This window comes from Camelus bactrianus, chromosome 2, assembly GCF_048773025.1.
Source record: "Camelus bactrianus isolate YW-2024 breed Bactrian camel chromosome 2, ASM4877302v1, whole genome shotgun sequence".
NCBI classification, from domain to species: Eukaryota; Metazoa; Chordata; class Mammalia; order Artiodactyla; family Camelidae; genus Camelus; species Camelus bactrianus.
This window is the reverse complement of record NC_133540.1, coordinates 52585470-52873827: the sequence shown is the minus strand read 5'-3', so window position 1 is coordinate 52873827 and position 288358 is coordinate 52585470. Positions and strand designations below refer to the sequence as shown.

General features: G+C 36.9%; 1 protein-coding gene across 3 annotated transcripts; it reads left to right on the top strand.

Annotated features, from left to right (window-relative positions):
• Positions 1–141508: 141508 nt before the first annotated feature.
• LOC105067137 (N-deacetylase and N-sulfotransferase 3) lies at positions 141509–275680 on the top strand. 3 transcript variants are annotated; one of them, XM_074341689.1, is made up of 13 exons: positions 141509–143196; positions 183244–183331; positions 191254–191408; positions 206884–207069; positions 212057–212185; positions 243300–243482; positions 245648–245744; positions 249947–250070; positions 253954–254128; positions 257872–258042; positions 259423–259532; positions 268383–268485; positions 272953–275680. In XM_074341689.1, the coding sequence occupies exons 1-13, from the start codon at positions 142174–142176 to the stop codon at positions 272977–272979; spliced, it is 2571 nt and encodes an 856-aa protein (XP_074197790.1). In that variant the 5' UTR covers positions 141509–142173; the 3' UTR covers positions 272980–275680. The 3 variants fall into 3 exon arrangements, with proteins under 3 accessions (XP_074197790.1, XP_074197797.1, XP_010950911.2); XM_010952609.3 differs by having other exon boundaries at positions 142174–143196; positions 272948–275680; XM_074341696.1 differs by lacking the exons at positions 257872–258042; positions 259423–259532; positions 268383–268485; positions 272953–275680 and having other exon boundaries at positions 249947–250026; positions 253954–254115.
• The last annotated feature ends 12678 nt before the right edge of the window (positions 275681–288358 follow it).

The following is a 288358-nucleotide window of genomic DNA, read 5'->3' as shown; positions in this document are numbered from 1 at the left end:
GAGTGATGAACACAGGAGCAGCAGGCAGGGCTGTCAGTCAATCATGATCTGAGTGGCACATTTCCACGACCATTCCAAAACACAGCACTTATTTTACAATGCATACTTTTTTAATATAATCATTCAAACCAATTCTGTTTGCAGGACTCAAACTGTCATGACACTTTGTCTCTCTCTCGTTTTCATGGTTGTGACTAATTTTCAACTCACTGTCGGAGAACATCAGGTGCAGCTGATATCAGAGATGAAAATGCAGATCAGTCACTGATATTTTCTTGCAAAAAACCCCTGCCATTTCTGAGCTCTCCATGCTTGGGCAGGTCTTTGCAGGAATCTAGATTCCCCTCCCCTCTTCCTTCTATTCCTTCCACTTCACTCTTTGACAGAAATAAAAGTAAAATAAAAGTATAGTAAGCCTATACCAAAAAAGAAAAAAAAAAGAGAGAGGAAAAGAAAAATAAAAAGGCAACCTCCTTTTTAATCTGTTTGCACCCTGCTTTAATTTTTCCGTCAAAGAAGAGAAATGGATTTTTACGCTGCTGATTCTGAGATGTCATATGAAGTGGTATATATCAGAATTTGGATTTAAATAGACCAGTTTGAATGCCAGCTCAGCTGCTTATGAATATCTGATATCGGCCAAATCCCTTATCTTTCTTCATCAGTAAGATGGGCCTAAAATATTACCTTACCAAAGTGTCAAGAAGAGAAGAAATAATTTATGTAAATGACCCTGGCACATTACCACATTATGAGTAATTGCTCAAAAAACTTCTTACTGTTAAAAGATTATGAATCTTTTCAGGAAATAATCTCAAAATTCTGGGAGATTACAAACAGTAACACTTTACAGACATTAAACCTCCCTGGAAATTTTTCTCCAAAACATAAAAAGATCTATCTGTATTCTGAGTCCATGCTAATTTTGTTGAGTTGTGAGCATTTATATCTTAAAAGAAAGAAAAAAAGAAAAAATTTAAGTACAAACTGGCATTCCTGTAATTCAGACTTAAGGTTTGCAAACAAGGCAGTGGAAAGTAACCATTCCTCTCATTCCCCACTTCAAAGGGGAAAAAAAATGTACAAATCTTGAGCAAATTGCATAAAAACTAGCAGCCAGGCCCGCTGGCTGGTAACAATGCTACTTTTCTGCAAGCGGTGGATCTCACCTTACATGGATCTCACCTTACATTGTTTAGGCTCACAAGGTGTAAACTCTGAAATTAGAATTACATTCTGATATGGTGATAGAACTTTTGAAAAATGACTCTCAATTTGGACATGATATTTGAAAGAGAAGGTGAAGGTCATAGCTTTAATGTTCACTTAGTATTTTTATCTCATCATGGGTGATAATAACCAGAGTACACCCAGACAACAGAGTAGAAAGAAACTGTGTTCCAATTTAGAGAGAATGATTATCACATGCTGGGTTCAACAGAACAATTAAAATAAGTTCCTCATCTTACATGAATTGCATTTAATACTGTATCAACTTAAGAATTGTAAAATAGCATAAATCCTAAATATAAAACAACTAACCCTACTTTATGCTTCTCAGCACCCAGATCACATATGAGTGTGAAATGTGTTCTGGGAAGATCAAATTTCCCATTTAGTTGTCTGAAGGACATTAACCCTCCATTATTTATTAGGTCTGTTGTAAAAGAAATTCCTGCATGGTCCCAAAAAAGAAAAAAAAAAATTGTCATGGTTCCCAGGGAGAAAAAATAAAAAGCAAGGATTATCCTTGAAAGCAAAGAAAAGAATAGATTTTTTGTCTTTTTTTTTTTTTTTTTAAACCAAGTTGTCAGAGGAGTTGCCATGGGCACCAGTAGGGGCCTAGGTTTAAATATCAGATTTCTCTTCAACTATTCTCTTTTTAGCATTTTTTTCTTTGTTATTCGGTTTTCTCTTCCATATTTTTTTTCAGGATTTAACTAAACATCATTTTTGTTCTATCATTCTTGAAGTACTCTTTTTATTCCCCCAAAAAACAAACAAAAAATTGCATTTAAGCAAGTAAATCATTGCTTTTTATATTCTTTCATTGTTTGATTGCACCTGTATTTGTATCATCTAGTAGAAGGGAAAGCATTTAAATCATAGAGGTATTCAAATACTATAGTGTTAATCATTATAAATAACGGAATTTAACCACCTTAATTATCATTATTCAGAATGCTACTGTGTAGCATATAGCAGATTATATTATCTACTTGATAGAGGCTGTGTGTTTGTGTATGTGTGTGTGTGAGAGAGAGAGAGGGAGGGAGGGAGAGAAATAAGGAAGTACCCATGAAGGGCAAATGAGAAAGATAAAAATCCTATTCTTAAGGGCAAGATTGATACGGGCTAGCAACAGTGAGTATTCGAAGCTACATACTTTACAACCAAGTTTAAGACTTTAAGCCCAAGTTTTTAAAAATGCTGAAAGAAAATCAAGTTGCCTGATCTGGCAGGGGCAAACAGAATTGACTACTTTCTGTATTTAAGAAAAATGGCTTTCAGTGTCTAGAAAGCAAAACCAAACTCAACCGTCTGTCCTGCGCTTTTACTCCGCCCTTGTCCTCCTCCTCCTCCTCTTCCGTTGGCAAGCCTCCTCCCCTTTGAAAAGTTGGGCATTCATGTTTTGCATACTTCTTGCTAGTGTTAAAATTGCAAATGAACATCACTGAACGCTGAAGCAGCTTCATGAATAGGAAGGCAGGCAAGTGGAGGGATTTGTATCTCTGTGGATGCGATTGTGTCAGGCGCTGTCTTGTGAGGCCCCAGCGTGAGCGCTCTCATTTGCATAAGTGAAAGCGCTCTTCCTATTGGAGGGAAAAGGAGAACCTACATTTCTTTCAGCTAAATGCTTGTGGGATAATCACTACAGAAAAATCCATGTATTATGTGAGTGGATTTGAATAACCCCTCAGGAGAGGGGCGGAACAGAATTACTGAGTAATCCATTTAACTTCCCTCCAGACCAGCAACATGGCCCTTTACTTCCTACTTGAAAAGTCGATGTCCTCAAATTAAAACACTTTCAGGTTTTATTGCTAGAGGACAAGTTAGACTAGTAAACGGTGGAAATCAGGTGGTTCTGCAACTTGCAGGAAAATGATATATACATCTGAGTAACTCCTTAATAAAACTAACAATGTATTTTTAACATATCACAGAGTAGTAGTTAAAATACCAGTCACAATAGTTATAAACTGCTATTGCTCCTTATATCAGAAAATAGTCTTTGTGAAATATCTAATAATAATGATGTTTTAATTCCTCCAGGCAGGTGGAGGAGCCATCCAAAGGACAAAAAGGAACTCAAAGAACAAGCGGAAGCCATTTTGAATTCTCTTCCTGTCAGGAATGGAAGTAGATAGGTTAGGGGGTCCCCAGTGAAAGAGAACCAGGCATGACTTTCTTGACATGAGAGAAGCCATTTTGGCCTAAGCCATTTGGTAATCTAAGCCTGGCCACAATGCTTGCCCTTGAACAGGCCTGTGTAATCAGTGATTTTAAGGGAATCAAGGAATGCCAAACAGAGAAAACAGTCAACCTATAGTGCAGTGATAAAGCAGAGTCTTAGTTTCTTCTCAAAGGATATACATAATAATATATCTTTGAGTTCTGCAGGAACTAATACACCCACCCAGGTGGAGGATGGAATGGTGATGTTGGCCCTCCAGACTTCAATCAACTAAAGTGTGGACTCTGTTGACCTTGGCCCCAATTCTATGCTGAATTCTCCTCTGCTTCAAGAATGTGCGTGTACCCTTAGCTTAAAACTTTCCCAATTTTGCTGTTCAGGGAGACACTGCTTTGGGAAAGATCCCAGGTGTTCTCCTTACTTGCTGCAAGTAATAATAAATCCTTCCTTCTCCCAGTCTTTGATTTAGTTGTGTCTTTTGGCTCGACTCCTACCAAGAGGAGAACCCAGTTTTCAAATAACAAAAGGATGACCAGAAAGATTGTTCACCATTTTTATCTTCAGTTTCCTAACTTGTTTCAGTAGGGGAGGAGCGGCCCCTTACACATAAATAATTCAAAATTTTAGTCAAGTATATATTGAAGGTTATGTTTTGAGCTCAACATTATAGGTAGAAGAGAAAAATAAGACAAAGGGAGAAACAAAGCAATTGTGAAAACTTGAAAGCTGGAAAATATAGAACTAAACGTACAACTCCGCTGTGTAGAGCATCAAAGCTGCAGGACTTCCCACAAGGGGAAATTTCTATTGTAAAATAAAATACATATTTCATGGCAAGATAAGAAAAATTTAAGCATAAAAAATTATTCTCTGTCCTTTGGCCCCTTCTCTCCCCTCACTGTGCTCTATGTGTCTGTGTTATGCATGGACCAAACCTCCCCCATCAGAAGGAATTCTTGCTCAACCACAAAAAGCAACATTCTCCCAGCATCAACAGGACAACTCCTTAGAAGATAACATTCCTTCTTGATCTTGTAAGGGGTCACATGACCCACCAGGATGATGCTTAGACCTGGATTATGTAAACTATCAATAAATATGTCATTTGATGTGCGGCCTTCTGTCTCAGAAAACTCGTAACTGTGCTTTGATTTCCAACTGGCAGAACAGTTGTCAGGGCTTTCTGAGATTGCTCTTCCTAGGTTATAATCCTCAAATTTGGCTTGAATAAAATTTTCCATTTCTTTCTCAGATCAACGGATTAGCTTTTTATCAACACTATCAAGGTTGAACTGGCTAAGTGGCTTCAAGGAAGCAATGAGTTGGTCCTAAAACTGTGTGTCCATGCAGCCACCACTAAGCCACACATGGCTATTTACATTTAAATTTACATGTAAGTAAAATTAAAGATAACTAAAAATAAAATTTAAATATAAGTTCCTCACTCACAACAAGTGCTTAATAGCTACATGTGACTGTGCAGACAGAGCTATAGAACATTTCCATCATCCCAGAAAGCTCCACAGCAGAGTCCTGAAGAGTGGGTCTGACTGGATGTAGTGAAAAGGCCTGGTTTGCAATTTCTTGCACCTGGACCATGAGTGAACACGGAAAAGTGGAAAGGAATACGACATTAAGGTCTTGGGCAAAGGAAAAGACTAGATTGACACGACTAGAAATTTCTGTATTGGAAAGCGGAGGGAAGAAATACAAGGAAGACCTTGCCTGAAGACCTTTGGAACTCAGGCAGATGTGGTGAAAGAGGAAGCAACCTGACAAAAGCTGTATTTAGGGAGGATTATTCTGACAGCGCTGAGATTGGATCAAAGGAGGAAGTGGCTGAAGATAAGGAGAGTTTTACCGGGGCTGCCAGAATAATCATCCTGTGCAAGGATGACAGTTTGTACCAGAGGAGGGAAGGTGGGATGAGAGGAAAAGAATGATTTTTTTTTAATTCTTAAGAAAAATCTTTTCTAGAAATTAGGACTAAGGAAAATAGAAAAAGGAGAGAGATAATAAATAAACACTTCAAATTTGTTCTTGAGTGTCTGGGAGAATTGCAAGCCTCTGAAACAGAGCAGTACCCTATGGGATCTTCCCTGGTACAAATACTCCGTGTCCTCCATTTCTTGTTAGTAGGACAGGCTTCATTCAGCTTTCTTGACCTTCTCTTAGTTTCAAAGGGCAGATTCAAAGAGTTGCTGCTAATCAGGGATGGGAGAGAGCACAGAGACAAGGGAGGAACAGTCAAGAAAGTGCAGCCTTGGGTGGGGGGATGGGTCCTGGTTCCTCCTCAAGGAATATACATCACAATACCTTGATTTCTCCTGCAGGAACTAAGGCTCCCACCCTGGTGGAGGATGGCAACTTCAGGCTGAGCACAAGACTCCTGGAACACCATCCTGTTACCTCATCACCAACTAATCAGAAGAAAGTCAAATATCCTGCAGCCTTCACCCCAAATTTTGCCTATAAAAACGTCTTCCTGAAAACCACCAGAGAGTCCAGGTTTTGTGAGCACAAGCCACTCATTCTCCTTGTTTGGCCCCACAATAAACCTTCTCCTGCTCCAAATTCTGACGTTGTGGTTTCAATTTGTTTGCCCTCACTGTGCAGCAGGTAGGCGAACTTTTGTTCACACTTCAAAACAGAAATAGTAGAGTAGAGAATAACCTTTGTTTTGTTGGAGGTTTACAGGGACACCATGACCTGGCCCACGGGGATGGCTGCAAGAACAAAGAATGCCTGTAGCAAGAAGATTGCAACAATCAACCATACCCCCTCCCTTGTTTTTTTGTATAAAAGGAGCCTGTATTCTGACTAGAGCAGGATGGTTAGTCTGCCATCCTCTCGGTCTGCCAGCTTTCTGAATAAAGTCACTATTCCTTGCGCCAATACTTCATCTCCCAATTTATTGGCCTGTCCTGCGGTGAGCAGAATGAGTTTGGACTCGGCAACAATAGGAATATGAGAGTGGTTCTCAGTCCTTCACTCCTTCTCTGTAGATCCTGTATACCCCCACAATTCACTTTCACACCCTCCAAAATGAGGATTTCACACTTTCCCTTCTCATGACAACCTTCCTCTGCCCCCACCTCCTTCACCATCAACTGATGGTCTTGTCTCACACTCTTCTGGGAAAATAGAAGCCATCATATGGGAACCCCTTCCTCCCAATTCATCCGGCTGCTCTCTGCCCCAGCCACACTCTCTTCCTCTCTCCTCTCAGCGGAGAAAATGACACTCCTCCTACCCAAGTCCAGCCTCTGCACTTGTGCTCTGAAGCACTCCTCCTGCTCCCTCACAAGCCTCACTCTGAAATTACCTCTACTTTCTGCTCTGCTACTGATTTCCTCCTCTGGCTTCTTTCCCACAGCACACAGACCACACACATACTGGTTGTCCACCCTCATTGTCCATCAGCCAAATGCTGGATGAGATTGACCTTGACCTTCAGCTTCAAGGTATAAGCAATTCAGGTAATGCAACTCCCCCTCACACAGGTATTGATTTGGGGAGTGGCAGGAATCCAGACCCCTGTCTGGATGAATCCATGAAACTTCTCTGGACATTACTGAGCCAGGAGGGAAGAGGGCAGGGCAAAGCCATTCAAGGAATGACACAACAATTAACACCAAAATGGTGGAAGAGCCAACTCCCAGTGGGCCTTGAGGCCCAAGATGGCGGGAGATTTGACTTCCAGTAGATCTTGAGCTTTGTTATACACTCGTGATATATACCAACAGGCTCCATGACAGCTTCAAGGATAACTACAAAAGGTCAAAGAGTGGGTGGTGGCCCAGGTCCTGGGAATCCCAGCCCCTTTCCCAGGGTAGTTGGAATGGTCTTCCCACTTGTTGGCATGTGAAGCAACTGAGTCCATAAAAACTGACAACACTGTGCCTCACAGCCCCCTCTGTAGCTCCCTCATCTTTGGAGACAGATAGCCCACACTCTGTCTATGGAATGTGTATCTCCTTTTACTTTAACCTGAGCACCTAACCCCCACACCTCATAGCCTTTCTCTTGTCTTCTGAAACAGCCTACCCTCTGTATAATATGTATATCTCTAAATAAATCTGTCTTTACTCAACTGTGGCTCACCCTTGAATTCCTTCCTGCATGAAGCAAAGGACTCACACTTGGTGGGGCACATCTCAGGGATTCAAACAAGACCTGGGACATAGCCCTCCTCTCGCCCCACATTCATTTTTTTCCTGTATCATTATGACAGATTTATGTTGGCCCAATCAGAATGAGTGTCAGGACTTGTGTTTCCTCTCGCTCTGGTCTGTATGCTATAAAGATGTGAAAGCCAGAATTACTGATATTATTTTGCTATTATAATAAAAGCTGAAATTGAGTATAAAGAAAACTGTAGAGAACTGTAGAACTGAGAGCTGCAGAAAAATACAGGTGCAATCTTTAATTCTGGACTTTTTCAGTTACATGAATCATTCCAATTTTTTTTAATTGCTTAAGCCAGTTTGAATTAGACTTTCTGCAACTTGCAACCAAAAGCAAGATAACTGAAATATAAAGTATCTCTTCTCCAAATGCATCCTTCCTTGACCCCATGCCCCCCTATAGCTACTATAACATTTCTCTGTTCCATGTCACAACAAAACTACTTAAAAGACTTATCTATATAGTTTCTCTGTTCCTTTATCATTTCCTGTTTGCTCCTCAAACTCATCTACTTGGGTTTCCCTTTAACATTCTGTTAGGCAGTTAGATAAGTTGGGACACCAGGCAGATAAGGTGGAGGAGAGGGAGGATGGTTTGGAAGATGGTGATATGCCCGCCTGCAGCATAAAGGGGCTTTACTTCCTCTAAATGAGTGCCAGTAAGAAACTGGTTAAAACCCGAAGACCATGACCCTGTGGTAATGAAAAAGACCGAACCGGACAGGACCGAGTGCTCATTGTAATTTAATTAGCATTGCAGTTTAGGCCCCGCTCAGGGGTTTTCCTGTGTGCATCATGGTTAAGGACATACGCAAGAGGGGCTGGGTATGACTAAGCACTCCGGGGCAAGAGCCGTCAATCAACCAAAAGACTACATCCAAGCGAGGGTGTAAGAGAAGGGGCAAAGAAAGATACTGCTGTCCACCTTTGGATCAGCCCGCTTCCAGTCCTGAGGGCGTACTTTCACCTTGCTAATAAGATCTTTAAAATCTTTTGCTACACAGTGCTTCTGCCTCCCATCTGAATTCTCTTTCAGGCAAGACAAGAACTGAGGTTGTTTTTCCCTCCCCTTTTGGGGTAATGATTCTAACTGAACTGTAGTTACCATCAGCACCAATTACTCCATATTAAATGCAAAGAGCAGTTCTTTTGATTCATTTTATTTGATTTCTCAACCTCATTCCACAATTCAACAAAATCGACAGTTCTATCACAAAGCTTTTTAGCTTTTTCCCTTGTCTTTGACAAAATTGTATTCTTCCTGATTTTCTCCAGGCTCATACTGCCAGAGTTCAGTTGCAAAAAGTAGAAATCACTTTAGCACAGAAAAGATAAAGGGATGTAATACAGAAAATCAGATGCTGTCCAAATGATAGAGAGGCTGGAGGAACAGGCACTCTCTAAGTCCTGAAATGACTCCCAGAATAATACTTCAGAGTTACCACAGTCAGAACTTTGGATAACCGGAAAGTCATCCTGGAATGCTTGTCTCTAGAATATATGCTTTAGTTGTAATCTATAAATATCACCACCATCCTCTCACTTTCCTTAGCCAAAACCCCAGGAATCAACCTCAAGTTGTCTCTTTTCCCTCATTCTCTGTATCCAATCAATTGACAAATCAGTCAAGCCTAACTCCCAAATAAATCCTGAACCTATCATTTTCTGTTATCTCTGCCACCAACATCCTTGTACAAACCTCTAAATTTTTCACATAGACTATGGGCAGAGCCTCTTAATTGGTCATCCTGAATCAGCTATTTTGCCCATTCTCCACATAACATCCAGAATGATCATTTTATAATCAAAACTAAACCATACAATTTTCTTGGTCAAAATTCTAGTGCACCTGAAATAAAATCCCAATTTCTCACATTCTGTATCAACTAGTTTCTGCTTACCTACCTAACCTTCTCATATTTTCCCCCTTTGTCCATGGTCCTCCACACACACTAGCCTCTTTGTGCTCTTGGAATACACCAACTTGATCCCATATTAGGGCACTCGCTTTCCCTCAGCTTGGAGGATACTTCTCTCAGCTATTCACAGGACCAGCTCCTGATCATTCAGCTTTCTGCAACTTCACAGAACAGTCTTCCTTGATTTCCAAATCTAACGTGGCCTCTCCCACTCACTCTCTATCCCATAACCCTGTTTATTGTCTTCATAGCAACGTAACTACTTGAAATCTTCCAGCTTATTGTCTATTCATTCCAAGAAAGCAATGATTGGTTTGGCATCCTCTCCACCATATGTCTAGTATCTAGTCTTGTGATATAGTCAGCACTCCATAAATGTCTGCTGTATGCCTGGTTGGATTCTTGGCAAACAGCCACAAACTAATAAGTGCTTAGAATCCCAGATGTACATTTATCTGGGATAGTGCTATCTGGTAGGTAGCATAGTATAGTCACAAAACTTTTCATTCTTCTGTAGGGATGGGATTCTGTTCTGGGAAAGGCATGGGGGAGAGCCAGAGCCCAGAAAAGGCAAATTAGGACAAGGGAAAAGTACTACTTAGCACAAAGATCTGAGGAGAAGTGAAGCAATATCCTTTCACATCTGAGAAAAATATTAGCAAGCATTATACTGATCTCCAAATTTCACTGAAGATAGAAGGTTGTTTCACTTGTAAACCAACTCCATAATATAACAGAGGCCTACACAGAATAAACCAGAGTCTTTCTAGTATTAAGTTACTGAAAGGTAGCCTTTATCTATACTGCAAAAGAGTGAAAGATAGCCTAAGTGATTCCTGAAAGACAGAATGCAAATTTGAAAAGATACAGTGTTTAGAAGCATAGGAAACCAAATGACTTTGCAAAGAGTTCTAGATGTGGGATGTGTTAGAAAGAAGATGAGATCCTGTCAGATTTTAAGAATCACCAGCACATTTGATAAGGAAGACTCAAGTCTCTTGGAAGGACTAATGCTTAGTCTGGATTGACGATGTTTCAGAAAGTCTCCAAATTTAAGTGGACTAGCTGGCAAGAAGAAGAGTCCTTCCAGAAACAGCGCCATGTTTAGGAAACGTTCATCTCTCCTGATGAGAGGAGACCTGGGCCTCTCTGGAACAATCGACCAACAATCGGTCCTGGATTGATTTGCATCAGAGAAAGTCCTAACTCAGAAGAGCAGGCAGACAATAAATAGAATGCTTTCATTCCTAGGGTCTAGTTTTAAACAAAATATTATTATTATTATTACTTAATATTTGTACGTGCTTTGTTATTTTCTACATAAATCTATGGTATTAACACACTTTTTTTTCAATCAGTAATATAACTTCTACCTAATTCCTTTTATTCATACCATAACATGTCTTTCATGATCCTTATGACTCTTGCAAATCTTGTATTTTTATTTACTGTTTTCAAAACTAAATAAAAAAATATAACTGAGACTTTTTTCCTCTCAGCAGTCAAGCTTCCCTACAAGGAGACTGATACTATTAAATGTTAATTACCTTTTGCTTTGCTTTTCTCTACCCTTACATATCTCTGTAGTTCCTTATTTTTCTTTTTTTAATTGAAATATATTTGACATGTCATATTGTGAATTTTTAAGGGGTACAACATGTTAATTTGATACACTTTTGTATCATAATGTAATTGCCATTGTAGTGATAATAAGCTCTATAGCTCTTTCTTTATCACATTTTATTTTGCTTTCAATTTTTTTCTGATTTAAAGTTGTTGTTTTTTTTTTTCTCCCAAGACTAAGTTCTGCTCTTCTTGGGCCCTAAATATCCTCCCATATTTTTGTGAACCTCTTCCTTTCAATTATCTCTTCCTTTTCTGGAATATCCCACCTCTAATTTACCCATGTTTTCAAAAGGTCCAGAGGATACATAAGGGAATTTCCAGATAAACTGCTCTCTAAGGACAGCAAAGCATTGCTTGAATAATCACAAATACTGCAGAATTTAGCTCAGGTTTCTATGGGTAACTGCTCTCATAATTGTCAAGATGTGAAGTGGCAACCTTCCACAAAGTACACAGCACCTCAAGTGAATGTAAAAACACTTCTCATCATTGCCAATATTTTTCTAGAATGTAAGCAGCACGTTTTCTTAATACAACAACAATCTTAACATTTTTCCTTCTCACCAGTGAGCCAACAGCCTTAACAGCTTCACTTTTAGCTACCCCAGGCTTCAATGTTTTTCTATTGCCACAAAAAAGAAAAGTTGATTTTACCCACACTAACTATACTAGTTTATCATTAACCCCCATAATATATGATTTTTGATCCCTTCACTGTAGTAAAAGTGTATACCTACACCAATGAATTAAAAATCAACACATGCGGAGACCTTTTCTTAGGCCTTAACTCAATTCAACTGGAGGCACTGATGTTACTCTATAAACTTTACTACATGAGTTTCATCATTCCACATTCCTAATTTCCCCTGTACCTCTTTGACTCTAACTTAAAAGCTGAAAACCCCCCAAAAAGAATGTTCTCTGAGCATTCATGCTCAGAGCTCACACATCCCCAGGTTAGATGAGTCCCACAGTTCTACTTAGATGCCTGAAATTCTTTCCAATCTCCAGATCCTTCGTTTCCATGCCTGCTGGCTGTCTTCCTCTTTCACCCCAAAACCAGATGCTCACTCCTCCTTAAGTATGTGATGCCCTTTAAAAGCAAAATCTTCACGGGAAGACAAGAGTTATCTCCAAGTATCTGGAGAACTGGTGTATAGAGGCAACACTAGACAGCATATGAAGTATCACAGAAGGGCACCTGTACCAGTGAAGAGAGTCTTGGGGAGAGGTAGGTTTTCAGGCACTTTCTTTCTAAAATTTGGATGAGTCTAAACATGGAAGGTTTCATGAGAAATTTTAGAGTAATTTATATTAAATGTTTAATAAGGATAAACTTATTGCTGCCAGTAAACTCACAAAATTTATAACTTATTGTACCAATAATTTGTTTCTAATAAACTTGCAATATTGTAGTGTCAATAAGAGTGATTAAATGGTCATGTCTTTAATTTATATGTCATCTATCAGATAAAATTATGCTTCAGGTGAATTCATATTAGCAGCCTCTTCCTTTATCTTGAGGAGGCAATGATTTCTTAAACAGCACATGAAACAGCATTCATCATAAAAGAATGATATATTGAACATCATTGAAGTTGAGGACTTCTTTTTAATAGAGAAGTTTTGTTCATCAAAAATACCATTAAGAGAATGAAAAGACAAGCCACACACTGAAAGAAGATATTTATAATACATAACTATGACAAGGGACACATGTCCTGATATACAGGTCAAAATGAAAAGGTAAGCTTTTCTGTTTCTAAGAAGGTACTTCTCATCTAATCCATAGGGCATATTCTTTAGATCTAAACAGAGAATTCAGGTGGCATTATCTCAGCTGCACTAGAACAGAATAACCATGAAGATCACATTACCAGTAGGAACGAAAAGGCATTATCTGGCCTTTAGATATGAGTTCTAGTGAAATATTACCTTGTCACACTTGGTACATGTATTTACTATTTTAGATGAAAAAGACACTTATCAAACAGAATAGCTCCTACATTTCTCCTGTTGCTGTAACATAGTAGAATTCCAGTGTACTTTATTCAAAACATTCACTATTAATTTTCTTGGTAACTGCAATTCAAACACAAGATGTTCAGATGGAATAGGGGTGAGAAGAATGATTAGTTTTGCCCGAATTGCTCTTTCTTTTGTCTCTTGGACTGTTACCTTTTATGATGGTTATTAACACTCTCTAACCCTGCCTTCTCAGTAAGTTTCTTTTTTAACAGTTTCATTTTTTAAACCTGTATAAGCTTTCATTTATACATTTTTAGTAATCATCTCCTGGCAGTATCAGACTGTTAGCTGAGCAGAAATCTACTGCTTGAACAGTTTCCCTAGCACCAAGGCTCCAAAATTGCTCTAACCAAAAACACTACTTTCTGGTACCACAAACTTCAAACATCAAAGTCCACTCATAATTACTACTTAAGATTCTATTCTGGGAAGCTTGTGATCTAATTCCTCTTTTAAAGACCAAAGCCCTCTAAACTCATAGAACAATAAATGATTTTCCCTATTTTTGCCAAGAACAAATAAATCAGTAAATTATGACTGTTTGCTACTGTCTGTAATAAATCCCAAGAAGTTAGCGACCATTATCTCCATTTGATGGATGAAGGCCCTAAGGCACAGTCTGGTTAAGCAATCTGCCCAGGTGGTAAGTGGTAGAGCCAGAATTTGAGCCTCCTCACCCCATTCTCTTCATTTTAATTTATTGTTCTGGTTTTAACTATGGAACTTTTCAGGTATCACCTCTTTCTGCCTAAGGTTTGAACCAATAGAAAATAAGATAAAATAGTAAAGACAAGCAGGAAATTGATTACTGTGAAACCCTTTACTGCTGTGTCCCGTGATGATGTGAATTTGGATAGATTATGATTGTTGTCTGACTCTCTCCCTTGCTCAAAACTTACTTTCAAATGGAAATGGCCTAAAGTTTGCCCTCCTCCTCAGAATGCGGTTAGCTGGGTGCTATTATCACTAATTCAAAGATAAGGAGACTCTCAAGTAACTGGGCCAAGATCACATTCCATATAAGAAGTAAAACAGGATTTGAGGATTTGGACATAGACATGATCGAATTCAAAGCCCATGTTCCTTCCAACTTGTGTACTATTTCTTTTGGTTCTCTGTATATGATAGATTGCTGCTCTTGTAAAACAATTATTAAGACTTTGGGAGGGAACATGCCATATATTTTATAATTTAATACTCAAATTATTAACAAATTCTAACTATACTTTTCTGTCATAATAAATTTTTACTTCTTTTCCACTCAAGTCAGCACACCCTGTTTAAAATCAAGTGGTCAATAAATAATTGGGAATTTCTCTGCAATAAATAAAATTTATCTTCCTCAAGTAATATGTGTAGAATTCTATGGTTATATTTATCAAATATTTCTTCATACATAGAATACAAACTTGTGGTTGCCAAGGGGGCAGAAGGTGGGAAGGGACAGACTGGGATTTCAAAATGTAGATTAGATAAACAAGATTATACTGTATAGCACAGGGAAATATATACAAGATCTGTGGTAGCTCACAGAGAAAAAAAAATGTGACAATCAATATATGTATGTTCATGTATAACTGAAAAATTGTGCTGCACACTGGAATTTGACACAACACTGTAAAATGACTATAACTCAATAAAAAAAAGTTAAAAAAATTTCCTCAAAAGTACTTCTATCGAACACATTTCCTTTTAACTTTGAAAAAGTCTTAATCACCAGAAGTTGATTATACACCTTTAAGATTAAACAGCTATATCAAGCGAGCAGAAGTTAAAGCAAAATGTGCCTAGATCTTCAGTCTAGAACTGAGGGAAGAAGCATTCAGATTCAACTTTGAATGAAAAGATTCATACACCTCCACAAAAGCCTCACATTTAATTTATTTCACTCTTGAAATAAACATTCTAATTTACTAATTTAGAGAGAATAACAAAGGAACTAACAAAATAAAATTAACAAGATAACTTCATCAGGATATTTCCTGATAATATGTGTTCTCAGTCTGAAGAACTTAACTTGTAAGATACTGGCAATTGTATTTTAAATTATATTTAAATAGTGACTTTTATAGTCACTATTCCTGATTTTTTTGTTTAATTGAAAGGAAGGATCATTAGTTTTTATTCTTGTTTATATAAACCTCATATTGAATGTTACATAACATTACAAAATTATAAAACTATTGTCATCAAATAATCACACACATGCCAAAGTTCTAGCTTAATTCTAGAATAAAAAGAACATAGTATAAACTTATTTTCTTCTCCTTGTATCATATTTCTTTCTCCCACCCCTCGCACTCCCCCTCAAAGCTGTCCCGCCACCTCTCACCTAAAGCATTTCTTTACATTTACATAGGTATACAGATACCCGGTCCTGAAAAGTTGTCTCTGATTCCATATTAGATCTGTTCCTTTGCCTTTAACCCTGTGCTCTGTCTCCTAGGCTGTCTTAATGGTTCTGCACCTTTTGTAAAAGAATGTTGCCTATAGCCTGAAGTATATAGGATAGCCCATTCTCAAGGTGCTAATCTTTAAGGATGTTAACACTTTTCCACTTACATAAAGATAACAAGTTGCAGAATAGAAAATAATGTTTGTTTTGTTGGACGTTTACAGGGACACCATGAACTGACCCACCTGGACAGCTGCAAGAATAAAGAATTCCAAGAATGAAGAATTCCTTCACCAAGAAGTTTGCAATAATCAAGCATATCTCCTCCCCCTTTTAGTATAAAAGGAGCCTGAATTCTGACTTGGGGAAGATGGTTCTCCAGGACATGAGTCTGCCATCTTCTCTGTCTGCCATCTCTCCAAATAAAGTCTTTATTCCTTGCCCCAATACCTCATCTCCAGATTTATTGGCCTGTCATACCGTGAAGAGAATGAGTTTGGCCTTGGTAACATTTCCAGCCAAGATTCAAAACTAAAGAGCAAGTCAAATTGGACTTAGTAGATTTTAAAAATTGAATTTTAGTAGTCGTCCAGGTTTTTTATTTTAATATAATCATTAAAAAGATAATTTCATCCCACTTCTCCTTAGAAACCATCCAAAAGAAAAAAGAAAAAAAAGAAACAGAAATGCACATTCCATCTGCAATGAAACTAGAAGATTTCTGCAAATCAGAACTATGCAATTTGATGAAAATGTTTTTAAATGCAGAAGTCAACTGGGATGTACAGGGTGACTCAAGGGAGAATGTTTCATACAAATGGCCAATCGGGCACATGAAAAAATGCTCAATATTGCTAATTATCAGAGAAATGCAAATCAAAACTACAATGAGGTATCACCTCACACCAGGCAGAATGGCCATCATTAAAAAGTCCACAAACAATAAATCCTAAAGAGGATGTGGAAAAAAGGGAACCCTCCTACACTGTTGGTGGGAATGTAAATTGGTGCAGCCACTATGGAGGACAGTATGAAGGTTCCTTAAAAAAACTAAAAATAGACCTACCATATGATCCAGCAGCAATCCCACTCCTCAGCATATATGAAGAGGAAACTCTAACTTGAAAAGTTATATGCACCCCAATGTTCTTAGCAGCACTATTTACAATAGTCAAGACATAGAAACAACCTAAATGTCCATCGATGATTGGTAAAGTAGCTGTGGTGTATTTATACTACTCAGCCTGGAGATTGTCATACTAAGTGAAGTAAGCCAGAAAGAGAAAGAAAAATATCATGTGATATCACTTATACGTGGAACCAAAAAAAAAAAAAAAATGACACAAATAAACTTAGTTATAAAAGAGAAAAAGACTCACAGGCATGGAAAACAAACTATAGTTACCAGAAAGGAAAGGAGGGTGTGGAGGGATAAATTGGGAGTTTGGGATTTTCAGATACTAACTACTGTATATAAAACAGATAAAACAATAAGGTCCTACTGTATAGCACAGGGAACTATATTCAGCATCTTGTAATAGCCTATAATGAAAAAGAACATGAAAAACACATGTATCTATGTATAATTGAATCACTATGCTGTACACCAGAAATTAACACAACATTGTAAACCAAGTATATTTCAATTAAAAAAATAGAGAGAGAGAATGTCTCAGATCACAACTCTCTAAATAAGAGGAGCACTTGATATGTAAGATCAACAATGTCTTGTTTGGAACAAGAACAGAGACACAGGGAGGTGGGGGAGATTTCCTAGATTTGTCATAAAATTTTGAGAAGCTGAGAAGATGGCACTGCACAGGGATCCACACAGCCAAGCCAGATCTGCAGAAAGCATCTGTCAGTTGGACAGGGGAGGAGCGTAAAGTGTCAGTATCAGTGAGCAGTGGAGAAATAAAACTGAAAAGAATTCACTTACAAACATAGCACACGATGGGAGAATTCCCACTGGAGGGAGTACACTCTTGGCCTCAACTCCACATGGACATTTTGCAAATAGCTGGTACATAAAGAATTTATCTCATTCAAAAAAGAGTATTAATTTTTTAAAAACTACAGTTGGTCTTATATGAAGATTAAAAGACTAGAGAAAAAAAAGAAACAGGGAGAAAATCCAAACAAAAATACATTACCTTCAAAATGTTATCATGTTACCAATGAAAATTGTGGCCCATGGCAGAGTCATAACTTCAGACAAATTTATGACATAATGGCCTCAGGAAGGTAAGGGGTATGCATCTCAGGGAAGATACAGGACAACAACAGGAGATGGAATTGTGACATGTCAGAGCTCAGGAAGATGAGAAGAATACACATAATAATAATATAGAAATGAGGACAAAATTAGAAACATCATGAAGAAAAATAGACAATTTGGAAAAACAGTAAAATCATAATGGCTCAGAACTTTTCATCAAATTTTTCTGTAAACATAAAACGGCTCTAAAAAATAGTCTATTCATTTTTTTTTAAAGTTATTTCTGAAGTATTCACCAAAAAGGAATAATGGAAGATTTGAAGGAAAAAAGTAAAATGAACTCTCATTAATGCAAAAAATAAAAACCAAAGCAAACTGAAAAATAGATGGATACCCTTTTTCATTTCTATTTTTTAACTACAGGTACTAGCCACAAATTTAGGGAAAGAACACATGAGACACAAAACTGGACAAGAGGAAATAAAAGTACCATTATTTGTTGATAATATGATTATTTGCTTGGAAAGGCCAATAAAATCAACTGAAGAACTTTTATAAATTTTAAGAGAAATTATTAAGTATGAGTAAGAAATTAATGTCCAGAAATCAATAGTCCTCATGGAGGCAAACAACTAATTAAGAAGTTAATGGAAGAAAATGTCAGTCATAATATGAACAAAATGAAAATCTCTAAAGTAAACTGAAGGATTATGTGAAATCTGAATAAAATAATAACTTAATAATATTACTGAGGGACACAGAAAATAGAAAACATGAAAGAATATACTGTGTTCTTAAATTGCCGCCCTTTATAACATAAGGATATCAATTATACGAATTAATCAAAATCTTAATATGACCCCTCAAAAATACCATTTAAAAAAAATTAAACCAGGTGGTTCTACAATACATATGCAAAATCAACAAGCAAGGATAATGTTAAAAATAAGGGAAGATAGGAGACCAGCTGTCCAGATAGTAAAATATTTTATTAAACTACGGTAATTAAGAATATGTGATATTTATGCATGACTGGAAAATAGGCCAATAGAACAGACATGACAAAATACAGAATTAGATCTAATACATACAGGAATGTATTCTGACAAAAATAACATTTTTAACGGGGAAAATGGATTATTTAACAAATAGTTTTCAGATAACTTAGCACACAAAAAATTAAGATATATTCCTAACTCATGTCTTACTCAACATAAATTTCAAACAAATCAAAGAATTAAACAAAAATACTCTAAAAGTACTAAAAAAATTAAGTAAATAAATTAATAATCTCGTTTTTCTGAGTGCACTGCAAAACTCAGAAACTGCAAAAAAAGATACATTTAACTGCACAAAAATTTAAATTTTCTGCATATAAAAAAATCATAAAAATCAAAAGACAAATAAAAAACAGGAAAAAATTACAACTTACATTACGCACTTACAAAAGACTAATATTCTTACAAGAATTCTACAAATCAATAAAATAATAACCCAATAGAAAAAGATGAACAAGGTAAATAATAAGGCAGTTCACAAGAAAAGAAACACAAATGGCTCTCAACTTACAAGAGAGCATTCAACTTACTTAATAAGAGAAACCAAAGTAAACTGTTGAGCCAATGAACCATATGTTTTTATCCAACATCCATCGTTTCATCTAACTATACTTTCATCTAGTAGCAATTTCACAATCTTAACCAAAATTATAAATTCTCAGACCTTTTATTTCAGCATCTGTACTAGAAATCTCTCCTACTGACTTGGGGACGTATGAGAAAAACGGGCACATAGAAGGATATTGATTGCAACATTGTTTGTATGAGCTAAGATTGACAAAGAATGCCAAGATCTACACTAAACCCCTATCCTGAAGGTTGACTGAATAATTGATGACATATTCCTAAAATTGATACTTTGCAGATATTAAAATATTGATTTATTAAATATTTTTAGTGTGAAAAAAATCTCTAAGATACTCTAAGTAAAAAAAAGGTATTAACAGGCACATTCCTACTGATTATATATTAATATAATCTTTCATATGTAAATTATGAGATATGGTTATATATTTGATACATGTATAATGACATATATGTCCATAAACATATATGCGCACATAATACATTTGAGTACACATAAAACAACTGGTATTACTGGTTGCCCTTGAAAGAAGTATTTTATACTGTTTGTATTACCTATGCCACAAATAATTAGAAGAATCTTTTAATTACACATATAAAGCTCTAATTACACAAATGTCATTGATAAAAGATCTCTCCCCTTTAACCTCCCTGTCTTGGGTTCCTGTACTCGTCTCTGTGCGTGAAGAGAGCAGAGCAATGGGAAGCTGGTGGGGATGATAAATTGTCTCTCCTCAGCAGGAAAAGATCAGATTCAGAAAATATAGAGCCATAAATTTGAAATATTTCCTGGTTAAGGGTCTGCCAATCTGTGTACATTAAAGAAAAAAATGAACGGTGTTCCAGACTCCAAGGTCAAGATAAGACACAGAAAAGGAAAAAGTGCTGTGAAATTTATGTCTGGTACAGACCCCTTTTTAATTCCTCTGGTTCTTTAGGCTGACACTCTGCAAACATCAGCAATAACTCCCAATCCAAACTGCCATCGTTCCTGAAGACAGAGAAGAAGGTGGGCCTTTCATTCCAGAACCTGCCGGTCCTGCAGGCCTCTCCATGGGAGTGGCTGTATCTCTAAGTATTCTCTTTACTACTATAGGCTCAAATTACAATTTATTTTAATAACAGTATTTAAATTAATATGAAGTGCTAGCTACTGCAATTCTTGTATTACTATGAATTGAGTCAAAAACAAGAAAAGTTTTATCTTTCACAAATGGTAATAATCATATCATTCATACTACCAGTCCTAAGGCAAGTCAAATGAAGATCTAAACACATACGTTTGCAAAATTCTAAGCACGTGGGTCCCCCTTCTATACAGGGAATGGAAGAAGGGTGACAGATAGTGTCTTCATGAGGTCACTAAATACATATATGGGAGTCATCTAAGTTTGGTTTTCCCCAAATGCAGAGCCTGAGACAAGGACCTCAGTGCAGGGAGCTGCTATGGGAGGGGCTCTCAGGAAGCAGAGGTGAGGACCCCTGAAAAGTGACACAGGGAAAGGAAGAAAGCCAATTAAAGGTGCACTGCTGAGCTGATTACCGTTTCCTTCCGGCAACTGAGATTCAGTCCCCAGCTGAAATCCTGTGAGGAATTGTGGAGACCACACCTCTGTCTTGTTCCTCTGGTGGTGGGGAGATTGAGACATGTATTTGCCAATAATAATCCTCTTTGGTTACGGTTGCCCAAGGGGCATGAACTCCCCGCACTTGCAGGCTGCTCTGCTGGGGGCTGAGCGGCACAAGCCTTCAGAAAGGCTGAGAGGCACAGGAAGGAGGTGGAAAGTCGTCAGCGTGACAGGAGCATCCCACCACAGCTGCCACCACAGTTACGGGGGATGAGGGGATGAGGTCACACCAAACAGTGTCTGCTCCAGGGGTAAAGGAGTGAAGCTGAAGACAAAGTTACAAGGAGGACTAACTGCTTGAACGCATCTTCATCACACCAAAGCCTAAAGGTTTCTAAAGTTTCTCCCACAAAGATGGTCTTAGAGTTACAGGCAGGGTTTTAGTGGCCAAGGTCCAGTGACTTTCTAAAACTAAGATAATAACCCCTCATATTTTGGGATCCATTTGAAAATTCATATATTTATTGAGGTTTCTGAGGGTCGCCAGATAAAATGTCCAAAGTAAAATAATTTGCTTTGGGAGTTTCCACTGAACAGAATGAAACCAAAAAGTAAAATTATTCCTATACCAAGTAGGTTAGTCTTATTCATCAAGTTCCTCCTGGTTAGTGTTCACCTTAATGAGGCAGAGATGGAGCCTAAGCCATGATTCCTACCCACTTTCCACAGTGGCGCTCTCCTTTCCAGCCAGTGAGGGGCAACAGTCCCCACTCCCCTTGCCTCTACTTAGGAACATGTGACTTGTGTCCCTGAATTCATTGTCCCGCAGGTTATTTCTCTCCAGAGTCCCCTGCAGGCATAGGGTACATGCATTCACCCGTTTTTTTCCGGGTGACAACTACGATATACAAGGTCAAACTGCTTTTTTATGTAGATTTCCAAACAGACCTCTGGATTTCAGCACCCTCTGCCATCTCCTTTTTCAGAGGTTCTCACTGTTTCCAATTCTTGAAACTTCCTGGCACTGCTTAGTGGGAAACAGCTATTTCTAAACTTTTCCCACAGCCAACTTCAGTTTCCATTTTTTTGCTTTTTGCTCAGCAAAGTTATTTACCACTTGTCCACCTGCTTTTAACATTCAAAACTTTGATTGCTGTTTCTCCTCTTCTGTTCTAGTTTTCTCTCATAGCTTTAAGCCCAGAATTCCTTTAGTGTCATTTTAGTGTGGTTTCAGGAGTGAGTGGACGCAAAAGTAAGCACTCTGCCATGTTTAACCCTTATGGTCCAAACATAAGTCTGTATCAACTATGTGCTGGGGATTTTCAAAATGAATATAGCCTGACCTTCCAGGTCTTCTCAATTAAAACAATATATCTGAAGAAACTACATTCCAGGTAAGATCATCGTCCAAAAACTCCCTTACCCTCCCAGTCAAGAGAGTAACAATGTTTGATAAATATTAGAAAATCTCTTGATGTTTTATACTATTCCTGAATATCTTCACGAAGAGAATTTTGAAATTATGTGATGTCACTAATTGTTTATGTTTTGCATTTGTAAAGTTACTGAAAGTAGAATATCCAAACATTGAGTGATTCCCTGAGATGTCTTTCCTGAAACCAGTCACCTCCCAAAGCTATATTTTAACAAATTGAAACAAAAATCATTCATCACCGAGACAGGGGGCCTGGGATGGAATTCTGGGCATCTGCAAGGAATCAAGTATCCAGAACGATCTTGCCTTCTCACAGAAAGAAAAGGTTGTTAGAGAGAATTGACAAACAGGTGTGGCAGCTTATATAGTATCTAATACACAGACACAAACCAAAAAATGAGGGCATGGGACAGAAACCAACACACGAAAATAAAGTGAGGAACTTGCCAGTGTCACTAGTTTGCTTGATTGTTATTCACATATAAATGTATAAATATACATAAAGATGCTAGAAAGCAGCAAGGGCTGCATGAATCAATTACATCACATTTACTGCCTGAACACTCTGTGCTGGCAGCACATCCAAACAGTTCCTCTTCTATTTGCTACTATTGATTTATGTGGCTTTGCAGCTATTTCCTTAAAAAAATTTTTTTAATATTTTTTAAAATGCCCAATAGGAATAGGATTATGAACAGATTCCTGTTGTTTGTGCTTTAGATTTTTTCCCCAGCCAGCCTTCTCTAAAGCAGCATAAACCCATAAACAAGGCTCAGTATGTATCTGCCAACACAATTTAAATACATATTCTACTTTGACAAAGAAAACCATATGCAGTTACAGTAAAACAATGAGGAAAATGATAATTTTTCAAGTATTTTTTAATAATAACACTCCCTAATTGTTGCCTTGTCCACCTCCGTAATGGCTCTCACTTTGGTCAGGTGGAAACAAAAACAAAATACAGATTATGGAGATCTGTCATTTCACTGGAAAAACACACTCAGTTCTTGGCTTTAACTATCTAAACATTTCAGTTAACGAGAGGGAGAGGAGGAAAAAGAAAGGATTCTGACAATGTAAGTGCTATTTTCTCTCAGATAAAAGGATGCTGCCACTGTCCAGCCCCCAGGGATAGTCTCTTCTTTAGTTTAAAGATGTCTTTGAAATCATTTAACTCAAGGGGTGGGAGACCATGGCCAAAAACAGGTACAGTAAGGGACAATTACCTGATCCTTTTTCCTTGAAACATTGTTCATTTGCCAGGTAACCAAATCAGTGAGAAACAGAACCGAGGAATTAGCCATAAAATTTGGGCCATGAAGAGGGTCAATTTTGCAACTTCCTATACCAGTTTGTTTTTTAACAATTAAAGGATTTGGTCATCTATACTTTCAAATCACTGAAAGTCATCCCTTACCCTTAGATTATTGTACCAGAAATTACTTTTTCAACAATTTAACTTTGTGAAAGGTAGATGAAATGTTTCACTAATGATCATTTCATTTTCAACTTTACAATAGGAAAAAAATCTGGTAGAGTCACAAGATACATTCTAAATGGGCTGGAAGAGGAAAATCTGAAGGTCAAGAATATGTAACCTCATCTCTCTGTGTCTGCCACCATTGATCTCTGAGCCAAGTTGTGAAAAACACGTGTAACCCCAAAGTTTTTAGAAAGGAGGTTTCTTTCCTATTGTTTTCATCCTCAATTCCATACTTAAAAGAATTGGATGACATGTACATGAATCAAATTTGTCTTCCTGTCTTCTTTCTCACCCCCTCCCTCTCTCCAAGTTCTAGTTCTCTGGCTACAAACCTTAATAGAGTTTCCTCATGATGTATTCTAATAAAAAGTATTTTTCTATCTGTTCAGATGGAATTTCTGTTTATTTGTTTTGTTTTCTTTTCTTCTTTTCCTTAATTACACCAAGGTATCCAGGACAGAGGTTGAGTGAGAAGATAGGATGCCAAGTTTTCTGTTGTCCCTTGACTAGGGGAGGAGAGTGATCAATTCGAAACACATTTCCAAGTATATATAAATGTTTTAACCTGAAACAAATAGATGCTAGATATTTCTCCAGCAAAGATGACTTTATTCGGGATCAGCAGGGAATTGCCATTTGGGGTCTGCAGCCCCGATGAGCCGTGTGCAAGTTTCCACACAGCAACTAAAGGAGAATACGTTCATAGAGGAAGAAAAAGTTGGGTGGGCTACAGTAAACAAAGAGTCCATGAATTTTCATTGGATGAGTCGTTGACAGGAAAAAAGAGGAATCTTTTTTTTTTCCTGTTGGGCTCTGCTATCACTGCAGGGCCTGAGAGTTTCCCTTTCTGCTCTCAACTCTATTTAATTGAAGTTTCTGTTTATTATTATTATTTTTGTTCACAAATGTAATCAAAAACATTGGGGAAAGCAAGCCTACGAGAGGCCACAGACCTCAAGGAGGAGACCAGCGTTTACATGTACGTTATCAACGTGTCAGTAGGGCAGTGTTGGTTGAGGAAGGTGGCGATGTGATAAACCAGAAGAAAGAGCACTGGCTCCCAGTAGTTCTAGCGGTATCAGTGTCCTGGGGTTTCATAAGTTGTCAAGTGTCCCAGAGTGGAGAACTAGAAGTGCTGTTGGGTTTGGAAGGCTTACCAAAACATATTAAAGATAAAATGTTCAGAATAATCCACACCTGACTCCCTGTACTCCCAAAAGGACAAAACTAACAAAAGCTCAAAATGTGCAAGCAAACACTCTTACCTTCCCACTTGGTACTGTGCAAAGATTAATAACCATTATTAATCTGTTGACACTGCCAACTTCTTGGAACTTTTCACTACAAATACATTGTAAAATGCATCTTCTACAGCTTTCACAATATCAATACACAAAAGTGCACCATCAATGTTAGAGGAAAAAAGAAAAGAACAAAAGAGGGAAGAAAGGAATGAAAAAGGGAAGGAGGGTATAAAAGTGGCAAGAAAAGCTGGAAAGGGAATAAAGGAAATGGGTAAGGAGGGAAAAAAAGGAGAAAGAGAGGAAGGAAAAAAAGAGTATTACTCTTTCCTAATACTTTGCAGCTGGATCAGTGTTACCTATTGCCTTTTTTCTCTTATAATGAGGAAATATGAGGTTTGCTAGAGAAAACACAAATATATAGATAATGGCCTCCATAAATTCATGTCTTCTAACACCACCTGGGCCCTCAGTGCTACCTATCCTTTTATTTGCCTGTGGTCAGTGCTACCTCCCATGTCCTCCCATATCTGTTTCTTACTTTGTTTTCTTTCCAGCCCACTTTTTACTCACAACGGAAACTTAGTAAGAAAATCAAAACCATAAAGTGAACTTTCAGTGCTCTGCCCTTCTACCTAGAAATCAATCTACATCCAAATCTGCGCCTGACTTAAAGGTCCAGAAGCAGAGGAGTTTCTCCTTCTAATCAAGTTCAAATCTTAAAAGTCTTTTCCATAAATAGTAAGCCTTAGTGATTTGAAAAAGCTGATTCAATTTTTTCCAACTGTCATTCATAAACCAGTAAATGGATATTGTAATACCTCATTCAGAACTAAGCTTTGAATTGGAGCTATGAGATCTCTAGTTTTGTCTGTTTACATGTTATAGATATGAGATGTCTCTACTTCTAAAAAATATTATCAAAATTAAATTTATAAAAGAGCTCTATTTAATTGACTTAGAAGTAAGCATTTATGAATTAAACATTTCTAAAGTAAAACCTGGCCAAAATGACTTTCAGGTTCACATGAACTGAAAAATATTCAATATTAAGTTAATATCTGGTATTAAGGTTAGTTTAAGTTTGTTGATCTAATTAATATAGACGTGCTTTCAGAGTCATCAACATTAAGCATAATACTTTCACTGTACATAGGTTTCATAGAAGTTAAAAAGATCTTATTGTATCTGTTGCAAATTTGTTAAAATAATAATTCAACTTTTCTTCATGCTCCCTTGGCTTTCTCTTACCATATTCTGGACCATCACTTCCTTTGCCCTGAGCTCTCTCATGTAACTTGATTCTCTCCCTTTCTATTGTATTCTCAAGGCCAAAAACATACTGATGTACTCCTTATCCCCAAAAGCATCATCTCTTCCAAGACTTTATGCCATCTTACTGTGTCTGGTTACTCTTCTTCCTTCCTTTACAAGTATCTTTTTTAAAAGTGGCTCTACTTTTTTTCCAACCCATTTCTCAACTCACTTCGGTATATTTCTCCCCTACAGCATTCCTGGATCTTTAGTGACTTTTCAATTTCCTCCATAATTTTGACTTTGTAGTCGTCACATACAATCACACTTTTTAAATTAGCATCTTACTAGGAGAAGTAGAAGCTGCATCTTGACACTGATGACGTTCTCCTTTTAGAAACTTCCCCTGCTCAATTTATTCCCACTATGCTGTATATTCCTGCTTCTTTTATTAATTTGATGCCTGTGCCATCTTCCCCTCCTTTGTGAGATTCCCCATCCTACGCCTGCCACCTCAGTGTCTGTGTCCCAGGAGTCTACCATCAGCCTGGTGCTCCACGTGGGTGATCTCCTCTTCTATTTATCTGCTAATGATTTTCCACATGTGTGTCACCAGTCTAGACCTTTTCCATCTCTTTGAAAATTTCATCAATATAAATCTCCAGAACCTTCAGATTCAACACATCCAAAACCACTCACCATCTTTATTAGTGTCCCCACAAGAAATTGCCAATATACTTGAAATACAATAACTTAAGGAGAGTTCATTATAAAGACATTGTTTACAAATGTGTTTGTACAAGGGGACCAAGAAAGGCAGACCAGTAACACAAAGCTTACCACCACAAGTCGAAAGAACTGAGAAGAGAGGTTAATGAAATAAAGCAATCTGAAAGGAGAAAACATGTATAATGATGAGAACATTGAAGTCTATTCATGTCCGTACAGGTCAGCCCTGCTGGAGAGAAAGAAGGACAGGGAGCAGATTTGGAGGAGGAAACAGAAGATATTCAGTACAACTCTTTCCTCCTTAACATCCACTCCAATCCTTTGCTGGTGAAAAACATTAACACAAGAAATTCACAAAGTCCTACCAGTTAATGTATAACTGCAGAGTGTTATTAACTTGGTTATAACTCCATGTGAATCCTAGAACATTAGATACAACTGATATTCTTCATATAAGGTAATGAGTAAAGAAAGCATAAAATAAATAATTAAGTAGCCAAACACATAGGTGTTACGGCCCACAATTCTATCACTTTCATGACAACAAACTTGGTAACACGAACTCTTTTTCCCAACACTTATCTGCGATTCCTCTTACTTTCACCAGCACTTTGGCTGCATGAGATTCTTTCCCTAGTAGGGTGACCCAAATCTTTACCTCTGCAGGATATGTGTCTTTGGTAATGTTATCTTTTATGGTTACCACTATTTCACAGTGACTGCAACTCTGGGGCAAAAGAATAATAAGAGACATTTCAGTGAATCCCGTGGATGCTAAAAATTGTCTTTCACCCACTGTTTAGCAATAAACCAATTTGCATCTAGTTATTAGGATTAATCACCCTGAAAGTTGGACTCCTATTGGCATAAGGAGTCTCAAATGTCCAGGAGGAAGCCTCATCTAATTTGTTGGAACCATGACTGTTTTTTCTAGTGGAAGAAGTTCTAGCTTGAGGAGTAGGATGTCCAAATCCAGAACTCAAGGTCATGGAAAAAGGAAGCAAAAATTCTAGCAGATTTTAAGTTATCATGGTGAGATATGGCTACTTGCACCTCTTTACTTTGTTTGACATACCTGTATACACTCTCTGTATATAATCTCTGTATATATGGAGGTGGCACCATGTACTAGCTGTTTGTTTAAGACATATACCACATGCTATACAACAGGTCCCCAACCTCTCAGAACACTTGCATCTCAGCTTCCTCCAGAACTGAATCTTAGCAGTTTATTGTTACTCTCCCATGCCAACTGTTTCTGTGTGACAGGAACACAGAAGCACTGGAGGAAGAAAAGACAAATCCATGTCAAGAAAATGTGGAGGGCTTGGGCATAGCTCAGTGGTAGAGTGCATGCTTAGCAAGTACAGTCCTGGGTTCAATCTCCAGTACCTCTATTACAAAAAAAAAAAAAAAAAAAAAAAAAAAAGCCACTAAATTTTTTTAAAAATTAAAAAAAAAAAAAAAAAGAAAATGTGTTTATTCCTGGAAGGACAAAACACCATACCCTACATGATGGGAAGTATTCAATGTAATCAACCTTCCAAAATGTAGCTGGCTGGTTCTGCCAGAAGGTATTGGCTTCTACTCTTGTCAGTCTGAGCACCCAGCAGTGGTAGTATTGATCAGATGATATTGCCTCCATTCCTGGTACTTTAGTTAATCTACCCCAATGACCACTGAGTAGAGACAGAGGGCAGCTAAGGCATGTTCTCCTGGAGGCTACCGGCGGGGTGAGCACCATTACTGACAGCAATAACCTGCTCATTAACACAGGTTGTACTGAGTTTTTTTCTCTTATTGGTTTTACTTATTCCTTCCTTTACCAGTGCTTCCTAGAATGACATCTCAGGTACTACTTTTATTCAAACCATCTTAGTCTCAGAGTCAGTTTCTCAATTTGCAAGTGATGTTAGGCAGCAATCTCTTAAAATGAGAATCTGGAATTAGATTTCTTACAGCCAGTTGACAACATGGACCCCACTGCTACACTCTGTGGCTTGTATCTTATGATGTGATAGATCCAATTGTGCTAGAGGTATCCACGTTAAGATGCTGTGTGGAGTTTCTAGCAGGCCCTGGTAAGGTGCTCATAGCTTAGAATCCTAGACCATGCCTTTTGCAGTAAAGAACTATGAGTTGTTTGAAAAGCAGATTCTGGCATGCTTCCGGGTCCTAGGGAAAATAAGTGTCTGACTACAGAACACTAAATGTGACAAGGGCTTCCTCTTTTGAGCTGATATTGTCAGACCCATCTAGTCATAAGACTGGGTGGACATAACAGCAGTCCATGACATAATGGAAATGGCAGATTCACCACTGCACACACTCAGGTCCACTGGCACTGTAAGTGACACAACATGTGGACCAGACTCCCGTGTAACCTAATCTTGCTGCACTTATGCCTTTCTCTCATCTCATAACTAGGACCTCATGGTGGGGTATGGGTTGGAGAGGAATCCCAAAGACTGGCTGATGGAGGAGGAAGAAACTCAGGCATACTTTACTGATTGGCTGACTTAGTGTGTTGGTGCCAGCTGAAATTAACTGCTGCCATGCTCCAGCTCCTCTCAATGGTGGCCCTAGAAAACAATGATCAGGGGAAATTCTTTCCTCAGTGGCCAAGCTTTCAGCAGCACACTTGGTCATCAACTGGATACCAAGGGAGAAGTAGTCAGAGGTAAGGATATACATGGACAATTTGGCAGTGACGCATGGTTTTTTGAGGTTTGTCAGGAGACAGGAAGAAACAAGTCTGGGAGATCGGAGACGAGGAAATCTACAGATGAGGCATGTACACATACTTATGTGAGTGGAGACAAAGTGTGTGCAGCTTTGAATCTCATAACAAAATTCACCAGAGGACATCTACCATGGAGTAAGAATGCATACTATGATTTGCCTCGGGGATGTCAGCCAGCCTCTGTCCTAATCTACCCCAGTGCTTTCACAAAGGGCCCACAAATGGGATAGATGTGATGGCAGGTGTGGAAGCTAACCATGGGCCCAACAATAAGGCTCCTTCTCAGCAAGGATTAGTAAGTGACTGTCGGTGCTAAAAGTCCAACCTATCAACTGTCAACAGAGGGTGATACGAAAACTCAGTATGGTTCTGTCACATATGGAGCCTAACCAGTCATTGGGAGGCAATGGATTATTTTGAGTTGCTTTTGCTCTGAAGGGGACAATTTGTCCTTACTGAGACTATGTGTGTTCTGAATGTAGATTTGCCTTTCTTTCTGCATTGGCTTAAATAATACCACTATTCAAAGCCTCATGGAGTGTCTGATTTATCAAACAGGATCCCATAGCATGTTGACTTGGATGAGGAGAACTACTTTATTATATAAGAGGTGTGGCAATGTGCACCTAACTCTGGAATCTACCAGTCCTACTAGGTACTGATTCACTTGGAAGTTTCCAGACTAATAAAACATTGCAATGAACTCTCAAAGTTGCATTTAAGGCATCAGTTTGGGGATGACGCCTTGTATATTTGGGAATTTTTCCTTAACATGAAGTATGTACTTTGAAGCAACTATTATATGGTGTAGTACTGCTGACAGCTGCAATATATGGGTCTGGAATCCAAAAGTTAGAAGTGACCTCCCTCAGCATCATTCTTGAGGTCCCACTTGGGAAAATTGGGCTTTCTAGGTGACCAAATGCTTCTACCTGCAGACACAGTGAGGACTTCACAAAATCTAAAGCTACAGATGCCCCTCTATTTTATATGGCTACAGATCATCGAACAGAAAAGGGAGTTACTACATTGTTAGGGGTAATTATCTATCTCTGATCATCGTAAGAAGGTAAGGTTGTTTCTACACAATGAGAGTAGGGAGGAAATTGTCATAACCAAGGGGACTCTTTGGGTCTTCATTAGTAATGTCCATACCTGATAGTAGGCAAGAATAGGCAATGGCAATTGCAGCCCTCACAGCCTGATGAGGGCACAGCAAACAAGGTTTAAATCCCTTACTGGTGAAGATCTTAACTACCCACTAGGCCAAAAAACTCCAGACCCACAGAATTGCTGCCTGAGGGTAGAGAGATCTAGAATGAGTAATAGAGGAGGGACAAAATAAACGTCAAATACGGTCCTTGAAACAACTACAGAAGGCGGGGCTAAGAACTGTGGTTTGTGTCACTGTCCTCTCTGTTTTGAGATTTAAAAAAAAGAAATTGTGATTTATTTGAAAAATCAATGAAAGAACAGAGAGAACTTAACATGAGCATGAGTAGCTTAAGCTATAAGGGGTGGACTATTGCAGACATTGTCAGTGCCATCATCCCTCAGCATTTCCACACATGCCAGTGGTCTCCTACTGCAAGCATATGCCACTTTCTGTCTGAAGGCTTTCTCTGGCTTCAGACGCGTGTGTGATTAGCACACTAGATGAAGTCTAGATGTGCCAGGCAGTTACACCTTTGAAATCCACACTCAATGAGTCATGAATGGACGTAGGTTGATGATCATTCCAGCTTCCTGGCTACTGGGCTGTGACAACTCTGAGGGGTATTTTTCATAGTTTCCCAGAGATCATTTGTAGCGTTAAGCCCTAGTTGCCTACAGAATAATCTGCCTATTAATGTCTATCCTTCTGTATCTGCTTCTGTATTAGTTTCCTATTGCCGCTGTAACAAATCGTAACCATAGTGGCTTAAGACAACACAAATGTATTATCTTACAGTTCTGGAGATGACAAGTCCAAAATGGGTTTCAGTGGGTCAAAACTCATGTTGGCAGAGTCACACACTCTCTGGAGGCTCTAAGGATAATCTGTTTCTTGCCTTTTTCACTTCTTAGTGGCCACTTCCTCTATTATCAAAGTGCTTCACTCTAATCTCTGCTTCTGTTGTCACAGAAGCCTACTCTTCTGTAGTCAAATCTCCCTCTGGTTCCTTCTTACAAGGACATTTGCAGCAACATTTAGGGCTCACCTGGATAATCTAGGATAATCTGTCCACATCAAAGAATCTTGCCTTAATCACATCTGTAAAGACATCTTTACCATATAAGGTAACATCCACAGGTTCCCTGGATTAGACTGTGGATATTGTGGGGATCACTATTCAGCCTGTGACCAAGTAGGACCCTATGCGGCCTTCCCGGGACAGATCCCTCCCCCATATCCTCTGCTGTGGCTCCTCTCTGAAGTACCTAGATAATAGTATCTGATGCACACTTCCTGAGTTGTTTTACAGATGCTAAAACCACCATCAAATGGAGGAAATTAACTACTTGATGATCATAAGCCCCCAGACCTACGGGCACCTAAGAATTGATAATGTTAACCGTCCTGTTACCTCAACACCAACAAATCAGAAAATTGCACGGGAGCTGATCACACCTTGAGACCACCGTCCATCACCTGGCCTTTAAAAATGCTTTGTTGAAATCCTTCAGGGAGTTCGGGGGCTTTAGAGCATGAGCCACCCTTTCTTCTTGTATTGGCACTTTTACAATAAACACTACACTTTCCTTCACCACAGCCCAGCGTCAGTAGATTGGCTTTACTGCACACATGGATCTGACCCAAGTTGGTTCAGTAACAAATCCATGACAGCTTCCGCTCTTTGTTTGATTCATTTCATTCACCATGTCCCTACCATGCTTCTTGGAATTAGCTCTCAAACAACTTGCACTTAAATGCTAATCCCAGAATTTGCATGTGATACTAGGATAGCTACAATTATCTATTGGTGATATCGTTTACAAAGTCTCTCTCCCTAGATTCTGGCAATAAAACATTTGCAAATATTCTTGTCTCTTTGTGTAAAATTTTCTGATAGTATTTTTTCAACTCCACATAAAAGTGTTGATATTTGAAGTACCAAATATGAATTCCTAAATCCTTTAACAAGGACTACAATGGCATACAGAGCCTGACCGCTGCCTTTCTCTTCAGAAACATTCTTTCCCAAACATTCTGGACTGATTTCAGTTCTAAATGCACCAAGCCTTTTCTTCCTGCTTTAGATTTTTTGTTCCTTTACCCCAAACTTAAACCCTTCCCATTCATTGCTTAGTTAAGCCCTACTGATCCTTCTGCTCTTATTGTAAATTGGACCCAGAACAGGCTTCTCTAAATTAAGTCTCCCAGTTTTAATAGCTCATAACATCTTACATTTTCCCTTTTTATCTCTTGTCACAGTTTGCAATTATTTATGTATCTGGTTAGTTCTTTGCATCTGCTACTGTGGTAGTCTCTAAGCTCACAAGTCGAGGATCATATCTGATAAGTTCTTAAACACAGTGCCTTTTGCCGTGTCTGGCAGATGGAAAGCCATGAATTCATCTTTGGCAAATAAATGAATAAAGGAGGAAGTGAATGAGTGGAACTTTAAAAGCCACCTTAGTCTTGTGATTAATTGTCTGGGACGCATATCTCATATAGAGGGAGTGAGCATGCTTTTTAGTTTATTTTATCTGTTTCTGTCAGGACTGTGGTACAGAATATCTTTTCAAATGCAATGCATTAAATATTTAAATTCCACAAATAAGCTTTTCTCCTCAGTTTTATTCTTCAGGCTATAAATATTTAGGGCTTTATTCAGTTTCATATTTTCTAGTATAAGCTAATTTCTCTTCTCAGCAAACAGATAAGCAGTGTTAGAATCTATGTAAATAGGTGACATTAGCATTTGTGGTTCCTAATCATAGCCAAGCAGTGGCATTCATTAAAGCCATTTGTCTTCCTTTTGCTTTCCCCAAATTTTTGTCCTTTCCTCTGTTTTCATTTCTCTATGCTAACTTTTCTTTGGACTGCTTTTCTTTTCTAGGCAGAGGCAAGGAAAAACTATCATCAATTTTTAAATTGCACAATGCAAATCAAGAAATTATTACTTCCTGATTTTTATGATTTTCTTCTATTTTCCTTTCTTCTTTAATTTAAGACAAGTTTGGCATCTCTGTGCTATCATAGTTTCCTCTCTCTCCTCACTATCTCCCCACAATGTTGAATTAATCTCTTTCTATGCCATTCCAAGGACTCAGTCATTACCAAAGATTTTTCAACTAAATCAGAAGCTCAATTTATTTACTGATATGGCTGTTTCATTCATTCATTTATTCATTCAACAATACTCACTGAATGCTTACTATAAGCCAAAACCTTTTTAGAGTGAATTCTGTGCTAGGGTTGACCACATGAGATGTATGTGTAAAATCTGGAAGGTAGAAGTGTACCAGCTGGCCCTAAGCTCTGAAGGCTGGCACACCAGGCACTGCTATGAGCTTGCACATGCTGTTGCTGATCTGCCCGTGCATCTGAAGGCATGGGCCACACCCAGGCACACAATTCCTCTAACTTGCACTGAATTTCTTCCTTTAGCTTCTCCAAGTCCTGAGCCAGCAAGAGGGCAACTCCCTGGCACAGGGCACCATCTTCTTTCAGTTTGTCCAAGTTGGAGGCAGGTTCCAGTTTGTTCTGGTGAATTCCAGTTGTCCCTGACTCATTGGATCTGGGCCACCTTCACTCTCTCAAGCTTTTTGTCCAGATTTTCTTCCAGACTATCAGCCCTCACTGATTTACAATGACCTTCAAACATACCAGATGCAGAGCCAACAGCCTTCCAAGGAACCTCTTCACCAGCAACCACAAAAAGACCTAACACCTATAGTAAACTCTTATTCCAAATCACTCATGGGGATGCTGGTTCCCTGGTCAAACCCTAAGTGATATATATGCTACTCAGAGCCATGGAGCTAGACAAGATTACCTGGAGATTATAGTATAACTGTAGAGAATAAGGGTTCTCAAGATTGGGTCCTGAGTCAGTCTCTCTGTAAAGGTCAGTTTTACAAGAAGAAAGAAGAAGTGAGATTGAAAAATAGGAGCCAATGTGGTAGAAAAAGAACCACAAAGGTTTTCAAGCGAGAGTGATCAGTTACACCAAATACTACCTATAGGTCACTAGTGAACTTGGCAAGAACAGTTTTCGTGGGGTAGTGGGAGCATCAGACTGATCAGATTACGTTCAGAAGGTAAAAGAAAATAGAGACGATAGACAACTCAGGGATTTTGTGGTAAGGACGCAAAGGAATGGACTGATAGCTGGAGGAAGAAGTGGTGGTGAAGAGAAGATATTCTAGATGAGAGAAATAGCCATGTCTGTCTATAAATGAGACCGATCCAGTACAGAGGGAAATAGTATCCATGCAGGCAAGAGGGAGGAGGAATGCTGGAAGGATGCTCTTAAGTATTCAGGAGGAACAAGAGCTGGTGCACAGTTTAAGGGGTTGATCTTAGACAGGAGCACTAACTGCTTATCTCAGTAATAGGAGGGAGGGCAGAGTCTTTTAGGTTCAGGGGCAGGAAGGTGGGGGGATGTATTGGTGAGAAACTGTGGAAGTTCTCTTCTGTTTACCACAATAGGAAGCTCATTTTTCCACTGGGAATCAGGACAGGGGAGAAACTGATAAAGGATTAGGAAGCCAAGAGAAGGTATGAAATGTTTGGCTGAGGGCAAGGAAAGAGGGGAAAACTAGGAAAACATGGATTGCCCAGGAGGCCCTAATGGTGGACTAAATATTAGAGCCCATGAATTTAAACCACGACTGGCCAGCATGACTGAGTGTTTTCTCCAAGCAACGTCAGTCGTGAAGATGTGATCATCATCAGTGGGGAATACGGTTTGAGCAGGATTAGGGGGTTGATAGGTCAGTAAGACAAAGGGAGAAGCTTTGAAGGTTATATATTTTTGACTAAATACAGAATCAGTAGCTTCTCCATGTCATCATTCTTGCTAATGTATCCTTTTGCTCTTAAGTATTTTATTAATTGTAGTGTATGTGCTTCTCTGTTTTCAACTAATAAGTATTTACTTACTACTACTAATAAAATCTAATATTTACTTTGTTGTAGGCACATTTCTAAGCACTTTGCCAGTATTTTTATCACTTAATCTTCATATCAATCCTATAAGAGAGGTAAAATTATAATCCACTCTATCCAGATGAAGGCACTGAGGCACAGAGAAATTAAATATCTTGCCGGGGATCAGATAGCAAGTAGCTGAGATATAAATCCAGTATAAGGTTCCAGAATCTGGGCTCCTAATCACTACATTGCAGATGTCTATGAATTAAATGGCCTGCCAGCAGTTTCATAGCATAAAAAAGTAGATAAATTTTAATTAACAATTTAGTTAGGAAAACATACAACCATGAAACAGAGTGAGAAAAACAGATTAATGTAATTCCATTAATACACAATGTTTCCTCATTGGAAATTCATATATAGGACAAAGAACTGTCAGAATAGGGGGAGAGTATAGCTCAAGTGGTAGAGTGCCAGCTTAGCATGTATGAAGTCCTGGGTTCAATCCCCAGTACCTCCATTAGATAAAGAAATAAATAAACCTAATTGCCTCCCCACCCACCAAAAAAACACAATTGTCAGAATGCCTGGAGAGGATGTGAAAGAGAAGAAAGCCCTAGCAGAGCAAAGTCTGGGAGACGGGCTTGAACCGAATGCACTGAGGAAGAGAGTAGGAGTGTGACGGGGATAAGGTGAGATTGAATTTGGATGGGAGCAGTAGAAATAAATTTGTGGGTGGAGCTGTTACAGAGGAAGCAAGGGACAGAAGGGGAGGGGGGGAATGCCTTAAGATGTATGCAGCAGGGCTGAAGATTGATTCATTGGTACAGGAAACTTTCCTGGTGAGTCTTACATCAAGAACAAACCACACTTGGTGCCATGAGGTATAGAGGAGGCCAGCAGCCACAGGCATGGAGGGGTGGGAGGGGTGGGAGGGGTGGGGAGAGCTGTAGCCACATTAAATTCATCTTTTCTCCTCCTATCCTCTGTGCCCACTTTCTTTTCCAGCAGCTAGTAAACGTTTAGTAAATGTTAAATTGAAAAATGAATACATATCCGTGGTATTTGGTGATTAACTGAATTAGGAAATAAAGAAAATAATTTTCACATTTTAGAAGTATTCATAAACAAAGAAGTTATCAAGGTTAAAGGCAAAATGAAAAAGTAGAGGGAAAGCAGTTTATAACGAGTAAACGTTTCCGGACACCGGGATAAGTATAAATATTTTGCCTCTCCAGCAGTTCACTCACATGTGTCAGAGAGGCTCACTCGTTGCCTGAGAGCAGTCACATCTAGCATCTGTACCTGGTAGAAAATTGGGCTTTCTGGTCACAAATTCACTGTGCAGCTCCAGAAAAATAATGAAGAGAGGTGTGTGTTTTTATTGCTATTTTTCCCTCATCCCTCGGTGGGAGGCCTGACAGTAATATGGTAACAACAGCAGCTGTGCTTATAAATATCTCCCTCCCACTGAAAGAGGCTTGTTGGACCACATGCAAACCTGATGTGTAATTATATATATTTACAAGACCTGCATAATAATAGCCGGATGGTAAACACTAAGGAGCTAAAATGAGGGAGGAAAAAACTGAGTAGTGAATTCCGAGACTTTAGAAAACACACTGCTGCTCAGTGTACCATGCACAGTCTTTATGAATAAACTTCATATGTGCAAATGAGGTAAGAAAAGTTAATTTGACAGCAAACAACATCGGTGAAAATTTTACCCTTTGGAAAACTGTGGCACTTTTAGATTTTTTTCCCCCAGTGTTCTCAACCTTTGGTGGGTGAAATTGTAAGGCTTGGGTTTTTTTCTCTTCTAAAAATAGAATTATAGTGATTCATGGCTACCAAGGTGTGTTGTGTCAGCTTGGTTAATCCGGAACCTGCTTTCCCAGAATTCCCTGCAGGGTTCTGCGTTAGAGGAATTTGTACAAAATTTGAAAAACAGCCATTCACCTCTGCAGGCACTATGCTTACTCAGAATGACAGAAAGGAGCACTGGTCCCACAGGTTCTAACTTATCCTCTGTCTCCCAAGTCCACATCCAGTTCTTTTCCCCACTGTCACACCTGCTGACCCACTCCCAGACTATGAGTAGTGGACTGAAGCAAAACATTCCCACTGACACTTTACTAAGATATATTTTTAAAGCATACACTCAAAAGCATACATTTTCAAACAGTTTAAGGAATTTTGACAAATGTATACATTCATGTATCCACCATCCCAAATGAGATACAGAATATTTGTTATCCTAGAAAATTCTCTTCTGTGTAATCAATCCCCCCCATCCTCACCTCCAGAAAACCACGGATCTGACTTTAATCACTACGACACAGTGTTGCCTATTCTAGAACTTTATATAAATGGTATCATCTGTTAAGCACTTTTTTGTGGCTCGTTTCTTTTGCTCAGTATGTTTTTGAGACTCATCCATGTTGTATCTATCAGTATTTCATTTCTTTATATTGCTTTCAGTAGTATTCCATCATATGAATGTGCCACAATTTGCTTATCTATTCATGTATTCATGTACATGTACACTGGTTTATTTCCAGTTTGGGGATTTACAAAAAAGCTATTCTAAATATTAGCCTCTGGATCTTTGTGTGATATATTTTCACATCCTTAAGAAAATACGGAAGAGTGGAACTACCAGGTCATATATAGTACATGGTCATTTAAACTTTACAAGAGACTGCCAAACTAGTTTCCAAATTGATTATACCATGTTATACTCCCACCAACAATGTATTAGAGTACCAGTTATTTCACATCCACTCCAACACATGGTATTAAGTCTTTTTAGTATTAGCCATTTCAGAGGGTATGAAATTATTTTTCATGTTGTCTTTAATTTGCATCTCCCTAATGACCAATGATATGTTCATATACTTATTAATCATTAGCATATCTTCTTTTGTGATGTGTCAATTCTAGACTTTTAATTTTGTAATCAAAACTATTGATTTGTATGAATTCTGTTTATATTTTGGATACAAGTCCTTGTTCAGATTTATGTACTGTAAATATTCTCTGTGGCTTACATTTTCATTTTCTTAATGGTATCTTTTGAAGGGCAGAAGTTTTAAATTTCAGTGAAGTCCAGTTTATCAATTTTTATTATTTTAAGGCTAGTATTTTTTATGTCCTGTCTAAAAAATCTTTGCCTAACCTCACATTGCAAGATTTCTCCCTATACTTTTTCTAGAAGTTTTACTTTTAATGATTTTTACATTTAGGCATATGATCAATTTTAAATAATATCTATATATGACATGAGTTAGGGTGAGATTTACTCTATTCTATAAGAATAACCAGCACCATTTGTTGAAAAGATTTTTTTACAAAAACAAAGTATGTTGTGATTTTGACTGGGGTAATGAGAGATCTACAGATACATTTTGGAGGAAAATGACATTTTAAAAATTGTAAGTCTTCTAATCTGTATATATGATATAGCTCTCCATTTATTTAGGTTTCCTCTAATTTCTCTCAGCAACGTTTTGTACTTTTTAATATAGAGGTCTGCAAATCTTTTGGTAAATTTATTTCTATAAGGCTCTTATGTTTTTTGATGCTGGATTTTGGAGGGAGGGATTCTAATAGGTTATTGTTCTTTTGTCTTTTAGACTCCCTAGGGTTGCAAATAAAGTCAGTTTTACTTCTTCCTTTCCAGTCTCTATGCTTTCACCCCTCTTTCTTGCTTTATTAGACTGGCTAGCATCTCCACTATAGTGCAGAATGCAAATGATGAGTGCAAACATCCTTGTCTTTTTTTGTGGTGTTAAGGGAAGAGCGCTCAATATTTCACCATTAAACATGATTTTTGCTCTAATATGTTTCGCAGATTTTCTCTATAAAATCAAACAAGATTCCTCCTATTTCTAGTTGTCTGGGGGCGATTATCAAGAAGTGGATGTTGAATTTTTCAAATTCTTCTTTTGCCTCTATTAATATGATCAAATGACTTTTTTCTCCTTTATTCTGTTAGTGTGGTTAATCGCATCAATCATTCTCAAATGTTGAACTAATCTTGCATCCCTGGGATAAACCCCACTTGAATGTACTGCCTCTTTTATATAATTCTATATTTGATTTGCTAACATATCATTAAGGATTTTGTGCCTGTGGTCATGAGAGATATTGATCTATAATTTTCTTTTTTGTAATGTTTTTGTTAGATTTTGGCATCAAGGTTACACTGGTCTCATAAAAGGAGTTGGATTGGTTTCCAACTCATCTGTTTTTGGGGTTTTTTTCTTTTTTATAATCGAAGTATAGCCAGTTTACAATGTTGTATCAATTTCTGGTGTACAGCACATTGCTTCAGTCATACATGAATATACATATATTCATTTTCATATTCTTTTTCACATAAGCTATACAAGATATTGAATGTAGTTCCCTATGCTATACAGTATAAACTTGTTTATCTATTTTATATATACCTGTCAGTATCTGCAAATCTTGAACTCCCAGCTTATTCCTCTCCACTCCCTTCCCCCCAAGTATCCATAAGTTTGTTTTCTATGTCTGAATCTGTTTCTGTTTTATATATAAGTTCATTTGTCTTTTTTTTTTTAGATTCCACATATGAGTGATATCATCTGTTTTTTAAGATATTGCACAAGATTGGAATTATTTCTTCCTTGAATGTTTTCTAGCATTCACCAGTAAAGCCATCCACATTTGATTTTTTTTTTTTATGAAGACTTTTCTTTTTAATTAAAGTTCAGTCAATTACAACGTGTCAATCTCTGGTGTACAACACAATGTCTCAGTCATGCATATACTGCATGAAGGCTTTTGATTGCAAATTAAGTTTCTTTAATCACTGTAAGACTCTTCAGATTTTATGTTTCTTCATAAGGTACTTTTGGTAAATTGTACTTTTTAAGGAATTTGTCTGTTTCATTTAAGCTTTCAACTGTATTGGCATAGAGTTATGAGAATTAACCCTTTATTTTCTTTTTAATGTTTATAGGATCTGTAGTGACATCCTCTTTTATTTGATATAAGTAATTTGTATATTCTTTTTTCTAAATCAATCTTGCTAGATCATCATTATTAATATTTTCAAAAAAAACGCCATGACTTTTAGCTTTGTTAATTTTCTGTTATTTGCCTATTTTATATTTCACTGATTCTTCTAATTTTTCTATTTCCTTATTATATTTATTTTGAGTTCAAGTTTCTCTTCTTTTTTAGTTTGTTAAAGTGAAAATTTTAAAATTTATTTTAAATGTTTCTTCTTTTCTAATATAGGTATTTAAAGACATAAATTTCACTCTAAGACGTATATTAGCTGAACATCACAAATTTTGATACGCTGTATTGTCATTTTCATTCAGTTCAACATATTTTCTCATTTCTCTTAGTATTTATTATTTGACCCATAAGTTACCAAGAAGCATGCTTTTTAATTTTCAAAAATTTGGGATTTTCTACATAACTTACTTTTTAATGCTTTAATTCAATTCTCTTGCAGTCCAAGAACAACTCTAAGAATTCAATGTTTTCAACTTTATTGAGACTTATTTTATGTCCCAACATATGTTATATCTTGTCGAGTGTTCAGTGTGTACTTGGAAAGAAATTAATTGAAAAGAATTATAATCCATAGTTATTGGATGTATTGTTATATAAATATTGATTTGGTGATAATGTTCTGTATATCTTTTATATTATTACTGTTTTTTCATTGAGATAATTGACATAAAATATCATATTAGTTTCAGGTGTACAACATAATGACAAGATATATACATACATACAGTGCTCATTGATGGTTTTGTATCTACCTGTTTTATGAAATACTGAAAGAAGGATGTTAAAAATCTAAAGCTGTGCTCGTGAAATTATCAATTTCTCCCATTAAACCTATCAATTTTTGCTTCAGGTATTTTCAAGTTCTGTTATTAGGTGCATACAGATTTATGATTATTATGTCTTCCTGATAAATTAATCCTTATGTTGAAGACTATCTTTTCTGAAACAAATATAGCTATATCAACCACTGTTTGTGTAATATATACTTTTTCATCCTTTTACTTTCAACTTTTCTGACTCTCTTTACAAAATGTGCCTTTCATGTAGTTAGTATTTAGTTGCGTCTTGTTTATCCAGTCTGACAATCATTGCCTTTCAATTGGCATGTTTAGATCAAATAAATATAATTATTGATACAGGTGCATTTAAATCTACCATCTTGCAACTTTTTTTCTATTTTTTCCAAATTGTTTTCCCTCTATTGCTTTTTTTCCTGACTACATTAGGTTAATGAAACACATTCACATCTGATTTTAGTACTTTAGCCATATGTATTTTTACTATTTAATGTTCTTTATGTGTAACTATATGCATGCTATATTAATCAAAGTCTCTTTGCATTATTCCTTTATCACTTTGCATTTCCTGCTTTACAAATACAAACCCCTTATGCAGTATAATTCCATATACTGTCACTTCTTATTCTTTGATATATTGTTAACATTATCTACTACTACATATATTATAAAACCCCCATACAATGTAATTATTTTTGCTCTAAGTTATCGGTTGCCTTTCCTGAAATGAAAAGAATAAATGCATTTTTTATATTTACTCACATATTACAATTTCTGGTGCTTCATTTCCATAGATCTGAACTGCCATCTCATGTCATTTCCCTTCAGCTGAATGAAAAACTAACTTCCCCTTACATTCCTTATAGTGCAAGTCTAATGGAATTGAATTCTCTCTGCTTTCATTTGTTTAAAAATGCCTTTATTTTACCTCAGTTTTGACAGATATTTTTGCTGGATAAAGAAATATGGATTGACAGAAATTTTTCAGAACTTTAAATAAATTTGTTCTATCATCTTCTCCTTCCATTGTTTCTGATGTGAAGTCAGATATCGTCTATGAAATTGTCCAAATGTATGTAATATTTTTCTCCTCTGGCTGCTCTCAAGATTTTCTCTTAATCTTTGGTTTTCTACAATTTTACCATGTTGTGCCTAGTCATATTTATTCCATTTAGGATCTATAAGTTAATTTTTTTCCCCATCAAATTTAGGAAAATTTATACTATTACTTCCTCAAATATTTCCTCACTTTTCTTTGGACTTTACCCATATGCTAGACTTTTGATAAGTTGCTGAGATCACTGAGGCTCTTTATTTTTCCTGAATCTTTTTTAGTCTGTGCTCTTCCAGTTGGATAATTTTTATTGATCTATCTTTAAGTTAACTTACCTTTCCTCTGGCATCTCTAATCTGAGAAAAGGCCAGAACGCTTTTATTAGTTCCTAAAAGAAACACTTATCTGATAGCTACAGGGCCAATATTTCTGAAAACCTGACCCAAAGTGTAAACCTATGGGTATCAGAACATCTATTTATGTACAATTGTAGCATACAATATTCCAAAGAGCAATCTGAGATGTGCTGACTCACACTCAGTAACTATTATGCTGTTCTGATTATTTCATGGGTGTAATTATTATCTCAATTGTTTAAAACTGTAAAATAAAATTATTAATATGTCCCTATTTGTAAAAATTCTCAAGTGTTTTCTTTGTCCATCTGTTATGCCTTTTTATGGCAGTTTGAAACTTGGATGACTAAATATGTGTTCGTTCAGAGTTCATAAGAAAATAACACAATTTCGAATTTTATAGGGTTGATTTTTCCCCTTATATCTTTGACTATTCTAAGATTCTAAGTGAAAGAGTGACAGGTAAAATTGGAGCCTTTTGTGGTCTACCCTAAAGGCTTTTTTGTATACTTTGGCAAAATTGAGAAAGCGAATGACTCTAATGACTAGGTTACACGTTCTTTTGCAAAACCTGTGATTTCCAGTTCTTTGTTTCAACAAAATGAAAGAGAACCTAGTCAAATCATCAGGTAGGAAAGTATTAAAAGTAGTTTATAGATCACTCGGTGATATTTGGTATTTAATTAGGAAGGACTGAAAAGAGTTGAATGACATTGCTAATACGAGGCTCCTTAAAATGCCATATTCTCCCTTACCATAATAAGGAATCCAAATATTTCATTTAAATTCACAGACATATTTTATGTCAGTGAAGTATGAAAGAATTACAAATAAAACACAGTAAAGTTATCCAGAAGTGAAATGGAAATACTATTTTAAAGAAAAAGAAAAAGGAATGACAACATTTCTGACTATTGAAGAGTTTGTTCATGTGATTTACAAATGGATGAAGATGGTGGAAAATCACAATGTTATTTAGATAACATTAGATACATTTAAAAGTTGAGGCTACAGATTTATTTTAATGCTAAAGTCACAATATACCTGTATGCCAGTTATCAATCTATGGCCTCTCAGCTCTGGGATTATCTGCTCTGGGATAATAGACCTATAGATCTTATAAGCGTCCTTCTTTTGCAACAAGCACATTAGGCTTTATCATTAGAGGGAGCAGGAGGAAGACTGCACAAGAAAGAGGCTCTTTCCAATCCCAGTGTGCTGCTATTTAGGGGGTTTTCTTGCACCTCCTTTAAAGTTGACATTATGTCATTATGTACAAAGACATTCAATGTCTCTCTGCTCCAATTGCATGCCCATCGTGTGACCATTTCATTGAGCCCCTTCTGACATGAACACTGCACCTGCCTGCTTTTGTGCTGCTCTGCCAGCAGGCCAGCTTCTGATGCCATGATTCCCTCTGCATCCACCTGCCAGCACTCAGGTCCTACCAAGCAAGATTTCTCCAGTGCTGGGTCTTGCAGGGTGCAGCTCTCTCTACTTCTGCCCCTTGCAGAGTACCTTGTGTCCAATGCCAAGTTCCTGCAGAACACTATTTTTCAAGCTCTGGGCACCTGCAAGGTGTGTAACTTTCATCAGCACCCAGTTTCCACAGAGAACAATTTTTCCAACTCCATGCAGCATGCAGTGGCCACCCATGAGTGGCTTCCGATGGCATCTCCTCCAATGATTTTATAGCAGGTCGTGAGACATAGCACAGCCCTGCAAATGACTTCCACAGAACTCTGACTCCAGCAAGTCTCACTGGTGCAGAGCCTCATTGATTTCTCCATCACTCAGTGAGCCCAGCCCTGCCCTCTCCAAGGAGGTCTGGTTCTCAGTCTAAAGAAGGGAGTGAGGTGAGGGGTAGTAGAAGGTTGCTGGATGACTCTATCTCAGCCCAGAGATAGGAGCTAATGTGCTTTATAACTGATATTCATTCACTTCTGATTTTTTCACTTCTTATTGGCCACTTCTCCATTATTCCAAATCCTGTTATAGTTAACTGTTCTTTTTTTGTTTGTTTCTAGAGTTAAATTATTATTCATATTAGGCATTTTTATTTTAAAAATTATGGCCTTTGCATTTCATTTCATATTTTTATTTTTCATGATTATTTAAATATAATCCTATTAAATGGACATGATTTATCAGTATATATTTTACCAGCAAATAGATAAATGCTCTACTTCCTGATCTTGGGTCTGTCAAATTCATCTTCATTTTGTGTTTGCAGTGGATGACAAGTCAACTGGTGATGGGAATGTTGGGTTATATTTATTTCTTTTTTATACATTGTAGAGGTGTCTCTGTTGTCATCTGTCACCTAAAATTGCTGAGAACTCTAACGTCATCTTACTTTTTGCATGTGACCTTCTGCTTCTTTTCCCTGGATGCTTGCAAGCTTTCTTCTTTAAACTTGAAAAATCAATGAGTTTATTTTATACATAGCAGTTTGTATCTTTTAATCCCATACCCCTATTTTGCCCCTCGCCACTCCCCTCTCCTTCTTGGTACCACTAGTTTGTTTTCTATATCTGAGGGTCTGTTTCTGTTTTGCTAATATTCCATTGTGTGTATATATATATGTGTGTATATATGCATGTATAATAGTGCTGCAAAGATATATGGTACAGCACAAGTAATTATAGCGATTATTTTGTAATAACTTTTAAAGGAGTACAATCTATAAGAATACTGAATCACTATACTGTACACCTGAAACTAATATAATATTATAAATCAACTATACTTCTGTTTTTTAAAAATTTTTTTAATTATTTGCTTAGCTACAAAATACCTGACCAGTACTCCTCAAAACTGTCAAAGTCATCTAAAATAAGGGAGGATTGAGAAACCAACACAGCCTAGAGGAGCTTTTATAAATGTGACAACGAAATAAAATATGGTACCCTGGATGGGATCTTGGAACAGAAAAAGGACAGCAGCTAAAACCTAAGAAAATATAAATAAAGTTTGGACTTTAGTTAATAACAGTATATCAGTGTCAGTTCATTAATTGTAACAAATGTACCATATAAGTATAGAATGGGAGAGGGCAGTTATATGGGAACTCAGTGTACTATACTCTCAATTTTTCTGTAAACTGAAAACTGTTCTTAAAAAAAGCGAATTTAAAAAAAAAATTTTTAAATCAATTAGTTTACCAGAAAATGTCTCTCTTCTTTTTATACTTAATATTTTTGAGTCACTGAAATACAGTGAGTGTTTTGAATCTGCCTATTCAGTTTATCTTTCATTATGGGAAATATTCTTTTTGTTTTTATTGTGACTAAGAACACTTAACATGAGCTCTACCTTCTCAACAGATTTTTAGGTGCACAGTACAGCATTATTATCTTAAGCACAGTGTTGTACAGTAGACCTTTAGAAAACACTCATCTTGCACAGCTGAACTTTTATACCAGCTGATTAGCAATTCCTATTTCTCCCTCCCTCCAACCCCTGGCAACCACCATTTTACTCTGTTTCTATGAATTTGACTATTTTAGATCTTATATAAGTGGAATCATGCAGTCATTGTCCTGTGACTAGCTTATTTCACTCAAAATAGTGTCGCCAAGATTCATATGCATTATTGTATATGACAGGATTTCCTTCTTTTAAAAGCTGAATAGTATTTCATTGTATGTGTATATCACATTTTTAACCCATTCATCTTTCAATTAATATTTAGGTTGTTTCTATATCTTGGCTATCATGAATAATGCTGCAGTCAACGTGGGAGTGCTAATATCTACTCAGGATTCTGATTTCAATTCTTTTAGATAAATTCCTAGATGTAGGTTTGCTGAGTCATGTGGCAGATCCATTTTTATTTTTTTGAGGATCTCCATACTGTTTTCCACAGCAGCTGCACCATTTTGCATTCCCACTAACAGTGCACAAGGGTTTCAATTTCTCTATATTCTCACCAGCACTTGCCTTTTGTTTTTGCTTTTCATCCCATTCACAATAACATCAAAAATAAGAAAACACTTAGGAATAAACTTAACTAACAAAATGAAAAACTTGTTCACTGAAAAGTACAAAACATTGATGAGATAAATTAAAGAATATAAAAATAACTGGAAAGATATCTCATGTTCATGGATTGGAAGAATTAATATTGTTAAAATGTCCATACTACCCAAAGCTATGGACAGATTGAATGCAAATCCTATCAAAATCCCAATGGCATTTTTTACAGAAATAGAAAAAACAATTCTAAAATTCAGGTGGAACCACAAAAGACTCTGAATCACCAGAACAATCTTGAAAAAGAAGAATCAAGCTGTAGGCATCACACTTCCTGAATTCTAAATATACGACAAAGTTATAGTAATCAAAATAGTATGGTACTGGCATAAACAGTCATATAGACCAATGGAAGAGAATAGAGAGCCCAGATATAAACCCACACATGTGTGATCAACAGGTCTTTGACAAGGGTGCCAAGACTATACAATGGGGAAATGACAGTGACTTCAACAAAGGGTGTTGGAAAAACTGGGTAGCCACATGCAAAAGAAAGACATTGGACTCTTATGCCATACACAAAAATCAATTCAAAATAGATTTAAACCTGAAAATATAAAACTCCTAGAAGAAAATATAGTAGACAGCTTTATGGGATTGGTATTGACAAGTATTTCATGGCTATGACCTCAAAAACAGGCAACAAAACCAAAAAAAAAAAAAAAAAAAAGACAAGTTGCATCATACCAAACTAAAAATCTTTTTGCACAGTAAAGGGAACAATCAATAGAGTGAAAGACAACCTATGGAATGGGAGAAAATATTTACAAATTAGCAAAATGTTTAAAATGATTAATCTATTGCTCCACTCTCTGATATAACAGACACTAGCCACATGTGACCATTGAATTTTAAATTTAGCTGCATTAAAATGAAATAAAATTTAAAATGCAATTCCCTAGTCACTCCAGCCACATCCCAAGTGTTCAGTAGCCATACATTCTATTGTACAGCACTGTATGCATACAGTAGACAAAGAGAGTGTTAGTCATGTATTAATCACTTCATATTTGTTAAATTGATTAAGACAGGTGCTCTTTCCTAGGAAAAAAGGATCAAACTTTGTTGTGTTTTGATATGTCTAAGTGTAGAAAGTTTATGATCGCTTATACAAACTTGGCTAACAGTTCACAAATTTTGAAAATTAGAATTTTTTTTTGGTTGTTCCTTTTGAAAAGTGTTAGTTTTTTGCATAAGATTTCACTGACTGGAGCTGAAGAAGGCACTAGTATACCTTATGAACAGAAAGTTTAGACTTCCATGGTAATTGTCTCTTTTGCTTTGCTGTTTCTTCCTCTAGTCACACTTGGAGCCACTGTTCTACAACCACACTCAGGGGTAGCTCTGAACGGCAGTGGAGGAAAACTTTGGGCCACCTGGGCAATCAAGAACTTGGAGAAAAAAATCAGAAAATTTGTGACAAGGATGTCTGGGGAAAGTTATGTGTATGGGTAGAATGATTTCAAAATGCAAACAGCATGTGACATGTGAACGCCACTGTAGGTACATCAATGCAGAGTAGGCTCTCAGTGACAGGGGCACAATACGACCCATCCTAAAGATGTCAGTTTTCTTCCTCAGCACTTCCTCTCCTTATTCAGTGGGCCTTCACGTGACTTGATCAAGTTATGAGGATGGAGGCCATACGTGAGTTCAGCTACATGATACCATCACTGCTGTCTGCCCACCCTGCAAATGGTAGAGGCCAGGCCAGTGCTGAGCCCCTGAAATGTCAATATCTCTGGCAGAACCAGCCAGTTACCATGTGTTAGGTTGACTGATTACACTGACCCTTCCCAGAGGATGCAGTGCTGCATCCTCACAGGAATACATACATTTTCTGGGCAAAGATTGTCTTCTCTGCCCATAGTACTTCTGCCAGGACCACTATTTGTGGATTTTCAGTAGCAGAAAAGCTGGATTTTATCCACCCCTATCCATGACAGGTTGAAGGCTTCTCCCAGGAGCACTTACTGCCTGGCACCCTGGCTTTCCCTGTTTGGGGAACCAAGATGACTTCTGCAAACAGAAAGTCCTCTGGATGAGAGTGGCAGCTGTTTGCAGTAAGAAGACACTAACATGCCCAGAAATGGTAAATGCCTAAGAGATAATGAGCAAGGCAGTACCAGTGTCTTTCAGACATTAAGACCATTTTCTAACACTTTAGTTTTGCGGTGATGTGGATTGTAAGAATTGTAAGAGTCTTCAGAAAGTTAAAGAAATGAAAAAAATTAGAACCATTGATGCTGTTGTAAAAGAGATGTAATCAAGTGATTTTAAAACCTGTAATTTTTAGAAACTGTTCTATATCTGGGGTAGCCTCAATATCAGCAAGCAAAACTGAAATAAAAGATCTGGATTTCAACTGAATAAAGGAAGTGCACTAAAGATTTATTATTTTATGGTCCTAACAGTTTATTTTGTATTTGATATTGGGTATCTTTATTTGGTTTGGTTTGGTAGTTTTTTCCTGGGTTTTTTTTTCCCTGTTTGGAAGGAATTAGGTATCTGGAGTCTGCCTTCACCTATAAAGTGGGGCTTTAGGAGACAAATTATTTGATCTCTAAGATCTCTTCCAGATGTTATAGTTTATATAAACAGAATAAAAAATAGATAGTATTAGAAATTATGAATAAACAGGACAAACAATTGTCACGTAATCAGAGATACTCAAGTTGTATCATATTGTGTGTGAAAACTCAAACTGGTTTAAAAGTATTCACAAAATAGTCAACAAAACATTGTAACATTAGAGCCTAAAAATATTTTCCCAAGGTTTTAAATTTTTTGGAAAACAATTTCAGAGGAAAAAGAATAACAAAAAGACTATTACTATTAATGAAGAAGGAATGACAATAAAGGAGAACCATAAATGTTTCTTCCTAGAAACAAATTCCACACATGTATCCATAATGGAACCTGAGACAAAGGAGAATGGTGAGTCCCTGATGATCTCTTTGATCCTAAATTCCAAAGTCGATATTGCCAGCATTCAGTATCTCTTTTTCAGCTAATACTTCAAGGAGCTGAATACATTCCGTTCTCGCTGAGAAGTCCCCTCCAAAGAAAGGCTGGGGTCCGAGTGACAGCGAACCTCCTGGTGTGGTGAAGAGCGCAGCCAGTGGACGTAGGAGGCGTGAAGTCTGGTTCTGGTTCTACATTTCATAATCTTCATCCTCCTGGGTCTCTTCTTCACTAATACAATGGACATAATACCACTTACCACATAGCACTCGTGTGACTGTCAAAAGAGACAGTGTGTGTGAAAGCACCTTGAGAGCTGCACTGTGACCTGTCATTTCAATCGTGCGTAAGCCCGTGGGTCAGGACTGTCCTGCTTAGTCCTAGAGACTACGTAGTCAGCAGGAGTAACATGGAAATCTGCAGAACTGACCCTTGTTTGGTTGATAATAATCTCTCCATTCCCAGCCTAAATTTTACAGCAAAATAATAGTTCCAGAAGAAAACTGATTTTTCAGTCTTCAGAGTCAAGAACTCAATAGATTTGTTGCAGTTTTCCCAGTGTCTTAGTGTGCTTATTAGTAGTGCCCCCTTTGTTATCAAAGGTGTCCTATTTAGCCTATAAATTACAGATCACTACAGAGTGCTAGTAAGTCCTAAATGTAAAGCATTGTCCCTGCAGCAGGTTCATACAGTCATTAGTCAGAAACTATGCAATGTTCTGGGTACGTGAGTTGCCACCAACCCTCTGTCTCTCCCAACTCCTTGCTGGAGTGATTGATGCAACTAATAAAATAACAAGCTAACCATTGGATTCATTTCTAGAAAAGTTTGAACACTATGATTAAGGTGTCTCACTGGACTAAAAGTCCAATTTATTCTCCTTCCATAGAAATAGGGTTTAGCTATTTCAAGGCTGTCTACTAGGGAATATACCTCCTCGCATTCTCTGTGCCACATGTTGCCATTGGCTGAGTTCTTACTGATGAATGTGTATAGGGTGATGTGTGGCACTTCCAGGCCTGGCTTAAAATCATGCACGTACCCTAAGCTTTTCCCTTTCCCACAGGTACAGTTCATGGTAACTTGCCTTTGGTCATTCGGATGACAATCACCTGAGGGGAGGAAGCATCTGCAGAGTAAAGCAGAGCTGACAGTTGCCCTCAGTCACTCATCACAGTTGTGTGAGAGAGAAATAAACTCGCTTTTTAGGCTGTTCTGGGTTTTGATCTTTTTGTTACAATACCCCCACTTCACCCTAACACAGACAGCTTTGAGCCTGGACATCTTTGGGAATTAAGGGCCGTGCTACGGCAGGAGAAGGAGTAGCCCAGATGACGGAGCATGGGAAGAGACTTGCCTGCTGAGCAGATGTGCAGAAAGACAACCTGGGGCCAGCTGGCTGGCCTGAGTACCTCCCTCACTGGCCCTGTCCATTTGCTGTGTCCTGCTTCTCCCTCACACTAGCGGCACAGTCAAGAGATAACAGTGTGGTGCCTAGGAGAGCCCCAGCTCACCTTTACTTGAAAACAGAGTTCATCCCAAAATAACTGAAAAGAAATATCTCAGATTGCCTGCTGGTCATTCACACACACTATCACCACCACCACCACCACCACCAACAACAACAACAACAACAACAATTCAGCTCCATCTTTCCCATCTTTCACTGCCTTTTGTCCCCTACTACCGAAGAGGCTGAACACACTGACTCGCATGGTTATTGAAGGGTCACATTACATCCTGACAAACAAGTAAATAAAAACCACAAACTGGCAGTTGGTATAGCTCAGTTGGTAGAGCATATGCTTAGCATGTATGAGATCCTGGGTTCAATCCCCAATACCTCCCTTTAAAAAAAAAAATTTTAAAGCCACTTAAGGAGACATAATAGATTGAAAAAGATGGAACAAACTGAACAACCAGAACAGATGATTCCTACAGATGCACGGAAGTCAAATAGGAAAAGATGCATCATAATTCAAAGGGGAAAACAAATGAAAAAAATAATGAATGAAATATTAAACCTGAAAGATAAAATAGGAGAGTTAATGTATAAATATTCAAGTACTAGGCATTTCAAAATAAAAGGAAAAAAGAATGAGGATGAGTTAGTTGTAATGAAAGTAATGATGGATGAAAGCTTCCTGCCTTTAAAGAATGATTCTTCAGCATAACTAATTTCTTAACACATATTGAGATATTTCTTGATGAGCCTTCTCACCTTCAAACTTAAATTAAAAATCTTTATAAAAACACTGGACCCTGATGTGGGCTGTTGAGAGTCGGGGAAGCTGTGGGGAATGATGTGGGTGTATGAGAACTCTATACTTTCCGCTCAGTTTTTCTCTGAACTGAAAAGAGCTATAAAAACAAATTTTATGCAAAAGATTACTTGCCAAGGAATGATAACTGTATAAATGCCAGACTTCTTATCTGTAATTCTGAAAATACTGAAATAATTTTAAAGCAAAGAAAAGGCATATTATTGAAGAATCCCACACTCATCAGTCAAGATATCATTCTTATAAAAGATTTTTTAAAAGACAGTTGACATTCAAAGCTTACTGAGTACACAACCCATGGACTTATCTAGGGAGCGTACTTGAGGAGGCACTACAATGGAATAAAAATGAATTCAAAAATAGGATCCCAAGCTGGGAGAATACAAAATATAAGGAAAGAGTGGTGAGCAATGACTCTTATATTCTTACTAAATTTACGCAGATGATAATATGAGTAGAAACTAATGCTTAAGTGAAAAGTGAGGATTTTAGAAATCAAAGATATTTTATAATTAAGATAAAATCTAATAATAGCTTGGAAATAAAAGTCTAGATTATCTGAGCAAAACCTAGGAGTTTGCAGAAATAAAGTGTTGCACATCTTGATAAGTGCATAAGAAAAGCAAAAAGTTGAATCTTATTGGTGGATGGGGAGTTAGTGGCAAGTAAAATGTCCTGGAAATTATAGTTACATGTATGAGAGTTAGAAATAGGAAAGTAACCACTAAGCAAAAGAAAGGGGGAAAATTACTTATAAATGCAAGGCAGGATGCAAAGCAGAATTTCTAAATGGATGAAGTTGAACAAAGTTGTGGAAGATGAAATATCACCTTGTCATTCTTTAAAAAAGGTAAAGAAATAAAAAATAGTAACATGAAAAAGTAAACTTAAGAATAAATATAAACTGGTACCTAAATAAACATAATGAAGGGTCACTTCAAACCAGTCCCCCAAGACCAAATAACCATGAATAGGCTGAGCACTGCTATCAAAATCCATGACCCTTAGACTGAGTTAGAACCAAAGTTCAAATCAGAGCACTGGATGATAAATAGGGGAAGGATCCCACAACAAACACACGGCACATACTTAACAAATCATGACCGGAAAAAAACAAACAGAAGGCTTACTGAAAAGAAAGGCTGTTTACAGAAAATACGTCTAAAACAAAGCATTTTTTCTTTAAGGTTAAAAATAAAGAGATGAATCAAGATACATCAAATAACTGCCAGCAAAAGGAAAGCAGGACTGTGGCATTGTCCATAGGATGTAAAACAGAATTCAGGTTCAAAGAACTAATGACATAAAGAAGGGTTTTAATAACAATCAAACATAAATCCCCCAAACTGATACAAAGATTTATGTACCAAACAACAAAGTACAAAATTCAGAAGACAAACATTTGATAAAATTGATAGATTTGTGAAACATCGCTGGAGTAATGAGCACAGAGGCAATGACTGTGGTTTTCTACCAGCCAAACTAAGAGACAGGATTTTGTTTTCCTTTGCATATGAGATCATGTTATTTCATCCAATTTAACTGTTAATTATTATACACAGAATATGGGCAAGACACTCAACTAGAAATGAATGAAGATCAGGGAGTAAAATATTAACATAAGTTTTAAAAACATTTCTTCTCTTTAACTTCCACCAAAAAAACCAAAAAAACAAACAAAAAAAACCTGCAAATTGAATTTGATGTACCATAATTATGATAGGAAAGAGTCTGGTAGCATATAAAGGTCTGAGTGAATAAAAGAAATGGTGAAGTATCTGAAAGCTGAGAGAATATCTAGTTATCGCCTAATAGTTTTTATTAACTATACAAATGATCTCAGACATTCTGCAACATATTAGAGTCTCCACCAACTAACAGGGAATTTCTGCATTCAGTACATTATCTCAAGCATCTATCACTGAAAAGCCGGTGACTAGACCTACAATCACACACTGACTAGTACACTGCACTAATGCAACGTGAGCCGTGCTCATGAATCAACGGAAAGAGAAGTTACCTCAGTGTGGGGGGTCACAGGTATGTATGAAGACTTATATGGATAACTAAATGATAATAACCTTGTTTAGTAGAGCACAATGAAAAAGCTACTTTATTCTTTCCCCTTTTACCCCTCCAATACTCAGTGGGCTCTAGTTCTTCCTATAAGCACTTTAGCCTTTACAGCACATCTTAGTCACAGGAGTAATCTCATCTCACTTCAATAATTAAAACTTTCAGTCCAATTTTATGTAGTATTATGTCTCTAAGTTTAATTCAATATAAACAAATCTCTTAACCCAGCTCAGATCTAGCTAAAGAGTGGGAAGGAAGTGTGGTGAAAAAATAAACAAACAAACAAAACTTCTAACAATGTAGTTGTGAGTAGGTGCCCAAGTTTTATTACAATCTTACTACAAGAAATAAGGCCCCCAGTAGGCTAATTCAAAGATTTACTCTTAATAGGGATCACTAGATGAATGACAGTTGAGTAGACAGGTGAATGATTTCCCAGAACAAGTCTTAATCCCATTAAATATTAGAAAATTATTGAAGCATTCCATCAAGAATACTAATTATTTATGAGAAGGAGACTATAAATTGTATGACACAAAAATCTGGTGTTCTAGACCAGTTTGGGGATAATATTGCACTCATGGACAGTAGCCTCTTCCCACCCCAACTTTCTGCTCCTCCTCTATAACTGAAAGAGAAAAATAGATTAAATGAAAAAGGTATAATTAGAGGGGAGGGTATAGCTCAAGTGGTAGAGCACACACTGAGCATGAACAAGGTCCTGGGTTCAATCCTCAGTACCTCTATTAACTTTTTTTTCATACAATTAAGTGTCTGGTCAAGCTGTGATCTAGCCTTGGTGTCCTCCAAGTTTGGTGGGTATTCACAGCTCACTTTCACTCCCACAGACCCCACAGATAGGTCCATATGACTGTCCTCCATCGGGAACTTCCATCTGCAAGTATCTTCACCAGAGCGACATTCCCCAAGCTAGCTGCTTTTGACTTCTCCACATCATCTGGACCTTCATTCAGAAGGTCTGTCCTCATTTAACTGGGTCACTTCACCCATCTAGATAGCTCTTTTGGAGAAATCTCTTTCACTTTACCCATCTAAAGAGCCCTTTGGGAGAAAGTCTCAGAAAAGATCCTGCTCAAGTTGCCCATATCAGATCCATGGCCAAGAAAGACTTTTGCCCCACCCGATGCTGGAAATGCTGTTGACTTCCAACTTAGCCCTGTCTTTCTGCTTTGCTGTCTCAGGCCAACCTAGACATAGCATTTCACATTAACCCTTAAATAATCTTAAATTCTGGGGACACCTGTTCATCTTTCTGAGTAGTTTTCTTGAAGCCTTCCTTCCCTGCAGGTGTAGTTAAAGAACCCTGCCAACACACTCCTCTCCTACAGTTAGGAGTGAGAGGTAGGTGTGGGATATGTCATACAGGCCAAAAATTCTTCCCAGTGGAATCTCCTGATACTCCCGAGTGCCTGCTCTTTTATAGGACCAAGGCAGAGGACTTCTAATATTGGCAGAATCTAATTTATAGAATCTTAACTCATCCTAGCTGGTTCCCTTTAGGTTATGTGAGTCCTTGTATGAGAATGCTATATCTGCTATATGTTTCTTGGGCTTTGATATCTCAGCTGAAACTGAGGGGGAAAAGAGTCCTGTTTTAACACTATAGAGTGAGAGTGAACAAGTAATATAGCTCAGTGGGGTGGGTGATGGAAGACTTGTTGCAAAAATGAGACTTTTAATGCAAATGAGAAAGTGAGTAAGTTGAAGGTGCTTGGCAGAGCTGCTTCCAGTCTATTCTCTAGACTTCTACTCAAGACTAGAAAACCAGATGAAAGGAATATAAGATGTTTAGAGGACCAGAAACAAGGTGTAAGAGAAATTGTGGCAACAGTCATCTTATTTATTCATGTAATCATTTCACTCAATAGACATTTATTGAATGCCTACTATATTTGGCAGAGGAAATACAGAAATTAAAATGACATAAGCTTGCTTTACACAGAGTGTTGGCAATTTCATGACAGAGACAGGCATGCAATGAGATATACCTACAAGCAAAATGGTATAGGAGAGAGAAGATGAGGTCTCAATGACTGTCTTATAAAGGAGCTTATCAGGGATCGGAATTTACACGAAATAAACCAATAAAAAGAGCATCTTAAATAGACGATTGAAACACTAAAGTGACAGTTTAGTGAGTTCTCAGAAAGGAATAGGCAGGTTGAAGATTTCATTTATCTTTCAATTTTCTGTCAGCCTACCAAGTTTGATTGGGTTTTCTTCTCATAAATGAGTAGCTGCACAGATACTAGATATTCTCAAATAAATTAAGAAGGGAAAGCAATAAATCTAAGAACTTGATTAGCCCAGTTGTTTACAGCTTATCCAATCTGGAAAAAATACCAAGAGCTTCCTTTTAGGAAGCAAAATGCTCCATTTAAAACATTGAAGACAAAGATGAGGCTAATAAAAGAATGTCTGAATCAAAGAGGATTATATGTATCAAGACACTAAATTCAATGGAACAGGGATTCCAAGGGTCAATGGAGGTAGCAGTTTTTTGCAAAACAGCAGGAGCCATTTGGCAAAATGTAACTAACCGGAGGCAAGGTAGACGTAATTACCATAACAAACATCAAAGACAGAGTGGCATCAGTGAGACCTGACCCTCAGGGATCTAAAGATCAGTTATAGTGCAGAGAGTGCCTTCAGGCAAACTGGATGCACAGGCAGCAAGGGTATTGCTCATACTATACAACCAAAATAGAAGAAGAGTGGGTTAACAGAAGGCAGAAGTAGATACAGAGGCTACGGATGGGCTCAACAGTAAGGGGTCTACCTCACCGAGGCTGATCTAGCTACTACAGCTGCTTAACGATCAAAAACAGAGATCAAGATGGGCCACCTCTAGGAAACTACCCCTCAAGAACACCAACCAGCCACTTGGTAACAGAGAACAGCAATTCATTTTAACAAGAATAACATTATCTCAGATTTGGGTTTAGCCTTCCTGCCTGCAGTAACTTGACTTAGCTCAAGAATGTTAAGGGCTCGCCTAGTGTCTGATTTGTCATCATGGGATTCCCACCTACCATCCCTGACCAAGAGGTCCATTTTTTTCAGCTAAAGAGGGGCCACTGTGAATCCATGGTCACAGATTCACTGGTCCTATAATTTATCACATTACCCAGAAATAGCTGCCTCCCAGAACTTTAGAAGGGCCTCTGAAAGGCTCAGCTGAGGCATTAGCTTGGAGATGATATTATGCAATGTTGGGACATTGTCATTCAATATGCTGTATGTTCTTTAATCCAATAGCCATTACATGATGCTGAAAAATAGAGTATTCTAAGTCACAGAATTAGAAGTGATCCCTTCATCATTACAGTCACCCACGTGACAAGCAGCACTAGCAGAGGCCATGCTGAGGCATCCACTAAAACCGAACTTCCAGCTAGGCTACTCTCTGGTCATTTGGTGCTCTGTATGTCAGTGATCAGCAGGTAAAAACAAACAAACAAAGGAAAAAACAGATTTACTATAATGGCAGGGGAAATTGACCCTGAGGACCATGAGGAGATAGTGCTACTGTTGCACAGCAGACAAAGGTGAGTATTTCTGGGACCCAGGAGTTTGATTAGTTTTCTTGGTGCTTCTAAAACCCAAATGTGCAATTGCCTGACACACAGCTAACCAAGGCATGGCCACCAGGGGTTCCAACCTTTCACATCAAGGTCTAAGGCTGGGCTTCTCCAGAAGCCGAGCCTGAGACAAGGATTCTTCTGAAAAATTATTTATTAGGGAGATGTTCCCAGGAAACACTAAGAGGAGAGTCACTGAGATAGGAAGGAAGGAGGCCAAGCAACAGTATGACATCAAACAGAGACTGATACAGAGAAACAGTGTTTCTGTCCCACAGGAGGGCTCTGGAGACAGTGGATGTGACATCTCGCAGTGGTACTGAACAGGGTAAGAGACTTGTAGTATTTACATTCTTGAACCCATCAGTCATTGGTTAAGAGTTGACCCCACGTGGATGTCAATTTCCATGTATTTCCAAGTCTCCTTATCTGTAGACAAAGTGGGCTCCAGCAGCCTGATGACAGCCCAGTGCCAAAGGGGCTCAGGTACTGACTGCTGGGCAGGAAAGAACACTGAAACTCAGTGTATACACACACACAACACACACAAACACACACACACACACACACAAACACAATGGTGAAAGAATCCAAGGGGATGTGAACAAGGCGTCTGCTATAGTCTGTCTGGGTTACCCCACTGGGCAAGCAGCAGAGATGAGCAGAAGTGCTAGGTGCGAGTGCGGGACGATCTAGAATGGGTGGTAGAAAACAAAGTGATAAATAAGAGGAAAAAGGGGGAAATGATAAATGGACATGGGACCAATGGTACTAGCAGAGATCAAGCTTGTAGTTTAGCCTCTCAATCTTTGTATTGTAAATATTTTCCTTTTTTTTTTTTTTTTAAGAAATAGTGACCTGCATTACCTTGACACAAATGGCATTTGAGGATGCAAGGCACAGACTATAGCAGACAGTGCCAGGGTCCCACCTGTACCCCTGGAGTCTTCTATCTCATTGTTATCAGGGAGATTTCCAGCTGCCAGGATGTCCATCTGAGTGTGAAGGATTATTCCCAATCTCTGCAGAGTAGTTCTGTTCACAGGCACAGCAAGCTGGAAGTGCCAGGGAAGTAGCACCTTTTTTCTTTCACTTTCTTGCTAGAAAGAAACATCATTTGACCAGCTCTGATGCATAAATATCACTCTCTCTCACACCACTGCTTGAGATCATTCTGAAGCCAGCATTTTACACAATTTCCCAGAGTTTTCCTGTGAGATTAAACTTCAGTCCTCCATCATGGTAGCTGTTTCAATATACATCTTCTTTCTAGAAGAGAAGCTTTTCTCCCTTTCCACATTCCCAACTCCCTGGCTAATGTTTTCTGCCCTTTCTCAATAAACTACTTGCATTCAAATCCCTGTCCAGGGGCTGCTTCTGGGGGAACTCAAACTATAATAACCAGTTATATGGCAATTGGGCCCTTTAGGCAGATGTCTCTGACTGAGTTCAGGTCAATGAAAGCATGGAGGCCCAAGAGAACAATGGGGGGCAGAATCTTTGAAGAAAGACATTCAACTGCTGGGCGTCTTACCTCCTGAAAAGAGGGAGAGGAAAAGGTTGCTTCCCTCTAGCAAAGATGAACAAAGCTGGACACTATGTAAAGTGGCAAGGACTGATTTTAATCAGTAATCACCACTGCAAACAGGAAAGAGTCCAGTGTGAACTGAACCCACCTTTGGTTTCTACAGAAGTGACTGGGTGTTTTAAGGGATGAATGAAGGAGTGGGGAGGGATTGAGCAGGGGCTCAGCACAGTCAGGAAAGCGAAAAATTACAAAAAGCAGGACGGGAAGAGGGAGTCAGTACACGTGAAAGCCATCTGGATTTGCTAACTGATGCTTGCGGAAGTTAGGCCCCTTACCTCCCACAAAGACTGGGAATCGGGGCCCTATCTTCAGGTGTGGGCTGGAACAACAGTAAATTCTTTTGGAATCCCTGACTTTCCTCAGGCAGGCACTTTAAGAAGGACTAGGATCATCGTAGCCATGCAGCGTTGAGCTGCCAAAAACTATATTAATGTTTGTTCAAGTTTTTATGGCCAAGATGTGAAGCCTGCCCAAGAAAATGACTCAGAAGAGCCTGGCCAGAGTTCAGTCAAGGAAAGAACCTTTGTCATCTCTTCACCTAAAGTATATTAAGAGGGGCTACAATGAGGGGAGGTCGGTATGAATTTCCTGTAGTTTAGAAGCACCGGACTATGTGAAAAATCCGAAAGAAGAAGAGATAGCTAGTTCCTTCCTTTGAAGAGAGGTAGCTGAGCTTTTCAGAACAAAAATCCTTTAGTATTTCCCAAGAACCAGATGTGCAGCACCCCGTTCAGAAAGGTGACATGAGGGAAGCTTCTTCGCAGTAAAGTTGCCAGCATGGACAAACAAGGGGTCTCCAGCAGTGACACCTGCTTGGAGTCACTACTGGAAAACCGGGAGCTGAGGAAAAAGCCAGATGAGTGTATGCATAGGAGAGACGCCACAGGATTTATAGTCAAAAGGCTCACAAAGGAGTCTCCAAAGAATCCATGAAAGGTCAGTTTTAAGTATTATCTAGGCCTAGGGAGAATGATGGCAGCTTACAACCCATCCCAGCAAAATAGAATCTTCCTGCCCCCTTTTTCCTTTTCTCCCTCCATTCCAAACCCAGAAGGTCAGAAACAGCAGCTTGCAAGTGGGAATGGAGCCCAGCAAGAAAGAGAAAAGACACCTGCCTTATATTTGTCTCCAGGGGCAGAAACCCCCCCTGATGCTCAACTTGTACACACCTTACCTTTGACATGGGCTGGATGTTCTATTTCCAAACCAAAATTAGGTTTTGTAATTTAAAGAAATCATTGGACTTTCCAGTGCTTAAGAGAACCTAGAAACCTCATGGAACATGTTATGGGTTGAACTGTGTCCCCCAAAAATATGTTGAAGCCCCAACCCATGGTACCTGTGAATGTGACCTTATTTGGAAACAGGATCTTTGCAGATGTAATTAAATTATAAAGAGGTCATTAGGATGGTACTAATCCAATAAGACTAGTGTCCTTTCCTTATAAGAAGAGGAAACTGCCATGTAAAGACAGAGACACAGGATCAATGACCATGTGGCGACAGAAGCAAGAGATTAAAGTGATGCATCTACAAACCAACAAATGCCAAGAATTGCCAGCACACTACCAGAAGCTAGGGAGAGTTAAGGAAGGATTTCCCTACTGGTTCCAGAGGGAGCATGGTCCTGCCAACACCTTGATTTTGGACTTCTAATCTCCGGAGCTGTGGGACAATACATTTCCATTGTTCTAAGCCACCTAGTTCATGGTACTTTGTTATGGCAGCTGTAGGACCCCAGTACAGGGCCTGCCATAACTTTCAAACCTTAGTAAGAGAAAAACTCCCCTCAACAAATAAATGTTAAAAGGATAATGGGAATAATTTGAAAATAAAATTAAGGAAATTTCATATATAACAGCATTAAAAAATATTCAGAAATAATTTCCCAAAAGAGCTCCAAGGCTTGTCCACTGAAAATGACAAAACATCATTGAAAGAATTTAAAGAAGATCTAAATAAATGGAAAGAAACCTTACATTTGGTAATTGGAAGACTTACATTGTTCAGATTAGACAATTCCCCAGATTTTCTGCACATTTCTACACGTCTACAAATTACTAAACATTCAATGCAATCCCTTTCAAACCCCAGGCTGATTTTTTTGCATAAATTGAAAAACTTATTCTAAAATTCATTTGGAAATGCAAGGGACACAGAAGAATAAAACAATCTTGACAAAGAACAAAATTAGAGCATTTATACTTCCTGATTGCAAAACGGACTACAAAGTTACAGAAGCCAAGACGGTGTGTTACTGGCATAAGGATAAATCAATGGAATAAAACTGAACCCAGAAATAAACCCTTATCTTTATGGTCCATTGATTGTTGACAGGGGCACCAGGATAATTCGATGGAGTAAAATATTGTATTAGGGAGAATACTCCAACAATGAGATTTGCAAGCATCTCAAGGTTAGGAAGAAAGGGACTTTTATAGAGGAATAAACAAGGTTAGAATGTATTAGTGGGGAAGTGGGATGACCACAGGTGGTGGGATCAGACTGTGTGTATCAGAGAATGTTTTATCTTGAGGTCAGATTATTCTTAGGAGAGATCCTTAAGGAGAATTGCCTCAGGTTGTGTGTGGGTCAAAGTTCAGAGGTCTGGGGGAAGAAGGGAAACTTCCCCAAATTTGGTTAATAAACCTTGTTAGGATTAATCAATAGGGACAAAATAATTCGGCCAATCATTTATGAAGGTGTTAAAAATTTAAAAACAGAAACCACAATTAGAGTTGGGAGACCAGAAGGGGGAGCTCTCACACCCTGCAAAGATACCCAAGTCCAACTGGAAGAAGAAATCCTCCTCCTCTTTCCTGGCAGGTACTCAGCCAATGAAAAGCCAAGGACCCTTTGTTTACTCTAGCCCACCCAACTTCCTCTTCCTCCCTTCGAAAGTAGCACTTTTCTTCCTTTGCCTTGCAAGACTTACAGGGGGTGTGCCACGGTTGTAGACCCCGAATTGCAATTACCTGCTGATCCCAAATAAACCTGTCTTTGCTGGAGAAATATCTGGCAGTCCATTTCTTTAAGGCCAACAAAGCAAAGAATGCAAATTTGGGGGGTCTGTATCTGGCTTTGTCATAGGTAATTAAGAGGGCATCTATAAGACTTACCTAAGTCCACATGGGGAAGAGTGGTTCTTCACAGTGAGCCATTTCCCAGATCACAAAAGGGTGGGGGAATATCTCTTGTTGTTACTGTTTTCTGGGAGCACACGGAATTCTAGGAGTTTCTAGGAGTTAGGTAACTTCGACCTTGTCACCACTGATACTACTTCCAGTTGTCCAGCAAAAGGGAAAGGGAGAAGGACAAAATTTTATCAAATTCTGAGACCTGGAGATCCCAAGGGAAGGTATAAACAGGGGCACAGAACAAACAAGCGCCTAGAGCAGAGCAGGCTGGAGAACGCAGACACGTGAGCTCCCTAACTCTCTGAGCAAGTCGGAGAACCCCAACATTGCTGGGAGGGGACAACCCACTTTCAATACACTAAGTAGAGAAATGCCTACTAAGTGTTGCATATTAAACAGAAAAAGGGCCATTAACCTGATTTTCAGAATGAGGTCAGGAAGGTGGGGCTGCTGTTAACCAAGTGATTACCTGGAAGGCTAAGAACACATCATCTACCTTGCCCGTCAATGCTAAGTTTGGGTAGCGCTCACTTTCAGGATGAGTAATAAGGGAGAAAAAGAAGGAATGTAAAAACTGCTAAGCATAACAGCAAGGAACATTGTCCTAAAGACACAGGTGAAAAAGAAAATCACATCTGTGAAAATGACTTCCCTCAAGAAGTGTATGAAAAAAAGTTTTTTTAGGAAAGATTTGCCTGGCATCCTTGACATTTTTTAAAGCAAGAAACAGTTTTAATAAAATTCAAGAAGCTTAGCCTTAAGGATAATACAAGAAAAAAAATCATGGATAAAAGTAGAATTGCATGAAGAATAAAAAAAGGGAATTTAAAATTCAGTAACAATTTAAATGATCATTGAAGGCTGAAAAAACAAAAAACACAGCCTAAAATTGAATTGCTATGGAGAAAGACAGAAACACAAAAGTTGCTCAGAATACAAAGAGAAAAAACAAAAACAAACATAAGCAAGAAATGATTTTAAGCTAGAAATAATGTGTTAATAGAATAATACTCAAAAATACAATAAAATGAAAATTTTCTCATCTAAAGAAAAGTCAGATTCTTCAAACCAAAAAGGCTTGCTGGATTCCAGAAAATTTCAGTGATACAAAAAGCTTGGACCTAACCTGGTAAGTTTTTGTTTAAACATTAATTTTCTTTTAATCCTGAAATCATTGAGGCAGAAGGAATTGAATAAAAAATTATGAGAGAAAGAGAAAGAAAGAATTAACAAAGCTGAGAATGAGAAAGAGGATGGATGATATCAAATGAGAGTTTGAGATTGATTAAAGATTTGTTGCTTATTTTTCACAAGAACATAATGCACAGTTGTATGATAAACTTGAAAATTCTAATATAATAGACATTTTGATAGGAAAAAAGAAAAGTTCTAAAACTGATTTAAGCAGGAATCTAAATAGATGAAAAATAAATTATGGAATAAACTGAAATATAATAATGTACCTTAAAAGTTTACTTCTAAACACAGCTCTGAACATAGATAGCAATTTAAACAAGTTCTTTTAAATTTTTGAGTAGCAGAAAACTCTTTAAAAATGTAATCACTTCTAGAGCTTAGAAAATTGTGCAAAACTGTTCCATTCATTTTATTCCTGAACTTAATACCACATACATAATCACACATAGCAACAATAGATGAATTTCACTGTAAATAAATGGTTAATATTTAAGTGTGCTCTTTTCATTGCAGTTTATTCCTAGAAGCTCTGAAACAAGAGACAGTAAATAAAAATAACTGATGTACTCTTTGGCAAAAAGGATACAATTATCAGAAACAATGGGGAAAGGCTGGTGTATAAGCACATCTATTGCATTATTATTAATAATAATAATAAAAATTGGAGCCAACCTAAACACATTACCCCATCTTCATTTTTTTAAGTTTTTATTATGGAATGTTTCACATATTTTCTTTTATCAACTTAAAAGATTTTAATTTTGGGAAGTTTATGAAAGAAAGGGAAACACTCCCCAAAATCCATGTATACATAGTTGTAGATACTCTCTTTACAGCTGACACTGACTATGTGTAGTTCAACTAATGTAAATGTCGACCTAAATTAGACTGAAATATTAGCGATATACTGAAAGGGTTGAGGGAAAACCTGCTTCCTCCAACCTACACTTGCTAAATGTCTTTGAGAAATCTAACACCAATTAAACGTACAATAATCCAGTCTGAATTAATTACATGTGGAATTGAAAAAAAATAATGTAACTAATAATAAGCTACAAACTGACCTACAACTTCATGATGACGGTGCAGGTCTTTTCACTCAGCCAGACAAAGCACCGCCTGACCCAAAGCAAGGAGGCTGCTGCCAGTACCTCGCCAGTTCCATCCCTTTGACTGCCCAAACTGCCACGGTATTATCTTTCATGCCTGTATCTTCAGTTTGAATTGAAGTTATTTCTTATGTGTTATTCAAATCCATTTCCTCCAACTAAATGTATCAAGCTCTTAAAAGAACAATCATCTATTCATAAATACAAAAGTGAGATGAAGAGTGTGCAGTATTACCTACCCCCAGATGTCAGCACTTTAAACAACAGTGAGTTCATTGGCTCATAGAACGAATTCAAAAAGGCAAAGTTTTAGCCTATATATGAAGGTATGGGGTCCTTTCCAGCCAAATTACTATACACACACATTATTATAAAATGATAGACCCTAGTTAGTTATATGTAGGTGACAGTAGCATGCCAGTCCAAACCCCATTTTCTGGGCCTGCCTACTCATCTCTAGCTACCAAGAGTAAGTGTTGGCTCCTATCCGCTCACAGCTGCCCCTTCCTGCAGTGAATTGGACTTAGATGATGGGAGATAAGGAAAATTATACTCCCAGCTCAACCTCCAGCCTCGCACACAAACTGACAGCAATGAATAATAATACACCAGCCCCACTGCCTCAAGGGAAGGGCTGCGGGATGAGGTCCACTCCTGAGCTCACCAGCTGCAGGCAGGGCCGACACTGGGCTTTACCTAAGACCATATCCCAGTCCTCTCCCCTCTATCCTGCTCCTCCCACTTCCTTAGAGGGTTTTCCTGAACACCTCCACTCCCTCAGCAAAATACATGTAGCCGAATTTCTGCCTCAGGCTCTGCTTCTAGGAAATAAAACCTGAAGTGGTATATACTTGTTCTTTTCTAGGATAACTTGACATTCAGCTCCATTGACTCCTGCACTGACTCATCTAATAAAAACATCACATCCATTTGTCAATGAAAATAGGAAAGCAATGAAGGTGAAATAGAAGAAAGGACGGAAAATGCATTTTTCAATTTCTGTGACTGTTTTGAGGTTTTTTTTTTCCTTTAAATAAATCCAGTCATAGATGCGGTGCTTCAGGCCAACTCCCAGCTCAAAGTTATTCATAACCTTCATGGTGTTTTTGGTTTTTTGTTTTTTTCACAAATCACCTCCATCCAAAAGCCTGTTCTTATTCTCAAACTGAACGTATATACATATATTTTACAATATTTATCTGTGAATATAAATCTATGCTTTTGCTGGATCACACATAAATTTGTTGATAAAATTCCTGTGCTTTTTTTGTATATTTATATGGACGGTACAAATCCACTACATAACAAGCACTAAGCTACTTACTGAAATACTCTAATATTTGCTTAGAAAATATTAAATCAGTGAAAACAGAGCAAGGACATGTATTTATAATCTATTGGGGAGACAAAAACCTCAAGCCTTTATATTTGTAGTAGCAATGCCTGTGCAAGCTTCAATATTTTCAGAACTATTTCAGCTTCTTTGTTAATGAGCAAATGAAGCATCCTGTCATCTAAAATATAAAGGTAAGGGGTCTGAGAGCAAGATGTGCCGCGTGGGCACTTTCCTTTGCAATGCCAGAGCGGACTCTGCAGAGAAGAAAGGAGGCTTGTAATGAGACATGAGGAGTTGTGAGAAAAGACGTCATGGCAGTTTCCTGACAGAAAGACTGAGATTTAACCACCCGAAGCCGCTCCGCGGCCGCCGTCGGGAAGCAGGACGCCCGTCAGGCCCGCAGTCAAGCCCACGGCACCGGGGCCGACGCGCCGCCGCCCGCGGATGACGGATGCGACCCCCGAGCCGTTTATTTCCTTTGCGCGCGTTTTGATCTTGTGCTGTGTTATCTATAAAAAAAAAATACCCAGCCTGTGTATCACTAGAAACGGACAGTGAGGGAGAAAAGATTGTTATTAGACCGATGAAAAGGGAGAGGAAGAGCTTCTTGGAAGCTTATTTAAGCTACTGGGAGGAATCCTACTGCTGAGCAAAGCAGAGATCCATTTGAATCAGTGCTTCAAAAGCTATTATGTTTCAGGAGCACATAATTAAATTTTCTGAGTTGGAAAGAGGGGTGGGATAATGAGCTTATTTATATATTCTATGTATTATAGTAATAGTTCCACTTGTAGGGATGTCCCTTAAGGCAGTCAAATCGCTCATACACTTATGTGACCTTGAATAAGTGAATCTGTGTGGAAAGTGGTGTGACAACGGGTACCTTATGGCTCAGTAAAGGAGCAAATAAGGTAATGTATCTAGAGACCCTAAACAGATTAACTCCTTCCTCCAGGATCCAGAGTAAATTCACACATCATCCAATCTTACACTGTGAACTCTCTGTTCTCATTATAATTGTTCACTAAATATTTATTAAAATAATATATAAAATGAAAATAACGACAGTACAGCCTAATGTTCACCCCTACTGGGAGAAGTGAGGCTACACAGAAGACTGGAAGGAGACAGAAACATTGTCACAGTATCAGAAAAAGGGCTAATTAATTAGAGAATTTTCATCAAGCTCAGCAATGATTCATCTTGATGCAGGATGGTGCCTGCAGGAGTAGAATTACACGAAATTTGAGGCATTCACACAATGAGTACAGAAGCCCTTGTTTCAGCCCTGATGAAATCATCACACTAAGGTCATGAGCATAATAACAGCTCTGAGTACTGTGCTGACGCTGTGCACTCCCCAGAAGGACTTGCAGGGGGTTGAGTTCTGCCCCCGCTCCACCCAAAAGATGTGTCTGCTCAGAACCTATGAATCTGACCTTACTTGGGAAAAGGGTCGTTGTCGATATCACGAAGGACTTTGAGATGAGATCATCATGAGGCAAGGATTAAGAAGGGCCCTCGATACAAGAACAGATACAAGAATACAAGGCAGAGGGAGATTAGAGACACAGGGTGGGGGGGGGGGGCACGTGAAGACAGAAACAGAAATTGGAATGATGCGGCCACAGGAATCCTAAGAGCCACCCACAACTGGAGGAAGCAAGATGGATTCTCCCCTAGCCTCTCTGTCACTAGAGGGAGTGTGGCCCTGCCAACACCTCGATTTTTGGAATTCTGTTCTCCAGAACTGTGAGAGAATCAAGTTTTTGGTTTTTTAAGCCACCAAGTTTATGACAGTTTGTTACAACAATACAGTATTTTAGTATTACGGTATTTAAGTATTCTCATAGTAACTGTAAATAAATATACTGACCCATTTTCTATCCCAAGAAATTCTAACTCAAAAAGCAAAGTAATTGACCCAAGTCCTCTGAGCAAGACAGTGACTGAGCCAGGATTTACACACAGATCTGTCCAGGGCTAAGGCCTTTTTTGAAAAATAAAAAAAAAACAAAACCAATTTTAAACCCTCCTTGAAAGCGCCCTTCCTTCTTCTAACTTCATGGTAGAAGCTCTCTTGCTTTTTTCTTACAATTTGCTTACCACTGCCTAGAAAAAGTGAGTAAGTTTAGGCTAAGTGTGCATTAAGTTCTCATATGGATAGTTCACACTGTTTTATGCTGAAAGCTCCCAAAGTGATTTGAGGAGGAAAGAAACATTGAAGATCTGCTTAGTGACTGAACACTAAAAGGTCATTCCTCAAGTTGGCTTGGCATCCCAGGTCTGAGGGGCTCCTGGCTGACTCCCTGATGTGGGTGCTGTGCTGACCCCTTAAACCTCCTACCTCTTGTTTATTCATAGTTTCTGAAAGGAGCCTCTGGGTTCCTGGATGATAGGTCCCCAGGATCTGGGGGTCGCCAGATCTTCTCTGAGACAACTCTGACTGGCCCCGCTCGGAACAAACCACTGTGTAAAAATAGCGACTGCCAGGGGACAATCCCAAGACAAAAATCAGACCTGCCAGTCAGCTGCAGCCCTGGGCATCCACATCCCCTCCCATGAGGTCAGCTGTCACAGACTATTTACAAAGATGAGTCTGAAGATGGCTTCCCCATCCTACCCTCTAGAGTATATTCTCTTCCTCTGTCTTCACATCTATTTTTTAACAGATTTCTTGAGGTATAATTTACATACAGTAAAATTAACCCATTTTAATTATGCATTTCATGCATATTGGTGATGTATACAGTCATGTAACCACCACGACAGTCAAAACACAGGACACTTTCATCACCACCAAAGATTCCTCATGCCCTTCTGAGGTCAGTCCCTCTTGCGATGCCTAGCTTCAGGCTTTCACTGTCTGCTTCCTGCCACTAGAATTCTCTCTCTCCTAGAACTTCATATAAACGAATCATAGAGTGTATAGTCCTTTGTATCTGGTTTCTTTCACTCAGCACGGTGTTTCTGAAATTCATTAAAAATCCAAAACCATTTTGCATGGCTCCGTAGTTCATTCCTATTTATTGCTAAATCCTCATTGTATGGAGGTACCACAATTTGCTTGTCCATTTATCAGCTGATGACTGTTTAGATTGTTTTCAGTTTAGTTATGTTAGCAATAATCCTTCTAGCTTGCATCTAATTTTATTTCTTTATCTCACTTTTTTCTTTATTTTCCCTTCTATATCTTCAAGACTGTCTTTCTCTTTCCTAACCCAAACTGACCAGAAATAAAGTTTAAGGAGCCTGTGGCAGTGGTTCTCAAAGTGGTTGGCCCTCAGGGGATTTGTGACAACGCCTGAAAACATTTTTGATTGTCACAGCTTGAAGGGAGACGTGTTACTGGCCTCCAGTGTAGAACCCAGGGATGCTCTTATACATCCTACAATGCACAGGACAGCTGCATGAACAAAGAAGTACTCAACCCAAAATATCAGCGTCAAGACTGAGAAACAAGAACTAGGGGAGGATCTTCTAAAGGACTATCCATGAAACCTATCATTAGGCAGGACTTGTAAATAAAAATGTCTTTGTTTTTCTGAGAAAAAAAGCCTAGAATTCAAGGAGTAACTTTTCATTTGTATATTATTTACTTCTAGTAAAAGTACACAAGGCAGTACTACCTGAATCACTGAATTGATGAACAATTCTGTTCTGGAAGCAATGCACCAAAATCATTTAGCTCACAGCCAAAAACTTAAGTTATAATGTACATGTGGGTCTGATCAGATAGCAGTTGATAAGTCAAACCACCACGTGTGTGCCAGGACTTGGAAGAGGGGGACATAGCTATTTTGTCACTGGCCTTACCAGCCATAAAGGTTAACAGTGTTGGCCTGTTCTCTTTCCTTCTCCAGAGTCTACTTATATCCTGAAATCCTTCTCTATCAGGAGCTCCTGGGCATCTCACCAGTTTTCAACGTCAATCAGGCAAAGCTGAGCAAAGGAAACAGTCCCTGTCTTGAAAAAAATGACCACTTAAGACGACGACTGAATCATACTGTAGGATAAACCTGTCTGGGAAACAAGTCCTGGGAGTATGAAAAGTCATCTGAATTTGGCACAAAACATTTAATTTACTGAAGAGTGTTATTAGTCTCCAAACTTTTATGTAACAGTCTGCAAAGAGCATGGATTTGAAGCCAAAAGAAGGTATGAATTTTATTCAAAGCGCCAATACTTGGATTTTCTACAAACAGTGCCAAACCTATGAACCTCTTTCAACCTGGGCATCTTCATCTGTGAAACCGAGAAAACAACAGCTAATTTAGAATGTGTGTAAGGATTAGATGATGTATATTTTATACGGGGCCTAGTATATGATGTGCCTTTGCAAATGTTGATTTCCTTGTTGCTTTCAACTGTTAGATTCAAACTAAATTTTTTTTTAAAAAAATCAACATTCTCTTCAAAACACAATATTAATATTCGTTAATATACATATTTAAATATTATCTATGCAACATGCTTAAGAGGATATATTTCTTACCTGCTATTCATGAAATTTATGAGTTAGACTGATACATAGTGTCAAGGGAACTTTCACAAGGCCTGCTGATAGAACTAAGTAATCTGCAGGAAAAAAAAGTCACAAGCCACTAATCAAACCATTAACCTAGCTGAAGTTATGCATAGTTTTGAAAATAATTCATTTGTAATAGTAAATTAATTCATCCCTTATAACTGAATATTCATAATTCATAGTGTACTTCACCCAAAATGAATCACAAAAAATTAAATTAACCATGATGCTTGAGACAAAAATATACCATTTCTTTTTTCTCGTGCATTATTTTTTTGTCTCTCCCTACATAATTTTCTTTAATTTTAGATTTAAACCTCTCTTCTGAGTTGCAAAACCATTTGAGACACATTTTACTTGTAAGATGTTATAGAAAACAAAATTATAATTTTCTAATTTTGAATGTACAGTCATCCCTCAGTTTCTATGGGAGATTGGTTCCAGGACCCCTGCAATTACCAAAATCCAAGGACTCTCAAGTGCGTTATATAAAACGGCATAATATTTGCATGTAACCTATGTACGTCCTCCTGTGTACTTTATCTCTAGATTACTTATAATACCTAATACAATGTAAATGCTATGTAACTAGCTTCCTGTGAGCAGCAAATTCAAGTTTTGTTGGAACTTTATAAATTTTTTAAAAATATTTTTGATCCCTGGTTGTTGAAGCCACAGATGCAGAACCAACAGATGCAGAGAGCCAGGTGTAAATGTAAACTCACACTTTGAGGGGAAACAAAATATCTAGGTCTCTTTACTAACTCTGCACATTAAGAAAAGAGAAGAAAGGTAGAGAGGGAGGCAGGGAGAGAAAAGAAAAAAAAATGCATTACTTTCACATTGAGCAGTAGCAGCGGTAAAACATCCTATGATGTGAGGAAAGCACTTTGCTTCTTGTCTTCCAGTCCCTGATTCTCCTTGGTCTTTGGGCTTATGCCTCACAGAAAGTGCTAACATTCATGATGATACTGATCTATTCAATGATGTACAGGGATCCTGTTCCTCTCTCCAGGAAGAAGAAAATGGAAACAGATGTCTTTCTTTATACAAGGATTCCCAAGCAAATTACATCACTAAGGAGGACAGGAGAAGCTGGAAAAAGAAGAAAAAGGCTGTGCCCAGAGGCAAAAATGTGGAGTTGGGCTTTTATTTAATGAGCTCTCAGAAACTACACGCTCTGTCGGAACAATAGAGAAGGCCATTCTTCTGTGAAGAATGCCTTTTCCAAATATGTTTCTCAAGCTGCTGATTCCAGATGTACTTTTAGTGTGTCTGGTTTAAATAGGACTGCTGCTCCTTGATTGGAAGATGACACTGGCTGTCATATGAGGGCATCTTGACATGCCTTCCTAGGATCTGTTACCTTACTTTTAAAAAGTTATGAGACAGTTTCATGGGAATTTGAACTGAGTATTGAATTAAAAAAAAAAGATAGGGAAAGTGCTTGAAAAAACAGAGAAATGGATAACTAGAATAAAGAATACATGTATACTCATATGCAATTACTTACATTTATAATATTAAAAAATGTCATCAATGTGGTTTACATTAATACAAGTTTAATCCTGTTACTCCTTTTTCAATTGCTTCCCATAATAAACTCTGTGCTGTGGCCCAAAGGATCATTTCATTACACATGTCCTTAACACTAATCCAACATCATTTTTCACCACTTCACTTGTACCCTAAATACTCAAGTAATTTTAAACCACCTGTTGGTCCCTGATAAATCTCATCGGCATTGGCAGGTGCCTCTGCCTGGGATGCTCCCCAACCATCACCATCTCGAAACCAACCGATCTTCTTTTATGACTCAGTTTTCGCCTTTTGTGGGAGAACTTCCCTGACTCTGCCCAGCTGATTGGAGCTTCTATTTCTTTGCACAACATTTTTACTCTGCATATAACTCCATTATACACATCAAAATATTCTAATGGTCAATGTCACTGCCGATTCCCAACTAGATCACAAACACCATGTTAGGAGTGTAGACACTGTCCTTTCATCACTGTGAGCACCTATTAAATGTTAGTTTGAAACCTGAATGAGTCAATGACTAGGTTAATGAATGAACCAATGAACTGGCTATACACAGAAACTGAAATAAGTTCTTAATGCATCTTGAAGCAACAAAAAAAGTCAAAATCATAACAAGATCAACATTGGTTTTAGTCAGCATTAAATAAATGTAAACTCAGTGTCCCTAGGACTCAATCACATCAATGCAGATGACAGTCACTAACAATTACACAAATACAATGACACAAGTGACAACCATACAAATAATCTGTTTTTGACCCCATTTACCCACAAAATCTCCAGCCTTCTTGAAAGTGCACCCCCTAGTGTTTTGTAGGCCTCCACAGGTAAAAGGTCACCTGTGCTCTCAAACTCCTTTAACCTATAATACCTTATAACACCTTCCCTGCCTTCCTCTCTTGTCTTCGCTTCTCCTTGGCAATAACTTTTAGTCTCTCACCTGTTTGAAGGGGGTCTCAATGCTGCAATTCCTGATGCTGCCTTCTTAGAGAAGTCATCAAGGATGCTGTCTTCCATGTCCCAAAGCCACCAATCTACAAGAATCAGAAAGGCACTGGTGAAACTGCCCTTCTCTTGTATTTATCAATTTCTGCTGCCAGGATGACCTCAGTCAACTTCTTGTGCTACTTCTCCTCTTATCTGAAAAAGTTTTCCATGAAAACAGGGCTCCATCCTATGCTTCTCCAATAAGGTCTCAACAAAATGTGTAAGGAGTGTGGACTTGACTCTTAATGACTCCATTGTTGTTTTCTGTCCTTTCTCAGGGATCCTGTGCATCAGCCTCTCAATTCCGACCACAGCCAAAATAATCAGCTGCCTTGTAAATAGACCTCTAATTGCCTGTAATTACAAATTCCTCAGATAGAGCCAAGGAAATCTTAATTCTCTCCAGGTTCAGCAAGCATTCTGGCTACATAAAGATTAGGCCAATGTCATAATTTTAGAGTATTACACCCTAAAATGTCATTGCTTCTGACACAGACCGTTTACATGAGAGAAGAAAATGAACAGAGGTGAACTAGAGCAACAAGCCATGACTGTCTATATACTAAGTGACCCAGGAGACACACTCGGATGGCACTGAAGAGCAGGAGTCCTCTGGAAATGAGAAGGTCAACTAGATAGGCCACTCAGAATAAGAAATATCTAAAATCATGGAGAATAGAAAATTTTAAAGTTCCTATATACCAAGGAAAAATCTGATTATGTTGTAGCCATGACAACAGATAGCCGCCAGAACTGGTTTTAATTCAATTTAATCAACCAGTGTTAACTTGCTTTGGTGAACACACTTGTATAATCCAAATAATCAGTGACAGTTCTCTTTTGAAAGTCAGACAATTAGGTGTAGGTTCACCCCAATGAACAAGCTTCTAAAAGCCAGTTTATCGATTATGCGCTTACTCAAGTAACCACATTTCTATTGCTGACATCAACCCATCTTTGAAACCCCACTCACTCCCTGCTTCAATATTCCCCAGAAGCCTTGTATAGAATAAGTCCAATATTATGCCCAGAGAGGATGTAGCTAAATAGCACAGATCTCCCTTACTTAAGTAAGCTATAAATTCAGCAGTGTGTGTGTGTGTGTGTGTGTGTGTGTGTGTGTGTGTATGCATGTATGTGTTTCCAGATATTAAGTGGTAGTCTCATACTTTGATATCATCAAAGTTAAACATGTGCCATTGGATGGGAAAGCCATGCTAAGGAATTTTAAGAGGTATGGCAATAACTAAAAGACATGATTTAACTAACACTGGACGGAGCCATGAAGGACAACTGTGCCTGCTCACAGCCAATGCCTTTAGGAATCGCTTCCTGATTCTGATTCCAACAAGCTTTTTGACCCTGTGCAACTTATTTAAATTTTCTTAGTTTCTCATTCCTTATCTGAAAAACAGATAGGATACTATCTGTGTGAATATGATTTCTAAATTACATAATAATAGTGTTATAAATAATACTGTATTCAAAGGTCGGTAAATACTGGTTCACACAACCCCATTTGCTCTGGAAGCATGAAAAAGATACAGAGAAAAAAATAAATCTGTCTCCCCATCCTGTCTTCTCGTCTTTCTTTCCATGCTGCCAGAGCAATAAATGTTATCAGTTTTAGTGTATTCTTCTAGTTATATTCCTATGCTAATATATACATGTATTATTTTTTAAATAGCACACATATTATGCATCTTGTTCTATGCCTAACTTTTTTTCATTACCATAGATTTTAAAGCTCATTCCATATAGCAGAGATAGAACTGTTTTGTTACCATTTAATGATGGCTCAAGCCTCCACATTATAGTGTTCCACAGTTTATTTAACCTATGATCTACTTTGGCATTTAGATGGTTTCCAATCTTTGGCAGTATCAAAAAGTCTTTAGTTAATGAAGTTAGTATTTGCACATACATTGTGAGACACACTGTAAGACTAAATCTCCAAGCAGACTTGCTGGGTAAAAGGAGATATACATTTTAGATTTTAATAGATACCGTCAAGTATTTCTCCATAGAGCTTTAACTACCTCACACTCCCATCAATAAAAGAGTAAATCTCCCGCCAATATATTTACCAATTTTGTTACTAACAACTTTATGAATTTGATAGGTGAAAAAGCGGCTTTGATTTAATATTAATTCACATATTTATTATGTGTAAAGTTGAATGTCTTGTCTTAAAAATAATTTTTATTATTTTCTATAAAATCTGGCCATGTGATTTCCTCATGTTTTAATTGCCTTTAATGGACTTGTAGGAGCTTTCTATATATATTTTTAATTAGGTCTTTCTCATTTATTTCCAAATATTTTCTCCTAGTTTGCCATTTATCTTCTGACTTTGTTGGTAGTATTATTCTAACAAGAGATTTTATGTAATTTATCAACATTTTATGGCTTTGAAATGTTTACATTGTTCTCATCTGAAATAACACTTAGCTTTTCAGATGAAGTGCTTGGTTTTCGAGATTTGCAGCCATATCTTCTCCAATTAATGACAATTGTGCATCACCTTTACATTCAGAGACCCCTTGTTAAAGACATGTATCTTACTCAGGAATATGTGGCAATTTAGAGTTATTACCCGCTCTTCCTGAAGGTGATGGTAGAAGAGTGAGTCTCTGTTTCCAAGTGCCCTGCCTTTCTTAGTATATCCTAATTTTGTATTAAGAAGTCATTTACCAGCATAGAATCAGAAAAAGCACTTATAAGATTCATACAATTATTCTTTGGGTAAAATTCCTTATACTATGTCAACAAAAACACTTATTTGGGGTCATTCCTCTAGATATGGAAAAAGTTCATCATTCTGAGACTGGAGAACTTTCAGAGATATCCCTCCTTCCATAAGGAAACACAAGCACAAAACCAGCAAAGTTTTCAGTTACCAAAAAAATACAACAGCATCAGAGAAAGCTTCAGAACTGCTGTTGGACTTCATTATTTGGAACATGGGAAGGCCAGCAGGGGGCTGAGGGGTAAAGTTATGTCTGACCCTGGTTTTATTTGAATATGATGTGTGTTTGGGGAGGGTTGGGGGCACTGATGAGGACTGTCAGAGCAGGACAGCACTTGGAAGCCTCACCAGACAGCATTTATTGAAAGTCACCAGTCAAAATGTTCAATATCTTTTCCCTTTGAATTTCTATCAGGCAATAAAACCGTATACTCCATTTCTTTTGTTCTCCTCATATTCCAGTTCTAGACACACAACAAATGCTCAGCAAATTATTATAGATTAGCCAGGGATAATGATGATAGAATTGAGAACCATGCAAAATATTATCTTACTCTACACATAGCTTTTTTTGGATCATTTAGATAAAGCCTAATTTATTTGGCTAACAAGGTTAATGGCAGCATGAAAATTGAAATCCCAGCACTAATCATCCAATTTCTATTGCCAAGTCATTATAATATAATTTTGTTTTTAAAAAGGAATTTTTAAAAATCCTTATTTCATTTTAAAGAAAACCATCTACTATTTCTAGGGTCCGCATTCAAGTCTTAACTAAATTTATACATAAGTGGGGACAAGATTTCATGACCAAAACTTATGTTGTGGGTGTCAATATATTAAGCTCTTCTTTAAAATCTCCCATCCTTCCTTGTAATTTTATCAGGCTTACAAGTATTTGCAGAACTGGGCTTGATAATGTTAAAAAACAGAATGTACTTGTAAATTATGCTATTTTTGAACTGAATACCTGAAGCCAAATATAAAGCTGGCAAACAATGTTGTACAACTGAAATTGCACAGAAAATTAAAACAGCATAAATATATTAGGGCTGTCTATTCAGGATGCATTTGCAATGACCAAAGACAGGAATCGGTCCCCTCTCCTAATGTGGTTGGCAAAACAGTTACTTATAGAGCTGTCTCTTCCTCCATCCCCATAACCACAAGGCAAAACTCAACAGGATATGGTTTTTCTGATTGTTCTTTGCCCTGTAAAGGCTCACTGCTTCCGTTCAAACAGGCAGTGAGGCCCTGAAAAACAGCAGCATCGAGAACAGTTAGATGTTCTGCAAAAATATTCTGTAACTTTCCCCAGAAAGTGCAAGAATACCTATAATGTAGGGAGAAAACTTTTTGAACCCATAGCTGACTGATTTATTGGAGCATTTAGGTGGCCTTGAGTTAACAGAAAATAGAGAAAAAGATAGAATATGTTGTCGATTTTAATTATTCCTTTGCCAACCACACCGTGAACAGGAACTATAAAAGTTTATCATCTGATAAATGTTCCCCTTTTATTGAACTGTAAACCCAGCTTTAACAGCCATTGTGTTCTAAGCTATTGGCTCCAAACTGTTAGCAAGCAAAGAAAGGGCAGGCAGAGGCACAATGCTTTGCATATGGTGCAACTGTTGTGTTCCAGCAACTACACATTCGCCAAGAGCCATCCTCAAGTGGCTGTCAATGCTTAATAAACACAGACCGAAAACATCTGTAGCTCTCCTCTTGACGTTTCCCATAGCAGTCCTGAAGTCCCCTCTACCAGTGCAGGGTCTAAAACAATGAAAGCTGGCATTGAAACAGCATGGGACAAAAGCAAATCCAAAATTTAGTTAAAATGACAGTAGTTCCAGGAAGCTGTTCTGTTTTCTTTTTCCATTAATGGTGATAGATGTCCATGGATTCCTTGACATGCCAGAATCCACACTTGGGAAACAATATGCCAAGGTTAGGATCTCACTCAGTCACTCCACAAAACTGTCTGAAAGCCTATTATGATGTGTACTATTGAAACTATGCTGGTAATGTACCTGCAGAATGCAAGACAAAATTAACGAGTCTTTGCAAAGATCTGATATCATATTGTCAATCTGACATAGGTTGATGTTAAACTATAATAATCATAATAACAACAACAACAACAACAACAACCACAAGTACTACTATTCACCGAGTGATCAGTGTCCTAAGCATTGCATTCAGTGAGATGTATGTGTATATATTCCATTTCAATCCTTATGTAACTTCATCCTGCTTCCACAGCAAACTATACCAGTCACAACATCATCCTTAGATCCTCTTCTATCAAGATTAACATAACCTTATTCCTTGGCATATCCCCTAATACCTCCTGGACCTTCAAGCAGCCCCACAAGTGATTCCCATTTATTCTCCCAAGTTCCCCATGAAGGGCAAGCTCACACACTGCCACTCACAATCCTAGGACTCCCCACGAGTAACTGGTGTTGCTCTGCTATCACTTCCCACAAAGACAGAGCAGGAGAAGATCAGATGTGAAGGCTGTGATGGGAACTCACAGTTGCCTTCTGGTACAGAGCTCTGCAAGTCACTCAAACAGTGAAAGAGCTATTTATATTATGCTTAAATAACAAAAAAGGAAGAGGAAAGGATGTATCAGCAGGAGAGAAAAGGAGGGAAGCATCCCAAGACAGGTCAGACCCCGAAGTACTCCAGCCTTGTGATAAGGAAGATCTTCCCAGCCAAATGCTACAGCAATCCCTCAGAGATGAGGGCTCTGCAGGGCATCCCCTGCCCATACTGATCCTGGTGCAAAGCAGAGACTCAGCGATGGCTCACTGAAATCCAAGCAGTCTGCAGAGGTGGGACACCAACTAAGTCACCTCCTCCAGGTGCCCCTGCTGTTCAGTGCCTCTTAGTTGTCTCGGTAGACTACTATTGCATCTGACATCACAGAAACCCGAGGCTCAGCACTACTGCTCAGGGGTACATATTCTAGCTCTGATGGGATGGCAATGTTGGGGAGCTGGTTAAGCAGTCCAGTATGCTCTGAGGGAAAAACACAACGATGCTTTAGAACAAGGTACTATATTTCCTCAAGAAGCAAATGAAAGGTCCATTAGAATCATCCATAGAGCTGTGAGAATGGTCTAATCAGATGTAGAAGATGATGGGCAAGTCAGGAGTGGACAAGGGGGAAATACCTTTCTTGGAGAGTGTGAGACACAGGGCTCCCCAGGGCTGAAGAGAAGTTTGAGCCTGGATAGTGGTAAACTATTCCATTCACTTCCAGCAGGTAACACCACATAGCCTTTGTTTTTAGGCCTCAAATGTCAGGGAAATGGTTTTCAAACCACCCTCCAAAGAGCTGTATGGCTCAGAGAAGGCACCTTAAAGAGCAGCTAGCAGGGATTTGGCAGGAAGCTATTGAAACAGGGAGTCTTAGGGATTTCACTCCAGTTCACAGCAGAGCTGCTCCTCTCTGTATGTTTTATACACTGGGATTTCACATTTGGAAAAAAAATGGCTCAACCATTTAAGAACTGTTGAAAACCACTGGCTTAGGGACAGTGTCATAAGAAAAGTTTTTAGAAATGAAAATGTAAATCCCTTGACACACACATTTTGTTAATGTGTCTGCATATCACTTAGCACAGTGAGTCACTCCAGCATCCAAGATCTTATTTATAAACCACATGACAGCTGTAGTTTTGTAGAGGTTATATAAACTTATCTGTTTATATGGAGAGAGAGAGAGATAGAGAGGGGGAGGAAGGGAGGAAGGGAAGAAGGGAACTGGTCTTACTCCTCCAGGAGATCGTGAAGTATGGGGAATACTCCCCATTTTGGGTAGTGTGCCTTAAAATAAAAATGTGAGGCAACGAGGGGTCAGGGAAGGTGGGGTTGGTTTAAATGTTTAATGGCAGCCAGTGAGGGTTTGCTTTAACACATCAATATAAATTGTGAGTCCTTGTAGAGATACAGAGATAAAGAGTGCCTGACCATGCTGAGAGTAAAAGGGAACTCTCGCGAGAATAGAATCGTGAGCCCTACAGTGTGAGAGCTAAATTGTGAAGAACTAAAGGAGAAGATTTGAGTTCAGAACTAGCAATAACCATTTGAGGATAAAGGAGGGAGAATCATGATAAAAAATAAAATGGTAAAAACTGATGTGAGTTGGGTTCATACAGGATTACCTCAAGTAACCAGAAGTTTATCACGAAGATAAACGTTCACATGAGGACCACGGGAATCTCAAGGCAATCCTGGGGCGTAAAACCTCACAGAGACTGGAACCCAGAAGTGGAGATTCTAGGGAATGAGTGGCTTTCCTTTTTTATCTGGGTGGCAGAAGTTATTGCTCTCTGCTTGCATGATATTCAGCTCCTGTCTGTCTCTGTTTTTCCTCCTTTCACAAACTATCAGCAACAGCACCCTTACTTTTTACTTATTTCCTCATGGCTTCCTGTCCTACCACTTTCTCTGAATGTTTTGTTCAACTTCTGCTTCAACTACCTAATCTCCTGGTCCATATTTCCAGTCTAAATTCACAGGAGAAAGAGTCTAATTTGCTCAGCCGATCCTTACTTGGGCAAAATTTTTGTGTCAAATCACCTGCTGGGTAAGCCTATGGGTTGGTCAGGTACCCACTCCAGCTCAGAGCTCTCGGTGAAGACTGGAGGGGGCCACATGATACAGACTGTGGTCACTTCCATCTCTAGAATGACTTAGACCTCCTCCCTGCGCAGGGGCTGTGAGGCAGTTTCTCTCAGGCAGTTTCTCTCTTAGCCAACCTGTCTAATACAGCAGTGGTGGGAAACAGGGAAATAGATTCAAAAAGGAGAGAGGAGGAGAAAAGAGACCATCTTAGATTGCTACATGGGAGAGTGCAGAGATGTGGCGTCACAGGACCCACATCAAGGCCAAAGAAAGAATGCGTTAGCTCTAAGGAAAACGTATAAGAACAGCCCTGAATTGGTGAGGAATGTGACCATAAAGTCAGCTCCATGAGCTGATAGACAAGAAAATAAATACATAGAGACATGGACAGACAATAGATGGATAAAGCACAAAACTATTTCATTTTGGTTCAAAGAAAGCAGCTAAATTCTTGCCCAACACTTTGTCTTCATCATGTGTCATTACCTCCCTTAGCAGTGCCTCATTAATTTAGTTCACAGGCCTGAGTAAAGCTTACAGCATGGATATACCAAATAAAAGGAAATAAATAAGGAGAACAGAAAAATCTACATTAAAACACCAAATTTTCAATGAAGATTATGATAGCTATAAGTAAATCAATTTTGTCAATTTGTCAATTGAATTGTCAATTAAAACTGTGAGATATTAAATAGGAAAAGTAGAAGTTAAAAAACTGAGAAAACACCAAAGTAGCTGGAAAGTATATTTTTCTTATACAGCAAATGTAGTCCACTTGCTGAAGAGACTGCTGGTTGCTTCTTAGTATCCACTCTCCCCTTTTAGTTCAGTGACAAGAATCTAAGTTTTGCATGAACACGCTACTGCCGAACTATAGAGGATTAAAGCTACTGGGGCCTTGTAACCAGCTGTTAGCCAATAATACATAAATGGAAATATTGTGTTCAACAATCAGGAAGTATTCTTATTGGAAAAGTCATGGACTTCTTCCTACGATCTGTGGCACAGATGTAACAGTAATTACCTGCCGCATCAGGAGCCCCCAAGACCACTGGATGATTTGCCAGCAGGACTCACGGGACCTAGAAAAGCTGTTATATTCATGGCATGGTTTATACAACAAAAGGACACAGAATAGGAACAGTAGAAGAGAAAGACGCATGGGGGGGGCGGGGGGGCGGCGTCCAGGAGAAACCAGACATGAGTTCCCAGGCATCCTCTCCCAAGAGTTTCGTACACAGCACCTCACTCTCCCAGCAATGAGGTGTGACAAGTATCAAGTGTCGTCAAGCAGAGAAGCTCACCTGAGTGTCCAAGGTTTTGCTGGGAATCGGTCACCGTAGGCTGGGAACATCCATGCAACTGACCTTGGCGACTCAGTGTCCAGCCCTGACAGAGGGCAAACTGATAGTGCAGCCCAGGGTCCTAGGGAACAAAACCAGGTGTTCACCATAAATCACATTATGACCATAAACGCTCAGGGACACTCTTATTGGGTGGAATATTCTGAGGACTCAAAGGTTATAATTGCCCAGAAGCCAGTCAAGGGCCAGTCCTTCCTTTGAAATGTGCAGGACTTGAGCCCCCCAAGCCCACAGTGTCACCCCTTAAAGCACAGTGAGCAAGCACCCCCTCTTCCCCCACTGAGAGGACCTTCACTGCACATTTACTTACCATGAGGTAACTTTAGGATGAAGTTACAAAAAAGAGAAAAAAAGGGAAAAAAAGAGAAGGAGCTGGGTCCACAATACTGTTGGGTTGTCACTCTAGAGCTAGATCACCCAGCTTTTTTTCCATGTCTATCACTAAGAAACATGCATCCATTAGCTGAAGCCACTATTTTTAGGCCTTTTTTATTACCCACAGCTGAAACTAATTGAACCACCATTGGGCTCTTTTCACAGCTTTAGGTCATTAATGCACACAGAACACCCTTTTGCTCATGGAAGACCTTTACAAATTTACTTTTTATCAAATTCAAAATGACCAGACCTACTCTAAGCCCCCAAGGGGACATGCTTTTTATTACAGCAGTAATTGTTAGAGTTAATTCAATAAGAAACACAGTCATTTATAAAGGGTTTTTTTCCTACATGATATACAGCATCAGAATTGATCAACTAAATGGACACAGTTGTGTGGGACTGGGTGCATGACAGCCAGTTTATGTTTTCCTAATCTTCATTTAAACTGCAGCTCCCAGTCCCCAGACCCTACTGTCTCACTATCTCTTTTTTTTCCCCACAGTATTTGTGATTACTATGACCTGAACATTTGTGTCCCTGAAAAATTCATATGTTGAAAATTCTAGAGCCCTATGTCATGTACTAGAAAGTGGGGACTCCAGGAGGTCCTTAGGTCGTGAGGACGGGGACCTCATGAATGGGATCAGTGCTTATAAAAGAGGCTCCAGAGACCCCCCAGCCCCTCCCACCAAGTGAGGACACAGCAGGAGGTGCTGGCTGTGAACCAGGAAGGGGCCCTTCCCAGAAGACCACCACGCCGGTACCTTGATCTAGGACTTTCCAACCTCCAGACCTATGAGCAATAAATTGTATAAAGCACCCAGGGTGTGGTATTTTGTCATAGCAGCCCAAAGAGACTAAGACAGTGACCAAATGGCATCATCACTTTTACTCCTTTATGGTATCTCCAGCCTCCACCAAAATGTGGGCTCCTTGAGGGGTGGAGAATTTTGCCTATTTGTTCACAGTTGTATCTCAAGTGTTCAGAACAATGCCTTGCATATCATATTCATTCAAAAATATTTGTTAATTGAATGGCTTTGATGTATATTATTTTCTAGTTAATATATAATGTAGAAAGTTAAAAAGAGGAAACAACTTAGCAAATACAGAAGAAATTTTAAGATTCAGTTCCAGTAAGAGATCATCTTAATACATGTGCTAGACAGAGTTATGATCGGGGGTAGCAAATGCATAGAATGGTATCATTTTTCCTACTTATCTCTAGAGACAGAAAAATGCTGAACTTCTCCAAAGCTGAAACAAATTGTTCACTTTGGAGCATAACACAACTTGGCAACAAACATCCTGCAAATTCTTTCGTTATAAATAGTGCCAAGTAATTGAGCTAAAAAAAATTTTTTTTTTATTACAAAAAATGAGTTGCAAAGGGTTGGAAAGAGTATCAGGGTTTTTGAAATATATTTGGAAAGCTGATTCTTTCATATAAATTACATGGTATGTGGAATGACTCTGAATTCTAACACAATACTCAGACATTTTCCACATTATTCTTTAAGGGAAAAAAAAGAAAACAGTGCCATTCAAGTGACAGAATATTATGCAAAATGAATACCTTTAATAAAAAGGCAAAAATATCCTTTTTTTGTAAGAATGCTTGTCTGGTTGGTCTAAAAACACTTCATGAAATAATAAAACAAAAATGACACAACTCCTTAAGTTAAGAGTTATGTCCAAAACAGTATAATATGGTTTCTTTTATGTAGAAAAATAAAATGTAGTGTTACTTTCCAAATTTCTATTTTAGCATCTTTAAAAAAATAGAATATGAAAATAAAGTGAAGAACACAAATAGGATAAACAGTAAAACTGATACAACTGCAGAAGAAATTAAATGAGTTGTATGAATGGAGCAATAAACTCTCCAATAAACTACTTCATACTACAAATATACACATACACTACAAAAAGTATATTTGACAAATTAAAGGGTGTTACAAATACAGATGAAAGAGACATGTTAGAATTCCCACCTTTGTATAAAGACCATTATTTATTTCGTATTATTTGAGGTTTAAAAATTTCCTTCAGACACATTTGTAGCATTAATAAGTTGACATGTTTATCACATTGATAAACTCATTCTGATAATCTTTATATTATATACTTCAAATCCAATAAAATTCCAATGTGTGTGGAATAGCTAATATCGTATTAGCCACTCCTAGGAAATTATGCATTTTACTTTAACACTTTTTAGCCACTTCCAGTGGCTTTTGGGGGGGCGTAATTAGGTTTTTGTTTATTTTTAGTGGAAGTACTGGGGATTGAGCCCAGGACCTTGTGCATGCTAGGCTCACACTCTACCACTGAGCTATACCCTCCTTGCCCAGTGGATTTTTTTCCCCCTTCCCATAAGCATAAAAAATTTACAATTCCTCTAACATGACCTCATGCTATTTTCTCCTTATAGCATAAACATATGATTAAAAAACTCATTGTAAATAAAATTATATTAATATTTAGAAATGCCTAATTTTATTATAAAAATACAGGTTAAATGTATATTAGTTGAAAACTCAAAATAATTTTCTTTTAAATTTATGTTCTCAATCATCCAAAGATAACTAAGTTTCTATTTTGGTATGTAGCCTTTAAACTTTTAAATTAAAATTAATTTTTAATTACAAAATTTTAAAGTACGTTTTCTTACTTAAAAGTTTAAAGTGAACATTTTCCTTTGTTAAATATTCTTCTAAAACACAGAATAATAATCAGATCTTCATAGGATTGCTGAGATAGAATACATTTTGTCTAGGTTTGTGCTAATCCTTTAGCAGTCTATTACTTTTTAAAATCATAACCCATACCATGCTGTCTTGAAATATCATTTATTATTACTTTCCCTCTTACGAGTGTATAATCGAATGGCAAGAACCATGCATTTTAGCCATCCTTGTATTGCCATTGTCTGGAACATACTAGGCAGACAAGGCTATTACAATTCCTTGAACACTGAACATTGGTATGTTACAGTGATGCCCCTTAATGTAACTATTTCTTTTTCTCTTTTTGCTTGTTAGTATGGAAAATTTCAAATAGAATAGAATAATGACCTCCATGCTCCCCTCACCCTGTTTCAAAATGATTAATTCGTGGCAATTATTTTTACCTATACTTTCATCCCCTACCTGTACCAATTTTCTTTTGAAGCATATCCCTAAGTGCTATTACTTCCTCTTAAGATGTTTTCATATGAATTCTAAAAAGCTAAGAACTCTTTTAAATATAACCACAGCACCATTATCACACCCAAAATAATTTAATATTTATTCCTTAATGTCATCTAGTATCTAGTCAGTGAGAATAATTATTTCTTCTGTTTGCCCCAAACTATATTTAGTAGTACACATTAAGATGACTCTTGGTATACCTAGAAAAAACTTTCAGTTCTAAGAAAGTTTTGAAGTAAAATGTAAAGCATAAAATATCATTAAGGTAGAAAATTAGAGTAAGGAAAAAACATTTTATTTATTTTTTATATGAGATAGCACTAAGAAAATATTATTTAAGTTTGAATTCCCACGGTGTCTCTTTTTTCGTTTGTTTAGAAAATCTAAAACTTTCACAAAATTATTAACAAACAAACGGCTTTGTTGTTGTGCTTAAGTACTCCAGTCAGATTGCTCAGGCTTGACTCTGAGCCCTGCCACTCAGTGGTTATAGGACATTGGACAAATCACAGCTACTTCCTCAGTGAAGGGATTAAATATCACCCCCCACCCAAGACTGTTGTGAAGGGTAAACAAGTTAGTGCAAACAAGGTGTCCAGAGGAGGTCCTGACACTCAGCAAGTCCTCAGTAAGTGACAATGGTTATTGCTGCTGTTTTAGAGGGAAATGAGAAAAAAGACACAGACAGCAGGGATGGCTGAACATTCTTTACTTCCTGAACTAAATTCCAAAAGACTTTCTAAGCACATCGAGAAGCAGAGTTGGAAAATCCTTGTTTGCAGAAGCTTCTTAACAGCACTTGGAAATTTAAAAACTGATACTGATGGCTAATCCTTAGACAATTACAGAAGATCAAAACTATCTAATAATTGCATATAATTTCCAAGATTACAAAAAAATTACTGTTTTTTGAACAATATAGAAGAGTCCTAAACTACCATTTATTTGACTTATTTTGTTTCTTATTTTTTTAATAGAGCGTTACAGAAAGACCATGCATTTCATCTTGCAGTTAACAGTGTTTCCTTAAAATCTACTTGTGTCCAATATAGAACCTACTTCAACACAAAATAGCTTTCTATTTCTCTTTCCATTTCTCTAAGTCAAGAGGAGAAAAAATCTTCTTCTGCAAGACTGCATGAGACTCCTCAGTGATACATAGATATAAAACCCAACCCAGTGCCTAGACCCTTATCTCACACCAAACAAAAGCTTTAAGCTACTGGGAGAGGAGGTGTAAACCATTTCTCTCAGGGGCCAGGCAAAGACAAAATGCCTCAGTGGAGAAGAGTAGAAAAAAACAGCTGTTTGCCCCTGGAGCCGGGGCAGGACATTGGCTCAGGCCTAGGATCAAGACTGATAGAAAGCTAACATCAGCTAACACTAGGAAAGCAGAAGGAAACCCTCTCCCATCCAAGATCAACCACCCCCAGACACACACACACACACACACACACACACACACACACACACACACACACACACACGCATGCATACATCCACACATAAATATATAGAGATAGGAGGAAGAATTTGGTTCTCCTGTGAGAGAAATGCTGAGAAATTATATACCTGAGTCCCAGGTACACCTGCCTGCCTAAGATTAACAGCTGGACCAGGGTAGGCGAGAACTCATCATTCTAACCATAAACCTAACACTGAGGAATGAGCAACAGGAGTCTATTATTGGAGGCCAGCTGGCAAGAGGATGGAGAACCCCCTCACACTGGCACATGTGTGCCAAGACTGCTCAAAGGGGAGAGTAGACCAGAAACATGGAGAAACCCATCCAGTATCTCAAATCCAACCGAAGTACAAGGTAGCAGTGGTTCATGCCTGGAAGCATCTGAAGTCTGCTGAGCACTAAATTTGGTTATAGCAATAAAAAAAACCAAGACCCAATTCAACTACTGATTAGATGGGTTCAATCCCCAAAACTGATGGCCAGAGAGGAAAAGAAGGGGTATACATTATAGAAAGAAACGTTATTTACTATGATACACACCAAAAAAAAAAATCAAGAAAAAACAATCCAGAAACAAAATGTTTAACAGAAAAGGAAATGACCAAGATGTTAGAACTAATAAACAAAGTCTTTAAAGTGACTATGCTTATTACATTAAAACCTGTTATGGTAAAGATGATAACATTCCCATAAAATAAATGGGAAAATTTAGCAGAATAATGAAGACAGTAAATCAAATGAAAATGCTAGAAATAAAAACATGATATTATAGACACATTCTTTGAATGAGCGTCTCATCAGATTGGGCAAAGCTAAGGAAAGAATCAGTAAAACTGAAGATAGGTCAATGGAATTTATCCAAACATAAGGGAAAAAAGGAATCCAAAAACAGAACAGAACATCCAAGAGTTGAGGTTCAGTAACAACTGGCCTAATAAATGTACCATTAGGTTCTAGGAGGAGGAATGGGGACAATGGGCAGGAGGAACAGCTGAAGAGATAATAGCTAACAAGTTTCAAAAATTAATGAAAGACAACAAGCAAACCACAGATCTAAGGAACTCAGAGAAACCCAAGTAGAATACATACTTTTAAAATTAAACACATCCTAGTCAAACTGCTAAAAAAAAAAAAAAGCTAAAAAGAAAATCATGAAGGCAACCAAATAATAAACATTACCTACAGATAAAGTATTCAACAGACTTCTTGTCAGAAATAATACAACACCAGTCAAAAATAGAATACTCAAAGAAAAAACTGTCAAAACAGAAATCTTAACCCAACAAAGATATCTTATAGCAATGAAAGCAAAATAAAGGCTTTTTTAGACAGACAAAAGTAAATAAAATGTATTGCCAGAATACATGCACTGCAAGAAATATCCAAGGAAATTCTTTAGGCAACGACTTTGATACCACATTGAAATTTGCAATTTACATAAAGAAATAAAAAGCTACAATGAGGGTAAATATTTAAAGCCATTTCTATCTGATTTTTTAAAGACTCTTTTAAAAAAATAATTGTCTAAAATTAAAATACTGACAATATTGCAAGATTTATACGTATGTAGAAGTGAAATCCATGACCAAACAATCACAAAAGGGGAACACAGAGCGAGGGGAATAGTTACACAAATGAATATATAATCACAAACCATAATAAGTGCCATGAAGATGTTCAGGGTTTTTTTCAGGTGCTACATTAACTGGGATTTTTTTTAATATGTTAATTTAAATATAATCAGTCATAATTCTAATAATCACAGACAAGTCTCTATCGATTGCAGACGTTTAACCATGGCTTTTAAGTCTTTTTGTCATTACAGACTGTCAAATTGTTGTTACAAAGGTGCTTCACCTTAAAGAAAATTCATCAGAAGTCAGTGGAAACAGTGGGTTACAGCAGCCCCACATCAGATGATGGCTATGCGGAGATTCCAGCCCATACCCTCAAACCTCGAAAGCAAAAAAACAAAACAAAACAAAACAAAAAAACGGCTGTCCTGCCCCTGGGGCCCCTAGATTAGACATTCAGAGATTTTTACTCCATTAGGCAGTGTCAACGCCCCTACTCAGCATGGAAGCAGTTTCAGAAGACGGACCTTCGCCCCTCTGCAACCCCATAAGATTATGGGAGTAAAATCTCTGGGAGGGGAATGAGACAGAAAGGGAGCAGGGCACAGCCATTCAAGGAATGCTACAGCAATTAACATCAAAATGGTGAAAGATTCAACCCCTAGTAGGCCTTCAGGATCAAGATGATGGGAGATTTAACTTCTAGTAGACCTTGAGCTTCATTATACGCTTGTTGTACTATATTAATTAGCATGGTGAATAACATGCCCACAGGTGCCATGACAGTCCCAAGACTAGCCACAAAAGGTCAAAGAGTGGGAAATGGCCAACTTCCTGAGAATCCCAGCCCCTACCCCAAGCTAGTCAGACTGGTCCTTCCACTTATTTGCATATGAAGCTACCAAAGCCCATAAGAATGGGCAGCACTGCCCCTCACCACCTCTCTCTCTCCATTCAGAGACAGCCCACACTCTGTCTATAGAGTGCGTACCTACTTTTAATCTGAGCACCCAACACCCACACCTCGTGGCCTTTCTTTTGCCTTTCAATGTATCTCTCTGAATAAATCTACCTTTACTCAACTGTGGCTGGCTCTTGAATTCTTAACTGCGTGAAGCCAAAGACCCACACTTGGCAGGGCATGTCCCAGGGGCTCAGCCAAGACCCGGGACACAGCCGTCCTCATGCCCCACATCCGTTTTTCCTGCATCATATCTTCAGCGCCCAACGTCATTTGTGTTTTATAGCACATGCTAAGGATTTTGAATTGTATCTCAAGAGCATGGGAAATGAATAAATGATAAGCTAGCAGCATCATAATAAATTTTTCATTGTAATGAAGTCACTCTAGTTACTCCCTAAAGAATTGCTTGTTAGGACAAAATGGATTCAAGGATAATTGGAAGGGTGTTTCACCAGCATAAGAGTCAATGGGGTTTCGGCCTAGAATGGATGCAGGGAGAGGGGGCAACATAGACATTTGAGAGACATTTGGGAGGTAAAATTGATGGTCCTCAGTGATGGAGAGAGAAGTATAAGGTTTCTTTTCCCCTCTGAGTCATGCATGACTCTTCTGGTGACACACAGATAATTTCCTAGCAAAAAAAAAAAAAAAAATAGTTGAGAGTATTCCAGAAAAATTAAATTAAATAAATCCATGTAAAAGTTTCTGAGGCCCAAATATGATATTTGAAGATACAGAATACATTATAACATAGTTTTTTTGAAGCAAATAGCAAATTAGTAGCATAGGGTGGATATTTTAAATATTTCAATTCCTCCTGCTTTAGGCTGATTCCTGATTTCGTGTGCTGGGTCAGACCACCATTTATGAAAGCAGGTGAAAGCTATTGGATTTTAAGTATATCTGCATCAGGACCATTCAACTAAATCATCTTTTCACAGTATGCTGCTGTTAGCCTTTTAATGACAAGTTAGCACACCACAGCATTGATTTGTACAACCACAAAATTTGTAACTTATAAAATATGTAAATTGCTGTATGGTTGTTATTGTTTTTTTATTCCAAAATACCTTGTAGTTGCATGAAGAGGAATTTAATTATTTATCCTGCTGTACTTGGAGTTCATTTCTGCCAGATCTTTTAAAGCAAAGAAACCAAAAGTTCTGAGACACAAAAACTTCTTTAGCATTCACAACTTTATGAACTGTTTTCTCTCAAATTATTTAAATTATGTTCCTAATTCCACAAATTCAAATTCTAAATTATACAGACATAATATTTGCATACCAATAAGTAATGGTGATGTTCCTTATGTCAAAATAAACTTTATCATAAATAAGACTACTAAGATAAAGAGAATCTACATGTAGGGGAAATATTTTTCTTGAAATATTTAAGATTATCATATACATTTAATTTTCAAACATCACGAAAATAATGAATTTTAACTCTAAAGACATATTTAGAAAAAAACCCACTACTCCTTCTAGTTTAAAATAATGGACTAAAAAACATATACATTGTTTTCCCTTTCCCTACTGTCTTGCTGAAATGTCAGAAAAATACGTGAGAAATATAGCACATCTCTAAAGCTCTGAATCAGGAAAGAATGCTGCAAAGATCATGGCTCCTCTGTCCAGTAACTCCTCAGAGGAATGCCAAGTGTGTTATTCACTAGGGTGGGGAGTAAATGTGGACCATGGAGTGATAATCAAAGTTATTTTTAAAGAGCCATATAAGAGCTGTTTCTGGATGCCATGATTAGAACACTAACAATTGTACCCAAATCCTCGCACTCCCCTCACAGAAGCCACCATTGAGCCTGGGTCTTTTATTTCTAGCTTGGAGACCTAGGATGTCATAAATCATGAAAAGAAATAGTAATTTTTATTTTCCTAGAAAATTTACCTTTTATCTAGATTTTCAAACTTAGTGTATTGAATTACAATACCTACAATATGTATTCAATTAAAATTTTTTAATTTTTTAAATTTTTTTTAAAAATTGGGGGAGTAATTATGTTTGCTTGTTTATTTATTTATATATTTTAATGGAGGTACTGGAGATTAAACCCAGGACCTCATGCATGGTAAACATGCACTCTACCACTGAGATATACTCTCCCTCCACCACTGGTAAATTTTGTAGACACTTTTGTTATATGTTCATATATTTGCTTTGACATTTTTCAAGTCTTTAACTTATATTTCCCTCTCTTTGGCTTTTTTGGTCAGACAAGCCAAGTTGTTTTCCTTAGAATATTCAAAGAATCAACCCTTGATATAACTTATCATAAAATCCTGCCGATTTAACCCATTATGTATTTCTCAAGAACTTCCTTTTCTCTTCACCTCATCATCACACTTGTCCAAGCTACCATCATCCTTTGTACGGCAACTGTGAAATCTCCCTAATAGCACTGCAGTATCTCTCCCTGATCCTCCTCCAATCCATTCTACACATGCCAGCAGAGTGACATTTACAGTAACACAAATTTTACTCCATCTCCACCCCTGCTTACAACATTTCAATGAATGCCAGAGGGGTCCCATAGGAAAAAGGCAAACTCTAACATAGCCTACGAAGTTCTGCCTTGTCAGCCCCGAGCTGGCCTCTGACCTCTGGCCTCATTTCACCCCATGCCTGCACATGTCCTCCCCATTCCATCCACACTGGATTTCCTTCAGGCAGTTGCACTCACCAAGCTCCCTTATCTCAGGGGACCTTTGTAGTGCAATTTCCCCTGCCTGGGATGCTCCTCCCTGCCCTCCGTGGTCAGATAAACCTACTCTTCCTTCACACTACAGCTCAACCACTCTTTTCTCAGGAAACGTTTCCTAATCTCTCTGACTAGGTCAAAGCCCCTAGAAAAGTTTTCTTGGCACAACATACTTCCTCCTATCATATGTCACAATCGCAGTTTTATAATTTTTGGTGGAATGATTTATTCCTGTCTCTTTGCCTCCCTGGAGGGTAAACTCTATGAGGACAGGCTCCCAATAATCTGGCTCCCACCTCATCCCTGGACTTAGTATAGAACCTGGCACACAGTGGACACGCCATAGATCTTTGATAAATTAATGACCAATACTGTCAAATCTGGTGAGATGGCATGGTATGCATGGCAAAGCTTTGAATGTGAAAATACATGTTTTTCAGTTCTTCAATATTTTTCTAAATAGATCCCCTCTGCTTTCTTTTTCTGGTACTCTTAATACGTTTTTTAATGTCTTAATTCTTTTAACTTCTTACCTTTTCCCTACAACTTTGTTCGTTTGTTTTTAACAGAGGTATTAGGGATTAAACCCAGGACCTTGTGTATGCCCAGCATACACTCTACGACTGAACTAACCCCTTGCCCTCTTTCCCTACAATTTTAGATTTCTTTGTATTTTGGTTACTTTCTGAGAGATTTATTTAACTTTCTATGTAATTTACCTCATATTGAAAGTATCTTGCAAGCATGATGGATGCGTTCTGGGTGGTGCCACACATTTTAACATTAAAGGTTAAATTATTTTGTACATGCAAGCAACATGAATAGTTTCCCCCGCATGGGATCACTGATTATAAAAAGATGACACACCACATGGGCATCACACAACTTAGTGTCTTTTTGAATTGAGAAGCTAACAAACTGTCTAGTTATGTTTCCCCCAAAACCGCTGGGTAGTAACTGAGTCTCTAGCCAACATATTCTTCCAAATAACAGATTTTTTTGATTAGCTATGGACTTTTAATATGTAAGTATGCTCTGATTATCCCTGTGAGTTTTTAAGAATTTTTATGATTAAGTATTCTCTCCCTTTAAGTATTCTTCTACTCCCTGCATTGTCTTTATTTCTCTGAGTTCCATTTTCTATTGATTTGGTTTTGGTTTTAGTATTTCATGTTGGAGACGTCTCTCAAATGTTTAATTATTATTTTTGATTTATTCATATTTAAGAGATAATAGCCATCAGATTGGAAGTTCTACCTTTGTGGGTGCATTTTGTTTAGTGGAACCCTGCCAATTTGTTGAGATATCTGCATATGTCAGCAATCATGTGTCTTTCCCTGGAGAAAATTTCTCCAGGGAAGAACCTGTTGAGTTGCGTTAGCCTACCAGCAATGATTTGCCAAGAGGCACAAGTCCAAAAGGTACAATATATCTGGGTGGTCTCACTATTCAGTATGTAAGCTTTTATGAAATCATCTCTGTTTGGTCCGGCACTTCTTGCTTATATTCTGCTATGCCCGCTGTCCCTGGCCTGGAGTCTGTTGGCTTAATTTCCCCAAACAAGAAAATCCTAGATTCCTGCCCAAAGTGGTGAAGGACAGGTTTCTACCCACACAGAATACAGGAGGGAACCATACTGTCTAATTAATCTTTTTGGACTTCCAAACAATCCCATAGTTTCAGGCCTCAGCCCCTATTTTTAGAAATCACCACTAACTTTCAGAGCAAAGAAAATATTACAAGGAGTAACAGCATCATTTTTCTAATTCTTTTATTCTGAGACTGAAGGTGCCTTTATGATCAGCAGCCACCTAATGGGACTCTTCTCCCTGGTCCTGTGCTCAGTCACTAGCTTTTCTGCAACCGGGACACATTAGGAGATGCTGCTTCTCATCCTCTGTGACGGCCTTCATTCTGTACCTCAGCTCTTCCTCTGACAGTAGAAACAATATGTGCATTTAGGTTTGAGAAACTCACAGATTACAACCCCTGTAGCTGGGATTTTGTTTTCTCCTTGAGAACCAACGTGGATCATTAGGAAAACCTCAGACTGGGAACAAAAGACCTACAGATCAATACTAGCTCTCTCAAAAATTCGCTGTATCTTTAAACCACTCACTTAGCTGCCTTGTTAGTTTTTTTGATCTGCACAGTGCTGAGACTGGATTTGTAATCCCTAAAATCCTTTCTATTTCTAACATCATAGGATTGACTAAGGTGATGTGATTGTACTTTGGATAGAATAGAATAATAGACAAAAAGGCTGATTGTACTTGCACCAACCCTTTAAGGAGCCTTGACTGTCTAACATTTTCAGTAACTAATTGCCAAGATTAATGACAAAGTCACCTAAAAACAAAAGTCCCATAACATACTCATTATCAGACAGAATCAAGGATACTGAACTTGCAAAAATTGAGAACCTTTCATTTCTGGCCCTCTTTAATTAACAATTTGTTTAATTTCTTTTTTAATACTGACAGGGCATTTGGGAAGAGCAGGGTTCGATTTCTTCCTGTAAAGGTAGATAAATAATTTCTTTTACTTATACAGTTCTTTGCAGTTTTCAGAGCCTTTTTACCTGCACTTTCCATCGAGTGGCCATAATGACCCAAGTGAAATCAGCAGAACGGGCACTGGTGTTATCCTCATTTCCTAGGTAGCAACAGCAAGAGCCCCTAAGTGTCACAAGGATAGCAAGCAAAGCCAGGACCTCTAACCTCAAGCATGATTTCTGTATCTTGTGCTGCTTTCCCAGAAAGGCTCTGGAAGATAAGTGTACTCTCCTTATAAATAGATATGTCTGAGTGGTTTATTAAAGTCCAAAATTAACCAAAGATTATAAACTAGTAAGTACTGGAGATGATGTCTCACCACCTTCATTCCCAATATGACTTTCAGATTTCAAAAGTACTTTTCACTTCACAGCCTAAATCAAAAAGTTCAATTACACTGTTGGCTGAAGATAGAAGTCAAAACTATGTATGATATGTGTGAATTCTGTTCTGTCAAACTTGGAACACAAAGTAACATTCAAGTTAAGTTACACCATCCATTCACTAAGGGAGGCAACATATCCTTCTGTTTTGTAATTTCCTACCGTCCCAAGGCTTAAAGGGGCCCTATGCGCTTGTGATGTAGGGTGCCTCCTACAGATCTGTAATCCTTTCAAAAGCCTTATCATGGCCCTGGGTATGTGTCCTCCATGCCATCAATCACTACCCTCTCTCCTTGGGAGCAGAAGGATCAGACCCTTTGTTCCCTCAATTACTTCCATTACTGTGTCTTTAGAAACACACAGTCTTCTTGAACTGTCCATGATGAATGTCCAGTGTGGCATCACCTTCATTCCTAATGGATGTGACTCTTGTACTCAGAGCAGAGCTCTCACTTCTCCCAAGAATGAGTCCTCAGAGAGCATGTTCCTCCTCAGGAGCTTAAGCTGTCAATGCCACAGAGATGTTTTTGGATTCAGAATTCACTGACGCAAGCAATGAATTGAAGTGGATCATTTAATCCCACATCCTGTAAGTAATTCCCAGCAGTAATTTAGAGCCTTAAAATAATCATGTCCTGGGGAGGGTATAACTCAAGCGGTAGAGCACATGCTTAGCATGTATGAGGTCTTGGGTTCAATCCCCAGTACCTCCTCTAAGAATAAATAAATAAATCTAATTATCTCCCCCAACAAAAATAAAGGTTTAAGAAATTTTAAAAAAGAAGTTATCCATAAAAAAAAAAGTCCTTTTATAATCAAATGGAAAATGGTAAATACAATTACAGATTTCCACCTGTGAGATTGCCTAGCAAGCAATACAGGGAATGTACTGTCTTATGTAACCAAACTATCTAGAGATGTGACTGATAAAGAGACCTGATACAGAGACTCCAACAACATCAACCAGGATCTGTTTCTTTCCACATCTCCACTCTTGTTTCTGCAGTAAAAGCATCCACTTCAGGCTCCACACAATGACCGGCCTAAAATACACTCTACCTCGATGATAGGGAGGTTCCTGTGGGTTTACAATAGTCACACCCTTGCATCCCAGCAAAAGTTTCCTTCCATCTCATTGACTCTGCCTGGGTTATTTACCCATCCCTCAGTAGTTCTCTATTGCTAGTAATTTGGCCACTCCTGAGATCAACTCAACCTCACTCAAATCATATTGAATTATATGAGTAGTGCTTTTCAAATTGTAAATAATATCTCATTTGTGGGCCATACACTCAATACAATGGACTACAAGCAACTTTTTTAAAGAATAGACTAACATAAAATAGAAATAAAAGTATCAGAGTGCAACACCATTAGTAATATTTTTTGTTGAAACTTGCTTAGTTTTAAATATGCATTTGTTTGATATGGAGTGATGTAATTTTTTTCTATGAACTGCAGTGGAAAAGTTTGAAAGGTAGTATTTAGAATAAGAGAAATTCATATCTTTCCCAGGAAAATCAAGGCATTGATTGGAAATGGAACAGATACTGGATAGCAGCGAAAGATAAATATATACTACGTGGCATGTATTTGCTACTCATTGATTTATCATTCTTTTAATATGCAAATTATTTGCTCTCTTTTTACTAACTATAGTTTACTAGAGTAAGAGCAATAGCCGTTTGACAAATGTTTTCTATGAGTTCAGGAAAGCAATATTTTTTAAAGGCCATTTAAATCTTTCATCTCTGCCACCCCAACCAAATAAGAGGTGTATTTTCCCATCAAACAAGCTTATTCCATTTGTGCTGTGAAGTAAGCATGACCTTTAGCTCTAAGCACTGTGTACTCAAATACCAAGTTATTTCTTGATAGTTCCTGTCTTTTTTATTCATGATGGTTATTTTAATTTTAATCTAGAGGCTTCCCTACAATCAGTCTCTGGATGGCACCCATGTGTGTCATGAAGAAATCATGTAACAGAGAAAGGACAGGACCAGCAATCAGGGGGCCCAGACCCCAGGCCAGCTCCCCAGCCAGTCCTAACAGCTTGGGTCTTCACATTCTCTGTGGCTCAGTTTCTTGAAATGTTACAAGAAGGAAGATGGTGAAATTCACTCCTAAGAGAATATCCATCTTTACAAGACTCACTGGAGTAACAGTAAGTTGAGCAGGGTTTTCAGCTGTTAAGGAACAAAATATATAGCAACTTTTATTTCTGTATCACCAGATCATAACACAGTAGGAGGAAAGATGTCTCCTGATGAACGGACATAAAGGAACATCAGCTAAAGTGTGACGTTTATTAAATGAGTTAACAGGTGTAGGAGACCTAGCACATTGTCTGGATCTCGGGAGGTTCTCAATAAGAGGAAAGGAATATCAATAAACACCTAGTAAACAATGTTTAATTTCACCAGTAACAAAAGAAAGACAATATAACATGATGATGCAGTATTTTCCACCAGTCAGATTAGTGATGATGAATGAGGGTGACTTTGCCCAAAATTGCTTTAGGTGTGTGATATAAACATGTAGAGCCATGAATATAAAAATCCCTGGAAGAATATAATAACAGTTATCTGTGTTGTGGTAATACAAGTGATTTGTGTGTGTGGAGGGGGGTGGTGTGTATGTTTAAAAAAAAAAGCTTTGATACTGTACAGAAATTTATAAAATAAAAATAAAATATTTTTTAAAGAAAAGAGGCAAAGGTGAGGAGAAAGCAAGTAATAGAGACTTGGAAATAAATTTTTGAAATGGTCCAAGGCTATTTCCTTGACAAACTGCCCCAAAGGCCCAATTCTGCTCCCAACATGATATAGCCTTTTGAATCACATGCTCATCCATTGTTCAAACCATTAATGAGAGGTTCATCTGAACTTAATCAGAAAATATTTATTGATGTCTCCTCTGTGCCCAGTTCTGAGCTACTTTTTGTGATGGAGATATATAAATCTAAACAATAAACATCCTTAGAAAATGCATAAATTTATTGGGAAGACAAGACTTCACAGTAGAATAGCAAAGAGTAGAAGCCTAGAGGTGCATAGCAAATTTTGAAATACAAATTGAGGTGCAGAATTAGAAACAAGAGAAGCCAATATGGACTGAGTAATCAGAAAAATTTTCATACTTCAGATGGGATCTAGATGGAATCTACTGTAGTCTTCTGCAGAGAAATCCTTGGGTCTCCTCTGCTGGTCTCTAAATCAAGATATAAACTTACCCCGTATTTCCAAAACCCTCAGAAGCTTATGGAGGGACAATAAGTAAGGAAACAGTGCTCGCAAGAACATTTCAAAGCCTCTGCCAGTAATCATTCCAGGCAGAATCATTCTCCACCTCTGCAGCTAATGGACTTTTCCTCACATAGAACAACCCAGGTGGACCCCTGGACCATCTGCTGCTGTGAATGGAGAAGCCCCCTCTGCTCCACACCGTTTGTGGCTGTCACATGTCAGGTGCCCCAGGAAGAAAATGCTGAGACAGAGTTTAGTGTGTAAGACGGTTATTGGGAAGTGCTCTTAGGCTCAACATCTATGGAAAGGAGTAGGAAAACATCAGAACGGGGCAAAAGGAGAGGCTGAGCATCGATGCAATCTCAGCAGAGGCCTCAGCCAACTCTCTGGGAAGCTGTAAGATGGGAATGGTCCTTCAGAGTTGTCCTGAATTAAGGAGATAAGGCCAAAATTTTTATATCTCATGTCAATTCATCATTGGATACAGGCCACCAAGAAATGGACTGTGACCTTGGGTGAGTTGCTTCTCAGCAGAAGCATATTCTGCAGACGGATGATAGCTGAGGTCTCTCTGCCTACAGCATTCCTAGTAACTGGGGAGCAAACCCTTCAATCCTAAAGTGGAAATCCAGGTGGCTTATCACAGTGTCCTCCACATGGCCCTTGTCAGTAATGCTGTATCACCCCAGGACCCCTGTGGGCCCCCAGCACATGGCTGTGCTCTTCCTCTCTGTTCATATTCTCCATCTTCTCTGTGTTCCTGCTACTCAGAGACGCCAGGATATACCCTTCACTGAAAAAAGAGGCAAAGATATTAGAAGCCTTAACATAAAAGCTACTTTCAGGTCAGAATTGTGTTGTCTGAGCGTCTCCAACCACAACCTGGTCTGTGTGCTGTTGGGGCATTGGTTTTCCTCCATGCCTGCCCCCTGGGTGATGGAACAATGGTTTCACGTGCCCTTGGGTTAGGAACACAACTGCTTCACTTTATAACCATTGTCTTAGTCCACTGGGTGTACTATCACAAAATACCATAGACTGAGTGGCTTACAGACAACAGAAATTTATTTCTCACAGTTCCAGAGGCTGAGAATCCAAGATCAGGGTGCCTGCCTGGGTGGGCCTTTTTCCTGGTGTCCTCATAGGGTGGAAGGGTGAGGGATCTCTCTGGGGTGTCTTTTATAAAAACACTAATTCTATTTGTAAGGGCTCCACATCATCGCCCGAGCAAATCTCAAAAGTGCCACCTCCTAACAGCATCGCAGCTGGCATTAGGATCTCAACACATGAATTTGGGGGGAACAGGTTTAGACCATAGCACCATCGCACGTGAATGAAAGGGAAAGGCAGAAAACACAGAATTAAAATGTGCCTTCCCGTTGCTCTGAGACAGTGCTTCTGCTGCTGTGTTAGATCCTCCCAAGACCTGGAAACTAGGAAAGCCCAAGAGCCTCTCCAGAGGGAAAGCGTCTTCCCTGTCCCTCCGCCCCCACACACCCCACCTGGCCCTCTAGAGAACACTCAGCAACTAAGGCCTGACCTTCCTCCAACAGGGGCCACGTCCCCTTCGAGCCCACCCGGGTTTCAGCGTGGGATTGGCAGACTTCCCCTCTCCCGCTCTGGACCTGTGAGGAAACACTTTCCACACGTTTCAGCACAAACGCACACTGCATTTGTTAGATATCAGGGCCATACAAGGCCAGTCTCCTGCAGGTGGGGCCAGAAGACTCAAAAGATTCAAAAAGGATGCATCTCAATATAGAAAGCACAACTGGAAAGACAAGCCTCTTCTAGAGGTGAGGAGTATCATTCATTCTGGATTTCAAGATACCAAGTCTGCCAGATGAGGGAACAGATAATAAAGAGGCTGCCAGTCTGGTTGCCTATTGAGGCTTGTAGCAAAGAAGGAAAAGTCTTAAGCTAATATTTTTCTCAGTGTAGTGAAATAAGAGAGTACCTGCTTTAGAATCAGATCTGGGATAAAAGCCCAGCTTTTTGGTCAATAAGCTGTATGATGTACCGAGAGTTACTTTGCCTCTCGACCTCAGTTTCCTGATTGGCAGAGGGGAGAAAACATCATTACCTTATAGGATTTTTGTAAAGCTTTAGTGAACAAATAAACAAATCTCACCCCAATATAGTACCTGGGAGGTGGTAAGCACTCAGAAAACAGGAGCTGTGATCATCACCTCATATGGAATCTGATGGGGCCTGTTCTCTCCAAGGAGCAAGCTATACCTTTGTAAACAAGAACATTTAGACTTCTTCTAAGCTGCATCTTTTCTTGGTTATTTCTCACTATTGGGTAAGCTGTTTGAAAATTCAGGTTTTCTCAGTTGCATTAAGAAAAAGATTCAAGTCAGAATTAAAGTCCATGCAAGTGGCCAGGGAGCCAAGTGCCCACTAAGCAGGGAGAGTGTGCTCTGGGGTCGGTGACTGCAGTGCCTGCGCAACTCACTAGTGCATGGAAATAAAGAAAAAGCTGGGGCTTTGGGCTTCTGATTCCTCTTCCTAGAAGACTGGAGTTTCTGGGTATTACTATATTAAGGAGGCTGCTGTTTTCTGCAATACCTGTATAATACAAGTGAAACGCACCATGAGGTTTTCAGCGGGCTCAGAAGGCCAACATGAATACAAGAAGGTGGCTGGTGAGTAGCAAGCATAAGTGAAGCAGGCCCAGTGGAAGAACAATCCAGAAGCAATAGGGAGTGTCCAGGGCTGCGATGTTCAGGGTATAGAAGCACACGCTCTGGCCTAAGGAGGCGCACTGACAGCCTGGGAGTGTGGACCACGCATGGCTCCAGCTTCCAGTGTTCTCAAGAAAAGACAGATATCAGGACTTTTACATAAAATTTTCAACATCAGCCATTAAACTCAGTTTCATTCAATCTGTGCAAGCTCTAAAACTTGTGTGGGAAGAGTAGAGATGAGCTGATAAAAGTCAGAATACCAACACTCATAACTTCAGTTATTACTTCTCTTTATTAATACTTCTCAGTATTTTATGCACAGAGACTATTTCCTCACCAATGAAAACTGGGTTTCTAAACAACGGAGCAGGCGTGGGCCATGATCCAGAACATGCCAATGTGGAACATTTAAGACTCAGTGAGTGAACGTAAAAATTCTATTAGGTTTCAGTTAATCGTTTGTATTTACATTAAACCACATGTGTAATTACAAAAGTGATCATGTGAAACAAAGTCCTACATACTGATGCTTTTCCCTTCAAGCCCACAAAAGAGAGTCCTCTTTTATTTCCCCACTGCCTAATCTTTACTGTACCTCCATCCACTCTTGTAACCATTGTCACTTTTCCACGGTCAGTGCCATGGTCTCATGCACTCCATTTCTTTTAATTTGAAACCAGAACACAAGATCTAGGGACCTGAAGTTTGTTAAATCCCTTGACCCAGCTAAGTATACGACAGAGCAGTTCACGGCAGATGGGGGAAGACTGAACCTGGGGACCAGCCTTCCTCACTGAGAAGCAGCAGGGCTGATTCCAGCCAGGAGGGAGCACAACATCCAAAAGAAGATAACAGATGTAGGTGGAGGTCCCCAGAAGGGGTCCAGGCCCTTTGTGCATCTACCTCTTAGAGCTGCCACCACATAAATCCTCGGCTGACTCCAGTCAGGACCTACTCAGTGTCGCATAATTCAGTATTACTGTTCAGTATTATTATTGACACTGAGGCCCCATCTTTGATGAAGGTCTTTTCCGACAATGTTCTAAAAATAGCAAAAAATGTTTAATCTCCGAGAACCAGAGAGAAAGGGCTGTGTGACAAGGATTTCTATATTTACATAATGATTACTCTGTTTTCATACCTGAGTGGAGATTTCACATGCAACCATGACTCTGGTAGAAAAGCCATCTTCCAAGAGAAATACGCTGCTGAGAACTTCTGGAAGCACATCAGCCCTGACACCTTGTTGAAGGCAAATGTTGGACCCAATCCAAGTGGTTTCTAGAGGTTTCATCTGTCCTGCTGGTTAACTGGACAGAAACCACAAGGTCTGTAGGCTAATGAAAGGGAGCCCCATGGAGGAGGTTGTCAAAGCCATGGAGAGCCAGCAGTGAGAGCCAAGACCAGTGAGAAGACCACCACTTTTCTAATGTAGACCTCTTCCACAGCCACCCAATCCTTCCAAATTTGGGGAATCTGCTTTCATATGCTGCTGCTTTGTGCTCTTACTTCTTACCTCTCTTTCGGTTCCATTTTCTTCATCCCCTCTGTAAGTTTAGCTGAATTTCAGAATAAAGTTATGACCACAAAATCGAAACCAATATTTTAAAAAATCATTACAAGGCAGAGTACAAGTCTGCAGGGGCAGGGGGAGGGGTCTGAAAAAGGCCACATGCAGAATTCAGGAATACAGGACATCACAGAGCACTAAGTGGACACAGTGGAGTTTAGCAGACAACACAGGGTATTATGGAAGTATAAACAAAGAAACTAAAGGGCTAGACAAATTATTAAGATTATCATTAAGACTATTAAGACAGCAACCAGTCACTAAAGCCAGTTTCTCAAGGAGCAGCTGTTCTTAGGATCAAGACAAAAGTCTTCCTGCCTGCTCTGGGCCAGTGCAGTCCTGGCAGAAAGGACCCCAGAGTCCTGGACTAAGTATATAATTTATTTATTTCAGAACCTGTCTAAAGGAGTAAATTCTATCAGATTAATGCTTTGGGGGAATGTTAACCATGTGGTTTTGGATTTTCCAACTTTTAAAGAGAAAACAAATTTCATGTAAAATTACCAATTATTTCATGTTGGCTACCAATTCAAAACTTAGGCACTGTTCTTCCTAGAGGTAAAGGCTGAAGGATTCTACTGTACAGACTGGATATGCAGGAGCAGAAATTAAAAATTAGTAAAATGTACAGAAGTAGATTCACTTTTATAATTTAAGGAAAAATGGGTTTTTACATTAGAATTAGGAGAAAAATATACTTAATGTCTTTGTGGCAAAGAATGTACACTTTGGCAAGGAAATCTAAGATATTTCTTTTCTTTATACTGATTAAAGATATTTTAAATAATAGTATTTTGGAGAAGTGCAGTTAAATAAACACAGTTAGGTATTTAACAAGGATACTACTGTCTTTTAAGTTTCCCAGATTTAAACAAGAAATATTTGTGTCAAGTGAAAGATAATGACAGATCTGGAATCTGACAGTCTACCCGTAGAACATGGCTTATAGATTTCCTGGGAGATATTCAAATCCACTCTCAGCATAGAATGTTCTGGAACTGAAGAAAAGTTGCACTGATATCAGGAGTTCTCTCTTTCTGTTTAAGTCTGCCACTTCTTAAAATAAAACAGAATAAAGTGAGTATGTTTGTCCTGGACATGGAAGACTAATTGAGTTTTCTTTGAAAATGACTTAAACATTTTGAGATTAAAATTTTTCCTAAGTTTTGTATTATTCTGAGTTCCAACATGATATAAAAGTTGCACACCATGGAAAGAAATCCAGTGGAGCAGAGTATCCCCATAAGAACATCTACTGAACCCCAGAAGATCTGTTTGTACATCAGATTGTAATTCATTTCGCACTTACCCAGAGCTCACTGCCATATACTTCTGATAAAACAAACTAGACTGTGAAATTCAGAAACTGCTAAGGTCGACTAGCAACACTGCTCAACACAAAAGAAAGCAATCCTGGTGCACCTGAGATGCCAAGGGACAGAGACAACAAAACCCACTTTTTTCACTTGCCTTTTATCCTGGGATGGGTGGGTCAAAATCATAAAGAATGTTTCCCAGCTGAACGCTTTGTTAAAAAACTCCTCAAATAATTTGTTTGCATTGAAAAAATACCACATACTACCACATTTAAGAAATATGTTTAAACTATAGCAAAAGGAGAAATAGGAAATGATAGGAACAAAAGGTAAAAACCATAAATCAAATTTTAAGTCCATAAGGGAGTAGGGTATTGCCCAGTGGTAGATGCATGCTTAGCATGCATGAGGTCCTGGGTTCAATCCTCAGTACCCCCATTATAAATGAAAAAACAAACATATCTGATTACAACCCCCCCCCAAAAAAAAAGTTTAAAAAAAAAGATAAGGGTAAAAACAGAAAAAAAATTAAAAATAAAGTATAAAAAAATTAAATCCACATCTAGTGAATGCATGATGGTAAGAATCATGATGGCTACACAGTCCCTTCCTTAGTGGAGCTAAAATCTAATATAGGAGGGAAACAATATAAAGACATGAAATGATAAATAGTTTCAAATGTTTAAAATGCAAACACTTCAAAAGGGAAAAATGAGATGAAGCAACACAGTATTAATTACCAAAATCACTACAAAGAGAAAAAGAATGACTTCAGCCTGAGTTTTCCCTGAGAAAGAGAATTTGAGCTTAGTCTTAGACTAGGGTAGTGACATACTATGTTCTACAGACTCGAATGTGCAAAGATCATGAAATTACTTTGCTCAAATCAAATATGACTCAAGTCTGTGTGGTTCTTTGCAGGCAGGTGACTGCCATTTCTATGCCAAGTTTGGACAGGAGAATCTTGGTTTATGCCAGAGTCCTGATACCCAAGTTTTCTTCTACTTGGTGAGACAGGAACCCCTTCATTCCTCTTCACACTGTGCCACCCAATCTCCTAACATTCCCAGAGAGTATCACTCTCTGTAGTGGGATGACTAGTGTTCCCCCATATCCATGTTTCCCTGAAATCGCAGAATATGACCTTATTTGGAAATAGGGTCTTTGCAGATGCAATTAGTTAAGGATCTTGAGGTGAAATCATCCTGGGTTTAGGGTGGGCCGCAAATCCAGTGCAAGTGTCATTATAAAAAGAAGAGAGGACACAGAGACATAGAGGTTACCTCATGAAGATGGAAGCCAAGGATGAAGTGATGTGTCTCCAAGCCAAGGAACACCAAGGATTGCCAGCAATCACCAGAAGCTAGGAGAGAGACCTGGAACAGATTCTCCCTCAGAGCCTCCAGAAGGAACCAATGCTGCTGACTTCTTGATTTTGGACTTCTGGTATCCAGAACTGTAAGAGAATGAATTTCTGTTTTTTAAAGTTAAGAAGTTTATGTGAATTTGTTGCAGTAACCCTAGGGAACTAGTACACTCTCCTTTTCTCTTTTTTATCCACCTTCAACACAGTACCCTTCCTGTTCTCCTTCAATCCCAAACATAAATCTCTCAAGGACTGTGACCTTCTGAATAAAACAAAATCTGGAAAACAGTTTGTCTATAAACAACTTCTACTTTCGGACTAGAAGGCATCCCTTCTCCCTCTTTATTCAAGGATCTACAAAAGCCTGAGAACCTGTTTGGACAAGGGAGGGAAAAAGAGATGACAAAATGCAAATTAATATTTTGTGTGGAAAGCATATGGGCAAAAGTGCAGGTTGGGAGGTACATATGCAAAGTACTGACTGGAAGAACCAGGATCAAGAGACAATGAAGGCATGATTCAAGAAATAAAAGAGTACTAAAGTAAGGAAACAGTCTAACATAAATTTAAAAGAATTGGGGAAATATTTTAAAACCACTGAACACAAGGCTAAAAGGCTTAGTCAGAGATTCCCAAATCTTCTCGGTTCCTGGTACCCTTTTTGTATCAGTAATTTTTTCACGGCAACTCTAGACCAAAAGAAGTGCTTAATATCTTCATTTATTAAGTAGTTAGGTTCAAACAACGTAATATATATTTATGTCCTAACAAGTTAGTAATTATTTGAAAAAATAAGTGTATATACATTTAAAGAAAAAATTCTATTTTCTTTCTTTCTTAAGCAATCACAGTTTTACTAATGGGATGTGTATGCCTCCTGGGCACTGCACAATTTCTAAAGAGTCAAAATCAGACTGGATGCCACCATCCTCAATTCATGTCCTGTACTGTTTTCCAAGAGGTACTTGCTTCTTGTCACAGCAATTGTTGAAAACTCACCTTTGAAAAAGTAAGATGTCACCAAAAGGAACTGTAGCATAATCAAATATTAATATTGCAAACTACCTTGAGATAGTAATTTCAGCAGTGTGAGGAAGATGTACACTGTCCTTCCTTCAATTTTTACAAAAATTCTGTGGCATCTCTGTGAATTTACTGCAGTACTCCAAGTGTTCATCGTCTGGAAACCATTGGCTTAGACAATAATCTCTAATGACAAATACTCAAAGTTTTTGAGCAGAGAAATGACCTAATCTAAGCCATGTTTTAGGAAGATTTATTGATGACTGGAAGACAGATGAGGCTGAAAAAGAAGACTAAAGAAGGGAGACCCAGAATTATGTATTTGGTTCTAAAGGATTTTTTTATGATAATCATTGCTTAATGTATATGAAAATTTCTTGTAAATGGAGGGCCTTTGAGTTGATTGGCAAAATTAGGAGTGCTATGTTAATGAGAGAAAAAAATTATAATGCAAGCACTGTGTTGGGTTAGAGAATGTGACTTATTAGACATAAGAGATGTTAAAATGTGAATAATATTGCAAATCATTCATTATTCTGAAACTGCTAGAAGATCCAGAGTTCAACATTCTGAAGCCCTCCTCCTTGGAGCAGACATTTGACAAATGAGTTAGGCAGCACCAACAACTCCATTCAAAATAGGGTCTCACATTTCTCCAAAGAAATATACAAATGGCCAATAAGCACATAAAAACATGTCCAACACATTAGTCATTAAGAAAATGCAAGTCAAAACCACAGTGCAAAATCACTCAATTTTGACTTCATGGCCTCTAGGATGGCTATGATCAAAAAATTGGACAGTAAGTGTTGGTGAGATTATGGAGCTACAGGAACTCCCATACATTGCTGGTGGGAATGTAAAACAGTGCGGCTACTATGAAAACAGTTTGGTGGTTCTTCAGAAAGTTAAATGACCTTGTAATTCCATTGCCAAGTATATACCCAAAAGAAATGAAAACATAGAGTGACCCAAAAACTAGAACACCGCTGTTCATGGCAAGATAACTCAAAATGGTCAAAAAGGAGAAACCACCTAAATGTCCATCAACTGGTGAATTGATAAAAAATATGTGCTATATCCATACAATGGAATGGTATTCGGCCATAAAAAGAGATGAAGTATGGATACATCCACATGGACAAACCTTGAAAACACGCTAGTGAAAGAAGCCAGTCACAAAGGGCCATGTATCTTATAATTCATGAAATGTGCAGAATAGGCAAGTCCAGAGACAGAAGGTAAATGAGTGTTTAAAAATTAGGGTTTGTGAGGAATTAGGAGTAACCAGTGAGTATAGTGTTTCTCTTTGGGGTAAAGAATATGTTCTGGAGTTAGACAGCGAGGACGGCTGTGTAACTGGATATACTGAAACCTGATGAATTGTACATTAGATGGGTGAGTTTTGTGGTGTGTGAATTATCTCTATATATCTTTAAGCTGTCACTTAAAAAAATTAAAAATAAATCTTTAAGCTGTCACTAAAAAAACAAACAAACAAACAAAAATAGGGTCTCAAAAGCCAATGTCACTTGGGTTATAGAAAGATGGCCAGGTTTCTACTTTTCCTTGTGATGCCCTATTTTGAAAGGAATCATTTGCTCTGATATTAGCAGAATTAGCAGATATTAGCAAACTTCACACTCAGTTTGTATGTGTATACATGAGAGAAGTAAGGTTGCTGTTTATTTGACTTTCAGGGGAAATCTGAGTTTTGGGAGATGTGGGCAAAAGTAGTTTTAGAAGCATAGCACTAAAATTAAATGTACCATACAAATAAAATATTCTCCATGTTCTGTAGTTTTACTTTTTAACATAGAATTCTTCCTTAGCCAACCAAAAAAAAATCAGTTTCACCAGAAAAACCAAAGGCTCAGAAGCCCGGGTTCTAGAAGCAATCCTGTGAGTAATTTGCTGTGCTCTTAGACAAGTCGTTTCTCTTTTCAGAGTGTCATGCTTTAGTTCTAGGATAGGATAGGACAGGATAAAATAGAATTTGTACTAGGACTCAAGATCACAAACTAGCTGCTCTGAGCTGGGTATGACATGCAAATAAATGTATTTTGCTTGACCCATTGTGTTTTCATTTTCTTCATATAAATTCATTTTAATGCTGACCCTCTTAGGATGGGTCACTAACTGTAAACGAAACCCAAACAGCTTTGCTTCTTAGTGCCAGTAGTCTGGCCCTTGGAGGATTTGAGTTTACAACGCCTGATCTACATGATTGCTGAGCTCCCCAAATGCCTAAGTACCTCAGATATACACTGAGAAAGGGCAGAATGTGATTCAACATGTATATGTTCATGCATGTATATGTATTCATTCAATTCTATAAATAATTTATTTTGTTATTTTCCCTGTACATCTTTTTCTTTACCAAATACTATAACCCTGCTCTACAATTTTACTTATCACTCTAAGGCTTAACTACCTTCGTGATTATATATACGATTTTGTTTGAAGCAAATACCAATGTGTTTGGCAAAATAATGAATTATATATATGTAGATGAAATATATGGAACATATTTTATCAGCTAAGCAAACTTAAGTGATGTGTCAGATCACACATATCTTCACAGTAGATTCACTGAAACCATCCTACTCTCCATATGTTTTCGATAGTGTGATGACGCCGTAATGTTAAATATAAAGTGGATGGGGCTTCAGCTATGAACTACAGGAAGAATTCTTTTTCATGAATATTTCAATAAATTATCAATAAACCATTGGCTAATTAGCCACTGAAATGCAACACACACATTTAAAATGTCAACATATATTTTAAAAGAAAAAATATATAATTTACTTCTCTAAAGCCAGTTTTTAGCTTTTTTTCCAGGATACGTACATATGGACTTGAGTTCATGGTTTGAGTACACAAAATTTTGCTTCTCACATTTTGTCATTTAGCCTGACATCCCAAACACTTTTCTATGTTCAACAATCTTCATAATTTTTACTTGATGACACCAGAATATAACATCATTCATCTAGACGTTGATTTACTTAAGTTTTACCATGTTTTTAGTATTCAACTTATTGCCGATTTTTCACTATAATCGTGGTTGCAATAAGGTTCTTTATGTTCATAGCTTTTTTTAAAACTTCTTTTGAGGAGTTTCCTCAGGGTAAATTCTCAATAGTAGAATTACAGAGTCAGAGAGCATAAACTTTTCTATGGTGTAGGATATATATGTATATATCCAAATTACTTTCCAAGAGGTATATGAATTCACATTTAATGTATCAGCTTTATTGGGAACTTGCCAGCATTCAGTTATTATCATTTTAATGTCTATACTAATTTAAAAGATGCTAAAATAGCCTCATTATTGTTTAAATTTGCCTTCTTTTGAATATTACTAATGCCAGAAATTTTAACATGGGACTCGGTATACTGGGTCAAACAGATAATTTTTCTTTTCCAAAATAAAAAGTAGAAATGCGATACCCTCGTGATGAGTCCTAATGCCACAGGGATGCTATAAAAAAATGAGATAAGAAAGAACTTTCCTCAGTTTATCCCAACATGCACTGCTATCAACATGATAATTTATCGTGAAACAGCCAACTACATGGAATTATTTTTTTCTAAAGGTGAGACCTATAATACACTCAACTATCTAATATTCAAGTATATTCTAGTATTCTAAATATACTCAACTGTCAAATAACTCTCTGTTCATGATATTTTCATTTAGTTCTTTCTGTGTTTGTTTTATTGGTTTTTGTTTTTAATGGAAGTACTGGGGATTGAACCCAGTACTTCATGCATGCTAAGCATGTGCTCTACCACTAAGCTATACCCTTCCTTTGCATTTAGTTCTGGAATAGTTCTACATACTTGATCTTCTAAATAAGATGCATTTAAAGTTCCTTCTAATGGCTGTCTTGAATAAACAAAGTGTTTTTTTAATAGGTTGGGTTCACAATAACTGCGAAACAACTCAGGAAATTTTATGTAGCTTCAACTTTACAATTGTAGCTAAACACAAAATATTCTTAAGAGGGTTACAAAGGCAAGATGTTCTCATTTGCCACCAGCAAAACACATACTTTCTGTTTTTCCTTCAAGTGCTTTTGCAGTTGGATAGTTCTTTGTTTATTTGGTTCATTGCAGCTATGTAGAATTGATTTCCAAAAGCCTATTTGTCTAATTTTGACTTAGCAGTAATTTATGAGAAGAGTGTGTTTCCCACATAAAGGATTATCACACAAATGACAATTTGCAGATGTCCCGATATTATTTTTCTGTGTAGTTTGCTTTAACCAAAATCATAGATAATAATAATAAATAAATAATAAATACAGCACATTTAAAGATAATAGTCATGAAATTGGGTTCCAGATTTGAAAAAAATCTAAACATTAATGTTAGTTATCTAACTTTATTTCCCATTATTTTTCTTTAAAAGTGCTTTAAAGTGGACTGATATTAAATATGTCTTTATAATGCTGAAAATGAGGTAAGTTTCTGCACTAAGTATGTAATTTGCAAAAACTGTTCTTTATTTTTGTTTGGTAGGCTTCCATATGTCCTTTAAAAAAACCCTTAATTGCATTTTGGAAGAGCTGTCAGGCACAACAAACATAGTTCCTAAGATTTGTACTACAGAATATAGTTTCTGAAAAAGAACTCAGTAAGTGTTTCACATAACTTTTTGAAGAATACGCCAAAGAAAATAATGTCCAATCAAGGATCCTTTTTATCAACTAATATTACTTATAGTTAAAGATTAAAATGTTTACATTTAAAGAATAATCTATGGCAGGTACATAATGCATTGATTACTGGAGAAGAAAAGGAAGGAAGGAAAGAAGGGAGGGAGGGAGGAAGGAAGGTGTGAGTATTCTAATAAATAAGAATTATTTATATAATAATTAAATGAATAGATCAAATTTGAAAATATAATACTATCTCAGATGTTTAAAAGGCTTTTGATTAAAAGAAAAGCATATTAAGCTTGGAGTAAAATTTGCCATTTTTAATGGGATAAATACAACCTATAAAAAAAAAGTTACCCAATGCCAAATACCAGAGGTATCCTACTCATACTGGAAACAAGCCAGTACTGTCACCTATCAATACCAAAATTTTATCCTGAAATTTCTGTTTACTGCCAAAAATAAATCAAAAAAGAAAATAACAAATATATATTTCAATTGGAAAAGAAAGATCAAAGTTATAGTTTTTTATGCTATGTGATTGCCTAGGAAACTTAAGAGATCCAACCATAAAACTCTTAGATTTATTAAGAAAATGCAAAAAAGTAGCCAAGTAAAACTACACAGAAAAATAATTTTGAAATATCTACAAGTAGTCTTTAGTGTGACTAATCCTTTGGTGGGAAACACTTCTCTTACAAATTACTGCTAGTCAAAATTGACAAATAGGTTTTGCTAAAATCAAAGGCATATTCTACATAGCTGCAATGAACCAAATAAATGGATTAAAAATGATCTAAATGCAATAGCACATTATGAAAAAGCAGAAATATTCCAAATATTTAGATTATAATAATCAACAATAATTTTAAAAGATCCACATTCACAATAGCAAAAAAAATACATGAAATATGAAAATATAAGCTTAATATGAATGACCTATGAAGAAAACTTTAAAAATATTGTGAGATAGATTTTTTGAAAAGACTGGAACAAATGCAGGCATATTCCTGAATGAAAGACAAAGCTCTGGATACATTAATCATCCCCAGATACTATAAAGGTTCAAGGAAATGATAATCAATAATTATTAGTAAATACTAATATAAATCAAAGTAAAACATAAAATATTTTGGTGCCTGAAAAAATTTTGAAATTGAACATTTTAATTTAATGCTATTTATTCATTTTAGAACATACTCAATAATTACATAAAGAAGGAAATCTTATTTTGAGAAGTTAAGAATTGATAATTTTCCAGAATATACAAAAGTAGTAGAAGGATTTTTCTAAGCAACTGGAGACAAAGTTTGTATCGTTATTTTGGATTTGGGGATTATCTCATCTATAATTTCCTCTGATTTTTGTGCCTTTTAGATTTTCCTTTCAGATCAAAATACTTGAATTGTTCTATCGCTTTACTTAAAATGTAGAATTCAACAAGTTGGTTAATTCCTCCAATTTTGGTGGCTTCATTATTAAAATGAGATGAGAATTGGATAACACTTTTAGCAACTGGATGCCCTCCTTTCTGCTGCACAAGGAACAAGAATTGTTATTAAAAATAAAGTCCAGTTAATTGATCTGCAAAAATTTTAGAGGTTGTCTTCTGTTGTTCACATCAGACCATGTTTTTGACCTTTCAATTACAGAGTAATATTAAAAGATTTTTTAAGTACTTTAAAATTAAATCTTTGGCTCCTAAATAGATTGACAATTATACTGTTACATATTTGTAATACAGATTTAGCTGAAGGTTTCCTTTTTACATAAATATAAACAACTATTCACTTCTCTAGCAATGGAATGTGTTCTACTTAATTTTGGAACAATAAGCCTTTCAGTATCCAAATTACTTAATTGTCTTTCCCGTTTGACCTTTCAGCACATTGGCAGAATCAAACAAGGAAAATCAAAGGACCTCCACAATCCTAAACTTAAGAGCAAGCGTCTGGAAACAGATTTTATGCAAAATATTTCCCTGAGGCTTAAGGATGAGATCACATCGTCTTTCTTTGGCTTCTCAAAAATTCTTAATTCTTTGCTTTAACATTTGCTGATAAAACAGCAGACTGTGAGTGGTAATAATCTATAGAGTGATTGGAGTGAGCTTGTCCATTAAACGACCAGATAGTGTTCATTTATGAAGTTAATATAAATGCTCCTTTTCTACATTAATACATTACTTTATTCACCATAATTATTGATCCCTAAAAGCCATTCTTTGCACTGAAGTACTTCAACCGAAGTGACCTAGTAGAAAGTTCATTAATGACCTCATAAAAATGACACACATGTAAAAGGAAAATAGAGAGTAAAGGCATATAAATCAAAACCCTGGATATCACATACACCATTGGAAATCTTTCAGTAGAAATTATCTAAGAACAAGTAATGTAAAGAAAAAAATCTAAAACCTATATATGCAGGGTTCTGTCCAAAATGGAATCCAACCAAGATTCCCTACAGGAACACTGCACTGATCATATACATAGCAGACATCAGAAAGTGGGAAAACAGTGGTAGTATGTTAAAACACATTTCCATTAGACCTAAGACCGAGCTCTTGAAATCTACAAAGAATGAATTTATGGAGGGGGTAGGAGGGTGGAGAATGCATCCCTGCAAAGTACAGTAATTTGTCTTCATTTAATAAGGGATAGGACACACTCAAGAGTGCATAAATCATTTCATGTTTGTTCCATTTGTACCATATGTACCTTGATAGGAGTACTTTGGACATTGTTGGTGTCAAAGAGAAGAAATATTACAGCAGTTACACAAAGAAAGGTTATATTCCTTTGCTAAAGGCACAGAATCCACTTTCACTAATCTACGATCGGGAACAAGTTCCAAATGGTTGCTGGAATTACAAAAATTAGACATGATGTAACCAGAAATTTCATGCTCAAAAAAGACCTCATGTTGGCAAACAATATAGCTTAGTAAACATAAAACAAACATGCTTCAAATTCTAGCTGTTCTAAATTTACCTTAACTATCTTTTATTAGGTAATACAGAAGTAGAGACAAATTCAGTCAATCATTTTTGGTAGGTGAAAACCTTACAGTCTTAGCCTGTAGATAACATATATAATATGCAGATTATGAATTAATTACTTTTAATAATTAATAATTTATTAGAAACTCTAGCTCAACTGTTTATTCCTGAGTTCCTTCTTGTTCTTTTACTATACTTCTGTCTTTTGACTGGGGCATTCCTTAGAGGTCTGCTTTAAAGCTATTATAACAAGGATTAGAAGGAAATTCATTGTAGAAAACATGCTGATTAATATCATGTGTTCAATAAACAGAGGTGAAATAGATTGATGAGCTTTTAAGAGGGCACCTGGAAAAAGTGCCTCAATTCTGTTGATTTTTGCTATATACATTCTTACAAATATTTTGTAATTTTTTGTTTACCCACTTTCAAAAAACAACGCTTCTGACATCTGACACTATAAAAACCCTAGAGCTGTGATTTGTTTTTTTAATTGGTTGTTATAAGCCAGTATTTAAGCAGTGATAAACACACCCTGAAATGTTCTTAGGGATATCTAGTATTCCAATTTAAGTTCTTTATTATTTTAACTTTGCAGTTTAGGAGATGAGGAAAATCATTTCCTCCTGAATTGGAAGCCAATAACTAAAGCTAAAAATCTCAAACTTAATCCTGGGGTTCCAGTACCAAAATGATACAGGGAAAAGGAAGATTAATGTTCAGCCCGTGCTTTTTACAAATGACTGATCTACAGAAATCACATTATTCCCAAGACATAAAGATTATATTCTTTCTTCCTACTGTTGCATAAAGGCCTCAGGCCGAATGTTTGTTTTTATATTTTTCCCATTATCTTTGATGGAAAATTGTAATCTGATCTTTCCAATGTAAAACTTTTGGCATATGAGATATGAAGATATTTGGGGCATGGGGACCAGTCACACTGTGATTTGTCTCAATCACAGGCCTCAAATATTATATCAGACAACCAAGTGGAGCACACTCGATTTCAGGTCTATAGTCTCCTTTCTTCCTCCACATTTAAAAAACTTATTTCATACTACAGTGTCCTTATTTTTACAAAGGGTTTATGTGTTTTTTCCCCCACAATTCAGCCAGGATGCCATGGGAGGTGATGTTAATAAGAAGAAGTAATATATATACATTTTTTTAAATCAAGCTAAAATGCTACTCGGAGGGATTTTACAAGAATCCACTGCTCTTGGGAAGCTGTGGTACTTAGAGGAGTGAAGATTCATCATCATCCCTGATTTTAGTACCTCCCTCAATAATTTCATTTTATTATTCTCTTCATCCCTCTTCAAAGCTCTTCAATCATTCCAGTTTTACTTTCAGGGCTTTTCTTCAGTACCAAAATCTTGTTGAAATAAAATCTGACTGTGGAATCATTATAGGATTTGTTGGCAGTGTGATCGTTAAGATTGTATGAGTATCTCCTTCATCTCTGTTATATATCTTCTTTGAAGGGCATAACATAACACCAATATTATATTTTTTATGAGGAGAAACGTTATTCCTGTATATTCTAAAATCAAGAGCAAGGGAAATCACATAGCACTAAATTTTTCTGAAGGTTTATGTCAAAAAGAGCAGATAAGTAAATAAAAGATGAATACAATGCTGTTAAGGTTAATCATTAACTATACTTGTAGATTGTAATTTTTTCATCTATAGAAGTGATAATAACTTAAACAAAATAACTACTGTGCCCAAAAACATGGTACTTAAAGACTAATGGGATCAACAGAGGTAGGAAATAAAAGAAACTTAAAATAAGGAAAATTGAGGAAACAAATACGAATAGAGAATCACTTAAGGCAATTGGTAAAAATATAGCTTCCCAATATGTCTCCTTCAAAGATTCTAATTTAATGCATTTAGGCAGAATTTGGGGGATCTGCATTTTAGCAAATATTACTGATTATTCTGATTCAGAGAGTATGTTTGAGAAATACTTAAATAAATGGGCAGAACTCAGGACCCTTGATTCCATGTTCAATATTGTTTCTGCCATATCACGTCCTTGACTTTTATGGAATTTTTTAATTCCATTTTTAAACAAGGTGTTATTATTTGGAAATAGTTACACAGTGTCCATTGAGTTTCAACCATGATTTACAGAAATCAGTCGTTAGAAATATCATCCTTTCTTGCTGGGTGTACTCAACTCTACCTATTCAGCTACACAGTGGTCACCAGAACCATATTACTGTGGTTCTGGCTACAGAGAAAGATGACTAACATTTGATATGTGGTTTCTGGTCAAAGATATAGCTGGGGACTCAAAACATGAGCCTTGGGTTGGAACACAACCACAGTCTAATGGTGAGATTTACAAGGACACCAACACCTTGAACAAGAACTACCCTGGGAACACCCAAGTGATAACATTTGAGTTACTATCATTAAATGTGCTTTGGTTAAAAGAAAAAAATTAAAGAAAATGCTGCCTCTCTCTGAAGTTGAAATTTTTTCTTAAAATGGCAAATCATTAGATTATTTTACCTTACATAGAAACTTAGAAAATAAAACAGCAACAAAATGGAATCTGGAGTTGTACATCAAACATATAAAGCAAGTCATCAATAAACAGGAAAAAAGCAAATTTTCACACCTTTCACTAGCTTTTTATTTTACCTCCTTCCTAGAGGCAGAATCCTCTACTCACTGTACCTTCATCAAGCAGAAAAGTGACTATAGCTAAAATTGCACCAAATGTAAGAAACATTGTAGAATTTTATTTTTCATAATGTGAGAGGGAAAACAGAGTTGTTGGATTTAGAATAATCACCAGCTTTTTTGCAGTTTAAATAACAATGCATTTTCTATTCTTTAATTTAATTATATAGCATGGATTTACAATGTCACACTACCAGAAATAAAAGTTCCTTTTGACAAGAATGAGAGAAGTTTATTCAAAGGAGTTAAAGGATCAGAGTTTAAATTTTCTTTCTACCACTAACTTGAACCCCTGAAAGTCTGTACCTTGAACCTCTGCTTCACCTGTAGCTAATACATAGAATCATCTAAGAGTTTAATAAAATTGGATTATAAAAATATTTTGCAAACTATTAAGTCACATTTTTCAATCCTACCTATATTTAAATTTTCTAATTAGGAAATCCGTTTCAGTTTTTTTTAAGTTCTAATATAATTATGAGGACTTATTAATTTTTTAAACATTACAACTTACTCAAGTACAGGCATCCCTCAGAGATACTGTGGATTCAGTTCCAGACCATCACAATTAAGCAAATATCGCAATAAAGCAAGTCACATGAATTTTTTGGTCTCCCAGTGCATATAAAAGTTATGCTCACACTAAATTGTAGTCTGTTAAGTGCTATCAACTAAAAAAAAACAAAAAAACAAAAAAAAAAACCACAGTGTGAGAGTAGTGAGTTAAGATTTATCTGGGGCAAAATGAGGACTATAGCCCAGGAGACAGCCTCTCAGATAGCTCTAAGGAACTGCTCCGAAGAGGTGGCAGGGAAGGTCAGTATACGTGTGATTTTGGTGGAGGGGGATATTTTCAATCAAACACACATTTTTGCAGAAGGTGCTGGTAGTCTCATGAGGGTTACTACTAATCATGAGGAGCAGATGGCTCCATTAACAATTTTAGTGCTTTTTTAGATATGAGATGCAAGGATTTGGGCTCATAAAATCTTCTGAAAATATTTTGCCAGTTTTTCCCAGAGCACAGTGTGTCTCATTCCTGACTCCACCCTGAACACCTTTCAGGGTGTGTTACAGGTCAGTAGCTGCAGCAGCCTGTGATTTAATCCTTATAGAGGCAGATGGCAAGTGCCAATTTTTAGTTGGCAGTGTGCAATAGCATTATGTCTGAAAAACCAACATGCTTCCCTTAATTAAAAAATACTTTCACACTAAAAAGTGTTAACCATCATCTGAGCCTTCAGCAAGTCATAATAATTTTGCTGGTGGAAGGCTTAAAATATTGCAGGAACTACCAAAATGTGACACAGAGAAAGAAGTGAGCAAATGCTGTTGGGAAAATGGCGCCAATAGTGTTGCTCCATGCAGGGCTGTCACAAACCTTCAGTTTGCAAAAAAATGCAGTATCTGCGAAGGACAATAATAGGAAGTACAATCAAACGAGGTTTGCCTGAGTGTGCACCGTGGGATCCTGCCATCAGTGCTTCTGTGGCCTTATAGTATAAAGACGCAGCTACACACCCTGGGAGGATTTCAGAAGAGGAGCATCTCAATTTGGTCATCTGTTTTCTGTGAAGTACTATTAAATAGGAAAGCCTCCAAGTGCTAATTGACATGTTTGCCTGGAATCAGAGAGTTTTTGAAAAATGTCATTTTGTACTCCTCACATCATTTTATACAGTTTTCCTCATTTCCAAAGGAAATACTGTAAGATTACATGGACAGGTTTGCCTCCATCAGGACAATGCACACGAAATACAGTGACCAGTCCTATTTCTTTAACATGACTTTAGTTCAGAAGATAAGGTCACAGAATCCAAACTGCAGCCTTATATTTCCTTTATATATTCTCCTTAAATCTTTCCCCGTGCATGAAATAAATTTATAGGCTTTTCATTGAAAATGATCATATTTATTTTAATAAGTGGAAAATACAGTCATTAATAGAGCCTTGGGCTATATTTATCAATTAACTGTCCAACAAAAAGGCTAGCAAATCTCTACTCTGTGCATACCAGCAGAAGAGAGGTGGGGATAAGAAAGTCTTATTATAAGAAAGCAGTAGGTTCTTAATGTCATCTGGGTAGTGTAGAGAGGAAATAATCTGGGTTGGCGGTGGAGAATGAGAAATCACAGAGATCTGACCTAATCCAATATACATTCTGTGAAGAAGCTAGGAGTTCAAGTGAATTTGAAGGAAGGGTCCACTTAGGTAAGTACAGAGGAAGTGAGAACATTATAACCTGGAGAGTTGAGTAAAGGTGTGGAGGAGGGGACTTTAAAAAGCTTATTTGGGGTAGATCAGTATGCCTGGAGCTAAGGGGTGATTTGGGAGACATGTTTGTATAGACATAATGGCTTCATTATGTAGAGGAACAATACCTACTAAGTACCTTGGACTTGAAAATTTTTTAAAGAAAACTCTCAAACTAAGATTAGCATGTCTTGAACTTTTAAAAGGCTATAAAGAATAGTAAGTTTAGGTTCATACAAATTTTTAACTAGCATGTGAAAATATTAGCAAAATCACAGCTCATATCTGTACAAAGTTAAACAATACTCTGAGATTCATCAGTGAATGCAAAGTATCTAGATATTTTAGGAACCCAAAATAGACATCTACATCAATAGCCAGGGGTTGGGAATCTGACTTATCTGTTTAGCTATTGAGGTCACATTTCTGAACACAAAAATAAATGGCCTAAATTAACTTAAAAAAAAAAAAGCCTAAATTTAATAAAAAGAAAAAAAAACCAGATAGGACGTTTTGTCTCTTTTTTTGCCAAATGCTTGTTTGATTAAATTATTCACATTGCTAACAGATGTTTTAAAGTAATTTCAATAAACTTTATCTTAATGACAGAGAAGTCATGACATTTAAATGTCACAAATATTTGCTATATAAGTCTTCCTTTTCCAACAGTTACATCAAAATACTAAACAGAAATCCACCAAATGTTAATGGTGGGTCCCTAAGTGAAAAGTAACAAGTGATCATTTCCTTGTTTTGTATACTTTGTACTTTCCAAATTTCCTATAATAAACATGAATTCTTATTGTAGTACACAGTAAAATGAAACAAAGTCCAGTTAATAATACTTACTATATTATTTGGAATAGTTCAACATCGAATAATAGAAAAAGAAGTAGAAAAGGCAAGGTAATGCCTCATACAAGATAAATGGTTATACTCACATGAATCCCCTTCCCCCTCAGGAACCTAGATGTCTTGTAGCTCAAGGCACCCCCATCCCAAAATGTGGCCCTTAACCTCTTGGATCAATAAAGTTATAGCTGAGTTTAAGGCAACAGGATGGAAGAATACATGAAAAAGAAAAAGAGGGCAAAGGGTTATGTCAGCTGTCTCTGAAGGTGTGTATTAGTTATCTATTCCACACAACAAATTACTACAAACTTAGCAACCTAAACAACAGGTATGTATTATCTTGCAGTTTCCATGGGTCAGGAATACAGATACAGCTTAGGTAGTTCCTTTGCTTAGGGTTTCATGATGATTGGCCAGGTTGCATTCTCATCTGGGAGCTCGACTAGGCAAGAATCTACTTCCAAGATGATCCAGATTGTTAGCAATATATGCTTCCTGTGTTTGTAAGACTGAGGGTCCTGGCTATTGCGTGGAGGCTGCCCTCAGCACCTGGAGGCCTTAGTTCCTAGAGGCTGCCCAAAGTTCCTAGAGGCCTCCCACATTTTCTTGAGGACTCCTGAAATTCTTTGACCCATGGGCTTCCCCACTGTGGCCACTTACTTCATCAAGCTGAGAAGGAGAGCCTCTAGAGTTAGTCTACTGGCAAGATGGAGTCCTATGTAACGCAGCCTAACCATAGGAGTGACATGCCCTCACCTTTGCCATATTTTATTGGTTAGAAACAAGTCACTGATCCTATCCACATTCAATGGAGAGGGTTATACAAGGGCCTGAATACCAGAAGACAGAGATAATGAGGGCTTCTCTAGTGTCCGTCCACCACAGAAAGTTTCCCAGAAACAATCACATAATCTTTCCCGTTGTATCCCATTGGCTAGAACTGAGCCACACCTGGTTGGAAAATGCAACCTTTTTTCTGAGTAGCCATATGTCCTGATACAAGTGCTATTTTTGTGGAAGAAGAAGAGACTGAATATTGGGAGACAACTAACAGACTGCCTTCCAATCAGAGACCTTTCATCAGAACTTTTACAGCAATTCAGTGAGATGGGGCAACTGGCACAGATTAGGAGGTGGCCAAATGATGTTCTCTGATTACATCTACTAAATTTACTATGAGTTGTAGTTTGATTAGTAGAAGAATAGAAATTAAACTCTCTCAGAAGAAGAGAAGTGTTTGAAAAGAAAACCATATACATTTCACTTGCACACTGAAAGTTAAGTCTCAGGTAAATCAATTCAATCCAGTCTTCTATTTTTTTATTCTTATAAACGTGATCAATCTGATAACCCTGTTTTTAGAAAAAGTCTGTATATAACCCTTCGAAAATTTCATAGCACTTTCTCACATATTTCATTTCATTCTCAATTCGCTCAGTGAGTATCCATTACTCTATTTACCAGGGCAAGTTGAGGGATTAGCCCAAAGTTAAGTAATTGGCAAATGGCACAGCCTGAGCCGGTGGCGAGGTTGTATACCTCTACACAGATTATACTACACTATACTGTCAAGAAATCAATTTTATTGAAAAATGTGAGTATATTATGCAGTTGAACAAATACTAGATGTTGGGCAAGCTCCAGAAGTGTAGAAGTATCCAGGCAATTGATGGACTTTTGTCTGATCCCTCTGTTTGCTGTGTCTGACCTCACCCCAACCAAAAGGACTGATGAAAAGGAGAGAAGGACAGGAAGAGAAGGCAGGTCAGAGGCAGGGACAGTAGGTTACTAAAGGGTGCTGCACATCGAAAGAGCTTTAACATTTGAATACGTGACCATGAAGAAAAAAGCTTAAGTAAAAAACATATATATTAGTTACAGAATCAATCCAATCCTTCAGAAAACAAGTGGGGTCAGGTGGTTGCAAGCAGTGAGACCTTTCCAAAACAGGTTATTGCTGGACTATTGAAATTAAACTCTTTCATATAAACTTTTCACCCTTCACTTCTACTCTCTATTACCCTGGTCCCTCTGTGGTTTTTCCTGCAAAGGGAAAGAATGAAATTAGGCTTGGTATCATGATTCACTGAAATTCAGTCCCATTGGTAAGCTTCTCTGACCCCTTAACCACCCTCACCCCTCCCAGACTAGGTCAGGTTGCCTTTCTCACTCTCATTACCCCTTATGTTTTCACTGCAGCACTTACAACAGTACATGGTAATTACAAGCGGTGTTGTAATTAAGTTGTGAATTTAGCAGTGTAATGACAATGTGAAAATCAGGAGGTCAGGGGCTGCTGTAGTCTTTCTAGCTCAGCACTGTATTTCTGCAGCACATTATATACATACGTATAGATACCCCATGCATATTTGATGGTTTAAATATAACCAACCCATTGAGAAAGCATCACAATATAATGAAATGAGCCTGAGTTTTGGAATTAAATTTCTGTCAGTCTTTTTTTCTTTTTTCTCTCTTCCCCATCCCATACCCAACCTCAAAGGTCATCATCAGTATGTTTATGTTACCCCAAAATGAGAAGGGGAAAAGATGCCAGTTCTTGTCTTACCCGAAAGAAAATTCAGATGGGAGACAAAAGCACTGTGTAGCGACGAATTTTAAAGGTTTTACTTAGCAAAGGGAAAGTTCACCTACAAGAACGGGAAGCCGGCTGATCCAAGGGAGGATAGCGTGGTCTTTGCCCTTTCTCTTAGACCCTGGTTTACAAGTGGTCTCTTGATTGATTGACGGCTCTTGACCCTGGAGTGCTTAGTCATGCTCATCCCCTTTTGTGCATGTCCTTACTCACGATGCACACGGAAAAACCCACAGGGGAGGGGGAGGACCTGAACCCCAATGCTAATTATATTACAATGAGCATTGGATCATATCCAGTTAGGTCCTTGTTGCTACAGCCCAGTTGCAGCCTTTGGGTTCTAACTGGTTTTTTGCTGGCACTCATTTAGAGGAAATAAAGCATCTTTATGCTGAAGGCAGGCACACCACCATCTTCCAGACCATCCTTCCTCCCCTCCACCTTATCTGCCCAGTGCTCCCACTTATCTAACTACCTAACACTTAGACTTCAGAACATTACTTCTTGGTTTTCTACTTCTACACAATTACATACATTACATTACAATTACACAATTACATTACAATTCGTCGAGCTTTCACATGGATTACATAACACAGCATATACAAAGCTCTGACATGTGACAAGTGCTAATTGTGTTTTCTCTCTCATTGCCATCCCTGTTGCTATTATTGTGTAGAGCTTCTATCATTACTATTCGTCAAAACGGTTAAGGTTTTAGGCAAAGGTGCTATACAAAACTGACACAGACGGATTATGTATATAAAATAACCAAGACTGACTTCAAGGAAAGCTAATACATAGTTTATTATTTGTAAAATAATATAACTTAAATTGACATGGTTCTGGCTTCATTTGGTTTAAATTCTATCCTATGCTGAAAAGTAACAGTTTTCTATATTTAGCTACAGTTAAGATTTTTCACAAGAGCCAGAAAGCTGTTGCTCCCAGAGTAGTCAGGCTTGAATAAAAAATACTTCTGTTACCACCACAAGCCCTTTAACCTGATTTTAAACTTTTTCTTTTGCTGTAAACACAAGGCTATTACAAGGCTAAGTTTTAGAACTTTAGAGGGTATCCATTAACCTGATTCCCTGCCCTGATCAACAAGAGAATTAAGTTCTAACTGTATAACTTATATATAAAACTACAGGCACAAGCCGCTAATGGAATCTTTCAAAGATTAATTCTTAAATGTATTTTACATAAAGGGCTTAAGGAAAAGAACATTTTAAGATTTGGATTCATTTGTCCAATCAATACTTATTTATCTTTTCTAGAGGGCTGAGCTGTATCCTGTGGAGGGAAAATAAAATGATCATGGATTCCCAACAATTAAAATGAGAATTTGGAGGAAAATACTTTGGGTTTAACCATTAAGTTTCAGTAATTTCATTTCATTTAAGTGTAAGTGTTTGATTTCAAGTGTGAGTTTTAAGAAAAATGAATGAGAGCATCTGCTACCTTTTCTCTCAGAATGCAGAAGGTGCTGAGAAGCACTTAGATGTAATGCCAAGTGAGCTGAGTTTCCATTTTCTATTTCTTCTATTACTACTGAGGGTACTTGCTCATGTCTGAGGAAGAAAAACCATATGCATAGATTTTCCCTTTCCCAATTAAATTTTCATTTTTTATACTCACAGTTCTCTAATTCAAATGTTTGGTGGAGAATTCAGTCCAAAAGCCTCGAGCCTAAGAATATTGGATTTGTCAATCCATCATGTATAGGGCACCTCAATTTTCTCTGCTATTTCCCTTTTTCCTAACAAGTTCTCATATCACTATTTCAAAGACATACCTTCCAAGCAGCAAAACAAAATTAATTCATACAACTCCTACTTCTTGAATATTTATTATTTTCTTCAACCTTGAAATCGAAGCATCAGATATAACGGAGAAACATCATACTAAGGTGGTAGGGAAAGTATTCTGGGGTCTTTTTATGAAGCCTGTTTTCACACAAATTGAAACAGAAATCATCCATTTTACTCTCACAATGAATCTCTCTTGTACTACATGGCATGAGGCCAAGCTATAAAATGATGTTTTAATGTTGCAAGCTAGATCAAAGAAACACCTTAATGATGTTTGGTCCTGCCTGAATATTAAGAGATAGCTTTGAAGACTCACACAGTATGTTCTACAATCTGCTGATTACTTGTATTCCCCCATTAAAATGGAACAAAACAACAGTTATTTCAACAGCTTATGCTAAACCTATAGATATGAGTATGTTTATACTGCCAAATAGTCGTCACCCAAGGCTTGTAATTAACCACATCCATTATGATCAGCACAGAACTTAACCTAGTTGCACGTTAGGGAAAAAGCTATTTTTGAGGACAAAGCATTTGAAAATTAAACAGAAATGACAGAAAATAACATGTAGAGGTATTTTTTGGCTTAGGAATAAAAACAGTTTTTAATCACAGGATATAATAAGGTGATTTCCTTTATCAGGGACAGCATAAAACATTACCTATTATCTAAGAAAATAATTTCTTTCTCTTCTTTCCTGTGTTTTAAATGACCACTCTTGTGCAAAGCCCTGAACCTGGATGGAAGACATAAAGTGAACCAGTGAGGGAGGCAGCCCTCGAGGAGGTAAGAACGCAGTATCTGTTCTCTTGTTTCCAAATCTTGCTACTTTTTACTATGCCAAAGGCCCTACATTTTTTTAACAAGCCATTTTCTTTTCTTTGATAGTTTACCTAATTGACTATATAGAAAGCCAATTAAAATCCTAACTTTGTTGTGTATTTATTATGGCTAACATTAAAAAAGAGAATTAGTTTTGAAAACCAAATAATTTATATAATAATAAATGTTCATACTTATAGACCCACAGAAAGACACAATCTGTTCTCAGTAATGCTCTAATCCAAGGGATCTTAAAGTGTAGCCTCAGATAAGCAGCATCAGCTTCACCTGGGAACTTGTGAAAAATGCAAATTCTCAGGTCCCACCCAACTCCTAGTGAATCAGAAACTCTATGGGTGGGGTCCAGCAACCTGTGATTTAATAAGCCTTCCAGATGCATGCTAAAGTTTGAGAACCACTGCTTTAATCTAGTCTATTACTCCTCAAGTTGACATTTTATAAAATAAGACACGCAGTATTCTCATACTACTCATTCAACCTCATACACTTGTCACAGGCATGTTTGCAAGAAGTCTTAGAGGCGGGTAAAACATCTCTCTGGGGCTTTCGAGAAGCCGGATACCACTTCCACTTTCCCTCCTCCTAACCAATCACTTTGTCGAGATTTTCCGTTTTGATCTATCTTCACTTAACATCTCTTGAGACACTAAAGAAAGTTGGGGTACATTTCCTTGAGCTGAGTTAGCAGTTCTTAGCTAGAATATGTTTTCTTTTAAATCTTCATCCCATTTCCTTTCAGCAGCTTAAGTGTCATTAATTACTATAAACCCAAGCTGAATATTTTTCAGGAAAAGTAGTACTTACACTTACTAGCTATTTGAGGTGAGAAATGCTTATTTGTTCTTTATTAACACTTGCATTTTTTTAATTTGTTAGAAAAATATATTGCTTTGATTGAGACACTGAAAAATAGAAGACTGAAGATTGAAATGAATTTCCCCAAATTCTTTCATAATCATCATCTCCACATAGAAGTATTTAAATGAAGGACAAAGATCTATCAAAATATAGAAATGATGTTTAACCTATATGAAATATAAATTGTTAAATCTCCATCATTCAATGCCTTATTTCAGAGTCACTAAATATAAGGACTGAATATTTTAATATACAAAAGTGCATAGTTTTGTTCTTTTTCTCTTCTTAATGGTTTCCACAGGTATTTAATTTGCAGACCCTTCCTTTTGGATCTGAAGCTGGGTCTCTGATAAATATATTCAATATTGTCTTAGGGCTTCTCAGAGGTTGACAGAAGCCTGAACTTCTTCCATTTTTTGAGGTCCCCAGTATTTATGTAAATAGTAATAGTAGATATGCCAAAGTTAGATACAAAAACTGTGGTATATCCCATTAAGTCTAAACTAAACCTAACACATTTATCACATTAAAAAATATCATATAAGCTCATTTGTAGATTATGCTAAACTTGAGGTACTTTGCAAATGTGAGGCACTGGGCCAGATCACCTTCTCTACCTCTGCCTTGACCACTGCCACAGGTCCTTTGTTGTTTATAATGAGTGTTCCATAAATTGGAATTTTCAGGGGAGGAAAAATTATTCCTGACCTTAATATTCCTGAATTAGAAGACAGGCGTACAGGGGCCAATGGTTGACTCTTTACATTCTGCTGGGCAAGTAAACAGGAAGGAAATACAGGTGGTATACCAACTTGCTTCAGCTGTCTTCAACTTCACATGTGCACAGATGGAAACTTGTGGAACAGAGCTACAAGATTTGACTATCTCATAGGAAAAAACAGCAGAACCCTAAAGTGTCTGTACTTTCGGAGAGATGGTTAGAAGTAGCAGTCACTGGTGAAGGTGGAAATTCTCCACAAAGCATCAGGAAATCTGTGCCTCTAGTCAAACCTAGCTGAAGAATACCCCAAAATATAGTCATAAAAAATACTAAATACCTCGTTTCGTATAAGAAGTTTTCTGTTTTTCTGTCTGTTTTTGTGCAGGGAAGACAGAAAAAGAAAGAAGAAAAAGTGTGTGCAATTTCTGAACCTACCTATATACCTAGAAATATTCAAGAATATATCAACTCATGAATCTTTTCTATTTCCTGAAATCCTGTAGAAGGCCCTGACCTCCCCTACCCTTATATGAATATATAGTAAGTAACTAAAGGGCAAGGAAGTTTCCTGCTTTTATGTTCTTTTTAAAATATTATTGTACTCCCAGGGCTATTAAGTAGATGTTCAATTACTTTTCTTCTTCTTTTTTTTTTTTCCTTTTCTTTCTTTCTTTCTTTCTTTTTTTTTTTTTTTTTTTTGAAACTGGAATGATGAATGTAAAGGTGCTTGAATGACAAAGCAGGTTCTCTGGAAAAGAAGTATAAAAAAATAATAAATGTAGGTTCTTAAAATTCCTGAAAGGCACAAGACTCCTGGAGGAACCACAAAAAAATAAAAATATAAATAAATAAAACCAATCTAATACATGTCACCTGGCAAAAGAATCCTACCATCTTGACACTTCCATAGGCTTCCAGAAGGAGTAATTGATTCAGTTACTTCCTTAACTCTTTTATCATGTAGAGCAAAGAGAATATACAACTTTTGAGCTTTTTAAAATTCCACGTTAATTCAAGCATTAGGATCTAATCGAAGCTCTTGTATATAGTATCCAAACACCTCCATGAAATTAATAAACAACCAAAATATTTAATTTCTGTATCATTTGGGTCTCTTTCAATTCCAACAGGCAGAAATTTTAACTCAGCTGCCTCAAGATAAAACTGACTTTGTTGATTCATATTTGAAAATATCCAGAGTGAAGACCTTGTTTCGGCCACTGCTGGATTCAGAGCTCAAATATCCCTACCTGTGTGTAGCTTTTCCGCAACTCTCGTATGCCTACCTGGGAGTAGTAGCTTCATTCCCAGACTTCACTTGGTGACACGAAGATTACATCTCATTCTGCAAAGTCCCATAGAAGAGAGTCCACGTCCTTAAGGGGGCGCCAAAATAAAGTCCCCAAAACAGTACTTTTTTGTCTCTGATTGTCTAGACTTGGGGTCACACATTTCTCTGTAAATCAGTCCTAGCTACCAGGAAGACATAATGCCTCCAATGGCCAGACCTGAGTTGGGGGTCACCCAGTGAGTAAGAGCAGTGGTTGACATCACCTGAAGTAAATTGGCTGGCTCGAGACTCCAGAAAGAGTTATCGTTTACATGAAGAGGAATGAGGAGCTGGGAAGCAAAGCCACAAATACCCACTACAAGTTATCGTTAGTAGACCCACCCCCTGTCCACATTTGAAACTTTTACATATGCTATGTCAGTGGATCAAAATGATAATTAAAGGGGGGGGGGTCTTTCGATTGAGGCTCCTAATTAACTTGTAGTTTTGAAGAGCGTAACCTTACACCTTGTATCCAAAATGTCCCTCCAGTTGCTAGCCTTCCACTTGTCCTCAGGAGCTGGAGCAGATGGCCTTTAGAAAGCCAGCAAACAGAGGCACCTCCCGGCTTACAACCTCCAAGACGCCCGCAGCTCACTACCAGGTCAAGCGTCACCCGCAGGAGCGCGACCAGAGGGGACGATGTGGGTGCGCCCCACCTTCCCGGCGCCGCCTAAGGACCCGCACCCACTTCCCATACGGCGCAACCCGTCTCATCCTTCACGGCCGCCACCAACCTGCCCGCAGTGGCCGTCGGAACCGGCCGACTGGGGCGGGACCCCTGGGTTCCCCAAGCCGAAGCCCAGGCGGGCCAGACCTGCGGGGCCGACCAGAGTGCGAGGCGGGCGGATGAAGGCACCTCCAGTCCCTGGCTCCCGCCCCCTCCCCTTCCCCCGGCGGGCGGGCGCGCGCGGGCCGGGATCGGGGAGGCGGCGTGAGGGCGGCGGCGGCGCGGCCGGGCGGGTCCCGGGGCCGCGGAGCGCGTCGGAGCGAGCGCACGAGTCCCCGGCGCGCCCGCCGCGCTCTCCCCGCAGCCGCTCCCGCCCGGCGCCGCCCGCGCTCCCGGACCGGCCGAGGCGCCCACCCTCCGCGTCCGCGGGGACCGGCCGCCCGTGCGTCGTTCCCGCCCGGCTCCTGGCACCGCATTGTCCCCGAGAGCCGCAGCGGAGGCCGAGGATCCGGGAGGGAGGGTCCTGGGGACGCCCGCAGCCCGAGGGAATCACCAGGGACCGGGCGGTCCTCGCCCAGAAGCCGGACCCGGCGACTTGGGATGCAGACTCCAGAGGTGGCGCGCACGGTCAGGACAAGTTTCTCGCGGCTTGAAGGGGGTCCTGAAACCGCCGCTCGTTTTATTGAATCAGCCTTTCCTCTCCTGTTTTAAATAAGTTTATTTAGATAATGAAAAAAAAATTAGACTTTTGGATGACTGTAGGTTTGTAAATACAATCCCGAAAGTTTTGCATGGTGTGGTTATTTGCTTATGCGTATTTATTAACCTGTTAACCCTTCAGCTAGACAGAAAATTGACATTTAATATATTCTTTGAGGAACATCACAAGTTCGCTGCTGCGTTCAGGCATCGTGTTATTTATCAGCTTAGTTAGCATCTGTCTTCTCGAAGTGGTACCAAAGCCTGTCCCTTAGCGACGGGTCTTGCATGTGACACTCTTGCCCTCTAGTGCCTCACCAGCTTGGTAGCAGTTTGATGGCCAATATTAATGAGATGTTACATAACACAAGGGTATTGGGCCTGAACTGGTATTGCTGCCACTTGTAAAGCCAAAAAGCCTGAGCCAGGGGTAGTGGATACTGCGGTTACAGTTTCTTTTCTATGTATTGAAACTTTCTCAAGCGTTTTCAGCATCTCTCAATTTTAATTCCAGGTAAGTGTATCTGTTTATTTATGCTATAAATTAATGGCTCATTCATAAATGTAGCAGTAGCAACTTTGTTTTTAATTAATCTAAGAATTTCAGAACTGAACAAGTGCCTAATTTTACCCTTATAGAAGAAATAGAGCATTTAGTTAAATTAGGTGAAACAAAGAAATATCTTATTCTGGTGTTATTTTAAAGCTTCTCTTTTATAAAATTGAAGTATTAAGGAGATGATCCCTTGTAATTATTTAAGATCCCCAACAACAACTTGTAATTATTCTGCAGCAGATTTGTTAAACAGAACACGTCTGTTGCTTGATGGACTAGAAACTTTTAAGCAATTTACAGAGATTTAAACTGTAACTACCTGTCTATATAGTAATGATCCTCAATATGTTTTTCTGTTTGATGCAATTCATTTTATAAACATTATTTAAAATTATACATTTAATTAAATTAAATGCAACTGGCTAGAAATAGCTAAAGTATTGAATGTAGAAGCTTTAAATTAAAACAAAATGCATATATCTTTCATTTAATATGTCCACTTTTTTTTTTAAGAACCAAGTTACATTCTTTAAGGGGTTTACCTATATCATCTTCCAACTAGTTCTTCTAATATCTGGAAACTATTTAAGCCACAAACTTATTTAAAGTTGAAATTTTATCCATACTCTTTATAAACATTTTGGAGTATAGCAACATATGTAATCTGGAAGAGTTTGGGAGAAATCACCCCTAAGTAATGTAAACAGCTACCTCTTAATATTAAAATACAAATCAAATCCTGAGACGTATGTGAAACATATCTCAAACCCACCTTTTCTTTTTCTTAGAAAAGATCATATTATCAACTATTCCACTCACCACAAGAGCAGAATGATATGGAAGAGAAACCCTCAAACATCTGATATTCAGCTGAAGGGCATTTTCCCCCTTTTTCTTCAACCATATCTCCCTATTAATATTGTACTTGAGAAGGAGATTTCAAAAATAAATTTGAAAGAAAAGAGTACTGAAGATATTAAGAGGCTTGCCTTAACAAGCTTTCTCTTTTCTTTCTCTAGTTAACATAGACAGTATCTGTCTGTTATTTTCATTGTTTTTCTTTATGGTGTTGATGGTGAAACAGGAGGCTTCTTTCTTTTTGTAAGTAAATATTGATATTAAACTGTTCACGTGAGTTACTTTTCTTCATAGTCTTTAGAATGAAGAATTCTCGTTACTAAAATAAAATGAAATTTCCATCTCTTTCTAGAGATTCGTTATAGTTCAGTTCAGCTCACTTATAGTATAGCTTCTCTTTTAATACATTTCCTTGAGAAAAGTATTGTTTCTGAAGATTGTAGCAAATATTAAGAGTATTTTATGGTGTAACTGAAAGGTTTGTTGAAAAAAATACAGTGGAAGAGATAATCAGGCATTTGAGATTCTTTCTTCTGAACAATATCTTCTGCTGAAGAAGACAGTATGAGCTAGAATCTGTATATTCTAAAGTTGACCTGTCATTTAACAATTTTAAAACCATAAAGAAATTGCAAATATTTCTTTTAATTCAGGGACTCATGTGACTTCCTTGAATCCTGACTGAGTTTCAACTGCTGTTTGGTGATTAGTGCCAACTTTTAAATTTAAATAAAATTCGAGGAATATTCAAATAAAACTATATTTAAATACTTTGTGATCTGTCTGCACTACAAAAACAAGGAAATGGAATTGGTGATGAAAACATGATTCTCAACTAAATAATTGCCTTGGATTTCTAATTGCTTGACAGTTTAGACAACAGGGGAAAGACAGTGGAAGTTTACTTATCCTGGGCTGTGGCTATTGGAGATAAGCATTCACAATGAAATGCACTAACTCTGAACACCTGTCCAGATTAGAGGATGCTGCCAGGCCACAAAAGTAACAGCTTGCATTGTAAAGATAGCTAGTCTGAACAATACTCAAAATTGTTTTATAATTGAAGTGTCTCTTAAAATACCCAAGAATTGGTTTTAGAAAATCAATTGGTTTGTCTGTCTTTTTGTTTTTAATTTAAAAAAAAAACTATATTCTTAGGCTCTGGAATGTCACAGTGAGTGATTTATCTGTTCCTGTTGCACTAAACATTCTTCATCAATTTCACATAAGTTGCATAACTAGAAAAAAAGTCAGGCCCTGCTGCAATTAATGTGTATGATAAGTTATTTCACAAAAACTCCTACAAAGGATTGAAGGCTGTAACTCTTCACTACCTGGTGCCAAAAAAAAATCAAGTATCGAAGTCCTATATTAAAACCTTTTAGCACCTCAGTGATGAGTATCTATTTCACATTTATTTCATTTTTAAATCTTTTTCTTTGGTTACAGTGTTGGAGAATAGCATGAAGCTAGATCTGGAGTCTAGGCCTGGTTCTGCCATGAGAGCCATAATCTTGGACGACTCCCTTGCTGGCTCTCGACCTTGGTCCCTCATGTGGAAAATCAGTCTCAGAGAGCCTTTCCAATCCTTTTTATTGGCCAATGCTGTGGAAATTGTTCTGGAGGGTAGGACAAATAGATGTGAGAAAAGATTAAAGAATAATGCAAAACTAAACTTTTTGAGGATAAGTGCTACCGTCTAGGTTTTTAGAAGTAGATATGTTAAGTTATTAAAATAACAGCTAACATTCATAGAATGGTTACCTGTACCAGGCACTGTTCTAAGCACTTTACATATGCATTTTTAGCTCATGTAATCTTCACAAAGATTATCTGAGATAGATACTGTAATTATTTCCACTTCATAGGTGAGGCAGTGAGCAAGGTTACCCACTTGTCTAAAATCACATCCCTGGCAAGTGGTAAACTTGGAATTCAGTTTGAGTCTGGCTCCAATGCACAGGCCCTTAACAACTAAATTACATTGTCTGTCTACAGGTTTCAAATATTTGTGATTGATATGCCTCTTGATATAACATAGGAAATTCATACACCAGTCCAATTATGTCTGCCACTTCTACCCTGCTGTATGAAATGATCATTCATTTATTCAAGAAATGTTTACTCAGCACCTACTCTTGTGCCAGGCTTAAAGCCATTCCCAGGACAATGTCATGTGGTGCCTTCCCTAATGAGGTGTGTACCTCTAGTTTAGGTGATTACTTTCTCCTCTCTTACCACCCCAACTGGGTTGAGGATCACTTATTCTGAAAGATGCCCGAGGTAACAGAGGAAGAATCTGTCTGACTTCTTCACTGACACACCCACAGGGTAGAGAGTAACAGGACTAGGACCTCAGACCGCCTCAGGACTTCCCGTTACATCTTTTCATTGCTCTTCTCTGCTCCTTTTGCATTACCCTGTCTCTGCAGACTGGCTGCCTCTGCTTCTCCGGTTCATGTAACCCTCCCTCAAACATAGCCAAAAACTGATCTGTAACTTTACATCTTATGGTCCAGGCAAATAGTGAGAGACTGGGTTAATAACCTCTTATTCCCAGGACTCTGAAGAAGGATAAAAATGACAAGAGTTAGATTATATCCTGAAAACTGCACTGGCAGTAATCATAATACCCTGCTGTTGGGTGTACCTGGATGCACACGTTCTAGCTCAATTTAAGAGGATCCAGGCAGACTTCCCCTTTAAATCATAAGGCAGAACAGACGGCAAGCAACAGTGGGATAGTTTTCTCCTCTTGCCTCACTGGACAGTATAACACTGAGGGACATGAACAAAAGGTATTCTTTCCTCCGTAATTTCTAAATAAAAAGAAGGATGGAAAATTGCAATAGAAAGTCATTTTTCATCTAATATATCAAGCAAAGCTAATACCCCCAAGTGCAGTTTTTCTCACATCCATCTTAAAAAAAAACCCCAGTTCAGAGACAGAATATAGTCTTGGTCGTACTCCATGCAAATCATCATCTTGCTGCCTACCACAGCAGGGTTCAATTAATTTGACACAATTTCACACAGTCTTTCTCAGAGAAAAGCAAGTTCTTTGTCAAGTTTTAATATTACTAAATTACTCTTAGCAAATTCATGTAATGTTTTTGAGGCCTCCCAATGCATTTTTCAACACTATAAAATATAGCTAATTTTGTGGAAGAGGAATATTGTCAAGATCTTTTAAAAATATTTCATTTATGTTAGAACCTGAAGTTCTTTAGTTATTAATACTCATTTTCCAGATGGCAATCTTTTTTCACATTCCTTGTACTGCCAACATGATTCTATTCCATTTAGAAATTGATTTTTACTTTGGGATGATGGTGGGTGTTAGTGGAAGAAGAAAGATAGGTTATAATGACAAGTTGGGACTTCCCCTTGCAGATTTTGCAATGCTTTGCAAAATGTATGTTTGTACATATTCAGTTCTTCACTTTGTAGATGGTATTGCCTGTGATTCTAAAAAATAATTGCTTCCTCTGCCTTTCATTAATGGTAGATAATTAAATAATGGCTAATGTTTCCTTGGTGGAAACAGATGTTTTTCTTTGTAAAAACAGATGTGTTGCAAAACAGCTCCAACCACTCTGAATTCTGAAAAATATCAGAATGGGAAAAATAGGTACTTGAGTGAGAGTCAATAAAAGCTACATTATGGATGTGCCTGATTTATGGCTGTGGTCAAAGTGGTCACTGCCATTCACTGTGTTTATATTATCACCCTGACTGTTTGAGGCCAGTGTGACTGATGGAGGTATCCGGCCATGGAAGATGGTTTTACTTCATGGCTGCCCTAGTTTGTGAATGCAGCTGCTATTTGTAAAATTTAGCAGAGGCTCTTCTTCACTCTTTTAACAACTCTTCAGGGGGGATGTTCTTACGTCAAGCAGTGTGTTGATATTAAGAATACAGACGTGAACAGGGAAGGTACTTACAGATGCTTCCAATCTATGAAGGAATAGTAAGTACACAGAAATCACATGATTATAACCCTGGAATGTGCTGCAGAGTTTAAGTAGATGGTGATGTGAGAGTGTGTTACAGGGAGACCTAGCAGATCTGAGGGATCAGGGAGGCTTTTGTGAGGTGGGGACACAGGCTTAGAGCCATAGGATTTGGAGGATGAAGCCAAATGAGAAGAGGGGAGAAAACTTTCACACAAGGAGAACAGCAGGTAAGAGTGAGAGGACCCTCAGTCAGAAGAGAGGTGGTAACCCCTTTGGGAGAACTGAAAGAGGACCCGCTTTCCTGGAACTTAGTGGGGAGCACACCGTCGAATCAGGCCTGCAATGTGAGAGCGGGAAGCATACCTCAGTGTCTTGTGGGACATGTGTAGGAATTTGGGTTTTATCAGTAAGTGAAATGGGCAGCCATTGTTGGATTTTCAGCTGGGAAGAAGGAATCAGATTTGTACTTTGATGCTGGACTGAGAAAAGTATCGAGGGAGGCCAGAAGTGTTTCTGGTGAGGCTCATCATTGCAGTAGCTCTAGTGAGAGGGACATTGCCTGGAAAAGCAGAGAAGTGCACTGGGTTGAATGAGTTTTGGGAAAAAGGAATGAGAGGACTTGGCTCTGTTTAGATAAGCAGGAGCGAGGGAAAAGAAGGTGTCAAGGTTGAAGCACTAGGTGGTTATGAGAAGATGAAAATGAGTTTAGAGGGTAGATCAGAACTTCAGTTATGGACAGGTTGTGTTTGCTTCTGCATGACTCCAGTGGAGCCAAGGAGTGGCTGGTGTGTAATCAGAAAAGGCACAACTACTGTGAGTTGTTATTGTATCAAGTTAATAATTCAAGTTGAAATCCTGGAGCTCAAAGGAAGGAGGTCTGAGTTACAAATAAACATTTGGAATTTGGGGAGCAGAGATGGTAATGAAAGCCAGGGAGTATGTGAGCTCATCTGGGAAAAGGGGGAGGAATTAGAAGAAGCCCAAGGATGGACATGGTGCTGGTTATGCCTCTTATTGGACCTCTTCTGCACTGAGACCCATCTGACTTTAGATTCCTGCATCAAAGGTGGACTTCCTGTACTTCCCACAACTCTGCTCACACTGGAATACTTGTAGCTGTCCCTTTATGAACCTTGGTCCATTTCTATTGGCCATCTTCAGGATATTCTCTTATTTCATGTTATTTATATCATCATCATCATCATCACAGGTAGCATTTAGTACATTCATTCTCTGTGCCAGACAGTTTTCTAAGAGCTTTTTATGCTTTTATCTTATAATTCTCATCAAAACCGTATTAAGTAGGTACCCCAAGTATCCCCGATTTCATGAGGAAACTGCAGCATCTACCGGTAAGAGCTGCTTGATATCCATCTCCTACATGTTCCTACCAGGAAAGGGACGTGCTGCTGTTGCCTTCCCAGGTGTACGGTATCTTTGATGTAGGCTGTCAAGTTCAAAATCAGTTCAGCTACTACAAGCTGTGGCACCTTGGGCATGTTACTTAGCCTTTAAAGGGCCCAAGACCATGCTGGCTCACAGCAGCGTTCATTGGTGCTTGCTGTGTTGCTGTTGTTGTTCTTCTGCCTTCTCATGTGATGCGATTCCCTTCAGTGTGCCTTATAGGAAATCCTGATGAGGTGGCGATGTTTGTAACTAGCCCAGCCTTGCAGCTTTCCTGTATTTACTGTGACTATTCCAAAATGCCTGCCTAAATGGTCCGTTGATAGTCTAAATTTAATATACAGTCTCTTGGTCATTCAGCGTACTCCTCACCATGGATTAAATGGATAGCCATATTCAACCACAACTGTCATCTCTGTACCTCCAAGATAGATGGCTGTGTCCATGGAGACTGACATGCAGGCTAGTGTGCCTGCCCTTTGGTTATTCAGAAAGCCCTTCAGACCATGCAAAAGTCTGTCATTTTCAATATGCTTTTGTGAGAGCCCTTCAAGAACACAGTCGTCACTATACTGAAGTTTTTGCCTGTTGATCTTGTGGGCCTTTAAAAATGTTTTTATACTGGGTCCTGTTTGAAAGATCCTGTTTGAGTCCTATATCCTTGGAAATTGCCGGCTAACAAAACAGAGAGACGTTAAAAAATAATGTTGCTAATAATATTTAGTAAGAGTGGTGATAAAGTCCCCAGAGGGACAGGAATTCTAATTAGACCATATAATCTATGGGCCTGGTCTAAAGGGGGAGGAGTGGAGTTGGTCAGAAAGGCTTTCCTGAGGAATTGAGTTTGTGCAGCATATCGAGATTTGCCTGTGACCCATCAATTTCGAATATTCCCTTGACTTTCTTGTTTGTCAGCATCCAACTGTTTGGTGGAAGATTGTGATTCTGCTCTCTCCCCAAGCATCACTTAGTCACCTGCCTGAGCCCTAAGAGTCCGTCACTAGCTCAAGCCAATTTCCACTCTAAGCTATGGTGTTGTTATTACTGGCTCTTTTCTTCTTCTAGTTCCCTGGCCTGCCCATTCCCCAACCAGTAATCATGTCCTCTTCTGCCTTCCTCCCAAGTCTCTCTTTGTTTCCATTCTCCCTGAGAAACCCCTCAGTCTGGACTCAGACCACCCCCGCCATCTTGGCTGGGATGGTCCTGACCCCACCCACTTCTTCACTTTGTGCAACGCGGCTTGTATGCTCTCTGTTCATGTTACTGCTCTTGGTCTGTTCTGGATGTCTCTGCTTAATGGATCATCTGTACACAGTATTTTTATTGTCTCTCATCTGTTCAGATACATCCAGTGCTGTTTCCAAGTCAACACTGTTGTGTTCACAGTCATTTCCAAGGATGTTCATCAGTCCGCAGCCCTCTTCCAATGAAATATTATTTCCATCTTCAACCCAGCACCTAGTGCCTTGTAATTAGTTTAGTCTAACTCTCAGATAAGCACACTGTGACCATTTCTTCAGCCTTGCCGGGTTTTTATGCCTGACACGTTTACCTTGTTCTCGTATCCCAATCCGGCCCAGCACGCCATGTCCCCCAACATACCATGTCTCTCAGAAGACGCCCCTCACTTTCCTAGGTTTCAGTTATCTCTCTTGCGTTTTCTAGCAGAACTTGTAACAGATACAGTCTGCACAGCACAAACCACTACTTATTATGTGCAACATAGTACTGGCTGTTGCTTCCCGAGTCTTATTTCCTCCAATAGGGACCTGCTTCTGCAGACGGTCATTCCTAACATCACTACTGTGGTGTCCCCAGCACTTAGTACAGCACTAAGCCCAGAGCAGGTGTTCAGTAGATACATGATAACTGCTTGAAGAATGATTAACTGAAAGGTATCTTTGAGTGAGTGAAGATCTATCATCTACCATAGTTACTTTTTTGTTCCATGTTGAGATGGTATGAATATATCTTCTTAGTATTAAATAAAAGAGACATTAACTCTAGCAAATTTACAGGTAAGTATAACCCTATTAATAGTGATATGTAATGCTAAAAATAATTTATGGTATTAGAATAAAGCAGAAGTGTCAGATTAACCTGTGAGTTTAATATGACACTGTAGTCAACTAACTCCACAAATAGCCATTGGGTGCTTACTCTGTGCCTCTGGGCTCAATGATAGACAAAAGAGGCATTATCTCTACCCTCCTAGAGTTTACAGTTAGACAAGGGAGACCGGCTTTAAAAAAATTTTAATTACAGTAGCACCAAGAAGTACAAAGGAGAGATACTTTCCACAGTGGCTGTGTGTGACTGCGGGGTCTTACCACATTTGGAATGTCAGCCACATACTGAGAAGTTTTCACAGGGGAACTGTGTGGAGGAGCTTAATTTTCCACACGTCCCTGTCTTCCTAGAGCTGCCCCACCACTGAAAGGCTCAGGAGAAGCTGCTACAGTGCCATCTAATGCAGAAGAAGGAGTGACAGTGTCACGTAACAGGATGGACAGTTAAGTCCATCCTGAGATTTTCAGAGCTAACAGAGACAGAGAGATTCCCATTGTTGTTGGTAATGGTCAAGTTTGCAGTAGGGACAGGAAATTTTGAAAGTCCACCCCAAAGACTAAATTTGGCCACAGCAAAGTGAGATATGTGGTTGGAAAAGGTTTGCAGAAGACTTCGAGAATCTTAATGTATCCATTTAAATATGGTGGACTGAATCCTATACTCTGGGACATACACTAGAATTCCCTTTGGCTTCAGGAGGAAACTTGCAGCGTTTAATGGAAAGGACATGTCTTTCAGTGTTTTATACCTGCTCACGGAGAAGGTAGCTTTGATAGGTTCCTAATAACCATCCTAAAGAGTGAGAGCAAACACTCCTCACCACTCTGCCTCCTCACAGCTAAGAACTGTATGAGTTATGTATCTTTCACTTCTGACAATAGGAACAAACTGAGACACTGCCATCTGAAATGCAAAATGTGCTAAGACCTTTTGTATCCAGCCAAAAACACTTTACAGCTAAAAGTGAAACAGAGGCATAGAGCGATGTGAGATTTTGTATCCTGCTGTTGTACCTCAGACAATTATATCATTCATAAACATGTACCTAAATTCAAAGGTGCAATTACTTTTCAAAATGAAATAACTCCAGTTACAATGAAAAACTCACAGTTGTCCTGGTAATTTTGATTTGCTTAAATTACACCTAAACCTGTGCTAGAGTGTTTAAAAGAGTAGGATTTCTTTTAGAGCGTGTCAGATCACTTAATGGCATTTTACCTTACAGAGGGGTGGTGTGCCACAGACCTCCCCTGACGTAGCCAGTCCCCCACCTCCTCCCTCTGGGGTGTCCCTCAGACTTGTCCCCACCCCCATTCACTCTGCTCTGTGATCACTTACAGATGATTGGACTGTGAGAAATGAGCCTGTACTGGCTTGCCAGAGTTGACTCTCTTAACCCTGCTCTGTAATATCTTCCACATTCTTGATTAATCCATTTTCCCCAAAAATCTCATCTTTATCATGTTATTTCCCCAATCAGGAAAGTTTAGTGACTCCCTACAGGATTTCTCAGTGATGAACTTCTGTGCTGTCTAAACTCTCTGTAATCTGAGTTACCCATACTTTGTACAATTTATTTTTTAGGTCCTCCTCACTCCTTCCTTCAACTCTTCATCAGAGTGTCCCTTGCCCAGTATTGTACTACGCCTGCCTCTGTAAAGTTCCCTCTGTCTCAACAAATGAACTTATTTACAAAACAGAAGTAGATGCACCGACATAGAAAACAAACTTATAGTTACCAAAGGGGAAAGAGGGAAGGCGGGGATAAATTAGGAATTTAGGATTAATAGATACAAACTACTATATATAAAATAAACAACAAGGGCCTACTGTACAGCACAGGGAACTGTATTCAATATCTTGTAATGACCTAAAATGGGAAAGAATCTGAAAAAGAATATGTGTTTTTATATGTAAATATGCATAACTGAATCACTTTGCTATATACCTGAAACACTGAAAATCAACCATACATCAATAAATTTTTTTAACTTAATTAAAAATTTTTTAAAAGTTCCACCTATCTCAAATGCCTATTCATATTCCCCTCATCCTTCAAGGCTCTGCCCCACATCCAACACACAACACCCCCCTCCCTGCATTGCAGACTACATGCTCCCCTACTTGCCATGGCATCTTTCTTCTCACATCCTGTGACAGACATTTGTCTCTGATCAACAACCCATACATTATTGTTTGTCATTTGAGTCACCGTCTCTACCTAATAATTCTAGACCCTTTAAAGAAATTCATTCTGCTGAAATTTATATTTTAAACACAAAGATAGTTACCGCATAAAAATTTGAATGAATGATATAGATTCCCTAAATATTTGAATGAATAAAGTACAATACATAATTTACAGGGGAAATGGGATATTTATCCTATAAACATCTGGCAGTTATAATGCATATTATATTATTCATAAATATAAATATATATTATTCAAAATATTGCTCATTGCATATTTCATAGGTGAATATCAGAAAATTTTAGAGTCTTGGTGATCATTTATTCTAACCTTATCATTTTACTCAGAGGGTGTCAGGGCCAAAGTGGCAATGAATAAAATGCAGAAGTGCAATAAACCCTAATATTATGAAAAACACCAGCTATGATCTTCTCCACCAGTGCTTTCAGCTGTCTTACAGCTAGCTTTCAGCCTGCCTTCTGGACAATAATCAGACCCCTCTTAACTTTTTCTGTATTCCATGATATCTCCTTGAAAAGTGCCAAGACCAAGAAGACTCAAATAAACTTCTGCTCTAGGAAGCACCCATGTTTCTTTCCTATTATTTTTCAAAGGTTACTAAAACCTGAAAAGGATTTGAAATTATAGCATAACAAGGTGTTTCATGAAGTTTCAGGTGTTTTCATTATGTTTTTTGAAAACACTTTTACAGTACTTTTTTCATACAATTATTGAGCTTCTCCAAAAAGCAGAAACTAATGTCTTAATTGTAGCATTTAATGAAATATATCCAAGCTTTTATGAATTTTCAGCACATGTAGTTAAACACAAATAGCGTGAGCCTGTATTACATGGTGTAGCAGTGTATGCTCAAGTGACCTCTCTGTGGTCTCAGGTCTATTTGATCTAGAGTTTGATGCAAAGCTCAGTGAGTAAAAGGAAATTCCTTGTTAGCCCAATGCCTTTTCTACACTAGGGACAGAGACCTTATGTTCAATGGAGTCCTTTTCCTCTTTTTACCCGTCCCATGTCCTCATCCAGATCTGGGAGAAGGAAAGAGAGGCATTCTTACTTCTCATACATCAGTTCATCTGCCTAACAGGTTGCCCCTGGGACCAGTTAACAGGATGAAAACTCGCTCATTTTAATGCTGCAGACTGAATGTTTGATTTTCTATTCTATTCTACTTTTCAGACTATATTTTCTGTGAGTCCTGATCCAGTGACACAAATGTGCTGCAATGGTGACATAAACTATTGACTGAGACTGGAAGTATCTGAAACACCACCTTTTCTTCTTTCATTTTGTTTATGGTGCTTCTGTTGGAACGGCCTGAGCAAAGTATATACAACATGAGTTTTATCCTGAAGCTGCACAGACACTTTCAAAGGACGGTTCTTCTGCTTGCCACATTCTGTATGGTGAGCATTATTATTTCTGCGTACTACCTGTACAGTGGCTACAAGCAGGAAAGTGAGCTGTCTGAGATGGCTGCAGAAGTAGACTGCGGGGACTTCCAGCACTTACCATATAGGCTAATGGAAGTGAAGACAGGGAAGCTCTCGGATGCCTCGAGGACAGACCCCACCGTGCTGGTGTTTGTGGAAAGCCAGTACTCGTCACTTGGTCAAGACATCATTATGATTCTAGAATCCAGTCGATTCCAGTATCACATTGAAATTGCTCCCGGAAAAGGGGATCTCCCAGCACTTACAGAAAAAACTAGAGGCAAATATATTCTCATTATTTACGAGAATATTTTAAAGTATATAAATATGGACTCTTGGAATCGAAGCCTTTTGGATAAATACTGTGCCGAATATGGGGTAGGCGTCATTGGATTCCACAAAACCAGTGAGAAGAGCCTACAGAGCTTTCAGCTGAAAGGTTTCCCTTTTTCTCTCTATGGAAACCTTGCTGTGAAAGGCTGTTGTATTAATCCTCATTCTCCGTTGCTTCATGTGACCAAATCTTCTAAGCTTGAAAAAGGTTCTTTACCGGGAAGTGACTGGACAGTTTTCCAGGTTAATCACTCAGCCTACCAACCAGTAATATTTGCCAAAGTAAAGACCCCAGAAAACCTTTCTCCTCCCATCTCTAAAGGTGCTTTTTATGCCACCGTTGTACATGACCTGGGGCTCCATGATGGAATTCAAAGAGTTCTTTTTGGCAACAACTTGAACTTTTGGCTGCACAAGCTCATCTTCATAGATGCTGTTTCCTTCTTGTCAGGGAAGAGGCTGACATTGTCCTTGGACAGGTACATACTTGTGGATATTGATGATATCTTTGTGGGAAAGGAAGGTACAAGAATGAACACCAATGACGTGAAGGTAAGGCTGTCTTATCTCAAAGTGTCAGAGTTTGGTTCATCTTTCAGTAGGTTGCCTGGGGCTAGGCGTTTTCCGGGACATAATGTTTTATGACTTGATTTGATTGGGAGATTCTTAGGCAAACTGGAATGAGTTGGCTACCCTCAGCTCTTTTTGAGACATGGGGCTATATCTCAGCCTTAGAACAACTAATTAGATATATATTTTTTCTTTGAATCAAGAAAAAAATGAAGATTGTACAAAAGGACTGAGTGTGGCAGAATCCGGAAATGCATTTCTTTGTATATTTCTATGTGTATTTAAAACTACAGAGTGGAAACCACTTTGTTTAATTACTGTCCAGTGCAGTTATCTACCTTAGTAAACTATTACTAACCTAAGACTTTAGTCCCTTTAAATATGAAATCAAGGTGAATTTGTTTTAATGAAAATAAATAATCCCACAAATTTTCAAGAATTAAAGATCTTATAAGTAGCAAGTTCAGATATTTTTGGAAGTCATATGTGCAGCTCATTTTCTCTTATGACTTTTTTGAAACTCTAAAAATTAGCACTACTAAATATGGAGCACTGTGAATACACAAGCATACTTATTCATGTAGAAACATAAGGGTTTGCATTAACTTTCAAAATTCATTGAACACCTCTGGTACACATATGAAGCCTATCATGCTACATTTATATTGGATTTGATTTCTCATTGTGTAAAACTGCTGCCTCTAGATAGAAAACAATTATCCAAAGATAGGTGGTTATTATTGTGGATGGATTGTATTGCATAAACAACTGGCTGTTTAATATGAATGGAATTTAAAATTAAAATGATCCTCATTTATCTTCATTTCCCATTCAAAATGCCTTTGGATTCTATCTCTATTATACTATGTATTGATTTCTCATAAAAGTGAAAGGAGAGATTTTGATACGTAGTTTTTTTTTCTGTACAGCTTTGACCTTTTGGTAAAATATAAAGAACTAAATCCAATGGGGATAAAAAGTGTTGAAAACTGTATTCTTTTCTCCAGACACTAAGCATCTGGCAAATAATAGTAATGTTCATCATACTACTTAAATGAGCTAAGAATACCAGAAGGACCATTAAATGTTATTAAATGTTACCACAAGAGAGTGTGAAGACTGAAAAGAAAAAAAAACCTTCATATTCTTGGCAACATTATAAACTCTTCCGTTTAAGTCAATATAAATGAATTAATAAAGAAGTTGTACTTAAGTTTTCATTAGTCTTCTAAAATAGTCTTTGAAAATGTAGCTAAATTAAAACCAAGCTGATAGTTTAAACATTATGTCCTTGAAAATTATAAACAATATATAATTCTCTTCCTAATTTTTCCATTTCAAAATGTTATGACAAAAATGTTTTTTAAGGTTTTATTTCTGAAATATGTCTTTAAAACTGCCAAAATATGTTGTTATGCCATTTTAAAATATGCTAGATAAATCTCTGAGTTTTTTATGCCAACCCTACTATATCCTCTAAAATTATACAAAATACAAAATGCCTTTAGTGGTCTAAAGGTTAAGCCATTTTTAAGTGGTATAAAAAATTAAAACCTTACTGAATACATTCATTAAGAATTTAATATGTGTAAAATATTTTGTGAATTGCTCACACCTAGATGGGGATATATTTTCTAATCAACCTAAAGGCTTAAAAGAAAGTGTATTTTGAATTATTTGGTTTTTTTAACCACTTCTAAACTGTATCTATGATTGTGTCTCAAACAATAGCCTAAACATAGTCATTCACTCATTCATTCATTCTTTCATTGATTCATTCTGTAACTAGTTATTAAGCGTGTACTACATATGAAGTATTTTTGGTGGTAGGTAAATAGAGTCATAAACCATGATCTCATCCTTTTAGAAGAGAAGGGGAGGGGAGTACAGTTACAGAAGCCCAGAAAGTACAGAAGATCGTGCTGAGCAGCTGCCTGCTCAGGACTTGAAATGGCCAAATCACATGATGCCAGGCACAGAGGCAGGCACTAGGGATACAAAGGAAAAGCGTGGCTCCCCCTTAATGAGCACACTACTACTGTCTTGCTGGGGGGGGGGGGTAGGGGTGATAAATAGGTAGATCTATTTGCAATGTCATGAGTACAACAGTAAAGGTGCCTGCATGGTTTTATACAAGTAATGCTGTGTGAAACACAACACTGTGTGCTGCGCACCAGAAAACTATTAAGTCCTATTAAGCAGAACAGATTTAGAAGGCAAGACTGTAGTGATATGATGATTTGGGATGCTGGAGCGATGATATTCAGAGAAAAGAAGGAGATTTCTTGAAACTAGGAAATGAGACTAAGCAGACAGAAGGACCAATTTAAGAACCATACAGAAGGTAAAACTGAACAACTCGGTAGTTGGATCAGTGGAGCTGAAAGAGCATATAGTCAAGGACTACATTAAAAGTTTAGCATAGGTGAATGACAGTTGAGTATTCCAACAACAAAGAAGGAGGAGAGAACAAGAAGGTCATCGTGGAGGTCTTTAGAGGTCATATTAAAATTTTCAGTTTTATTGAAGTGCATCTGGGATATACAGGTATAGATGTTTGGCAGGTAGTTGGTTCACAAGAGAAGTCTGAGCAGAAAGTATAGGTCTTGAAATTATCTTTCTATATAGGGAATGGCTCAAAGCGTGAAAATATGTGAGATCAGCCAGGGAAAGGGTTTATAGAGTGATGAGGGCTTAAGAAGATCAAGTGCAGAATCTTGAGGAAAATCACCTTTCAGAAACCAAGTGGAGAGAGAGGATCCCATGAATAAAATCAAAAAGAACAGTCAGAGACCAGAAAGCTATGATGCTACAGAAACCTTGGGCATGAAGAGCTTCATTGAGGGTGTGACCAGCAGTGTAAACTCTAACAGTAGCGTCCATTGAGGGAAGAACTGGCAAGTCTCCTTTGGCAAAAGATAAAGGTCATCGGGAGCTCTTACAAAATCCAGGGTATGGAGTGATCAAGACCGCGGCACAGCTGCAGAAAGTTCAGGAGTAAATTAGAGGGTTAAGATAAGGAGGAGGAGAGTGTGGCATACTCAGTGGAGAAATTTTGATATAAAAGGGAGAAGAGTAGTTAGCTGGAGGGTGGACTGCAGTTGGGGTGACCAACCATCCCAGTTTGCTTGGACTGAGGACATTCAATGCTAAAACTCAGAGTCCCAGGCAAACTGGAATGATAGGTCTTCATATCCAAGGCAAGGGAAGGATTTCTTCCTAGGAAGGTCCAAGAGCACGTGGTCTAAGAAAAGGTCATGGATGTGGTGATTAATAGTACATAATTCATAGAAACATTTTAATCAAATTCTTTTATTTAATAATTACCACTAATGAGCAAGTGTTTTATTTTCCCTATTTGATGTATTTGGAAAATTGAAAGGAATGTGAGAAAATTGAAGGTAACATAGAATGTTTCTTGCAAAATTAGAAGGATGGTGTATATATATGTGTGTATATATATATATATATATATATATATATATATATATATATATATAAATTTTAACTACTATGCTAATCACTGCAAGAGGGGGGTTTTTTCCTTACGTGGAACCAAAAACAAATCTGTTTATTTAATTGGAAAATTAGAATTAGCAATGCAGTAACAGTTTTTACCTGCCTAGCTACTGAATAATATGAGCATGTTTTAAAGAGTCTCAAAGCAACAGAAGAAACTGTGATGTGGCACAAAATATATGGCTCTTCAAGAGGAAGGAAATAAACGACACACCTAAGGTGTTGTCTTCATTAGTTGCAGAAATTTCAACCCACAAGCCACAGCCCTTAAGGAACCAAAGAACATAGTTTGGACAATTAAAATATTCTTCAAAAGTGGCAGTACTACTTTCAATTAAATTGAAGTCAGGAAAAGGAGTGTGTGTGTGTGTGTGTGTGTGTGTGTGTGTGTGTGTGTGTGTGTGTGTGTGTGTGTGTGTGTGTGTGTGTGTGTGTGATTGAACTACAAGGACAAGGCTTGCCTCTAATTCACCATGGACTAGTTTTGTGATGTTAGAATATTCAAGTTCCTAGTGTTCTAAGACCTATCCTCAAACTTCCTGAGACTAAGCTTACAGAAAGGGCTTCTGGAGAGGGAAAGTGGTGTATAAATAGCTGCTTCTCCCGTGAAAGCATTTTAAAGTTACACATGAAAGCACAGCACGACCGAATGAATACTAACAATTCAAATTCTCTCTTACAAGAATGAATTCGCTCTTGGCCTAAGATTCATTAGAGCTTTAGACTCACACCATTTCATGTAACGTTCCACCCCTAAGATAGATGGGAAGTGGCAAAGAGAGGAGACTCTGATAAAAGTGGACTTTCAGGGCTTTACAGAACTGTCTGCGGCTAGACTTGGAACAAATGGAAGAGCTGTATGATCACGCCTGTTTCTCCCGCCTTCTCTTTCTGTAATAGGCACACATTCTCTTTCTAACTTTGACAAACTTTCTAACATCCATGAGAAAATGAAGAACCAGCCCGGCCGCAACCGAACACACTAAAGAGCCTCTAGTCCGATTGGAGGGACCCGCGGCCATTCCCTCTCCTCACCACCCCAACCTTTCCCACTGTCCCCTCGCCCTTCACTATTCCTTAATTTGGCTGGTTGTAGATTACCCCTGAAATCTACATTTTTAAGTGGCCGTATAAGAGAGGACAGTTCTTCAATCTTTGATACAATGCCAGGAGTGACTTTCATTCTTTTCCACGCTAACTGAAGGTCTCAGAGCGCCTAGGGAAAAGGAAGTGCTGAAAATAGCAGTAGGAAGCCGTACAGACCCGTGAACTAAGCGGTATCCGGCTTAGGAGTCAGACTTGGCTGACTTCTCCATCTTGCTAAAAGCTGACCCTCAGGGCTGGAACTGGAGTGTGAAGGGACCTCCGTGCTGCCTGACTTCACCCTCTCACGAGAACCCTCCCTGCCCCAGCTGCGATCAAGCCAGAGGCTACGGAAAATCATTGAGAAAGAACCTGACATTCCAAATGTTTGGCAGGGGCAAGGCGACTGCTATCAGTTATTCTGTCATAAGTGAAAAAGAAGGGAAACAAATTTCTCCAGATAGTTCTCTATGGACCATGCTCTGGATGGATGTCAAGGCCCGTTCATAGCACCAATCTCTTTTTCCCTCCAAACTCATATTTCTCAAATTCCTTTCCATTATCTCTGATGTTTCTCATCTTTTATTTGCTAATATCCATTATAATTGCATTATACTCTGGAAGCATGTGTCTGTCTGATACCAATACCTTACATTTGCTAGAATCACTTTATGACCAGACACAATATACCTTGTGTACTTGACAACAACATAGTCTCCAGTCAAGGTGTACCTATCAGCTCAACTTTGTTAACTGTGTTGTTCTAACTTCTGTGTTCTTCCTGTTTTGATCTCTTTTGGAGGGAGGGGAAGGAATGGGGTATGCTACTTGATGTTACCAAATTGGGTGTGTTTAATTCTCCAGCTCTGATAGCGGATTGTAAATATTTCTGTTTTTCTGTCAATTTTTACATTATGTATTTTGAAGCTATGCTATTTAAGGATGTGTATGTGTACATATTTATATATTAATTTAATATTTTATTATTCTGTGGTTATCTTAATACTAATATAGCTACACTACCTTTTTTTGCTTATTCTGTAAAAATTATACTTTATCTCATCTTTATATTTGTTCTCTCTTCTGTCTTTACATTATAAATTAGTTTCTTTTTTAAATGGAGGTATTGGGGATTGAACCCAGGACTTCATGTATGCTAAGCATGTGCTCTGTCACTGAGCCATACCCTCCCCCCATAAATTAGTTTTGAAAACAACTTTCTATGAATTTTGCTTTTTATCTACTATGTCAATATTTGACTTTTAATTAACAAGATTAGTCTACATACTTTTAATATGGTCATTGATGTGATTAATTTCACAGCTACTTTATTTTGTGCTTTATATTTGTCCCAGTTGTTCTGTTTCTTCTTTTCTCTCCCTCTGTCCTTTATTGCCTTTATTGTCAGTTTTCTTCTTTTTTCTACCCATTCTTGGTTTGAAATATATATATTTTATCTCCACTAGTAGTTTCTCAAGAAATGTAAACATATGTGCTAAGCAAGTGCTAACATTAATATCCTCACACCTTAGTCAAAAAGTACAAAGTACTTTTATCTCCAATCGTGTCCACTCTCCTTTGACTGATGAACCATTCCTGTTTTGAATGTTAACTATGTTGTTGTTTAATCCCAGATATTAGACATTATTATTTGTACTATCATCAACTTTTTGATTAGATCAACCTATTCCTTTTCAATAAATAGGCCAGAGTGATGTCATTAACATATAATTCAATTCATGTCCTCCTTCTGCTCAGAACCGTCCAGTGACTTCCGGTCTCCCCAACCCTAAAAGCCAAAATTCTTAGTCTTTTATAGCCTCTCCTTAACTCCCTGGTCACACGCCCTGCTCCCCTACTCTTCACTCTTCACCTCCCTATCCTCCTTGCTGTTCCAGCTCTTGCTTCAGGGAGTTGCACACACTGCTCTTTCTGCCTAAAATGTTTTCCCCCAAATTGGTACATAGCTCTCTTCCTGACTTTCTTCAGGTCTTTGCTCAATGTTACCTTGTCAGTGACGTCTTCTCTGACCATTCTCTAAAATTGCAATCCACAAACCTTCTCATCTTTTCCTGCTATTTTCACCCCTGCCACCTATGATCATCAATAGCGTGCTGATATCAGCACACACATGCTCACCAGGTCAATTGTGTACATCTCTTCCCAGCTTCAATAACATGGCAGTAGTTCGACATTTTGGCATGGGCATAGTATTACCATAGAAATTGGCAAATGCTACAAATTCAGGCTTTTTTTTTTCCCAAACAGCCAGTTGTTAAAGGTTCAACAGCACACTACTGGACATACTATATGTATTTACTTATTTATGTTGGTTTGTGGCATTGGCTACTAAAATGTAAACTCGACTACAGCAAGATTTTCTCATCTGTCTGTTCACTGAGGTATCCCCAGCAGCTAGAAGTGTGCCTAGCTCCATATATATCTGCTGAATGAATGAATCTCATTCTTCCTGGAGCACATCCTTTAGATGTTCCTTTAATGAGAGTCTATTCATGGTAAACTCTCTCCAATTTTATGAAATGCAAATTTCTTTTTTCGCCCTTGTCTTTGAAAGATAGTTTTGTTGAGTTTACAATGCTTAGTTGATTGTTCCCTCATGGATAACCATTGCTGCTTGTTCTAGGAAAAATAGGGCTCCCAAGAAGTCACCTGAATGTTTGTGGTTGTAAAATGTGTCAGAATCCCACTGGTCCCTAATTGTTTAATAATTGTCCAAAAGTTAGGCTATTTGGGACTGTTCTTATGAATGTATATGACATGTTTCTCTTTCTTTTGGTTTGGTGGAATACTTATTTCTAAATTTGATATAATGTGATTTATAATATATAGGAAAATACATCATTCTCAATATTATCAAAATCAAATAGCCATAGTGTGCTAACAACTAAAAAACAATTATATTAAGGAAATAATTTTCCAGAAATAATTTTTGACAATAATTTAGCATGGGGAAGTAAGAAAATAGTTTAGCAAAGGGAAAAACTATTTCATATCCATAATCTACTTACACTTAAAACATTTTATTAAATTTGTTACATTGTGGGATGGATTGTATCTCTGTTACTGTTAATATCAAAGAATTATTTGTTATGAAATGGCATTCTCAGATAATGAGTTCTAAATTATTTAAAGGATACAAAATGCTGTTACTGAACTCTCCATGAATGTATAAACAGAATATCTGGTGACTAATTGCATTTTAAAGGTCTGATACAATGAATCCTTCCCAAGCATGATAAACAACAGGGCCATCATAGGCAGTACTAAAGTTCAACTAGGCAATGACAAGTTTTACACACTGGGTAAGCAGAAAATTACAAGAAGAAAATCCTGAGTACAGAGTTAGGTTCTAGATATATTCAGCTCAGTCTGGAAGTCACTAGGTGCTGTGATAAGGATTTCGAGGAGTACACTGATGAATAATGAAACACAATTTTCTGTAAAAGAAGTGAAGAAAAGGAGAAACTTTTACTATATGCCGGTTATTGGGTTATGTCCTCCCTTGGATTGATTTTTTTCAAACATTCCATAATTCTTGGAAATAAATCAAACAATAAAATCAAAATATTTTCTTTTGAATTTCTGTGCTGATGGCTTATAGGCTCATAAAAGATGTAATTATTTTATGATGATATATTTGGGGGTACTTAGCTACTCCCAAACTAGGTAACATTTATTAAGTACATACATTGTTTTGTGTTTTATATTTATTATCATTTAATTCTCAGAAAAATCCTATAAAACAATGACTATAAGTACCATCACTTTACATGAAGAAAATGAGGTTCACAAACTAACTAAGATTGACTTGCCTAAGATCTTTCAACCAGCAAGTGACAGTTCCAGGATATAAAATGCTACTCCACCTGGCTCCAGAAACTGAGCTTTCCCACCACACGCTGCTCCCTAATTGTACCCTAATATAGTACTATGGTTTCCATGTCAAATCCTTCCTCCTAAATTCTACTTTATAGCAAGTTATATACAAGATAGAATCTATTGTAATTTGATGGGTTATATCTGAAGCTTTGACCTGGATTTCATTATAAGTTTGGAACAAAAATTAGCATCAATCACTTCTTGAAATACCTTAGACTCAAGTAACTGCAATGATTTGGCCAAGGCAGATCTTACTTGAAGATATGACTAACAAGTTCACCTTCCTATGCACTAGTGTCTTCTTTCTAGGCACTTCGCAGTTCTGGTAACTATTATCAGTTTAGCAGTTTTGATTGAATTAGGGTGGCAATAATGACAGATACAATTATGGTGCTAACTCAACTGAAGAATAGAAATTGCCCATAATTCAGATAATTTAACTTTTTATCTCTGTACATACTCAGATTTTACAGTCCCTTTGGTGTTTTAATATGCTTTATATATAGGCATTCCTAACATTTTTTTTGAGCACACAAATGAATTTTTTAAAAATGAAGTAAATTCTAGTATATTGTCTCTTAGTCTATAGGAAGAATGAATTAATAGCTAAACTTTTTTTTATTCTTTTATAGACCTTTTATGCGTAATGAAACAGTAGCTCAGATACTAAATAGATCTTAAAATCACAATGTTAATCTAGAATAAATTATGAGACCTACTTGACATTTGTAGACTAAGGAAACATAGTCAACTAGTCTTATGAAACTTCTAAGTGTACTAAAAGTTTTAAAGGATTAAAATTTACTCATTTGGTAGCAACTTATGGTGAAAAATAATATGAAAATGAATATATGTATGTTCATGTATGACTGAAGCATTATGGTGTACACCAGAAATTGACACATTGTAAACTGACTATACTTTAATAAAACTATATATATAGAAAAAAACTTTATAATTAAAAAAATTTTTTTAATTTACTCATTTGGTACATACTGAACTTTTCCCTTAAAAGATTAGGTGCTTTTTCATTTCCATATTAATAATTATAATTATTATAAATAATAATTCATAGTTACAATTATTAATTACACCAATTACTAAAATAGCTATGTGTTCGTTTTCTTTTGTTGCTGTAACAAATTGCCACCAACTTAGTGGCTTAAAACAACCCAGATTTATTAATTTACAGTTCTGGAGGCTGGAGGTCCCATGTGGGTCTCCCTGGGCTAAGTTCGTGGTGCTGGCAGTGGTGTGTTCCTTTCTGGTGGCTCTAGGGGAGAATCTGTTGCCTCTTCTCCAGCTTCTAAAGTCTGCACACATTTCTTGGCTCCTGTTCCCTTCCTTCATCTTCAAAATTAGCAATGTTACATCTCTCTGTGCCTTTTTTTCATAGCCCCATCTCCCTCTGATTAGGGACCCGTGTAATTAGATTAGCCCACTTGGATAAATCCCTAGCGCAGAGCCCTTAACTTAATCACATCTGTAAGATCCTTCTCACCAGATAACGGGTTTCAGGGATCAGCACATGTTTATCTCGCGGAGGGGAGGGAACAGGGGGGAGGGAAGGGATTTTCCCTGTGGATATTCTGCCACAGACTATGCTCTTCATGTAATCACACCAGCAGTTCTTGTAGCTGCTCAATCCCCCAAAAGACAGCTCCTGTTCTCATCGGTGACATACATATGACCAAATAATTAATTTAGCTCTCTGAGTCAATAGTAATTAACCAAAGATTAAATCATTGTGCTCATAAACTCTTCCTATCCCCTTACACTCTGCAGGTTAACACCAGCAAGCAAGTACCCTTTATTCACTTGGGCAGTTTCAGAAATTTAGCTCTCCAAAGATTGCTCCTTAGGAGCAGATATGTGATTATCACCAATTCACTGTTTCAGTAGTTTCTAAGGTCATTTTTCTGAAAGTATATCCATTATGAAACTAATTAAAAAACAATTTTAAAAGCCAATTTACCAGGACTACCGGCTACTTAAGGACTGGTTGCCAGTTGCATTATACTTTTTTTTTCCCTCTTTCCATTTTATCCTCTTTGACTTCTTTTGTGTTCCTGCACCCACCTCAGCTTCTGGGTCCTTATTTTATTACTTTTCCCTCTTCAGAAGCTCTCCTTTAATTACCCCAGTCCAAAAACAACAATGGAGTTCTAGTCCATCTGCTTTTCCTTTCTCTCTTTCGCTCCCTTGCTTTGATTCCCTGGGATTTGGATTGGTACAGCAATGCTTTTCTCCCCCTTTAGATTTACATATTTATTTTTACGTAACTTGCTGTCTCTATTTTTTTCTCTGAACTATATATACTGAGTAGAATCAGCTTTCCAAAATAAGAAAAAACTGCATGTACACATTAAGCCAGCTGGTTGGGGCACTGAACAATGATCTATCTTAAAAAAAAAAAAAGAAAAAAAAAAAGAAGTAGAAGAAAAAGAAGAAGCTCTTCACTACTCTTTATCTTGAATTCAATAATCTGTATACACTAGCACAACATATAACAGAGCCATTCCTTGTTCCTTGTTTAGGAATCCTAAGAAACAAAGTGAATTCACATAGAAAGACAACTGACTTGATACCCTTGAGTAAATGAATTGAGTAGTTTCGACAATAAGCCATTCAAAGGTTAAAGTTGCTGTCATCAAAATAGTTAATACTTGTATCCTGTCAGAATTGGATTTCTGATATACTACTGAAAAATACCTTTAAGAAATTTTGTATATAAAATTTTAACAAAAATTATCTGACAATATTTTCAAGAGAAAGAAGGCATTATAATGCAGACTCATTTTAACTCTAGTGTATTTGCTTTGCCAAATAAGTAGTTTAAGTTAATATTCAAAATATTTTTGCATAATTTGCTCATCTGCTCTAGAAATATAGTAAGCATTTAAAGGGATTAAAGAGAGAAGAGAAAATACTTTCCCAATCTCTGTTATCTCTTATCTGATACAGAAGCATTGTCATTGGTCTGACTGAGGGGCAAATGAATAATGGAAAAGGAGAGATGAATTTTTCATTCTTGTTAGAACTTTATTGCTATAACTAGATCTCCAAAATCATTGTCACTTGCAACTTCACAAGAACGAACGAAGACTCAATTGCCATTCTCAGTGAAGACCCAGTAGCTCATTGCACCCAAAAAAGTTCTGTTTCTCTAAATAGGATCAGTCTCTAATGGATGTCAGTGACAGGAGGCCCTTCAGGATAATTCAGAGCCTTAGCAGAGGCCGGTGTTCAATGCTGTGTGCTTGGAAATTGATACAATGTCAATGCACCATCTTTAAGAGCAAGGACAGCCTAGGAAGGTGATACACTGCAGATCTTCCTTTTAAAGCCATCCCAGCTTTCACACTGGTTCTCTATTACAACCGAATGCCTCTAAGGAGCAAAATCATTACTGAACATAAGCCACCCCTTTAAGCCACTCATATGTGATACAGTCAATGATTTATAACTGAATTTTTATTGTTGATGAGCCCCAAACAGACATATTTTTTAAGTCACCAGTGATGAATTGACTTATAACTTATAAATGAACAAAAAGCAGAGTGCTACATAGTATTTTTTAAAGGAACAGTCCTAGAATTTGCCACTAGTTTCATGTTAAACAGTCTTTCACTCGGAAATGTTTAGATGTATTTAATCATTCATCAAGATGAGACTATTTTCATGAGTTTCCAAATCAGAAAAGGCAAAATAATCATTTAAAAATGCTTGTTCAAATTGCAGATTTCCCAATCCCACACTCACAGATTTTGACCTAGTAGATCTGGGGAGAATAGAAGAATCTATGTCTAATATGCTCACCTAGATGATTCTAATGTAGATGGCAGACATGCAAGTGTGGAGAAATGCTGGCTTCAATAAATTGTATTCACTATTCCTGCAAAATCCAAAGACATGGGCCCTATTATCTTCCTCTGTAGAAAGCATGTTAAAATAATTTTGTATAGAAATATTTAATTCTATATATAAAAGCACATATATAATGGAAAGCGGCCATAACAGAATTAATAGTCTTATGATTGATTTCAACCTCATGCTTGAAGAGTACCTACTTTCACTTATTTTTGAGCCATACACCAAGACTGTGTGACAGCATTTCAGTCAATATGTATACATGTGAAACTTCCTGTGGAGATGAACAGAGTAGATGTTACTTGAAGGCACAAGAAGTAGATGATTTGAGGGAGTGATTCTAATAAATAGATGGCTTTGTATGGCCTAAGAGGAAGGCAGTGGATAATTTTGACAAAGTAATGAAAGTATACTGCTTCTGTGATCTTTCAGGAAGAAGGACTCCAGAGGCAAAGAGGGCCGTGAGTAACAGGTTTATAAGAACGAGGTTAGAGAAATGGTATTTTGTGGGGGGAGGGGAAGAGTAAAGAGGAAGGAAGGACCAAAGAAAGACAGGCAGGAGGTGGGGAGAGAGAGAGAAGTTTGGGACATATTCTTTGTGTTTCAAGTCTAACTGAATGTGCTTATACAAAGATATGAAAGGAATCACAAAGGTTCGGGCTGAATTATAGGTGGGATAGAGGTACCCCACCAGATGATTTTAAAAAATCACTAATTGAGGGAGGGTATAGCTCAGTGGTAGAGCACATGATTAGCATGCACAAGGCCCTGGGTTCAATCCTCAGTACTTCCATTAAAAATAAATCAATAAATAAAAGCCTAATTACTTACCTCCCCCCTCCAAAAAGAAAAAAGTCATTAACAAGGGGATTATTTTTGAATGAAGAAACGAAATTTTACGTTAGGAAGCTTTGAACATTTGTCTTTTAGAAGCTACAGTTAGAGTGGGCTAGGCTTGTTTGTTTGTTCATTTTGTCCAAAATGAAAATAAATTTTCTTTGTTTTCAAATATGCAAACTTGTGAGATTTTTAAAAACATTACTAAGGGAAGCCCAGCACCAACTGATTGGAACAGAGTAACTATGGGGAAGGACGGTGAGCAGAACACCCTCTTCCAAGAGCTAGAACTCTGCCCTCCATCCACATGGTAAGCTTCCCCTCACTGCTCTACCCAAGGGTGTATGTGAGAAGGTGTGGTTGGCCTCCCTGAATTCAGCCTCCTCAGGTGAGAGATATAATTCCAGGACTCTCTGGTTTCCCTGAGTTAACTCATTATCAATTTATAACGTAACATTTAAAATATTTAAAGGTATTTATATAATTACTCTTTACCGGCTGTTATTAGAGTCCGTTCTGTAAGCTTACTTTTAATTTGAAATAAAATTAAATTTCCCAGCCCTTACAAAATCTGTGATCACTATGTTCAACCTCAACCATTTGTAGATCTCAACCATTCTCCACTTGGCTTTCACATTTTCATAGACTGAAAAGCTCATCATCACTTCATCTTTCTGATTATTTACTGTTTCTTGCCAGTTGCATAGCTGAACATAGTATTCCTGCTGAAAAGAGCTTGGAAGCTAAAGTCAGACAGATCAACCCGAGTCCAAATCTCAACTCTGTTCCCTTTCTAGCTGAGTAACCCTGGGCAACCTCGCACCATCAGTTTCCATATCTTTAAAATGAGAACAACACCTACTTCACAGCGTGTACGTTGCCTGTGAGAATGACAGTGTATGTCAAATGCCTAATTCCTGTAGGCCCACAATAAATTTAAGCTATTTTTATGTGAACATATCATGTACTAGGAGAGATTATTTGAGTAACATTTTGGAAAAATTTCTAAAATGAGTAAAACTAGTTCTTCTAAATACCTTAGAGGTAAAAAAAAAAATTAGCTGGAAGAAAATGAGACCATTTTTGGCTATCCACTCCAAAAATATTAATTGGTGTCTACTGTGGGCCAGGCATTCTTCTGGGAGCTGGGGAGATGGCAGTAACCATGACAGACAAGTTCACTGACCCCATACATCTCACCCCTCTGAAGAGAAGAAACAGACAGTGAATACATAAACAAATGAACAAAATACTCTCAGGTAGTGCTATGAAAAAAATGAGACAAGAGAGATCAAGAGTGGAGAGGAAGTGGGGGCAGGGGACAGGGCACTATGAGACTTGTGATTTGGGAGAAGCTGGATAGGAACATCTTCTCTGACATCTAAGCTGAGACCTGAAAGAAGAGACAAGCCTGCAGTGAATAAAAAGATCTGTGGTGAGAGAGTTCCACACAAAGGGAGATGCTGTGAAACAAGCTTAGCGTGGCCGAGAGCGAGGAAGGGGAGGCCAGTAGGAGTGGAGCATAGGGGACAGGAAGGGGCTTGCAGCAAGATTACTCCAGAAGGGCAGATCCCTGCCCTTCTCCTTGAGAGGAGTTTGGATTTTATTCTAATTTCAGGTAGCAGCTACTGGAGATCTTTGGCAAGGTAGTGATAAGGTCAGATTTAGGTTTGTTGGTTTTAAATCATGTTGGCTGTCATATGGAGAATGGACTGTAGGAAAATAACGAAAGAAGGTGAGTAATAACAGTGGTTAAGATGGTGAGAAGACCAGGTTTGAGATCTGTTTTGGAGAAATAGCTGAAAGAACTTGCCAAGGGATGGTACATGGGGAGCTTCAAGAAAGGGTGGAATCAAGGATAACTCCTAAGGTTTTGGCCTCACAATGGTGTGTTCCCTGAGCTGAGGACCATGGGGAGAAGAGGAGTCTCCTGTAGGGGCCGTGAGGGCATCCACTGAGGACACGGGCTGACCTGGCATCCCGTCTTCCTCACCTACCAGCCTTGGCCAGGTCCCTTAGCCTCTGTGCCTCAGTTCCCTTTTGTGTAAAATTAGAACCACCACAACACCCATCTCATAGATGTGGTCCTAAGGATTAAATGATTAAATACATGTAAAGTACTTTGGACAGTGCCTGTCTCATAGTGTTAATTACTATTAAGCGGGGGAAATCAAGAGTTCTCTTTTGGACCTGCTTATGATGTTTTTAGATGTCCAAGTGGAGGTGTGCAGGCAGTTGGTCAGGCAAGCTTAGAGTTCAGGGAGAAGTCAGGTGGAAAGATATAAGTCGAGAATGCATTAGCATATTGATGGTATTTAAAGCCCCGACACTGGATGAAATCACCTAGGAAAAGACAGTAGAGAAGAGAATAAAACAGGACCAGCCCTGGGGCACTTCAACATTAAGGTCACAGCTCAGATAAATTTAGATGTCATAGAAATGGATGAGAGTCTAAATGAATTCTTTATCTCATACTTTATTTTTAGAGGACATCTTATTCCTAAATTAATTCATGAAAGTCTCATTTGAAGTTCTGGATCACAAACTGTCCTCCATTTCACATTTCACATATATGCTTTTCCGTCAGATTGTTGTAGGCTCCTCAAGGTAAGATTATGTAACATCCTTTTTTTTCATGTCTTTCTCTGTCCCTACTACAGAGTAATACACAGAAGCTCTCTCAATGCCTGTTGAACATCATATATTTAAAGCATTATAATGATAACTTGTCTTTTCCATGTTACTGTATGGATGATTAGTTATTGAGGACATTAATTATTTTGCTCTAAGGAAGAAGATTAACTGAAACCAGTTTATTGCAAAAAAAAAAGTGACCCCTTGGAAAACCAAAGAGGAATCCAGGCTCATGAATAAATTTATCTTCCTAGGATCTATCTTTCTCTATTGCACAGGGAAGATGTAAAATGAAAAGACAATGAGTCTTTGGACTAAAGCAAACTTGTGCTCAAATCTCAGATCCATACAAGTCAAGAGACCCGAACAAGTTACTCAGTCAATCTGAACCCCAGTCTCCTCACCTTTAAAGTAGCGATGATGATAATACCTTTCTCATAAAGCTTGAAGAAGTCTAGATGAGGTTATGCCTGGCATAAATTGCATACTCACATCTTGTTTTCCTTTTCTTTCCCACAAATTATACTGCATCATATGGAAGGTTTTTTGCAGTTATTTTTATTTTTTGCATTATTCTCAGTACACATCACAATTACATACATATAAAATTCAGTTTATTTTTTGAATGATGCATACAAGTGGTAGATTGTTATCTATTGATATAAAAGTATATTGAGTTATAAAAATGTGCTGTTTAGTTTTATATAAATTTACTTATTTCTAAATTAAAATATATGTATAACAAGATCTTTCATATGTAATTTGTTGAGTGAGATTTGTTACATGTGTAGTAATTTGAGCTTTTTTAAAATTGAGGTATAATTGATATATAACATTATATTAGTTTGAAGTGTACAACATAATGATTCAATATTTGTATATGCTGCAAAATGATCACAAGTAGTCTAGTTATCATCCGTCACCATAAAAAGTGACAAAATTTTTTTCTTATGATAAGAACTTTTAAGATTTGCTCTCATAGCAACTTTCAGATATGCAATATATTATTGACTGTAGTCAACATGCTGTACATTATATCCCCATGATTTATTTATTGTATAACTGGAAATTTGTACCTTTTTCACCCTCTTCACACATTTTTCCCACTCCTCCAATTCACCTCCACTCTGACAACCACCAGTCTATTCTCCATATCCATGAGTTTTGTTTTATTTTGTTTGTTCATTTGTTCTGTTTTTTGAATTCCACATACCAGTGAAATCATACATTGTCTGTCTTTCCCTGTTTAACTTATTTCGCTTAGCATAATACTCTCAAGTTCTGTCCCAAATAATAAGATTTCCTTTCTTACAGCTGAGTAGTATTCCAGTGTGTGTGTATGTCTCTGTGTGTGTGTATAAACATCTTCATACATCCATATGGACACCTGGGTTGTTTCCATATCTTGGCCATTGTAAATAATGCTACAGTGAACATAAGGGATGCATATATCTTTTCAAATTATTGTTCTTGTTTTCTTCAGATAAATACTCAAGTGGAATTACTGGATCATATTGTAGCTCTATTTTTAATTATTTTGAGTTAAACCATACTGTTTTCCATAGTGGCTGTACCAATTTACAATCCCACTGGTGTGGGGTGAGGTTTTGATTTGCATTTCACTCATGATTAGGGATGCTGAGCATCTCCTCATGTGCCTCTTAGCCACCTATATGTGTCTTCTTTGGAAAAAGGTCTGTTCAGATCCTCTGTCCATTTTTGAATTGGATTGTTTGTTTTTGTTATAGTGTTACATGAGTTCTTTATATTTTGGATATTCACCCCTTACCAGGTATATGATTTGCAAATATTTTCTCCCATTCAGTAGGTTGTTTTTCATTTTGTTGATGGTTTCCTTTGCTATATGGAAACCTTTTAGTTTGATGTAGTCCCACTTGCTCATTTTTGTTTTTGTTTGCCTTTGCTTTAGGAATCAAATCCAAAAAATCATCACCAAGACCATGTCAAGGAGCTTACCGCCTATGTTTTCTTCTAAGAACTTTGTGGTTTCAGGTCTAGTCAAGTCCTTACCCCATTTTGAGTTTATAGTTTTGGGTGATGTAAGGTAGTCTTATTTCATTCCTTTGCATATGGATGTGCAGTTTTTCCTACACCATTTGTTGAAGACACTTTCCTTTCCCCCATTATATATTCTTGGCTCCTTTGTTGTAAATTAATTCACCATATATGGGTGGGTTTATTTCTGGGCTCTTCCACTTTGTTGAATGTTGAATTTTGTCAAGTGCTTTTTCTGCATCTATTGATACGATCATATGACTTTTATCCTTCATTTTGTTAATGTGGTGTATCACACTGATTGTTGTGGGTGTTGAACCATATTTGCATCCTTCATAAAAATCCCACTTAATCATGGTGTACGATTCTTTTAATGTGCTGTTGTATTTGTTTTGCTAATATTTTGTTGGATTTTTGCACATATGTTCATCAGATATTGGCCTATAATTTTCTTTTTGGTAGTGTCCTTGTCTGGTTTTGGTATCAGCGTAATGCTGACCTCATAAAATAAGTTTGGAAGCATTCCTTCTTCTGTAATTTTTCTGGAGAATTTGAGAAGGATAGGTATTAAATCTTCTTTGAATTTTGGTAGAATTTACCAGTGAATTTACCACGTGGTCCTGGACTTTTGTTTGTTGGGAGGTTTTTGATTACTGATTCAGTCTCCTTACTAGCAATCAGTCTTTTCAGATTTTCTATTTTCATGATTCAGCCTTGGAAAATTGCTTCATGAAGATGATCCAGTTTTGGAATATGTTTCTAGGAATTTTTTCATTTCTTCTAGGTTGTCCAGTTTGTTGGCCTGTAATTGTTCATAGTAGTCTCTTATGATCCTTTGTATTTATTGGTATCCATTGTAACTTCTTTTTCATTTCTCGCGTTATTCATTTGACCCTCTCTGTTTGTCTTAGTGAGTCTCACTAAAGGTTTGTCAATTTTGTTTATCTTCTCAAGGAACCAGCTCTTAGTTTCATTGATCTTTTCTATTGTCTTTTTAGTCTCTATTTCATTTATTTATACTCTGATTGTAATTATTTCCTCCCTTCTACTAACTTAAAGCTTCATTTGTTCTCCTTTTTCTAGTATTTTTAGGTGTAAAGTTAGATTGTTTATTTGAGATTTTTCTAGTTTCTTGAGGTAGGGCTTCCTTCTTAGAACTGCTTTTGTCACATCCCAAAGATTTTGGTATACTGTATTTTTCATTTGTCTCAAAGTATTTTTTTAAATTTCTCCTTTGACTTCTTCACTAACTCATTAGTTGTTCAGTAGCATTTGTTTATTCTCCACCTATTTGTGATATTTCCAGTTTTCTTCCTGTAGTTGATTTCTAGTTTCATAGTATTGGAATCCAAAAAGATGCTTTATGTGATTTCAGTCTTTTTAAATTTATTTATCTATACTTGTTTTGTGGCTGAGCATATGATCTGTCCTGGAGAATGTTCCATGTGTACTTGAGAAGAAAGAATATGTATTCTGCTGCTTTTTGATAGAATGTTTATATATATAGGTCAATCTGATGTTCAAGGGGTGTCCCCTTTGTGGACTGCATGTGCCCAGGGATTTAGCAAGATAGCAGGAGAGTACAGGGCTGGGCATGCCAGCCAGTTTTAGCAGGGAAGCACAGGAATCAGGCATGTCTGCTGGCTTTAGTGGGGCAGCAGGAGAGAGCTGCGACCACGTGCTTACCACAGCTAGCAAAGAAGAAAGTGCCTCAAGACCCAGAGAAAGTCCCAAGAGGCCCCTGCCCCTCCAACAAATGCTTTAAGATTAGCAAATGAATCTCCTCCACATGTGATCTAGGTTCTTTGCAAACAGTTGCTTTTGAACTGGGTTCTGGGGCCAATGAGTCTGTGCATGCGCACTTTAAGAGCAAAATCTCAGTTCCCCACAGTCCTGTGAATCTCCAGAACATAAGCCTCATTCGTCTTAAAAGCCAGGCATTTTAGGGGCTTGTCTCTCCAGTGTAGGTCCCCAAGGTTGGGGTGCCTGATGTCGGGCACAAACCTCTCACTCCTGAAGGAAAAGTGCCATTTTCATGGGCTAGCTCCAAACTGTGAGTTACTGCAGTGGGGAGAGGGGGTGGTGATACTCCATCTCTGTCTCTCCTACCCATCTCAGTGTGGCTCTTTTATCCTGTTGTGGAGGAACTGTTCAGCTGATTTCAGGTCTTTTTCAGGAATTGTTCCATATGTAGCTGTGGACTTGGTGTGTCTATGGAAGAAGGTGAGTCAGAATCTTCTGATGCTGCCATCTTGAACTGCCGCCAAGTGGCTCAGCGCCTCACACTTCATCTGGCTTGCAGCAAGTTGCAGCTGGTGCTGAGAGCTCCTTCTGTGCTAGCCAGTTATTTGTTGCTTTTTGGTTTTGTTTTGTGTTTTTTTTTTTTTTTGAGTATAGTTGATTACAGTATTATATAAGCTACAGGTATATTTTTCATATTTTTAATTTCATAATTTTTAAAGGTTATTAAACTCCATTTATAGTTATTATGAAATATTGGCTATATTTCCTGTGTTGTACAGTATATCCTTGCAGCTTATTTTATACATAATAGTTTGTACCTCCTAATCCCCTGCCCCTTCCTTCTTTTCACTGGTAACCGCTAGTTTGTTCTCTATACCTGTGAGTCTGCTTCTTTTTTGTTTTATTCACTAGCTTGTTGTATTTTTTAGATTCTACATGTAAGTGATATCATATAGTATTTGTCCGTCTTTGACTTATTTCACTCAGCTTAATACACTTCAAGCCCATCCATGTTGTTACAAATGGTAAAATTTTGTTCTTTTTTATGGCTGAGTAATATTCCATTGTATATATATGTATATTTACCACATCCTCCTTATCCATTCATTTGTTGATGGGCACTTAGGTTTCTTCCATATCTTGGCAATTGTAAATAATGCTGCTATGAAAACTGGGGGTGTGTGTATCTTGTTCAATAAATGTTTTTGGTTTTTTCAGGTATATACCTAAGAGTAGAATTGCTAGGTCATATGATAGTTCTATTTTTAGTTTTCTGAAGAACCTCTGTTCCACAGTGGCTGGACCAATTTACATTCCCACTAACAGTGTACAAGGGTTCCCTCTTCTCCACATCCTCGCCAACATTTATTATTTGTGTTCTTTTAGATGACAGCCATTCTGACAGGTGTGAGGTGATACTTCATTGTGGTTTCGATTTGCATTTCCCTGATGATTAGTGATGCTGAGCATCTTTTCATATACTTGTTGGCCATCTGCATTTCCTCTTTGGAAAAATGTCTGTTCAGGTCTTCTGCCCATTTTTTAATCAGGCTGTTTGTTGCTTTTAAACAGACTTAGATCCAGAGGCAAAGGCTGTATGGTCTCATTATTCCCTGCCCCCCAGAGGATGAACTGTGCTAATGAAGTACATTTAAAGTGAAAAAATGCCTCTTTGCTTTATCCTCATTAAACTATTGTTTCTTTACTTACTATTGTGTGTTACAATTTATTAACTAGGAATTATAACTCATAGTAAGTTAACTCTTCTTTCTCCACTCAATTTGCCAGATAAAATAGTTGCATAAAGTTATAATGCAGTCTACTGGCTTCATGAGAATAAAGATATGAAACAGTTTCCTGCAGCTTTGAACATCAGAAGAATTTAACAGCTTTTGTGAATATAGTACTGGTGCTCATTTTTAAGCCAGGGGCAATTGTATAAATCATGTGCAGCACAGTGTACCTGTCTTTAGAAAGCTGTTTATTGTCATGTATATTTATTAGTTTTCCATGGTTTCAAACAGTATGTTTTCTTTGCCCTCTCCTAATTTTTTTTTTTTTTTTTTTTTTTTGCATGCGCACACAAATTCTTACCCCAAAGCCTCTCTAGTTCATCGTAAAACAGTCTTTGGGGATAATTATTTTTCCCACATACATCCTTGTGCAGTTGCTTTAGATAGTACTTTAAATAAACTGGATCTTTTCCTGTCCATAGATGTGTACAATTTTCCTTTTGCCAGTTAAGAATTGGGAAGGGTCTGAGATTTCATCCTATTTGTAAGCCAAAAAGTCAGCCTGCCACAGTTTCATGGATGCTGACAGAAAGGACAAGAGTCCTGAGTCAAAGAGAAAGTATTTTATCACTCACAGAAATAGCAGTAGCCTGAGTATTCACATTTGAGCTTATTCTCCAAGTCCCAGCTGCTGCAGGGTGATGTGAAGAGGTCTGAATGATTGATACCCACACATGCAGTGGGTTGCATCATGGAGGAATCCTAATGTTGGAGAACCCGAATCTTTCATAATGGGCAGTAATCCTACATGACCTTTGCCCTGGAGGTAGACATGGTCTTGTTTATACTGGGAAGTAAGCAAACTTGCCCTTTGCTCTGAAAGAAGATGCTAACTCTATCTTGCAAGGCTGTCTGCTCAATAAACATCCTTAAAAAGACAGTTCCAAGCAAAGGCAGTCAGTGCCTCTGCTCACAAGACATGCAGGAATGCCAGAATACCATGGAGAATTGTTTCCCAACACCGCCCAAGCTTTTCTCCATGGACTTGTGCTACATTTTATTAATGTTTTCAATACATGCTTTTAAAGTTAATTTGGATTTAGTGCTATCATAAAATCCCCAAATCACATGGCCCTCTTGCAAAGGAATATCCCATACTCCTTTTTCTAACTGAATCAAAATTCAGTTTTTAACTTCAGCTCAATTTACTTAAACTTTGTGTGCCTCAGTTTCCTGATCTGTATAATGAATTAAATAATAAATAGTATCTACCTGTTGAATAGAATAAGTGAGATAATCCACAACAGTGAGGTTAAATGAGATGGTCCATCCTTAGTACAGAACCTAGTAAACACTGAGTGTCCATTGCCCAGATATGTTAGCATTAATTAGAACTGGCTATAAGTACAGTTTGATGAGAGGTACTTAAGATACCACCTTCACTAAACTGACACCATTAGACCCAATTCCAAATATACCTTGGGAGGGCTCACTTGCCTTTTGTTGCTGTAGAAGCATTTGTCGGGAATGGGCAGAGATAAAAGGAAGTAAGTTTGTTTGTTTGTTTTCCCTGTGATATATTTTATTTTATTTTTTTACTTTTTTAAATTGAAGTATAGTCAGTTTACAATGTTGTGTCAATTTCTGGTGTATAGCACAATGCTTCAGTCATACATGAATATACACATACTCATTTTCATATTTTTTTCACTGCAAGCTACTACAAGATATCAAATACAGTACCTTGTGCTATACAGTATAAACTTGTTTATCTTATATATGCCAGTCAGTATCTGCAAATCTCGAACTCCCAATTTATCCCTTCCCACACCCTTCCCCACTAGTAACCATAAGTTTGTTTTCTATGTCTGTGAGTCTGCTTCTGTTTTAAATAAGTTCATTTGTCTTTGTTGTTGTTTTAGATTCCACGTATGAGTGATATCATATGGTATTTTTCTTTCTCTTTCTGGCTTACTTCACTTGGAATGATCCATCCATGTTGCTGCAAATGGCATTATTTTATTCTTTTTTGTGGCTGAGAAGTATTCCATTGTATTAATATACCACAACTTCTTTATCCAGTCATCTGTCGATGGACATTTAGGTTGTTTCCATGTCTTGGCTATTGTAAATAGTGCTGCTATAAACATTGGGGTGCAGATGCCTTTTTGAATTAAGGCTGCCTCTGGATATATGCCCAGGAGTGGGATTGCTGGATCATATGGTAAGTCTATTTTTAGTCTTCTGAGGAATCTCCATACTGTTTAAAGGAAGTAACATTTTTGAAGGCCTGTTGTGGGTTTTACGTTGATCATTTGATCTAGTGCTTCTATGTATTATTTCGGTCATTCTTCATAGCATTCTCAGAAAGAAGGCATCACTTTACAAAAGAGGAGACTGAGACTCAGACATTACTAACATAGTACAGCTTGTAAATGGAACAGGAGTCAAACCCTGTCTGACTCTAGTCTGACTCTGTGCCTTTTTGATTTCTAACCATTCAATCTTTCTTCCCTCAACTATCTCCCTATCTTTTGGGACAATAATATACACAACCTGCTAGATCTGAGCCATACTTGTCCCCAAATGCCACTTTTTGTACCACAGCCTATTGCTAGATCCATAGCTCAATCAGCATGGTTTTTCTCACTCTTTTTGAATACAATTCCTGGTTTTGGTGATTTTCAGCTCTTTCTCAGGAACCTTAATGACAGTGTGAGATCTCTGAGAAATGCAAGCATATAACTCCTGTAGTATGTTCGGGGTTTTTTGTTTGCTTTAATACACTTTATTTTTTTTAATTGAAGTATAGTCAGTTTACAATGTTGTGTCAATTTCTGGTGTACAGCATAATAGTTCAGTCATACATATACATACATATATTCATTTTCATATTTTTTTCATTATAGGTTACTACAAGGTATTGAATATAGTTCCCTCTGCTATACAGTATAAACTTGTTGTTTATCTATTTTATATATAATAGTTAGTATCTGCAAATCATGAACTCCCAGTGTATCCCTTCCCACCCCCTTTCCTTCCTGGTAACCAACCATAAGTTTGTTCTCTATATCTGTGAGTCTGCTTCTGTTTTGTAAATAAGTTCATTTGTCTTTGTTTTTTTTTTAAAGAGCCAATATTAAACAGACATTATAAAAGTAAATTAAAAAAAACCCTGCAATAACAATAAAACCCTCATTCAGGTAAATCATACAAACTCACTTGTAACTTTAAAAGACAGACTCTTAATGCTACACTGAAACAAAGGTGAAAATATGCCTTTTTAACAGTTCCATAGGAATTTTCTTTCTTAGCAACTCTGCACAGAAAATCAATTGCACATCTTTCAGAGCAACTCATAGAAAAATCAGGCTGGGGGAAGTAATGATTGCTTCTTAACCATGGAATAAAATTAGCTATAGATTTGCAGCAGAATTAAGATTCTGTATTTTCTGAAATCTTCACTGACAGTAGTGGACCATATCAGAAGTCTTCAGAAATAATGCTCCTAGCTCTCTCAGAAATTCATCCCATCAAGAAAACCCCAAAATAAAAATTTTTAAAAGTCTGATAGAAGAGTTTAGACAACAGTCCCAGAACTGCCGGAAGGCATTTAGAATTCATGTATATAATCTTAAACAGATATGGAAGGGAAAAATAGAATTCATGTATATAATCTTAAACAGACATGGAAGGGGAAAATGTTCTGGTGCTGTAATTGAAAGTAATCAGACAGTCCCTGAAAATAATAAACTGATGTTATAACAGTATTGGAAAACCAATCAGCCAACACAATATATGGAGATAAATGAGTTTAAAAAAAAATAGCAGGGTGGAGGGAATAGCAGGGTAGAGCACGTGCTTTTAGCATGCAGGAGGTCCTAGGTTCAATCCCCAGTACCTTCATTAAAAATAAAAAATAACTTTTTAAAAAAAAAAACATTGCAGTCTTTTGTTGATAACATTGTTGAATCCAGGCTCCTACCCTTGCTCACAATGAGCACTCTTGTTTTTATTAACAACTTCATACATGGTCCCCGCTTGGATTTTTTTGCTCTGCCCCCGTTAAAATAAACTTTTTAGAGGAAAAAAACAACAGCTATATAACATGGCCTTGTGAGAAAACCAGAACACACAAAGCCATGAAATGAAATTTCACTCTGTCAACCTGTTCGGCTTTCCCTAGGAGTTCAATTACTGTATTGGCTTTTCTCTGTTCCACTGAGCATTTCCTGAGAGCATCAGCTATTATGGACTAGCTAGATACTTGGCCATATTGTTACTTTGCATTTATCTGAAATCCTTTCAAGGATTTCAACAGAAATTTTTATTCTGTTCCATGCCACTACCATTTGGAGGAAAGTTTTATTTTACTTGAATGAGATAGTAAGTTGGCACTTCATTTTCTCGGGAACATGCTCCTCCTCCAACCTGGCTATTTCCAAACATTTCTGTAACTTCCTCATAACTTTATACCCATAACTCCCATAACTCCTCTGTCCCTTTCATACAGTGTACTTAATATTTCAATTTGAGCATCTTGGAATCAAGTCTCATTCCAAGAGCTTATTTAAACTATCTGGGCTGTTTTCAGTTACGAGTAGTTGAAGAAAATTCTCTTTACATTGAGTTATGAAGTTAAGACTGATATTCAACAATGTAATAAAATCTTATCAAAGTTTCCTTTGATTCATTGATGTGATCCAGATTCTCACATGTGCATCCCCCTAGAAACCCTCACTTTAGGAGATTTTTTTCAGTACCCTAATCTTAAAATTTAGTCATTCAGACACCACCCACCGGCCCTCTGACACTCTCTTCCTGATTGAAAGAGGCATTTATGTATATGAGTCACCTCCTGCCAGCTTCACGGGAATTACATAAAAGCAATCTGCCTACCAGCTCAGCCTAAGGACAGAAAATCACATGCAGTGTCAACGTGAAAGCCATTGTTGCTTGTGGAAGATCACAATAGAGCACTTTTAAGACCTTAACTCTCAGGATATCAGTCTTTAATCTATATACTCCATACTACGAATGAGTGAACTTTTAACTGCTATACTTTTGTCAGTTTGGTCTAAGCTTCTTCAACCTTAAATGCTTTTTTTGTGATACATAAATGACAGGCTAATTCATACTCAAGAAAAATTATATACATAAACACACACACACAGAAAAAGAACATATGAATACAAGGAGAGAATACAGATCAATAAATAAACATACAAACAAAACACATTATATTTCCACAGCATTACAAAAATATTAGTATGGAAAGATTTAAAAGACATAGTTTGTGACAAGAAAGTCTGTTTCATAGTCTTAAAAAAATTGAAAGACTTGTCTGTATAAGATGTTACACTTGGAAAGTATATTAGTCATGATATTTTTAGTTTTCTTGTTTCTAGACAAGACAGCTTATACCATATGGATAGATGGGTTTAAATCCCCCATCCTGCCTCTTATTTACTATGTGGATTTAAGCAAGTCACTTAACAACGTATCTGAGCTTCACTTTCCTTAAATGTAAAGTGGCAGTAAGTGCTTACCCTGACTCTCTTGAGTTGTTGTAAAGATCAGATGAGATGATATGTGAAAGTTTTTTTGAGAATTATAAGCTATAATATGAAGGTAAAGTTACATTCTTTTTATCTCAAAGTCAGAATTGCAGCACTCTAGTATCCTCAGTCATCATTCTCTTGCTGGCACAAAATATAGTGCTCCATGGAAGCACATGTGCACACATGGAGTGCCAGGTCACTCCTTTCTGTTGGCTCCTCTGTAGCTCTTGACTTTTCTCGGGGGTGGCTGTAGGACCCCTGAGCTGGCTGCAGTTGTGAAGGTCACTAGAAAGGCTGGGGAAGTCATAACTCTTTCTAGCTGATAGAGAATCCCAGAAGGCCCCATGTGTTCCATATACTCTTCCTTTCTTTCTCATCAGCCCCTCACCCACACATTCACAAGTTCATGGAACCTCAAAGAAAATCCCATTGAGGTTGTCCAGACACCCTGCCATGATATCTCAGAGTGGTAAGATTTCTCTCAGCCATGAGAAGCTGTAATCAGGTCCAGACTATCCTAGGAATTCAGTATGTAACACAGATCACCACTACCTATTAGAACTGGAGCTTTGGCTGCCAACCCAGACCTTCTCCGGTGTTCATACTTGGACTGTTTGGGTGGGGTTGGGGGTAAGGGGTTGAAGGTATCTCTGAAAAGCATAAATCAGTGCACCGAGCATGACTGCTTTTTAAAGATTCTTTTCAGTCTGCATATCAGGCTTTCTGTCTATGGTACAAAGGACAGCACACAGATGACGACAGAAGTGTGCACACTTATGGCCAAATTCAGGCTTACCTCACTTCTCGGAGGAGAGAGAATTCCAAGCTTGAAAGCCTAGATTTTAATGCAAAAGGGAGACAACCTTAACAGTTCTCAACTAGAATAGGCTTCCCCAAGTACAACCTGTGAGATATTATCACAGGTTATATATATAAGGAAATATATATATATATATGGAAACTCACCATATCAGGGATGTTAGAGGAAAGTTACAATATTACATCACTTTCTTTCTTTGGTTTCAATTCCCACCCTTATTCTGAGTGAAGTTGAAAATAAGTTGAACAGTTGACAATAAAACCTTAGTCACCACTTGGGTTTTCTATGAAAGTACCAGTCAAATCACAGAAATGACAGGCATCTCCAGTGGTAAAAAAATTTTTTAACGGAGAATAAAAATAATAGCAATGAGAGAATTGGAAATAGTATTTTAAATCAGTCCTTACCAAATTAATAACTATTCAGAATTGTGATGAAATCAGATTTTTAGAGCTATCTGCAGTTACTAAAGCAATGGTCAAAATAGAATATAGGTTTTTTTGTTTTTGTTTTCTAGGCTGGTCCTAAGGCATCTAATTGTGAAGGGGAAGCAAGCTAACATTCACCGAATACAAAAACTTGAAATCATCCAAGGCTGGGAAAGTATTACTAACAAGCCACTATTTTTTTTCATTAACAAATAAGTATTATAAAACCTGATGCTGAAGTCTGCTAAAACTATTTCTGACTTTGATCTTAACGATTTATTTGAAACCTGTAACTTTTCGTAATTTTATTCACTCAAAAGGAAGGAAAAAAAGTCAGGAAAGGAAGAAGTACTTCCCCTTAGTAAATTAATCAGACGTAAGTAATTTTCAGTCTTGTGAACTAATCCCAGCATTAAAAGAGGCTTTTTTAGTATAAAATAACTCCAGGTCCAAATTCTAGGATTTATGAGGTAGAACAGGTTTATGAGACGGTCTGATTGGATCAGCTATGAAAAGATAAAATTAAAATAACATAAATGAGTAGAATTATATTTTGCAAATGTAACAAAAATGAATTTTTCTTGGTTTGGTTTGGTTTTATCACTTAACTGGTGATGAAATTTTTCAGATACAGGATAAGACTCCAAAGACATGCCTTTTTTTGTAAGAAACGTCAATCTATAGAGCAAAGTCCAAGGAGTATGAGGGGTTGGCAGTAATGTGTTTATCCTCCTGTTCAAAGATAGATTCTTCAGTGCCACAGTTTTAAAAATACTGGGTTTGGCAGTCTCTTAAATTTCTTCCAGCTTCATATTCTGTGATTCTACTCTGTGTTTATCATTATTCATGATGCATCCTTAGTTTGGCCACAAGCAAGGGACCCAGCATTTTATTGTGTCATCATGTTCCAGGCACTGCTCTTTACACATATCACATCATCCAAAACTTAGACAATCCTATGAGGTAGGTATTGTCACACTTTTTTTTTTTCAAAATAAGAAAGCTGAGGCTCAGGAAAGGCACTTGTCAAAGTGAAAAGTTACTCAGAGTACCTTGCAGCTGGGATTCAAGCCCAGGAGTCTTCCTCCAGAAACCACACACTATTATCCTTCCGAATAGCCTCCCAATTAGAATGTTGTAAGAAAGTCACAGTAAGTTATTCTGGTAGCTTGACTTGGCTTGAAGTCTTTGTCGGATGTTAGGCCGTTTCTATTTCTGGTCTCTCTAAGTCAGCTGGCCTTCTCTCTCTTTCCATCTTTAAAGCCTCGATCCTTTTTGCTTTTACTGCTGTTTCAGAGAAGCTGGACTGGTCCAAATAATTTTTTTCCTTCGATTATAGTTCCTTTTTTGGCTCTAGAATTTCACTTCAGCTTCAGCTCAAATTTCAGTTCAGTAGCATCCACTCATTCATTTATTTACTCACCAAGTATTTATGAGTGCCTGCCACACGCCAGGCAGCGGGCAGTCTTCAGTGAATGAACAGGCAAAGCCCTTGCTCTCGTGTTCCTTATGCTTGGTGGGAGTAGACAACAATAAATGAGTATGCACATAAAACATACTAGACACTGACAGCGCTGTGGAGAAAGTAACATAGGACAACGGAAATAGGAAAGCCTGGGCCTCGGGGGCGGGGGGCGGAGTTGTGTTGTTGCCAAGTTTATAAGGATGGTCAGGGGAAGCCTCTCTGATAAGGTAATATTTGAGCAGAGACATAAAAGAAATGTGAATCAACGATGTGACTATATGGGGAAGAAAAAAGGAACAGCAAGAGGAAAGGCCCAGAAGCAGAAGGAAGCTGGGAGTGTTCCCCTCACAATCAGAAAACCTGGCTGAGAAGAATGAGTTGATGCCTGAAATTTCTTGACTCATGGATAAGTCATTCAGGAATCGCATTTTACTTTAAAAATATAAACCATTTTTCCAGAAAACTTATTTTAGACAATATTAATATTTTTTACATTGTTTGTTACTTTACAGGGTAAAAAGACTCTTCTCAGATATTATCTCATTTTCTCCTTAAAATATCCTATGTAGGAGTGGTGGGTCTAATTTGACTATCGCAGCCACTAACACAGCACTGGACACATAGTAGGCACTCAGTGAACGTATATTGAATTAATAAGTTGACTTATGAGTTTGATGGCACAACTTTTCTTTTTCAACTCTATCATGCTCATTTTTATTGATCGGTGATTGGATTCTAATGCAGTGAAGCCTCAGAGGCTGTGGAGATGTGTCAGGCCATCCTCCAGTCTAATATGTTTATGTATTTAGTTTTTGTGGTGATTTATACTTTTTCTGCCTAACTCTTCCATTCAGTCCTTTAGCATCTTTCCTTGTTAGTTTCTGTAGACTCAGAATTTATCTTATCTGCTATATTCTTGGAAACCATATCCCAAAGCTTATTAAGACCTATAATGTAAAATAAAGTGATTCCAAATGAGCACATAAAACACTTCATTAAAGAATAAGTTCAATAATGTTAATACTGACAGTTGTTTTGATTTCACAGGCATTTTTCTTTTTTATGCATTTATAATTAGGCTCTAGTGGACTAAGTTGCTAAGTATACACTTGTGCCTTTACCCCAACTTTCATTTTAAAAAAATTTATATATATATATAAAAGCATTTCAGTCCATCCCAAACAGGTTCTATGATCTGATCTAAAGCCACCCTGAAATGTTCTTCATTCCACCAAACCCAGCCCTCATTACCTGAAGAACCCACAGGTTTGTGTGAGCACTACTTACCCCTACCAAAGCAAGGGCTCTCATCCAATGTTGATGATCTACCCACTTTGTGCAGCATGATTAAAAATGTGCCTCTTGTAATGGAGCACCCTTAATATGTCCTCTCCATGGAAACCATCCCCCTATTTACTCTTTAGTTGTCCTGCAAAATTTTTCAGTCAAATATTATTATCTCCTCTTCTGGTTGGAAATTATTGTGGCATTACCATCCATTCATTTATTCTTTCAACAAGTAGCTATTGGGAGCCTACTATGTGCCAAGCACTGCAGATCTACCACTGTAAAGACAAAGGTTATATCTACTCTCTTGGAAAATTAACCATTCTAAAATAAACATTTCAGTGTCATTTAGTACATTCACAGTGTTGTATAACCCCCATATAAAACATTTTCATCACCCCAAAAGGAAACCCCATACCCATTCAGCAGTTATGCCTAGTTTCCCCCTACCTACTCCTGGGAACACCAGTTTACCTTCTGCCTCTATAGATTTACCTATTCTGGATACTTCATGTAAATGGAATCATATAGTATGTGACCTTTTGTGTCTGGCTTCCTTCACTTAGCATTATATTTTCAAGATTCACTTACATTGTAGCTTGTATCAGCACATTATTCCTTTTTATGGATGAATAATATTCCATTGTATATATATGAACAGCAGTTTGTTTATCTGTCCATCCACTGATGGACCCTGGGTTGTTTCTACCTTTTGGCTGTGGGGAATAGTACTGCTGTGTGTGAAGACATATTTGTCTGAACACCTGTTTTTAATTCTTTTGAGTATAAAATTAGGAGTGTAATTGCTGAGTCATATGATAATTTTATATTTAACTTTTCGAGGAATGGCCAAACTGTTTTCCATAGCAGCTGAACCATCTTACAGTCCCATGACAATGTGATTCTTAAAAGACATCTCTATCCTCTATTAGCACTTGCCTCCTCACACCTTATCTTCCCTAGGCTGGAGCAGGTTACCCTAGGTTACCACCCTTTACCTAAAGTGGCAGCCTGATTAGCTGGGTTCATCCAACCCAGCTGAGAGGAATTTTTATTAGAAAAACTACAGAAGATAAAATTGATAAAGACGTAAAATAAAAACTTTAGAGGCTACAATCTATGTTGTATAATTTCTAACCCAGATTACTCTAGCTGTGATGGAGTGCTTTGGGGCCAACATAGTTACTAGGACCTAAACTGAATTCTGGATGAACCTACATGTTCCGTTTTTTTCTAGAATATTTCTGATTTTAGAATTCACAGTACCCATTACTTATGTGGCTCATAAAATCATTGATTAGCTGAATGCCTACTGTGTACCAAGAATTGTGCTATAGAGTAGGCATCAAAGATTTCATATTCTCAAAGAAAAGCATGCCGATAAATAAATAAATGAGAAACTGCATTGAACTATTTGAAATCAAGGAATAGGACAGTGATTCTTAAGAGTGTGGTATGATGTCACCTGTCATCAAAATCACCTGGGATGCTTTAGCCCTGCTCCAGGACTACTGTTCAGAATCTCTGGGTTAAAACCCAGGAATCTGCATTTTATTAAGCTCTCAGATGATCTTCATATACATAGAAGTTTGAGAAGCACTGAAATAGGGAATGCTTTCACTTTAGCACTTTTACAAATAATTTGAAAAGAAAATGCTTTATAATTACCTTTTTGAGTATGAAATATGTTGAATTAATTCATCAAGATTCAAAACAGTTTATGAAAATAAAATAGCAAAAGAATGTTCCACAATATTAGTGTCAAGTCTTTAAGAGTTTATTGCACTGTCAGATCAGACATTCATTCATGTCACCATTCAACAAACAGCTACTTGCCCTTCTTCTGCTCCTGACATCATGCTGGGCTTCAGGGATTACAAGTGAACTGGACAGAATCACTACCTCACGGAATTTATAGTCCAGTTTCAATTGCACATTTTATTAACATATAACTCAAACTGTTATGTAGTGGGGGGTTGGCTAGGGAACATTTTTTCAGTGTTTTTTAAAAAGTATTTAGCACTTTCCATTCTTAAGCAGAACAGATATGCTACTTAAGGGGTTTCCAATATAACTGTGCAACTGCTGAAATAAACCTAATTTGCTCTGGAATAAAAATAGGTGGGTTGAGATGCCTCAGTCCCCTCATATGGATTCCTGTACCTCTCCTTCCTTTTCTGCTTTGCTGCTAGAAGCAAGTCTTTTAAATTATTAAGGTGTTAAAATTATGTTTATTGCAACACATAAAAACCCTTTTCAGTATAATTGAGTGAATGAGATGAAGCTTATAGTTTCCTAAAGGTGCTGCATTGTAAGGAACTGTGAATTACTTTTTATGTTTATCTATTCTTTTAAAAAAGGTACAGTAGTATTTTGACTATAGCGACCATAAGCTAAATAGAATATGCATAACAATTTCAAATGAATGGTTAGTGAGAACAGTACTTGTTTTCTATTTCCCCACTCATGTATCATTATTTGCCAATTTCAGTTCAACAAATTTTCTAGCAAAACCATCTCTCACCTGTATAGTTTAGAGGTTACGTATAATGTATGCTCTGAACCAGTTTAAGTATGTACCAAATAATTCAAGATTACTATGTTATTCTTTTCTCCTTGGCTTTCACACAACCTTTGTCCTTCCTGTTAACATAATTCAAACAATAAAATACATGAACATTGAGTTGGAGAACAGAGAATTCACTAGGTCACTTAGAAAGAAATACAAAGCCCTGTAAAAGTTACTGTAATATAGTTACTTGGAACATCTTCATCTTTTGTCCAGAATTCTCAGTGCTGATTAGACAACTCCGAAAGTGTCAAGCTCAATTTGAAAATATCATTTAAAAGTTTAGGCATATGCCTGATTTTACTCCAGCTGGGCAACAGTAAGAAATAGAAGATGGAATTTTGCGACAGGATGGTAAGGGGTTTTTAATGGTTGACTGAGGAAGGGATGGAGGATTCCATTCCTAGGGCTAAAATTCCACTTACGTGTGCTAAGAAAGGTTTTAGGGCCACGTATCTATTTTCTCATTTGATCTTCATACTAAACCCATGAGTTTCTCTGATGCCACCTGCGGGGGGGGGGGGGGGGGCGGAGATAGGTAGATAAATATATAGATACAGGAGCTTATAATTAGCTGCCCAATTGTTTTCATTTACTTTAGTAAATCTATGTACATTATATATACTTAGTATTTCCTTGACTAAGAAAACATTTAACTCTAAAAATTCTGTGCTGAAATATTATATTTTTGCCTCCTGCTGAAAAACTACACTTAACACTAAAATTTCTTTCCCAGCCAGCCTTAATTTGGCTTGCCAACTCTTTTTGTTAACTTACAGAAGATAAAATAGGTCAAAATATAATCTAGGAAGCCCAGATAAGAAACAAAAATTAGCAGATGTTTTCCCACAGAATGTCACATACATAACAAGTCCTAACATGAATCTCCACATAAAATTTTTTTGCAGTTGTTTTTTTAACTTTTATCTTTTCAATTTACTTTAATTGATACATTCATTCCATTAAAGAAAGTCAGAGAAAACCCAAAGACATATAAAATCTCCCATTTTGCTCAGTTCTCAGAGCTCAGTTTCTTTAAATTAGACCTTTTTTTTTTAACCTTCAACTAGATATTCTAATGCTTACAAGTATTTTTGCCTTTGTAGAATGAAGCCTTGAAAAACTAAGTTAACGGGGTAGCATACAGATTCAAATTTGAAAAAATACTTTTGGAAATAGTCAAATTTTCATGTTAAATTATACTCATAATACAGTTCTTTTATAATGTTAATTGGATATTAATACTTAATACTTAATATTAACTAGTACTCTTTTAATGCTTTCACAAGCATTTTCAAATTTGCTCAAAAATTGTTTTGTTTGCTGAAGAGTAAGCAGAATTATTTTCTCCTGCAGAAATGGCTATTTCATTGCTATATAAATATGTGTTGATACGCAGAGCAGTATTTATACTACATGAAAAAATGTAAACAATCTAAATGTACCACAATAGAATATAATGGTTAAATAAATTATACTATACCCATTTGATGTAATATTCGGCATCCATTAAAAATTTTGGTTTTGGAAGGTTAGTGTGACAGGAGAAAGCACATGATATACTGTTAAATGAAAAAGGCAAAATTCACAACTCTGCATTTTTAATCATAATTGGTACAGTTCTAATTTTTACTTTCTAGCTCTAATTTCACTTATTTATACATCTATATCTCTATATACACATAAGTATAAGTAGTTAGTGATTAAAATGGAATGGATTTTTATCATATTAATTTATCCTGAGAGGCAGATTTATTTGTGACTTTAATTTTTTTAATTGGAAAAAAATAATGTGTTACTTTAAAGATAATCACTGATGCATGGAATTGTAAATTACCCTAAATATATACAAAGTTTTGGAACACTTAAAAATAAAGCACCACTTTTCAATAATCAGACCACCTTTGATAGTAGACATCTATGTTCTTAGGGTTCTTGGATTGGAGGAGACCAGTAAATGGTACCTCTGCAAGTGGCTGTGATTAATTAACTCCTCCATGGCCAAAGTACTATGCACATCAGAGAGAGTTTTCTTGCCCAGAATACATGTGGTTTTCTGAATTTGGTATTAGAATAATAATTTAGGTTCTTTTGAGTAGATTTTTTATATTATCACTGCATTTTAGACATGTTGCACATAGAGAATATAGCAAAGTATCATTTTATATCATTTTATATTTTGTGTTTTTTTTAAACATTTTTTATTGAGTTATAGTCATTTTACAATCTTGTATTTTGTTTATAGGAATAATAGACTATTTCAGTTTTAAATAGAACAATGCTGCATAAAACCATTCAGGAATAAAGAGTTTAATAGAAAAGATGTGATCTAAGGATATTGCTGGTACTCAAGTTTCTGGTACAAAAGCATATTTTGAAATATATATAGAAATAATGGATAAATATATAACATTGTTCTCATAGATATTGCCAAAATTTGGTCATAAAAGCAATATAAAAAATAAGAAATATTACTGCTTAAGTATATAAACTATTATCTAGAAATAAGTTTCCCTCTTCACTATACATACTCTTGATATTAGTATCTGCCATTTGCTTCAATACATCTTTTATGTGTTTTAATGTTTATTTCTAGAATATCAAATAAATGGGTAAAATGCCACATCAAACCTGCAAAATCAGAGCTAATTATAATTTGAATCAATGTATTATAGTTGATTTAGAGGTTAGTTCACAGGTACTTTATTTAGCTTCTAAGTCCAAAGAACAGGATAGTTTTGTTTGGATTCTTTTCCTATCAAATACTGTAAATATAAATTTTAAAAAATTATCTAGAGTCACAAAGGAAAGTTCAAGTTCCATAGTTTGGGGATTTTATTTTCAGGGAGACAGAAAGAAAAACTATTCCAATCTTAAGATTAAAACATTGAACACACAAGAAATAATTTTTAAATGGACTTTTAATCCATATTTTTTACCACTGAAAGGAGAAAATTAAGAGAATGAAATGAATGAAGTAAGATGGATAAAGAAGAAAGTTAAGATCTAAGGGGAAGAAAAGATAGGAAGAGCCAACTAGAATGTTCAGTTGGGTAGAAGAAAGTGGACAGCAGCATGCAAATGACTACTTTCTTACACCATATACTCAATGTAGATTAAAGACTTAAATGTTAGACCTGAAACCATAAAACTTTTAGAAGAAAACATAGGTAGTATGCTCTTTGACATCAGTCTTAGCAATATATTTTGGATGCATCGCCTTAGGCAAGGGAAACAAAAGCAAAAATAAACAAGTAGGACTACATCAATCCAAATTTTTGAAGAAAACCATCAACAAAATGAAAAGGCAGCCTTCTGAATAGAAGATATTTGCAAATGACATATCCAATAAAGAGTTAATATCCAAAACATGTGAAGAATTCATAAAACTCAATACCAAAAACAATCCACTTAAAAATGGGCAGAGGACCTGAATAGACATTTTTCAAAAGAAGATATACAGATGACCAAAGACATATGAAAAGATGTCCAGCATCACTAACCTATTAAGAAAATACAAAACCAAACCAAAATAAGATATCACTTCACACCTGTCAGAATGGCTATCATCAAAATGACAAGAAATAACAAGTGCTGGCAAGGATGTGGAGAAAAGGGGACCCTCAGGTATTGTTGATGGGAATGTAAATTAGTGCAACCACTATGGAAAACAGTATGAAGGTTCCTCAAAAAATTCAAAACAGAACTACCATGTGACCCAGCAATTTCACTTCTAGGTATTTACTCAAAGAAAACAAAAACACTAACTTGAAAACTGCACTGCTGTGTTTATTGTAGCAGTATACAATTGTAGCCGAGATATGGAAGGCCCATTGATGGATGAATGGATAAAGAAGATGTGGTATATATATGTATATGCAATGGAATATTAGTCATAAAAAAGAATGAAATCTTGCCATGTGAAAACATGGATGGATCTAGAGGGTATTATGCTAAGTGAAATAAACCAGACAGAGAAAGATAAATACCATATGATCTCACTTATATATGGAATCTAAAAAAAAAAATGAAAACAGACTCATAGATACAAAAAACAAATGGGTGGTTGCCAGATGGCAGGGATGAGGTAGGGAATGAGTAAAATATGTGAGTGAGATTAAGAGGTACAAACTTCTGGTTATAAAATAAATAAGTCAGAGGGATGTAATGTATAGCATAAGGAATGTGGTCAACAATACTGTAATAACTTTATATGGGACAAATGGTTACTGGACTTAGGGTGTTGATCATTTCATAACGTGTTTAAATACTGAATCACTATGTTGTACTCCTGAAGCTAACATAATATTGTACACCAACTATATTTCAGTAAAGAAAGAAGTAAATGAGAGATGCATACTATATAGATACAGATACAATTATCAGTAATATGTACATAATTGTAATTATATACATATACATGTATATATAATATATTGCTGGTAATTATAATGTCAATACCTAATATTTTATGCCATTTTGTTAGAGCTTATCAAGCACTCCTGCATATATTACCTCTTTTATATTCATTCCTCATCACAATTCCATGAGTTAGATAATTGTCTTCACTTTTAATAACTGAAGGGAAAGTTCAGAGAGGTAACATATTATTATCTATCATTAACAATAACAACAACCATATTAATAGTAGTAATAGTAGCAGCAGCAATTATAGAGGAGTGGCAGCTAATAATTGTTGAACACGTATCATATACTAGTCACTATGCCAAAGCACAAATGAATTATCTGACTTAATCTTCACAACAGTGTTTTTAGTTAATTATTATGATTCCCACTTTATATACGATGAATCTGAGGCTTGGAAAATTTGATAACATACATAGTGCTGAATAAGAACAGATCTAGAATTCCAGCTGAGACAATCTGAGTCCAAGCCTTAGTGAGTGCACTGTTAAGTCCCAGAGCTGGCATTTAAATCCATACCTTCTGATCCCTTATCTGATTTTCCTTCCATAAGGAGAGAAAGAGAAAAGCTCAGCCCTTACACCCAGGCAGCACCCCTCCCCACACCTCCTGACACCAAGGTTGTGTGTCCATTCCTCACTTTGTCACTCCTCAGCTAGCCAAATTCTCTTTCCCCTGCCCAAACTGTACCTAGCCCTTGTGAGGATGGGATCTAACCAGTCCCCAGTGACACTGCCATCAGTTTAACCCTTTTGCTTCTATAGTTAGGTGTGGAAGTCCACAAACAGGCCTGCCTTCCATATATGAGTGCCCTCAGGACCCACATATCACATGGTTCAGTTGTGAAATGAAAGGAAGTTGTTCATGTAAACAGAGTAAGGATAGAAAAAGAAGACTTAGATACTTAAATTTCAAAACTTACCATTTGTCACATGAATTTAAATTTGAGATTCAAAAGTTCTCTTCCTCTGCTTTTACACAAGGAGAATCACTTGCATTCACAGAGAAAGCATACAATCATGGCACGGTCTCTGAATAAAATGTCTATCTGTTTATCCCCCCAAAAAGATTGAGACCATGAATGAACATGATGAGGCAGGACTTCCAGGTGTTGGCTACACTATTAAGAAAAGGTTTTGTTGTGGACCCAGCCAGTGTACTGTGGAGAGGAGGGGAAAGATTTGGTGTAGTAGAGGGAAAAAAAAAGAGTCCCTAATTTGGAATCAGGTGATCTATATCCTTAACCTAGGATCTACCATGAATTTATCTGTAAAAATGAGCAAGTCTTTTCTCCTTAGTTTCTTCATGTGTAAAAGAAGTGGTGACTAAGAGCCTTTACACATCTACCATTCAGTGTTAACTTTCTGCCTAGTTGGGGTGGATACTACCATGGTCTGGGGCAGGGACTTGGGGGCAGGGCAGAGAGAGAAGGAATATAAGAATGGGAATTTAAATATGAATGAGAAAGAAAAGAAGGAGAAGAAGAAAGGAAAAAAATCCATTAAATACTCATAGCATGATAAATACTTTATGGGATATAACAAGTAAAACTCTGATTCAAAATACTCTTGGAAGTAAGGGATTCTGTTTGTCTCTCTGTTTTTCAATGAAAGGGCAAATTAGAGATTTACTTTACCACGATATCCATTCTTGAAGAAAAGTCACTATGTTTGGGAGATCTAAGACTTAAAGATTGAAAAGTCTTGGATTTTGAAGACAAAAGATGCATCTGAAAAATAACAATCTGTTTCTTTCAACATATGTTCTTGCATAGTTCCCCTTAGAGTTTCCCTCTTTTGGCAGATGGTGAACTATGTCCCTGAGGGGGGTAAAAGGAGACGTATTGTATGTACTAGGTACTAGTTCCTTTGATACATGAGGAATAAACTTTTCACTTAATTTCCTTTTTCTAGCTGACACTCTTTGCTGATTTATTGCAAGCTAAAGGATAAATATATGTATGGGTTTATGTAATCTCAAAAGCATCTCTCTAGCTATAAAGTGATAAGGAAACTACTTTCCATCATTGAATTCTCTCAAGTATAAAGGAGTAGTTTTACTTTTTGAATGCTGAAGGAAGATATCCTCTCAATGCCATTCTCTACTTGATACATTTTTTTTTTAAATTATGTATTTCAGGCCCTGCTTGATACTCAGAATCTTTTGCGTGCACAAATCACAAATTTTACGTTCAACCTGGGATTTTCAGGGAAATTTTACCATACAGGTAAGAAAAAGGAGCTTAACTGTCCTCATTAAGGCCTCCCTGACCACTCTCTTTAAAATCATGACCCCTCCTCTTCACACCTTCCTATGTTCCCTGTGACTCTCTCCTATTTTATTTTCTTCATATTATTCAGTTTCATTTAACCTATTACTTTTTAACCTTCACAAAATGTTCATAGTTTGAAAGTTTATTCACCATGTCACATTCTAATGACCTTTCTTTTCTATTGAACTATAATTTGTATATATAGAAGTGCATAAGTAATAAATATAGCGAAAGCTGCATATCCAGCATGCAGATCAAGAAAAAGAATCAAATGATATCACTTTTAAGTGGAATTTTTTTAAAAAGATACAAATTTTATTTACAAACCAGAAATAGACTCGCAGACATAGAAAACAAACTGTGGTTACCAGGGGGAAAAGGAGGGGAGGGACAGATTAGAACTTTGGGATTAACAGATACACATTACTATATATAAAACAGATTAAAAATCAAGGACCTAATGTATAGCACAGGGAACTGTATTCAATTTCTTGTAATAAGCCATAATGGAAAATAAACTGAAAATATATATATGTATCTATGTATATGTGTAACTGAATCACTTTGCTGTACACCTGAAACTAACATTGTAAACTGACTACACTTCAACAAAAACATAAGAATTTAAAAAAAGACACTACTACCAGAATCTCACCTACCCCCTCCATTATGCTGCCTTATAGTCACTAGCTTCCCTCAAAGAAAACCACTATCCTGACTTCTAATATCATAAATTAGCTTGCCTGGCTTTGAGAGGTATGTAAAAGGAATCATATTCCATGGACTCTTCTGTGTGCAGCTTGTTTTGGTCAATGTTATTTTAGTTTCACAGATATTATTATGTATAGTAGTAATTTTTTCATTTTTACTACTTTAAAGTGGTCCATTGTTTGAATTTACCAAAATTTCTTTATTCCATTACTTTACAATGTAGATGTTTGGGTTGTTTCCAGTCTTCGGCTTTTTTTGAATGGTTGTGTTAAGAACATTTTTGCATCTGTCCTTCAGAGGCCATAAGAATTCTTTTCTGTTCATTATCAACCAGGAGTAGAACTGCAAGTTACATGGGATGCTTATAATCAGCTTTTAGAAGAAAATGACCGTTTTTCAAAGTGCTTGTACCAATTTATATTTCCAACAGTTTATGAGTTTTCCTGTTGCTCTCCATTCTCACCAGTATTTGATATTGTTTGTCTTTTTAATTTTAGCCTTTCTGGTGGCCATGTAGAAATATCATCTTATGGTTTAAATGCACGTTTCACTGATGAGTAGTGAAACTGAGTTTCTTTCATATATTTATTGACCTTTTGGATATCCTCTTTTTGGAAATACCTGGGTGTTTTTTTAAATTGATTTGTAGAAATTTTTTATATATTCTTTTTATTTGAGGTTTTCTTTTTTTCTTTTTTTTTTATTGAGTTATAAGCAGTTTACAATCTTGTGTCAATTTCTGGTGTACAGCACAACTCTTCAGTCATACATGAATGTACATATATTCATTTTCATATTCTTTGTCACCATGAGCTACTATAAGATATTGAATATATTTCCCTGTGCTATACAGTATAAACCTGTTTATCTGTTTTATATATACAATTCTTAATGAGCTCTCTGTCAGTTATATGTGTTGCTAATGCTTCCTCCTTATGTGTGGGTTGTCTTTTTACACCCCTACTGGTACTTTTTGCTTAACAAAAGTAATTTCATTATAGTCTACTTTATCTTTTTTTCCTTTTTTGTGTCTGTTTAAAGACATCTTTGCATACCACAACGTCTGTTTCTGGACTCTCCTTTCCTTTAGATCTATTTGTGTCATTATACTGTATTGTTTACTATAACTTTAATGTGAATATCTGCCATTGTAATATCTGCTAACCCCCAAGTTTGTTCATCTTCTTCAAGATTGCCTTGGCAATTCTTGGCCATCTGAATTTTTATATAAATTTTAAAATCAGTTTATCGGTATCTACAAATTAACTTGCTACTATTTTTATTGAGATTATATTAAATTATTAATTAATTTGGGGGAGAATTAGTATCCTAAACATTGAGTGTTCCTATCGTATTTCTAATATCATATTCCTAACATATATAGGTCCTCTTTAATTACACTTGATAAAACTTTATTGTTTTTATATTTACTCCTTGGCAGGTTTTTTGATGCACTAGTAAATGGTGTATTTTTTAAATTTTTATTTTCCATTTCTCTGTCAACTATGCAAAAAACAATTTTGTCTGTTGACCTTGTATACAGCAACCTTGCTACATTCATTTATTAATTCTATAGTTTATAGATTCTTTTGGATTTTCTACCCATTCAATCACATAATTTTTGAAGAGTAAAAATTTTATTTCTTCCTTTCTGAGCTTTATGAGTTTTGTTTCTTTTCTTGCCTATTGCACGAGCTTCAGTCTGCAGTAAATATTAAATAAAGGTGGTAATAGTGACACTCATATCTTGTTCCTGACCTCAGGGGAAATACTTCAGTAGTTTTGTTCCTGTTCTTAGGGGAATTCTTTCAATAGACTATTTTATAGATACTCTTTATTAACTTAAGGAAGCTCTCTTCTATTTCTAGATGGCTGAAGTGTTCTATTGTGAATGGATACTGAATGCATTTTATTTTTAAATTATCTGTTGTCTTTCTTCCCTCACTAAAATGAACACTCCACAAAGGCTTTACTGCTGTCACACCAGCAAGTAAAACTGTCTATTGAAGAAAGGGAATGAATGAAAAAATGATTCAGTGAAAATAAAGTCACCTTTATTTGAACTATTAGTATGTATATGGAATACGGTTAGAGAATAGAATTTGAGCATGTTGTGCTGTGAAAGAAAATCACTCTAAATATTAAGAATAATTTAACACTTTCTTTACCAAACATGATAGAAATATAAGAAAACACTCCTAATAACTCAGGTTTTGCCCAGTACTGAATGCTAAAGAATGACTCTAGCCAATTGCTCTCCTTCATTCTTGTTTCTCAAAGATTTGTCCTCTTTCCTTATTTGCTGTGAGTACTTTCCACAACTCGTAGTAAGAACGTCCTCTCTGTAAGTCAGGGAAAGTAGAACATAGGCTAAGGCTTGAAAGAATTTTTTTATCTGTATACAGTAGGAAAGCTACCACAGAAATTTGACCAGGGTTGTCTAAAACCAGTCAGATCAGTTTTCAATGGGAACAGATATAAAAATCAATATTCTGAATCCTTCAAAAATTAGGTATTGTAAAGTTTAATTGAATTACATTGTCTTTCTTTCTACATGAGTAATTCTGTTTTCTAGTAAAAATTTTATTTTATTCAGTCTTGAAAAGGAGAAAAACAGCAGTGTCAAAATAGTAGACTTTATTTCAGGAGTTTCATCTTGTTTGATTTATTTTAGTTTTTGAAGGAGTTGTGCATGTTGTGAGAAGTAAAGATATAGTGGAATAAAAATTACAGTTCCCTAGTTCCCTTTTAGTGAGCAACACCATATTTTAGGTACTTAACTAAGCACTTTTCATGTACCTTTTCATCAAATCCTAGGAGTTAAGGAATATGTTACCTTGTTTTCTAGATAAGAACCCATAAACTTAGAGGGGCACAAGTTCATATAGCTAGTTAAGTGTTAAAAAAAAGTCTTAACTTTAGGTCAGTCAGAGCCTAATTCTTATGCATTAGAAAAAAAAATGGATTTTTGTTGTTCAGTTGTCAATCCTTGATTAAGGAAGCTGAATGGCAAAGGTTACTTCCCCTTATCTATAGGTTCTTTAGGTTTGTATATTTTCCCAAATCACTGAGAACCAATAGTATTTGTAAATTCTAATTATAATCATAGAATTCATTAACAATGTGAAGAGCAATGTTATATGAATTAGTAAATCCTAATCTTATTTTTACACTCCACGTTTGGTTCATGAATGATAGTTAAGGGCCCTGGAGATGTGTAATCTAGGTAAGAATTTAGGCTCTGAATTCAGGATTTATCCCACCATTCCCAGTGATGTGGAACAAATTACTTTACCTCTCCTAATAACAATTTCCTTATCTGTAAAATGGAGTTAGCAAGGTCCTTAGCTCCTAGGGTTGGAGTGAGAATTTAATAAGATGACCCTAAAAAGCACTTAGCACAGTCTCAGTCAATGATGGTGTTTTTAATATAATATCAGAATAGGAAATACTACAAATAAAATACTGAAGAGACATAAGTTATTTAAATAGATACATAATAAAATAATTTTCAATAATCATAAGAGTTCAGTATAGTTTTGTAACAACTTAAGAAATGACAGTTAAAACTGTGGAATTTGACTCCCAGTTCATTTCTCTTTCTCCAGTTCTGACTGAAATAGGGAAAGTGGGGGTGTAAGGAGTGGCAAGAGGCCAGGACAATCCAACCATGAACAACTGTTTCAGCTACTTTTTATCATAAGGTTTAAAGTAATAAGCAATAGACACTTGTTCTCAATATAATTAATTCTGATATAAAACATCCCCAAAGTAGGATTAAAGGAAATCAGATAAGAAAGAGTAATAAAGAAAAAAAGAGAGGCGTACAATTATGCCTACTATGAATTTACATAAATCTGTCAGAGGGCAGACGTCGTTTGTCTAACTGCTGCATGATTAAAATGTATGAATATTTTAATACCAGATTTCACCATAATATTCAGGGAAGGACAACAAATGCCTGAGCTTTCGTTCCAAAGAACTCTGAAATCTGTTGCAATGTCCTGATAAATAAGCTTTGGGTGAAGGCCAACTAGAAAAATGAATAGAGGTAACAAGGATGCAGGGAAAGATAGGAATTATAGAGGACAAGGAATAGAGATTAAAGGTGGTAGGAGGGGTGACTTTTCATAAACAAGGAAATCTCAGCTCACTTTACCCAGGGGATTTGGAAATCAGAAATGAACTGTTTACTGGGAAACCCCAAGAGACATCTGCTGTTTTCAGTACGGAAAAGTAAAGTTTCAACAGGTAACTGACTGTAATTTTAATCAATATGCTGTCCTGAGGACATACAAAATATTAAGCAAGAGGAGCATACGTAAGCTGAGATGTTTAATTGTAGGGAATCCAAATGTCATCCCTATGTCAAAAAATAAAAATAAAAAAAGTATTAAGGCATCACCAGTCACATGTCACCAGTGTTTCTCTACCAGGGCTGCCTTATTTATTACCTAAAAGCTAACAGGACCCAAGACTTTGCCATGATTGGAGTCATCAGAGATTCTAAACCCCTAACTCCATCTGCTATTCCTTTGCAGTTCTCTCTAGAAGGCCTCCCTGAGCTATAAGATAGTTACTCAGAAGCCCCAAGAATGCTCGATGTTGGTGACTCATTAATCAGGGCAATTAGTTAATACAATAGCTTGATCAGTTCTTAACTTCTTAAATACAGTGTCCTCTCTGCCACATAACATTCAGGGGAGACCCACCTCCACCCCATGCGGTATTACAGCTAAACACACACACAAAAGGAGACACATAAGAGACACAAGACAAACAGGAACAGGAAATATAGGAGGGGGAAAAATGGACATTTTAAGCACTATTTACAATAACCAAGACATGGAAACAACCTAAATGTCTATTGACAGATGACTGGATAAAGAAGTTTGGTATATTTATACAATGGAATACTACTCAGCCATAAAAAAGAATAAAACAGTGCCATTTGCAGCAACATGGATGGAGCTGGAGATCGTCATTCTAAGTGAAGAAAGCCAGAAAGAGAAAGAAAAATACCATATGATATCACTTATATATGGAATCTTAAAAAAAAAAAGACACAAATGAACTTATTTACAAAACAGAAACAGACTCACAGACATAGAAAACAAACTATGGTTACCGGGGGGAGGGGACTGGGAAGGGATAAACTGGGAGTTCATGATTTGCAGATACTAACTACTATATATAAAATGGATAAACAACAAGTTTCTTCTGTATAGCAGATGGAACTATATTCAATATCTTGTAGTAATGTATAATGAAAAAGAATATGAAAACAAATAAATGTATGTCTATGTATCACTGAAACATTATGCTGTACCCCAGAAATTGACATACTGTAACTGACTGTACTTCAAGAAAAAAAGTATAAATAAATAAATAGGCATTTTAGATTACCCAGTGTGACAGGACTGTGCAGACACTTGTTCCCAGAAGGAATAAAATAGTTACTGCTGTCCATATTTCTGCCTGCATGAATACCAACATTAAAGGGGTTATGTGACTTGCCCACAGTCACACAACTCAAATGTGTTGGAACCTACAAATAACCTAAAAACATCTGACTCCAAAGGCTATACTTATTCAACTATACTATGGTAACAGGAGTGTATGATGAAGAGGAAAAACTTAAGGGAAATAAAACAGATTAGATTTAAAGATGCTCTTTAGAGAGAGAGAAAAAAAAATTCCTTCATATCAGCAGAGTACCTAAGCATAGGAAAGTGACATTGAAGACGGTCCTTGTTGAAGGATTATTATTCCACTCATTCTATATAATCTTGTCCCTCCTGCATAAATTAGAACAAACAAGCAGCCTCATACTACAACTTTATCCTTGGTAAATCTCCTTTATTGCCCAATAAATCATCAGATCTGATTCTTTTCCTGCCAGTAGGCTCTGCCTTCCTTCTCTTGGAAAAATTAAATGAGAGAACAGTGGTAACAAGCACTGGGCTCAGTTGGCTGGGCCAGGGCAGCAGCCCATCCTCCATCTTTAGCCTGTAGGATCCTATTAAAACCAGTCACATCAGAACTACTATTGAAAACAGGAGAGAGCGTTTCTTCACCCAAATCAGACATCATGTGAAGAATCCACTATTCTAGGACCTTATTAGATTCAGTGTTGTGGCTGAAATTCAAGTGCAGCTGCCTAATTTTGTAATGATTAATAATCATCTTATGCTATGCCAGGACAGGCCCCTTACACTGCTCTGATTTCATGCTTTAGCAAACTGTGCCTGGGGAAGTACAAAAAGAAACTCCTACCCTTGCAGGCAAGTTAAGAGAGCTGTGACTTCCCACACGCAACTAAACTGCAGGTCAGGGAGAATGGAGGAAATAAAACAAACCCATGTTTGAAAAACCAGAAGAACAACAACAAAGCTTTGACTTTCAGGGAAATAGAAGTTTCTTGGTGGAAAGTCTGCTTCCAAGAACTTGACAGAAAGGATGAGCGTGAGGAGCAGGAGTACCACCAAGGAGCAGCTTGGAAGGTTTCACTCTGACTTCACCACTTCTCAGCTTCTTTTCATCACTGTCATCCTTTCTTCTTTCTTCCCTTCAGTTTTCTCTAGTTTTCCCAATAACAGTTGCTACATTTCCCCCTTTTCTCCTTTTTGTGCCTTAGTTTTCTCTAAATATGACTGAGCAGCTGCATCTCAGACTTAAGGAGTAAACCAGATAAATTATGGAATTATTTTGTTGAGACTGTTGTGTCACAACCCATCAGAACGATTTACTGTTGGGGCTCTGCTGTACATTTCCTCACTCACATCCCCTTGATTGCATTCCCTGCTCAGCCCCTATTCTCTCCAAACTACAAATTACACAAAGATGCTAAAGGTTAAAAGTTCTAACATCCTTGGGAATGGTTCTGTACGTCCATCTTGCAGTGATTTTACAGCCATATCTCATGTTTAAAAACTTTTAAAGGAACTGTATCACACTCTCTGGTTGTTCCTCGAGGCATGTATTTTCCTTTGTTACATTTCATGTTCAATTATATGTATTGAAGATAGTATAAATGGTAACTTCTAAATATATAATTGGATGGATGGGTGGATTGATATATAGACAGATATATAAACAGATAAACAGACGATTAGTGTAACTGAAATTAACTGAATAATCTTCCCCCTCTTCCCCCCCAACCCAAGGAACTGAAGAGGAAGATGAAGGGGATGACCATCTGTTGGGATCTGTGGATGAGTTCTGGTGGTTTCCACACATGTGGAGCCACATGCAGCCCCACCTCTTCCATAATGAGTCATCTTTGGTGGAGCAGATGATTCTCAACAAAAAATTCGCCTTAGTAAGTAACTTACTTTGAACATAACAATGAACTAATGTAAACTGACTATAGAAATGACTGGCTTTTTATGTTGAGAATGTCTTAGAGGTTTTTGGCATATTGGCACTTTTTAAGCAGATTTTTCTATGTGACCATTAGAACAACTTGGTAATGCCCCCTTTCAGTATGTGACTTTTGAGTTTGTATTGGGTACTTAATGCTTAGAGGGGTCTCATTTAAGAGGAACTTCACCAGACACTCATAAGATTTAGTTACATGACATTGTGGTCAGAGCTCATAAAACATGGCTCCTGTCCAGAAGGATCTTCCTGCTGCACTGCAAAAGCAAAATACCAACATAAAACAATTCTCCAACAAAATGAGTTATTCCTTGACCTAGTGCCAAACCATATAGACATCAAACCCACAGTTCAGAGGGTTCACAGCAGCACTACTTACAGTAGCCAAGACATGGAAACAACCTAAATGTCCATCAACAGACACATACACATACACACACACACACACACACACACACACACACACACACACACACACAGAGAGGAATATTACTCAGCCAGAAAAAAAGAATGAAATAATACCATTTGCAGCAACATGAATGGACCTAGAGATTATCATATTAAGTGAAGTAAGTCAGAGAAAGACAAATGTCACTTATATGTGAAATCTAAATATATATATATAAATCTTATTTACCAACCAAAAATAGAGTCATGGACATAGAAAGCAAACTATGGTTAACAAAGCGGAAATAGCTGGGGAGGGATAAATTAGGAGTTTGGATGGATACACATTACTATATATAAAATAGATAAGTGACAAGAACCTACTGTATAGAAATTGAACTATATTCAATTTCTTGTAGTAACATAATGGAAAAGAACCTGAAAAAATATATATGTATATGTATAACTGAATTGCTCTGCTATGCAGCTGAAATTAACATTGTAAATCAACTACACTTCAATAAAGAAAAATTTTTTATAAAAATAAATAAACAAAAAGATTCAAAGCCAAAAGAAAAAGAGTTAGGTATCAAGGGAGAATCTGGAGTGAAATGAGGCTTAGTGAAAACACCAGTTTTCCAGATGTAACACTTACTTGTACAAGTTCTATTAAGTACAGTACATGAGAAAATGTGCTTGTAATGAGCAGAGATGGTATACAGTGATAAACAAGCCAATAAGGCACGTGTCTAGGTAGTAGGGTGTTTTCTGTTTCTATAAATTATTCTAATGGGCACACAAACATATGAAAGTGTTAACATCTCTCTTGGCTGGCCACCCAGTAAAATATGAAAGATTCAAGCAATGGATAGAGTTATTCCTGTGATTTAAGATAAACTCGACGTAATAGAGCTGAGATTACTCTAGCCAGTGTAGAAAGCAGAGTCTCATGAGAAAAAGAGCAAATATCATGAGACTCATGGATCTTTCTTTGAGAGAAATATAGCCATGTAACTATTAGTTCTTTGGCTAATCAGAATTTAAGAAAGTACTGATGTCCACTTGTCATGTTATGTGTTCTACATAAACTTCTAAAACCCTAAGATGTTTGAATAGTTGATCCACATGGTATCTTACTCAAATTTACACAAGAAAAGGTTAGAATTTATAAAATGTATTGGAGTTTTTTTTCTTGAGGATATAGAAGACAAGATACTTTACGGGTAGCATCGGGAGCCAATGCTTGTCTTTCAACTTCAGTCTACTCTCCAAAATAGGTAGCTTCAAATGTACCTTTGTCATGCATTGATACTTTGTCAAGAAAGCAAAAATGGTACCCTCCATGCCGATATTGTGAAAATGTTTTGACAGTATTTGCAAACTCCTGTGAGACAGAGAGCTACAATTTTTTCCACCAAAATATAAACAGGAGTAGTAAACGGCAAATAAAAGTGGGTAAACATTGCCACAATTTGTAATAGAGAGCACTAAAAATCCTCTCAATGCAGCAAACATCAATTCTATCATCTTCAGAAATCTAAAAGACTGCTGATATTAGCAATATTAATCAGCAAGAGAGGGTGTGGAGAAGAAAATTGTAGTTTCTTTTTAAATCTGTGGAAAAAGAAAGGAAATTGTAAAAGAAGAAAATACATAAAATGAAAGAAAGTAACAGTAAAATATAGACAGAGAAGTGAGGAGGGAAGTTTTTATGTTTATTGTTATTGTTTTGGTAGCCTTTTAAAAAGTTTATCAAGGTACATTTGATGAAAGATGTGACATTCACTATTATAACCCCTTGAAAATAGAACATGATCTAGAATAATGGTGTTCTATTCTGACTTGGGTGAATGAATCATCTGCATGCCAAGGTTATGGTTATACTTAAAACAAGCATAAATACTTGAAAGTACATACAGTAAGAACAGACATGCACAGTTGTCCATATTTTTTTAGAATTCTCAACTAAAAGGCATGATGAATTGAAAGAGTAATTCAAAATTGAAATTTGGTCATCCTTAACCTCAAGTGCCAAGCAGAGGACATTTCTCAAAAGTGTCATTCCTAGTTTCAGGTTGACAACCCAAATTATGGTCCTTGAAGCAGAAAAGAACATTCATAAAAGTTTAATCAAATACAGGACCAGTCAGCTTTTTTGTCAGGAGAGGACACATATGAAGAGACTGAATCCAAGAACAGTCCCTCCCCAGCCATAACAACAAGGAAGAGGAAAGGAGCATTTGGGAGGAGTGATTAGTACACAACAAACATGCAGTAGATAACAGCTGTTGTTTTATTATCATTATATTCAGTATCATAAAACTACCATCTACAGTTTTTGTCTTGGTTCCTGAGGTATTTACAGTGATAGGTAAGGGGGGAAAAGTCCTCAAGTTTAGAAGCTTATTTTGTATTGGAATGACATTTGGTTAATGAATTTTACACATTTTGAAAATATGTGTTAACTCTTACTTCCCATCAAGACATTAGGGTCACAAAGCTGCTAAATTTAAAGATGTAGTAAGAAGAGTTCAAGAGTTTAATTTTAGTTGTTTATATATTCTGTATTATTTCCTTTAATCCTTACAACAACCCTTAATTGTAGGAATATTTACTCTCACACTACAGAGAAGTAAACTGAAAAGTCAGAGAAATACAGTGACATTAATGATTATGAAGCTCACTAGTAGTAGAATTTGAAACCAGAAATTCTGGTTTTCTAAAACTGCAAAAATTGTGATCTCCACACTTCTTCATTAACTTCCCAAACTAATTCACAGATATAAGTCTAGATTTCTCTTTTGCCTGGTAATCTAAGGGAATAACTGGTAGTTCTGCTAAACATATGGGAAATGATAACTAGAGGGGAAATTCATAGGGCAAATTCTCCCTTAGGTTCCAATAGGTTCCCTAAGTAGCTAGAGTTCCTAAAATGTTGGTAAAGGAGACAAACAACTAAATCTGAGGAGCTTTCCACAAGTCTGAATATCATTTGTTATATATAGATATAGAGTCTACTTTAATTCAAAGAAACTATCTTGGAGGAAATTCTGCCTTAACTGTCAACTTATTAGATGGAACAAACAAAAGCTTGACCTGTGCTAATATTGCATTTCTAAATTGGGCCACATCATGCTTTTTTTCAGCAGCTTAGAGGCTCTAAATTTTAAAATAAGCATGAATGTTTACCAGTGAAGGTCCTGAGAGAAAACACAAAGAAGCAACTGCAGGGTAGGAGTGGGTATAGCTCAGTAGTAGAACATATGCTTAGCATGCACTAAGTCCTGCATTCAGTCCCCAGAAGCTCCATTGAAAAGAATAAAATAAAAAATTTAAGAAGCAACTGAGTGTTCAAACAACTAAACTGGAGGTCATGTATAAAATTCAGTATTCAAATGAGTGATTGAATTAAAGGACATTTAAAGTACTTTTCCAACTAAGAGAATCTGAGACTATGATGTTAAAAAAACATCTTTGGTTGGGTCCTATCACCATCTACAGCCAAACACGTGTTATTTTCATTGAGTTTTAGCAAGCACATCTGATCTATTATCCTTTAGCACAATGTGGACACTTCTGTCTCACAAGGGGATTTGATGTTCATTTTAATTTAGCTTTGAAAGCTCTGTCTAATTACTTACTGTGGAAGGTCAAGCAAATCCTTTAAGCATACTTGCATTTGATGATTATAACTATCAGGAAATACAGTTTTAGAGGTCGATTATAAAATATTTTTAGTTATCAAATATGGGCTATTTCAGGTATTAAAATTAAATTTCAACAGGGGATTTTCTGGAAAGGTACCATTCCTGAGGCAAAGATCAATTGTAACATTATTGATCTACAACACAGTTTGAAATATCTATTGTACAGCTTTAAAATTGGACAGAATTCCATTAGAAAAATAAAACAATTTATTACATTTAAACCTCAAAAAAATCATCAATATATATACTCTCAAAGAATTGGATTTAAAATTTCTGTGAATTATGGTAGTTTAATTTTTAGTGATAAAACAATTAGTAGAAAATTTTATCATTGAATTCACTGCCAATATCAGTGATACTTAACACTATTACAGACAATACTATTAAAATTAGTAGTGATGGAATGATGGTCCTGATCCTGAAAACATAAAATCTTGCCTGGGATTGTAATTTTGATTACACTATTTTTATTCTTTCAAATAGTGTCCTTTTCCCCCTTCTTTTCCAAGTTCAGCAGAACCTGCTAATTTACATTAGCTGAAATGTCTACTGTCAATTATGCAACATTTTAGATTAGTGAGCACATTAACTTTTCTAAAATGGAAATAAAGATTATAGTATCAAAATGTAATTTAAAATATATTGAAAGACTTGCTGGCTTAAGGAATATATAATAATCTTTTAATTAGTTCACTTGCCAGCTAGAGAATGAATTTTATCATTTTTACCTCAGTGAAGCACTTTATTAAAAAAGGGCATTAGATTTTCATTTTATTGATATTGAAAACAAGTATATATAATTCTAACGGTCCTAGTAAAAACAGAGTTCAAATCAGGATGCAAAAAGTCTGCTCTGAGCTGGTAGATCACTTCTAGAGTAATGCAAACAGCTCAGTTTAAGAAAAACACTAGCCATTATTCAGAGCACGATAACCAATATGGTAAAGTATATAATTACTTCACAAAGAGAATGGCTGAAGGAACTTGGAGAAGATAAGAGACAGGAGAGAAGACTAAGGAATATGTTATCAGCGTTAACATTCAACTTAAAAGTACTGGTATGACCATGCTAGTTACTACAATATTGAAAAGTGTCAACACTACTACCTCTCCCCACACCTGGATCGCAGGCCCTCCCCCAGGATGTCCCAAACCTCCCAACTACTCAGCAACTAAAGGGACCCGGCTCAGGTCTCCAGCATTCAGCTCCAGCTTTGCAGTTGGCAACAGGTCTGACTGATCAGTGGCGTGGCATACTGGCTGTAAATACCTTGAATATTATCCCTGAATATAATCAGTCAGTCAGTGAGCGTAAAATCCACACAACTGCTAACCTTGTGTCTGCTTTAGCTTTTTCATATCTCCTACTCACTGTTCCCAATCATTCCCCAGTTTCTATGAGTTCATTGTTTTGTACCACATCCTACTCCATTTCAAAATTTCCCATCCCCATTCCACTTTCAAATTTTTTCTCCCATACCTGGATCATGACAACAGCGTCCAAACTAATCTCCCCAATTCCCCATTCTTTTCCTTTAGTTGATGCTCAAATCAGGGAAAGCTGTGAAACTTGAAGTTCTATTATTCTGTTTCCCCTACATGAATAGAACGTAGCATTTCAGTTTTTAGGAAGATTATTGACTCTCCAGAGGAAATGTAGGAAGAGAACATTTTGAGATCCAGATATTTACCAGGCATTGTGCTTAGTGCTTTCCCCACATCCCCAATTAATCCTCACAACCACCTGTGAGCCTAGTTATTGTCATATTTAAAATGCAGAAAGTGAAGCTCAGAGAGCTTATATAATTTTCTTAAAATCACACAGGCAGTGGAAACTAGAGAAAGGATTTGATCTCAGATCTGTCAGCCTCCAAAGCCTGAATAACTAGCATGTTTTGTGTAACTGCAAATTGCCATGCCATTGATAGTGTTGTTGATCACTATTACACAAACCTCATAACGAAAATGTTATTACCTTCCTGAAGGGTTATATTTTTAAACAAATGCAGAATATTAAAATCTGACTTTTTACAATGTTTTTCTTTTAAATTGCTGTGTATATGATTCATGTAATTTCCTGTGTTTGTGCAACCAGCACCACAAGTGTTAACTGTCCTGATGGCTATTATAAATACCAGAGGATATGCAATAGTTATAACAAAGATCAATATCAACTTTTCTATACTGTCAGTAGTATGACTTCAGTTAAAATTAGTACTGTGCCAGGGGAAAGGGTATAATTCAGTGGTAAGGCACGTGCCTAGCATGCATGAGGTCCTGGGTTCAATCTCCAGTACTTCCATTAAAATAAATAAATAAACAAACCTAATCACTTCCCCCTCAAAAAAAGATAAATTAAAAAAAAATTTTAATAGTACCATACAGACTTTAAGATTCCTGATCTAATCAACCTTACATATCTTCAGAAAGATTAAATGTGTTGGCAAGTACTTTGGGAATTTAAGCCTGTCCCTGAATAGTTTACAGTTTTATTACCTCTCAGGGACCCCCAAAGGTCCACATTAAATTCGTGGCTTCAAACTCTGAGAAAGCTGAATTAAACTAAACCCTCCAATTCCTCCATTGTGTCTCTAGATAATTTTATTTTCAGTTACTTTGCTACAGCCTAAAATAAGCTTCATAAATTCTTTGGGGCTTTTTTTTCTTTCTTTTAACATTTCTACAAACTCCTTCATGTGTTTACTTGAAGAAATTTTAGCAATTTAAAAAAAAATTAGCCTGGCCTGTGAAAAGTACAAGTGTTTACATCATTCTTTTGAGTATTCTTACAAAAGTGCACGCTTTAGTGATGTGTTTACTTATGAGACACTCAACAAAGATACGGCGACACTTCAGAAATTCTGAAGGGAACTCTGAGAGAGGAAACCAGCATGCTCTCTTAAATGGAAACTCACTTTAAGTAAATTACATAGTTATTAGGGAAGACTAGAAGAAGATCTGTCACTCTCCACGAAATAATTTTACCTTAGAGGTTACAAGTGAAAATGAAGGTTAAAGCTGAGTATACATACCTTTTTTAACCCTTTTTCTGTATTGGTACTGAATTATTAGCTTAACTCTTGTTTCTGGAATTTCTGTTTTTTCCCCTACCCATTTCATTGAGATATAATTGACATACAACATGGTATTAGTTTAAGGTATACAACAGAATGATTTGACTTAGATACATCATGAAATGATTACCACAGTAAGTTTAGTGAATATCCATCATCTCATATAGATACAATAATTAAAGAAATAGAAAACAATGTTTTTCCTTGTGATGAGAACTCTCAGGATTTACTCTTTAACAATTTTCATTATATATTTATCATGTTGTATATTACATCTTTAGTACTTATTTATCTTATAACTGGAAGGTTGTACATTTTGACTACTTCCATCCTATTTCCCCTTCCTCCACCCCCCCCCCACATCCGGTAACTACAAATCTGATCTCTTTTTCTATGAGTTTGTTTGTTTGTTTTTGAAGTATAATTGACCGTGTTAGTTCCTGTTATAGAACATAGTGATTTGATATTTCTATACCTGTTTCTGGAATTTCTTAATGCATTTGGCTTACTAAATTCATTTAAGTTCTTCAAATAATTCAGCTGTTAACTTGGGGCAGTATTTGAAGAGGACCATGCTAATGTCATTGTTACGGCCTTGTCAAATTTATCATTCACTAAGGATACGTCTACCTCCTACTTTATACATAATATCAATTACTTTTTCCAGAAGAACTGTATACTGTTTGGTAAAACTTTTATAGATAAGACTGACAATGATAATGCATCTTCTTTTAAGGAGTGTCCTCTCTGAAATAAGATCCTGAGTTTTGTGGAAGGATTCTTGTTTACCTTTGTTTCCTTGTTTTATTTGTTATTGTTTCAATGAGAAAGAGAATAATGTTAATTAGATGAAAGGAAATTAAGTGGTAATTGACCTATAATGTTGCTTCCATCTTTCATTCTCTACAACACAGGGAGATAATTTGTTTCGTTACCCTTACTTGGCAAATAAAGGACTTGAGGTGTGGTGAAGTAGTATTACCTGCCCAAGGTCCTACAGCGAATGAAGGGCATCACTGAGATTGAGCCCAGGACTTCTAAATTTGTGCTTTCTCCATGACACTAAGCTGCTTCCCGTCCCCAAGATTTCCTGGGAGACACTTGATCATTTTATTGTCATGGGTTTGGCTATCTTTGAATATGAGAAAAATAAAATTTTTCTCTCACTGTATATTATAGTCAATGATCCTAAGTGAAGTAAGCCAGAAAGAGAAAGAAAAATACCATATGAGATCGCTCATATGTGGATTCTAAAAAAAAGAGCATAAATATAGTTAATGAAACACTACAGACTCTTCTGCAGATCTGAGTAACTTCAGAGTGATAAGGTCACACTTCTGTCTTACGAGTTACCATAATGCCACTCTGTTTCACAAGAGCTCATTATTAACATCTTTATCCAAAGACTTATGTAACTTTCGTTACTATAGCCATGGTTTTTTTTTTAAATCCAAATTGTGAGACAAATAATATCATCCTCCTGGGGCTTCTGGACCATAAGAATATCACTAACTAGGAAAGCCCACTTCAGCCTTGGTGTGCAGAGTCTTTAGTGGGGTTTCATTTTATAGGCATGATTGATTGAGTCACTGGCCATGTGTTTGAACTCAGTCTTCAACTCATGTCTCCTACCTAGAGGAAACGCTGATGTAACCTGGCTCAGAGCCCAACTCTCTAGTTGCATAGTTGGTCTTTCTGGCACGGCTAAACTCTGCACTGAGTCATCCAGTTAATATAAACTCAGATATGATCTCAGGGACCCACCATGAATAATAGAGACATTCCTATCACTCAGAAAATTCCAAGGATTTAGGGCTTACCTCCTGGGAACCAGAGATGATAAAGACCAGCCAATTTTTTAAATTATACAACAGCTGCCAACAAAGGATGATTTTAAACTCTTAAACCAAATCTATTAAAAATATGATCATCACTGCAGATTTTCACATACCAGCCAGCAAACAATTTATATTATGAATTAAAGAGTACCCTGTAAAAAAAACTAGAAAGAAATCTAGTGGCCAAATCTATAAATATTAACCAAATTTATGTAAATATGCCCATCACATTTTAGGAGGTTTTCACTTTCTTAAATATATAGGAAGAAAACTATACATGTTTGTTTAAGATTTGATCATGGATTAAAAATAGTGCACTTATATTTAGCATCCAAATAGATCACTTCTAAAACCACAAAGATTATGTCAAAGAAACACAGAATTTTAAATCTGAACCTTAGTGACTACTTGCACAACCCCTTTATAAATTTCACAATTTAAAAAAATGAAAAATCAGATTCCTATACTACCTAAGGTAATTATTCCTTTCAAGATCTTTCACTTCAAACCATACCAGAAATATCATTTATCACAGGAACATACTCTAATGTTTACACACTCTTAGCATTCAGTACCAAACCTAATTCCTTCACCTACAGATAAATCCTGATTTGCCTGGTTTGGGTCTAGGGAAGAAGGAAGATTCCTTTAAATAGTAATTTTACATATATTGAGCCACCATCACTGTCATTTCTTACTTCCCCCAAGTCACAGCAAATGCTATAGAACTCCTTCTTCGAGTGCCTGAGGCCCAACAGGTTCATGTGTGGTCCATTAATTTTACCAACATTGTCTTTAAAAGCTTTAAAATGCTCCTGAAATTCAAGAGAATAGTTTTATAAATTTTGCTTCACACGTAGTGTGTAAGTGTATATACGTGCATGTGTGTGTGTGTACAGAAGTGTCTTTTATGTGAAAGGTTTTAACTCCACTTTCCAAACATACTCCTGTCACCTGTAAAAATGTATTATTTTCTATGTGAAATAACATCTCAAACAACCACAGCTTTTAAGGATGACACTTTTAAAAATCGAAGCAAAACAATTTTTGTCTAGAAACAACTCTAAAATATACCACCAAATGTAAACACAGAGAAGCTTTAACGTAAGCCCATTTTAATTTTAAGTATAAATTCTCAGTACCATGAAAAAGTTAACCAAAGCATGAACTGAGGGAATGGGACATTCTAACCAAAATGAACCACAGAAAAGCATTTAGAAGTATTTATAAATTACATTTGTAATGAAGTTTTAGATTTTTTCTACTATAGAGTGTAGAATGTGTGTTTGATTTCCTATCATGGGTTTTTTAATTACATTAGTTTGTATACTTGCTAATCTGACAAATACGGAAATAGGAAACAAGTCATCAGGTTATTTTTGAAAACTTAAAAGTTTTGTCTTTTTAGAAAGACGGAAATAGAGAAAAATATTAAAAGTAAAATGCTATTCTTAATTACTAGCAAGAATTTAAATAAAGAAATATCAAAGACAATAATAAACAATGAATTCTTCAGGAATGAAGTTATTGTGTTGCTCAAGTACTTGAATGACAATTTTTTTCCTTTTTTTCTTTTAGTTTTGGGGAAATTTTTCTAAGAAATATCACATCACATTTGCTTGATAAAACTGTATCATCTTCACATTCTCTATTTGGAAACATTTGAATGCACAATTTAGGAAAATACTGCAATTTTTAATTCCATACAGTATGGTTTAAATATAAATTCATAATAATGTCTGTTTTTCACTTGAATAATAATTTTAAACTATAGTCTCAAAAGTGTTTTCAGGTATTACTTACATAGGTGTTAAATTTCCCTGTAAGTCACTATATGTCCATTTCGCAGATGAACTGACAGGTTAAGATAATTGAGAAAGTAAAAATTAGAATGAGAAGAGGGTGGTCAGAATCACTAATATTTCACTAATATTACACACTTGTTCACTAATATTTGTTGAGTGCTTGCTGCTGGCAAGACACTGGGCATACAGCTGTGGATAAAACAGAACCCAGAACTCATGGAGCTTATTGGTTAATGAGAAAGAGAAACATTGAGAAGTCATTACATGAAGCAATATTCACAAGCTATGTTGTGTACTGTGAAAACCAGATGAATGCTACTAAGACAAGTCTTAATGTGGACTTTATATAGATTATAACTTGTCAGTGGAGGCTTCTATGAAGATATGACAGAATTAATTACCTAAAAGAGGTATCATTTATCTAGGTGAAGAGCTGAAGGAGGGAAATTCCAGTCTGGGAAAACCACATATGGGTGGATCCTGAGGTAGGAAACTGCTTGGTGAGTTTTAGGCAAAGATTAATGTGACTAGACTACAATGAAGGGTGGAAGTGGTGCAAAATGAGGCAAGAAAGTGAAGCAAGGTCCTACCAGGTAAGGCCCGTGACCATCCTAAGGATTCCGTATTTTCTCTTAAGTGCAAAGGGAAACCACAGAAGGATTCTGAGTAGGAAGTCCCATGGTCATATCTGAGTCTTTTGAGTATTACTTTGGCTGCTATGTAGACAGTGGATTGGAAGCTGGCAAGATAGGAGATGGGTGGAAGAGTTAGGAGCCAGGGAACAAAGTGGTAGATTGAATTAGCGTGATGATGATGATGACAGAACTGGAGAAAAGTGGATAGATTTAAGGTTTATACTGGAGTTTTAATGATAGGGCAAGATAATGAACTAGATTTATGAGCGAATGAAGAAACAGGTGTCAAGAATAGCCTCTATTTTTGACACAGCAACTAGTTGGTTGATAATTGATCGTGTCACTTAGTGACACAGAGGAACACTGGGGCAGGGAGCATTTCTGGTAGAGCTGAGAGGTGGGGAGGACGAGTTCAATTGTGAGACTAATCAATCCCACTTATGTTCTAAATACTTCATATACATTTTATAGTAACATAGCCATATTCACCAGTTTTTTCAGTGTATGTCCTCTACTATGGAAATCTTGACAGATTACAAAATTCCTAGATCTGAGATGTTACTTTCAATCAAGGATTAATGAAAAGGATAAAGAGAATTAGCTTTTTAGGCTGAAATGTCTACGATTTTAGACTTTCTGCCCCAGATTACAAAATGATAATGTTAATTGCAAGTTAAAAGATCTGGAAGAGAATAATCAGTCAAGAATTTAGCATTATGACTAAATCTTCTAAAACATAATAGTCTGCCTTACAGAACATACTAGCTGCAGTCTTAGCCCAAACTTTTCTATGCAGTAAGATTTCAGGTGTTCTCGCTGGTACTGAATGCAAATTTGGGGGTCAATTTCTGTTGCCTTTATCTACTAACTGTAACTCTCAGTGATTCACAGGCCAGAGCCACACGGCATTGGTTCAGAGTATTTAGACAGATCAGGGGAACGCAAGCCCGAGAAGGGACAGTGGGACAGAAGTCACAGAAACTCTGCTGAAAAAAAAAAAGAATGGCCCAGTATTTTCATAACTTCCACATTATAGTTGACTTAAGTAGAATCATAGCTTATTTTAAAATGGAAGCAGGGCAGTGATGACAACAATAAGAAACAACATCCACTGAATGTGTATTATGTTTCAGGAACTGCATTCAATGCTTTCCATGTATTATATGATTTAATTTCCTCTGAACACCTTGGAGGTAAGTACTCATATGACTAGCATTTGAGAGACCATGACATGAGGCTTAGAGGTCATAAATCATTCTCCAAAGCCACACAGGTGGTAAATGCAAGACTGAAATGGCCAGATAGGTTTAACTCCAGAAGCAGGGTTTTTCTGCCACTGGGTCACACTGTGCCCATACGTGAATAAAAGAGGAGACTAAAAAATCTCAGTATTTCTTTAGTATTAAAAGCTAAAAATAAAAACAAAAATTGGATATATGTTGGTTTGCAAATATTTGGGAATATTTCAAAATAAGGGAAATGTGTCTGCTGTGCTGAACCGTCCTTTTCTTACACGGTGTTCTGAAGACATAGGTGACCACTAACAGGCATTCAAAACTACCTTGAGCTTTCTACCAGCACAATTCCTCACAAACTTGGAGATACTTGACTTTTATAATGTAGTTCCTGTTACTGTGAATTTCATCCTGGCTTCATCCTTTACCCTTTTAAAAACTATTAACCTGCAATTGTTCATTATTTTTCTCTAAATTTCTGTGATTGAAATTCGTTTTCTTTCAATTGGTCCATTATCACTGCACCCCTATTCTTAAACCACTTCCGATAAATACTTCACTGACTTTTCTCACAGAAAGTATGTGTTGTTAAGTAATTTGCTTTAGTTTGAGTTTTTAAAAACAAAGGGGGAAAAGCAATGAGATATTTCCATTGACTTTATAGCAAAATTCTAAATGATATAGCAATAACTGCCTAGTTGTGGTCATTTCTACAAAGATGCAAATAAAATGAAGAACATGAAATGCTCCTCTCATCCTTCAGAAACACAGGTATAATCCACTCTACCTGTAATACCACCACAGCAGCTCCCTTTCCAGCATCCTCAACTCCAGCTGACTGAACTGAGTTTTGAAAGATGAAGAGTTCACAAGACGAAAGGGGCATTCCAACTGGGTAGACAACGTACACAATGGACAGCAAAGCTGTGAAGGGAATCATTGGGGGTGGGGAAGATGAACACTGATAGGAGATAAGCTATGTTAGGTAGGTTGAAGTCAAATTTTGAGAGCCTCTTATGCCATATAGAAGGAGTCTGACAGTCACTTAGGTAATGGCAAACCATTGGCAACCCATTTTCCTCCTGTGTTCAGGTGCTCATATATGTCCTTCAGCTCCTGTCATTAGTTACACTGAAAAACAAAGCCATGCCTTCTCCACTTCTTCCATATCCATCTGTAGCATATTTCTACAATTCAGGCATTTAGCAGCCCATTACTATGGTTCTCTGTATGTGAAATTGCACTTTGGCATGAAGAAAAACCATGAGTATTTCAAAGGAAGTCTGTTTGGGTGGAAATTTCGAAGACTATAAAGCAATTGAAAAATACAGATAGAAAAATAAAGTATCATTCAGGAGGAAAAAATGCACGTCTACTACTGAAGCCATGAGTGTTCTTTTAATAAAAGATAGTTCATCTTTTCTGCAAACAGACTATCAGGATTAATGGACCATCTCAAACGAAGAGAAATGATTACAATTATACAAAGTTGTCCCAAGCTCCCTCCAAAATTGTCCAGAGATTTTATTTTTGGAATTTCCAGCCCTGATTAGGACCAAGTAAACAGAAGAAAGTAGTGTGTGTGTGTGTGTGTGTGTGTGTAATTTTGAAACTATTTTTTTAAATTAGACTCATTTTATGTGTTAAAGCTGCTGGACTTCAAATCAACTAAATTTCCAGATTGTTTGGCTCTTTCAATACCTTCTACTTTCACTGTAACTAGGGCTTTGACTTCAAATAAATTTGTTCTATAACATTTGACCACATTTCTTAATCAAAAGTGTGTGCTCCTATCGAGACAGGGTACATTGTCTCTTACTGGCCCCCTAGCTGAGGGACCAACAGAAATGCGACAAACTTGGTAGAAACTGGGCTACAGGCAAAATAAAATCCTGTTAGCAAGTCTAACGAATTCAGAATGAGTTCTGCCCCTCTAACAAATATTAGTTTTATAAGTGCTGAGTGCTGTTTGTAGCAAGCGTTTGCCATTTAACTTAACCGAAATTGAGAGACTAGAAAAACAGGTGGCTGGGACAAGATGCACTGAATGCAGCCTCTTTCACATTATTCATTAAAATCACTAGTCCTTCCCACCACTTCTAAAACAATAAATGTATCACCAGCAAGACTGGTGGAATGGCTATCCAGCTTCGCCAAGTCTAGAGGTCTTAATATTTATCACTTTAATTTTACCAGATAGATAGATAGATAGATAGATAAACTGACTCACTATGCTACACAGCAGAAATTAACACAATATTGTAAACTGAGTATATTTCAATTTTTAAAAGACTAAAAGATTAGTGCTTTAGGCAAAGTGACATCAACCTAACCTCTGGGGAAGGAGGCTGGAAATTGAGTTCAACCATATGGGCAACAATTCAACTAATCATGGTTCTGTAATGAAGCCTCAATAAAAATTCAAGACACTGACGCTCAGGTGAGCTACCTAGTTGACAATTGTCTTATTTTGTTTGTTGTTTTTTTATTGATGTATAGTCGACAATTGTCTTTTTGAGTATTGTCACACCTTATGTGTAGCCAGGAGGAGGTAATATCTGGACTCCAGGGAGAGAGGACAAAAAGAAGCTTCACCTATGGGACTTTCCAGATCTTGCCCTATGTGTATCTTCCTTTGGCTGGTTCTAATTTGTATCTTTTTGCTATAATAAAACTATCATCATAAGTTAAAAAAAAATCTTACCACATTCTAACTAACACTTGCTTGGTCTTAGGAGCACGGCATTCCTACTGACATGGGTTACGCGGTGGCCCCTCACCATTCAGGTGTCTACCCTGTGCATGTTCAGCTATACGAGGCCTGGAAGAAGGTTTGGAATATTAGAATCACCAGCACTGAAGAATATCCACACCTGAAACCAGCCAGATACCGGAGGGGCTTCATCCACAAAAACATTATGGTAAGCTTCCCCTGGTTTGCATAAGGTACAACTAATTCTGCCAGATTTATACTCTTCATTGGAAGAAAGAACAAAAGAGAAGAGCAAAATATCAAAAGCATAATAGGGGGCTGGGTATAGCTCAGTGGTAGAGCACATGCTTAGCATGCACAAGGACCTGGATTCAATCCCCAGTGCCTCAGTCCCCAGCATTAAGAAAAGCTCCATACAAGCAGGAAACATATTTTTATCTAAGCAAAGGATGTTTTAATTAAAGGAGCTTCTTTTCAGTTCTTCAAATATAACTTTAAAATGTTTTTTACTGACACTACTGCTATAAAGCAGACACTGATATCAAAATACTAAGGAAACATTACATCTAAGTTGCGGATAATTTATAGAAGCCATCATTTCTTGAAAAGGTTATTCAGCAAGTAAAACTAACTCCATCTCTCTCTGTATTAACTGTGCCACTCTTTTACAAGCCAAACCATGTCCTTCCCTTTATCATGTCAGACCAAAAAGAAACTCAGCTATTTACAGCAAGAAGCCACATGTCCTCCATAATCATTAACAGATCAGAATACAGAGTACAAATGAGAGGGGGTGTTAATTAAGTCATTTATATACACTGTCAAATTCTCTCCAAAGCTTCTCTATTTTGTGTTGTGTTTCTACACTGGTGACAAATGTATAGTGTCAAGATATATTATTCCCTAATACTTTGTGAGACCTCGCAAAGTAAGTAATTAAATCCCACTTTTCCCCAACTCAGAAAATCCAAAGAGAACTGGTGAAGTTAGGAGTGGGCCTTCTGATTTAGACGCACGGGGAAGGAGCGCCATGCAGAACACTACATGTTCAGGCCCTATAACTTTGTCAAACTGTGTTTGAACAGATGTCTACTCTTAAAATTAGGTGTAACTGATTTCTTTTCAGACAGTTTTCCTAGATCTGCAAAAATTCCAGATTGGATAATGACATTTAACTTGGATCAACTTCCATCTTAACTTTCCCCTCAATAAAACCTGTTGTAAATGCTCAATGTGGACATAATGGCCACATTTCATCGCAGTCTGCCATTCCCCTTTACTGAAAATGAACTCACTGTGCCTCCAGCTGCCAGTCTTTTTGACCTGGGTTGTATTATAATGTAAAAGCAGACCAATACTTGCCTGCCATTTTTAAATCACATGCAGTCATAGTAGAACAGTAAACTTAAGTCTTCAAGGACTTTATTGAATGGTATTCTCTTTTATTTCTGTTTCTTCTTGTACTGCCAGGGGACTTGCTTGGATATGTCACATGAGATATGTTTATTTTGGTCTCTCCTGAAAACATGTTTAACCTGTACTGTAAATGCATGAATCTTGCAGTAATAGGGGCTCTAACAGAGTTCCTGCTTTGATGGAACTGTCCCTGTGGTTTCTTTTGTGCAACAATCCATGGAAACTCTTATGGCTTTGTGAGCCCTTGGATGAGAATTTCCAAGTGGGGGATGTTCAGCAGGCAGTTGGTTGTGCAGTTAGAGAGAGAGGACAGGGCTTGGAGTCATCCAAGTAGAGCTGTAAGTTGAGAGGACAATAGCCAATATGCCCTCCTGGGGAGAGACTGCCAAGAAAAAAGAGCAGGGAACTGAGGAGTGAACCTTACCTGGATCACACCCATATTCTATTGTATGAGAGGAGGGAAACTGTGCTTTTTTATGATCTATTCACAAATCAAACTCATAATGCCTTGAATGAAACTTACTATCTTCCCTTTCCACCAGCTTACGCCATCTTACTGTCCCTAATTCAGCTCTGCCATTTGAACATCACACTGACTGGATCCTTCCGATCAGTCTGTACAGTCCATTAATAATTCCTTTATAATACAGATTTTATTTCCTTCCTTTCCCACAGCCTAATTTACTGCCCTGACTTCCATGTGTAGACTGTGTTCTGACTTTGCAGCGTCTCCCCACCCCTCACTGCAGTCCATCGTGTACACAGTGCCAACCTTTTAATCCTTCTAAAATGCTGCCTTCATCTTGGCCTTCCTAACCTCATTCCTTCTAGTTCTTTCCATACCCTTTAAAAGCTCTTCAGGGACCTGAAAACAATTTAAACTAAGTCTATCTTTCTATTTCTTATTTTCCTATAGCTCACACAGATTCACTCCAGCCACAGAGGTCCACAACAACATTGCTGTGTCCAGGACTTTGTCATTCTTTCCACCTTGAAAGACTTTCTGACCACTCTCTACCTATTCCTATTCCCTTTGTTCCTCAATGTCAAGTCCCATAACTTACAGAATTTACTGTAAAGCACCTTGGCATATGTATAGCAGCTCAGTACCTAAGTCAGGCCTACACTGATCTCCTCCCAATTCCTGTAACACATCATCTTGTAACATTAGGAACATAAAAACTTACAAGATTTCAAGGTGTTTGTGCCCTAACCAGAGTCTCTGAGGCTTCTGTCCTAGTGCATTGTCTACTGGGTAAGTTTTATCCTCACTCAATAAGGAACTGATGGAAAACCAGCACTCTCTATCCTACCCGCTGGTTGTTAAATGTGACTGTGGAGAGAGCCAGAGACCTTTACGCAGTTAAACTACAGATCCTGATTATCTGCTTACTCTTTCTAACAGAGATGCCTATTGATAGAGACTCCCATTAATCCTGCTGGCAGCCTCCTACGTGATCTTTACTGGGGACATTTATTGGCAGTTATCCCAGATTTAGGCCTTAGGTAACAGGATATTGGCTTGAAGTCCCATTGGCCAAGATTCTTGTTGGCTATGGCTTTCATAACCATCTCCTAGTTATTGTCAGCAGCTATAAGGCTTCCAGGGGCTCATCAATGGCCCAGAGTTTGAATATGATAGTGTTACACTCCCAGAAACAATTCTAGAAGGCAGTTCCCAACAGAATGCCTAAAACCCTCCTATTCCTTCTCTACACAGGAGAGCTGTTTCAAGGAACATGTTTGGTGTCCTGTAGCATTGTGTGTAGGGAGCAAGGCAATGGGCATGACCCTCTTACACTCAGATTATCTCCTCAGCTTCCTTTGGTGGTCCACTGACCATCCTAGGGCTCACAGTGACTCTCACCCTCTCCGCAAGGGTGATCCTCCCCAGAGTTGCAGGGTGCAGCCTGGCACTTTCTCTTCCCTCAAAAATAATTTGAGAAGTACACAAAACTCACATTTCTTTTCATTTCTCTCTCTCTTTTGCATAGAATCATCTAGGCAATCAAATCCCAAAGATGGCTCTGTATGTTGCCATAGTTTTTCAAGCATGAATACTCAGATGGAATCTTAAAAGCAATTCAGAATCACGTACTTTCAGAATGTAAACTTGGCATTTAATTACATGTGGGCATCTCATTATGTGGCTTTGACATATTTCTCTTTACCCTAACATACCTTAACTCCTTCAAAAATAGAAAGGATATATCTTTGTGTTCTCCCACATGGACTTGCATAGAGTTTAGAAAAAGTATTTGTTAAATAAATGAGTAAGTGCTATATAAAATTTAATTTAGAAAATTACATTTCCATGAATTGTTAAGGAATATATTTGATTCAGCTAGGATACCTTTGCACTTTATTCTTTTTTGTCATTGATTTTGTGCATAACACTATGAAACTGTGTAGTGCTTTAAAATGTAAACATCATCAGAGCTAATAGTCTGCAATTAAACTGAAGTTGTTTTAACTATTTCATCAAGATAAAATAGCTTCTAGAGGTATAACTTTAGTCAGTTTACCAAAATAAATAGGATATATAAAGTTTTGAATTACACAGCAATATATATAATGTACTGATTGAGCTGAGAAGTATGTTTTCTAGGAAATTTTTCCAAGGACTAGATTGAAATTTATTATAATATATATTCAAATAAAAGAAAAAGAACTAGTATATGTATAGAGGGTCACAAGGCATGAGGAGTCCAATACAGGTACTATTTCTAAAGCACTTACTGAACCAAATATGCTTTAAAATCAAGACCGAAAACATGAAGATCAATTTGCTCAGGATAATAAGCAGAAGACCCACCTGGGTAAGGTTCTGTAAAACTTGTATCTCTCCAAAGTATACTCATTAATTTTCTGCTACTTCAAGTATATAATGACAAGTGCATATCTTAAAGAAATCATTCTATAAAATCTAGCTCGAGAGTGGACCATCTTGCACAGCTTTTGTTCACACCTTCTTTTATAATTGTACTGATATTTAACCAGGAAAGCTGTAAGAATTTGAAAAAATGTCCTTATCACAAATATGGATAATTGAAGCAAATAATGGCTTTCACATACAAAGGATGAAGAGAAGTCTTTTTACAAAGTGATCTTTTATCATTTTGTTTGTGACTCTTTATAAAAATTACTAATCAAATGCATAATGTCTTTCATACTTCTGGAACTGGCATGCTTCAGACTTAGAATTTAGGGCAATTACTACAGCCTGCAGTAGTTCTTTCAGACTAGAGCAGAAACTATGATTTGTGTCGCAAATATTTGTTCTAATTTAAAATGCCATTTCCTAAGAATCACATTAGGTTAATAATTGACTTCATTTTCTAATGCACATGTAGAACTTGATAGAAGTGACATCCTTAAAATTTTTGCCTATTAGAATTACAGTGTAACATAGGCAATTCCAATATTTTTAAAGTCTCCTTTTTACTTCCCTTTTGTTTTATTTCTTAAGATTCTGGAACATACGAGACTTCATAACAGAAGTACTGACTTGGAGGTTTAAAATAGATAAATGGCTAAAATAATTCAAAGTCCTTTTTAGTTTTAACATATTTCTTCAACTCAATCTTCAATATTCCAGCTATACTGATGTCAGCCCCACCTTCCCAGATTCTGAAAGATTTTCGGGATATTCGTTAAGAGTTGAATAATGATAGCAGCCTGTCATAATCTTCCATGAGAAAAAAAAAAAAAAAAGAAGCTAAGTTTCAACTTATTAGTTGGTTGAAAGGAACTTTTTCCTTACTTGTTCATTCTTTTAGGTTCTTCCAAGACAAACCTGTGGGCTTTTCACTCACACAATTTTCTACAAAGAATATCCAGGAGGTCCAAAAGAGCTGGATAAGAGTATCCAAGGAGGTGAACTTTTCTTCACTGTGGTCCTCAACCCAGTAAGTACTTTGAGTTATTTTCCAAATAAATAATGAAGAATGACAGGGCAGATGACAAAGAGGCCAGGGTTTTGGTAGTTATCAGCCAAATCAATATGAAGTCTCAGTTCTAAGACGGCAGTAAAAACTAAGTGGAACCACATCTAGAAATGGGGGCAAACTAATTCTACAGGTGGTAATGACATAAGAACTTACAGCAGAGCCAAGGAAGTGCTCCAGCAAACACTCTTCTGCATGTAAAGTGATCAAAATCAGAGATTCCTGCTTTTATGCAGAGTAAGATTTTACTATAAATCTATATTTAAATATAAACTATAAAACTCTCTTATCCTCAATGGGACTAGTTTTTTGGTTTTTTTTCCATTTAGGTAACCATTACCTCTATTTTTTTTTTTCCTATTTAAACTAAAAGTAGACACAAAATGGGAGAGGAATTGGGTAAGCAAATATGGTAATTGTTGGTACATTCACATTAGCTCTTGTCTTGCTGGGTCCTTAGGCTAGGACAGAGCAGACTGTTTTAATGAGCCACTGTTCCTCCTTCCGATACCAATGTGCCAGCCCCAAAATGAATCATTTGTACTTATTCCTGCTTGAGGCAAGTATTATGAAGTTGTATAGAGAAAGAATTGATCAAAGTAAGATATATAAGGAAAAGAAGAGTTTTTTATTTCCCTTCTGAAAACCACTGACATAAAAGTAAAGCTGTGTTTATTTACAGTAAATTTGTCCCTGACATTAGCAATATTCAAGACAAAAAAACTGTAATTTTCCAAATGTTGAAAAAAATTCTATCAGCATGAAAGTTGGATAAGATAGGGATAAAGAGAATAAAATTTGAAAGACCCCTCTCTTGACCTTAATTGTATAGGTTTTAGGGAAAATATTAAAGTATTTTTCATCATCTACTTGTATTCAATAACTATTTCTCAGTTCCTAGAAAATGAGGTAGAAGTAAGGGTAACTCATCTTTGGGCAAAATCAGCATATGTATTCAAAAATTAGGACAATGTGAGGTCGTGTGACATTTGGCCTTTTGGAAGTTTATCAACCTTCATACCTCCAAAATATAGATAATTCTGATTTATATGTCAGAAATAATCTGATTCTTCTAACTTCCTATTCTTTACAAAGAATAGATACCTTTGGAATTATCTTATATGGCTTTCTTTTTCTCTATTTTCTCAATTCAGCCAGTAATATATAGGCAAAAGAGTTAAACCAATGCCTAATTATGAACTGAAAATTCAGTTAAAATATTTTAAATATGCTAACATTTTCACCAATAATTTTAAGACTCCTTTACTCCATAATCTGTAAAATTCTGATGTTTTATATTTCCTTTCATCATAGAGCAATAGGACTATGAACAGGTAATAATCTGCTTTGGCACTTAACAAATTCCTGGTTGTATTGTAGTTTCAGAACTTTCTAAACCAAATTAGTTTTATTTAACATGGAAGAAATTCAAAATTAGATCATTCATGTTCAATAGATTTATAATAAATATTATATTTTTACTAATTAAAAAGCAAATCCTTTTCTTAATTGAAAAAAATTCTTGTAATAAAGCTTATTTATGTTAATCTTGAACACTAATTTGGACTAAACTAACTGAACAAACTCTTTAAATGTTTAGCAGACCTTGCTACTTTTCAGGACTTTATCAATCATATTTGGCAATTTTGTTTGTCTTACTGAGGGGATCTACAAGGAATAAAGGGGAAAAGAATTTCTCCACAAAAATTGTTCTTTCCTGATTCAGGAAACTTTCATTAGGTAATTATTTTCAGATAAACACTGATATTCAAAATAAATGACACATCTTGTCAGACACCATAAAATATGCAAGGAATCCAAATCAACTTCACCTGATATGCCAACTCCAATTTTGGGAAGCAGCTGTACTTCCCTAGAGATTTATGGTTAAGCTCACTTCTAGACTCAGCTCAAGTTTTGCCCAAGGGAAGACTGCTATCATTAGTTAGTGATGTTTGTCTTGCAGAACAGAGTGAGGAGTGGTGGCCTGTTTCCCATGAATTCTCCCTCCCAAAATGTTCTACTGTTACCAAAGTATTTTTCACTGCTAAAGAAGAAAGTGTCAGCCATGTAAATTTAACACAAAGAGTTACACAGACAATGTTAGTGCTGCATAGGAGAGAGAAAACCTTGGCCTTCTCCAACTGAGCATTTCCAGAGTCACAAGCCTACACACCTCTGATGTGAGTTGGATGTAGAGATTTTGATTAACAGATTTTGAGGTTCAGGTGCATTTGGGAGGTGGGCCCATCAGACTATCTGAGCCTGGGACCACGAAGAATTCAATTCTTCTAATTCTCTTTCTGATTCTAAACTTAACCAGCAACTTTCTGATTAGAGTTTGCTTATATAGGAATTATATAGATTTGTACTCACTGGCACAGTAATTTGCAATGCAATTTTATAAATCTTTCAGTTGGTGAATAGTTCCCATGTAACCTGTTAACGAGGAGAGCACCCTCTAATTGTACATGTTTTAATATTTCAGTTCCTCTATAATTTCCTGTTCTCCATCTCTTTATTCATAAGTTTCAACTGGCTTTGCTAATTTGACTCTGCCCCTGAGAGGTGGACACTGTCTCAGTGTACCAAATCAGATTTTAGACCCCATCAGACTCTGAAGTGTTTGTTGACTGATTCAGGAGGGTAATGAGAAATACCTTACAGATATACCAGGGTAGAGTGCTACTAGAACTATCCCAGAGTCACTGTTAGCTACAGACACACAAGCACAACATTTCTACAAATCATGTACTACACCTACAAACAGTATTCTTGATCAATTTATAGTGCGTCAAGTATCCTCATATATACTTCGAAAAATGTGAGAAAAAGTCTACTTGACACACCTATATAAAATAATATGTAAGGGGGTACTAAGAACTGAAATATATGAAGATGACAAAAAAGACTCATTGACAATGACTGCTCCTGCCCTCAATAAATAGAACCTTATAAATTTATGACATATATACTTAGATTAAAAAACCACTAGTAAGAGTATACTGTCCATCTTAATATGAGTTTCCAGTTCCACCTATCTTAGGAAGATGTGATAATACTTAATTAGTGTGACAAATGGAATAGTTCTGAATTAGACATGATTGTTCCTCTTGTGGGAGCCATAAATACTTTCTATTGCCTTGAAAAAAGATGGCCCCTTCCTGCTCCAGTATTCTTATTTCTAATTACAAAACGTTCTGAGTCCTTGCTTATGTTCTAGTTCAATAAAAAGACTGTAGGTATTGAGTCATTAACGACTGATATCTGTGGAACGCTTTGCTTTCCTCCAACATGCTTGATAATAAAGTCAGTGCTTCCTTTACTTAATAATCCAGAAGAGTTGTGGATTGCCAGAAGATTCATATTCTTGTTACACTTGCTTGGAAGTCAAGTGGAGAAATCCCTGACAATATAGCAATATTATACCTCCTTCATCAAACTGCTAAACACCCCATACAAACAGCAACTAATTCCCTTATGTTCATGTTTTATTGAATACTTTTTGTCTCTATGTTTCTCAATTTGATACAGCATCCATCCACCATACTCTCCCTACCCTCCTACCCAGTTCCCTGAAAGCCAAATCTAAGTTGTGTTTCTCTAATCAAAGAGAAATCATAAACACAGTGAATATGATGAATGTTTTGAACTGGGAGTAACACATGAGAGAATTACAATAAAAATAAAACAACAAAATTCACACAAGAAGATATTAACCCACACTGAATTTTTTAAAAACCTATAATTTACATGTATAGGACTTAATATGTGCTTGTCTATAAAATCTATCTAACAGGAAACAATGTTATTTCCTAACAGGAAATTTTATGTTTCTTTCTTTGCTTATTTTCTAATCCTGGAAAACACTTTAATAACAGAAAACCTTTTATTGAAAAATAAATGATCAACAAAAACAATTTTGAATAGTAGAAAAATAATTCCCGAGCATGCCTAATTACGAGTATTAAGTCTAGACTTAATGCGTCGGAACCTCCTGTGGACACTTTTGGGAATCTGCATACTTATCATGACCTTTAGGTGATTTTTATGGTCAGGCAAATTTGGGAAATACTGCAGAAGAAAAAAATGGAGAAATAATTTTGGTAATCAGAGATTACCAAAAACTGCCATGAAAATTGTGGGCCTATGATCAAGGTATGAGAATTGAAAATGAGCCCAAATGTGCAGTAGGATTTTTAAAAAAACAATGAGAATGAGTATCTTTCTTGGTGACCAGAGAACTCTAGTTTGATTGAGAGTTTAAAATAGAGGTAACTCCTATTTATCCTTTAAAACTTAGCTTAAGGGTCACCTTTCTCAGGAAACCATCTCTACTCTGGTTTAGAAGCACCTCTTTGTGTTCCCACCACATCCTCTACAGACTTCTTCAAAATACTTACTACTCTGCGTTGTAAGTGCGGGTCTGCTATTAGGCTGTTTGCTTCTTGTGGTAGAGAATGTGTCTTTTAACTCCAAAACCATCCCAGTGCCTCAACATGATGCCTTGTACCTAGTTTCTATTTGTCATATATTAAGGAAGAGAAATTGACTTTTCTAATGACCTGGTACAAAAACAAAAAAATAAAAATAAAAACAACAGTAAATCTAAAAGGTAAGGAAATCTGGGTCCTGATGATTCTCAAATCAAAAGCATAAGTAAAGCCTGTATCATGAGTTGGATGCAGCTGAATTATGTATTGTTGTGTACTGTTCTGCACACATGCAGTTGTCTCTTCTGTACAGACTCTTGTTTTCATGGAGTTCATCTGGGTGAAGGACTGGAGAGTCCCTCCAGTCACCTCAGCTAATGCGAGTGTGGGATTCCAGAAGGCTGAACACTCAGGATCCATAGGATTTGAAGGGTTCTTCTGAGTCTAAAGCGGATTCAGGGTCCAAAAAATGATTTTGATCTTGCCTAAGTGCTTTAATACAAACACAACAGATGCTTTTCATGTGTCTGAGTATCTTGTTTTTCTACTACTAACTCCACACTCCATACTCTTTGTCTGCCTCAAAAGTGCTGCTTGTTTATGGCTTCTGCACCTTCATTAATTCACGTTACCCATGGCCCAATGTGACTGCATGAAACATTTTCCATATAAGATTCAGCTTCATTTCTAACTTGGGGCCTCATCCTCTTGTGGTGCCTCAGGTCAAATTCCCCAGCAAGGAAATCTGGCCCAGCTTACTTTTTTGAGTCAGCCAGTGTCAGTCAGGCCTGCTGTGAAATGACTGTTCATGATTATGGACCCCCACAAGTCCCTCCAATCCCCATTCTAAACTATGACTAGCCAGTGGGCTCCCTGAGGACTGTTCTTTCAGCAAAATCTTGGAGGGGGCAGGTACTGTGACTACAGTCTCACCTGAATCTGGATATTGTGGGAAAAACCAGTATGGTCTCAGCCAATTCCAGAGATTTGGGAGTAAGCTGAACCTCTCTGGAGAAGGCCTAAAGCTTAATTATGAAGCTTGTAATGTTCAAGTAAGTAGCTCTTTTAGGTAGGACCAATTCATTACATTCATCATTTTATTATCTGTCTTGCTTTTAGGATGCAAGTTCCAAGATGGCATGTACATCTTGTGTTTTGTTTTCTCTTATCCTCAGACTAGGAAAAGTTCCTGGCATGTAGTATGTGCTTAAAAAAAAAATTTCATAAGTGAATGAATGAACTTAAATATCCAACAACAGGGGTGGGGGTACTAGAAGAGCAAATTATGCCCCCGCCATAGTGGAATACATTCAGACATTTTAAAACATATCGTTTAATAATTTTTAATGACATAGGTAAATATTCAGATATGTTCACTGAAAAAAGTAAGTTACTAGAAAATTAGATATGAACATAGAAACAAACTAGAAGGAATGCAACACAACGTTAGCAATGGTTGCCCTAGATCACAGGATTAAAGATGGTTTTCATTGTCTTCTTTTGTCTGATTTTTGTAAAATGTCTACATTGAACATCAATTACTATTAAAACCAGCGCACACGCACACAAACACACACACACACTTAAAAACAACAATAATAAAGAATTATCTAACACTAACAGTGAAGAATATAAATGTAGTTATTTATTTAGTGCTATATCAGGGGTAGAATTAATACTTACTCAGTTCCAGTTGTTCCCTATCTGTAAGTCTCATATATCACCTAACACCTACCTCACTGCATGGCTATTTGGGTATATATACATCTTTTCTCCTATATGAGGGGGCATCTGGCAGGAATGATTTATGTGCGTTTCATTTTTGTTCTTCCCATTGTGTGTAGATCAGTGTTTTGACTCTAGTAAAAGGTTATTAAGTGTTTTTTAAATGATTTACTAAATGCCAGGATAGTTATGCTTTAGGGGCAACACTTGACTTACAGCATATCCAAATGTGAGTAATAACAAGGCTGGTTTTAATAAAACAGTATATTTCTGGCAGATTCTCTGCTCTCAAGAAAGAGTGAAATTCAGGATCCAGGAAATTTTTAAGTGGCCCTAAATGTTTGGCAGGTTTTTACAAGTGATGGTGAATTAGCCTGACATGAAATAATAGACAATTAAAGCTGGAAAGAACCACAAAACTCATCTACTCAGTCATCTCATTTTAGGCTCAAGGTCACTCCTGTGTTCTTCTGCTGAGAACCCCATCTTTCTTGACTCTGAGTTTAGGGCTTCTACCTCTACACCACGGTGCCTCTGCACTCCTGGGTAAACTGGCCTTAATGTGATACACATTACCTCTAAACGTGACTCAGTGGTCTGTACCAGGAAAATGTGCCAATGGTTTAAAATCTCTGGCCAATTATCTAGAAAAAAGCAACCCATCTCCATGTTGAGTAAAAACCAAAAAAATAAGTGCTTTTTTAAAAAGCCATAATAAGCAGTTATAGCTAAAGGAAAATGTCGACTGTACTTTTCAAGAACTATGAACATTAACTGTGCACTTTTTTATCTTAAAGCAATACTTGTTGACATTACTTATAAATTGATAAGACTTTATTCTTTAATTTCTAAAATTTATTTTTATTAGATTTTTAAACTTATAAATTCAACATTTTTTATTTCATTTATTTCCTACTTTCTATATCAGCCCTATTTTTCTATCAAGGTTCTTCATGACTAACTGTGGTATTATATAATTACTTGACACTGTGAGATTTAGAATACCACAAGAAAGCATGATTCAGTCTTTTTGATTCTATGGTTAAGAAAAACAGGAGTATGATAAACTCTCAAGTCATTGAAATGGATATTTTTAAGAAATCTAAGAAAATAGATATTAAGTTAAAGAAATCAATATTATATTATTTCTTATTTAATCCTTTTATAGCTTCATATAACACAGAGGATAAATTTTAAAAATCCTTCACTTGGAAAAAAAGTTAAATCTGGCTCCTACCCTTTATGGTTTCTTCTTTCAATAATCTCATATACATACCTTTCATTCCACCCATAGAGAAGAATTTATAGTTCCCTAAACAGGACCTGTTATCTCGCTCTGTGCCTTAAAGTGCTACTGCTTTGGGTTGGAATGCCTTCCAGTAAATCTGAGTTCATATATCATTTTTATAGAACACTTCCCCCAACTCTCCAGTTTCTCCTCTGTGTTCTCATAGCACCCAAGCCTAACCCTAACATAACTTGCCCCCAGTACTATAATCAGTTATTTTTCTCATCCAATAGTTTGTGCATTCCTTGATAGAAAGTATCATGTCTTATTCTATCTTACAATCAAGATAGACTGCAAAATTTTTGGTGCATAGTAGGTTCCCAATGAATGACAGTACATTAACTTACTATGCCTGTATGTGTACTGTTCCTTTAATTTGAAGGAAAATCTAGTTGCCTTGGAAGTACCTAATCACAGAATTCACTTGACTCAAGAGACTTTGCATTCCTGGGCTTTCATTTTTTCCCAATATGGCATCCAGAGGGATGGATCCTTTTGAAAGTCATTAAATTTATGAAAAGATGTCAGTTTCATTCATAGGAAGAAAAATGCAAGGACAAATGTATTGAGATACCATTTCTTATCCATCATATTGCCGAAAGTTCAAAAAGCTGATAAAATATTCTGTTAACTAAGCTGAGGGAAAACAAATACTCTCGTATATCCTAGTGGGTATGCAAAGTGGTACAATCCCTAATAAGAGAATGCAAAATGGTACAGCTGCTATGGAAAACAGTATGGAGTTTCCTCAAAAATTAAAAATAGAACTATTGTATGATCCAGCAATCCTACTTCTGGATATTTTTCCAAAAGAATTAAAAACAGGATCTCAAAGAAATATTCGCTGTCCTGTGTTCATTGCAGCATTGTTGTCAATGGCCAAGAGGTAAAAACAACTTAAATGTCTGTCAACAGATGAATGAGTAAAGAAAATGTGGTATATATGTACAATGGAATATTAGCCAGCCTTAGAAAGGAAGGAATTCTTGTCATATGCTATAATGTGAATGAAACTTGAAGACATTATATGCTAAGTGAAATAAGCTAGTCACCAAAAGACAAATACTGCATGATTCCACTTGTGTGAGGTATCTACAGTAGTCCAACTCATAAAAACAAGGTAGTATGGTGGTTTTCAGAAGCCAGGGGAAGGGAAAATGGGGAGTTGCTATTCAGTGGGTACAGAGTTTCAGCCACAAAAGTTCTAGAGATCTGTGGTACAACAATATGCATATACTCTACCTTACATTTAAAAATTTGCTAAAAGGGTAGATTTCTTGTTATATTTTTTTAATTACAGTTTTTTTTAAAGTAAAAGAACTTAAAAATATCTTTTTGTATTTCTGACGGTACATTTTTAACAGGAATCTAATCATGAAGAAACAAATCCAAAAATTCTATAAAACAAACATCCCAGACTCTTCCAAAACGGTATCATGTTTTTAAAAAGTAGAGAAGGGGGATTATTCTAGTGTAAAAGAAACCAAAAGACGTAATAACCTAATATAATTTATAAATATTAAGCATTCATTGAATCCTGAATTTTTTTTAATATATTAAAGTCATTTTTCTTTTCTTATTTTTTTTAATTTTATTTTTTTGTGGGGAGGGTAATTAGGTTTGTTTGTTTGTTTTTTTGTTTGTTTATTTTTAGAGGAGGTACCAGGGATTGAATCCAGGACCTCATGCATGCTAGGCATGTGCTCTACCACTTAAGCTATACCTTCCCACAAAGTCATTTTTCTAATGATTACCGTTGGATAGCAAAATACCCCAAAACACAATGGCCTAAAAAAATTAATTATTTTATTAATTTCATGGTTTCTGTAGGTCAGAATTCAGGAGGGGCTAGACTGGGGGTCTCTAGCCTCCAGTGTCTTGAGGTTGCAGTCAGCTGGTGACTGGAGCTGGAATCCAGGCAGCTGCAGCAGCTGCAAGCTGGCAGGGCATCTCTTCACAGTGTCTCAAGGCTTTGTCATGGGATCCCTCCCCAAGGGCTTCTGGGGGCTTCCTCACAGCAGGATGGCCTCAGGGCCGTCATATGGCTTTAGGGCTCATGAAGCATCAGGGCAACAAAGGCAGCAGCAGAATCGCCTGGGTTTCAGAAGTCACAGCAGCATTTCTGCTTCACAGAAGCCTGCCCACATTCAAAGGTTAGATTCCACCTTTTTACATGAGAGTGACAAAGTCCTAGAAGAGAGAGGATTGTGGAAGCCATCTTTGGAAAATATAACTTACCACAGATAATTATGAGACAGGGAAATTTAAATCTGGACTGCGCAATAGATGATACTGAATTAATTATGTCTTCTAGAAGAGGTGATACTTGATTTTATAGTAAAATGTATGTGTTCTTAGATGATGCATGCTAAGGGATTTAGTGGTAGTGTCTTGATATCTGCAACTTATTTTCATATGATTTAGCAAAATGACAGGTATATTTAAGACAGAAAGAAAGAAAACATGAAGCAAATGTAGTGAAATGTAAGCAAGTGGAGAATAGATGATGAACGTACAGATGTTCACTGTCCTAATTATTTGCTTTTCTTTAGGTTTATAATATGCTTCTCAAATAATTGAGTGGGAAATAACATGTAAGTCATATTACGTTACGTCTCTGCTCACATCCTCCAAACCTCCCTCTTCAGAGTAGAAGCTAATCTCCTTATCATGACCTGCAAGATCCCATGTGGTCCCCAGCCCTTACCTCCCTGATACTATCTCCAGACAGAGGAAACAGCAAGTACAAAAGCCCCTTGAGTGCACTTGGCATGATGAGAAACAGCAAGTTGCTTACAATGTCCTTTTGTAGTTGATGCCTCTTAAACACCTTCTTCGTAAATCCTTGTGCACGCATCTTAGAGAGTTTCCAACCTGATGTGAAACCTCAATTCCCTGCCTACTCATTTCTTTCTTGGTTGTAGGAACTTCAGCCCTAGAGAACTCAGTTGAAGCCACGCCATTTCTCACTATCCCAAAAATGCCTGAGGATTTGGTTTAGGAAAGGGAAATCAGAGCCAGCCAGGAAATTTTAAGAAGGTTCCCAGTTGCATTCAAATTGGGATTTCACCTACTTGGTATTCCACTCAGGATGCTTGATACCCAGTCTTAATCTTACCTCCAGGGCATATCGTCTTGTATGATATTTGAGGTTTAGATTGTCTAAGCAAGCCCTGTAGTAATCAGTAGGTTCTTAACAAGATTTTACTTTGCAGGATTTAATCCACTGGCTTTCTTGCTTGGCTGCCTTTGGCTAATGATCCGTGTTCTGTCGGACCTCACTTGCCTGTGGCCCTAGAGCATGGTGCTGCCTGTCACAAACATCAGTGATTTCCCCTCTTGGATGGAGGCTGTCACAGAAGCCATGTTTTCATAGGATATATTTGTTCCTGGTGTTTCGGCCTTAGGTCTCAGCAGGATTGTGGTTCTTTCTGAAGGTCTTATGATACTGTCTCCAGGGAAGGAATTAGTCTCACAGATAATTGGGCCTTTTGATTCCCAAGATGAGTAGGCTGGCCACATTCTTCCTTCCAAACCAGTGAACCCTGTGTTAAGTAGGGCTTGCTGGTAAATTCAGTGTGTCAGGAATTCATGGGCAGATAAGGGGCCACTGAGCAGTGTAGGTTCTGGGACAACAGAGGAAGGGCGTACTCACCTTGGTTCTCCTGCAGAGTCTGTGCTCCCTTGTGTTCTTTTGTAAAATGTCAATAACATTGGGAGTAATAATAACAATGACAACAACATAGGTCCCTCTTATTAGAAATTAGATACTTAATAGGCATTAGAACTCAAAGTTCAAAAAGTATTACCAGGCCACCTGAGTGTTCAATGCATTGGTATCAGTAAAGTGAGCAAACCCCAGGTGAGATCGCCATCCACAGTGGAAAAGGCTGAGACATTCTTTTGGAGGAAACAGGACAGTTAAATGCCAGGGAGGCTTGGCTAGGTGTCCTCTGTACTAAAATTGTAATTCTGGGATTGCCATTTTCCGACTTGGCAAAAGCCTTAAAAAAAATCTTTCTATCCTTTAATACTATAATTCCACTTCTAGGAACCTATCCTAGATACCAGAAAAAAAGTGTTAATTGTAATGAGGAAAGAAAATGGAAATAAATAATGTCCAACTGAAGGGAAATGGGTAAATAAATTATGTCCACTTACCATGCAGATTTTAAAATTTATGTGTATGAATAATTTGGCAGTAATGTGAGAAGAAAAAGATATATTATGTATAAATAGGATTTAAACTTATACATAAAGTATCAAAATTTTGTTTAAAAATACTATAAATAAAAATACTGAAAAGAAATGGATCTTTGGATGTTAGAAATTGAGAATTTTTTTTCTTTCTGCTTTTCTGCATTTTACAGCTTTTCTTTAATGAGTTTTCATCACCTTTTTAAAAAGAAGGGTGAAGCACTGATTTTTAAAGTGCTAACACTAGAGTTCCTACTAGTAAAGGATGTCCAAATCAGTTTCATTATGAATGACCATTTATACAAATTATTTTAAGACAAAGTATCATATTAAGGGATTCAGTTCAACAATACTTCTTGAGTATCTAAAGTACTTTACTTCAAATTTCAAAAATTAACATATTCTAAAATTCCACAGGATAAGAGGTAAAACACTAACTAATATTTCAACTATCTGTAATTCTGCTTTTTCCCTTTAACAACTATATGGGCCGCAGCAAGAACTAGGGAACTACTCTGTGCTAGGCCATGTGTTACGTGCTTTTTATAAGGGACCTTATTTCATTCTAGCAACAACTCTGTGAGGCTTTGTGTATATTATCTTTCTTGACTTTAACAGCAATTCTATGAGGCATTTTATAGATGAGGAAACTGGAGTTCAAAGAGATTCCCTAATTTGACCAAAGAGAAACAAAAAGTAAGAGAAAGGTCTTCATTCTTTCCACTGTCCTTGTGCTTTGTTGATAGAATATTCCTGGCCCACAGCCAGAGCCTTGAATAGCCTAGTTTTTAAACAGAATGAAGCCACATTTCTCAGTCTGGTTTCTCATCCTAAGGGACCTATTATCCACAGACATTAGAACATGAGAGAAAAGAAGAAAAATGCTAAGCAATAGCAGTCGAAAATGAAAGCTGACAAAAAAGTAGGACCACCCCAACCCCACAAAAAAACACCTATTAAAAAGCACCCAAGAACTCAAAAGGCAAAGCTATGTGGCAGTACAGAACAATTTTACGAGACCTATGACTCTCTGCAATGCTGAGGTGATTATCATATACAGTACTTTATTTTCCACATACTCTGTAATACAGGAGGAATGTAGTCCCTAAAAATTATTTCGCGTAAAGGTCATCCTGGCTCTCTTCTCCAAGGGTTCTGAGTAGATGAGGTGTTAGTTTGTCTTGTTTTTGTGATACTTCAGAATCTAGTAGAAGACTTACAGATACAAGGTGATTACTAAACTGAGGCCCTTCAGACGAGGCACTATCCAAACTCAGAATTTGTTTTTTATTTATGTGAATAGACTTACTGAGCTACCTGGTTATCAATATGCCTTGAAATATTTTGCTAGAACAACTTAGAAATGGAATTGAAGCCTCAACTGAAGCTTTCTGTGCTGCTGTGGTTTAAACTGAATGCTGCGCTTTGTATAAACATAATTTTTGTGGTTTAACTTTAGGCTGTTGTCTGCGGTCTTCCCATAAAATGGGAATGCGTCAGAAGCACAGCTTCGCTTCCTGTGTAGGCTGGAAACTGTTAACTGCAAAGTTTGGAGATAGTCTCATACAGCTCTTTGCCATATGTTAAACTAAACTTGATATGAAAAATCATATCAGTTTCCAGTTTCCCCGAGCATTAAAAAGAAAAAAAAAAAAGCAGCTCAAGCTTTATAAATATAAAAAGCATCTGTCTGCACAGGAAATTCTACTCTGTTATTTTGCAAATGATCCCTACTTGTATTTACAAGAGAAATCAGATCTGATGAAGTATATAGGAAGTAACGCACCATTTTGTTCAGAATTTTAAAATAGATCTTCATAACTCTGCATGGCTGGCTGGACTGTGAACCAACTAACCATCATTGGAGAGAGATCTCAACAGCGCTGCCCAGTATGCTCCTGAGCATTTGTGCTTCCAACTGAAAGGAGATGGAATATTTTGATAGCATGATGCTAACTTAAACATTTCTATCAGATGTAATTTTTGTGTTTAAATGCTCCCACCACCATTTCCAATTCAGGAAGACTCATGAACATTCACCAAATGTTCGGCACAGTTTTCATTCTAATTTTTTTCCTTCTCCTTGACTCTCTGAGCTTCAAAAGAATCCCTTCCATAGTCACTCACCCAGGTGCAAATATCCTTGAGTATATCTTTGGTAGCTTTTTTAAGAATCCCTTGCTGTGATTTCCTTTCTACCTGCCTCCCCATTGCCACCTATAATTTTGTCATTTCTTTTGCCCTGACCTACAATCGCATGACCCTCATAAGATTAACAGCTGAAATCCATGACCAGAACCCTAGTCATTCATCACAATCTACAAAGGACTTCACGCTGCATTTACAATATCCCATATTTTACCAGCATCCCTCTCTCAGACATGGCGATACACCTGGCTCACTTCATCAATTCAGTGCATCAATTTTAGCTTTTTGATTTCACTGATTGTTTTCTTGCCTCACAGAGAGTACTCAAAGACTTCCACCCGACTGACTCTACCTGCCTTTTTTTTATCTCATAGCCTATCCATGCCAGTATTACCAACTAAACTCCCTTTACCCATGAAACCATAATTTTCTTCTTTTGATTTCTTCTTTTTCCCACCTTTATCTTGTCTAGTTTCCACTCAGTGTTGATTCCTCTACTAACTTCAGGCTCCTTTTGCTCTCAGTTCCATTTACTTCCCTTCTTTTTTTCTCAATATCAAATCAGTTTCATATAGTGATAATTATTACTCATCCAAGTGTTGCCCACTTTTACTACTCTCTCTAGTTTAAAAGTTGCTGTCTCTTCTATTAAGCTTTCACTTGTAGTTCCCTAAATAATGCTGGAAAATATGTATTAGTCTTGCAGTGTCGGTTTGATGCTCTGTTCACTAACCTTGAGATGAAGAAATAGCACCCCTTCCTCCATTGGCATCAGAAAGAGGCCACTCATGGTACATTTTCATTAAAGAAAATTTCTAATTTTCAAACTCCCTCAACCACTTCAATATTATCTCTTCTATAGCCTATTCTGTTTCCACCTCAACAAAGTGTACTGTAATTCAATTCACTTCTGATGGTAACCACCTGGCATTAGCACTGGACTCCACAGATTTAAGAGCCTATTCCCAGGAAAACTGCCTTTATTTCAGATACCAGCCAAAGTGGCTGGGGGGGTCCCCAGACCACCCACCCCTCTGACCAACTGGCTACAAATTCAGATGTTCCCACTATCCCCTTAGGCTCAATAATTTGCTAGAAAGACCCACAGATCTCAGGAAAGCACTGCAGTTAGGATGATAGTTTTATTATACAAGATACACAGAGGGCAAGGTCGGGGAAAGAGCACAAAGCTTCCTTGCCCGCTCATGGTGGAATCAGGGCATATCACCCCCCTGAAACATCAATGTGTTCACCAACCAAGAAGCTCCACTGACCTTTGGTGTTCAGGGTTTTTACTGGGCCTTCATTACATTGCCTCATTTGATTAAATCACCAGCCACTTGATTGAACTCCATCTCCAGCCCTTCCCTCCTTCAGAGGAATTCATCTGATATCATATCCCTTAAAGTTCTAACCCTCTAATTACAAGGTTGGTCTTTCTGGCTTAGCCTCTCCCTATACTGAGTCATCTCATTAGCATAAACTATGTAGGGCCCACTATGAGTCACCTCAAAAGCATAAACTATTAGGACTCACCATGAATAACAAAGAACGTCTATCACTTGGGAAGTTCTAAGGGTTTGGAATTTTCCTCCTAGGAACTGGGGACAAAGTACCTGTCAAATTCTTTAGTCACAACAATCCTCAAGAGGATGAGTAGCCAAAGGTTTATAAACCACTTCCCTGGGAAAACAAGTTATCCAGGATCTCACTCTGGAAATTTAGGACTTAACAGCTTTTGTCTTTGGAACTCCGATGAAAATGAAACTAAAAGAACTGCATTTTCACATCCTTAAAATTAAAATTTTTCATTGGCTAAGCCTGCATGATTATACAAAGACCAGCAGATCCATGTATGTCAGGCTCGGACAAGAGAATCTTGACTGAGTTTGGCCCTCAGAAGCCTAGGCTCCAGCCTCCATAGATGTACACAGAGGCATTGACTCAAATGGGAGGTCCTGCCAGTGACCCAGGTTGGTCAAAGGGTGGCTAAGGCACCTCTTCACTCACAGAACCTCTGTCCTAATTTTAGTTTTGCAGAGATTTGCACATCTCTCCCTCTTCTCTCCTAGCAAAACCTGTCATAAAACTAGTTCTAAGGAGAACGTGCATGACACAGAAGAGTTTAATGAACTGTTATGTTACACTTGGTACTGAAAAAGAAAATGAAACCTTTTTTTATAAAAGTATTCATCTTCTCTGTGATGGTTAATTTTACAACTTCCAGAGTAGGCCAAGGTACCCAGATATTTGGTTAAACATTATTCCAGACGTTTCTGGGAAAATATTTTTTTAGATGGCACACCATTTAAATTAGTAGACTGAGCATAGTGGATTACCCTTCATAATGTGGGTTGGCCCTCATCCAGTCATTTAAAGGCCTGAAAAGGAAGAGGAAATTCTGCCAGCAGACTGTCTGTGGATTCAAACTGCAACTCTTCCCTGGGTCTCCAGGCTACCAGTCTACCATATATACATATACACACATACATCCTGTTGGTTCTACTTCTCTGGAGAACTCTAACTCATAAACATTTATTTTTTATTTTTTATTTTGGGGGAAGGTAATTAGGTTTGTTTGTTTGTTTGTTTGTTTGTTTGTTTGTTTGTTTTTAACAGAGGTACTAGGCATTAAACCCAGGAACCTCGTGGATGCTAAGCACATGCTCTACCACTGAGCTATACTCTCCCTCCTCATACACACTTAATATTATGTAATAATATACAATATCAAGTATCCATGACTGATTAGTATAAATGTGCTTTTATTCTCCATATCAAAGAAAGAAATGATACTTATCTGCTCTAACCATGAGCATGTCTGTGTTAGTGGTCTGCATTCTCACCTGTGCCCTCTCACCATGAAAGCTGAATGATTACAGATCATCTCTAGGCCTTTAAATTTTCCAAGAGGTGCCTTATTCTCTATCATTTTTTTTTTTGTCCCTGCATTCATACTCAATTGGCAAATGAAATGAGGCACAAATGAGTAAGACTATTTTACTTTACTTCAAGGACAGTAAATATGAATCACCAAATTTCTGTACAAAATATCCTATTGGCTTTTTATGTTTCTTAAGGAGTAACAATGCTAAGGAAACATGTAATGGGAAATAGCTATTTAATTACATCTCCAAAGAGCACTAAAACATAATTGAAATATAATAGACACAGCTGCTAAAGTGTATTTTTAAATGCCTATTGAATTTCAAAGAAATATTAGAGATGTTTTATCATTATTTAATATTCCAGAAAGCATTCTGCTTCATGTCATATATAGATGCAAACGAAAACATTTTAATAGTCTCTTCATTTTAATTATTTTGAAAACATAAGAAAAGCTTAACAAATTTAGTTCATCTTAACAGGAAAAGTAATCAACTATACCAAAATTACCATAATATATAAGATCTGAGATGATAAGTCTCTGTCAAAGCCAATAAGTACAAGATTAAATCAAAATGGTAAATAATTTTATTATGTATTACATATTTATCATAAATTATATATAGTAATTTTATAACATAATATGTATGTATACATAGTATATATAGGTATGTAAGCTATAGATACAGAAACCCTCTAAGATATTATCACTTCCTATTAAGTGATGTTTGAATAACATTTAGATCTTAAAAGCACTGGATTTGATAAGTCTGGAAGGCAAGGAAATTTAGCTGAACTAATTCTTCCATGAGCAGTCATTTATATCAAGTTTAATCTGAAAGTAGAGTCAACAAAGCTAATGGTTTTGAACATTCACTCACCCACTCTATTCTTGGGTACAATTGATTGGCCTCCTATATTAAAGTGGCTTTTACCTTCATTTTCTGGTAACTCAAAAAAAACTTAATTCTGAAAATATTATCTTAATTTTGTTTAATTTATTTTTAATTTAATAATACTGTTGATGTTATCATTGCATCTATTTCCTATGTGCTTAACATTTATCTAGAGTTGAGTAGGCCTTACCTCCCAGTTTATAGTGAAATCAGTTTATTTGTAAATAGGGAAAATTTTCACTTTTGCAGATGGGCCTCAAGACATACAGACACTCAAAGAGAAAGACAAATACTCAAGAGTGAGTGTAACACACATACATACACACACCTCTACTCATTTTATCTTGTTTACAGAGTGACAGACAAGTGAGTTCATTACAGATAGAGTTCACCCATTCACATGTCATTTAAAAAAAAAAAAAAACCAGAATGAAAGTCTTGCTAGATATAGTGAAACTTTCCCTGCCTTCTACATCAGAGTGGTCTGCATGTGATTTGCTTATCTCTTTGTGCTCTAATAATTTAATATCCACAGAGTGTAGGGCATTTTACAATAGATGGTTCTGGTCAGTGATGCTAATGTTCTTATATCAGTTCTTTTGTAGGTTTTTCTTTCTTCATCTTTGGAAATACAGCTGGAGATAGTAGCCATTTCTTGATACTGTCCTGGGCCAGATCTGTCTGTGTAGTGCAGTGTGTGAGAGTCCAGGCTTTGCATTTAGATACAGCTGGGTTTAGATCCTAACTCAGCTGTTTCCTAGCTATCTGGCTTGTCTGACTGTAAAATGGGGACCATAATACCCACCTCCGTAAAGGTTCTTCTTATGAGTAATGAGATTACAAATGTATACTATTCACCACATAGTGAGTGTTCACTGCATATGTGTTCCTTGCCACCACCTTCTACAGCACTCACACTAAAAACCTTGCACCCATCCTGCTTCTTACCTCTTCCTTCCTGTCACCAGTGAACTAGGCAACTACACAACCAAGAAGGTTTGAATTATGTCTGAACCAAAAGTCAATGATTATGGTAGAAGTATTTATTTATTCTGAGTACATTGACTATTAGCAGAATAAAGATCATAAGTCTAAGGGCTGATCAATCTTGACTAAGTCGGTAATATTTGAGATAGTCCTTGAAAAGTGGGTAGAATTTAGCCTGAAAGACACATAGCGAGAAAAGCATTCTTTACAAAGGAAATGAATATCGGGCCTGAGCATTGGAGAATAAGGAGTAGCTCAGTTTTCTCCTTAGAGAGTGTATGTGATGGAAGAGGAGACCCAGGAAGGAATATGGGCCTATTTTATCAAGGATTCCGAGTGCTTGGTAAAGGAGTTTAACTGAATGGAAAATAAGAAATTATTGATATTTTCTAAGCAAAAGAGTTTTGCCTTGAAGAATGTCTCTGGTGTTAGCATATGGGATGTAATAGAGTTGAGAGAAATAAAAGCAAGGAAGTTATTAGAGTGGTTTCAGGCAAAAAGAAAGAAAGCCTTACCCTTACCAATTGCTAGTAGGAGTGTAAATTGATTCAATCTCTATGAAAGGTAGCTTGGCAATATCCATCAATATTCCAAATGCACATCTCATTTTCCTCAGCAATTCTACTTCCAAGAACATATCCTCAGATATACTTGTGAAAGAGCGAGCAGATTCACACGCCAGTTTATATACAGTAGCGTAAAATTACAAGGACTCTTGGATAAACTAGAGCAATCCACAGAGCAGGATTATAGTACTTCTATACAGTAAGAATAAGGAAGTCCCTTATGCACTCCTACTGAACAATTTCCAAGATTTAAGTTAAAAAAAATCAAAGCATAAAATTGTGTGTAGTTTGTTCCCATTTGTGTTTTAAAAATAAAAAAAGAAGAAAAGAAATACATATACATACCAGCTTTGGTATACGCAGACTATTTCTGGAAGGAAACACACACAACAATGATATTGTGGCTTCTTGGTAAAAGAACTGAGTGACTGAAGGACAGGAGTAAGAGGACTTTATTTATTTTTTTTTTTTTACTGTATGCCTTCTTGCACCTTTAGAATTTTATATGATGCAATACTACCTATCCAAAATAAGTGTTAGAAGCAGTGAGGCCTGAAGTCAGAGTGGTACCTAGAGAGCTGGAAAGAACTTACCAGAAGTTGATAGCAACAGACAAATTTTTATAAAGGAAGAATACAGACATCCAAGAACAGAAAGGTGCGGACAGCCTAGTACTAGTCTGTGTGCCATAAGCAGAAAGAGAATTTAAGAAGTCTTGTGATGCAGCCTGAGCCTTTGGGGAATATAACTATCATCCCATCTTTACAGATGAGGCACCTAAACATCTGGAGGTTCACTGACTCACCCCAAGTAGCACAACTGAGTGTCATCATAGCGTTCTCTGTAAAGCTTTAAATGGGAGCAATATTTAGAAAAGTATAGAAAATTGACTTCATAGCTGGAAGAGACAGGAGAGTCCTGCCCTCCTCCTCGCTGCCCAGTTACCCACCTCCCCTCCCTAATAAGGTGAATTTTCCTATTTAGCAGGCACTATTCCCTCGACATTGGTGTTGAATGGAACCATTTATTAAAAAAAAAAAAACCCTTGTAGTCCTTTCAGAATTCTGACGTGTCTGAAGCCTGTATGATTGTAATAATAATGATGATAATAATAATAATATCCAAACAATATTTTTAGGATTTCCCTTTAAGTCAATATGAGAATGTTGACCTTTCGTAGAAGACTGAATCTACACTTCAGATTTCAGAGCCGCATTGAGTCTCCTTGTACCCGTGAGGTGTGGTTCTGGGTGGTTTCTACTATGTGAAAGGGTTGATAGTTTCAGAAAGGAAACGTTGATAAACTCCAGTTCTATTTAACCAAATGGTTTACCTGACTCCTCTGCTAATTCACTTTTAGAAAATGTAACCCCTTATTCCGTAACAGTAGTATAGATTAGTTTATCTATAAATAAGTTATTTTAAAGGACTTGTAACTTAGAGCAGTAATAAAAAATTATAGACCAAGTAGGGGGTTCCTACTACAGAGTTTTTTAAAGTAGATATTTGGGTTAGTTATGATCTTTTATGGTCTTACCACATTTTACCTCTAGAGTTAGAAACCTCTACCATGGTATTGTTCCCGCTCCAGCTGCCAGAGGCTTTGGCAGTAGGTGGCCTCTGCCCGTGCTGATCATGAAGGTTTGGAATCCTTTATATTTCTTCTCTTTCTCCATCTCAGCAGAAATGCCCTTCTAGAAATCTTGCTTTTAATTAAGTTTCATATGGTACCTTAGCTGACTTTTGTACCTGGGTTGGTCTCCTTCGAAGCTCTGAAAGAACTACTTCACTTATGCTATCTTGTGCCAAACTTCATTTCTTAAAATGTCTTTTTTCAGTCAAAACAGTAAGCTGTGGCCTGGGTAGACCCAGTCAAGCCCTGGTATTTTTTATCTCCCCAAAGGTATAGACAGCTAAGTGACTCTGTTAAAATCTAGTGAGTGTTTAATCTTTAGTATTGTTCTTCCTCATCCTTTGAGTCTTCACCCTCTACATAAATTTCTGGACAAAGTTGACACTCTCAAAATCTTTCAAAATTTTACAAATGACTATTAGAGGGGCTGCCTTAAAATAAATATTTTAAAAGAATTTTTAGGTGTTTTTGTCTACTTAGAAACTTGACAACAATTAATTCCTAGCTTTTAAAAACCTAGCTATTTTTATTCACAAAATGAATATACTAGTTCGGTTTGTTTACTTCCTCCCAAGGGTGAATTCAGTGTTATGAGGAAATCAATTCATTGAAGCCTCTTGATAATGAAGCTGATCTTTGTGATTACCGAAATTTAATTCATTCACATATAAGCCAAAATCAGATTTTCGTGCGGGTCCATTTACTTAAAGAGTCTTTGTTTTTTAATTCTGTCAGGTTTTTTTGGTTAAATTAAACACCTTCAGGGAAGTTTAACTTCATCTCCTCTCTATATCTTCATTATGCTGTGGAGGCAGTGCTTTAAAACTAAGAAGCAAAATGTTTTCTGCTAGGAAAAAAAATGTTTTCATTGCAAAATTGAATATAACTTTTGTACAACGTTGCTGCTTAAATAAGGATTTCTCTTAATTAATCATTTTTAAATCCATCATAAGCTGTAACTGTATTCATTATCCTGTCACTTTGTGAGTCTAACAGAACAAGAACAGCTGTTGTCTAGTTTATAAATAACAGCACCATGGTCTTTCAGTATCAGAACAGCACACCCAAGGTACACGGCGCAGAATTCCCTGGAAATTGGTGGTCTGAGAGCTGGAGACACTCTTGTGCATGTAAACATTTGTTCAGCAGCCGAAGTAATAGCAATGCATTAAACCAATAGAATTACTTCTTCTGGCACCTAACAGAAATGTTAATTGATCATCAATCATTAGCTTGTAATAAAAGGGCTGAACTTGCAGTTCTGAGTGTATAGTCAGAAAAATTAAGTGAGACAGAAATGTTATAAAAAAGATAAATGTTCCAAGCTAAATTGCTTTAAATTACATTGACCTCATCCCTGTACCTTTGAAACCTGTCCCTAATGGAGAGCAATTGATTTACCCTTCCAGCTTTCCTGTAAGGCCTATCAAATCCCAAATTCAAACGGGCTCTTTGCCAAATTATTCTGCAATTGAGTTTTCCTTTGAGATTCTTAAATGATGACTAAGGCACAAGCCAGGTAGAAAAACGGTACTCAATGAATTTAAGCTTTAAAAATGAAAGTGACAGCTTTTTTCTCCCATTGGACAAGGTGATAAAATTAATGGAAGTAATTTTTAGCATAAAACAGTTATAACAGCACAAAAATATGAAGACTATTAGCACCAAAGTGAGCTGTAAATGGGACCACCATGAAAAAATTTCAAATGTCTCAGCTACATCTAGGATAAAATGATCAAGTTCCTGGAAACTAAGGAGAATTTGTGAGGAAGATTTTTAGAGAATGTTATGCTGTGCAGGGAGTGTGATCCCCACCACTTTCTCCCCAGGGGAGAGCAGAGGGTGAGTGACAGCCCTGCTGCTCATCTCGGCTCCTATGTGAGGGTCCCTGGGACTATCAGAGAGCCTGGCATGTGTTCCCTGCAGGAGAGGACCACGTTAGGCTGGTGTCTGCCTCGTGACTCAGAAAATCAAAGCATGAGAAAGAGACTGGCTAAAATGGTCTGCGTCAGAAGAGGAGGGGGCCACATCTAAGAAGTATGTGCCCTCTTTTCCAAAGTCAGACCAAAGGCCCCAACATCTCAGGGCCCAGATGTGGAATTCTTAGTAGGAATGTTATCCGGGAATCCTTCTAAAAGGGCTCCTAACAAAGGACTCAGGGATGCAGTAACTTTGTAAAGGAAATTGCATGGGTGGGGCCTAGAAGGAGTATCTCCAAAGATCTCAAATGGCTTTAAACATATGCCATCTGATGACATTATCAATCGCATAGTAATTCCCTGCATCCCTCTCCCTGCTTCATCTCCATGTCCCAAACACTAAGGAATCCAAAACCTCAGCTAGCAAGAATAAAATCACCCACTGGAGAAGGATAAATCAGCCTCTCTTCCCAGCCTCCCTTGCAGATTCTTTTCTGCACCAGGTCACAGCTGAGAGAGAGAAGAAGATTTAATATGGCAACAAGTTTGGAGTTTTGATTATCTTCTGGACCAGGAGATTTAAACTACTAAATCAGGACCGTGTTTAGCAACTTAAAGCTACATGAGAGCTTTCTGTTCACCTAAGAAGCTAAGGAGACCACGCTGCCTGCACCAGCCTTCATCCAAGGATAAGGGAAAACCACCCACCCTGAATAAATGTTAAAGGGATGTGTAAAAAAAAGTGATGATATCACTTCAGTGATTATATCCCATGAATCTGAAGTGTTTAATGTATGCATTACACAAGATTTTTAAGACTGCAGATATTATATTTAGAGTTGCTCACCTTTGATGAGGTATTTTCAGTGGAACAGTGGGAACAAAAGCCAGATTACAAAGGACTAAAATGTGAACAGAAATGAGGAGTAAAGATAGCACCTAAATACTGCTCCTTTGAAGAGCTTGGCAGGGAAGAACAGTGGCTGGAAAAGAAAAAAAGCTCAAGAGAGAGCCCACAATGGGAGAGACAAACATGTTTTCAGGTATTAGGGAGGGACCAGTCCAGAGGATCAAAAATAGCGGAAAACAGAAATAAGTGATAGAATGAGATTTCTCTGGAGTTGAAAGTAGATGGGGTAAAATGCGCTTAAGGATATATTAGTCTTGAATACAAAATAGAACACCTCTGCCTGACACTGAAGGTGTCAAGGGTACTTTTTAAAAGACAAATGCATATGGAGAGGGGAGTTGAAAGAGTTGCTGCCTAATGACCATTACTCCCCGTTAATCATGGGATGATGAACTAGGGAAATTAGGGAGAGTGGAAGATGAGTAAAGGCCGCAAGAGAAGAATGAGAGTTTGAAACAGCTGCTGAAGGGAACTGAAGAGTGAGGAGATAGAGAATGAGGAAAAAGACTATCCCACAGTGCAGAGGATTCCACTGAAACTGGGGACCATGTGCTGCTGTCACCTGAAGAGCTCCCCTTGTACACTTTCCCTCTAGCTGTGCTGAACAGATCATACGTGGGAGTGAAGAAATTGAATGAAAAGTTGATCCAAAGTCTCAGACCTGTAGAACACTGAAAGCAGAAAGATACTTTGGGAATCTGAGGGTGAAGGTGGGGGAGGAGTTCAAACTGTGGACCATACAATCTTGCCCGGTGGAGGAAGTGATCAGATTGACAGATGCAGAAAAAATGAGGAGATTGGAGACTAGAGGTGTAGGTAAGGTTGATAAGCTGCTGGAAGGAAGCGATAAATGAGAAATTATGTTCCTTCAAAGCCACAGTAACATAACAACAACAACAAATAGCTGTTACTTATTAAGCAATTACTGTGTGCCAAGCAGCACTTCAAATGTTTTTATTATGCTTAATCATCATGACAGCCCTATGAGGTGGTTACTATTATTATACCCCTTTTTTCCTTTTCTGTAAGTAAATTAAAGTACTGAGAGTTTAAATAACTTGCTAAGATCAAAGAACCTACTTTCTTAACCACCATGCAAAGTCAAAGACCTAAACATACCATTTATTTACAAAAGAAGGAAGTTTCACAGGAAACAGAAGAAAGTGGGCGGTAAAAAAATAAGTGGAGACTGGAACAGGCAGAGTTCAGGGAGAAGAGTACAGGGCAAATGGGGCCAAAGTTGGAAGAGACAAAAATAAATCACTGAGGAGGCACATGATTTGAATGATGCTAAAGGATTACCAGAATGAACATAAGGTTATTGGTGCCGACTCAAGGCACATACTATATCTCATGGGCAGTTCACAGAATAAAGCTGGAAAGGCCCAACACCAGCCCCCAAGGAACTTACAATCTAGACACAAATAAAAGTAGTTTTAAAATACATAATACAAGCTAGAGTGAAAAAAAAGTCAGAAATGGAGAGGAGAGTATAGCTCGGTGGTAGAATATATGCTTCAGCATGCACTAGGTCCTGGGTTCAACCCCCATGATCACCCCATTAAAGAAAGAAATAAACCTAATTACCTCCCCTCAACAAAAAAAAAAAAATTTTATTGTTTTTAATATCAAAAAGACTAAAATTGGGGGGCTTAATTTTTTAAAAGATTTGCATCTGCCTAGAGAGATCTGAAAATGTAGATGTAATACTCTGGATTCATAGGATTGGCATAAGTATAAACGTAAGGCAGTGTATTCTGGAGAGAAGACACTGCACAAACAACGCGTGGAGGTAGGTGTGTCCAGGTGACACTGGGGAGCAGTAAGCAAGGCAAGCTGACTGGTGCCCTGAGCACAGGTAAGACTGGAAAGGTATCCTGGGATCGTGGTGTAATTTAGGATGACATCCTGAATTTTAGTTAATTCAGAAGAGTTAATAGCTCTTAAGACTACAATTTTAATTTTAGTTATTCAGAGTTATTAGAGGTTTGAACTGGGAAATTACAGAATTGGAGGCTCAGGCCCAGTGTCTCATTAGAATAACCTTCTCCTCAGAATGTTTTACTTATTTTCCAGAGACGTGCTCGTGTAATGAAGTAGTATCTTGACAGTGGTGAAACTCATATAGTTTTCATGGTAATAAAAATGAAACTTCTACAGTTTGATCACAAGCCCATAAAAATAAACTGTTTTCCTTATTTTTTCCCCTAACGAGGTTAACTACAGTATGCTTGTCTTCTTCCACAGGACCTTTTAAATGCTATGAAATAAAGTAAAAATGAAGCTGAAAAGCATTCTTTTACATAGAGAAGTTGTAAGATAATATGCATCTGAGAGATGCATGTGGAAATGAAGACGAATTTTGCTTGGTTAAAAAATAATAATAATAAACAGGATTGAAGGGGATTTGGGAACTAATTGTACATGTCTGTATGGACCAGTTTTTGGGGGATTTTTTTTTAAGCAATCTTCTGTGCAACTCCACACACTTGTCAGCCAACCGGAAGCCCTCCAAAGTCACAGCCAAGGGCACTTACTAAGTTGTTCTTTGTGCCAGGGTTAGCTCTAAGTCTAAAACATCAAAATGTATTTATAAACTTCACAAGACATGTTTGTTTGTAAAATGTGTTCAAAAAGACCACTACAGAAAATGATGGCTTTTGGTGAACAAAATCCTTTCAATGAGGATAAACGATGGGTCTGGCCCATTTTCTTCAAGTGGTATTCCAATGGCTCCTGCATCAGGAAACACAGGGATGATTCTCTAAAATGCAGGTATCAGGGCACCCTCCAGACCTAGAAAAGCAGAATCTCTGAGGATAAGGCCCAGTGAACTTTTATAAACTTTCTAGGTGGTCTGTATATATGCTAAGGCTTTTGAATCTTTGGTCACCTGGAAGGATACCAAAACAAAACAAAACTGGTTGGCTGAAGGAAAGAGGTAGGAGGCAAATTTTTTTACTGTAAACTCTTTTGTGCCTTTTGAATTCTGAATTTTTCACAAACAAGACTTAAAAAGAGAATCGTGTGTATACTTTCAGTGCCCCACCGTGAACCAGTCAGAGGAGCATGTGGCAAATAGGTTAAGAAAAATGTTTGTGGATTTGAACTGAGCAACAGGGTCAGAAATGGCATAGTTTATAATAAATGTTGTAAGTAACATACTTTTTATACACCTTAACTTCCTCTCCCCTCCCCCTAAAAAACAGAATAATTACTTTTTTTTCAACTGATTTTGCACCAGGACCCATGGTTTTGCTCCTTATTCTTCTCAGTAATGATTCATCTATCTCCGCTACCCGGAACTCACTAGATTCACGTGGCCGTGGCTGCAAAGTGTAGATAAAGCTTCCCATATCTTTTCTCAGCTACACTCTTACAATTGGTTTACATTTCTCATAAATGCCAGTATAGATGGTATTTGATACTTACCTTTTACCTTTTACAGAAAAAAAATCATAAATAAGTATCTTGTTATACAAATCTATGTCTATCAAGCTAGAAAGATTTTTTTTAACTGCTAATCAGATAAACTTTATGACTTTAGCAGTTTCCAACAATTTGAGTTTTAACTAGCTGGGTAGTGTCTTGGATAACAACTAATTATTTGTAGGGTGCTTACAGCAAAACCTGTCATGGAAATGCAATTTACCTTTTTTTTGACATTTTCCTTCTCATTGAATTCCTTATGTATAGTAAAGATAACTTACTCTGATACAGCCAATCCTTTTTTAAACAAAACAAACAAAACCCCTAAGTTCTGAAACACTCTTAAAATTATAAAGGCATCTTCTTTAGAGAAAGACTAATATCTACTTTCCCCGAAATGGCAACCTTTTCAGGCTGCTTCTTTGTTTCTTTCTATTCTGTGCAGAAATTGTTGTCAGGTAAGGAATTGCCAAGAAGTAAAGTGACACTACAGTTGTTGTCCGTCAGAACAGAAATAAGAAGAAATACTGTCTGGAAAGCAAGCTAATTTTTTTTGAATTATAGTTTACAGTATTGTGTCCATTTCTGGAGTACAGCATAATAGTCTAATCATACATATACATACATATATTTGTTTTCATATTCTTTTTCACTATGGATTACTATAAGATATCGAATATAGTTCCCTGTGCCATACAGAAGAAACCTGTTTATCTGTTTTATATATAGTAGTTAATATTTGCAAATTTTGAACTCCAAATTTGTCCCTTCCCACTCCCTCTCCCCTCTAGTAACCATAAGTTTGCTTTCTATATCTGTGAGTCTGTTTCTGGTTTGTAAATAAGTTCATTTGTGTCATTTTTTTTTTTACCAAAACCTTCTCATTGCACCTGTCCTATTATTTGTTGCGCATACCTTTCTAACTGAAAAATAATAAAGAAAACTTGGAGAGGTTATTAGTTCAGCAAAACATACATACAATAAATACTCCATGGGTAAAGAGAAAACTGTGATTCACCCTGCAAAAATAAGTTTAAAAAGAAACTGAAGTGTTTTATATCCTGACCAATTATACTCCTCTTACAGCATTGTATTTCTTTAAGAACACAAAGCAAATCCCAAGTTGAGTCCAAAGTCTAGAAGTGTTGCAAGGTGACACGCATTACAAAACCATCACTTTGAAACATTCCTTTTGCTCATGGTGCACTTTGCATTAAGTTAAGGTAGATATATAAAAATAGAATTGAAAACCTAGGAAAGTTTTCCTCATGGTTGGAGGTTAAGTAGCTTTTCTTTTATAAGATTAAATTCAACACCTTATAAGTATTAAGCAGAAGCAATGTCATTAGCTAGCTTATAACTCACTTTGGGTCACTTCTGTTTTTACCAGAGAAAGTAGCCTTTTTCACTTTCTAAACTCATAGAAGTAAAAAAGTGGCACTCTGTTTTAAATGTCAGAGCATAAAATGCTTTCCAAAGTTGAAAAGTAAATTCAAAGGGAGATCAAACATATTAGTATCAGAAAGTCACACAGTATCACTAAATTTTTCTTTGTCTGTCCAATACAGATATTATTCAAGTGAAATACAGACATAGATTTTTTGATAAATCTTTCAAAAAATAAAGCAAGAAATTTGAACTACTGGCTAATCAGATTAACATATACTTTTTTTTACATTATATGAAAAAAATGTTAATAGAAAGGAAACTTGAAGTATCATTTTGCCATTGTTATTGGGCGCCATTAAAAAATGTGGCATATAAAACAAATGATGAAAGACTGCCTCTAACAGACATTAAAAAAAGAACTTCCAAATTTAAGTATGATTCTCTTAAGTCTCTCAACAGCCTACTGTTTTGATAAATTTTGGAGGAAAAAAGGAGGTGGGGAGGGTCAAACAATTGAAGCTACTATAAAAAAATAACCAGAAGATTAAATTTTAAAAGATTAATTTTTCACAAATACCCCAAAAGTCTTACTTATCAATTCCATGACTGCATCAGTCTGTTGGCAGCTATTTAAAATCACCCTCAAAGTATTTTGTCTGTGAAAGTGCTAAGATTTAAAATATATGCAGGCAGAGTGAATAGAAACACAATTAAATATCCTTGATCACACTGAAGGTTTTCATGTGAAAGTCTGCAGGATTTGTTCTGTAGAATATAGGATATCATTGTTTCCTCTTATTCATAGTTGTAATTATATTTTTTTCTGATTCATTATATCAGACCTTTCTCTCATCTCTGCCACTTTACCTCAATACATTTTCTTGAATGTTTTTTTACAGTCTCTTAATGAATGAGTCTATTATATTATTATGATGATTATAATAACCATTATTACTATTCACTCATATGGCTATATATTTTAGGAAAGTATTATTACCACATGAATTATTTTTATGATCTTTTTATGGCAGCATAAATGCCACAGTGGTTTTCATTGTCATTGAAAATCTTATACAGAATTATTTCCACTTGTTAACACTAACCAACAAAAACTATTTGCATTCACTTAAAATTAGTAGCTTTAAAAATTTCTGTTCTACACGTTGCCAATTTAATTAAACCTACAGAATTCAAATTTACTTTATTATAAGAAGTTCCCCATGAGCATCTTACACTGTTGGTGGGAATCTAAATTGGTGCAGCCATTATGTAACACAGTATGGAGGTTCCCTGAAAAACTAAAAACAGAGTTACCATATGATCCAGCAATCCCACTCCTGGGCATATATCCAGAGAAAACGCTAACTTGAAAAGATACATGCACCTGTTTACAATAAGATACACAGCAGCCCTGTTTACAATAACCAAGACATGGAAGCAACCTAAACGTCCATTGACAGATGACTGGATAAAGAAGATGTAGTACATATATCCAATGGAATACTACTCAGCCACAAAAAAGAATGAAATAATGTCATTCGCAGTAACATGGATGGACCTAGAGATTATCATAGTAAGTGAAGTAAGTCAGACAAAGACAAATACCATATGATATCATTTATACATGGAATCTAAAATATGATACAAGTGAACTTATTTCCAAAACAGAAGTAGACTCACAGACATAGAAAACAAACTTATGGTTACAAAAGGGGAAAGGGGGTAAGTGAGAGAGGAATAAATTAGGAGTTTGGGATTAGCAGATACAAACTACTATATATAAAATAAACAACAAGGTCCTACTGTATAGCACAGGGGACTATATCCAATATTCTGTAATAAACCATAATGGAAAAGAATATGAAACAAATATACATATATATAACTGAATCACTTTGCTGTATACCACAAACTAGCACAACATTGTAAATCAACTATACTTCAATAAAAAATTTTTTTAATAAATAAAAAGTTCCCCATGTTTGCTATAATTTTTTCCAATGCATGGATTCAATCTAGGACACCTGCTCTCATAGGAAAAGTTTATTTTATCTAGACGAGCATTGAAAACTTTTCTTAAAGGAGGTAAAGGAGGCTTATTGGGAATAGTAGATGCAATACATATGTACAAGGGTTTCAGAGTGTCATTGACAGAAAACAGTTGAGAGTTATTTTAGTAGAAATTCAGTCACTAGTCTTTTGTCATTATGACCTCTAATAAATACAAATCAGAGCATTTTTAATTAATGCTAATAACGACAATTCATTGATAATTTATACCCCTTAACTCTACGTACTGCATTACAAACTAAATTAAGTTGATTGAAATTACAAAATCCCAGTCTCCTGGGATCCTACTGCCTTGGAATTATGCATAGTTCACATATCATGAGGCATCAATCTACTTGCATCAACATGGGTATAAGGCAGTTTTTGTTATGAAATACATTAAAACTTCAGACAAGAAATGCTCATTAGGTCTTGCTAATAACAAATCCTCCAGTGTGCATTAATATAGTGAGAATATTTGGGATATGTCCAAAATTCAAAAACATGTCATGATTCTAAACCCTGTGCAAAGACTTAAGAAAAACTAACATTGCTATGATTTCACTGCCCCCTAGGGTTAAAATAATGTGTTTACACTGAAATTCATTTGCCTTTTTCAGATCAGCATTTTCATGACCCATTTGTCCAACTATGGAAATGACCGACTGGGATTGTATACCTTTGTGAATCTGGCCAACTTCGTGCAGAGCTGGACCAACTTGCGACTTCAGACTCTGCCTCCAGTGCAGCTGGCTCACAAATATTTTGAGCTCTTTCCTGATCAAAAAGACCCTCTCTGGCAGGTAGGATTGGGTCAATAATTTCTATACTTAATTAATCCCACAGACATATCTTGGAGTTCTATGAGGTTATCCAAATATGAAAAGTGAAGGCATCTGGGAGGGGAAAATAATGTACATTTTGAAAATGTTAGTAGATTTGAGAAACTTCATAGTGGGCCAAATTCTCTGTGCGCATGCCCATTAGAAATTATGGAATTCTGAAAGCTCAGTGAGGGATTCAGTGGATGCAATGTCTTCAGTCAGGAGTGAGGAATCAATTTGCAGATTGCAATAGGCTAAAACAGCAGAAGATGGTTTCGGAGTGTGTTAGGCAGGTTACCAGCTTGTTAGCCTTGAGCATATTCCATACCAATGACTAAATGATGTTAGAATGGTAGGTGAGATGAGTTCAGAACTGAGAACTGCCTCTGAACTAGAGGGCACGTCAGCAGCTGCAGAATATAGGCAGCTTTCAAAAGTATTGGTCAGGAATTACTTTGGACATGGGGAAGACGCTTAGTGGCAAAAGCATTGAGCTTCTTAAGTGAAAATGTCACATAAATATGGCATATTCAGACTGCTCTAGGCATAACCCAGATTTCAAAACTTATACTCTCATGTGTCCTAGAATTGCAAAAACATACTTTGAGCTTAAACTGCCCACTCCTGGACCTGGAGAAAGTAATCATCTTAGCGCCTAACCACATCATGCTTATTGTGTGTCAGACTGGGTTCTTTACATATGTTAATTCATTTAATCCTCACATCTACCCTATATGGTAGATATAGTTATTATCCCCATTTTACAGGTGAAGAACCTGGGGTACAGAAAGACTGAGACACTGAAGCAAGGTCACACAGCTACTATATGACAGAGTGGGAACGAGTTTCAGGCCACCTGGCTCCAAAGAATGTTACTGACAGAGCTGATGGAATAATAATAACAATCTTCAGAAGTAGAAATCAGTAAATTCACAGATTGAACTTGCAGTAAGCTCAGCACTAACATTCTCTTCATTTAGTTTGACCTTGAGCTTATCACCTCCTGGACACAAACAGATAACCCCCAAAAGAAACATAACTACACATTTTAGTAGGTTAAAGTTGGTGATTACAGAATTATCATTGCATATTATTTTGCAGTTAAGATTAAAAAAGACATATTTTTTATCTTAAACATGATGAAACATCACAAAATGTTAGCCCCTGGAAAGACATGCAACTTCCCTGCTAATTTAATCCCTTATATTTAAACTGAAATCATTATTATTTTAGGTGAAACCACTTTTTTCCTAGAACAACAGTCAAAAAGAATACCCTCACTTTAGCCTCATACTAAATAAGCAAGTTTGTTTAACTGCTCAAATTTACAGTAATAATTGAATAGAAATAGAGTGTTGTCCTATTTGCCTATTCCTGAAATAGTTTTAAGGGTGCTGTTAATTCTTTACATAATATGTACGTTGTAGTTAAAGTTAAGGACATTCTAGATACATCCTGCACAGTAAGTTTGGTTTAAGTACCATAGACCAAAAGCAGATTTCCCTAACGTAGTAATTCACTCTCATTTTACCCTTTTGTTCTAATTTACTGCTTTTTGGCATCAGAGTCTGTAATGTTATAGTTTTACACATACATTTACTGATCTTTGAAGGCAGCTGAAAGGAATCTACTATCTCTTTAAATAGTATTATTACTGTGAGATCCATATCCCTTTGAAGCACAGCAGGAAAGCTTAAACAGAGTTACTTAGAATAAAAATTTGACACCTTATATTTCACTTACTTACTGAATGCTGAGAGTGTATCTTCTTTTATGTTAGCGGGAAGCACAGTCTCTGCCCAACGCTCACTGTTTTAAAACAGATACCACACACACACACACACACACAAAATTAAGACACAGACATGCCAACTGCAGAAAATATATTAAACCCTCAGTGCTGTGAGGCTGTTAACCCATAATGGAAATGTCACCCCTCCCCCACTGCCTCAGTAGACACTCAGCTTCAGGATGGAAAAGAGTTATTTGAAATCTTCCATGAAGCCACTTCAAGACTTGCATTTAAAAGAAGGAGCCACATACCCTTGTTTCCTTGGATCGTTTTTCAAGGACAGAAGATGAAACACTCTAGTACACAATGGGCACTCACAAAAAATACATCTCTGCATTCTTCTCCTGTTTAGAATCCCTGTGATGACAAACGCCACAGAGACATTTGGTCTAAAGAAAAAACCTGCGATCGCTTACCAAAATTCTTGGTAATAGGACCCCAGAAAACTGGTGAGAACTTTTTATGTTATGATTAACCAAACAGTGTAAAAATCTTGATGACTGGACAATGAGTTCTTGTCACAATGACATCTCAAACTTCCTATAAACATTGATGAATGTGTAACACATTTTATTCTCTAATATAATCTTCATTGAGCTCAATAATGTGCTTAAAGGCTTGCCAAAGTTTTCAAGTAGAAAGGATAAAAATAGATGTCACACAGTTTGAATATCCAGCAGTCAATTTGGTGGCAAATATTATTTTTTCCCCAAAGATCTTAATTGAAAAGTGTTGTTATTAACATTTCTAAAATCAAAACTAATCATGTGTTTGGAGAGTGACTGGCAAGATTTCATCAAAAGTCAAGATGGAGACATAATAAATACCTCTGACTCGTCCAGAACTTTAGCCTCTTTCTAGCATTTTCCTGATATGGTTTATTTCTAAACTATTTCTTGCAGGGATGACTATTTTCTAGAAGTCTGTAAAGGTTGTTTGACAAGCAGAATTCCCAGACATAAACAAAACTTTGCACTAAGAAAGGTATTTATCCATCCCCAGGAGAAATCTTTTACACATTTTCTTAAACTAGTGTGCAATTTTTTCCCCATAAACTTCTTGTTTCTGTAAGAATCAGTATTAAAATGAAGCCCAGCAGAAGCTTTAAAATGCCAGGCATTCATGCTGTAGCCCGCATGGTAAATTATTTGGGGCTCTCCATTTCTAGCTTCACAGAAAACAGTCATTTCACCACATCCCTTCCAAAGGGGAATACACTCCCTTTCCTCATTTCTTTAGACATAATTGGGGAGAATTCTATGTAACACAGACAGTAAGTTTAGCCAGTTCATTTTCATAGTCCCATTTACAAATATCAATCTGAAAACAATAATAAACATGGCAAACACTTTTCTTGTCCTTATTTCACTTGTCCTTATTTATTTAAAGTCAAGGAGCAACTAGAAAAACATTTAAACTGAAGTCTCCTCTGTGAACTCCCACTGTCATCACATTGCTCTGTCGTTAATGAGCATCTTCTCTGAAGCTTGGCATGTCAAGTTTGCTACAGAAAGCCCTGCAGGATAGGCTTCCTCTGGTGTTGCGCCAGATATGCAGATATGTTAATATCACGGTTGGATGGCAGAATTAGTACTTGTCATCTGAAACTCAACTGGGTTTCCAAATGTTTGTTCCAATTTGTATATGATGTTTACCTTTGGAAGGGAATTTTTACCTCCTTTTTATAGAAACTGAATTTTTCCCCAGTTTTCTAGAGGTATAATTTACATGCAATGAAATTCATTCATTTTAAATGCACAGCTTGATGAATTTTGGAAATTGTACACAGTGGTGTAACCACTACAATACTCAAGGTTTAAAACACTTTTGTCTCCCTAAAAAGTTTCTCCATGTCTTTTTCCAATAAATTCCCCACCCCAATCTCAGTCACAGACAACTTTCTGCTACTATAGTTCTGCCTTTTCTAGAATTTCACATATACGGAAGCATGAAGTGTGTAATCTTTTGTGTTTGATTTCTCTCACTTAGCATAATGCTTTTGAGATTCATCTATATTGTTGTACATATTGATATTTTATGAGATTATTTTTAAATAGACAAAAATATCTTCTTATATCAGTTCCATAAAAATTAAAGAGCTTCATTTTTAACTTTAGTTTTGCCAAAAGTATTTTTCTGAATAATGTTGCATAGATGTATAATCATCTGGATATTCAAATTTTTCACTGTTGAAATTAACAGAAATATAAAAACTCAAGCATTTTTTTGAATGTGTTTGTCTATGATTATGTAGTTGAGACACACACACAGGACAGTTTATTCAGACCCAAGAATATGTGTAGGTAAAGACAGAATTCAGAAACCACAACTTAATTTTTTTTCACAGCTTAATTTTTTGACCACTGATAATTTACAGTATACCTTTTACTGATTATGCAAATGATTAGATCATATTCATTTTCCATTTGTCTTATTAATGTTCATCATGCTATTAAAAGAGCAAACAACATAATCTAAGACAGTTCTTAAAAATAAAATTCAGAAAAGAATGTTATCAGTAGATCTAAGAAAGGAATTTATCTCCTTTTCTCTCACTGTAATAGCTATTCTATCTTTACAAACAATATTCTTTTCCATTTTTAAAATGCATTACTGAATTTCATCTCATTAAAATTGTAATTTTAAAAAATACCTCACTAATATTCAGATATGGAGCTATTTAGATCCTTTCACATAGATTATCTCACTTGACCCTAGAAAAACACTGATAGCTAAGTATTTTCTTCCCCATTACACAAATAAGAAAACTAAGACTCAGGTTAGATACTTTTCGTTCAAGTTCACACAACTGGTAAGTGCTAGAAATAAAACCCCTGATCCTAGAAGTTACCTGACTCTAAAGATCATGCTCTAGAAAGCTTTATTGTACTATGGATTTTAAGTAATGGAACATTTTTGTTTCCCAGTAAGTTTTGGATTTTGTCCCACATTTCTGCTAAGTCAAGGATTCTCAAACTGTGCTAAATCAGAAACTCTGGGATAGGGCCCAGTTCTCTGTATTAACAGCCCTCCAGGTGAACCTGATCCATGCTAAAGTTTGAGAACCACTGTTTTAAGTCAAGCTTGTGAAGAACATTTTACTTCTTTATCGTGGATTGCTATGTTTCATTCCCTATAATTATCCATGATCATAGATAGAATGTTCATTGTTTGGCTCAGATATAATCTAGGAACACTGCCTCTTCCACCTCATTGTTTTAGACGATACTGCTGTTGACGGAGTTATTTTAACAATTTTTTGTTGTTGTATTGATACGGTAGATATAAGTACAGAACTAAACAAAGCTTATCAGACTGATGAGAAAATTTAAAATTTGGTACAGATAGCAGCAAAATACTAAAACTAAGCAAAGTTAGAACAGTAATTTCTCCAAGTGAGAGATCTATTATAAGGCCATTGCTAGCTGTTGACCTGGAAGGCAATTAACACGTCCTGCTCCACCAGATTGTATAAGAATGTAAATCACGTTAAAGTAGAGAAGTGGAAACAGAGGGTATATTTCTCCCTCAGGGATACTGAATACATAGAGTAGAAATTTTTTATTATGATCTTATAAACACAGTTACAGTTGCAAGCATCTGGTTAAGCACCTAAACTCAGACTGCCTTAATCTCTCCTGTAGCAATATGACTAAGTTACAACCTTTTGCTTGTAATTTAGGCTCTAAAACACTAATTTAACAATTTAATACATTGCTCACTTTAAAAAAAATCACACCCTTGTTCTCCAATTAGTCACAAATCTATATGGGTACCTGTGATATGCCATTCTGTTTCCAAAAATGCAAATTTTGTTAATTATGTCACTAAAAAAGGGCACCAATTTTTTTTCAAATTTATCAATTTAAACAATTTTGACACTACTTTTTATAGGTATGTAAGTATATTCACAGTTAAACTTGCTGAAAGTTTAAATTCTGTCTCAAATTCAACAAGCTTAGTATTGTATAGCACAGAAAACTATAGTCAATATCTTGCAGTAACCTATAATGAAAAAGATTATGAAAATGAATATACGTATGTATGTCTATGACTGAACTATTATGCTATATCCCAGAAACTGCCACAACACTGTAAACTGACTATACGTCAATGTAAAAAATAAATAAATACAACAAATGAAAATGAAAAAAAATGTTAATAAGCTTTCATAGGCCTAGGAAGAACTTCATAGGGGAACCCAAGTATTAATTTGATAATATAATCTTATATTAAATAATGATAGCTTTCATTTATATGATGCTTTATTAATATCAAAATATATTTAAGTACAGTATGTCTCTTCGTCCTCAGAGAAAGCCTAGGAAATAAGCACAGCAGGTGATTTTCCACTAATAAGCCAAGACAGAAAAGCTAAAAGCTAAAGTCACAGACCAAGTCAGTGACTGAGCTGAGGTCCAAAGCAGTCCTCCCAGTTCCTGCAACAGGCCTCTTTTCACATCACACTATCCCTGTATTTTAGAATTCACTTCTTTTAAATGCTGGTTATCTATTCAATTTAATTCAAGGGGTACTTATATGTATCTGTTTGGATCATTGTAATATTTAGCTTATTAATGACTTTGAAATGCTAATAGTAGGACACTGTGTTTTCATTTAATTAATCTCCAAACCTCTGTTGTCTTTTCAGGAACCACTGCTTTGTATTTGTTCCTGGTTATGCATCCTTCCATCCTTAGTAACTCCCCCAGCCCAAAAACCTTTGAGGAGGTACAGTTCTTTAATAGAAATAACTACCACAGGGGGATTGATTGGTAAGATGGGTTATTAGTATAAATCTAAAAGTATATGTACTGTGCACAGTATAAAATTAGCGCTAATATTTAATATAAGCATACAAGTTTGTAGCCACAAATAAGCGTTATCCTCTGCACCTCGAAAACTGATGGAATAACATGAAGGAGCACAAAAATTATTCATAACAAACTTTTCTCAGTTTATGAAGGGACTTGTCGCCTCAAAAGACTTACATGGAATTTCAATTTGCATTAATTATCTTTGATGGTAATCACAGATATAAAGTCAGAGAAATACCTAATACCTAGGAATTTCATTCCTCTCTACTCTTAAGAAAGCACTTTCATAGCTTTCTGTTCTTGTGCCCTTTGCATTAAAGTGATGCTACAATTCACATACAGAATTGTCTACTTTGCTTTGGTACAAAAGGTCAATAAACAGAACTAGACATATGTAGGTATTTCATGAGTAGTAGAAGCTATCAAAAAGCTATCAACACTATACAAAATTTAATTTTTGGCCTTGAAATTAGAAATACATCAACCATCTTAGGAGAAGAGTTAAATTAAAATTAAAAGTTAAAATGTCAAATATACACAAAACATATTAATACAGTAGGAAGAGGTGTGGCAAACAAACATGTTAGTCATAAATGTACCTAGAAGTCTTTCTGTTAAGGTATAAATTCTGGGCAGAAAGTGGTATAAAAGAGTAAATTCTTATAATAATTCTAGAGTATGAGCATAAACATTTTGCATGTAGTTTAGCAGAAAGGTGTTCTATATTAGCCCCTCTTGTCAAATTGTATGATCTCTATTTTATACATATCAACCCCTTCAAGGTTTGCTTGTCAGTAGTCCAAATGCAAAGCTAAAGAAGTGGATTGAGTATAATCTGAGTACCTACTAGGATTTACGTACATTTTAATTGTTATGTATTTCCGCGCCAGTTTTTCAGGACAGTGCTTGACACTGATTAATTGGGTGGTGTTAAGCAACAGCTGTGAGAACCAAGAAACCATCAACTGCTTCAGCTGCTGTTTGCCCACTGACTCAAATATATATGCTTGTATATAGTAGAATAAAATGACGTTAACATCAGGACTAAAGGGGGTGATTAAAACCTGCTTTAGAAGTGGAGAGGAATGCAATGCTACTTGGATTCCCTAGGACTTAAGAATATCTCTGAGAATATTCAATTTTTTTTAAAAAGCTGTTCATAAGCCAGTGTATAGGCACTGTAACAGGAACAAAAAGTCCTTTAAGCAGTTTACAAAGAAATGGCATAAGTACGTTGAAAGCAAAGGAGCAATGAAAGATTTTAATTACAAATCAGTAAAAACATCCCAACTGCAAATACTTTTGATTGACAAATTATATGTTTAATAAAAGGCAATTAACACGAATAACAAGTAATAGTAACTGCAAATGTCAGTCTATTAGCAATAACTACAGCTTTGCTCTCAAGGACATCAAATGTATCCACTGTCCTCTGGCTGGCCTTGCCTCTCTATGAAGCATCAGCCCCTCAGCAGTCCCTTTAGGACCACAGAGCCACAGGGTTGGATATTACGTGTCTCTGTGTATCAGGGCCACTTACAGAATTAGCCTAGGCACAGTTAACCTGGAGACAAGGATCTGTTCTTGGAGAATGGGGTAGAATCAGGGCTGCCTTAACTAACAGGCAGCTTAAACACAGGGTTAGGGCACAAGCAAAGCAGGGCAAATGAAAATGAGAAAACTCCATCTTAGATAAAATAGCTAAGATTTGTGATCAGGATTCCTAAGAAAATGTTTGTTTGATGTGAACAGTTAAATTTTCTATTTTTACAGTTTGGTATTATTTTTTATAATTACATGGGGATGCAGTGGCAGGTTGGAGGGATATATAGAGAGCCATCAAATCCTGTTAACATTTAGGACCTCTAAACATCTTAATCCGGCTTTGAGTAAAATCACTTGGAAATACAGGGTCAACCTAAGAAATAAATAAGTGTGGAATGTTACAAAAATCACATCTTTCAGTTAAAAAAAAAAAATGCTGAGGTACTATGGGAGTAGCAAATGAGGCAGGCATTTAGTTTTGACACCCAAAATTTTAAACCACTCTGGTTTGCTCACCAGTTCTTTGAGCAACCTGAATTCATATTCTCCAAATGTGGACCCATTTCCGCCCTGAAGATAGGAAGCTGAACTCTTTTTATTTTCTTATTTATTCATCAGACATTTTTCAAGAGTCTATAAGTACCAGCCACTATACTAGAAAAACATGAGCACACAAGCAGACAAGAACTGGACCCTGCTTTCTCTGTGAGCCTCTGGCCCAGGGGAAAACCAATACATTATAGGTCCAAGATCCAGAAATGCATGATGTTTTCAAGGCCTAAAGTATTGTAGATATTGAGGACTACTGGGAACAGTTTTTTAAAATTAAAAGTTAACTGAATTCAGTACCTTCTGCCCTTCTTTTGTGATTTTTGGAGCCTCTCTCAGAATAAGCAAGATTGAGACAAGCCTGTACCAAGTAAGATACCACCAGACATTTGGTATGACCTTAGCACCCCTGGAACCAGTGTGGGCATCTAAAAAGTATCCTAATATTTGGCACTTTCTACAAATAGAATATACACCAGAACAGACAGCAGATCAAACTTTGCAAAAATTTTTGTCCATGTCTTTACCCCAAAAGAAAAGGACTCCAGAATGACATATCACCAATAAAGCAATTTCCAGAAAACATAAAAGGATTTCTGTACTGCCCTGAGTTTCAAGATATCACTTTGTTGTACCAGTCAAACTCTGTAATATGACAACTGGAATCCTACTAGAAGCTTTACTATGTGACTGAAAGAAAACAGCACACTGCAAAAAGAAGTCATCACATAAATGTTAATGACTCTCATTCAGTAATTATTGAACTACCTTATCTTCGTAGCCCAAAATCTTAGTGGCTTATGAATTGAAGAGGGTGTGGGTGGAGGGTGAGGCCATTATCATAAAATGTAAGGAATATCGAAGTTAAATTTGCATGTTCTCTCTAATAAGGCCCCTTTTCCTCTGAAAGATTTTCCTTGGTGCTTCAGAAATACCTATTATCATATGCTGAATTCATTTATATTTGACATTTTACACAAATAGAATATTATATAAAATCTATTATGTCCTACATTTCTGAGCTTGAGGCCACAGGTATTCCTGTGTTCACTCTGCTGGTGATTTAAATTCTGACCTCAGTTAAGGATACAGGAACTGACCTTGGAAATTTTGATAGGATTTTCATCTGGAAATATGTACATACTTTTTAAAATTTATAATTATTCTAAAGGATATAAATGGCTATACATGGAAAAAATTAACCAAATAGGCAGTGTTTATATCAGATCTGGTCTGTACTTTGGTACTTTATAGTTGAATGTAGCAGTAGCATAATACATTAGTAGGAATGAAATTATTTTACTTATGATGAATTTAAAAAAAATGTTTTGTCTAAGTTCTTTTAAAATGCCTTTGAACTGTACATATCATTTGTTTTGATCAAGTTTTCTTTTTGGTTGAGCACTCATATTTTTCTCTGTAAAACAGTTCTGTATTTAGATCCATTTTATACAGCTAGACTGATTATTGTTGCAGTTTGATCATTCTGCATGTACATTTTCGTTCTCATACCTTTCTTCCTGATATTAAGCAGAAAAAAAAATGTATTTAGGAAAGCATTTTCAAAATACATTGTTAGTGTTCCTGTATATTTTTTCCTTGCTAATTATGTGGGACAAATGCCTTAAAGAAAAAGGCTTTTGTTTAGGAAACAAATGAATTTGTTTGTGGGACACCTTTAACATCTTCAGTTACCAGAGTATGAATATAAACCAGAGTCTTATTTTGAGAAATATTCCTTTTCTAGGTATATGGATTTCTTCCCTGTCCCATCTAATGTTACTACTGACTTTCTGTTCGAGAAGAGTGCCAATTACTTCCACTCAGAGGAAGCTCCTAAAAGAGCAGCTTCTCTGGTCCCCAAAGCCAAGATCATCACCATTCTCATTGACCCATCAGACCGAGCATATTCCTGGTACCAGGTAAGGAAAATACAGACAGAATACAGCATGTAGAAGCGGAGTATGGAGAAGATGGTTTTCAGCAGTAGCCACCACCTTAGGATTTAATAAAAGAGAAGATTTGCTAGTTTATATCTGCAGAAATGTGAATAATTTTTTCTCTGTTTCTGTGGTGAAACTTACTCCTTAAGTTTTTATTAATTTTGCATTTAATAAATGCAATGAAGAAATTAAAATAGAGCAAACAAAATATTATATACTTGTACACATATCTGTGCTTCTGTACATCTGCATTTGAAAAGTAAAATGTAACCTAAAATTATTATTTTCATCTAATATGTGTATAATGCTGCTTTTATCATCTCAGTTGACAGATGAGGAATATAACTGATTCCCCAAAGCAGAAGTCACAGGTTTTTTTCTGAAAAGGACCAGAGAGTAAATATTTCAGGTTTCACAGGCCATGTGGTTTCAACTCTGCCATTTTATTGCAAAAGCAGCCATAGAAAATACTTAAATGAATGACTTTAGCTGTCTTCCAATGAAACTTTATTTATGAAAACAAACAGCAAGCCAAATTTAGCCCATGGGCCATAGATTGATGACCTTGAGTCTAAAAGAACTTAAATAACTGCTTGTACTCAAGAAATAACTTAATAGCAAAACTAAATATAAGAAAATATAGGAATTCTCTGAAAGAAGATGTGGTGTGTGTGCATGCACTCAAATACACACAATGGAATATTATTCAGCTGTAAAAAAGAATGAAATAATGCCATTTACAACAACATGGATGGACCTAGACATTATCATACTAAATGAAGTAAACTGGATGGAGAAAGACAAATATCATATGATAATCACTTATATGTGGAATCTGAAACAATGACACAAATGAACTTATTTACAGAACAGATACAGACTCACAGACATAAAAAACAAACTTATGGTTACCAAAAGGGAAACAAGGGGGAGGGATAAATTAGGCATATAAGATTAACAGATACACACCACCATATATAAAATAGATAAACAATAAGGATTTACTGTATAGCACAGGGAACTATATTTAATATCTTGTAACAGCTATAATGGAAAAGAATCTGAAAAAGAATAGATACAAAAAATAAATATATATATGAACTTGTCATACTGAAAGCCCACCCATTGTCCCCTGTTCTAAGCCTCTTTCTTATATACTCATTGCTGTTATATTTCTGATGTTGGTCAGAACCTAGCACAGAAACAATCACTTTGAAATAATTTAACAGACTCTAATCATAATACTTGTACATTAAATACATTTTTATTTTAATAAATCATTAAAAATAACATGAAAAAACTGTCCTAGTGATATTTTATTAATCATCAAATGGAAAAAGTTCAATAAAAAGCAGTCAGAATTAAATATAAGAACATAACAAAATTAACAGTCAGTGTCTTTAGTCTTTAGGATCCTTAATTATCATTCGTGTTTTGTAATTTAAAAACCACCTTCCTAATGTCCATGTGTTCATCCATTCATTCAATTATTTTAATGACCTCCTTGTGCAAAGTATTGTTCTAAGTGTGATTTGAAGGTAAATTAATAAATATGGATGCGGTGCTCAAGATTGCCTTCAGTCTAATTGGAGAAATATGTAAAAATAACCAGTGTATAAATCAGAAAGTATTAAGTGACAGACTTCTACAGAGTGATAAAGCCCACCCAATAAAGACCACCAGGGACACAAGTTAGGTATATTAACAGGCTGCAGCAGAGGAGCCTGAACACTAGAACTATTGGGCATTTCCTTAAAAAAGGGAAGGATTTGTAAGGGGGAAAATTTAGGTAAAATTAAATTGGAATATTTGATAGCGCAAGCAGGGCTGTGTGTCCAAGGGGTTATAGGGAGGTCAGGGCTGAAAAGCAGACGAAGGGTCCTATTTCCTTGGAAACTATAAAGTTAAGATAAATGCGGAATGTTATGTCCAAAAATCTCTTATCTGAAACTGCACAGGGGTTGCAAAAAAGGCTGCTTCTCTGTATCAAAGTGACCCACAGAGCTCTGATCCTCCAGGCAAGAGCAGGAGGTTCCATCCTCACTGATTTCAAACATCTCCATCCCTGACAGTCGATATTAGAGAATAAAGTTTCTCAGCATGGGGTCCTTTTGTTATTTAACAAAAGCAGTTTTTCCACAGAAACAGACTCACAGATATACAGAACAAACTCATGGTTACCAGGGAAGAAAGGGGATGGGAAGGCATAAACTGGGAATTTGGGATTTGCAGATACCAACTACTACATATAAAATAGATAAACAATGAGCTTTTTCTGTATAGCACATACAATGTCTATAGTCAATATCTGGTAGTAACCTATAATAAAAAAGAATATGAAAAGGAATATATGTATGTATATGCGTGACTGAAACATTATGCTATACACCAGAAATTCACACCATATTGTAAACTGATTATACTTAAAAAAAAATGTTTAAAAAAGAAAAAAACAGTTTCCCCAGGTTCACAAAAGAAAGAAGATTGTCAGGAAAGGTTTTGTGGCTGGGACAGAGTGGGAAAAGGTCATATAAAGCAAATGGGATCTTAGATAGGCATGTTGATAATACTCTGCATAACAGGGAATGAGACATCCCGGAAAGCCAAAATCACAATTCCACACTAATCAGTCATGCCAAACTCCTGGAGCCATCAAGTCAAAAATACAGCAAATTGCAAACTGACTGATTTGATCTTGCACCTTTTACCTTTTCCACTGGGTATCTGGAGAAAAGAGAAATAAGCCCTAATTGACTCAAAGAGAAAGAAGAAAATTGGAGTGTGGCAACCACTTAGCCTTGAAAAATTGAGAATTTGCTGAAAAAGGAATTTCAGGGCTGCAAGCTAACAAAATGTCCTAAATATTACAAATAAATCACTCCACAGTGGCAAAACGCAGGCCTTAACAAAGTTTAGTAGAGTTTGTAGTATAGTAATTTGAATCTCAATTGCGGCAAATTTGCTATTCAACTCAATGTGTTAAAAACATCCACAAACCCACCACTAAGCCTGAATATTTATTGGTCAATTTAGGGAAAAGGTGATTTCCTCAAACCCCTGGGCCTTAGCCTGAGCTATCATGAAACACTTTCCTATTTGGATTGCTGCTTTCTGCATTTTCTGTACAATAAGTGATTCTGATTCATCGTGAAGGTTACCATTAGGTAAAATAACCTTGGCTTTTAGATGCTAGGTAGTACCTGATAAAAGCTGTGGATTTCAGATAATGAACATGTCAGAGTTTTCAGTAGTTTCTCCATTTATATGGCTGATAGGGCTTTTCTAATCTAAAACTGCATTACCAGATGGAGCAAAACTGTCTGGCAGAACTGGTAGAGTGCTCTGTGCATTAAGGATATTCACTGGACATAACAAATGATTTCTTATGGGCCGAAAAGAGGGCATTAATGCAACTTTCAAAAGTTTACTTGCAGAATAAAATATATACACGAAGGAAATGACTCCGTAAAATTGGTGAAGGAATCCTTATCAGGAATTCCACCTCAACCAAATAGTTCTCAAAAATACATTCTCATCAGCGTCATAATTTTAAGTCCTGATGCTCCAAGCAAACATTTCCATCCTTTATTAATTGCAAAACAAGTAACTCTCCAGCAGAGAGGCACTCCTTCCTTTAGCTTTGTGACTTGTCACAGAGATTGGTTTTTAATTATTTATACCTAGGGTTCAAGTTAGTTTCATTATCCACCTTTTCATCATAGCATCAGCGATCACATGAAGACCCCGCAGCTCTGAAGTTCAGCTTCTACGAAGTGATCTCAGCCGGGCCCCGTGCACCCTCCGAGCTTAGAGCCTTGCAGAAGAGATGCTTGGTCCCAGGGTGGTATGCCAGCCACATCGAGAGATGGCTTGTTTATTTCCCTCCCTTTCAGGTATTGAGCAATAAGAATTTACATCATGTTACAATCTCATTAAGTTGATGACTTTGCCTCTAGGAGAGAGGAAATTTTTACTCAATAAAACATTACTAGCTTTTACTCTTTAGTTGTAAATGAGACCCTGGCAAAGAATATCGGCAGAGGTTAAAAAAAAAATAAAAAACTATCTAATTTTCTCTCTAGAAGTATTTCAGGATAATTCTCCCTGTCCTATTTTCTAGTGCATACCTTTCCTGATTGTAAAGAGATTCAGAAGCGTGATACTCCTGATTCTTATTCTGAGAATAAAGCTTGAGAATCTCTTAACAAGGCAAACACTGTTTTGCTTAATTAAGTGCCATTATTTCCCTTTGAACCACATTGCTGAATTTTTCATAAGTCCTCTGTTTTTTTTTTGGCTTCCCTGCTTCCCTCTTTTGCCTAGATTACAAAATTAGCCCCTACATTGGATTGCATAAAGCAGTCCAGTCACATCAGTCATGGGGTATGCCTATGTGTCTAGAGCCATGCTATCCAAAGTGATACCATATATGCAACCATATATGGCTATTTAAATTTTTATTAAAATTATATAAAATTAAAAATTAAGTTCCTCAATCACATTAGCCCTATTTCAAATGCTCAGTAGTGACCTGTTAGTCACCACAGCTGGAGAACATGTCCATCATCGCAGAAAATTCTATTGAACGATGTTGGTATAAACTAAATAGAAATATTGGAGAAGAGGTATAAGCAAGAACTGCCTTCCAAGCTTTATGGTCCTCCATCCAGGCTCCTGGCATTTTATCTTGCTTAGTTCATCCCCTTTCTTCATCAGAGTAATAAGCAAATTCCTACTTTAAGTCTGTTGAGGAACTTACATTCCCTTTCAGGTTCTCTGAGAGTCTTATCTTTTACTCCAAATGGATTTTCAAAGCTTTCTAAAAACTTTACAGTGCTTCTCCTTTGAATGGAATCACAGAAAATGACAGTCCTCAGTCTCACTGTACCTGGTCTTATAACCTCTCGTTTCCTACAATGCTCCTTCCCGACTTGAATCTTTTTTTTGTCTCTTTTTAAACTTGGTTTCCGCTTGTGATTTTGTAGTCCCAATTCTTAAGTTCTCTTGGTACCTTCAAATGGCTTTTTTGTTTTCATTGTGTTTGCAGGACTCCTCAGACTACAAAACATGAGTGCATTTCATTAGTGTGATTTATTTTTTATTCCAGGTCATTAATGAGGATGGCCTGGTTATGTCTTAACAACAACGCATGTAAATCCCCTTGGTACAGTGTCTCTCATTGAATAAATTCAGAGTGCAGAATTTTTTTTATTGTACGGTGACATGTCTTTTTTCAATGTGCATTGTCTTTTTTTATTTCCTTGGTAATTTAGTTGCTAATTATCGATGGACAACAGCTAAGAACAGATCCTGCTACTGTGATGGATGAAGTCCAGAAGTTTCTAGGCGTTTCTCCTCATTATAATTACTCAGAAGCTTTAACGTAAGTTTATATTCTAATTAATTTATTGAAGTTTCAGCAAAGACCTGATTTTCAAGAAACTGTAGTTTGGTGATGCAACTGTTGAGTTAGCTGTTCCTTACCTCCTGATTATTTTCCAGTTGACCTTAACCACTTGGGAAAGAACATTTCAACAGTGTGGCAAAGAAATGTCCAAAATCCTCTATTGATTTCTAACTATGAAAGATTTCCCCTGGAAGGAAAGTAGAGGAACAAAACTGTTGTAACTCTTAAGACTACAACTAATCTTATAAGAGGCTACTTAAAATAAGTCTGAGTCTATTTAAAAGACAATACTGGGACGTCTTGGAAGTATAAAAGGGTGATTTATGAACTCCTCTCTCTTACGTGTAATTTTCAAAAACAATGTCATACAGCAAGAAATAGCCCAATAGATGACTGAATAGGCAGACACAAATGTGCTATGATTACTCTTACACATTCTTGCATTGTTTCCTTGTCTTTTCCCACTGTAGGTCTGACCTTGTCAGGCCTCAGCAGCTTCAGCTCCTGTTTGGTTTTCTTTCACTGGTTCCATCTAAATTTCCTAGGTAATCAACTCTCATCTGGGTGGGGACCAGGGTGAGGCAAGAGAGGCACTAGGATTTAAGCAGGCACTCCCTGTCAGGACTCTACAGATGCCTGAGAGTGGATGCCTCTCTTACCTCACCTTAATCCTCACTCTGGACTTGGTCTGGCATTTTACATCAGACCTCCACCTTGCTTTGTCCATTTATAATGGTTGCCAATCAGTTACGAGGGTGCCTTTGTTCCTATTTCATATGCAACTGGAACAAGTTAACTGTTAGATCCTGAGTTGGATGAGCCGTGGGCCTGGCTCTCACTATAATATATATATATTTAATTTTAGAGTGATAGACTGAGCTTTAAAGAAACCAGGTAAGACTCTATTGTGGAATTCATCCATTGTGTTTCACAGTATAAAGTGCAGTTCTATAGGTCAACTGATACCCTCTTTTCATCGCACTCTTTATGCTACAGCAGTTTAGAAAGTGAGAGGCAGGATTCCTTTCACCACCCCTTACAGTAAAAGATTGGCAGAAAAACATCAAATACTGCGTACATCTTGCACAAATCATATGTAGAGACATAAGAGAGACATTTTGATTTCAAGAACAAAGGAATAGTTGGTACTTGAGTTTTGAGCTTCCCTCCTAAGAGTCATTTACTTTGTTGTTACTATTAACCGTCTGACCTCTGTGTTTTCTGTCGTGTGAGTACTATCAGAGCTTTGTAGAGCTTAGTTGAAGTACTAACACAGACACCAGCCTCAGGTATTTAACTTTCAGCTTGACCTTAAAGAAAGCCGAGTGATTTTTGCTTCAATTCGCAATTCAAGTCCACTTTCTGCTTTGTATCTTTTTAAGGATCTCTTAGAAAAGAAAGCTTTTATTTTCTAAACAGTTTTCTATTTCAAGTTAGCTTATCTTTGGGTGGTCTTTTTTTTATAGAGTATCTAGCAAAGCACTGTATTTCAGGAAGAAGGAGTGGAGTATTCCAAAAAGACATAATCTCTTTTTCTTACGGAATGGTCCTTGACCTGCATGCTGTGGATTTGTCCCCTTCGCATCCATCTCAGCGGCAAGCTTTTTATTCACTGCCACTGCCAAGTTAAGGGAGTGTAAACTTAAGAGAAATTAGTATCAAAGCAACATACTATATACAAAGAACCGTGGGTCACTTTGCACCTGGGATGTACCTGGCTAAAATTACCCCTTATGTGATTGTCTAGCCTGGTTGGGGGCTCAGTGGGTGAAGCAGCAAGATAAGATGTGTGTAGTCTCTGAAACCACAGTATCTGGTCCCACAGGGCTGCCCAGTCACTCACCCTGCTGATAGAGATAATGTACTGCCATTCAGTTTCTTTTTATGCTTTCCTGTCAATCCGTTGGCCTGACACACCTTGTAAAAACCAGCAGTGTACCTGTTGTAGAATATTTGGAATTTCCTGTCATTGACTTAGGTCTAAATCCTCCTTCACCCATGCCCTTTGCAGTTACTCTGAATCCTGCCCTTAAAATTTAGTTACTCTCACTGAAGTAACTGTACAGGTAAATTGTTTCTGTGGTACGTCGGACGTGTTGGAGATGACTGGGTGCATTAAATGTATGTTCTCAGGAATGACATTTGTTGCTTCATATTTTTCCTACTAGTGATGAAAACTACCTCTTTGCTGCTTTAAAAAATTAAAGTCCTCTAAGAATATACTGAACTCCAAACAGATATGAATTCTCAACTAACCACATAAATCCAGTTCTTTGCACACAGTAGAATAAATGAATGAAACTAGGTCTGTGCAAAGGTTTGCCATGCAATCTTGGCATAAAAGAGTACTCCAATTTAAGAAATCTATAAACTTATTATCTTTAATACTAAAAAAGAAATCCAGTTTCAGAAGTATTTTCAAGAAAAACAGCAATAAATTTCCATTGTTAAGAGTGTTATTTATTCCTTTTCACAATCACTACAGAAAGTGTTCATACAGTCATGGGTAGTCTAAAATATCTTAAAATCACTTAGTGCCGTCATCAAGGATTTTAGAGGACATATTGAAGATGTAAAAAAAATCTGATTTTCTTGAGTGTGGTTGTGATCTGAAATAAGCAGTATAAGCTTTAAAATATATAAATGGGAACTTTCTCATTCAATTACGTAAATTTACATTTTATAATTCTTGTTCAATATAACCTTAATCTCTAAATTATAAATAGAATTGATAAACTGACATTACTTTAGCTTGCATGTTATGTATCATCAAGTGTTTCAAAACGGTCTAATCATTTAAGAAAAAAATAGGAAAAATAATGCTCAGCATAGAATTTCGCTAATTTGTATAAACTAAAATGAAAACTATAAACTTTTATTTTTCCCATGAATATATCCATTCACAATTATATCTAGTCATCAATGACCACTTCACAATTACAAATACTAGTTAGCTAAATACCTGAACCAGACATCTTTATTTCTCAGTGATTTAACCTCTTTATTAGCATGAATGAAACCAGACTGAGTTATATGAATTTTTAATAATAATTTACTATGAAAACTAATAAATGAACAGTAAGGATTTTAAGGCCAGGAGCTGAATGAAGATTGTGTCTTTATTTTGTTTTGTTCTGTGGATGGGGCTTAACTAAATCATAAAGAACTGAAGCTGCTTCACTTGTTTCTAGTATCACTTCCCCTGGCAACCAAATTAATATTCTAATCAATGGGAATTCTTTCCCATTTCAGATGAGTTTGAGTAAAATTGTGCCCAATTAAAACTTTTTTTAATAGCAAAAGCAGTACCCATTGTAGCGAAAATCTGTTGGGTCTCTAGACAACCTGTGAAACAGCAACTAGAAATGCTAAGCAATAAAAAAAATAATTTTTATTCCAATTTCTTACAAATTTGTTTTTAAAAGTGATTATAGCATTTCAAAATCAGTATACATTTATAAGTTCTAACTATTTCATATGTATTGCTTCATAACACTATGTAATAGGAATTATTTGCTCCTTTTCCAAAACCAGGGCACAGAAAACCTAAGCTCAAAGTCACTCAGCAAGTGAGGCAGGAGTCCTCTGAAGCCTACAGTGCCAATCTATTAGGCTCTTCATATTGGCACAAGACGTTAGAACTAGAGAAAAACAATATTGTGAATTTTTACTAATGAATAGTATAACAGAAAGTACTTCCTTTAAAAAACTGAAACCTTAAAATCAGCTTTTTAAGTTGTCTCAGACACTATTATAAAAAGAATCTATCTCCAGATACACTGTCAGTTTGCATTAATAAATATGTAATCATGGCACTATGCAAATTAAAATCACATTGAAATACCATTAGAATGGCTGTAATCCAAAAGACAATACCAAATGTTGGCAAGAATGTAAAGAAACTGGAAACCTCATATGTTACTGAAGGTAATGTATAATATATGGCCACTTTAGAAAAGCAGTTTTGCAGTTTCTTAAAAATTAAACAGAAGCATATAACTAATCCAATTCCATTCCTAGGAATCTACCCCCAAAGAAATGAAAATCTACGTCCACATAGACTTGTTCGCAGCAGCATTATTCATAATAGCCAAAACCTGGAACCAATCTGGTTAACAGATTTTTAAAAAATTGGCATATCCACACCTCAAAAAAAAAAAAGGAAATGTTCAGAAGAGATAAATTTTGAGAAAGAAAGCAGATGAGTGCTTGCCTAGGACTGGGGGTGACAATAGGGATTAACTTCAGTGGGCTCCAAGGAATTTTGGAGGGGGAGGTGGAAATGTTCTAAAACTGGAATGTTCTAAAACTACACAGCTATATAAATCTGCTACAGATCACTGAAATGTACACTTAAAATCTGTGTTATGATATGTAAATTATATCTCAAAAAAGCTGCTAAAATACAGAAAATAAACTTATGGTTACCAGTGGGGGAAGGAAGTGGGAAGGGATAAATTGGAGTTCGAGATCTGCAGATACTAACTACTATATATAAAACAGATAAACAGCAAGTTTCTACTGTAGCACAGGGAACTATATTCAATATCTTGTAGTAACCTATAATGAAAAAGAATATGAAAACGAATATATGTATATACATGCATGACTGAACTATTATGCTGTACACTAGAAATTGACACATTGTAAACTGACTATAGTTCAATTTTTCTAAAACAGCTGCTAAAAATAAAATATGTATCAGTAAAATGGTTCATTACATCATAAAATTCTGTTTATAGAGAGGGAACAGACTTTTAAAAACTTCTGTGCTTGTTCCATATTAGTAACACCTAAATAATGGTGTTTTGGCTTTGAAATTTACTTGCACTATTTGCAATTCAGTATTCTTTCACAGACATGTTATTTCAATTTAAAGATATTTCAAACATTCTTGAACTTTCTAAGTGTAATCTAAATGCTCCCTGGGATTCACCTTCCCAAGAGTAAAATTAAAGTCACATTTTCATTAACATAGAGATATTACCAGTTGGAGGCTGAATCATTGGAGAATCTTGATTGTCCCTGCCCATAAGTGTCTTCCAGTTATTTCTAGACGTCCCCAGGTGATATTCCACAAACTTAAGAACCAGTCCATTCTAGTTTTATTCTTTAATTCAACAAAGATTTATTGAATGACTATTATGTGCAAGACTCTGGGGACACAATGATAAAGTATCCCTACCTCCAAGAAGGGGTAACCATGGAGAGACACTCAACAGCACATAGAATTTTCTCCAAAATGTTCACTTCCTGAAAGCCTTTAAAGGAGGGTCCTAGCCATTACTAGTGTCTGTGTGAAATAACTAGCTGCCACAGCCAACACAGAAAGGCTTCCTTGCTGTTCTGCCACATTGCAGTAGTACTGAGGCTAATCTGAACAGATGTGGGAGAAGATCTTTCTCCATCTCCTTTCATGCTTCTTCACAGGGGCTCTAAATTGCTTATGTCCTCAAACTCACAAGATCCTTCATCAGCATTAATCCCTCCACCTTCTACTTCAGGCCACCTGGAAAATAAATATGATCTCCCTTCTACATTCACCTCCTTTTCATTTCCACTGTGATACACTTATACCGCCACCTGCGAACCTATGCATACAGATATCTGGGCTAGGTGTCAGCTACACATGCACACATTTTTTTCAGTAAAACTGAGCATGACAGCCCACTGCATGAGACGTAATCAATTAGCAGAGGTGAAAGAAAAACCTATTTCTCTTTTGATTTTTAACTTTAATATGTGTAAAGTTTAGTGTTTCTTAAAGAAATATTCTGTCAGAAGGCTGTTCATTTTAACATAAGGCATGGTGCATGTTTCACACATGAATCTATAGTTAGGTATTTTAATTTAAAAAAATTATAATAGCTGGTCTGGATTCTAAATTTTATCACTTGAATACTTCAAATCAGTCAGAATTCAATTATGGAAGTTACTAAAGACAAAATGTTCAGGAAAAATACTACATCAATAGCAGAATTCCAGAAATGCTGTTGTATTAGAGCTTTCCAGCTTTCATGTATAGATTATTTCAATCATAGTCTTTATTAATGCTCTCCTTTCTTCTGTCTCTGAGCATGAAACAATTTATTCAGTTGCCTTACTGACTCCAAAAACAGTATAAACAACATGAAGACATATCATGTTGTGTCCTGATCTCACACAATTGCTTTAATAATGAGCAGAAACGGGCTTTGCATAAGTGGGATGTGAGTAATCCTTTAGCGTCTCTAATACCCAAAGCAGTGCAGAGGCAGAAATGGAGGTTTGCCTTCTTTTCACACAGCTTTAGTTATAGTCTACAAGATTAGCTGCAGAACAACTCCAAATCACACAATCACAGTATATTTTAAATCAGCTTTATTAATGTATAATTTACATATAATGAAATCTACCCATTTTAATTGTAGTTTGATGAATTTTGACAAACATGTACAGTTGTATACATGCCATCACAATCAAGATATAGAACATTTCCATTAATCCAAAAAGTTTCCTCATGCACTTTTGCAGTCAATCCTTTCTGCTCACCCCTGACCCCTAGTAACCACTCTTCTTTCTTTCACTTAGCGTAATGCGTTTGACATTCCTCCATGTTGTTACACTTATCAGTAACTAGGTTCTTTTTTATTGCTAAGCAGTACTCCAATTTTCAGATATATCACAATTTGGTTAGCCTTTCACCAGTTGACAGACATAGGATTGTTTCCATTTGGGGGCTATTATGAACAAAACTACTGTGAGCATTTGTGTACAGACCTTTGTGTGAACATATATTCTCATTTCTTCTAGGTAAATACCTAGAAATGGGATTGGTGGGTCATATAATTTTCCAAAGTGGCTATAATATTTTCATTGAAGTATAGTTGAGGTACAGGTGTGCAATATAGTGATTCACAATTTTTAAAGGTTATATACTCCATTTATAGTTTATAGTTATTATAAAATACTGGCTGTATTTCCTGTGTTGTATAATATATCCTTGTAGCTTATTTTATAGCTAATAATTTGTACCTCTTACTCACCTACCCTATCTTGCCCCTCCCCACTTCCCTCTCCCCAGTGGTAACCACTAGTTTGTTCTCTACATCTGTGAGTCTTCTTCCTTTTTGTTATATTCACTAGTTTGTTGTATTTTTTAGATTACCCATATAAGTGATATCATGCAGTATTTGTCTTTCTCTGTCTGACTTATTTCACTCAGCATAATACCTTCCAAGTCCATCCATGTGGCTACAAGTGGCAAAATTTCATTCTTTTTTATCCCTAGATACTTCATGTTTTAATGCTAATTTAAATGTTTTTATTTCAATTTTCCATTGCTCATTGTTCACACTGTAGTTTTAAGAAAAAGTTAGAATCAGTATTCTGAGAAGTAATATGGATTAAAGACAAAAGGAAAAAGTGGCCCTAAATGATAATTCTCCCTAATGAAGAAGAAATTAGAGCAGCAGAATCACTGAATAACAAAAGCAACATGAAAGAATTCTCATTGTTGACTGCTACTCTCACTTCTATATTCAAGCATAGAAATTATTATTTTTTTCATAATGAATGATAATACAAAACATACCCAGAGACCAGTGAAGAAAAGACCCTGGACCTAGGGTCTGGAGGCCTAAACTTGAGTCATCACCTGCATACTGAAAATGCATATAGTCCAAAATAAATAAACCTTGACAAACATTTCCTTCTTTTTCATTTTTTATTTAACTAACATTTGGTGAACATTCACAAAGAGCCAAACACTATTCTAAGTGCCATTAAATGGGACAAATCCTATACTCCATATCGTCAAGAGGTTATAAGGAGAGCTCAAGTAAGAAAGGGTTATATGAAATACTTGGGTAAAGTGAAATATAAATTTAATGTGCTACTATTATTTTGATTATAATTATGCCATGAAAATCCTCATTTCTGGGTGTTACTACTTTAATACAGAATACCAAAATAAGAAAGTGGCTCTGGAAAAAAATTAACTGGATTATAACTAAAGAATCCTAAAATTATTCACTCCGTGGCACACCAAAACCCTCTCTCTTCTATTACCCTACAGTTGAATGGTACAAGTACTATGTAAATCCATAGATATGGATGAAGACTAACTTGTCATTTTTAAACCCTGCAAAGGGAAAGACGAGGCTTGCAATTTATAAAACTTTTTCCTTCCAGATGAAGGAGGTAGGCTTATTAATTTCTATTAATAGCAGACCTTCTGCTGACAATTTTTCTATTAGGAATCTGGCAAACTCACAAATATGACAGATGGACTGAGAATTCAGAAATATGCCAAAAGACTTTATGCAAAGTGATGTGGTCAAAAAACATGCCAGTTTCCCTGGTTATAGATTACTATCCAAATAAAAAGATTAATGTTTTTGGTCATTATATCTTATAAGTTGCTTTAAAAATACTTTTTTGGTAGATACTGACAGGCACATGCAGAATAGATAAACAAGATTATACTGTATAGCACAGGGAAATATATACAAGATCTTGTGGTAACTCACAGCAAAAAAAAAAATGTGACAATGAATATATGTAAGTTCATGTATAACTGAAAAATTGTGCTCTACACTGGAATTTGACACAACATTGTAAACTGACTGTAACTCAATAAAAAAAAGTTTAAAAAAGAAAAAAGAAAAAAATTTAATTGACTAACCAATAATTACTCAGGGCAAAAGTTTCATATGAAAATTTTAGAAGAAGGTTTACCTTCCCACCCCTTCTTTATTCCCAAAATTCTGCCCTTTTGTGGTAATAAAATAATTTATAACTTTAAAAAAAATACTTTTTTGTGCTTTGTATTTTGTATTATTTTAGGTTTGATTCTCATAAAGGTTTCTGGTGTCAGTTACTGGAAGAAGGTAAAACAAAATGCCTTGGAAAGAGCAAAGGAAGAAAATACCCTCCAATGGATCCTGATGTAAGTACAGAGCTTAAAAATACAAACTAAGTAAGCAAAGTGATAAATAATAATAAATCAAGTTTCTTAGAAAAGTGATCAAAGTAAAAATCCATTCTTTATAAAAATTAAAAGTGACATTTGAACTTGAATGCATCCAGGTTGCTTGTTTGGATTTTTCCAGTGATATATTACCTGTCATGTAAGAATAAAGGAAAACAATAGAATTTGCCATTTTGAGTCAGAACAAAGAAGGCAACATCTCATTCCAAGGAGAATGATACACAGAAATTTTAGCACTGAAAATGTTAACTGAAACCAAGACAGGAAATACATCAACTGGAAATTGAAAATAGGACCAAAAGATTTTTTTTTCCACTGCCTAAGTCACTCTATAGTAGTAAGGGTGGCCTGCATAATAATATTAACTACTGGTAGGCTAAGCTTGGAACCACTAATAGGCTAATAAGATGAAAGAATGAATATACTTCCCAAATGTTTAACATACTAGCAGATAATTTAGGCTCTGGAGAATGGAGAAACCAAACTTTGCAGTAGGTGTCTAGTACCTCATGTTTATTCTGTTCAGAATAGTGACATGGTGATCACTTAATGTTACCATTTTCCCAGTTTGTAAACCCTATTTTGTTTTAGTTTAATGCTTATTTCACACATATTAAAATTTATTAACTGTTTTGATTTTGTAATCAATCCAGTTGACATACAGTATGGACATAAGAATGCAAGTAGGTTGACTGTGTGAAAAAAAAATTTTTAACTAAAGAATTTAAATATTATTTGGTATTGTTTTCCCACAATGTTTAATACATTATGTTAACTAAGAATCCTATAGTGGTCTTAGAATCCTAACATGGTCTGAACTTATCTGAGTATTTTTTAATACTTGAAGACTCTGAGGACCTTTTTTTTTTATTCCAGCCTGATAGAGATCGGGCCTGTCCTCACTAAGCTCATAATTAAATTCTATCGAAAAGGCATTGTGTGGGCTCTTCCTGTTGTTTTGATGAACAAATTGCATTCTCAGAACTCCAGTTTTCTTCAGTGGATTATTAAAATATACCTTCAAAGCACTATGAAAACAATCCTTATACATAAATATTCAAGGGTGATTTCCAAAGTCTTTCAACACAGTAATATAAAATACCTTGTTTTCATGTATGTCAAAGCTATTTCTCTATATATTTATTAAAACTAAAACATTTAGAAGACACTAGAACATCTTTCGTAGCATTTCACTTTACTCCTATCAAACACAGACATACTGGACATAATACTAAATTTGGTGGTAGAGAAAGATGAGAAAAACATAACTTTTCAGGATATCAGTATTTCCGTACCTCTCAACAACGTAATACATTCCTAAGATGTTTTTTCTCAAATACCTCTGACACCAAATGTGTGGGTTTTCTATAATTTTTTGCAGACACCAACTAGCTGTCCTACAATTTAATTCAGTTCTGACACTAACTACCCAGGGATAGCAAAGTCCCCACAGGTTGAGGGCTCAGTCCCACAAAAATGCCCCCCTTCAGACTCCAGTAGCAAGTAGTAGGTTCCCAGGTTACTCATACTTCTGTCCAGCTTGGCTACAAACCAGGGGTTCCCACAACCCCCACTTTAGGTTTCATAATTTGCTATAACCATCCATACAATACAAGGAAACACGTCACTTCCTATTATTATAAATGAAGGTATGTAGGACAAGGTCCAGAAGGGTCCTGAGCACAGGAGTCTGGGGTGTACCATCCTCCGAGCAGATGGATGCATTTACCAATCCTGAGGCATCATAGAGGTTCCATCACATAGGCATGCTTGATTCAGCAATTGGCCATAGGTGATTAACTCAAACCCCAGGCCCTTCCCCTTCCCCAGAAGTCAGAGGGTGGGGCTGAAAGTTCCAACCCTCTAATTACATGTTTGGTTCCTCTAGCAACCAGCCCCTATATGAAGCTATCTAGGGGCCCATAAGAGTCACCTCATGAGCATAAACTCAGAAACTCAGGTAAGGTTTAAAGGAACTTGTTATAAATAACAAAAGACACCCCTGTTCTCACCCCTGTCACTCAGGAAATTACAAGGGTTGTAGGAGCTCTGTGCCAGAAACCAGAGACAAAAACCAAATAAGTATTTCTTATTATATCACAATACCACATACATACTAGGTTTACTTGAGGGAGTAGAGTAGCTGATTTCGTACAAATAGTGACCTCTCAGGACACTTCATGGAGGTACTAGAAACATAAACGTGTGGAACATCAGAGTAGGGAGAACTGTCATCACACACTGCTTGTTCTCCTTCTACTACAGAAAAACACCAGCACCCTTCCCTACAAGTATCTCTAAAACATCAAAGGATGCATTTCATCCTGGAAATTAAGAACATTGTTGGCCTACTTCCACTCTGACTTTGTTGATCAAAATATATTATACGAAAGGAATAAAAACTGACATTTTATATTAACCACTAAGTCTATCACCTCTCCAAATCAAAAGCATTTGATAGATCCTTTAAACAATAAACAACCTGATAATTGAAGTTATTATGTGATTCCTTCTTTTATCATATTTTATATGATAAAAGTGTATATTATTATTATTCCCTCTTATTACGTTAATTTCACGAGTTTTCATGAAGTAGACTACATTAGCATACATTAGCATATATATTATCTGTGATCTCACCATCTAAAATAGTTCCCTCTTTGAATGATCATCAGGTAATGTGTGTACGATGAATCCTGCACATCACTGATTTCTGTCCTAGTAACTTCTGGCCTGAACATATTAGACTCTCAAATAGGGCATGGTGTACTTTGCAAATCCTGTATCAGTTATCTTGCCGCATGAGGGAGCAGAGCAACAAGAGGAAGGGGTACTTGATTATGGGGACATGATTATGAGGACAGACATACACACATAATGGGGCACAGGACCAGGGGGTGACTACAAAAGCAGCCCTGATACCAGCAGCGAGGTTTGAAGATAATGCCAAAAAGGCCAATAAATTGAGGTAAGATAATCCTCAGTATTAAAAGGTACGAGCCAAAGGGATGTGTAGTATATATGGACCCAGAAGGTTCAATTCCAAAGTTAGTTAAGATGTTAGATAATCCTTTGTCATATGGGAAATATTAGGGGGCAAGCTGGCAGGAGCTGGGCAGCCCTGGGCTGCTATTTTTCTAAACAAGGCTTCCATTGTAAAGAGGAACAATGCAAAGTGAGATGGTAAGAGAGAACACAGTGGGTAAATTCGAAACTCAGACTCTGCATTAAGACCTAGAGCTCATTCATGGAGTCCAGACCTGGCTGGCAGCAAAAAGGGCATAGGATGAGCAGGCCCCTGGGTGGGGTATCTGGGAAATATCATTTATCCATACCGTTCCCTGGCCTGGGTCTGCCAGCTGGGCTTGTCAGTGGTTTAGAGCTAATGACTGAAGACCAGAAACAGAGAAATGAGACAGACTGACGCATAAACTACAGAAAGGTTTGGGTTCTCCCTTGATCACAGCGATGTTAGAATATAGTACAAATGTTCAGTCTCGTTCCAATGATCATAATTACTGCAAAAATCACTATGTTATAGTGAAATTATCAATACAAGGTGAAATATTTTTCTATGTGTTTAAAACAAACAGCACACCAGGAATTAAATAAAAACTTTTTAAAGATTCAGCTCAACTAAAAAATCTCAGAATAGTCTAAAGCAGGGAGATTACAGATACAGATGCAGAAATCCCCCTTCACAACATTCCTAATAACAGTCATCTAAACTGCATATAAACCCCACTAAATGCCATCAGCACTTTCCACTTCTGACCATTTCAGTTATTTGTCTTTATTGAAGGGAAATCTGCCTCCTTGTGAGTCAGAATAGTTTGCAGGGCATTCCTTCCCTTCCTTGTGTCAAATAATAAAACATATCAGGTTATAGGTTTACCTTGTTTACCTACAACCTTTTTTTAAGGTTTACCAAAGTACTGTTTTAGCAGTCAGTACTTTGTATATGCCTTAAAAGATCTCTTAAGAAAATATTATATTTAAAATATAAATGTAAATTAATGATGACAAAAGAATATTTGATTTTATAGATTTACCAAACCAGCTCTTTCTCCAAAGCCAGGATGATTTTAATAGAATGTAATATTAGGCCCAGTCAGTTGCTACAGCTATATTTCTAGCAACTCAGTCTAGTTGTTTTAACATTTAACTCTGCACAGATAGGTCACATATCTGGTAGGAAAGCCCTTTCCCTAGTAAAAACAGCGTTATATGTGCAAAGTATGTATTTTGAAGAATAGAGTCCCTGTGTTTATATTGTGCTAAATAAACAGTCCATATGCTTTATAGCAGTTTTAAACCAGTACCGCGTACTTGATACAGATTTAAATATCGTCCAAGTATACAAAATATATACTTTGACAATCAAAATGAAATATCCTTTCATCTCCTCCTCTGGCCCCAGAGCAGAGCATTTCTGTCCAGCTACTATCGTGATCACAACGTGGAACTCTCCAAGCTGCTGCACAAACTGGGGCATCCTCTGCCGGCCTGGCTGAGACAGGAGCTGCAGAAAGTGAGATAGCACTGAGAGGAAACTTCTCGAGACTCGGCCCCCATTGTAATGCTCACCTCTCCCAAAGCTTCCAGAAGCTACCAAAAGGCTGTGTAAAAAAATATACCTCTTCAAATGAGAAAAAACAAAAAAAAAGAACAAAGTTCCTTCCATGTGCTGGCACTTGGATGATTAGAAACAAAAAAGAGAAAGTTACAAGCCTTGAGGCCCAGGTCCTTTCTCTTAACCGGTGTCTGAGCCTGTGGGATTATTACAGACTACTGTGCACTCATGTGGAAATCAATAGCAACCAGTATAAATATCAAACACAGATGCAGAACTGTTCCATTTCGTAGTAATATTTACACTTTTATATATCAACTAAGATTGTGTCTCTGTAGATTTTTAGACCACTGTTTGCCTGTACGATGTTTTCTTATTCTTTGATTCTATAAAGTGTCCTACAAAAAAGCAAAGTAAGCATCACAATGTAGCATAAAACGCCAAAGCGTAATACTCATCAAAAATGCTTGCCAAAATATAAATTCACTGAAGTATTTAGAAAGAATTGTCAATTACAATTTGTGCTAGAGCAGACTGGAAAAGTTACGTATGAGCTTTATCTGCATCCAAAAAAAAAAAAAAAAGTGCTATAGCAAAAAAAAGTGATTTTTCATACATATAGTCTAGTGCATTTATGCAAAAGTTACTAACTTTTCTATCATAACGTAATTGTTATACTGAAAGATATGTTGTGAAGCCATTGGTTGAGAAATAGAAACACACTGAGTATACCAAAACAGTAAACAATAATCTAAAGTGTACTAACCAAATCCTCTAACAGCACAAATTGTAGGTGTCTAAAGATATATGATTGACAACTTATGTCCCTTTTCTCTGAGCTGCAAATCAACTCCAGTAGTCCTTACTGGTTCTATAGAAATGCTTGCATAGAATCTGAGGTGTGTATCATCTCCAGAAACATTGATTTACAATGTAAATAACTGTTTTTTAATGTTCCCCAGCATAAAACCTATTAAATGAATACTAAGGACAATTTCTCTAGATGATATATTGGGTTACTTATGTTAAATTATAGAAAAACTACATTTCTTTAGATAATTCAGAATGAAAATATGTAATGTAGAGATCTATTACAAAAAACAAATTAATATATGATTTTTAATCTGATATTTGCAATGATACAATGCAGAAAAATATAAGCAAAGCTGAATCCCATTTTTTTAGAGTATTTCATACATCATTCTTATGGAAGACAATAGGAAATAGTTAAATTTGGCGATTATCTACTAAATTAAATGGAAGAAGTACAAAGATGAACCAGGCACAGTTCTTAAAATATATTTACACTTAAATTTTTAATGATTATATGATTAATAAGACATTCAAAAAATAAAATGTCATGCTTATTTTCCTGTGTTTATATTTACTTAAATTTTAAATATACTGTACACACAGGAAATTAAGTAGTAAATAAATTCCCTGCTATGATTACATAAGCCTTTGTAAAATGTTATCAAAAGTATGATTAGAAAAAAAAGATATGCCCAGATATTTTCATTGTCATTTTAATGTGTAAAACTAAACTCTATTGATGATTCACTAACTAGAAAACAAATTTTGAGATCCTTCCACTCACTATAAATTTTTTAAATTACATTATAATTATTAGTGAAAATTTTTAAGTGTTATGAACTCAAATGACACACTGATTTTGCAACAAACAGGCTATTGGCAGAAACAATCAGTTTTTAAGACCCCTGACTGAAAAGCAAAATCAAAGTCATTTGGAAAAATATGTCAAACTCAATCTTCACGCTTATGCTGCCTGTTTTGAAGCAGCACATGTTCAATATGCTGGGAAAATGAACATGGTCTTTTGTCTCCACTAATTTAAGAAACCGTCTTAAGAGGGTCAAACATAGTGAGACTAGGCCCCAGCAGTTACATACAGTATCATGTTTTCATTTTGACAACAACATTTCTACTGATAAAAAAGAAAAGAAAAACTGATACGCTATGTTTCAAGGATGAGATGTGCACTTAAACTTCTAGCCCAAGCTACTGGCATAATTTCATCTAGGTAAACTGAGTCAACTACACAGTTTGCCCTTTAAGAAATGTTAAAAACACACTGGATGCTTGTGTAATGAGAGGAGAAACAAGAAGAGATCATACCACAATGTGCTCACTCATAATACAGGTATTATGCTACTGAGAGCAGCAAACCTTTGAAAGGAATTTTGACCACTCCATATATCTGAAAGGCAACATCAAATTCTAGAGAACATGCCTACTTTCTACATTATATCTTCCAGCCGGTTATTATGCTCTTCTGAAAGTAACATAAATACACATGAGAAAAGAATGAGAGATAATGTGATTTTCAACTAGCTTTGTATAGAGTTCCTTTTTCATTGCTTAAAATATGAAACTTCCTCAGGAAGAAATGAAATGGTTATTTCAATGTTTATAGCTATAGTATCCTCATCATTCACATTGAATGATAATTACTGGAAACATTTTTTTCTCTGAGTTTTTTAAAATAAAAAACCTGGATATAATTCTGATAGTAGCATGGTACCTCATATGTACAACAATAAACTGTGATAAGAAAATGAAGAGTTTGGGCCTGGTGATTTCGGGTAATAAGTGGGCATTTGATGGTTTGTGTTTGCCTGCGACAGAGCAGGAGGTGGCTATAAAACATAGATACCACTAATGCAATTTAAAATCGAGAGCTGCATGGAAAACTTCCCAGTAGGAAACCAGTAAGTCTGTTTTTAATAAATAACCTTTCATAGATCTTTTTATCAATGCTAGTATTTTTTTTTAAGTTCTAATACATAAAAGCAGGTCCCAGGATCATTCATGGGACCAGAGAATAAGCAAACCACACAGCTGTTACTTAACAGACTTAAGAGCCTGAATAATTATAGCATTTCTTACTCCCAGTACTCTGCTCTGCCCCCCAAAATGGACTCTTTCCTTTAGAGCTTTAAAAGATATTAGCTAGTCTCTCTTTTATTAAAAATCTAGCAAAACCACCTCTGCAAAACAAAGTGGGGGGGGGGGGACCAGGAGAGTTAGATATTTACCTACATTTTCCACAAACTTTCTTTTCTCTATTCCTGTCCTTTCTTTTCTAGAAATCAGATTTTCTCATGTTGCAGCCCATCCTGTCCACATGCACCAGTCGATTCCTCACAGAATCATCTCCCCCACACACAGTTCTCCAATCTAGAACACATCTGACTCCCAACTTTCTATCTAAATATGCCATCATACGTTCTATCGACTCCAGGGCCAACTGATGACCAGTTAATAATCCAATGCTGTCAATGTTAGTGGCTTATGATGACTTATAATATTATGCTTTCCAAAGACATCTGCAATTTCAAGAAGTTACACTTTAGCCCAAAAGCCCACTAATGAAGAGGCACTTCACACCTCAAGGGCTTTCTCTGCTTTCAAATTACACTGTCTAGCTGAATTCCATTCTGCCAGAGCTGACTCTGCTTGGTCACCACCTACAACATAGCTGCTGTCTTCTTACTGCCCACCCATCTCACCACACACACCCATCCCCAAATAGTTGGCAGTCATGGAAAGAGCAATGAATACTTGAGGTGGATAATCCTTAAGAAATTACTTGTGTTGGCTTGAAATGTTTACGTTCTCTTCACTTACTTTATTTAAAAGCAAACTAAATTTCACAAGGTCAAGCCATGAATTTTAGCTTTGAGGATGAAAGCTAAAGACATAGTGTGACATTGATTCCATTCCCAAGAAAATCTAGAGTCAGCTTCAAGTAAGCCTCTCACCTGTGGCCAGGGGGCCTCACAGAATTTGAGGGCCACTTTTCCCCATCCAGTGCTACTATTAGTTCTTGCTATTTTTTGTCCTCAATCTGTTGTCTATATGGTTCTCTATATATTCAGTGTTCTTAACAAAAGTAACAGAGAATTTATATACTTATTTATTAGTATATGAAATTTATTTTTAAGCTCCTCTTCTACCTTCTTCCATTAATCTTGTAACTATCTTAATCTTTGGGTTATATCTCTATTATATATATATATATATATATATATATATATATATATATATATATATATATATATATAATCTCAGTATAGTCCCAAAAGTTATATATACAAAGATTAATGAATCACTGAAAATGGAACCTGCTATATTTTCATCATCTCCTCTTTAGAGAAAGAAGAATCATGAACAGTGTCAAAATGTGTTTAAGAAAGACATTCACTTGCCAGATTCAGGTCAAATATTTTATTTGCCCAGCAATCCCTTTCACAGAAGTCAAAGCAAATTTCACAAATTAAATACTCACACCACAAAGCTTCCATGATATTGTTAAGAATGTATTTGCCCACGTTTTAGCATACAGAAAACTGAAATAAACTGAATGAAAAGTGAAACATTTCCAAAGCACACAGGAACTGTGACAAATCTTACATAAAACTGTCTACATCAAGCTGTTTCTTGGTTCTGAGGGAATAAATTAAGTCAGGAAATGCCGGCTGTCTGCATTTCTGATGCCAGAATGCTCTATTTCAAATCAATAACTGAAATGGAAACCAGATCTTGCTCTTAAATATTATGCATAATTTATATAATTGGACCAGAGAAGACTGGTCTTCTTTTCTCTATTTGGTAAATAAAATTCTGCATCTGAATTTTCTTTCAGTTTCAACCACTCTAAACAGAAATGCAAACTTAAAATGCTATATATACTCCTAGGGCTGTGGTGTATCTTTTCAGAACTTAATTTCTGTCTTTCAAAGCAAACAATACTTTAAAAAGTCCACAAAGAACATACTATCAAAAAATAGCATTTGTTTCACATACAAATGAATAAATTGACAAACTTATAAAAAGTTAAAGATTCTAATTTTTAAAATAATAAAAAGCTATGAACATGCAATATTGACAAATTCTCATTTCCACCTATGATCAACTTAATAAAACCATGTTGCTTCGATTCCCAGTTAATTACAGGGATGTCCTCAGTACAACTGGAATAGCAAAGAGGATAGATTGGACTCTGTTTTTAACTAAATAACATTGGGTAGCTCATTTTTCCTTTGGGGTCATCAATTTCCTCATCCATCAAGAGAAGTCAAATGTGATCACTGGTAACTGCTTTCCCCCTTGCTTAATTTTATCATCAGTTATTGTAACAGTTGACTCTTCCTATCTCTCACACATTCTGCCACAGGGCAAGAGCCATGAATTATCTAGGAGGTAAAGTTGGAAGCAGAAACTGGGTCTGAGTAACTCAACCTCTCCTCCCTCACTTCCCTTTGGAAAACACTCTGGTCTGCTTTTGGCCCATGGTAAGTTCAGCAGAAATCTATTTAAGTACATTATTCAAAGCCACAAACATAACAAAAGGGACTAGAAACAAAAATAGAAATATAAATGTATGCTCAAAAATCAGGAGTGTAAGTGAGGAACAATGATACAAAGGAGCCAAATGTCTCCTCCTTCACGTGGGAGCCAACAGATACTGCTTAGAGATAACAAACTAAGAAATCAAGGTCAACAATGGTTGGAATTATGGGTGAATCAACACAACATGAGCAAAAATGGTAAAAGGGAGTTAGTTATCTTTGCTAGTTCGGGCTAGAGTGCGAGACCAAGAAGAAATATTTGAATTGTTATTTCCCAGTGCATGTAGTACTTCTATTACAACAGCAATAATCTATCATTAAAGAGTAAGGCTAAATATGCAGCCCCAATAGTATCCCATCGGATGGGAAGATCACAGAGGCGGATCTAACCAGCAGCTGACATTAGCATCAGATGTTGGACATTATCCAGGAGATGAACTAACAGGGAAGAGCTCTCGCGGTGCTTAGCCTTACTTAGTGCTGTAGGGAAATGGTTCTAAAGATCTAGTCTGACCCCTGGCAGGCCCAAGCCCTCTTTAGGGACTCTGCAAGGTCAAAACTGTTTTCAAAATAATACCAATTTATCATATTCGTTTGTCATTGTGTTGATATTTTCATTGACCTTGCAAGAGCAATAATGGGTAAAACTGCTGGTGCTTTAACATAAATCAAGTCAGTAACATCAGTCTACATTCATCATCACTATATTCTCCACCAACACACACTCATTTACAAAGTTAGCTTCACTTAAGAATGCCCTTAATGAAGCAGTAAGAATTAGTAATACTAATAAATTTCAACCCTTGAGTATCTGTCTTTTTAATATTTTCTGCATCAAAACATGAAACATGCCTAGGGCACCTCCACTACATACTGAAGTACATAGCTGTCTCAAAGACAAGCACCCGAGCAATTGTTTGAGTTGCAACTTCAACTAGCTACTTTATTTTTTTATTCAATTTATTTAATTTAAAAAAAAAAACAGCTACTGTAGTCAAAGAACATCATTTTTACTTGAAAGAATGATTGACAGGGAGATATGGTTATTCAGACTTGAGCAATTGGCAGACATTTTTTTTAAAAACTGAACAGTGAGCTTGTCACTTTAAGAAAAACAACTAACGGTATTGCCACCGATAAAATCTGAGCTTTCAATGAAAATTAGAACTTGTATCTGCTACTAGGAGCTTAATGGTAGACTATTATTTAAACACTTTCTCTGATGAGACTTATGGAGATATTAACAAAAATGATTTTCTAATAGTAAATAATGAAATGTATCAACATTTGGGAGATCTACACAACTCAGTAAACCAGTATTTTCCAAATAACCAATGCAAGAGGTTAAAAAATCATTATACATGGCACAACCATTACAATGGTAGAAGACCTATTCTCAGGGCAAGATAAACTAACAGTTTTTAATGTAGCAGAGTATGAAAAGCTCATTGATTTGGTTTCAGATTCCACATTACAAATATCCTTTAAGAAAATACCATTTGTCAAGTTTTAGTGTCGCATCAAAGAAAAATATCCACAATTATCTGAAAAGGCGATATATACTTCCCTTTCTCAAAAACATACTTGGGTAAGTCAGATTTTCTTCATATACCGCAGCAAAATCAACATATCAAAATAGACTGAATGCAAAAATACATATCAGAATCCAGATTTCTTTTATGAAGCCAAACATTAAAGAGATTTGCAAATACGGTACACAGTGCCACTCTTTTCACTAATTTTGTTTGTTTGTTTTGGAAAACAGTTATTTTTTAACAAAACTATGATCTTATTATGGGCTTGCTCTTCTTGCTTTCAAGTTAATGTTTTTTTAGTTCCTCAATTTACATTCCTAATATAGTAAATACTGAGAGATACAACCCTTATAAACAAAAGCCATTTTGTCCTCAACAATTTTTTAAAATTGTAAAGGTTCCTGAGACCAAAGAGTGTGAGAACCACTAGTGGGCATAGGAATTGTAAGTAATTTAAGTACCAAAAGCCAAAACTTAAACCATAAAAAATAACCTAGAAAGAAAACAGATGGAAAGTCAGACAACACCTCCTATCACCTTCCCATTCCACTCCCAGACTAGAAGCTGCCTGGCTGGAGATGGAGGAATACCAGGGAGGGAGAAGAGAGAGGGACATGGGTATGAGTTTCTTCTCCCCTTGCCCCTCCGCCTTGTCACCAAAGCAAGTCCTAAAAATGAAAGGCTGACAGATCTTCTTTAAGACTGAGGCTCCAAGAGGAGAGAAAGCTGTGCCCTACTTTCCATCTAAAAGTTAGCCAAGCAGCAATCTCATCTGTGTGTTCTGCCCATCAATGGTATTGGAGCAAAATCGTAGAAACAGGACATGGTATTTCTAGTGATTACACAGTGTCCACAGTGGCACAGGACAACATATAAAAATCCCCATTCTCCATGGGAGCTGTAGAAACCTCTGAGAATTTAGATCCAAAGGGACCCAGTAGCTAGGACCAAGAGGACACCTACTGACCTGGAGACTGATGCCTGCAGGGCATGGGAAGAGCCCACTTACCTAAGACTGCACTTGACGAGATTCATACTATGCCAGCAGAAAACGGATGATGGCTGAGGCCAAAGTGTCACCCTCTAACATCGTGTCCATTGCCAAGACCACCTTGAGAAGAAAGGGAGAGATGAATCCTGAATTTGACTGGGTTTTTCTAAAACAGAATTTAAAACCCCTAAAGTGATGAAATATATCTTAAATGGAGACAGTTAGCAAAAACTAAAGAAACTACATTTCTACATAGGTTGTGGATCATGGAATTTATACCCATTATACAAGCATTATACCCCAGGTTCAATTAGCAACAATGGAGACGCATGGAAAAAGAGCAAATGACAAGGGTCAAGAGTATTGACAGACTCTGCCTCAGTTAAGAAGAGCTGGGGGAGGCATTTACTAGACATGAGTCTGCAGCACATCTGCAGATTCTGATCTCCCTACAAGACGGCCTGTTCCATCCTATGGCAGACACACCCTAAGAGTCATGCCCTTATATAATATTGCCTTGAGTGGGGGCAAAACCTGTAAATATGTTGGGATAGTCACTCTCCTGACTAGCACACCCCACATTCAAGCTGTCAAGAAATCCCGTCAGCTCTATCTTCAGTTTCTATCTAAAACCAGCCACTTCTCACCAGCTCCACTGCCACCACCCTGCTCTGAGCTAACATCCCCTTTATCTTGGATATTTGCCTCTATCCCTGTGCTCTATAATCTACTGTCAGCTCAGCACCCAAAATAATCTTGTTACAAATTAGGTCAGGGCACTCTTCTGTTGAAAATCCTGCAATAGCTCTCCTTTTCTGTCAGAGTACCAGGTCTTACGTGATCAGACATTGTTGCCTTTGTGACCTCAGGTCCTGTCCTTTCCCCTCTCTCATTCTGCAACAGATGCAACGGTTTCCTCACTGACTATCTTAGAGCCTTTGAGCTGACGTTCCCTCAAATGTCCACATGGCTAACTCCTGAAATGTATTTGGGTCTTTGCTCAAATGTCATCTTTCAAAAAAGGCCAACACCAACAACCTTAGATAAAATTTCACCTTTCCCCCCTCCCTTATACTCCCAATTCCTGTTACCTTGATCTATTTTTTTTTTTTTTGCCATAGCACCTATAATCTTATAACTATAAAATTAACTAATTTTACTACATGTTTTCTTCTGCTCAAATAAGCTTCATGAAGGCAACTGTATTTGTCTATTTTCTTTCACCAATGTATCCTCACATTTATGTGTCTAGTCTCTGACACACAATAGGTGCTCAATAGATACTTGTTGAATTAATTAATTAATTTAGCAATAAATAAGTGGCAAAGGAAAAAAGGTAAAGGATGTGAGATTTAACATGGCACATTTTCATATAGTTAAGTGTTAGAAAAAAGTATAACTTTTTATAAATCAGTAGATTTGACTAAAATATATATACTTCCCCAACCACACAAAGACTTAATGCTATGTCTTTCTTTTAAATAAGAAGAAACAAATTCAAACTTTAGATAATAATGAATTCCTAATAAAGAATTAAAATCAGCAAATTAATTTTTAAATGTAAGACAAAAAAAAAGCTCTAGTCTTTTACTTTTACTCATGTGGCGTTCATTTATATAAGCATTATAAGAAATTCATTCCTATCCCATTCTCATTCTTACTGTGTACATTAGTTCTTCCTGATTGTGATCATGTGCGCTTAAGTGGTGCTTTCCATTTACTGGACTGCTCTGGACTACTCATATAAATGATCCTAACAATAATACTAAAAGGGAGATTGCAAGTTTACAGATGAAGAAACAGGTTTGGGAAGGATAACTTTCCCAAGTCACACAAGAAGTCAGGTCAAAATCTGAGATTTGAGCTCAGATTTATATTTATCTTATACTTAATATCATTCTTCCTCCTTGACAAAACATATCAGTTAAGAACGTGGACACTGGGCCAGTCAGACTATACTCAAATCCCAGGCCTAACCTTCAGTTTATCATATTATTTCTCTGTGCCTCAATTTACTCATCTGTTAAGTGGAGATAATAACAGTACATTCTTATACAACTGTTTTGATGATAAAATGAGTTAATGAGCACATGCCCACTCAATAACATTATCTATTACCATTATCATTATTATTATACTTATTACCTCAAGGAGGTAATAACAAGTAACTGTTCTTTTCAGAGCCCCTTTAATGTCTGCTCACTTTATATTTTCCTTCTTAGGCCTTCTCAGTCATTAATGTCCAGTGCCCTAAAGAATGAGAAATATTCCAAAATTCTTACTGCTTTTATCAAATGTACGGAATTCCAGGGATTTCTTTCAGGACTCTTCTGACTTCTAAGACATACTGTACATTTATATAAATTATCATACAAATAGAAGGGTTTTACATTAAAGAAATATAAAAGAAATTTCTCTGGTTTTAATTCCACTTGATTTTCTATAAATCTACTTGGACAGAATTAAAAAATAACTACTAAAACATCTTATATAGTAAATTGGAGTATTTTCACATATCATCTGAAGTCTTTAATGTTACTCTTTTAAAAAGGGTGTTTTCTAGATTCAGCTCAAGCTAAAATTTTTCAGAGCTCCTGCCAGTTCTTTGAGGATCAAACAGAAATTAATCAATATAGTCCTTACAGTCTCATGAAGAATGCAAACCTCTAATACTGAGATTCAAGAGAGTGAAGATCTATTTCAATTATAAACAATGACTAATAGAAACCAGTTCCAAAGAATGTCATAAAATTTTCTCTATGAAATGATTTCCATTATAAAATTTGAAATACATTCCCACAGGAGAGAAAAAAAATATCCTCAATGTAAAACTTCTGGCAAATACAGAGGTAAGATCTGTAAAATCAAAACCAAAAAAAATTTGTCATCTTTGCTTTGATATACCAACAGGCAATTCATTTTTCCTTTTGAATACTGTATATATAATTTCCCAGAAATTTTTTTTTCACTTTCATCATCCCAGTCTCCTCATTCAACAAACATTCACTGAGTGTGTACCATGGACCAAGTACTATTTAGGTAAGATGATTACAATTACATCCTTGCCCTCTGGTAGACTGGGCAGAAATATGTCATTTCTCCAACAGAATCACTTTCTACTCTGATACACTCCAAATTAAAAATGTATCAACTTAAACACTTCAGACAATAGAAAATGAATTAAATTTCCACTTGATTAATTTAGTACTTTAAAAACCTGCACATCGAGTTCACATAAAAAAAAGATCTGTGCTATTTCAATTACATTCTTAGAATCTGCATCTGAGGAAAGTTGTTCCTTTTTAGTGGAATAAGGTTTTCAATATTCACTTTGGATATTTATTATATAAAAGTGGAGTCCAGAGGGTAAGTTGGTAGAGCCATTATATATGCTGAAATTTTCATGTTATTATCCACACATTCATTTATACATTCATGCACAATAATAAATGAGTGCATTTAATTTAAAACCTTGGGTTAAATAGACCTAAACAATAGGTTAACAGCGCCACCTAGTGGCCTCATAAAAATTGGATGCTTGATTCCATTGAGTTTTTACATAAACATAAGTTTATCTTTTCACCCATACAGATGTGAATATTTAGAGTACTAGAATAAATGTCTGACATCACGAAACATCTATAAAGTATATTACAGGGGAAAATAAAAAAATAGAATTTTAGTTAGTTATCATTCAATTTTCAACTTATTTTAATATGTCCAGTATAAACACATTAAATATTTTACAAATATTATTTTATAGACACTATAAAACAGTAACAGCTTGGTGTGGAGGAAATACATACTCATGCTAATTTTTAATTTAAATGAATTTAAATTCATTACAAGTATTGAAGTGGGCCCCTAATGTGGCCCAGGATTCCTACAACACTTCCTAGTCTATTCACACTAGCCCCTAACTACACCTTCCCCTCTCTCCTGAAATATCCACACTTCCTCCCCCAGCTGCACTTTCATTTGATGACCTTGCTTTCTATTACTCTGAAAAAAGGGGGAGGGGGATTTAATGGAAAAGACATTCAAAAGTTCATACCTCATGACCCACTTACCAATATATTTACCCAGACACTCCTGTTTCAGTGGATGAACTGCTTGAACCACCATTTAGGCTAACTCCTACTTTGTGCACACAATCCCACCTCCTCAACCAAGTAATTTACCAACTCTCTCCTACATAATCAATTTCCTTCATTTCTACCAGATTTTTCCCATCAGAATACAAACATGCTTCACATGTTGCCATGCTTAAAAAATAATCCACACTTCATCCCACAGCCCTCTGAGATACTGCCCCATTTTTCTTCCCCTTTATAATACCTCAAATGAGTTATCCAAATCCATTGCCACCGACACTTCTCCTTCCATTTTCTCTGAAACAGTTCTAAACAAGGTCCCAAATGACCTCCACACTGCAAATCCAATAGTCATTTCTCAACAACCATCTTACTTGTACCATGAACAGTTCATCTCGCCCTCTTATTTGAAAACCTTTCTTCCTGACTTTCAGGACACAGCACTCCACTGGCTTTCATCCTTGCCTCACTTCTCAACCTCCCTGGCTAGTTCCTGATATTTTTCTTGGTAGATGTTGACAGGCCCAAGGACTGGGTCTTATTTTCAATCTACACTTTGTCTCTTGGCATTAGAATCCTACCTCATGGCTTTAAGTGCCACCATGACAGCTCCCATATTTGTCTCTCCAGCCCAGACCTCTCCCCAGAACTCCATACTCATATAACCAACTCCCTACTTAACAGCTCTACTTGGATGTCTAAAGGACATATCAAACTTAATAGGTACAAAGCTATGTTCTTGAGTACGCCTCCCCACAAAACTCCTACTCCCACAGTCATCTCCCTCTCAGCAAATAATCAAAAAATCGTGAAGCCATTTTCCTCACACCCTATTTCCCTTTCTCTTACATCCTATATCTAATCTGTCACCAAATACTGTCAGCTGTACCATAAAAATATACCCAGAAATGAATCATTTATTTTCTCCACTGGTACCAAGCCAACACCATTCTCTCATCTGTATTACTGCACTAGCTTAAATAATCTACCTGCTCCAATCCTATTCCCACCACTATTCTCTCTTCTCAGTAGGCCTTTGAAAGAACATGCAAATCCAAAGTCATATCATAACATTCTTTTACTCAAAAGTCACCAATGGCTACCAAGCTTACTCAAACAAACAAAATGAAATCTAAAAACTGTACAATGACTTATAAGGCCCTAGGTAGCCTATTACCTTTCTAACTTCACTTCCTACTTGCTTACCCCACTCCAGCCAAACTGATCTCACTTTTGTTCCTTGACTGTACCAAGTATATGAGTTACTGCTTGCTGAATAAAAATGATCCCCAAACGTACTGGCTTAAAACAACCTTATCTCACACACTTTCTGTCGGTCAGGAACCCAGGTATGGCTTAGCTGGATTCTCTGCTTGAGTGTTTCTCAAGACTGCAATCAGCACCTCGGTCTGTAGTCATCTCACAGCTTGGCTTGTTAAAGATTCACTTCCAAGCTTGCTTACCTGGTTGTTGACAGGATTCAGTTCCTCACAGGCTGTTGGTCTGACAGCCTCAGTTCCTTACTGGATGCTGGCCAGAGGCCACTCTCTGTCCCTTGCCACATAGGCCTCTCCAGTATAGCAGCTTGGTTCGTCAAAGCAAGCAAGCCCAAAAGGCAAGAGAAAGAATGGTAGCAAGACACTAGTCAGTCTCTTAAACCTAATCCCAGAAGTGACGTCTCATCACTTTGCCACTCAAGGGAAGGGGATTGCATAAGGGAGGGAGTAACTTAGGGGAGGAACACTAGGAGCCTTGTAAAAGGCTGTCTACCACACCAGGTTTGGTGCAGTCAGGAAGCAGTGGTTGCTTAGAATATTCTTCTTCCAGATACCAGTATGTTTCACTTCCTCATCTTCTTCAATGTCACCTTCTCAGTGAGACCGTCCCTGGGCACTCTTTTTAAAATTACAGTTTCTACCCCCCAGGCACTTCTCATCCCCTACCTTATTTTTCTCCACAGCATTTACTGACTTTAACATACCATACAATTTATTTACTGTGGTTAATTTTTATTTTGTCAACTTAGATAAGCAGGACTACATTTCCACTTTCTCCTGAGTAGTTCCAGGATAGCATGGGCCACAGAGACATTTTGCCTGAGATTTGGAAGGTGGAAGTGGAACAGCATTCTTATACTTTTTATACCAAGAAGATCAGTGGGCACAAGGCAATACTGCAGATCATGCAAACTGTCACCTATTCTGCCAGCTCATCTTGTAGGTGTGGGGTGACAGCCAGGCCCAGACCTTCTTCAACGCCTGCCAGGTCTTCTCTTTAAACTTCAGCAACACTTGGGTCTATGACAAAGGACTGGCTCCTCCTGCAGATCACCTCCACCGTCAAAGTTGAACCCTTGGAACCAGGGAGAAACCAACGCAGATTCCAGTCCATTCCCATGGATCCCAGTTCATCCTTGCAGTTGCCGATTTTCCTGCTTCCTCCACTTGACAATGTGATTTGACCTTCGGCCAGCAGTTCTGCTCCTCTGATAGAACTCTAATACTCACTTATGTCTGTTTTCTGCCATGAAAACACAAGCACTGTGAGTAAAACATTTTGTCTGTTTTGTTTACTGCTCTTGTCCCAGCACCAAGAACAGGGCCTGGCATATAGTAAGAATTCATTAAATATTTACTGATGAACAATTTTAAAAACATAAGGCACTAAGAATAAATATCAAAGACGACAAGAAAAGGAAGAGACTAATCACTGATGTTCTAGAAGAAAGATTCCTGTAAAAAAATAAATAAAAACTGAAACGTCTTAATGAGCAGGTAGGAAGAAGGAAGTTTGTAACTGCAACACAACCTCACCCATTTTGATTGAGGCAGTTTTAACTTGTTTCAACAAATATTTACATTCCCCTCTTTAAGAGATGAAGCATAATTTCCCTTCCTTTTTTGTGAGCCGAAATTAGTAACTCACTTCTAACAAGTGATGGCGTATAACTTCTCAGTCTAGGTTATTAAAAAAACATTGGGCCTTTGTTTCTTGGATCACTCACTTTGGGGAAAACCAGCTGCTGTAACTTGAAGATGCTCAAGCAGTCCTATGGAGACCCACAGGATGAGGAGTTGGAGTCTAACAACTACTTAACTTGCCAAGATCGTGAGCCAGCCACCTTGGAAGAGGATCCTACGGCCCCAGTGAGCCTCCTGACTGCAACCTAATGAGATACACAGAGAGCACTAAACTGCTCTTGGATTCCAGTCTGCAGAAATTATATAAGATGATAAACCCTTACTGTCTTAATCCACCATGCCTTA

Bases quoted from the DNA above. Each gene is read 5' to 3' on its own strand.
- LOC105067137 (XM_010952609.3), top strand. From the start codon at position 142,174: ATGGTGCTTCTGTTGGAACGGCCTGAGCAAAGTATATACAACATGAGT. The intron at 183,332-191,253 runs GTAAGAAAAAGG...CCCCAACCCAAG, and splicing joins AGGGAAATTTTACCATACAG to GAACTGAAGAGGAAGATGAA. The intron at 245,745-249,946 runs GTGAGAACTTTT...TTGTCTTTTCAG, and splicing joins AATAGGACCCCAGAAAACTG to GAACCACTGCTTTGTATTTG.